The sequence below is a fragment of the Meleagris gallopavo genome, chromosome 2, assembly GCF_905368555.1.
Source record: "Meleagris gallopavo chromosome 2, MGAL_WU_HG_1.1, whole genome shotgun sequence".
Taxonomy (NCBI): Eukaryota; Metazoa; Chordata; class Aves; order Galliformes; family Phasianidae; genus Meleagris; species Meleagris gallopavo.
Window position 1 is genome coordinate 87654744 of NC_139405.1, and position 288358 is coordinate 87943101.

At 37.6% G+C, this 288358-nt stretch overlaps 3 protein-coding genes and 1 long non-coding RNA gene across 8 annotated transcripts; 1 reads left to right on the forward strand and 3 right to left on the reverse strand.

Moving 5' to 3' along the window:
* Positions 1–7337: 7337 nt before the first annotated feature.
* On the reverse strand, positions 7338–62929 carry AGPAT5 (1-acylglycerol-3-phosphate O-acyltransferase 5). Its single transcript, XM_085217914.1, has 8 exons — positions 62466–62929; positions 47613–47682; positions 47294–47409; positions 41939–42028; positions 33645–33735; positions 24582–24743; positions 11459–11582; positions 7338–9889 (listed from the first exon to the last, which is right to left on the reverse strand). Exons 1-8 carry the CDS (start codon positions 62682–62684, stop codon positions 9664–9666), a joined length of 1098 nt encoding a protein of 365 aa, XP_085074040.1. The 5' UTR covers positions 62685–62929; the 3' UTR covers positions 7338–9663.
* On the reverse strand, positions 26010–33638 carry LOC146545078 (uncharacterized). Its single transcript, XR_014881567.1, has 2 exons — positions 30997–33638; positions 26010–27231 (listed from the first exon to the last, which is right to left on the reverse strand). It is a non-coding gene; the product is annotated as an uncharacterized LOC146545078 (long non-coding RNA).
* A 29080-nt stretch (positions 62930–92009) lies between the features above and the next one.
* MCPH1 (microcephalin 1) lies at positions 92010–212090 on the reverse strand. 4 transcript variants are annotated; one of them, XM_085217915.1, is made up of 14 exons: positions 211962–212090; positions 209427–209518; positions 207559–207677; positions 204015–204090; positions 203355–203475; positions 202923–203063; positions 201259–201351; positions 198356–198559; positions 191521–191633; positions 181349–181386; positions 178143–178305; positions 171704–171781; positions 93388–93625; positions 92010–92261 (listed from the first exon to the last, which is right to left on the reverse strand). In XM_085217915.1, exons 1-14 carry the CDS (start codon positions 211978–211980, stop codon positions 92206–92208), a joined length of 1551 nt encoding a protein of 516 aa, XP_085074041.1. In that variant the 5' UTR covers positions 211981–212090; the 3' UTR covers positions 92010–92205. The 4 variants fall into 4 exon arrangements, with proteins under 4 accessions (XP_085074041.1, XP_085074044.1, XP_085074042.1 ...); XM_085217918.1 differs by lacking the exon at positions 211962–212090 and adding an exon at positions 211394–211468; XM_085217916.1 differs by lacking the exons at positions 92010–92261; positions 93388–93625 and adding an exon at positions 118295–118384.
* Positions 125604–168770, forward strand: ANGPT2 (angiopoietin 2). Of its 2 annotated transcripts, XM_085217919.1 has the most exons (9): positions 125604–126273; positions 148349–148504; positions 151430–151551; positions 153100–153332; positions 155320–155450; positions 161909–162010; positions 162471–162637; positions 166003–166133; positions 167509–168770. In XM_085217919.1, exons 1-9 carry the CDS (start codon positions 125995–125997, stop codon positions 167667–167669), a joined length of 1482 nt encoding a protein of 493 aa, XP_085074045.1. In that variant the 5' UTR covers positions 125604–125994; the 3' UTR covers positions 167670–168770. The 2 variants fall into 2 exon arrangements, with proteins under 2 accessions (XP_085074045.1, XP_085074046.1); XM_085217920.1 differs by lacking the exon at positions 148349–148504 and having other exon boundaries at positions 125620–126273.
* Positions 212091–288358: the final 76268 nt, after the last annotated feature.

Sequence of the window (288358 nt, forward strand, 5' to 3'; positions counted from 1 at the left end):
AGCTAAGGCTGACCTTTCATCGCAGGGAAAACCTGTGTGTGTTCATGTGCTTGGAACTGTGTGCATTCCCCACGCATACATGCAGATCCCATAAGAGGTGAGCACACTCAGTCCCCTGATGTGGGTTCCGCGGCCTCCTCACAGCCCTGCACCCGGCTGGTAAGTGGGAATGGTGCTGCCACTCCTTCTGCACAGCAGCTTTACCCATGGAAGAACTGCAGGGGTCAACTGGGCCCAAACCCTGAGGTTGGCTGGGCTGCTGCTGTTGCGAATGAACTCAGCCCCAAAAAACACCAGACAAATCACTCAGCCTGAACAAACTGCTCCTTTCTGACTGCAGGGAGCTGTTCCTTGGCTCCTCTCTGAACACAGGTGGTGCCAGAGACCCTCTGAGCCAGGGCAGAGGGACGTGAGACATGGTGGAGCACGGGGGCCTCGCAGCACTGCCTCTCATCACCAGCTTGCACAGCACACAGATGGAGACTCCAGCTGTGGCTGCCTGCCTGAGGAGCTGGGGAAGGTATGGAGACCCCCAAAAGAGCCCCATGAGCCTGGGGGTACCATTATGTGCCTGCTGCATAGCTGAGAATCTGCATGCTGCAGAGACAGCTGAATCATTTTAGTTAAAGGATGCATTCTTTCCCTCTTCATCATGCCTCATGTTTCTGAGGCATTTTATAACCAGACTATCACATTTTCCAGGCATACGTTAGTAATACCAGCCAACCAACCCAGTTCTAGCAGTGCTGACCTCACCTGGATGGCAGGAGGACATGACCATCACTTTAGAAACACACTGGTGCTTCTGGTGATGTAGGTGTGCTCTGGAAGAACTGCTAGAAATTAATGCCCAGTGGAGAAAATGCAGTATTTATTTTACACAAGGGAGAGAAACACACACTGAAGTGCTTTGTACATGGCTTAGCTGCTCTCTGCTTCAATCCTTTGGTCTACACAAACCTTTATAACCTGATTTAAGTAACTAGCATATGTTGGTGTTACCAGGTCTGTCTCCCATGACCAGCAACAAAAGGGACTCACTGAAGTGACCTGGCTAAAATCCAGCCTGGCCCTACCACAGCTGACTCCATGTCAGTCCTTCTGTCCAAATTATCCAGAAGCTCAAAGCTGAGGCAGGGAGCAATCCAGGTGACATTTGCAGCCTATGGTAAGTACAGCCCAGAAGTATGTAGGATGTAGAAGTGCCTTGCACATTCGTTTGCCCAATAGGAAAGTATTTATGCCAAAACTTTCCTTACCAGGTATATGTTTGCTGACTTTTCTTCAAAGCTCTCATCCAAACAAATTCAATGTGTCTGAGAGCATCCTTTTGCCTAATCATAGGCAGGTTTAACACAAAGGACAGCCCATGTCCCCCTCCCAGTATTCTGGCGACCCGCCCTGAAAAGCTGTAGTACTTTCTTGGAAGTCCTTCTGTTGGAAGGGGGACTTGGAATGGGACAGAGTAGCAACCTTACAGCTGGGATGGACTTTCTGCAGTTTCGGTGGAAAGTGTGTCCCACTTTGGCCAATTCTGTAAAGCTTTGGAAGAAAACCAAAGCAGCTGTCGCTCAGACGTGCTCAGCAGAGCCTGCAAGAGCTTGCTGAATTCATTCTCCGGTGAGATCCTTGCTGTGGGACACACTCCAGGATTGGGAGAAGGATAAGGGCTGCCCTTACAAAATCCCAACATTCGGAGTCGAAGGTGTGGGGACTTTTTTGTTTTATGACTTTTAACCTGCTTGTATCTGGGCTACGGGAAGACATCAGCTGAGCCGAACTTGGAGGAGTGGACAATGTGAGCCCTGGCAGAGTGTTGGGAAAGGCAGGAATGTGAGGAGGCTGGGGGAAATCAGAGTGAGAAGGGAAGGCGAAGGCTGCAAGGCGGCGTGAGACCACGTGCAGGGAAGGATGCAAGGGGACTCATTTCTTCCTCCCTGTTCTCACTCAGATGGCCTTCCCACACCTTACTGAATGTGCATTAAATATGCCTGGTTACAAAGGCAGAATTGTGATGCTATCACAGTGAATGTATTAAAAAGCTCCAAAACTTTGCAAAACAAAGCACAACAGAAGTGCTCACTGGACAACCATGAAATGCAATGAAGATACTTGATCCATGAAGTACATTTGCTCTACCAGAAGCCCTCTATCCAGGCTGTAGGTGTGCTGTACATGTTCCTATTGCCTTCTACAGCAGATGCTGCCAAGTGAGCGACAGCAGCCACTTGGAATCCCCAACATGGTGATGCAAAATGGGATATTTTTTAGATATTGCAACTCCTTGCATCAGTTGTTATCTTGTCACAGGACAGGAATACAACTGACAGTATCAGGATACATAGACACAGTCTCTTATTACTGTTTAAACACAGAGGACAATACCATATCCTGTACTGGCACTAGGACTATTTGCTATCCAAAATTATTTGTCAGGTCTTTGGAATATTTTCTGGTCATTTTTTTGGACAACAAAAGCGCCATTTCTTCAGCATTTTTTTTTACTTTTTTGTCTTTTTAAAAAGCAGCGGAGATCATGTTTTTCACCTGTATTTATTCCTCTGCTATTAGAAGAGCAGATGAGCCTAGGACTGCAACTTAGTCCTATGTACAATTGTGTGGTTTCAGGAGGAAGTAATTCTTCATTTTAATTTATCCTTCCTCCCTATTAACAAAGTGTTTTTTAAATATCTTTCCACCTTTTATCAGTACCTGACCATAACAACCAAACGCTTTGTGATCAAGAGGAATTTATTAAGGCACCCTGACGAAGAACCAACTTTTTATATTCTTCATGTGACAAGAAGTGAAGATTCTTTAGTCTATGGAAACAAAAAATGATTACAGATTATACAGACTAAAAGTACATTTTAATGCTCTTTTTATCAAATTGGACTTTGAAAGACAAGAGAGCAAACTAATATAAGGGCAATGCCAGTAATGTGTCTCCTAGAATATGGATGTCAATGCTTGTTAAAACGTAAGTGAAAAATCTTAACCAGGGAACATTATGCATACAGAATGAAAAGTAATTTAACTTAATACCTTAAGTTCAAGTTTCAGGAATGAGAACTCTGCATATTCTCTTATTTATGCCTAATGATGTTGAATAGCATTCGATACTTTCTGAGATCATTGAAGTGTTAACTCTCACATCTTGCCAAATGCAAATTAACTTTTCCCTCTCTATTTCCCCTGTGGTCCCAATTGGATGAAACAGCTGCACAGCTAAGCACGGCCAGAGGCTTGCTGCATCCAGAGGTGCAAAATCACTTTGGCAATTTCAACCTTCATGGAGGGTCTAACAAAGATGGGGGAAGGAGGATCTTGATGCAGCAACTCTAGGACCAAAACCGGTGTAGCAGTGACAAGGGTCACATCTGCTGGAGTCCTTGAGGTGCCAGGTTTGTTCCAAACAAACCCGCCCTAAAAATCACAGAAACAGAGAATCACTTGGGTTGGAAAAGATCTTCAAAACCTTCTGAGTCCTGTCACCAAGCCACATCCACACTTCCCTTAAATAGCTCCAGGGAGGGGGTCTCCACCACTGCCCTGCAGCCTGTTCCAAAGCTTGACCACTCTCTCCGTGAAGAAATTCTTCTCAATATCCTATTTGAACCTCCTCTAGAACAGCTTAAGGCCCTTCTCCAGGTCCTATCACTTGTCACTTGGGAAAAGAGATCAACATCCTCTCTGCTGCAAACTCCTTTCAGTAGCTGTAGAATATAATGTAGTCTCCCCTCAGGCTCCTCTCCTCCAGACTAAACAATCCCAGTTCCCCAGTCTCTCCTCATAACCCTTGTTTTCTAGTCCTTTCACCCGCTTCATTGCTCTTCTCTGCACATGCTTGAGCAACTCAATACCCTTCTTCCATTGGGGACCCAAAACTGAACACAATATTCGAGCTGCAGTCCCATCAGTACTGCATACAAGGGGACAATCCCTTCCCTGCTCGGGCTGGCTGCTTCTGATACAAACCAGGATGCCTTGGCCTTCCTGGCCACCTGAGTGCATTGCTGGCTCAAGTTCAGATATGAACACCACTTTGAAATATAATCCTTCCCCCTATTCCTCATTTTGTAACCACAGCCTCCAGGCTACAACAGCCAGCACGCACAGGGCAATCACTGGTTCTACTTTGTCCTTAGGCTCTTCATTTTCAGGTAAAGAAACACTCTAGAGCAGTGGCTGAGCAGAGGGCAGGGGATTTGGACATTCCTCTCTCCTCTACCCGGGGGCAGGAGTTAGGGATGGCACTGCAGAGCCAGACAGCAACTTCTGCCTCTGGACATCTGTCTCCTCTGTGTTATTTTTGGGCTAGTCTCCTAAGGAGGCAAACAGGTTAAAGCAATTCTGGTTTGAATTAGTCACGCAGAGAAGACAAACACGAGGCATCAAAATGCCATTCGAAAGCTGAGTTCCCACACAAGATAAAAGGGAAGCAGAATGGCTGTGAAACACAGTTTGTACAAGCGTAACTAACAAAGTTTTCATATTGCAAATATGTGCCAGGAACATCATTTTTAAGGGTAGCTTCTAGCCTGTGTATTTACTTACAGCTGTGCAAACTGCCTGTCAATGGAAGAGCACATTCCAATGGAAGTGAGGAGAAACCCATCCAACACATCCAGTACAGACCTACAAATAACCTCTCTAAACAGCAAAATCTGTGTCTCAGACACTAGCAACATGTCTCAGCCTCTTCACAAGGAACCAGAGCTTTCCTCACCCAGTACAGTCCTTAAGAAGAGAATGTAGCTTGAAGGAGGTAAGCAGTTTATCTAGCTGAATACAAGTATAAAAATACTTGGGGGTCAGAGAGGAGAATGGAGGAAACCTGAGATTCACAGCAGTGTCTGAAAAATCACACTCTGGTGATGAGGGACTCTTTGTGAGGAGAACACCAGACCAGTCAAGCAAGGGTGGAGGTACAGATCTAGGACTGAAAGAGGACTGGTAGGAGAAACATTCACCACGGTGACAAGGAAATTTGTCTCCACATGGAAAACACATCTTCCTTGGAATCAATCACACGTGATTTATGCCTGATTGGAGCTGATGTTTCTGATCTTTCTGCATTAGGTTACTGCTGCTTTTCCTTCATTGGATTATTATGTATTTTGTTTCAGTTGTATGACTTCTACCATTATACAAACTTGAAATAACTTTTTCTTTTTCTTTCTTTCTCTCTTTCTCTCTTTCTTTCTTTCTTTCTTTCTTTCTTTCTTTCTTTCTTTCTTTCTTTCTTTCTTTCTTTCTTTTCTTTCTTTCTTTCTTTCTTTCTTTTTCTTTCTTTCTTTCTTTCTTTTTCTTTCTTTCTTTCTTTCTTTCTTTCTTTCTTTCTTTCTTTCTTTTTCTTTCTTTCTTTCTTTCTTTTTCTTTCTTTTTTGCTGTTGTTGCATGCTTAGCAAATTCTGTAAATGCTAAGATCTCCTTTGCTGGAACCACAGAGCTCCAAGCTGATGAGACAGACAAGGATGTGAAAAGAATGAGGACAAGAGAAACCCCATCATGTTCCAAGTCTTGTCATCAGAGCCAAGCTGACCTACAGCTAACCACTGCTATCCATATTTACAATGGAAAAGCCTTTATAAAGGCTTTATAAAGAAGGTGACAAGATCTCAAACCCATGAGCTTTTTTTTCCATTGCCTTCTCAGGCATGGCTGACCTGAAATTTGTGCCATTAGAAGGGTTTTTTATTTGGAGGTCGGGGAGCGGAGAAGCCTTCATCATTTTTAGCAACGCTAATCCCCAAACCCCAAACCTCCTCCTGGCTCCTTCATTATCCACTCCTAAAATAGTTACCTTTCCATCCCTCAAGGTGATATATAGTCTATGCACTCCAAAATGCCAAAACAATCAGGTGCCAATTTTTAAGTACTAAAAATATGCTCCTGCCAACAGTTGTAATGGTATGCTGCAGGGGAAAGAGTGGTATACTGAAGAGAGAAAAATCAAAGAATAATGCTTTGGAGGAGACAGCAAAAGGCTGCAGTAGGTTGGAGCAGCCATAACGCCAGTCCAAGCACAGAGCTTTGGAGAAATGTCTGATTTGGACTCGTCTTTCTTTTGTCTCCCAATCCATCTTCCCCTGCTGTCCTGCTCAGTCATTTCTTTATCACAGCATCACTTACTGCTTTAGTTTTCTATCTTACTTCACTTTTTATGTTCTCCATTATTTCAGTAAATGTTTCCTTATTAGCCCATTTCCTTCCACAGAAGTAAGCACAAACATAAAATTCTGGAACTAACAGCTGCCGAGTGCTGCTGAATACAAAAGGTTTACCTACATTTGACACAGAAGAATATTTGTGTGGAGGGAAATCTCTTTTTATAGGGGCGCAGATACAACCGTAAAAATAAGAGGTGTTGTTGAGAATGCAGGTTGCTCCTCATATATAACACATCACTAAAACTTACATGAGATTTACTACTGATATAGGCTTCATGTGTTTGCAATACCTCTTCTCATCTCCTGCTTCTGCCCAGAGTTGGCTGTACAAGGCCCATTGCAGCAGAGCCCGCTTCTGGCTTGTTGTGGTTCTGCACCTGAATGAACATTATTAATAAGCAGCAACTGGTGCAGGTGAAAAAGCTATTACCGCCCAACTGGCTATGTGTTGGCTGAGTTCATAAGATCATAGAGTTGCCTGGGTTGAAAAGGACCACAATGATCATCGAGTTTCAACCCCTCTGCTATGTGCAGGGTCGCCAACCAGCAGACCAGGCTGCCCAGAGCCACGTCCAGTCTGGCCTTGAATGCCTCCAGGGATGGGGCATCCACATCCTCCTTGGACAACCTGTTCCAGTGCTTCACCACACTCTGTGTGAAAAACTTCCTCCTAATATCTACCCTAAATCTCCTCTATCTCAGTTTAAGACCATTCCCCCTTGTCCTATCACTATCCACCCTCATAAACAGCTGTTCACCCTCCTGTTTATACGCTCTCTTCAAGTACTGGAAGGCCACAATGAGGTCTCCCGAAGCCTTCTCTTCTCCAAGCTAAACAAGCCCAGTTCCTTCAACCTTTTCTCTTAGGAGAGGTGCTCCAGCCCTCTGGTCATCTTAGTGGCCCTCCTCTGGAACTGCTCCAAGAGTTCCATGTGCTTCTTGTACTGAGTTGGGACCAAAGCACAAAGTAGTTGTGACATATTTTAGCTGCAAAGAGAAGAAGAAAAGGACAAGGATGTTTTCTTTTCACTGACTCCTTCTTACACAAACGCTTCTACCAAGGACTCAAAACCACACACATGGCCTTATTCTGTGAACTATTCCTGTTAACCCAAATAGCAAACGTAAGAACATAGAAAAAATGGAACAAGCAGACAAGACAGAAAAGTTGAATGAGCATCAGCTCTTCTTATTTTAATGAAGAAATATTTCAAGTTAATATCAGTGCATATTTAGAAATAGCATGTGATACTCCCAGTGCCAAATACATCAGCAAATTACAGTTTCAAAACTTTATAAATTAATTGCAAGGAAAAAAAAAACAACTAAGAGTAACATAGAAAGTAACATTCAAAATAAACATCCTGCTTGTTGCACTGTGTCAATTATATTCCTGACAAGTAAACAGTAAGAGAAGTCCAGTATCTTGTGGTAATTAGGCTCTCCAGAACAGCATTTATTTTTCTACAAATGAGTTAAGCTGTCTGCGTATACTTCTGATGTGTAATTAAATGTTATTCTTAGCTGCTACAAAGAAATTTAATCATGACAAAGTAGAATTTCATTCCATGATTCAGAATCAAACTAACTCGATAACACTGCCTTCAGGTTACACTCACTGGCAATGGTCAGCAGAGCATAGGAAGAGCTACATGTGAGCACATTTGGCTGTTACATAAAATGGCTTTTTTTTTTCTTCTGGTTTCACAGCCTCATAACAATACTGTTTTTCAACGTTGTTCCCAGTCATTGTTTTTAACATGGTTCATCAACATATCCTGAATCAATCACTGATATAAATAACTCCAGTGACAAAATCCATTATGAGAGGACACAGAGCTGCAACCTGAAAGCTGTACCGAATGATTTTAAGGTGGAACTGTCATCATTCTATCAAACAAAAAAAAAGCCAACAAGAAACAAAATCCAGAGTAGAAGCAGTATCTCCAATTAACTGGCAACAGTGGAATCTGAAAAATGGAGTTATAATCTTAAGAGAGATATTTTAATTCACGGTGGGTTTTAATGCAATACAAATCATACCAAAGCGAAAAAGAGGTGCACATTTAAAGCTTGCAAGTGTGATACAAAAATATTCTCTAGTTCTTTCACCATTTTCACACAGGGAGTCTGATTCCTTAGTGGAAGAAGCTAAAATACATTCTCTTTCCTACCCCGTTGCTGTACATATGGACAATTCCCTTGATATCAGGAAATGGCATTTCCCCATCAAAAATCCCAGCCGTGGCAATCACAGGCTTTCTGGTAGTGAGCGTTTGGTGATTCTGCTTTTAGAAGTACATTTTCAGGCAGGTGAAAGGATGCACATTTCTTTCACTCCTAGTCTGCTATGCAAGTCATATTCATCAACCCCATAACTTCAGTCCCCCTGAAATCTGCATCGCCTGGGATGCCTTGGAAATCTAATGTGATACTACGACACTGAGATGGGTGCCAGCTTATGAGACATCAGGCTAAGTCAGACTAGCGGGAAAAGGCACGTGCTTCGTGTTTCACAGGGACACCTGAAGGTTGCTTGCTACCATAAGCCACGCTCCTGAAGCTGCCGTGGGTCTGCGTGTTACCCAGAGGGCACAGCTCACACCCGACGCCGGTGAGGTAACAGGGAGTTGTGAGCGCTCACTGCTGCTTATGGCACGTGGACATGGCGGTTCTGTGAGCCCAGCTGGAAGGCCCGGCGCGCTGTGGGCAACGCAGACACAAGGAAGGCTGCAGCCCGGCTAGGCCACAAAATAAAAACCCATGTCATTAAGCTGCACACATTCCTCTTATGCACAGATACAGGGTGCGCAAAGTAAGCTGTTTGCTCTGTAAGGTTTAATGTTTTGCATATGTAAAATAATCGGCTAATACTGCAATAGAATCAAAAATCATGCACTAGATAAACAGAGCTCCTTCCCCATGAACGTTTTATTCTGCTTTAGGGAGTGTCTCACGATTTGCCAGCTTTCCAGGCCCTTTCTGAGAACACAGTATTTAGATAAAACTGAAAAACAAAATTCCAGAGAAAAAAAGGTTTTGATTTTACTTGCGATGCAGCTGGGGCAGATGCAACTGAGCTGCTGCAATGCACCGAGGAGTAACAAAAATTCAACATGAATATCAGAAGAATAAATATATAACCTAAATTAATCTCTGTAAATACATTCACAGGTCCACTTAAGACACCCTTACGCATAACTCATACTTCATCTGCAGATAGAGATGGGTGTTAGTTCATGGGGAAAGCCATTTATCATACGACCCAGTTTATCTGCCGTTATTCCAGCAAAAATGAGTAGCAAATTTGAAAAACTACATTTATTTTCCCCAGACCAACCACACAGAGGCTTAGGTCACAAATTCTATTATTTCCAATGTTCAGTCGATAAGGCTTTATTTACACGTTTTTACTATAAATTTGGGAAAAAGTTTGGTGAAATGTGCAAGAAAAGACAGCACATCCCACTGACCGGAGACTAACATCTGCTTATGGTTTAATGCTAACCCACAGGCAGCCAATTAAAGTCCCATATATCCACGTTTTTACATAAAGTTTCCTTCCAGATTCTGTCAGAAGCATACTAGCAGTCAGGCCACCTAGAAACAGCAAAGATGGCAAAGTTTTCTTGAGGCTTAATTTGGAATGAACACTTTTTCCAGGGAACTTGTTTCTTCTTTTAGAATCCTTTGCATCATAAAACTCTATTAGCAACCTATAAACAGAGAAAAGCAGGTGGTCACATTTATGCTGATGACATGTCGCTAATCTAACAATTTAACAATAGGTAGCAGCTCATCTGCAGCGCGTTCAAACAATTGCTATGCTTAAGAATGCGATATAAAAGTAACATCAAGCATCAAGCACTCAATCTGAAGCCCTGTCATCAGTAAAAGCATATTTTCCTTAGGGAACAACTTCAATATTGGATATAAAGGTTGAAAAATAACCCTCTTCATTCAGGATTCAGCAAATAAGCCAAGAGTACTGGGCAATATCTTAAGATAAAATATCACACAGTTAGTCATTAGAAATTGAAGTGGGAGATAAAGTATCTTCATTGAAATAAACTAATAAATAACCAGTGCTCACAGGACAAAGTATTTTGGAAATCAAACGCACATGAATAAAAGGTGACACCAGTAGTAGTAGTAATTTTTTTCTCTATCTTTCATAAACATTAATGAACTGATTTGAAAATTCTAAGTTTTTGCAGCTCTAAATGTGCATGAGATTATTTTGGTACCAGGGAGGATTCCAGTCAGCAGGAGTCTGCAAATGAGATGAAGATGATCACTGCTTGATTTTGCTGGTCTTCACTAGAAGACTGCTTGTGGGACGCTGAACAGCCTTCTATGCTACATACCAGTTCCTTGGCTAGGAAATTAAATTACCTACAGATCCTCAACTTCTAAGTCACTTTAGTAACAGTGCCATGTTTACAGATAAGCATGTTAATTTTTCAAAAATCACTGGTCAAACTCATCCATTTGCTTACTCTCCCATGGAACGCCAGAATAATTTTAAAGCAAGCACACCTGAAGTACCTGGCAAATTTCTGACTCACATAACATATTCAGTGATTTAGAAGGTAAAAAGATTCAGCTCCCCTAGGATGCTTCAAACATGGCAAATCAACATCTGACAATACTTAAATCCCACATCTAGGCACATCTTTATTCTGGCACACAATGCTCATTAGTGATCTTATCTAGAGGTGCTGGAGAGATTCAGGCACTTGTGCTGTGATTCAAAGGTGGTTAGGACAGATAAAAAATTACCTAACTTCCCATGGTATGCAATGGGAATAGATGGTAAGTGTCTATGGATTACTTCTGTTCTTATCCAATCACTACCTGATGGAAAACTCATACACAATTTTGGCCAGAGATTGGACCAAGACCTACCAAGGTTAGGAAGGTCTAGCCATAATGCTAATTACTAAGCCAGAGCAAATCTCCTTTTTCTTTGCTTGTTTGCCTTGAGAATCTTGAACTGCTAGATGCACAGAACTCAGCCTCGAGAACATAAATTATATGTAACTCTGAGTATGAGTCTGGCCTAGAACATGCTTCTGAAGCTCTAAGAAAGGCCTAAGACCCATGGATTTCAGCTTTAATCGCAGAGGTATTACAAATAATATGCACAGGAGTATCAAACCACTTGTCCTCAGAGAGTCCTACAGCTTGCGCTGCTGATAACACAGAGATCACAGGCATATCTATAAATATCAAAGAAGAAAGCAAGCCTCTTGAAACAGAAAGTTCAGCTCAGTGCTACTCACTTATCCTTTATTTCAAAACGTTCATGAAGCCACCTTCTCATATACATCTGCTCTTCTGGAATGTCCTTCAGTTCAATTCGATCAATGAAAATATGAACTCTTGGGCATTCCTTGCAAAGAAACTCTAAAAGAGAACAAAATAACAGGACCGAGTTACAGAAACACTGTACAGCATTTATTCAATCTAAAATATGCTGAAAGGCTGACCTCACAGCTGTTAAAAGCCTCGAAAGGTTAACTTTGGTTTTCAAAAGCCTTCCCTGTTTATGTTTGAATTCTGAGTGCCTCACTGAACTTAGCAGCCGTCTGACCTACTGACGCTGTTATGAAGGGCTGGCTATCAGGTGTGGCACAGAAGAATGTTCTAAAAAGCACAGCAGGAAAACATCGCACTTCTACCTCAGCAGCAATCTGCTCACTCTGTATTGTTTGATGCCGTAACTTCTCTGCAAGAAAGTTATCCAGCCTGCAATTTGGATCAAAGTTAGCAATCCTCTTGTCTTCTCTTAGTAAAATCTAAGTCTTGCTTGCTCCTGGATGATGAAAAATAGCCCTACTGCAATTTCCCTTCCCCACTTTTTCAATTTTTCCCTGGAAAAATGTAGCAAGCAAGCATTAAGCCAGTTACTGATAAAACTCCATTATCCAAATGGCTTTGTGGAATATCTTACAAGTAATAAAAGGTTGAATACTGCATTTGGCATGAAAAATCCATCAGCGTTTGTCTATTAATATGCATATATCAGTAGCAACAGGGATTGCAGGAATGATAGCATCCCCATACAAAAAGATTAATGATGTGTGCATGGAAGTACTTGGAATTTTGGACAACTTTCATATTCTGCAAAGGGAGAAGTGCCTTTCTACTATAAAGATGGGCAACAAATCTAACACAGACTGGGTGGTCCCTTCAGGTTGTTGACATTTTTTTGGACAGTCATGTACACGTACAGAAGACTCTGACCCATAATTGTTGGGGGTATCTCAAAGAATGTCTGTGCAAAATAATTGTCACTGCATGTACATCTTTATTATTGTCTGTCAAAGCAGATATTCCCCACATTTGCTTTTCTTCTTGGCAAGATTATTCTGTTTTTAAGGACATTATAATCCTTATCATATACTAGAAATTGCCTTAAGGAATTTTAAAAGCCTTTTCATGCAAATACATTTGTGCTTTTGCAAAGGGGGATAGAAGAGATAAAGGGATCAGTAAAGTCTTATGGCACGTTGATGCAGACTGCGTCTAGTCCTCATGCAGAGAGACCTTCACTGTACAGACCTCAGCACACAGAGAGCGACACAGTCTACCATCAGCTCAAGGGTTCACCAAGGGCTCCAACCAGAAACAGACCCAGCTCCTAGCTATGGCAAACACAACCAACACTAAACGTAGCACTGCTCTTAAAGATTTAGCAAAGCCATCTTCTAGCTACAGCTATTAGATGGAAGGCAAGTGAAGGACTTGGAGGTCCAGAATGATGGAATGTAGACACAACTATCTTCAGGTTCATGCACAGTGTTTTTCCTAGCCGCAATGCAATCAAAGTTCATGCATCCGAGAAGAGGTTTTCCTATCTGCTTTTAATGGTCAGAAAGGATTTCCCAGATCTGATTCTATGGGGATATCATCCAAGACACCATATGAAGGTCATTCACTGTACAAGCACCTAGAAATATATTGTCAATATTTTAAAAGGATGGACATATTGTCTGTATCTTAACTGCTTATAATGTTCACTGATGTATAAATCCTCTTTTGGAGGGACATTATCTATTACATGGGACATTCTAAAAATACACAGATCTGCATTATAGAAAACAAGAGCCTAGAAGCCAAATGGTATGTTGTTTTTTGTACTACTATAAAAAGCATCTCTGTCATGCATATTGGGCCCTGGCAGAAGGTCTAGGTTTAAAATATATTTCAAATGTTCTACGTGTTGTATGGTGAACGTTTCTTTTTATTCATAGCACACAGGTTGTTCTGCATAGGAACTAATGGCTCCTTCCTGATGTTATTTATAATCTCAGTCATGAATGATTAAAGAAAATTACAAAAGTTTTCTAAGTTAGATGAGAGGATTGTTAATAGCCACGTGATAATTTTAAAACTAATGTTACACTTCATAAAAAAGACTGGTATTTGATTATTTAAAGACAGCAACAGAGTGCATTATCAAACTCAAGTTAACAAAAATGGAGTAAGATACTGATATTTTGAAAGGAATACTTTCCCCACTGAAGTCTGAAATGTAGCAACACCACTAATCTGCTTTGAAATAACCCCCCCTCCAAAAATACTTAAGCTTTGCTGCTATTTCTTCTACACTAAAGTTCCAGTGCAAGCTGCTTCTTTCTAATCCCTGTATTGTCTTCAGTCAGTCTACATTTTGTCCACAGATGTGAAGACCCTAAAACTTCCTCTTCCCACTATGTAAATCCCAATGTTCTTCTCCACAGCCTTGCAATTAAGTACAGCCTTGCTGAAGGCTGTGTGATCTGCATTTATAAGGGCTTCCCTAGAGAGGATCAATATTCCCACCCATTGACTCAAAGCCATTTTATCCAAAGCCTGGACATCCAGTACATCTGCAAATGACCTTGTAACACGTGCAATCAAGCTAGTCAGGGAACCTGATTAGTCTTTAACTATCCAATTCATTTAATGGTCTAATGCAACTAATGTTGGTTTTTTTTTTTTCTTTCTTTCTTTTTTTTTTTTTTTTTAAGGTGCATAATATCACTGCAGTCACTTAAGAACACCAATGGATAAAAACGGTTTACTGACAGGTTGTTTTTGAGAAGAAACAGCTGGATTTTATCAACACAGCCTCTAAAGGTTTGTGGTGGTCCCATGACCCTTAATTTCACATTTAGCTTAACTCCCCAAAGACTTATGTAATTAAGCTAAGAAACAAAATCTTATTGAAGCAATTTATTATGTGCAAATTACATCCAACTTCTGGGACATTAGCCCTTAAGGCCAACATCTGACAGACTTTTCAGATCCCTAAATTTGGCAGAATTCGTTGTAATTAACAGCAGGAACAGGCAAGCCTGAACTCTCCTTCAAAAGACAAAATATAAGTGCAAATCATGCATTATAATCAAGCATACCAGGGACAGCGTAGTCAATCAAGGATCAAGGATGATTTAGCTTAAATGGCCATCAACAACTTGTGTGGGGGCCAAGAGGACTGATCCTGATTTCTATCTGGTTAAATAATGAATACAAGTGCAGGATGTTTATAATGCCTTAAATGACCAATCATAGCAGAAAGAAAGAATTGAAAAGAATAAAGGGGACCTTACAGTTCTCTTCTTAAACTGTGAATTGCCAGCCCTTTCCCTGTGGGACAGAATACATGAATCCTTCATTCCTGGGTTAGCAGCACAGAATTAGAATTAATGAAAGGGATGCAATTACTTCCAGGATAGGGACCAGCTTCCCAGAGTTTTTAATTGCAACCAAAGATTTTGCACGCAGTGTTTTGCTTGCTGGGACTTCAGCAAAGTTCTGTCAGTTTTCAGTTCCTCACACTCAAAAGTCAATTAATTCTATTTAAGTTAGCAGCACTACCAGGGAAAGTGAGGGAAGGAGAGAAGCTCCAAAACTTACACATGCCTGATATTGAGTATGGATATATAAATGGTTTTAGAACGCTTTTCCCCTAATGATAGCATGGAAGTTTATCTCAGCTCTCCAAATTCTTTGTCTTGCCCCTTAAGGAAGTTGTGGCAGTGACATTGTACTTAAACAGATATTCCAGTCTTCAATTACTAATGAAGTCTGGTTTTATAATGCACTTGCAATATGACAGCAATAGGGTAGCTCAGATTCCAGCCTCTTACACTGGCTCTTTAAGTGCTTCATCATTACTACCAAAGTCCTTCACAATTAAGAAAGGGGAAGTGGAAGCCTGATATAGTCAAATCCATTTCAACAACCCCCAGTTATTTCCTATTTTAATGGATTTCAGTAATGTTTGCAATAGGGTGAGAGTGGTATCACAGGAAACTGAGATCTGAATAATGTATTTTTATTCAAAAGAACACATAACAATGCATCCCCTTCAGTAACAAAATACGTGTTGTCCTGTGTACAGTTTGACAGGTAATCTCATGACAGCAAATGTATATTCCTCTGTGAACTGCAGATGCTTTCTTTACTTCTTAAATTTCTATTAGCGTGGATTCAGCTATCAAAGCAGTTTAAAAATGATCTCCTCCTCAAAAGAATGAAATCCTATCTCTCTGCTTTCATTTATTTTTGTACACCAAATTAACCACCAATTGGCAAAATAAACACAGATTTAAGCAATGCATTGTTTCTCAGCTCTGTGCTTTCCATCACCTCAAGTTGAGCTGCCAGGAAACTATTTCATTGCTTGCTCTGAAAAATAAAGCCTTGCTGGAGTGGAACAGCACTGGAAGGGAAAGCAAAGGACAGAAAGAGATCTGTTTCTCCAGGTTAACCTATGAGGGACATAGTGCAGTAAGTGTGTCAGGAGCTGGAGGACCTTTAGATACAAGAAAAATGGGATTCCCCTGAATCCTAACTAAGCCAGGGTGCTGGCAGTGAAAAGGCCTTAGGGAGTACTTCAGCTAGCAGTTGGGAAAAGTAAAAGGTCAGGAAAAGCAATTCAGGTTGACCAAACTTAGGAGGTGAAAATGGCTACAATTTAATGTGAGGACAAAACTCAAAAGCCTTTACTTCAAATAGGAAACCTTAACACAAGGATAAGAGAACAAGAATTTGACTGAATGGGAAATACAGGTGAGAGCACAGCAGCATATGCGAAGGATTTTATACAGCACAGTAGCATAAAGATAGTACAAGGAGACAAAAGCAAAAAAAAAATTTCCTGGTGTATCCTCTAAAAAATACATCCTAGATAGATATATTAGATGGTGTCATGATTGCCTTATTAACAAGATTATAAGCTTGATGACAGTGGTGAGAGCGTTAAGCCAGAGCTGCAATTACAGGACTGGTAGCAGGAGCGTGAGATTCCAGCTATTCGTTTACTGAGCCACACCAGTGCTACATCAAGATGAGGTGCAGAGGAGGAAAGAGTAAATGGCTTCCTGGAACAAGTATTTGCAGAACCCACAAGGAAAGATACCATTCCTAATGGGGCCTAGTGTAGTGTACGGCATTAGTGAAAAGTGGTCTGTAATAACAGTAAAATAAATGTAGAATCATCATATGCAATTAAAGGAACTTTATAACTGAAGAGGGCATAAAGGAAGAGAAGATAAAGTGTCAAAATACTACAGAATCACAGAATCACCAAAGTTGGAAAAGACCTCATAGATCATCCAGTCCAATCATCCATCTATCACCAATATTTCCCATTAAACCATGTCCCTTAGTACAACATCTAAATGTTTCTTGAACACAAGAAGAAACAGCAGAAAAGAAGGCAGCCTACAGGCTGTTAAAAAAAACAAAATACCAAAACTTAGCAAAACTTGTATTAGAAACTCAAATAAAACGTTTGCAATACTAGAAAACTGAAAGTTTATGTGCAACCCATCTGTATGGCTTAATAGGAAAATCACGGATGCTACTACTATATCCCTTCTCTTTTAAAAATAGAAAGCTTGTCCAAAGAAGGAAAATTCACGGATCAGCTCATGCCAAAAGTAAACGTGAAATTAAGAGGATGGAAAAGGAACATAAAAATGCAAAGGATGCACTAATGATTAAACTGTTTGAATACATCAAAAGCAATAAACCAGCTAAAGAACTAGTGAGACTGCTGGATGACAAAGGTGTGAAGAGCGTGGTAAGACCATATAAAAGGGGCTCAAATAATTGCCTGCACCAGTCTTTCTGGCTGAAATTGTCTTACCCTACACCTATTGCGTTCTTTGTACTGCGTTGCTCAAAGGAACTCAATCGATAAGTAAACAGCCAGAAAGTATGAGACTAAATAAACATGCTAGATGCCAGGAAGTCAGCAAAACCAGACAGCATTCATTCCAAAGCTCTCAAAGGTGGAATTTGAAAACAAAAATGTGTAACTCATAATCACAAACAGCCACTGTGCCAGAAAAATGAGGAGTGTCCCTTCCTCAGATGAGGGCTTTAGAGATGATTCTGGGAAATACAAACCAAAGAGTCTTACGTCCCTGGGTAAGATAACAGAGACTATAGTAAGGTTGCTAAGCACAGAGATAATCACAGTCTGCTGGAAAAGAATTGGCACAGATTATATAAAGGGAAATCCTGTCTCACCAATTTGATGGCTTTCTACAGCAGTGTCAAGGAGCAGGCGGATGAAGGGGATTCGCTGGCCATGATATATTTCAATTTTCATAAAGCCTTTGACAGGGTTCTATTGGAGGCTATTAAAGAAACTAAGCTGCTACGGGATTAGAGGAAATGATGCTTTATAGACCAAAAGCTGCTTAAAGGAGAGGAAATAAATGGAGGGACTTAATGGTCACTTTTCAGGATGTCCTGAAAACCCAGCAGCTGGGATTCTCCAGAGACTGATGCTAAGATTGGTTTTATTCCTCATTGTGACCAATGAGCAGACAATGAAGTCTCCAGTTTTTCAGATCTTTTTCAGGAGATCGTAAGCTCTTCTAGGAAATCAAATATCAGATGGTGATGAGGAACATCTAAAGGACCTCCAAGTTGAGCACACAGAGAAAAATGTGGTAGCCAAGCTTCAGCCCAAATAAGTATGGGGAAAAAAAACCTGAAATATGATGCTTAGTTTGGAATTGGTGGCTACAGTTTGGGAGCTCAGTGAATTCTCTGAAACTATCCTCTCAATTAGATAGTAGCAGCCCCAAATCACCCCAGAATACTGGGCAGCATCAGCAAGGATATATTGAGAGCAGGACAAAAGGAGCCTCTTTGCAGCTATATAAAAAGATCGTGAGCCCACAGTTTAAAGAGTTTGCAATTCTGAACTCTGTATCTCAAGGAGAACGTGGAAGTAAAAAGTAATACAGTAGAAAGGAGCAACTAAAATATTTAAGGTGGAAAAGCACCAACAGTATAAACAAGGAAATACTTAAAAGGCTGAATTTTCAGTCTAGAGAAGGGAATCATAGAATTGCTAAGGTTGGAAAAGACCTTAAAGATCTAGTCCAACTGCAACCTAACCGTACTACCCTAACTCTATCAACCCTCTGCTAAATCATGTCCCTGAGCACCATAAAAGCCGAGGGAAAGATGTGAAAGCTTAACAAACACTAAATTTCCCGAAGGTGTCAAATTAGAACCGCATCTTAACAAATCCTGTGATTTCAAGTGTAGATAACGATACTTCCATACCTTTCTAAAGACATTCAGATGTAAAGGACTTTTTACAACTTATATTAGAAAATGGTGCATAGTTTTCTGCACTGGTATCAGCACCAAAGAGCTGCAGAGCATCACTGTAAGCTATGTTGCTGGAACAAGATGTTGTTTGATGAAGACCCACAGTCCTGGCACATCACTGTTCACTGAAGCAATCTTTGAATGGCTTTAATCTGTTTTTTTTTTTTTTTTCTGTTTTTTTTTTTTTTTTTTAAACAGATGCACTCTGGCCTTCGTGCTGCTCTATAACAATTTGTGAACACTATATGCTGGCCAAATTCTGTAGTTTCCTACAGAAATATAAAAGTTTTGATCAACAAGTTGCCAGCAACAGCCTGGATAGTGTTGAGTCTGTGGATTACACCTAAAGGGTCTCACAGATGGTGACTGGAAAAGATCAGATTTATGAGACTCCCCATACAGATATTTCAGTCTTTCCTGACAAATTTTTCAAGTTCCAGAAATGGAAAAAAAAAATTTAATACACATACACACAAAAAAAGAAGAAATGCAAGGATAGGAACAATTCAAAACAATAATCTCTCCAGGCAGTAAAACAGGATCTGTTAGGAACTATGCCAGTACTGTTAGTATTTCTGTTTTTCCCTTTTCTTCAGCCAGTTTGTTTTGATCACCAGAGAACAGTACCACAAACACTGCAGGGAAAAAAAAAAAAAAAGGGACTCTGATGTACAAAAAAACTCCCAAAAACTGACAACAAACATAGGCTCTCAGTGCAGCAATGTATTTCTGGCCAAACCTGATGGTGTGAAGAAGTTAAAGTTGTTATCTTCAGGGTTTAGATGCACTTCTGCATAAGGATCAGGAGTTCCTCAAGCTATTGCACATAAATGCTGCGTGGGCATTCCTTGCTCATACGCACAAGGAACATGGAGCAGAGTGATTTTATAAGCCTCCAGGGTAAATACTTTGAAAATCCGATTTGTTTAGCAAAGGTTTGCTGATGACTGTTCTGTCTTTTGATTATACATTCCCAAAGGGAAGCCACAGATGCCTACATTCAGTAGGAACTGCCTCAAGATAACAGAGATGCACAAGGCTCTTGTTTATGATCAGACAGGCACTTGTCAATACATCTAGGGCTCATGGGGAAATAGGAGGGGTTATTATCCCCACTGAGGGCACGTTTGTAACACACAGGAGCAGCATCCACAAGGGACTGTTGTTTGGGAAGAGGAAGTATCACTGATGCTTGCCTTATTCTTACTACCCTCAGGCATCTGAGTTTCCTTGTTGCAGGGAGCAGGAAACTGGGCTACAGGAACTCCAAATATCTTTCTGTTCTTACTTTGAGATAGGTAAAAAGTCAGATATCCTTACTCCTTCTGGCAACCATGCTCTGGCAGACTTGTTTTGTCTGGTTTTTGGAGTGCAATAAGGAACTACAGCAAAGCTTGTATACATTTCCATGAACTGATGCCACTGTTTGGTAAATGCTGTTATTTACAAACAGAAGCACAATGTGTAATTGTTACAGAACTAAAATACTTTCCATTTACCGAGACAGTGTTTATGTGCAGAATACTGACACACAAGTACAAATCTGTGCCTGAAGTGCCACTTGAAACAAGTCATCCAGAAATTAACAGACAGGCTTTTGTGCTCCTCGAACTACTTTTGTGCTCCTCGAACTACTTTTAATAGGAAATGCAGTAGTCCTAAAGTGACAAATCTAGTCCTACAGAGGACAAGCTAAAAGGCATTCCATTTAAAACTGAATGATTACTTATGCTGTGGTACCAGGTGAAATCACTGCATTTAAAAATGTCATATTTTAATAATTTACACTAAATAAAATCAGAGTTTTCCTTTCAAGCGTGCTTGTAAGATAGAATATCATTTGAACTTTGCTGCCAACCAGTGTTATTATCAAAACTGCTCCAAATATTTCAATAGAAAATTTACATCATGAAACATGAAAGTTAATTGCTTAAATTTTGTTTGAACAGATGCAGCACGACAAATTCATGACATTAGATTTACCATAAAAGTCAAAAAGCCATAAAAGCTATCCCACACTTGCTGCTCACTGAACCACAGAATTGTAGGGGTTGGAAGGGACCTCCAGAGATGTCACCAATGCTGATGTCCAGCCTCTCTTCTGACATCCTTTCTCTCTAAAGAAACTGCAATTTAATTTTCAATGTTTTTCACGCAAGGACAATTAGCAGAGATGTGAACAGCTTATTAGTCACCTCATCATTATAAATCCCATTTTTGAATGTTTTCTATATTTCATACTGTTTATCAGCTCATTATGGTGTGTTTTTTAATTATTTCAACACATCTATAACTACGTGCTTGCTATCATTCTTTGGATATTAAAAGACAGCAGATATGATCAAATTCAGGCTAAAGACCAGATGAAGACTGCTTTCCACTGCTCCAGTTTCTTTGCTATTGTACTGTACTTCACAGCCTAACTGGATCCTAGTAAAAGTACAGACATTTGGAAAAGTGTAATTTCCCCCAGGGAAGTTTGGCTAGTCTGACCTCCTCAAATTATACCGATCAAAGTGATGTACTGATTTTCAGAAATGTGCACACACACATGCTTTCAAAGTGTTTGTTCTGGAATTGATATAGAGCAGAGTCAATAATTCTCAGGAATTCCTCTGACTTCTTCAAGACAGAGTCTACATGTACTTTCTATTTTTGTTCAATGTTTACCATTGTCACATGCTGCTATTTCACACACTCTTTCATCTACAATGGCCAGATAAATACCATCTGGTTTTGGTAAAACCTCCAGGTTGTAGGCAAAATAATAAAGATGTAGATGTGTGCATAATACTCTTTCAGGTGCAAGAACGATGACAGTTCCCACGTCCCATGAGAGCTACTCCTTAACACCAGGCAACACAGGATAATGCAGGACGTGAACACTCAGCCCATTCACTTGGGAGAAGGAAAATTAAGTTCTTTTAAGAATGATAATATATGCTTTTGCTATAGTAAAACATTATCAACAAATCCAGCACAAGCATTTACCTCTTTTCTCTTCTGCTTCTAAGTTGCTTAAGAATTTAAACATGAATTGCATCTTAGCTGTGCTGAACTGCCCATGGGATTATTTGGATCTTAGAATTCTAACGATCACAAATAAATACAGTCTATCAGCATGGTTTTTCCTGCGAGGAATCATCACAGTCTGTCTTTAATGATCTGGACAAACCATCTTCAGTACTGGGAGAGGGAAGGGGTCTGTGAGAAACTGTTATTCTTTGGAGAGGTTGCCATGTGGGGAAAAATTCCACTGGAAACATAACAAGATCCAAACTTGTTGGAATGAAAAGGAATGAATAATGAATACACGGTAGAAAAAAGTACAAAATACAAATTACAACCACTAGCTACAACTGGATGTGAAGAACTAACAACAAGGAATGTCACTGCATACAACTACTAATTAAATCTGTCTCTGAAAACAGAGCTTCCGGCTGGAAAGTGCCAATAAAATATTTAAGTGCATAGACAGCCAAAAAAAATTCAACTCCTTTCAAAGGATATACTACAATAATTTGTCTGCTCTTAAAAGGCAGCATGTTATCAGACCTTCCTGGCATTTGTGGCTCTATTCTAAGCACGAATGCAGAAAGGATGGGGAAGGTCATTTTTCCCAAACGCTAGTATACTGTTCTTGGTTTTAATCCCAGTGAAGAAGTAAACACTATGATATTTCAGTTTTCTAAGGTGAAAAAAAAAAAAATATATATATTTTTTTTCCTAAGAAAGTCTTTTTAAACAAGAAAACTATAAAAATAACACAATTCAGATAATATACTAATTCAAATCTTTTTATTGTATTATATTACTGAACAGACCAGTTGTTGGATGTGAGATATCTTGACCTTCTACATCAGAAATTATTATTTTTTTTCTTCCATGTTACGTCTGGAGGGTCTAAAGGAATGTTCCCCTCTGTAATTTATAAAGCCTCCTTAATCTACATAATTTATATTATATGGAATATATGTGACTGCCACAATAACTTGGAATGTTCTGGATGAATATTTCCTTTATCTACTCTGTAATGGATAACAACTGGTTGGCTTCACTTCATTCTGTGTTACTCCCTTTATTGTTCCTGAGACAGTAATTATTCCAGCCTCACCAGTAATTCTGATACATCCCTGAGAAATGTGTATGTAGCCCTGCCATGAAGGCTGGGCTCCCTGCCCTGGAGTCCTGAGAAGGCTGGATGTGCAGTGGTCACCCCAAACCAATTACCACTTGACACCAGGCACAAGAAACGGCCGACAGGGAAATTCAGTTTGCCAGTTTTGTTCATGTAATTATATTTCATAGAAACTTGAAAGCTCAGTAGGTGAAGAGGGTTTGTAAGGAATTTGAACATTTGCCATTTTATCATTAGGTAATGATATTTTAATAGCTTAATTAACAATCAGGCAGTGAAAAGTCCAGTGTGAGAGTCTAATAATCCAGCCATGAAACAAGATATGCTACAGGGAAGGGGAAACAATTCCATTTGTTTTAAATGGAATCTTGAGTGACAGGGTAAGAGGGAGGCTGTCAATCTTCAAGGGGGTCTGTATTAAAATAAAAAAAAACACCACAAAACTCTAAGTAATAACAATCTCCAAAACTAAATTTAAAAAAAGATTATGTCCTAAGTAAAATACATTAAATCATATAAACCACTTTCAATATTTAACCACAAAACTATCCTAAGAACTTAAAGAGTTAATACGCAGCGTTAGTAGTTATGTTTCCTACCTATTCAGAAAAATTTTAAATTTAGTGAAAACTTAAGAACAGACAATTCCAGAACTTCTAAAAACCAGTATCTGGAAGGATGAACTTGACATCACCATCGAGAAATTGCACCCATTAACAAAGTGAGATGGAAATGGCTGTACTGGCAACTAAGTCCTAGCCCCACACTGACACTGGACCACCTGAGGAGTGCTAAGTTAGCTAAGAATTTACCTGCAAGCCCCTCAGAAAACTCAAGGCTGAACTAATGTGGCATATTTTGCCCTTAACCCAAATTGCAACAGACTGGAAAGTACTACTGTGAGCCAACTAACAACAGACATGCCCAGATACAGCTGAGAGACCTACCAACTGCAAATGGAATGAAAGATGCTGTTCAGCCCTCCAGCGATGGTATAGATAAAGGAATTTTTTAAGATAAGAAACAACTCACCACTCTCCAAATTTCAGAGCTTTCTGTCCAAGTTTTCCCTGGCAGATACCTTGGAACTTACTTTTTATTAACCAACAGATTGTATGACTAATTTACCCTAGTTTCTTAAGGTGCTAATGGAAGGCTAAAATGGTTAAAATACTACATGCAGTAAGTAAAGCCCACTTGTACCAAATGCTTGAAGGTTGCTGGGTATGTTTAGCAATCTGAAAAATTACAAATAAAATATATTACTACATATAAAAAAAAAGCAGGAAGAAAGATAATTTACAATCACATCAGATGCCAGTATTAGAAGAAACATGAAAGTGAAGGGCACCCATTGCTTTCAGCCTCAAGTTCATTTCAACTCCAAAGAGCACTGGTGGTGCACAGAATCTACCAAAGAAATATTCTGTGTGCAAGTCGTTAAGGGAAGGAGAGGACAGGAATGCTGTAGGTAAGCATTATTGAACCAAGTCACTAATCACTGATGCTCCATCAAGGAGTGGTAAGATGGCTGGAGCACTGTGGAGATTATCTCCAGAGCACTGAAAAGTACCAGAAGTTGTCTTCGCATGTTAACATACACGTGGCTGCAGCATGTCTAGAATACATCAACTCACCTGTCATAGATGGTGCTAGTTTTCTTTGTCCTTTGTGGTCCACAGTACCTTCGTATGCCACAGTCACATCATACACTGCATCCAGATAGTCTTTCATTGTGTCAATTGCTACATGAGTTGCCTTCACACGTGGTGTTAGCACATGCTTCAATACAGCAAGTCCTAGAGAGAAAAGAAAATTGAAGTGTTTGAAGGTAATCTGAGTGATACTTCCAAAATGAACACCATGCCAGCAAACTTCAGCACCCCCACTCAAAATCACAAAAGGATTATTTTTAATCTCATTTCTCAGCTGAGAGAGTGCACATGTACACATTGCATTTGCTCTACAGAACACATGTAGAAGATAGAACAGAATCATTACAGGATATTAATGACAAACAGGCTGCTCAACAATAGAGTCCTTGTTACAGCTGTTGCTCAAGAAGTAGAGATGGTTCTAAGGTGGTTCACAGATGATAAAGAAGCATTTCTCCTTACTGTTTATGTTTGTCCAATACAGGTTAAAAAATAATTAACTGAGAAATACAAGACACAGAGAATATCACCACCTGAGACCCTGCCTCAGAAACAGATTTAGTAGATGAGGCATACGCACAGATAAATTTAAGCATGTACAATGCTTATCCAGCATTTTACTTCCAATGGACAAACCAATTCCATCAATATACTGAATCCTAATACTATCCCACAGTAATTAAAGAGCAGTTGTTTTAGACTACACATGCTTAAACAATTTGAGATTTCTCTAAAGCTATAGTGCTAGCAAACGTATTTAAATATCTGATATTTTCTACTTTTGATTCTCTTTTTCTCTGTTTTTCATAGAATCATTAAGGTTGGAAAAGACCTCTAAGATCATATAATTCAACCATCAACCCATCATCACCATGCCCACACACTGGGATAATGGCTATGCTGACTGTCTTCATTTTGAGGAAGGATGACAGAAAGCAGTTAGACTCAAGACAGCTTTAGCGAATTGCAGTGATTTGCTGCTGAGAGAAATAGGCAATTCCACTTTATCCTTGCAGCCATGCCTCTACCACTCTTTTCTGCAGGCTTGCACCTGTTACTGACTGTATTGCTCTGGCACTTCCCTCCCACCAGCCAAATCAAGGCTCTGTCCCAGCAGAAACTAAGCAGTGGAGAGGGAAAACAGCACAGTCGACAGCACAGACTAATCTTCCCAGTATCCCTGCCAACAAGCTATTAGAATGGCTTAGCATTAACAAAACCATAGTCAAAGAAATCTGCAGCTACTTTTAACCGTCCAGGCTAAGATGTAGAGACTGGTACATCACGGACATAAGAAGGTCAAATTTAACAAGAGCCTGCAGGTCCTAATAACAGCATTTCATATCAGTGTTTGTTTCAGCTTACTACTTCCACCAAAAGCATACTGAAGAACACACAACCACGTTGGGCTTGAAAGTACAAACTTTATTCTATTTCCGAAGTTTTAATATACAATGAATTGCAGAATGAAAAATACAGCAAATCTTTTTGTGATCTGAACACAGCTCTTCTACACTCAATTGAAAATGCTTCTACAAACAGGCCTGAATTTTATGAAAAAAAAAAGTCACTGTTTTGCATGATGTGTATTTTTCTCAAACAAATATCAGAATATGATTGTGATTATTGCTTTCTAGCCTTATCACAAGTTTACTTTTCAATTTTTTTTTTTTTTTTTTTTTTTTTTTTTTTAAATTGCACCTCCCATCAGTGGTATTCACTCCTGACATTAGAAGAAGAGATTTTTTTCTAAGCCAAAATATTGTGGTAATGCTTTAGGTAGATTTCCACTTGGAAAAATCAACACAAAAGATAATGTAATCCTGATTTTGTACTGAACTTCTGTCCATCTTCTGTTGGGTAAAACATACTCTGATCTAAAATTATGCACATATCTACCAAACAGTATAGCATCTAAACTTCTCTAAGATTTACATATATTGAAAATTTCAGCATAAATCATTATCTTGATTTCTTAATGTTTGCTAAGAGCCTCTTTGATCAAACAAGGAGATAAAAGGTTATTTACTAGCACTCTTTCTGAAGTCATTGTTCTAAGCCTTACCGGCAGTAGCGATAACTGTCGATGCAAAACATTATACAGATTGGGTAAATATTTTGAAGGATAATATGGTGGCAATGTTTTTTTAGCTTGTGAACTGTTACATCAAACAGCTAATTATGTTATGTTTCTAAATGTTTACTCAGTAAATGAAGCACTGAATATTCTAGTGTTGCGACAGCAACGGTATTAGTGTGGACACTGCACTCAAAATAACTCTTGTTGATACAAATTCTCTAACACACTAATTTTGCCCTAAAAGCACTGTCATTCCTTCCCTTTCTATTTCATCTTCCCGTTACCCAAACTAGTACTGTAGGGAAGGAAAGGAGAAATCAGGCTTCAACAAGAACTCAATCCTCTAGACAAAATAATACACATACCTAAGACTAATCAGTTTTTTTCTTTTTTTTTTCTTAAGCTTTTTTTTTTTTTTAATTAGTTCACGCACATTTTTGGTGGTGAAGATGGTCAGTGACAATCTGAGAAGTCCAACTGTAGAACTGTAGACTCTTATGCCATGTGCTATCTGCAAGCTCTTGAAGGTTCAGATTCAAAATGAGTATTAATCTAAGAACAATAAAGGCCACAGTCTGTTATTCAATATAGCTCCAGTGCATGATAAACAAGCATCAGCAATAGGAGTTCAACACATCCTGTTAAAGAATCTTGCAATTACTTGATGATCTTAGCTAAAATCAACATAACAGAATTTAAACCCAAGTAGTTATAGTATAGTTACCTTGGCAAGTTGCCTTCATCCAATTCACAAAATACATTGTGCTTAAATTGTTTTTAATGTTGTGCAATACTAAGCTAGAACTCTCTGTCAAAGTATTCAAGGTCATGAGATTTCATTTTAAATGCCAAAGAAAACAAACTAGATGTCTAATAATGTAATACTCTACCTTAAAATGCTACAGCTTTGCTCTTTTATGTTAGCTGATATTTAAATGATTAACAAGCATAAAATACAAAAAAAAATGTAATGTCTTGATGCAGGCATACAAGAAAACCATATCAAGGGCTTCTGAAATCATTATAATTGTATGAAAATCTGAATAAATAGGTTGAGTAATGGTACCTCAACCAGCAACTGTTAACTAGATTATACAAGATGCAAAATTTTGTTGCAGACACTCTGAAAGAAACAAAAGTTTTAGTTAGGAAACACTTACCATCTCCAGAATTTATTTATTTATTTTCATGGAAACAGAAAAGAAACAGAGTGACAAAGAAACCCAAAGGCACTGTTTATCTAATTTCTCAGGATGAAGTTAGATATAAAAGTTGAGAATGGGAGAGACTTCATTGTGACCTTCCAGTGCTTGAAGGGAGCTTACAAGCAGGGGGGAGGACAGACATTTTTACACAGCCTGATAGTGACAGGACAAGGCGGAATTATTTTAAACTAAAGGAACGGGAAATTTAGGTCAGATGTTACTAAGAAATTCTTCACTCAGAGGGCGGTGAGGCACTCAAACATGCCGCCCCATCCCTGGAGGTGTTCAAGGCCAAGTTGGATGGGGCCCTGGACAGCCTGATCTGGTGGGTGGCAATCCTACACATGGCAGGGGATTGGAATTAGATGATCTCTGAGGTTACTTCCAATGATTTCTACAGAGAAGATCTCCCTTGCTTTTCCTTTAATCTGAGCCAAAAGCTCACAGAGCTTCCAGTGCAGGCAGGCCACCTACCAACCTTTTCATCCTGCATTAGTCATAATTTTACTTCAGACATGTGCACACACTTTATTCTGAAACAAAACCAATTAAAAAAAAAAAACAACAACCCTATTCTAAATGATGAAAACCTGTGTATTACATGAGCAGTAGCACATTTGATCAACAAAAGTTATACTCTCATTAAAGTGGATGTCAAATTAGTCTGACTAGTTTTTCCTTCTCCTATAAAACTATGTTAATTGATGCTAAAACAGAAATTGAAAATGAGGGAAATAAAACAATGAGTTAAGTTTAATACCAACTAGATCTTCCTTTCCTCTTTTTCCATGTGTGTGTGTACATGTTCCTGCAGCAGTAATATCTGATTAAATATGCAGCTCTTCAGTGTCCTATGAACACACCTAACACAATGTTCATCCCAGCCTACTAGAACACCCTCAGTAGTTGAAGGTTTGGTTCTGAAACCAATATCTAGAGAGACATACAAAATTACATATGGTGGGACTGCTCAACGTTCATGATGGAGCTTTCCTCTCCCAGCTTGCAAGTATCTCCGACTTCCTACACACTCTCTCATGTAACAGATTTTATGAAATTCTGCCAAGGAGTTGTAGAAGAAATGTGCTCATATAAAAAACAGTTATAATACACTGTATCTTCCCATCCCCACAGTGAAAAGTTAGGTGCACAGCAGCAAGTTTCAGCCATAATTCCAATATTCTCAGGCAGTTTGCTACCTAACCAGTAGACAGCACTGTAACTGGCCATAAGTCTCCATGGTCACTGAGAAGTGTGAAAGAGGCATCAAAAAAAACATCCTCATTGAAAATAAAAATATTTAAAAAAGAACAACAGGTAAGAGGAGTTTAAAAAAAAAAATGACATGTAAGATATAAAGTCATTTGCTTGTTCTTAAATAGTAAGATTCTTAAAAGCCATAGTTATAATTTTTCTATGCAAAGTCTGCCAAGTCATCTACTGCTTCACTACACTGCCTCAGTGAATTTAAGTGTACACTGAAAACACTGAGACAAAGGAGACTGTGGTAATTAAGAAACATCCATTTGGAACAACGATTTAGAATAACATTCAGTTATTGGTAATGGGAAGCGAAAAGCAATTCTTTCCCATCTCTTTGGAAAAAAAACCAAACCAATAGGTAATCTACGTAGGAATGGGGATCTTTGCCATTTTAAATTTAATTCAATAACTTTGTAAAACATTTTTCTTATCATTCTTGTCATTCCTTATATTTGGATAAAATTCATATTCTACTAAGCCTAAGAAATCTGGGGTTGTTCAGAACATTACAGAGGCCTAACTCATAGAAAATTATTAAAAATCCATAAACATATATTGTGGAAACATATAAATGAAACATATTTTATGCCAGAAGTTGGTACAAAACAAAAGAAGTCCAGTATTTAGTGGGTTCTACTGAAAGTCTGTTCTGTAATCCAGTATCATAATATGCTTTAAAAAATTCACAGTTCAAAACAAATACATACAATAAAAAATACCACTTCTAACATTACAAGATTTGAGTTACATCCCTATGAAAATAAGACTGTTATCTACACATTATAATTTCCTAGACTCAAAAACTCAAGCCAATTGACTAGCACGGGAGAACAAAAGCATTTTTAAGATGCCTAGAACAGTTGATCAGAGACTTTATATCAACAGAATGACCACACCAGATTTTGAAGATGGCAATCATTCCATCACAGTGGAAAAACTAAAGCAAATTTTAAGATTACTGACTATATACTATATAGTGGAAGTTGGAAGGCAAAAACCCCAGGAAAAGAGATAAATCTCGCCTTCAAATGCTTAGATCTTCAGTAAGTGCATATATTTCCTTAGGACTCTTAGAAGGTGTCCTACTGGAAACACATGAGTAACCATCCACGCTGAAATACAGGGGGGAAAAGAAAAAGAGCATCCTGATAGCAATTGCTGGAAGCATCTCACGTGATCACTCACTTCTCGTGATGATCCTTGCTATCCTCTCCTGATGTTCAAATCCACCTGCATGGATGGCATTGATGCTAATGGCTTGGAAGTGGGGGGCATCATTTATTTGACAGAAATGTGAAAACCTGACAGATGTTTTCACCTGAAATTCTGGCAACATTGCTTATGTTTTTCCTGACTGTGAAACTCCATCAATTGCTACAGTTCGGAAGCACAAAGTTAAATACTAGAACAATTTAAATTCTGTGGAGTTTTTTTCCCCAAATAGCTTCTACACCAATCCCAAACTACTTAGTTTTAAGAGGTAACTTTTGCTTTCAAAATTCAGTCAGCACATTTTTCCTTCCGCAGTATAATCAAATTAATATATTTTTAGTTTAAAATGCTGCCTGCATCACAATGAGTAAAAATCTGATTGGATTGGAATTGTCTGGCACTTGTAAAATGTGCAGAATAAATAATCTTCAGTTTTTGAGGGTAGCCACATTGCCCTTAGATGACAACATTCTCATTTCATCACCACACAACTAGGATCCCTGGAAGTAAGCAACTTTTTGCATCTCAATGAAAACAACTGCAGTGGAAAAAAAAAATTGGTATTTTGTACAGAATCCAAGTCTAATGACAGAATAAGGTGTAATATAGAGTACAGTCAGTATTTTTAAAAAGTTACCTTTCAAGGGGGGGCCTCAATCACCTTTAAATTCTTTTGCTGTTTGATATCCTTTCATCCTATTCCTAGACAGATAAGATTTATTTAAATATTCGTATCAATGATAAAGACATAATAGTTGCTGCCAGCAATCTGAAAAAAAGCTTTTGGGATGTGAACCTCTGCATTTGTTTCTGGGTTTGGGTTTTATGCATATTTTAACTGGTCTCTGGCCAACTATAAGAGACAGTGACTGTGTCCATTACTTATACTTTCTTTAGAAGAATATCAAGTTATGAGATGCAACTCAATAGGTCATATTAAGACCAGGTAATTAAGTTCAACCCAATAATTCTGCTTAATCCAATAAATCTTCTCTAGAAGAGAATCCAGCCCATGGAAAATAAAAATAAACACCAAGTCCACAAAATCTTTTCATACTTCCTCTCTGAAAAACTAATAAAACATATACACACAGTTATGTCAAAAACAGTATTTCAGACAGCATGATAATAAACATAAGTTATGTTTGTGCTCTAGGAATAGCTGTGTTATCTTTGGTACAATATCTCTGGTTCCATCTGTCAGAGAAAATAACACCAAGTCAAAGTTTAATTCTTGCAAATTAAACCACTTTTTCTATACTACACTTGCATTATTTCCTCAATACTCAAGCTGTGCAAAAGTGTAGGAAAAAATGTTAAAAAGCTTACTCACATTTCAAGACGTACTTTGCAAAACAACAAAAATTCCCCTGCATGTCAGTAAAACCAACACTGAAGCACCAAGCTCTGCATCAAAGACCAGGTAAAATCATCAGACATTTTATTTCTCCATGATGACTGAAGAACAAAATTTAAGTTAAAGTATGCCCTCATTCTCTGACTGGAATAGTTACTGGACACTGTGACTTTCTAAAAACCATAGCAAAATACATGACCGGGGAGGTGTTCAGCTGCAGCTCTTGTGCTGGAGTCCCTGCTTGCAGCCAGCAGCTAGGACCTTGGTGGCAATGGGGCTGCCAAGAAGAAGCTACAAGCCATGGCTGGCTCTACTTCATGGCAGGGCTCTGGGGAGTAGTTGTCATCTCCTGCTGGCAGTCACTCAGAGTTCCTTGTCCTTGGAGGTCCCCAACATACGTGGTCTGTGTCTTGTGGCTCCCAGCCATAAGGATATTTTGGTATGCGGCTTTTAGAGTCAGGCAGGCTGGCCATCCTGGCCAGGGATGCTCTACTTCAAGTGAGTATCAATCTTCCCATTGAATTGCAGGGACAGTTCCCACCCTCTCCGTATAAAAAAAATTGAGAAGAGTCTAAATTTTTGTGAACAATAACAACAAAAGAATTCAGCAACAGGGAAAAGTAGATCAAGAGGGTTCTATGCTAAACTAGAAGGTGCTTCCTGTTTAGTAAGTACACGTATTTAGTGTTTTTAAAAGGAGTAACCCTTACAAAATAAAAGCAGACCGAGCCTAGAGACAAGCACTAGAAGAAACAAACAGGTGTTCTGAAAGCACAAAACAGGTTACTATTATTATATTTACTGTTTTTCAAACTGTAGATATATAATTCAGAGGTTTATTAAATTAATGACAATGAGAGCCCTTTCTCTTCTCTGAAAAAGGAGAAGAGAGGAAAGAAACACCTCATATCCAACACCCCTTCTGAGCTCTCAAAGAACTGCCAACTAATTGAAACATTTGACTTTCATTTCCGACAGGAAGCTGAAGTGACGAATAAATATGTTATGACTTCAGCTCTCTTGCCCATACGCGCAAACAAATTCCATTCTTCCCAAGGATGAGAAGAAAAGCATATATCCTTTTGGACAAGAACTAACAATGCTTAATAGCTTGATGATATCAACAGGCTCATTCACAGACTTCTGAATTCATTTCAGCATGTCACAGAAATGAATTTACCAGACCTTAGTTTACCTTCAGAATGAATTATTTCACTTTTCGTCAACAGGAAAAAACAAAACCAGGAAACATGTTGATGGAACTGTTGGAGTTAAAAGTTTATGTGTATTGTGCATCTGCTGTGAGAAAAATAAAAAAGGCCTGGGAGCCTTTGCAAGACATTCCAAAGATGAAATAATTCTATTTGTGGTTATGGAGAAGATGCCAGTGCTCACTGAGGTAACTGCAGGATAAATTTCAACCAAGGAGGAGTAAGATCGGAAGGTGAAAGAGGAACAAACCCAAAAGAAATGGTAGTGTTAACAGTAATTCAAGAGAAAGAGATGGAAGACTTTAGGGTGCAACATTCCCTGTGCCAAATATTCTTTATGTCAATAACAACCGTAAATGGAATTATAACGTCAAGTTTGACAAATTGGTGACTTGGTCCAATGTAGCTTATTCCTATGTCCTTCAAGAGTAAGAAAAGGATTGTTCGTAAATACATATAAATAAAAGCTAGAGAGAACTTTCTTGCAAATGAATATTCCTTCATAATCTAAAATGCATGAAACGTCTGTACAGAAAGTATACTCGTGTTACTCTCATAAGAGAAACACTGGCTTTTTTTTTGAGTCTAACTCTTAAGTATCAAGCAAGCAGACTTAACAGTCCAGTTAAAGTGAGGTCATCTTCATTTTATGTAACGTTTTATATAATATATGTTAAGCCCATAATAAAAGAATGATATCAAGATCTTTCTGCTTACCTTCTTTTTCAGCAAATGATTGACTGTCTGCAATGACTTTCGGTATCTCTGGATTGTAACGAGTCCCCTCTGGAAAAATCACTAAATACATCTGTGGGATGAAAAAGCAAAGCAAAACAAAAAGTTCTTATAAAGAATTCAAGCTGATTCCTTTTATAGAAATTACCAGCACTTGACAAGTCCACACTGCATTTAGCTCACACCATCTATTACCCTAGGTATAGAAAGTAAAAATCAGAATATTTGAGCTAAAAATTTCTTAGCTCATTGTTTGGACTTCAAAATAATTTTCTTAGAATGTACACCACAGGTGTCCAGGTGATTTAGGAAGGAAGATAACATGCATTAACAAAAGCAAGGAAATCAGGAACAGCTGACATCAATAACAGTATTGTTTTTCTAAGCGGAGTAAGAAGAGATATTCAGAAGTACCAAAGTAATATTCAACTTGAAATATAACATCTGTCCTTTGGCACGTCACAATGGATCTAAATAAGAAGTGTTTTGCTTTAATAGAGATCTTGCATCTAACCCTTCTTTATACTATCTAAATTCATAATTAGGAATACTGTTAATTGAAATTATGATGGCTCTGATATGTGCCTTTATGGATCTCACTCATGTATGAGTTATCAAATATATTATGAACTTAAAGTGATAGCTTAGCATAATTTGATGAATTTTCAATTTGCTTTTGAAACACAACAGTGATTTTCTAACACACTCCCCTGCCCTGCTTCATCTCCTACATATAAAAGTAGAAGAAAACAACACTTAATTGCGAAAATTTCATATTCATCTACAGAAGAAAAGGCTACTGCCACCAACAGTAACTATGATGGAACTGAACATAAAATAACATACGCATAGCAAAATCATGCCTACTCTGCCTAGTCTATTTAGTTTCTTTGTTATTTTTGCAGAAATGAGTCTCAAGAAATGAGATAACGGATTTATAAAACAGTGCAAGAAAGATTACTAGAGTACATGAAGACCTTGACATGTGGGAGAATGCATCACAAAATGATGCACGGTAAAATAAAAGCTCAAAAGCGATAAGGACTATAATGTGCTTCTGGCCCACAAAATATCAGTGTGTTGGTATTTTGCACTTGGTGATGGCAGAACAGTAAAAGAAAAGAATGAATGCAGTAAGAAAGGACCTAGCAAGTGAACTCTCCAGAATTACTGCAGAGAGGAAGGTGGAAATGTACTAAAATGCAGAGAAGGAAAGAAATCTAGAAAATGAGCCAACTGGAGAGGCCAGTACAAGATCAAGAAAGAGGAAAATGTAGTATGTAACTATGAATCTAGCAGAGGAGAAAAAAATAAAAATAATTAAAATGGCAAAACCAGTGTCAGCAGAGCATGATAAAGAGATGAGCTGCAAGACTTTCTGAATGGAGTTGAATGGAGCTAGAGGAAGGGCTGTACTCACAACAGCATGTTTGCAGAGAAGTAGAACTGACAGACTGCAGAGACTGGTAAAGTCCAAGAATTTTCAAACATCAGTAGAAAGCCAGGATGTATACACATATTATGGGGGGAAAAAAAAAAAAAAACAAACACAAAAAGCAGCACCAACTAAATGAAAAATGGGTTTCAGAGGCACGGAGTGTACATTTTATCCTAACTTGACAGCAGCATAACCACAGAGATGAACACAGGAATTCTCAGATCAGTTAAAATTTGCACCTTCCTCAAGTGATGTATGCATGCATGTTGAAAATATTTAGCTGGCAAATGAGAACTTTCCAGAATTAGCTGGAAAGGGCATAATATTCAAGCTAAGATGCATTTCTCTTTTCATAAAGACACTTATATTCAAACCATGTAATTTGGATCCTTAAAATAGCATGTCAAGATGAAGATACTTCCTCCCTCATTACAGCTTGACTGCTCAGCTCCCAAGTGTAGTATAATGGTTATAATGTGGAAGTGAAGTGTGCAGGAGAGGAAAACCTTCTCTGGTATCGAGATCAGCACTTAAAAACACACAGCACCACTAACAGCCTTCAAAGCAGCAAATCTGATTACACAACAGAGCACAGAATCTACTTATCCCAGTGCTAGATGTGTAATACAAAGCAGGGGAGAAATTATATTTTAATTACTCTTCTAAGCCTTTAAAACACAAGCAGCTGAACAAGTGTCTGATCAGAATCTGAAACCTCTGAATTAAAAGCATACTAACAATACAAAGAAGTGATTTATGCTTGGAATTCAGCATATATAAACCTCACATGCAAGCCATTAGGACTGCTTTACCTGAGTAAAATTCAGGAATGCAAACAGATGCCCTATTATATTCACGGACAGTGTTGCTCGTGACACTCTGCTAGTGCACCCAGACTACCGAAGCTACTCACACCACTGGCTCTACTCTTCTCCCAACATGGACAGCAGAAGTTAAAACCTTAAGCACTATATCCAGAGATTATAAGAACTACAAATCTCTAAGATTTTAATAACTAAATAAGCTACCCTGAACTTGGATTAAGAACTGCTGAATTGTAGGAGCATTTTAATTGCCTAGAAACACTAGATGCAGCTAAGGCCTTTTTTTTTTTTTTTTTTGTTACAAGATGTTTCACTTAGAGCCATTAGCTACGTAAAAGCTACCTTCTTTAAAAGAGACAAAAAAAACCTTTGCATTACCACAGACCCCCGTTCTTTGACAAACTAATTTTAACATAAGCTAAATAGATCCCTCTGTTCTGAGGGAAGTCACACTCTTCATAACTCTTTCTGTATAACAGACAAATGTCAGGATGCTATCTCTGATCAATTCAAGTTTCGAAGAGTGGATTAGGATTCAGCTAGTAGAATTTTACTGACTTTGGTTCAAGTCAGGAAACCAGAAGAGGCATAGGTTACCTGAGGAGTTCCCAGTGTGAAGTCCATAAATTTGTCCCTTATTCTACAAATTAAAGGTATGGGTGATGACAACTGCTTTGATGTGCACAGCAACACTGTTAATATTCTCAGTGTTGTTAAAGATTGCTAGCAATGGCACAGAGGGGGGCACAGTAGTGCTTATAGACAGAAGGAAGCAGCTGAGGAAGTCCTCGAGACAGAACAGTGTCAGAAAAGGACTCAGTGTAGCTGGAGCAGGGGAAGGGGGCATGAAGCAAGACAAGTCCCCAGAACACTGAACAAAGGCAGCCCTGTAAGCGTACAGGGAGAGGAGGTGCTAAAGAGAAAACTTGTCCATACACAAGGATTTGAAGGGTGTCCCTACAGACAGCAGCTGCCACTCTGCAGAAGAACATATGGCAACAAGAAAGTGATACTACTGACTGAAGATATCCTGCATTTATGGTGTTGTTCCCAGGAGCATGACATGAGAAAACAATTCAATTTTACAAACTTCAAAATCATATTAAATCATGAACTTCCTTAATTTTATTATTTTCATTATTGCATCCTGGCAACTAGATGGATTCACATCTGAATCGATTTAGACTACAGCGTGAAAGATATGCTTCTGATGAACCAAATGAGAAACATTAACACCCAGATCAATAACTGAGAAAGATACGGTATGAGAAAGCATATCTGGCATAATTTGAACAAAATACAAAAATCAATATAAGGAAAGCAAGCAAAGACATCCAGGATTTGTAAAGAAATTGCCAAGGATTTACAAAATACAAAGTATATGACAAAATAATTAACATTAAGCCTTATAACAGCTGAATTAACGTATCTGTCCTCAGGCTCCTGCTGTTTGGTTGGCACTGGTTCAGATGATAAAGACTTATACTGCTGTCATATGAATGACAAAAACAAGACACAGTAACTAGCTAAATACTGGCTGTGTTGGCTAAATCACAGAATCATAGAATTGCTTGGGGTGGAAGGGACCTCAAGGATCATATGTTCCAACCCCTCCGCCACAGGAAGGGTTACCAGCCACTAGATCAAGTACTAGATCAGATTGCCCAGGGCCTCATCCAGACTGGACTTAAACACCTTCAGGGATGGGGTATCTACCTCCTCTGGGCAACCAGATGCAGCATCTCACAAGGCAGATTTCTTTCTCTCCAGGCATGACAGACAGAAACACAAGTCACACTTTCAAACTGAAATTTGCTGTTCAGTAGAGTCAACTCTTCTTTATACACAAGCAGACTGAGTATAGTACGTATACTATTACATATAGTATATAAAGTACTTGCTGGATAGATTATTGCACTGAGAAATGCTTTTATCTTGTTACTACTTATCTGAAAACAACATCAACACAAACGAGCTCTTCAAACCGTGCTATAGTCTCTCTCACAAGGTATTAATGCTGCCATTTGTTAGCAGTCAGCCAGATTTTATGTCCTGCAAACAAAGCCACAGTTTTGAGTGAGCTTTCCCAGTGAAAGGTCCAATAATGTGTATTGTTATATTAGTTACGTGATGAATTGAGATGTAAAATAGTTTCAAGGAAGAAATAAGAAAATTCAGCAGTTGAAGATCTCTACTATGAAAATAGAAGAGGAGCAGCGCTTTAGGCTACCATCAGAGCTTAGTGTACATCCAAGCTAAAGCTCCACTGCTTTTGGGAAGCAAGATGGAACACGGTGGAGCAACAGGACAGAAGGGGATGCTGAAGCCAGGTAGAGTCCTACACAAGGAAATAGTGCTATGCAGCCCCCTGCCTCAACATGAGATCAGCCACGCTGGATTGCTAGCCCAAGCCTACTTGAATGTGAGAGGCCAAGAGGCTGCCTTAATTTTCTGCTTGCTTTCTGCCTCTAATTTACTTTTCATTATGGAAAAATCTAGAAGAAACCAAGTGAAAGGAGGCAGTAAAATAACAGAAGAGTTTGCCACTCTAACTAGAGCAGGAGGCTGGGACCATATTCCTACACGTCTTAGGTTTCTTAATAGGAACAGAGATGTCTCCGGACAGACTGAACATTAATCATTTGGATTCTTTTGTTTAAACTTTATGTGGAGAGAAACTGTAAATAATCAAGTGACCCTTAACACGGATTCCCTTCCATCTCTCTCTATTGGCAATAATTCTTCCCTTAGTGGCTGAGAGGCAAGATTTTCTCCAGCGCTGCATTAAAGGAAAAAAACCCCACCACATCATGCCTACAACAACCAGGCAGTCACAGCGGCTCCACTAAGCAGAGCAAAAGCCTACCCTGAACTGCAGCATCCAGTGGATAAGTTTTAACAGAAATTTATAGTAGTACACTCATTATTTTCACATGAAGCCTGCAGCAATTTGTTCTTGTGCTGACGAGTTCAGGGCATACTTGTTTTACTGATTAAAATGTCTTCATTTTAAAAGCATTACAGTTGACGTGAATACCACACTAAGTCAGAGCCAAAAAGTTTCTTCATGAATAATGCACTAAGGACACAGGTTATCACGTCTTCTCTCAGTAGTAATTGCAGGTTAAAGAGCATTTACAGCATCTACATCTAAATTCTCAGATAAAGAGGATTATAGAAAGTTCAGTCTTCCCTCATATGACAGCTCAGTGGTCTGTTTTTACCCCAGCATATGCAATCATTTGTCTCAGTAAACAGGCTTTTGACAATGTCAGTTTTGTAAAATGTAAGAGTCCCTTTTTATATGGCTTGACTGAAAGTGATTTAAAACAGTACACATTTTTACAGTGGTTAAACATTATTCTCTACTGTACTGCTACCCTGCATGATAGGAGGACAATGGCAACAACTGCTTGGTAAGCACATCCAGTTTTTGTGCCTTATTTCCAACTCCAAGGAACTTCTAGAGAGCCAAATTTCACCAAAAATCAAACATACCAAGTGGTCCCAAATTTACTAAGCAGCAGCTGAGACAGGCTAGTTTTTCAGTCCAAACCACAATCAAAGAGTAGAAAGAAAGAAGATTCCAGGAAAAAAAGCCTTCTGGACTTACTTTATTTATTAAGCACATGTAAATATCACGCACCACAAAAAGCAGAACCCATAGTGGAAGCAGCTTTAAAGAGAAGCTTTATGCTTCAATCTCCCTTTACACTTCAACTAATGCATTACTCGGGACTCAATGTATAGCACTGGAGCATCACCGAATGCTACTTGTGGGTTTCCAAAAGACATGCAGAATTAGGTGAGTTTCTAGACATGCATTCCTAAGACTGCATTAAAAAATAAAAAATCCAAATACTTCTATAAAGCAGAGTGATTTAATGTAGAGTTCAAATCAAGGCTTATCACAACCAAACCGTTATTATTACAACAACCCCCTGTATTTTAGTGAATGCAGAGCAAAGCCAGAAAACCAGACTCAATTAGAAGCTGAGCAAGAAATCAGTGGGTCTTTGTGGGAAAACACCCTGCCAGGAGATTCCACCCAGACCAACGAAAGCAAAATGAGCCAGTGCTTTGCTTAGGGGGATGACTTCAAATACATTTCACAGATCTTTGTTTGTCTTTGTTTATCCAATTACGCTGCAAGTTTTACAGAAAGCGGAATCTTTGCCACTTACATACAGAAAATAACAATGTAATGCAATGTTTTCAACATCTCAGAACTCTCCTGGGCAATGCGAGCACAATTTACTGCTGTTGAATCCAGCCATCTTTTCTCTACAGACATTATTAGATAGACAGGTCTAAATATGCCTATGCTTCATACCAGTTAAACAACTGCCAATGAACTCCAGAACAGAAAATGCATTCTCAGGAAGAGATTCCTGAGCTAACATAGTCCCAGATGATACACTGAGGCATGCTAACAGGAAGAACAAACATACTAATCAAAGAAATCACACACTCTTAAAGAGTGTTTCATGAAGATGCAATGAATAGCAAGTACTACATTCACCTTTACAGTAATGCTAAAATATAGATATGTTTCAGCTACTTTCTATCCTAAATTTCTATTTTCCACTAGCAAAAACTTTTAAGACACTTACAAACACAAAGTATTTATTAACTAACAAAGGTATAATCTAATAAAGAAAGCATTTTGTGTACATGACTGAAACAAGAATTTGGACCTTATCAACACAAAATGCTCCAGTACAGAATTACAGCATCTTTACGGAAAGATCCTTAGAGAAAGACAAAAAGTTTATTTGTCTGCTTTACACTGTGCTACGAAAGATACACATTGTTTGCTGGTGTGCTGGAAAGAGTTGCTCCCCTTCAGAGGAGCATGTGGAACATGTGGAATTCTGCTGAAATGTCGTCTTTTCATGTCAGCCAAAAACTAAGCTGTGGTAATATATGTCTGACCACTGTAACTTATCTTCTCAAAATGGGAAATATATTTACTTAATTAAACAAGAAAAAAAACAACATTCATGCTAGGACAGCACTCAAACTATTTATCTTCAACAGGGATGCTTTACTCATTTAAAGCAGTCAGTAAGTGTAAAACAGTTTACTTTTTCAACACAGACACATCCACACACAAATACAGTATGTCCAGAAAAAAGGAGTATAAAGGTCACAACAATCAATATGTTCCTTTTACCCAAGCTTTAGCTTTAAGAGGTTTAGTATTTCGAGTGGAAAGTCCTAATCACATCATTTTATATAAAATGAAAGTGTAACTGTTCTATATCAAGACTGCCTGAGTTGGTTTTCATAAGTCTAGCCAAAAAGGCAAGAAACATTTTAATGCACAGCAAGTAATGGAAACGAAACACACTGATTCTAACCACCAAGCCACAAACCATAATGGGAGTCATGAGAAAAGTCACTTGGCACTAGCAATCATTCTTCAAATAGAAAATTATCACAAACTGTTTTTGTCAATTTTGATTGCTTTTTTTCTCCTGCAAGTGCAGCAGACAAAATTACTCAGTTCTAAGATGTCAAAGTCACCAACAGTGGATTGATCACGGGGATGACTAATTAAGATTTGGAAGAATACTTCTTGATACTTCTTGACTTTCAGAAGGATAAACAACTGGTAGTCTACAAAAATACCAATTTCTGACAAGGAACAATGCAGTAGTCAAAGTGCTACCTTTTGAAACATGGGGAACATTGGATATGGCTGCCAAAGAAGTTACATCAGCACTTAGTAAGTGTTCTAATACTCATCTAAATCCTCCCTGCCCTCTACAGACAGAATCCAAAAGTTCATATCATTCATAAAAGGACTAGTCTAATTTCCAGCAGTTTCACTAGGGAGCTGACTCTAATCAGAAAAAATAACTGTAGAAATTCAGAAAAAAAAAACAAATCCATGACTGTTCTCTTGTAGGTGGGGGATATGAAGCATGAGCTCATTTCTCCAGTGAGGCTTTGACACTAAAAAGGTCAATGAAATGATGAGAGGAGGGGAAAACAAGGTATAATCTTACCGGAGTCTCAGCTTTCATCTGGGCCCGCAACTTCCCTCTCATTTCTTTTTCATTGAATTTGGCACTTCTTTTTACATAGACTCCTCCATGCTAGCAGAGAAAGAAATGAAAAGGATTAAATATTTAAATAGCTTAATGTGAAATATTTGATAAAAGAGCAAAGAAGATGACAGTAACATTCACCCTTATGACTCATGCTGTAAATTGCCCACAAGACAACTTCTGCTAGGATGAAAGCACTTGCATGCAAATACAGTTTCAAGTAAGTTCACAGAATCTGTTTATATAAAGATCAGATCTACAAAGAATATTGTAAGATGCTTGAAGTGCCTTGTTTAGAGGTGCTAAATAATTGATTGGAAGACTGCAATGGAGTCGACCACAGACAAGCACCTTAACTTGTAGATCATGGAAAATCACACAACAGAATTCACTCACAAGTAGCTGTAAGCTAACTAATTCAATGTTATGTGCCTCCTCTTACTCAGTGACTAATACAAATATTGGAGTTACATGTATTATACTTATACATCCAAAAATTAGCACTCAAGTAACTACCATGGGTCATGAAAATGTCTTCATGTACTTTACTAAAGAACTGAACCTTTAATAAAGAAGTTAAATACCAAGATAAAAACAGAATAAGGGAAAAGATTCTATGAAAGTATTATAACTTACAACCACTACAAGAAGTTAGACCATTTCCTGGAAAAGATTCATTTTATAACTTGTTCCACACAGTTTATCACAAAAACTTCAGTAAAAGGATGATGACAAAAGCACACAAACACACACAACTTTTATAAAGAAATTAAATCTTTCTCATCATATCCCCCTCTTCCATAACTTTGCTTTACATACAGCCTAGCCACATCACACTGTAAACAAACATGCTTCAAAATTAACAACTGATGTAATTAATTAAAAAAAAAAAAAAATCAACAAAAAAAATCTTTCAAATAACAATTTCGTTTTTAAATGCTATCTTCTTAAGGGATTCTCTACCTCATTCCCTAACTCGGTCATCCCCTTCTCTGCCTGCCCTGACTGTTGGCACTAGGATTTGTCAGATATTTTCTGTTTATTTGTGATTTTATATACCACTAATTGAAAGGTGATAAAAGAGCTGAACCTCAATCAAATATTTCAGGAGAAGATACAGTATGTTGTAGAAACTACAGTGTTGTGGTGGGTGAAGGTGTCAGGGTGAGCTATCATCTAATTGGTGCAGAATAGGCAGGACTAAAGATGGAGGGTTAGGAGGAGATAGCCAGAAGAGAAAGCTATGTGAAGCTCTTTGCTCCTCATGGTGTGGAGAGATGGCTGTGCAACTGCTCAGCTGATGATATTTGATGAGACATATTGCCCTCCAAAAGCTGCAGTGAAAAGGAAAAAGTCAATGGTGCATTAACTCCAATATTAGATAGTCTGTATTAATGTCTGTGCCTCCCTCCATGGTGCAGCAGTCAGCTGCAATGCTTTATTGTGTGGCTCTGGTTGGCAGGGGCTCAAAACTACAGAGGGAACAGAATGCCCAGTCTGCCAAGCCTGGGCTTAAGCAGGATGGTGCACAACAGCAGCCCCAGCACATGAGCAATTTACCAGTATAGGACAGATTACAGGGGAACAGAAAAACCTTCCATCAGCTGTGCAGCAAACACAGCCATGTGCCATCTCCACACTTCACACGTAAGGCTGTTTTTGAATATCTGACACTAGTAAAGGGAAACAGAAGTCTTATTTTAGAAAGTGACAGCATGACAACTGCTCTGATGAAGGGCAAACTCAGTGTGGTATGAGAAATGAAGCATCTACTGTACAAGACTTCCATATAATCTGCAAGTCACCACTCTGAGTGAACTCAGCTCTCAGCTATCTCTAGCACTGACAACAGTCATCTCTCATTCATCAAAGTCTTCCCTTACTTAGCAAATCACTAACCAGCTGAACCCCCTTCTCCTTATTTTAAGATCGGTGAACATGCAGAAACCAAGTTACTGCTGCACAGTTTCTTAGGGACACCACAACGCCAATGACAAACCCAGTGTCCCCACCTCAGACTACTTTCCTTCTCAGAAATAGACTTGTACTTCCCATGTACATGCAAGTATACAGACACTGGACGTATGAACAGACAAATAACCCACTGTAAGGTCACTCCTCATTGCACATAACCCAACTAGAAAAGCGTCGCTTTCCCTACAGCGCAGAGATAAAAGCCAAAGAGGCAACATGTCACACTAGCTAAATAATTGGCTAAAATACAGAAACAACCAGAAGTGTACGTGAGCTGATGCTGAACAACAGAAAGAACCTACTTCCTCTGTCAGAGTCAAGCAAACTTTCAGAGATCAAAAATATTTATCAAAGTTATGTCCCAGCTTCACCAGGTGGCATAAGATGAATAGGAGCTAGCTGCGTTTTGGAGGAGAGATAGGGCAAAACAAATTTTACATCCATCCAAAAATAATAAAGTTAGTTTTATGAAATCTCACTACCTAATAAATCGAACTCGGAACATAACAGGTTAATTAAGTAGTTCCTTTCTTTTTGTTGCTATGAGATATCTGCCTTCAAAGAAGAATGTCAGTTATGCGACTGTATACAGCTCAAATTCCCCAATTTGTATTGCATTTCCTTTTCAGTAAGAGATCAAATATATGAATGCTTTTCAAAACATGTTTCTGGAAGTATTGTTTTTAAAGTTTTTAATTTTTTTCCGCTGTACTTTAAAAGCCCCTCTCTAGGTCAACAATGGATTATGTTTACAAATATACTTCCTTTGTGCCTGAATTTCGCTCTCCTGGACATCCAGACCACGTTTATTTCCAAACAGGATGTTTACCTGAGGCAGGGAATATGAATTCTGCGAGCATGTCGTAATTACACGGCTCTGGAAACTTTTAGTGGAGTGTAAGTGACATCACTGACAGAACATCAACAGGAAGGGCAGGAAGTGTTTTATGTTTTTGCACTGTTTGGTGTGATAAAAACAATAAAAATACCTATTAGCGTGTGCTGCAGTCCTGCTGCATCCCGTATCCGTAACCTAAACACATGCATCACCATTGTCAGTAAGCAGCCTTCCATTTATGTCAATGAATTACATTTATATATATTTTTAACTATCTATCTATATAGATAAAAATATATCCATCACTACATCTCATAGTAGTTGTATGTTTTGAGGAATAACATGTTGAACAGGTTTACTTATTTTTTAATTAAAGTGTAGCTCGCGTATGGATTAATTTCCACAGGAACCTTCTTTTAACAGTCAGTATAGCAGACAGGAAACTGAGCACCGGATATTCCACAAAGCAATAGTCATTTTCCAAAATTTTGGAAAAAAAAAAATTTGGACACCTAGTGAAAGCAGATGGAATAGATATCCTGTCTGTAATTTAATTAATCAGACTTAAATCATCACCAATATAATGACTATAGGCAAACAGAAACAGCACGTATCAGACTGGTCACCGTCTCTTTAGTGGAATCAAAATGCAGAGATCTGAAGTCTCGGTGGGGACAAGAACAAGGGCTACTCAGAAAGTAATGCCTTCTATCTCAATCTGTTGGCCCATGATGTCAGAGGCAGATGTTGGTGGCACAGCAGCAGAGGCTGAACCTTTCCACCAATACTCCATTACACTTTGTTTCCGAGTGACAGATGGCAGCAGAGGGGCAGTCTGACAAAATGGTGTCTGACATGGAAGTGCGTATGAAGCAAAGGTGTGTCACTGAGTTCCTCCATGTGGAAACAATGGCACCCACTGACATGCTCCGACACTTGCTGAGTGCTGATAGAGATCAAACAGTAGATGTGAATACAGTGAGGTGGTGGATGTGGCAACAGGGTGTGATGTTTTGTATTTATCTAGGGGACTGGGAGAGCAACCTTTGAAATAAATCACAAGTGGTTTTATTTTTTTCTGCAGCATATTTTTTCTAAACAGTACCATTTTGGAAGAAAGGGTAGCAAGCATGCATGCTTCAGCCTAGCTTTACAGCTCACACACTGCCTAGGGCACTCATCCAGAGAACAACAAAGACATTCAATTTTCAGGCTGAACACAACATTGATTGAACCTGATCTACAGATACCTTGGGGAACACTTGAACTTCTTACACACTGAACAGAAAGCAGGAACCTCAACAGTATCCGTGCTCTAAAATAAAAGTGAGATAGTTCGCTCCCTAGAGATGGGCATTTTTGGTGACACGATCCAAGACTATGAACCTCTGTAGGCACCTACACCAAATGAAAGCAACATCTGATTACTGGGAAAGGACACTGCTTAAGGCACTTCCTACTTCACAGCACACTGAATTAGGCAGTTCATGGATCTGAGCCTCCCCTCTCCAACAGCCTCTAAACCCAACCCAAATTGGAGGCAAAATATGAGTCAATCAATAACAGCTGTAATTGATGCCAGCAAAGGGCTGTTCCGTCTCCTTTCCTCTTCCCACCAGTGGCTGTATGCTCAACTTAAGGATGCAAGAGTGAGGGTGCTGAGACACAGACAGGAACACGCTGCCAAAATCAAAGAGAGCAAAGCTTCCAATTTGCACAGAAGCCTGCAACAAGATTGGCTCTGGTCAAGCATACAACACCAACGTTGGGCATTTCATATTTGATATACAGTTTACACGGGAAAATTGTTCTATTTTGAATTTAAACTAAAAATGTCAAACACTATCAACAATACATTCCTCAGTAACAGGGAGAGGTAAGTCGCCTATTCTTCACATTTTTCTTTACAAACTACTAAGTTGGTCACTCTGCAATTAAGGCCTTCTATTTATTTCCACGAAAACTGCAACAGATGTACAACAAGATTATTTGATACAGCAAATTCTCAGCTACAAAACAGTTTCTCAGTCACCAACATTAGCTATATTAAGATCTCCTTTTACATTGTGTTAAAACCAAACAGTTGAAAAACAAATAGCTCACTACAAATGTGAATTTACTCCCAGTTTGCAGCATAACAACAAAACAACCAACCAAAAAAAACACCCAAAAAAAGTCTGTTTTCACTTACTGCTAAGTAAACAACTGCATAGTTAAAAGAACAAAGTATTAGAATATTTTGAAACAGCTACTAACAGATTCTACAGCGATATCTGTAGCTACTAATGCTGCCCACAACAAGTATTTACTTATAAGTAAACTCATTCTTTAATAACTCTCTCAACTCAGATACGCATCTAATTACACAGAGTGAAACGAGCTATTTTCACATTCAAATAATGTTAGCTCAGCACTCCATCTTCCCAACAACACAAAATAAACAGAAGGGAAGTACACCACATATGACCTACACTGAGCAAGGAAAAAGTGAATGGGCTTACCTGTGAAAAATACCACCCGTACAATGGAAGCCACTTTAATCCATCTTTCAAAACATATCGGACATGCCCAAGTGCATTCTGCCTAATTGCCAACATGTCCGCAATAATCCAATCAACTGCAAAGACAAAAGCCAAAAATGTTTAGTTAAACTAGTTTACACCTGCCACTGATGAAAGAAAAAGCACATTTTGTACAAAGAAATATAATTACAGGCTTATGTGCCAGAAGTTCTGATGGAAAGCTATCAAAGCAAGGCTGGAAAGAGACACAGCAAACAGATGAGCAGATTTATAAAAACGTTATGGAAAAAATACAAACCTGTACACTGATGATTTGATAAATATATTATATTTTCTTTATTTTTTGGCAAATCCCCATAGATTATTACCTAAAAAATAAAAAATGAAGCATTACTTTATTGTTCATAGTCAGTGTATTAGTCAGTGATCAGAGGTAATTACCTATTTTCTAAGAAAACTGCCAGAGAGCTAGCATCATTAATCCCATTAATTTATCAGAATCCATCATGCATACAATCTATTTATCAACAAGGAAGTTAATACTAATTAATTAGGGCACAAAAAGTTTATTCTGTACTTATGATTCAGCCCCAGAATGGGAAACATGGAAGACAACTTACATTCACAAGATCCTTAATGCAATTAAAGGAAAAAGCAACCTTCAGACATGCATTAAAACATTAAGTTCATAAATCTAACATACAGCATATGTTTCATCCAGACACATGGTTATGAGTTCAGTTAAATTTAAATTTGTAAGTTTTCCTGAATTAGATAAATAAAAAAAAAATCTCAACCATTTGCCACAATTTTAACCATCAAGAGCAGGCAAAAAAACGAAACAAAACAAAACAAAAAAAAACAACCAAAAAACACAAGATGGGAGGGTGAAGGAGAATAGGAATATCTTTAAGTTGGGCTTCAGGTTTTATTATAATTTTACAATGTTTTTCTCCATTACTTTAAGATTCACTTTTTAACCTTGCAGTTTTTCTCCCAATTCCTTATTAGTGGGACAACCTCCTGAGTGTGATTAAAAGCAAGATGCAGAATTAGTGATCTAAACAGTTTTTAAAAAGGATAAACTCAGATTTATTTCACATATAAAATGAATGAAACTATTTCAACTCTCAAGTGAAGAATGTCTATAGCAGTGTATTACAGATACTTTCATTATCTAACTCAGCTGACTTTTCCAACCAGTACACTTCAGGTAGGCTTCCACGCTACTCTCCCAATACTAATAGGCTATATTCTTCGTTTCTAGAAATCAACTGTATAAAAACAAATTCTTCTTTGATGGCACAGCATTCACCAAAACAAAAGCACTACTTGGAAGCTTTACCCACATATCACCACCAGTTCCACAGTATGGACTGTCTGGATATTTTATCAAGAAGATGCATCTAATATTCAGAAATTGATCACAATCAGTTAGTGCACTAGATCTCATATTCATCCTTACAGCATGTCTATAAGCACCTCTGAAAAATCTGCCTGCATCTCAGCTAACCTGTTACACCAAACAGATAACTTTTTGTATTGTAACACTATACAAACATCCCACAAAAATCTGAGTTTACATTCACAGTGTTACTTATCTGCAAATACAACTGCACTGTTAACCAAATTTGTTTTCAAGACAAGAAACCGTATCTTAGCAAATTGAGACATTCACTAAATATGTGAACAAGAGATTGTCCAGCGTACAGTAAAGAGAACATGACTTATTTGAACTTGGAGGAAGGGAAAAGGTTTGATACAACGGATCACCACAATCGAAGGTCCTGAATGCTACTTGTGCTTAATAAAAGGTAAGAAAACATGAACAAGAGGAAAACAAGATCTGCCCTTGACGCTCTAAGAGCTATCCCACAGAAGAAAACAAAACAAAACAGGGTTTGAAATGCATAATTTATTACCTTAACTTCTAAAAGTTTCTACTTTTAGTGCACAAAGTCAAAATTCCACTGCAATCAGAACCACAATTCAAAGCACTCTCTTATGACTACTGCATAAGTAAAAAAGAAATATAATGGATTGCGTCTGCCAAATATAACAGTTAATCTGTATTACTTTTTATTTCAATAGGATTGGATGTAGTTCACTTTTTAATCCCAGAGGAACACCCTCTCATTGTTACTGTAAGTAGATTTCTGTGTACAACGTACAGCCTTACCGTAACGGTTAGCCAAAACATGTTTGTAAGTAATGAAGCAACATTTTGTAACTGTGATAAAACATACAGCCATATGACTGTATAGAACTGAAAAGCTCTATTTATAATTAGTTCTTATCAAAGACAAGAAAGGATATTTTACTTCAGAGTGAAGGAAGGAGTGAGAAAATCTGAAAAATCTATTTTGCCTGCTCAACTGGCTCAGATTAGGAGAATGCAAAAGCTTTAACCGCACCATCGCTCATTTCAGCAATCCCAAGAAAAGGTTTCTACAGTTCACTAAAAGCCAGCAAACAGCTATTCACAGATTTGATGTTCATGGTTAGGAAATGAGGGCTACCAACTACATGATATATGTTACAACCAGATAGGAGTGGCACCATCCAGCCTTATTGCCTCAAGGTTTCTTCAGCTCTCACAGGACACTCCTGCTCTGCAGGCAGCTGTGCAACATTCCTTCTAAGAAGCCGCTGTGTTTTTCAACATTTTCGTAATAAATCATGAACAGCCTAGCATCCTGCACAAAAATTGTCCTTTTCCCTCTGAGATGATGTCCAAAGAATTCGTCTGCCTGGGGATAAGCAGGGGAAAAGTCCCTTCTGAGCAAGCCTTCAATTTCTGTGAATCCAAAAATTTCAGATAAATTGGAGTACCTAGTAAAAATTATAGCTGAAGGATGCAACACAATATTCTTCTTCATGGTCTACAGAAAAAAAGCTGACTTTGTGCTACTCTTTGCAGCAATGTCTCCATAGAATTCCCTGCTGCCACAGACCGTGCAATAGTAATCAATTCCTTTTCAGACTGCTAGTGCAGAAGGTATCTGGGGAACACAGTGAAGGCAAACGTTTGAGGACTTTATCAAATGGAAAAACAAGTGTTCACGGTGCCAGGTTATGCACATGTCCTTTTTGAAGCAACTTCAGGAGTTCAGAATAGTGGTCTTCCAAGAAGTGCAGGAGGTGGGAACATTTGCAGACACTGGCTGACCAGCATCAGGCAGGAGGCACAGGACGTAGCTGGGAGGCAGCTTCCAGTTTCAGCAGCTAACACACTGCATTTCAGATATCTTATGCAAGCTCTCCAAATGCCAACAGCATAAATACATACACGTTCCACGTATGTATCTGTTTGAAAGACTGAGAAGGTGCTATCTGTCACAATGAAGCAAGTGAGGCATCCCATTCATTTGAATAGGTGCTTTCTTGTTTCATTAAAAAAAAAAAGCAGGAAAAAAAAAGCAGGAAAAAAAGCACAATGAAGTCCAGCAGAGAAAATAAGTTGAAAGGAAGAGCAACACAGCAAGCCAAATTGAACAGAGATCTGAGGGAAAATGCAGATATGTAGTCTATGATTACTGTTGGTATGGGTCTTTCTTATTCATTTATGTAGCAGTGCCATCAAACTCAATATTCAGACTGAGCTCAGACAAAGGCAAGTGGATGTTAATGGATTCCCTTCTGTAGAAGGCAGGACCCCACCGTCCACAAGCTCAGCAGGCACAAAGCATACCTTGGAGGTATCAAGGCAGAGGAAACCACAAGTTATCCCATAGAGAAAACTTACTAACTCAGTGATAGGCCAATCCAGGCATGCAAACAGGGGCTCCTGGGTGATCTGGTAATCCAGCTTCTGTATTCATAGAAGTCTCTGCTTCTTCCAGTGCAACTTATTCGGCCAAGGCTGTACAAGCGTGGTAGCTTGCAGAGCTATGCAAAGCAGCCCTGCATGGAAGCCACACTTAAACACACTGTAATTTGCAAAAGGCTTCACAACAGCAAGGCAGATACCTCTGAATAAGGTCTCTATTTCTTGCTTAGGAAGGCTGCACACATCAAAGAAAATTAAATAGATCATTTAATCACATCCTAGCTACACTGGCTCAGAACACTGGGCCATGGCAAACTAATTCAAGAGAGAAAAGTAATCATGCTATCAAAAGTCCTGCATGCAGGCCAACTGGTGACCACAAGAAACTCTTAGCAGAGAGATTACCTTAATATGATAACTGGATGAGGTCAGTCATGTGAGCAGTTCAGGAGCTGACTTACACACAGACCTGGCATCTCTGCTTCAGTGGCAGGAAGGCAACAAAGCAGGCTTTTGGTGGTAAAAACACGAGCCATCTCCTGTGATGTCCCACCACCTCCCGTCCACCCTCCCTTTCTCCCTGTTCACAGAAACCAGGAATGTGGTATTCAACTGTGGAATAATGCTCACTTCCTCACTATTTTTTCAGTAACAGAAGGGATGTGCACTGTAGCATGCGGCAGCAAAAAAAGGTGGAGTAATCAGAACAGGAGAAAAGTGCTTCAAGAGCAAAGGCAACAGTAACTGGAAAGATGAATAAAAGCAGAGATACAGTAACAGAAATTCTTTCCCTCTCCTGGAGGAAGACAAGAGAAACAGAAGACTGCAGAAATAAATCCAACACTTCATTTAAAACACTCATATAAACTTTACGCATTCAGCTTTGCTCTCCTTAAAACATGCAGTTCTCTCCACTTCCCCGTTTCTGCCAGACTACTTTTATAACTTGGACTGCAAGCTCTTCAGAACAAGAGCTTCTTTGTTAGCTGTGCACTGCTACAACTGGAGTGCTTATTAAAATAATTGGTATCCTAGGATGCATTTTGCATCTTTTTGGCAAAGAGACTGGAAATAATTTTGTGGTAAAAGGGAGGAGTTTGCATCAACAAATCTCCAAAGGAACTGCTAGATATGGCTCTGAAGTCAGTGCACAACCCTGGGCAAGCTGACTTCTGCAGCATTGCTGCTGTGATAAGAGAGCTACTGTAACAGTACTTGAATTCCAATACTACAGGTATCACCTGGGAAGTTGTTTAAATTCCCAATTCTCCTAAAATTCTGCCTGGTGACACAAGCAGTTGTTTTGAGCTTCTCAACAAAGTGTCTCAGAGCACAGAATCTATTTGTCCTGCCTGACAAGAAGCAGGCTCAAGGCAGGACACAACTGGGGGCCCCTGCTTGATGCCACAGATTTCACAGGTTTCCAGATGCTCTACTACAAGTATTTAAAAATGGTTATCTTTCTTCACAGGAGACAGGTAAACACTTTTATTCTCATTTAACAAATGCACATCTCACTGTTCTACACCAAAAAGATACAAAACTTCCCCCAAGTACCAAAGAGGATGGTTCCAGCATTTTACAGACTCATAATATTGCAAAATTACTTTTAAATAATATTTTTATTTAAAATCCTTTTAGATCACATACGGTTTTTCAGGAATTATCATATTATTGCTACACCTCATAAGCTCTTTAGTCAAAGAGACTACCTGCTTAACATAAAATTGCACAAGTCCGAGGTCCACTGCTCAGGCTCAGCACCAAACCAGAGGGGAAATATTGGTGGTAGGTGGACAGCTGGACTAGATGATCTCTTTTCCAATCTTGATGACTGTACGATTCAAACCATGAAAACATTAAATATTCTTAATAAATTAGTAATCAAGAAAAGTAAAACTTCATAATCATGTGCGTTCTACTACTTCTTCGTATTTGAACAGAAAAAATACTTTCAAATAATTAGGTTATAAGAAGTAAGTTCTCTAATTTTCTACTTAGTTATACAGTAAATTACTTTCACTACTTTCAGTCAGTAGTTTGTACTGTACCATTATAAATCATGCAATGGCAATAACTAACACACTCATTCCAACATAGAAAAAAAGCCCACTGTCTTGCAAGATGAAGGAGGCATTTATTATAGATGAGCACTATCATTCATTTAACTGGACTAGTTTTGTTAGTAATTCCTGCTTGCCTGGATCTTTTACAGATGCTACACAGAGGACCGAGACATTAAAGACCTCAAGAGAAGCATTACCTGCCAGTTTTTATAGCCCTTCTCAAAGCCTCCTACAGTGATTTAAAACAGAACATGACAATTTTATTCACAGATTTATTTCCAATCTGATCAAAAGATTAATTTCAGAGGGAACAAGTTGTCACAATACAAAATATGTCGGGGCAATTTCAGTTTGTATTTACTTAAACAACGATCCTCAACTACATAGATTCAGATATGGAACATAACCCAGAAGTGGGAGCTCTTGGCTCCAGGCGTAGCTCAGTGCTGCAGAATGGGATTCACAACACCGCACTACTGAGCCTGCCAGCTTTGAATTGTCAGGATATAGGCCACTGAAAACAGATGCAGATCTTAAATCCCATCCTGCCCTAACACGCTGTTCAGTGCTTTCAAAAGGTTCATCTGAGGACGGGGGATTCTCTTTTCTGAAAACACACTGCTAAATGTAGCTTTTCAAAGAAGTGTACGTAGAAAGAACTGAACTGCTACAGTGCATCGGTACAGCCTGTGCTCATTAACTCATTAAGCTGAGGAGAGTACCATCATTTCTTCCTTTTTGTTTTTTTAAATAGAAAAAAAGAGCTCAAACTGTTTTGGAGGTTCCCAGCCCTTCCAGCATACATTCAATACCATTTGAAAGTGCTCTTGTTTCTTTAAACAAGTACTGCACGTATTTCAGATACATATAACATATGCGATGTGAAAAGAGATTATTTATAAGCTGAGATTTTCACAGAAGGGTTTTTCTGAACATCTGGCACCTCAGTATGATGCAAAGCCTGCACATGCCTTCCAGCACAAGAGTGGAAGGAAGTTTCATGTGTTTCATTACAAGAGAATGACATTCCCATACACAATCCTTCAGCACCTCTGAAGAATTTTTCCTCAGATTTTTGTCATTTCCTTAAAAGAAAGGAAAAAATGACCCACGTGCAATGTAACTATTGTTCACTTTGCTACTCTTCTGTAGTGGAAAATACGTAATGTCTTCCCCCCCACAGTTAAAAAATTACAGTGCATATTCTGAAAACTTAATCCTTTGGCATCTCGCACCAGCAAGAAGCAAGAAACCTTGTGTTGTGATGTTATTCAGAGTGCTCCTCCAGCTAGAGCTCCTAATAATGGGCTCTCTGCTTTTAACCGTGAAGGACTCCAAGGAAGAGTTCATTAAATCCTTACCTGTAAGATTCATACAAGTGAGCAGCCAAGTACAGACTGAACTGGTACAACTTACCAGCGAGTCTGCACGCACGGGGAAGGGGAAGATGAAGAAATCTCCACTTTCACTGGAATAACACCTTCCGTACATTTTTTTCAGAACGTATTTAGAATGTAAGCACAATGGGCCTCTAGGAAGAGCCAAAGTCACCTTACAGAGCAGAAGACATCATACAGGAAGGCATCTGAGCTGGCTCTAATTTGGCTCCAGACCCAAGCATGGCAAACTTGAGCCAGCTTCAAGAAAAACTGAAGTTAACATCCCTGCCGTACCTCCCTGCACCAACACAGCACAGAAATGAGCTAGTTCACCTGCACCTTGCTTGACACCGTGCATCATATTTGCTTATGCAAGAGGAACATGCATGCCCTCCAGATTGTCAAGTAGCTTCAGAAAATGGGACCAAGTCTTCAAACTCAAGAGGAAAACAATACTCTAACTACCACAGTACAGTTGGAAGTCATACTGTTTTTCCTCACATTTAGGTACCTGCTTAAATGTTGTTGAACTGAATAGGAGTTCAACAAAATCATAGGTAGTTTCACAACTGAAGGAAAAGAAGAAAGACATCAAACTAGCGTGAAGCGTACAGTTTTCTAGTCTCACACTGAGGAGCTAACTGCAACAGGGCAGATGACAAGTAGCAAGTGACAGATATGAAATGAAGAAAAGAAGAAAATAATTTCCGTTTCTCATCCCAAATCTCTTCAGAGCATAAATTCAAACTGACAGAACAAAGATTAAAGAATACATTTCCCCGGAGTAGTTATGCTTCCTCGTAACTGTAACATCAAAATCTTTGACATCTGAGCCTACTTTATTTAATACAACCAAAACTGAGAAAAAGAGACGCTCTGTAAGCCTGAGGTAAATAGATTGCAATAACTGGAGTCACACATTTAACTAGGAATAGAATCTTCTCTTTGCAAGAGTCTGATGGTATAGCAGCAGGAGAAAAACTTCTCAGTTAACAATCACCTTTACGTAAAGTATCTGAGTCTGTTATGCAAGAAGAAGGAAAGAACATGGAACAACAACAAAAAAAAGTATATCAAGAACTTCATGAACCACCAAAACATCATTAACCACAAAAAGAGAAAAATGTGTAAGTTATGTGTGTAAGTTTAAAAATGCTTTTTCTTTTTTTTAATGTGATAAAGAACAATTGTACTTGCAGACGTAACAAATCAGGCAAGACTTGCACAACTTACATTAAGAACTGAATACACTATAAGGCTAAACACATTTTAATCTTAATATCTTAACATAGAAAATTTAGAAGTGAAACCATAAGCTTGTAAAAGTCACTAACTAAATACTTGGAATCTAAATTTTGTAAGTGCTTTTAACACCTATCCTTTGAATCCTTAGCTCTTCATACCTGACAAACACTGATTTTTTTTTTAATCTTTTTTTTTTTAGGATTTTCTGAAGTATACATTGCTGTTTTTAAAATGTAAATATACATGACAGAATGAGGGGAAGTGGCCTTAAACTGGAAGAGGATAGATTTAGACCAGATATCAGGAAGAAATTCTTTAGTGTGAGGGTAGTGAGACACTGGAGCAGGTTGCCCTGTGTCTAGGGAGGATGTGGATGCCCCCTCCCTAGAAGCATTCAAAGCCAGGCTGGATGAAGCTGTGAGCGACTTGGTCTATGGGAGGTGTCACTGCCTATAGCAGGGGGTTGGAACTAGATGGTCTTCAAGGTCCCTTCCAATCCAAACCGTTCTATGATTCTATGATATTAGTTTTAAGTCAAAGACAGTATTAGGTAAGGTTGACATAAAATTCAGGTTCAGTTGTGACTTGTCAGTTTGAAAATAAATGCCAGGCAAACCTCCACATCAAACTTCTGAATTACAAACCCAGACAGCAGTAGTTTTGGTGCAGGTAGCTGATAACTTGTTTCTAAAGCAGCTAACGAAATGAGTAAACAAAAACTGTTTTTCAAATATCAGAAGGTGGGATGGAGAGCAGAACCTGCAATGACCATGCAATATTCCCACACTACATTCTCTCCAGATTGTCCCGGTGCCAGAAACTGCAGCATATGACAATCCCAGCTGATGTCCAAAAGAACCGGCGTCACGATGGATTTTCACCTTCACAGCAGTAACCAAAGGCAGTCAGAACAAAAAATAAGATATATGCAAATATATCTTCATCAAAATCTAAAAAAGAACGATCACAAAGCTTACCTACCTCATGTATCTATTTTTGTTGCCTCACACCACAGCTGAATGTAAGAGTCTAAAATTAGATATCCATTTCAGTGTGAAGGCAGAATCCCTTAGGCTTAGCAGGTATCATTTAATTTCTTTTACTACAGCACACAGGACTTTGTTGTAATACTATAAAAGACACACACACCTGGTGAGAGCTGCTGTCTGAAATCTCTAATGAGATGAGCCAGAGCAAGCTGCCTTCACAGAGCCAGCACCACAGCAAGAAAATTTCATTGCAAAGGGCAGGGCTTCTTTCAGAAGTTTACCACACAAAAATGATTGATAACATTCTCAGTTTCTCTCTTAGCACAGCACCAATCCCCAAATGTTCATCACATTCCCTAGATTTATTTCATTACTTCTACCTTTAGACAAACAATAGCTTATAATTACCCTTACCCCTCAACACGCCTCCCAAGAGCTATCAGCTTCACATCATGCCTGCATCACCTACAAGAGCTGCTGTTGCCCATTCATACTACTTTCAAAGCGTGCCATAAGCCAAGCACAGTGTAGGACTAACAGAAAAGATGCAAGGCCCCCCACGCTGCTCCTCCTGCCCTTGGGGCTTGCCTTACCTGCAGCACTGTGCCTCTCAGCTCCAGCACCTCTCACTACTCACTCCCCCATCCTCCAAGCTGCCAGGCCAGCTCCAGGGGAGAGAGCTCAGACCTCACACACACATCTACAGAATAAGACTAAAAAAAATGATGGAGCGCAGCTACAGGCACCTTCTTTGCAAACACATCCAGGGGAAGATGAGAAGCAGCATTTCCTTCTAACTTTCTGGATGAAGCATTTGCCCAGGTGCTCATCCTGAGGGCACTCAGCCCCTGTCACATCTCTGGACAGAAAGCAATTAGAAAAGGAACTTTTTCCCTCCTCAACAAAGCTGTCTCACCAGCAAAGATGCTGCCCTGGGAATAAAGACAAACACAGCCCTCCTAACTCTCACTTGTAAGCAGAAGGCTGTAACAGTGAGCATCTCTATCCTCACCTTTTGCACTGAACTCTCCTCATAGATCTCTTAGGAAGCCAAGCACAGAACCCAGGCTCTACTTTGCAGGATAGCACAGTCAATAGTTCAGTAGCACAGTGCCTTTGCGAAGTTTTAATATGGCTCAAATCTTAAGCAGTTTCCAATTTTGTAGAAACATGGCAGTACAATCTTCAATATGAACCTACGAAGGGTGTTTCATTGCTTAGCTGGGATCCCACATGTTTTTTTAAAATCATTATCAGAAACACCGCAGCTCTGCAAAACAACATTGAGGTTGCATTTGACTCCAACAGCCCTTCCAGAATCCTGTGATGACAAGGAAAAACAGAATTTCATAATGCCTTTAACGAAAGCACCACTTCCAAAGATTCCTGTTCAGAAGGAAGTGGGGGTAGGGCAAGAGAGCTGACACAAGCACTGAACAAAATCCACGCACGTTAATTCAGTCATGGATTTTGTTCAATTGTCAAATCTTTCAGATGGAAAATGATCCTTCAGGAAGCAGGACAAGTGATGATTTCTTTATTATTTCTTCACCATCGCTCCATACAAAATATCAAACACAATTACAACAAAAAAAAGCTGAAGAACATTTAGTCCTCAGCTGACCTGAAACATGCGCACAAACACAACAGACATTAATTTCATCACCCTGACAGCAACCGGGATAAGATGCTAAGAGTCATAGAGAGATGACACCATTCATCATGCTGAATTACTCGTCCTTTCAGCCCTTCAAACATCCTAACCAAGGGCATATTCTCAGTTATTTCAGTTTTCAGATTCCATGCTAAGATGCGATTGTTTATTGTCTGTGCTGTCTGAATGTAGGAATCTGAACTCCCGTAAAGCAGTGAAGACAAAAGCAGTCAATCACACTATTCACACGCTACGGGATGACTTGGAAACTTGGGGACAAACCTACAGCTAGCACAAGCAAATTCAAGTTCTCCAAGCACAGGAACTGCACCTGTTTGCACCAATGACTGCTTTGCCACATCGCTGATCAAATCAACACTCTTCACTCTAAGACTTTCTACTCACTTCACACTGAGTTCAAGCAATTCATATATATTCTTCCTAGAAAAGTGTATAGTAGCACCTTCTGCAGCTTCCAGCAGGACAGGTGAGATTCAACATAACTGCTCCCTGCTCCACTTTTCAATAGATCATCTTCACAGTTTTGCTTTGCTATGACTTTATAATCCTGGAGACTGTTTGAAGAGTACTGTCACAATGCCACGCACAGATGAATTTTATATATATATAGCTCCTTAATAAAATTCATGGATATTTGCCAAGCTGCAATTGCACCAACAAATCTACAGAACAGAGTAGGATTTCTCATTTTACAGTCATAACTTTTTTTGTCGAGTTTATCTAATTTATAGGACTGGCATGTCCTGGCTTGGTTTTTTTTTTTTTTTTTTTGTACTCTAACTACTGGTTCTTCAACTCTCTAAAGCCAAATCTTGCATGATGTCCTTGCAATATGACATTTTCATTAATGCACTTACAGAATTCTAATATTACTGGAAAACCTATACCAACCCCCTCTTAGCTCAAGTTCTACCTAGGTTTTGCAGAACAAACCCTTTTGGTGGAAAAAAATTAGCAGAGCTGACTAAAAATTTAAGACAGGAAAGTATTATACTATAAGAAAATTTTAAAAATACAAACAAAAACACAGACCTCACAACTTTTACTTATTTCGTGTGCCATTCTTTACAATGTAAATACTGAGTACTAGTCCACAGTTATAGCTCTGTATTTATCTTAGATCTCAGGTCAAATACTTAAGAGAAAGGGAAATTGTTACTCTTTCAAGGCTTCCTGTCCTGCAGCTCAGAGCATCACCCTATCTAGCTGCATTTCACAACTGAAGTGTTTGCTATGAAGATAAGAAGTCTTCCTAACACCAACTGGAATTTCTGGTTTAATAAACGTAGCTAAAAACACCCAAGTCAAGGAGAGCAAAAGAAGAACAAAGTCCTCACGCATATGGCTGTGAGGGAAAGACTTTATGGGCTAAAAGCTGTTGGTGCACAGAAACTTTGTTTCCTAATAAATAAGATTAAAAAAAAAAATAAATCAAGATATGCAGCTATTTCATTTAGTATAAAAGTAATCCATGTTCAAGATTCAAACCAACTTTTAGCTGATTAGCACTTATTTGCACTAATTTGCAATTATCTGAAGACAAAACATCTCAAATATTCATAACAGCCTTGGAGTGCTACAGTACTGAAAAATTACAAATGCTCTAAACATAAGAAGTCAAAGAATGCTAAGCAGAACACAATATTAAAAGACTTTTTTTTGTTTGTTTTGAGTAAGACTGTGAAAGTGCTAAGAAAATGTCACTTCAGGTACCTGTGTAATTTTATTGTGTAGTCTCACTGTAGTCATTATTTTACAATACTCTCATGGGTGAAGTTCTTGGCTTCCCACTGACCTAGTCATAAAAATTATCCCAATAAATTTCAATTGATTGAAAAAAATTAACACACCTCAAAAACAATGCTGAATTCTTCCTTCCAGAGACTATGATGTCTTAATCCTGGTAAAACATTACAGCTGTTTTTATGAAGGTACATAAGCTAATATTCTTATGTTTTGAAGGGGAGATTGCATTTAACAATTCTACGCTTTTGCATCCAATTAAATGCCTTAAAGCAACTCTTGGGTTACTATCCCAACCTCAAATACTCAGGCACACACTTACCTTTCCACTGTGAGTTTCAACTTAAACAAATTCAGCTTTTGCATGAGCAAGTCTGGAAGGACACCCTCTTTCTCTTCCTTAAGCAAATGGACGATACTCCCAATTAAACGAAACAACTCTTAAGGATTCTCCCTCTTACCTCTCCATAAACACATTGTGCTTTTCATGTTTTTATTTAGCTCTGAGTCTCAGTTACTATCTTAACTGATGACATATGCCAAGCTGGTTTTGTGGGCCCTGCTCTGTTTTCAGCACTGCCTGTACCATTTTATGTCCCCCGAGATCATCTGCCATTCACTGACAAAGCACCTCTATTTTCACACTGCTCTAACTGATCACCTGTACCAGACCCTCCTTTCTTTTTGCATGAACCAAGTTTTATCCACGTAACCAAAGAAAACAAAGATGGACAGATAACGGAGGCCTTTTTGTCTATTTTGGTTATCACTGTCCTTTCTGTACTTTAACATGACAGGCATCTTTTATCAGAAGTTCTAAGTAGCTGCTACTGTGTGCACATTCTTTGTAAAAAAGCCTGAATAATTTTCCTGTTACAGATTATATCTTGATTTTCTGCTCCCTCATCTTTCAAGAGGTTGAATTAGACTACTGTACTGCTACTTTCAGCAGCTAATTACTGACGTACATTACTATATATCAAAATGCCTGCAATAAAGATAAAAAATAAGGGAGATAAAACACCAAGTACTTTACCTGTGAATTACTGTTTTTTTGTTTTTTTTTTTAAATCACAAGTTAACTAATTTGGACAAGATGAAAGGGTGAGGTGTCATGAGCTACAAGCTGAGTCAATCAATAACTAATGAAGGCTAAGAGAAGACTTCAGTTTCCTTTTGCACTCTTTCCATTCAACCTGATGTTAAAGTGTGCCATTTTGCTTTCTCTCTCTCTCTCTCTCCAGCTGGCTTTGTGGGTTTCCATGAGAGCTGTTATTAAGTGAGGCCTACAGCTGCAGCTCAAGAGCAGAAATCAGCAGAGGCCTAGCCTAATTTTGAAATAAACATATAATAAAACAGGAGATGAATAATTAAGCTGCAAATATCAGGGACCTATTTACACCAGCTCTGTAACTTGCCAATCAACATGGAAGTGCTTGTTATTCTTTACTTCCAAGAAGCTGGCACTAATATAGATTTCAATATACTCAGCCAGACTGAGGCTCAGGAAACACCCATCATTTGCTTAACTGTTCTTTCAATACTGAATTAGAAGTCTTCTTATTTGCTTTACAAATTTTAAACAAATATATAGTTCTCACAACCATTTAACACGTGATGAGAAAATGGTGAAGCGCAGCATTATTACTTGCACCCAAACTCTCTGGTTAGGCAGGACAGACTGCCAGCTCTGCCTTCTTAACCTGAACCTTCTTGCTCCACTTTCTGAGGTACCGAATAACCACAGCCCCTGGCTGATCCAAAACCAAAGACCCAAACCCGACAGCAGGTAAACTGTGACAGAAGTGGGAAGGTGTAATAATGTAATGTAGATGGACGAAGTGCAATTGTAGTCAGCTACATTTTTATCCACTACGGACGTAGCACCGTGGATGCGCAAAGCAGGCCGCATGGTTCAAGCGTGCAAGTAGGCTGCCAGCCGAGCACTGACAGCGCATGACTGGTGTCACGTTCCTTCAGCTTTCAACCTGCAAAACGAACACATCACCGAGACTCGGCGAAAAGCATCGCTCGGGGAGAGACGGGACACGGGCACGACTCTTCTTGGCGCACCCAGAGCCTCTGCCCTCCGAGCGTTAACGTGGGCAGGGAAGGGCCGAAGCCCCCACCTGCACACAGCAGCAGCCCGCTTCCTCCTCACGCCGGGTGCAGCTCCGGGGGCGGGGGCAGCCCGGGCGCCCGGGGAACGGGGCGGGCTTAGCGCTGCCTCCCGCCGCTCCCCACCGGCCGCCGTGGGGAAGCCCCGCGCCGCGCCACCGGCTCACCTGCACGCCCGCGTAGTTCTCGAAGAAGAAGAGCACCATGCTCTGGTAGATGGTGTACAGGCGGTCGTCCACCTCGCGGTAGAAGCGGGCGGGGAGGACGGCGGAGAGCAGGCGCCAGGCGCCCCAGGCCAGCACGTAGGTGGGCGCCGTGCCCATCATGACGGCGGCGGGCAGGAAGTAACGCATGGAGTATGTGTGCAGCACCAACGACAGCAGCATCTTCCCGCTCGCTCCCGGCCTCACCGGGACACCCACATGGGCAGCGCGCTCAGAGACGGCCCGCTGGCCCCATCGCCAACGCGCTGGGCAGGGCAGAGCAGAGCCGCCGGGCGGGGTGGGGGAGGGGGGGGGAAGCAGCAGTAGCGGCCGCCCCCAGCAGGGAGGCGCGGAGCGGGCACCGGCTCACAGCTCCCCGAACGCCGCCTCCGCCACCATATTGCCCGGCCGGGGGAGGAGCCGCACCGGCAGGAAGGCGGCCCCTCGTCGCCTGCGGGGAACTTCCGGGCCGGGCGGGTGCTGAGCGTGTCTCGCAGTCCCGGCCGCTGATCTCTGAGGTGGTTGCGGCAGCCCCGGGCCGCGGGAGTCTGGAGGGTGCTGAAGGCGTGTCCGGTAGTTCAGCGAGGCGCTCCGTCATCTGCAAGGAGCGTACATTTAAACGCGGCATGGTGTAATTGAAGCCAACTTGGTTTTTTCACCCTCTCGGTTTCTGCTGGTGCAGCGCTAAGAACAGGAGATGTGTCGCTTCCACCAGCTCCGAGCACACTGACAGCCCTTGTGCATCTCCTCTGCCCTCACGTTGCACTTGGGCCCCACAGTAGCCTTATAGCAGCAGCCCTGAAAATGCAAAAATGCAATAGGTCCTGTAGAAAGCCACTGTGTCTTCTCCGAGAGGAAGTTTAGTATGAAACCTGAGTACATAGAGAAGTACTTATTCCTTGTTTTGTACAAAAGCCCTACCCTGAAGCTTGCAAAGATAACTGTTTTTTAAAAAAGTGTATGCTCGGTGCTTTGTGTAAAGATTCTGTTCCCTTTGCCAGATTGTAACTGGGGTGGGCTGCTGTTGTCCTTAGCTGCTGTTTACCTTGTGATGTTTTTTACTGAAAGTTCTCTGCAGTGAGATCTCTCATCTTCCATGCTCCATAGTTTTTGTATTTCTAACAAAGTACTTTTTTCCCTGCTCCAAAAGGAGGTGACGACAGACTTTCTGCCAGTCCCCATCAGTGTTTACATTTCTGTCCCTACTGAGTGAGTGAACACACCACCCTGGCTCAGGACTACCAGGAGAGGCACTTTCCCCATCGTGGCCTCTTTTGGCAGGCACTTATCAGCTATAGTCAGGCAATTCTAGACTGGCTAGATGGAAAATTGAGGAAGGAGCTCCTGTTTTGTGCTGCCTACAGCATGGCCACATGGAAGAGAAAGCAATTCACCACAGTGTAGGATGGAGAAAGTTGTCCAAGTCAGTATGAGCAGGTAAAGCTAAGGTCAGGAAGATGCAATGACGTATACATGAAGAAGCACTCTTGTGCAAGTGGAGTGGTGGGATAGGCGTGGGAGGATCCAGACATGCTGATTCACAAAGGAGACTGCAGAGAGGCTAGGTTTCAGGGCAGCTAGGTGTGCTTGGCTAATTACACTGCAGATAAAAGTAGAAAATGTAGATCAGCAGTCTGTTAAATAGAATGTGAGCTGGAATTGGGAAATGGCAGAGGATTGGGAAAATATGGGGAAATTCAGCTGGCTGAACTTAAAGGCAGAGTGTGAGCTTGTAAGATGGGATTGAAATCTCAAGTGAACTGACTGAAAATCTGTTATAGTGAAGAGAATGTGAAAGCAATAAAAGCATTTGTATGAAGGAATGAACTTGTGACATCTGATTCTGTATATGTACAATCATTTATTTCCTTAGAGGACTACTGTGGAGATAAGTTCACTCATACTTCTGAAAAACTTGGATATTATTAAAAAAATCTGCAGAAATGAACAATTCTGTCACTGAGGGATGATTTGACTATCATGTAAGATAAAATAAGAACTGAAGGCACGCATTGATCAAAATGGAAGATAAAATACGAAGCTCATCAAGCAGTAATGCACATTCTGTGCACTGAATGCATTAGAAGTCTAGTGGGAACGTGGTACCAGATTCCATAGAATTCAACAAGCAGTTTTAATCTGTCATTTGCTGATATAGTTAAGTACATGAGTTTGCAACCTTAATAATATTCTTTCAGTTTAGGATTTTAGAGGCCCCTTGTATGTGTGTTTATATACATGGCTATTCTGTATTCTTATCTTGAGTCTGCCTTAGGCCAGTGATAAAATTGAGCATCAATATCTACTGAATTCATTATATATTAAAAGACACATTCTTTACCAGGTTTAGAGTGGTTGCCCCTTGGTTCCTTGGAATGTTGTTTCTTCTGTATTACCAGTGAGCAAATAAGACTGCCTGATTTTTCTTTGCTGCATTTTACATTCTGCATGTTTATAACATGCCCCCTTTCTTTTTTTTCTTTTCTTTTTTTTTTTTGATTTATTTTTTCATGTGACACTTCTTCGTTTTCTTAATCTGCCATCATCCCACACCAAGCAGACATGCACAAGCACAAGCACAATTCATTTCTGCTTTTGGTCATTTGTTATTTTTAAGAGGTTATTTTAACACAGTTTCCTTTTTAAGTCTATATTATCAAATGTGTAGGTACAGGGCACTGTTTTAACTTTTTAGTCACATGGAAGGCATAGAGTCCCTTGCACTAAGGCTTAGCACTTCTTTTTATTTCCTAGTGTAGTTATATCAATATGATACCATAATATGGTGTTGAAATGTCTATAACTGAATGAAACCCTAACTTTTCAATTCAAGAAACTGATATGCCACAATAATTAGATGTGAGATGCTGCCTTCTTCCGTGCTTCTCTTAATTCATAGGCACTTTTTATCCTAGATCATTTTGAATTGAACCACGGGAATTTGAATATTGGTCTATTGAACATTCTAGACTATGGGAACAAAATCTGAAAAATGCTCTGACCCTCTCTACAGTTTTCAATTTTTACTCCTCTGAAAGCATAGGCCCTAATTACACCTTCCTTAACTGTAATGACAGTCTACCAAGTGACTTAATTCCTAGGCATTTTGCTTTCAGCATAATAGGGCTCCTTTTCTGATAAGGTATTTCATTTTCTTCTCTACTACAATATTGATACATGAATAAACAAGACTGTAATTTTGGTAGCAGGTATGCATCTGCCATACCCAAGGATCTGAATCTGTTCGCTGTGAATTTAATTTTGCGTGAACCTAACAATAGGTTCTTCTGTCAGTGGTTGCTACCTCTGAGCTGTCCAAAATCACAAAACTCTGGAAAAATATCAGAATTTCATTTTATAGTAAAAAATGCCTGAAACTGTGCCTTGAGAAGGAGCCATAAACTGTGCCTCTAAGTACTGACTCAGAATGCTAAGGGATTTTCTCATGCTGCTAGTCCCATGATGGTGTTTCACAATTCTGTCACCCACTCATTCTAATTATCAATTAGACTGAGCAAAGCCAGATAGCATTAGATACACATCAAACCGCCTCAAGGTTTATAATTTATCCTTTGTAGATGGTATTATCTTCAACAATATCCTGTGAGACGATCTGTTGGTTTTACTTCCCTTTATATTGAGAAATGAGACAGATATTAAGGCCAAAGGAGGCCTGTGATCAAAATAAAGTTTTAAGCATCTTAATTCAATTCCTGGAATCCAAGACATACTTAGGTTTTCTATGAAGTGCATGTCATGCAGGGAACTAAGTAGAAATTAAAAATAAAATCCACAGCAATCAACAGTCTGAGCAGGAAGTTGATTAAAATTAGTGGGCTCAATGTGTATTTGTATAAAGTCAGATAAAAATAAAGAAAAGGCTGAGAACAGCATTGTGTCTGAACAACTGCCTCTCAGGATCTCATTCTGAATTTCAGAAATGTGTCTGTCAGCTTGAGCTCCACAACCCAAAGATGTCTCTCTTGTTAATACTCTTGCTTTTCTAAGTGTGGCCAAGAAAGAAGCCAGTATCACCTGTTTTATCAACCTGCATGGATATACAACTAGTTTAGACATGGATTCAGTTTGTTGAGGCTATCAAACCTGTAGCTCCCATCACCGAGGAGGGTAATAGTAATGCAGGGTAATAGTAATGAACATCTTTCATTACTATTCTAACATTACCTTGCAGGTCTCCTGCGCCATGTGACTCCTTGGAACACAAGGAGGCTGTACTACAGAAACTCATCTACATGCCTGTGTTCTGTTTGTTCCATTCCTCACTCCCATGAGCTGCCCAGAGACTATGTCCCTTACCACCAGAAAATTACAAGGAGCCCAAGAGAGCAAACTTATGTCTTGTGCTAACTGTATGTCCTACAGCAAGATTTGCTGTCTTATGCCCCTGGATGGCAGTGGGTATGGCTGCATTCACAGTGTGATTTACACATTCTTCTGCATCGTGCCTTTACTATTGAAAGGGAAACTTGGGTTGAGACATACATTAATTGAGGCAGGTTTCAGTCCTTCTTTGCCTCCTGTAAAACCTCTTCTTGCCTGGCTATACTTTTCCCACCTACAATTGAATAAGAACTGCATATACATGCGGATGGTATAAGGAAAGGGTAAACCTCTCCCACTCTCTTCCAGTCTTCTCGATGTCCATCCCATTTGTATTTCAGTGCCTAACGCCAGGTTTGACTTCTACATACACATCACTAATCAACAGCAGATTTATCTTACCTGTCCATTCTTCTCTTTGTTCATACAGTCTTTTAGCCTGCACAATATCCTGTAGCAAGCAGTAAAATCACCTTTTGTTTTTAAATTTGTTCATTGTAGTTACATTTTATTTACCTTACAGCCTTGTATTGAAAAAGATGGAAAATCCCTTTCCACTCTCTTATCTGTGCCACTCATGATTTTTTGTTGTTTCTATAATATTCCGTCTAGACTATTTTCCATACTTAATTTCACTGAGCTTTGTTCCATATATACTATATTCTCTATCATGAAAAAATAGCCAGCTTTAGTCAAGGCATTTGCTTACTTCTAAGGTTTCACTTTTTGCAAGTTGTTCTTTTGCAAAAAATATATACTGAAAATTCATGTGAGATATTTTGTTCGCTATCGTAGGATTTATCCAGAATTAAACCAAACTAGTAAAAGAGCAGAAACACACTTTGTCAATGATTCTAAAACATACTTGATGACTCTGAGAAACTGTGATTCTCCAGATTCTTAAGAGAGATTGCAAAGGAATGTTTTATGAACACAACCTTTTCCACATCGTTTGGATCCATAGCACCTTTCATCAGCCTCCAAATTTTCTCCTTTCATAGAGAAGGAATCCTTACCACGTTTCCAGTCTTCGCCCGTCAGACTCTCAGTCTCACTTACAAACTGCATCCTTTGTTCTCAGTGCTGCTCTGTTTCTACATGCTGCTTTCCAATCTCCTTCCCAGGCAAACCTAGCTACTTCTACTCCCATGACTCTTGTGCATCCCAGTCACATTTCTTACACAATGTCAGTCTCTTTTTTTCCTAGTGAATTGTAGTTAGGTCTTAATTTCCCTTGAGAGCCTAATCCTGTTATCCCCTCCTCTCTATGCCAAAGTCTTGTTGCTCAAGCATTTCTAATTTTTACTTCCTGCCTTCTTGGTCACAGACCAGCCCTTCTCTAACAATTCTCAATACAGTTTCATCCTCAACCAACAGATCTGGTTATGTCTTTTCCTATTCCTTTGGTCAATCTTCCACTCTTTGAACCTAACTTGAGTGGCCTCTTTCTCTAGGCACTCAGGTGGGCTTGGAGAACACTGGGAGAACAGCAGAAATTAAGTACCATGGCTCAGCCTGTTTGCCTGTCTCCAGTTTAGCCAAATTTGAGCAGATTTTCACAATAGTAGCAGAAGTTGCATCTACTGCACAAATGCTTCCTGCTACATTGTCACTTTTCAAATTCCTGTTTAAAGAACAGAAGTGGTAGAAAAGAAAAAAGCTACCAGGATTCTAATACCAGCAGAATAACATATTTTTGCTAACTGCATTCCCTAGAACTCACTTCAGGAAACTTCAACCCCAAATTTTAGATAAGCAAAGATAAAAGAGAAAAGAAAGGGCCAAATGTTTGAAATCAAAGAACATTAGTAAAACATGTACTGACTACAACATCAGGTGATGTTACAGGGTTGGCTGCAGATAGGCTTGTGCTTGTGCTCAGAGTGGAAACCCAGCTGAAGGAAAAAGTTAATCTTTGCTTACAAGTGTCTAAAAGACTTGGGATAATAAACAATTTGGGAATAGAGCTTATGTACTGTACCTGGTGCTTAGCAGGGCCAGAAAAGCCAGGTGAATTGTATGTATGAGATTTTAGGGAAGCATTGGTTACCTCCTTCTAGTTGAAGTTTTAGTTCTATACTATCTACAGTAGCTAGTATGTAGATACAAGGGCTTTTTTTTCATAACAAAACAGCTTTTTTTTTGTAGACAATATAGTTTTACTATAATCACAGTGCAGAATAGTTTTGTCATAGGAATATACACCACTGGTACAGTTAGCATGATTATGTAAGTAAGGTCATCCACCAGGACTGACCATATCTTGTCTGCGTATGTTGTCCATGGAACAGAGGTAGGCTTGCTACTAAAGCTTAGCAGCTCTAGAAACGTGGTCCTGGCTCAGATACAGGCTTCCCATTTGCTGTTGTACAAGTTATTTTGGTTTCCATTTGTAACATGAAAGTAATACTTATATCACATGGTCACTGTAATGGCAAATTAATTAAGTTTAGGAAGGATACCCTTGCAGTTAAGGGACTATAAGGGAATATAAGTTTGCTTCCCAAGTGTGGACTTTCTATAGCACCTGGCATATCTTTGTGCCTCAGTCCCTCTGCTGTAAAGTAAGGACATTATTTCCTCTCCATACCCTTTATTTGTTTAGATTACAAGTATAGCTGGTTGGAAAATTTCTGACATGTTTTTAATTAAGCATTTGCTCAATTGAGTCATCAAAACTTAGTGTTTTAATGAGAATCTATCCAGCTTCCGGATAGTTTTCTGACCTGGTTCCTTGGCAGACATCTGGGAAGTGCTGCAAGCCGTGGCTCTCAGGGTGTCGAAACACATTCTTACCTTGATGGCTGGGGATTTGTGTCCTCTTCTATGGGACAGCCTGCAGGGTGGGGAGTCTCGTGGCTCATAATTCTAGGGCAGTCCACCTCATGCAGATCTTAGGAGCTGCAGAGTCATGCTCTTTTTCTAAAGAGAGGTTTGTTCCAGACAGAAAGAAACCACATTCTGAAATATCACAGTCCTCTACAGAACAAAGCTGCTCTTCTCTATTCAGCTTTTTAGAGCAGGACTGTCTTTTGCTTTAATGATGGCGCGCTGCAGAAGACAAGAGGTATAACGATCTGCTTAGGAAGCAATAAACCATGTAGAAAGAAGACAGACACAGCAGTTAGTCTTCTTGCTGCCTCACACAATGCTTTCATCACAGTTTCCAGTTCCAGAACATTTGATGCATTTCTCAAACAATTTGCCTAATGATGGGACCTTAGTACAAGAACAGACATGGAAGCAGTTGGCTGAACTTCACTCTGTCTTCTCTCTTTCCCAGTAGAGGGAAGGTGATGTCCTTGTCTGACACTGTAAGGCTGAAGAAAAAAGATAATATATGTAATATTTTAATAATACACCTAACATCAGCAAACGTAATCTCCGTTCATCTTCATTCTTTGGAGACCTACAACTAAAGATCCAGGGAAGATACACTCAGGCAAAGTCATAATTCTGTGTATGCTCGTGTATAATTTGTGACTGAATAGATATAACAGAGAGGAGAGTTGGCCCTGGTTTTGCTATAGACCACCTTCAGCTCCATATCCTTCAGAGAAGTACTCAAGAAAAGAAAAATAAAATTATTCAGATACATACATGAAAATAACCATTTCAGTGCTCAAAGACTCTAATAGTGAAATCTCCAGGCCCAAAATGTCTGTCAGATGGCAATGGTAATGACTTTCTGTCTTCAGACTAAAGCATAGAAGTGCAAAACTGACAGATCTATTTTAGACACGGTGCATTAAGAAAATCTCAAACATACCCAGTTAGTCTTCTGCATCTTTTATGAAGACTGTTACCAGACATCTGCCATGAACTCTCTTCAGTCTTCCTTATTGTGGAGCAAACAAATATAATTTCTTCAATATTCTATTTATAGACCACATTTTCTAAATCCTTCACATGTTAATTGCTTTTTTCTTGACTATCCCCATTTTGTCAACATATTCTGAAAGTCCAGGCTTGAAATCTTCCCCTGTCCAGAGCAGAACAATTAATAAGGCAGCCAGAAAGGGAGAATCAAAGTGATGAATCATGTGTGAACACCCCTGGACCAATGGCATAATGTCTGAGAAGACATTCTGAAAGAAACAGTATGTAAGAAGAGAGAAGAAAATATAAAGCAGTGTTGTTCTCTCAAGGATGGCTGCAGTATAACAGGGAAGGATAATCTTCAACATATACCGTGGTCTGTAAAAGTGAGGACATGATATGCCACAGCTCTACACTTTTTGACATCTGCCTAACTCCTCTTCTGAGACACAATCATTTGAATTATCTGTTGGAAAAGAGAATTCAGAAACTTAGCTGGGAATCAATGCTGCAAACTGCAGAAATTATGGCCTTGCTCCCCAGAGGCCTTCAGGGAACTGAGCATTGGTACAGCAGCGATTGGAAATATATTCCAGAGTAAACGCAACTAAGTGAAGTCATTCAATTCTACTTTGAGTAATATAGAATTTATTCACTTCTTATTAATCTATTTGAAATGCCTGACAGAGGAATTTATTGACTTTTTAATTACTGCTTTTCTATCAAGAGTGCTTTCACAGTCTGCTGAGGATAGGCAGAATGTGCTGCGTGCATGAAGAAAACAGATAACATTGAATCTACAGCTTGCAAGGTCTCAATTATATCAATACATGGTACTATATTTAGGAAAAGAATTTTGGATAGTCTGTCAGTCTGACTTCACAGAGCTTTAAGATCTATTTTTGGTGGAAAAAAGGATTAAAGAGGCTAAATGGGCAATTAGTTGCTAAAGCTGAAGGGCGGTTGGAGCAGAAAGCCTCCAGAGGTCCCTTCCCCCCTCAGCCGTTCTGTGATTCTGGAAAGTTTGTAAAAGAGGTTAAAATTCAAAATGCATTTGGTGACAGTAGTTCATGCCAGACAAATGTGGTGTCTTTCTTTTGTAAGGTCACTGATAAAATGCAGTAGAGCCATCAGATTATTCTATAAAGGATCCAATGCAGTGCCAGATGGAAAATTATTAAATGTGGTGAACCTGAAAATTAGTGTTAGAGCTTCAGGCAAGATGAGAAACTGTCTAAAGAGAAAAGAGAACCAGTGTGAAAGCAGAGTTCCTCAAAGATTTGTCTTGAGGTTGATGCTGTTAAAAGCTTTCTGTAATGACATTGCCACAAAAGTAGGTTATTTCCTAGTGGTGCAAAGCTGAGCAGCTGGATGAGGGCAGAGGAAGCTGTAATAGCATGGCCCTTCACTGTGGTCTATCACTGTACTGGTTCCCTTTGGTTCACCTGCGGGCACAATGAAATTATTATGAAAACTACAGACCTACTTAAAGAGAAATTAAAATATCGTTTCTTTTTTACTAAATTTTTTGTCTTGTTTATTTTGATATAACTAACAGTTAAACCAGAAACAGAGTTTCTTGAAGCATGGCTGAGGAAAAGCTTCAGAAAATCAGCCTTACTTATGTTTTTGTCTATTTTTCCGAATATCTCTAACCATTGAGGTTCTTGAGTTGATATATTAGGTTATAACTATGTTGGCTAGCATAGCAGAATTTTTCTTGGCTGCACAATTACATTTGTGAAAATTATCTCAATGCTTCTTTTCATAACCATGTGGTAATGCGTTATTGCATTTGTACTTTGCTCTTCCCTTCTAGCAGAAGACTTGGGCGCACTAATTTAGCAGAAATAGCAGGCATAGTTTCCTGCCTGAAGTAACAGGAAAGGTCACTATAACTTTCCTAGGGTAGAAGAGTAGTTTATTAACAGAATTGTAATGCAGTTCTTGTGTAGCAGATCAGCTTATTAAACTGTACCCTTCCTGATACAGTTCTGTAAAGGCAAAATGCCTACAGTTAACTGGATAAATGAGGAAGTGGCAGTGGAATTAAATGTAATCATGCAAAATTCAAGTCTATACACTGACGGATTAATACTAGGTATTCCTATTAGACAATGGAAGCTTGTCTCTGGGTAATAAGAGCTTTCTAGTGGGTGTGGAAAAACAACAATTCCTAGTAGTTTTAAGATGGATGTCGATACATTTATAAATGGATTATGTGACATGTGTCCTGAGATAGACAGCAGACAACTGGGATTTGATGATGGGGATGGTCCTTTCCTTGTCTGTGTTCTTTTCACAGCAATGCTGCTGTTGGGGCAAGTGCCAGTTTTCTCTGGCAGGAAGGAGAAGAGCGTATGAGAAACTGTGAATTGCGTTAGCGAATGCAAGTTTCACATCTTTTCCACATCTTTTTTCTGTTCAAAACCCTAAAGAAACAAATGCCTGGGAGGTGTGTGAAAGAAAGATTTGTGGTCACAGAAGCTAAGTTAGTGCTAAGTTAGACCCATGTTTCGGTGTGGATCTTGATCCATAGGCCAAACCATCTGGGAAAGCAAATTAGATGTCACTGGTGATGTGCACCTGAAGGTGGCTGGTGTGGTGCTGGCTATAGAAAAGCTCAGTAAGCTGTGGGAGAAAGGTACTCTACATCTCCATGTGTTTGTTTGTTTCTTTGTTTGTTTTTCTCTTTTCATGCACTTTAAAAAAAGAGTTTTTCTACATCAAGTTTTTGAAAAATCAAGCTCTCCTTAGGTACAAAGGATAGCCAAGGAAAAGAATTTATTTCCAGAGATTCACAGATCATTGACAAATATCTGGCTGATAAGCAAGGGATCAAAATGGCTGAGTCGCAGGGATGAGTTTTGTATGTGGTGAATATAGGCAATGTTAAATAAATCAGAAAGATATTCTCCTGGTTACCTGGGGGCAAAAACAGAAAAAAAAGAAGTCAATAATCATTTTCAGAACTAGGAAATCTTTAGATTATGCAGACGGAGCAGCAGAATTAAGATTTGCTTTATATATTATAAATACCAGTTATCCAAATTTAACAAAGGGCATGTGCTTGTGGGCTAAAGTAGCCTATTAAATATCAACAAAAATATCCACATGAGAGTTCCTGTTTTATAATTTTTTGTTGTTACTGCAAAAAAATAAGGGATGGTATTAAAATCAGTAGATATTTGAAGCCATGTCATTTATTTCCATATAAATCTACATTATTTTAATCAAGCAATCTTTTAAACAATGTGTACATACTTTTTAAAGTAAGAATCCAAATATTCTGCCCCAAAAGTGAGGAACACCATTATTGTCATCAATCTTCATTTTGAAAGTGAATAATATTATACATCCATTTTAGAGACAGACCTTTTATAAGAATATATTGTCTATCATTCATAAATGTAAAACATTTAAACGAAGAAAAGAATGAATGGAATTCCTTTCACACAATTATAGCACCATAATTAAAGACAGAATATATATTAATCATTTCCTTTAAAACCAAAAAGGAACTTTGAAATCCCACAGGTCATTAAGTTGGCAACTCATTAAAAACAAGACATTTCCCATGCAGCAGCGCAAGTGTACTCCTTAGTTACACAGAACCCAGTCCTGTAAAACTAAAGTTAGATTCATAAGAAAAACTTGCTATAAAAGTGCTGAACAGACTTAAACTTCCATCCTTCCACTACAAGAGAAATAAGCACATATGTATAAAAGCTGATAATTTCCAAATTGTTTCCTCCATCACTATCAGAGCAGCAGATAGGAATCACTCATCCACTTTTCTTTGAAAATAGAAAGACAGAAAGAAATATCAGCAGGTCATGTAATATCACATTACCAATTGGAGGAATCAATTTCCAGTATTATCTGGTGATTTCTTTCTTCCTGCCACTGCAAAGAATAATGGCATTAAATTCCTGCCTGAGCAATTTGCCAGAGTTCTGAAAACTTAACTACAAACTCTTCTCTCATGGGAACACGTTTAGGGAATCTCCAATGTCCTAGTTATTTCAATGTAGAGCTCTGTGGTTACAGTACGAAAAAGAAAATTACGAAGGCTATTAATGTATCATTGGCCAAAGACCAGGCCAGGAAGACATTTCTCCTTGTTCATACGATTGCAGGAATTTATGCAAGTAATGGCCTTTTCTCGGATGTGTTTGGCATTGGTCACAAACAACAATGATGAATTGAACTGGATGTTCACTGGGTTATTTTGGGGTCTTTCCTTACAGGCAGTTCAACAGAGACAATCATTTTAAATGGAGTTTCCTTAGAAGTACCATGACACGTTTTTATTGTATTCACAGTGGGGGAGGAATGTCCCTTTTCTCCCAGCTGGGATGAAGCTTTAATTTTCTTCTCAGAGAGAAGAGAGCTACAGGAAGTGATTAGTTTTGCAGTAGCTCAATTATTATTGAGCTTGAGCAGATGTTGGACCCATGACGTCCAAAGATACTTCTGTCTTTTTCATTCTGCAATTCTGTGCCAGCCATGCTGTGAACTGGGTGGCAAGGCCATGTAAGGCAAAGTGAAATCACTGAAAAGCCATTCCACAGGGTCTGTGGAGTGGAATGGATTGTTCTGTCAGCCACCATGCTGACTGACAGGGCTCTCCATCCAGCCTACTCAGTCTAGTGGCTTTAGAGGACTTTGTAGCTCCAGGGTAGCACACATCCTCCTCCACAGTCTTCAGCTGAGACTTTCTCACTGTAAGACAAGGTGGGAGGAAGAATGCATTCTGAAGCAATACAGGCCTCCAAGAAACTGAATTAATTTTCCCCACTTGATTTTCAAAGGCAGGCTTGCGGTTTAAGAAAAGAGGTGCTCAACAATCTAATTAATTGCATCCCATAAAAACTCAGTGGAGTCCTTCAAGGACTAGTGTTGAAGCATCTGATCATATTTTTCTCATAAGGTGTTTTCACTTTATATCTCATTTGATGTAGCTGGATAGAATGAGTACATCACTCAGCCGTGTGTTCACGCACTGCTTCCTGATGGAGGATTCAGATGTTGTGTGACCAAAGCTGAACCTAGTTCCACAGAAAACTAACCTATCAAAAAGATAAAAAGGGTAATCATGCCATACGGTATTATGTTTGTTGTGAGAAGGAAGTGGGACCAGTCCTCCTACCACGGTATTCCCACCACATACCATGGCACTCATACCACCTCAATGTATTCTCACTCCTCTGGCTAATCATATAATCATAGGATGACTTGGATTGGAAAACATCTTAAAAGTCCTCTCATTCCAACCCACTGTAATGGGCAGAGTTGCCACCCACTAGATCAGGCTGCTCAGGGCCCAGCTAAACGGCCTTGAATGCCTCCGTGAATAGTGTATACACAACTTGTCTGGGCAACCTGTGCCTCATTTTCTTCAAATTATCTTCTAATATCTAATCTAAATCTCCCCTTTTCGTTAAGGTCATCTCCCTTTATCCTATCACTATAAGACTGTGTAAAAAGGCAGACTTCCTCCTGTTTATGATCTCCCCTTGAGTTCTGGGAGGCTGCAATGAGGTCTCCCCAGAGTCTTCTCTCCTTCAGACAGAACAAGCCCAGCTCCCTCGTCCTGTCTTTGTAGGAGAGGTGCGCCAGCACTCTGATAATCTTTGTGGACCTCTACTGGAACTGCTCCAACAGCTCTGCAACCCCCATTGTGCTGGGGGCCCCAGGCTTGAACACAGTACTCCAGATGGGGCCTCAACTAGGGCAGAATAGAGCCGGCCACCCTTATTTTCGTGCAGCCCAGATACAGTTATCCTCTGGATTGTGAGAACACACTGTTGGGTTGCATCAACCTTGTTGTCCACCAGAACCCTCTAATTGTTGTCCACAGGGCTTCTCTCAACGAGTTCTTCTCCTAGCCTGTACACATATGTGGGATTGCTCCAGCCCATTTGCTCCAGCCAAAACCTTGCATTTGACACCACTGAAACTCTTTAGGTTCCCATGGGCTCACTTTCACGCTTGTCCAGGTCCCTTTGGATGGTATCCCTTCCTTCTATTGTATCAATTGTGCCACTGAGCTTAGTGTTACCAGCAGACCTTTTGAGGGTGCATTCAATCCCACTGTCCAGGTCATTGATGAAAATGTTGAAGAGCACTGGACCCATGATGGACCAGCTTCCATCTGGATGTAGAGACATTATACGTTCCTTTGAAGAGGAAAGAGACAAAGGTTCCTTTCCACTTCCTGCAGATTTTCCAGGAAGGCTGGTGACCATGTCCCTGTTTTACTGAAATAATCAGCAAAAGCCCCATTGGCACCCTTGGAAATGTATTTAAGTTGTAAGGCAGCATTTCTTATAGCACAGAGAAATGAGGAAGAAGTGAATGACCTTTCTCCTTCAGACTGCAAAACAGGAGAGTGAGACGTGACAGAAAGAATTAAAAATTAAATGATGGTTTAAAAATAGGCTATGAGATTTCTGGGGTTTCACCTTGACTATACTATGAGAGCTTTGACAACGGCCATACTAAAATGTTTGTGGAGATTCTTCTAGTGTTGAGGGAAATTTGTATTCTCTCAGCTTGCTGTCATCCAGATACATTTTCCTTGCTCCATTTTGCCAATTTGAGTTTCCTTTTTTGCATTCAGACAAAGATTTCCTTCTCTCTGAACACTGCTTTTACTGCCTTAGGAACATTGCCAAGCTTGTGCCCTTTTTTTATTCTTTGCAGCTAGGCTGGAGCTTTTAATTCATTATATTTAAATAACATTTCAGCTTGATCATTTAACTCCTTCCTAGCTCAGCTTATTTCCACATTCAGCTGCAGATTAGAGGTTACCTAAAATAGTGCTAAGTGTTCTCCTTGAAGCAACCCCTCCCAGAATATTAATTTGGCTTGTAAATGACAGGCTTGGCTTTGGGGTTCTGTAAGACCTTGCTCCATACCAAATAGGAGCAGCTTTTTGGGTTGAATACATTAGAGTGAATTGCATTATACTCCACAGAGATAGGGACAGGCAAAGGTAAAACCCTGCATGAAAAGAAGATGAATGAAATAGCTGCTTCAGGGACCAGGCTCCTCATATTATGGCTCTTAAAATGAATACTTACTAACAAAGGAGTCCCAGTTGAAAACCAAGACTGTAAGGAAAAATATAGGCTGAGGAACATAATTTTTTTTTTTTTTTGAGTTCACACAAATATCTGGGATTATCCCAAGTAATTGTAATCCTTGTTGCATTCTCAATGCTGTTTCCAAGGAGGGAGGAATGCTGCATTCCGAAAATAGTGGTTAATGTTCCTGTTATCAAAATAGCAGAATTGTTTCAGTGGTCTCACAGGCATCTCAATTCTGAAACAGAATACTGTGAATGAGAGTAGGAGCTGGCCACTGTCTATTCTCCCTGACCAAGAGATCAGGCTCACATTGTATTGTTAGCTATGGAGCCATTGCTTGTTTTTCTCTCACAGTTAAGCTTAATATAGAGATAATCTGTGATGAATAGAGTGTTGTAAGAGGACCACGGTGCACACACTGATCTAATTTGGCTTTTTGGTGGATCAACTGTGATAAAAAGGTTTGTTAGTATTTCCACATTCTGGCTGCGAAGGGTTCAAGAAAAAAATGCAGTCACCTCTATAACAGGGAACTTCCACAGCCTTCAACAGTGTTCTAAAGGGTAGCTGTGCCGAGACCTCTCTAAATCCATGAGCAGTCAGATCCTCTCTGTTACGAGGAATTTTCCATTATTTCAACAGCTTTTTGTCTGGACCAACTAAAATTGAGTCAATGAAAAAAAGAGACATTTTTGAAGTGAGCCTTCACTGTTGCCACAACACAGACACACATATAAAACTAAAGCATCAAAAGAAAACAAGTTAAACAAGTTCAGATGCCTGGAGGCATCTCAGCTTGACCTTATCTATTCTGCAAACCATTTCATTGTGCACTCAGTCTTTGTCATCACACACTTACACCTTACACTGTGGAGGTTCTCTGAGCTGCCGGAGTCCTATGGGGTTAGGACTTTCTCTTCTCATGCTCTTTGTTTACAAAAGTCATTGCCATCTAATATTAGGAACTCAGCATCCCTGCCAGTTCCTAGGCTCAATTTAAAAATGTTTGTTTTGAATCTCATCTTTCATTACTGCTCATCTAGATTTGTACATATATAAGTCAGGCATAAAATGCTCTCATGAAGGCACTCTGTGTTTTGGAAAGATACAAAATCGGGCTGAAAGAGCTGGGGTCGTTCAGGCCTTTCAGTATCTAAAGGGAGGCTATAAAAAAGAAGGGGACAGACATTTTAGCAGTCTGTTGAGACAGCACAAGGGAAAATGGCTTTCATCTAAAAGAGGGAAGATTTGGACTGGATATAAGGCAGAAGAATTTTACAATAAGGGTGGTGAGGCACTAGAACAGGTTGCCCAGAGAGATAGTGGAAGTCCCATCCTTGGAGATTCTGAAGGTTAGGCTGGACAGGGCTGTGAGCAACCTAAAAGAGCTGTAGGTGTCCCTGTTCATCGCAAGAGAGTAGGACTAGGTGACCTTTAAGGGTCCTTTCCAACTCAAATGATTGATTCTATGATTCAAGTATTTTTTTCTGGGCCACGCAAAGGAAATGGTCCATGTCTCTGGGGTGAGCTGTTCCACCAGACTGAACTTCCTGAACTCTTTGTATGGAAGCTATTCCCTGTGGTTGCATCTTGCAGATATTGGTCCATCATGTGATCTGCGGTCCCTGAGCAAATGATTTCTTATCATCCTTTGTAGCACTAACTTCAAATCTCTTCACATCAAGAGCGCGATACATTTTGGAAATTTTAGAGATTTTTAAGAAAAGACTTTAGAGAGGAAAAAAAAAAAAGGCAACAGGCAGTAAATGAAGGGCGATTATTTAAATGAAGACCTCAGCCGTGAGGTCAAACTTCTTTTTCCGCCTCCCCAGAGGCGCTCGCTCCGGGAGGCGAGGACCCGTCAGCAGGGGGCGCCGCAGTGCAGTGCAGGCGGCGCGGGAGGAGCGCGGAGGCGCCGTGCGGTGCAGCCCTCAGGGAGCGGCCCGCGGAGCCGGGTCTCACCGCGGCGTTCCCGCCTCGCCTCCTGAGGGCTTCCAGTCAGAGCGGCGTCTCCGTGAGGCTGCCGAAGTCGTGCGTAAAAATAAGCCGAAGGGATGTGTTCTGCCTCAGTGTTTAAAATACCAAGCGCTGAACACACACGTACTTCAAGTAAATACAAATAAATCTTGCCATCGTTCGTGAGGCTGGAGAACAACGGATTCCTTCAGAAACAAACAGCCCCCAGTGCCCTCACAGGCTCTGCGGACTGAGATGCACCACAGATGGCCTCCTTGAGCATCCTGGGGCGCAACGAGAACACGAAGAGACTCTTGACCCTTTCCTTGTGCAAAATTAATTGGAGAGCTGTTAGCAGCAGCTTCATTAGCTCTGTTTTGCTCAGCTCTCCTCATATACATTATTTTCTGAGCTGCGATCTAGCGCTACTCCCAGGGGCCCTCCAAGAAAGGAAGTGGAGAATGTTCTTTTCAAAAGCATGAAGTGGGAAAATGTTTAGAACTATTTATAGCCGCACTTAGGCTGTGGAAATCCCAGACATTTACAGACTATTTATAGCTATTCTTGGGTTTAAAGGGTGAAGCCAGAAATCTGATTGAAAAAGTTGCATATGCTTTTTACCCACCGGTTGTACTAAATGGTGGTTTGGACACTGGGTCAGGGCTAGGCGAGGCTTATGGAAACCAAGAGCAATTGAAGTTGAGATATATGATCATAGAATCACTGAATGGCTTGGGTTGGAGAAGACCTTAAAGCCCACCCAATCCCCTGCCTTGGACAGGGCTGCCACTCATTAGGTCAGGCTGCTCAGGGCCCCTGCCAACCTGGCCTTGAATACCTCCAAGATAGGATGCTCACAGTGTCCTGCACTGTCCCCAAATCTTGCCAAAGGGGTTTATAGCTGTGAATTAATTCAGTGCCACACACCCTTAGCAGGAGACAGTTACACTTGGTAGTGTTTGCTGTGAAGTTTTCTCTTTCAGGGAGTTGTATTCTAAATGGTTTTACTAAACATTTCAACAACTATAGTGAAAAAATTGCCCTGCGGCATTGTTATTGCTACTTTACAAACTGGATCACTATTTTTCCTCTAAGCCAAAATGTCCTGCAGTGAAAGCTTAACGCTGAGATCTGTGCATGTGTCTTTAACCTTATAGTGTTTGCAATTTGCTACGTTTTTAGGATCAGCAAATTGCTGCTGCATTAGTGGCATGACCATTCTGCTAATCAAGTAGGTGATAAACTCTTAATTTTTATTTTTATTTTTTCCCCCTTGCTAGTGCTGTCTTTGATCCTTCCAGCCCCTGGGACAAGCATATTTGCTTTGGGTGTCTATATTGCCTTAGTCTGTGCCTGCAGTATCTGTAAATAAAAACATGTGTGGATACATGCAGGTACAAACTGCCTGCATGTTATTCTTTTATCTTACCCTCATTATCCTAATGTGGCTGTATTTTTGTAAGGACCCACAGTGGGATGGGCAAAGAGGTTTCCTGGGGAAAAAAATGCCTTTTGAAGGAAGGCATCCTTTTTTTATCTACCCCTCCTTCAGAGATAACAGGCTTCACAACTATGTTGTAATTACATGCAGAATAACCTCCCCAGGTCAGAACTTGGCTTTCACTGTTGAAAGAAGAAAACTATAATGCCTTGATTGGGTGTACCATGCTGTTACTGCACGTCACAGTTTGGCCAAAGTTGGTTTGGCACAGTTAAAGCCCAAACTGAGCATGATTCAAGTTTAGGATCTAACGTATCACTACTGGCATTTTGATAACTTCATAAATCATCTTATTAACACTGCCATCATTATCTTAGTGATTAAGCAACCTCCTGCAGCAAGAAAACACAGAACTAAAAGGCTGTAGACAATCTATGATTTAATGGGCGGACCTACCAGATGGTTTCTTTTATTGGCAGTAATGCAGCCATTTACAGCCTTATTAGCAGCCATATGCATATTTCTTAAGCATTACCTAAGACAGTGCTGGGTGTTCTTAAAGGGATTTTTCAAATTTATTTCTCCTGTTGCAATGTTCTCCTTTTTTCCAATCCTCAAATTCATCAGGAATTGAGCTGATTTCTTTTCTCAATAAAATAGAAAAAAATTTATGGCAGTGTAGTTAAAAGCAGTAGGGAAAATAGGTTAAAGTCCAGACCACCAGGCTGTTTTTCAGGATCAGCGGACTGGCAGAGCCTGTGCTGAGCCAGCTCAGATGTTGGCCTGAACTTTTATTAAAAGGACCATAGGCAACGGCCAAAGAGGAAGCACTCTGAGCCTCTCTGGTGCAGCAGAAATTAAATGTGAAGAGAGGAAAATCACTTCACTTGTTTCTTTTGGAAGCTGACAATAATAATGGGATGGAGTACATTACTAAAGAGGCAGATATCAGAACTTGCTTCAAGTTAAAAGAGGACTTCTAATGTGGGTATTACTTGGTGCCCATATCGATATTCTGCAGAGTTTATTAAGTCTGTAAATAAAGCTGTACTCAGTACCTCATTGTAGAAATTATCTCAGCATCAAAACCACAGCAAAGCAGTGTTTTACGTCACTGACTACCAGTAATAGCAATGCAGAAGCAGAGGTGTTGAGTTTAAATGTCAGCCATGACCTGAAGCTCTTAGCATTTTCCCACACTCCATTTGTACCATCCAGTTTTCCTGGGAGACCCCTGTGCTTGAGACTACATTCACACACCATTTTTTCTCTGTGCTAGAAGTTTGAAGTCTGCATTTAGATGGTGGCTTAGGAATGCTTATGCTTTTTTTACTACAAAGTAAAGTGGTGATCATCTTTGTGAATCACTGGTTTTACAGAATCCACCAGCTAAGATAACAGTTGGGGAAAAGATAAGGCGACTGCTGTGAACAAATTACATTTACTATGACGGCGCAGAGCACTGACCTGCAAAAGGCAGAGATTTCTTACCTTGATAAGTGAAGCTAATTCTGCCAAGATGTTATCAAACTGAAATCAAGTGTGGCTTCACTTGTTTCCCAAAGACGTTTGAAACACTGTTTTTGATTAATTGCCTAGAATTCTAGTATTATTTCAGTTATAAGGGGTAGCATCAATCAGTAGGTATCATTAGCTACTAAGATAATGGCTCCAGGAAAGAACAACAAAGTACAACTACTTCAAGTACTGAATGATTCCTAGCCATTACTGGAAAGGTTCATGTATAAGTAACTAAGAAACAGTGTGGATGGAAATACTATTCTTTCCAGTGCTGGTTCATTCAGTCTGATTTCTTGATTTTGAGCACTGAATCAATGAGTGTGTAGCACTAGAAACTCAGCTGTAAGGAACACATTTCCAGTGAACAACAGCAAAATGAAGAAGCCCCCTGTAGTGATTTCACAGCCAGATGCTTGTTAGCTGTACTGCAGGGCTGCACTATACCAGCCCACTGCTGCTCTGCAGCTGGCAGCTCTGTGCAGTGAGAGCAACGTGCTGTGTTCAGCTCTCCCTAGGACAGCTGTAGCTGCAGCAGCAGTGTGGACTGTTTCCGACTACAGATGGTTCGCAACTGTTCTGAAAATCCTCATTAAGAAAGCTTTGCTAGGCACTGTATGCCACAAAGAATGGCTGATAGCATCTATGCAAAGAGGGAGTAGGAAGAGCTGACTGCTTTCTGGAGGTTATATACACATTTCATAGTCTCTGGTCCATGAAGAGCTCTGCCCTTATGGGAAGACATGGTTTCTCAACAGTGTAGGAGGAGTTCCAGAAAAGAGAAGGCACCTCTTATTTGACGCAGAAATGATGGAACTACAAATGTAATATTGCCAAGAGAGTTTGGATGCTGACTTCCACCTCCAGAATTAGTGAGATGATGGTTAGGCAATGCGCTGTTTGTAAGATTCAGCCTACTCTACCTCAGGGTGACAGTTACAGAGGAAGCCACCACAGACAGCTGCCATAGGATTTCTGTGCTATAGCATACATCTTGTCTGCTGACCTGACTAGATGTGGTGGTTCATCGTCAGGAAGGATGTTGTATTTCTGCAGTATTGCAGACCGTTGTAGGTCATCAAACTCATTACTTCCAACTAGTTTGCAAGGTGTGTGATATCTCATATAACTGCTACCTGGCTCATCTTATACAAAAAGACCACCATGCACCTGGAATCAGTCCCATCAAATCTGAGATATCCACCGTGCCGTTCAGCAGAGTTGTTCAGCCTCCAACAATTCTTACCTCAAGAACTTCCTGAGACAGGTTGTTTCAATTTGTACGTGTCCTGCTCCTTTTAAATCCATGCAGAGTTTTAGCATTCAGTAAGTTCCATAGACCACTATATGCTGAGTGAAGAACATCTTCCTCTCAGCATTCTCTTTTCCAGTTAAGAGAATCTCTATCTATGTAATCATTTCTCATACAGAGATCACTTTGTAGGTTGAACTTTGCTGCCCCTTTCAAAGACTTTTGAAAACATACTGCGTCCTTTTTGATAGAGATAAAACTACATGCATGCATGCTTGGAAACGCAAAGGAAGATGCTACTATTCTAGCAGACACCTTTTGGATTACTTGTACTTTAAATATCTAACTTAAGCATTAGAGAAAGCTTTCAGAGAAACATATCACTCTTCATTAATAATGTAATTTCCTGAAAAACTTCAAGATAATCTCTTAGAGAAGTCTCTTTGGATATTCAGACAACCTTTATGAGGAATATTCCAGCTTCTGCTGACTTCATGCTCATCTAGGCTTTTATCTTAGATTCTCTCAGTTGCATGTCAGGTATGTGTAACGTTCATAAAGAACTGGAGACATGGGCCCAAAGCCCTTGTTAACCTGGGCAGATTCAAGCTCATATCTCTCATCAGATTTTTCTGTCTTCCAAGTTTGTCTGTGGCTCATCACTGCTGTTGTAGATATACAAAAGTTTTATGGGGCAACAAAAGAGGAAATCTGATTCTATAGCTCAGTGGCTCTGATATTATTTAGGGGAGCACTGTTTAGAGACTGTGGGTTTCAGTCTCTCCTATGATGTTTTTTTCTTATATATAGGAGACAAAATGCCACTACTTGTATCAAAATATTAAAAAAACAACTCACAAACATAGGAGAGGGAAAGGAGGAAGAGAAGGTGTTGAAGGAGAAAAGATCAAATAATGTAGGGGAAAAGTGAATCCAAATTTGGATCATTCTGTAACTCCAGATTCTTTTACTTGTATCTTCATGCCCTCTAATAGCTTTTATTTAGGTCATCCAAATGTTCAACATCCCTGCTGTTATAAAGGACATTCTTCTCTTCGTCAAGTAGGATACTGAATGTAGCTGGGAATAAAATAACAGAGTTGATTCCCAGACTAGAGAACTCTGCTTTTAGTGTCAATTTTTGATTCAAGCCTGTGTTGCCTGGGCAATGTCAGGGAAAATATAAATTCTCTTCTGTAGGAGGAAATGCTCTGCTTTCAAACTTCTAAAACGCTTATCTTTGTGTACGGGCTGAAATACGATGAAGTATGCATCCAAAAAAGTGTATTCCCAAGTCAGCATTTCAAGTGGGTGTGAATTTCAAGTTATTCAGAAATATTCAGTCATTAGTGGGGGGAGGAGGAGCACCAGATTTCTTTAAGTGCATCTTATTAGTGGCAGAATGGTCAGTCAGGCTCTTCACAGAGGTCAAGTATCTGCAAGCTTTTAACACAGTTTCCAAGTGTCTTGATTTTCACTTGAATTGGCCTGTTTGGCTATAATCAGAGTAGGTCCATATTTATACATTTCTTAAACTGAAACCTTTACCTTTCAAAAACCCTGAGTTCCCTCAACATTTAAACAGGACAGTGTAGAATTCTGGATGTTGTTTTGGTTAGCCATATTGTGGAAGAGTTACACCTACTGCACAGAACATTTAAAGTCATGCCATCTTCCATACTGCATAGATAGAGTTCACCTCGACCTTTGGCTCCTCTCTGAATCCCAAGGACTACTGAACTTCTCCCTTACTGAGTTCTGGTTCTGGAGTGGGTGAGCTGGCATGCTTCTTTCCTTTACCTCTCCCCACACCTGTAACCAAGTCAACAACTAAAAATTATTGAGGGGAAAAAACAGCCTTACTTAAGACTAAAAAAGCCTGAAAATTAATCTAAGATTTAAGCATATTATATGTTGCACATGCTCAATGTCTACACAGCCTTTCTGAAATAATGTTTCAGTATTTGCTCTTTGTTGAAAGTAGGCAAAGGGTTTTGCAAACTACATATCCTGTGTCTTACCTCGAGACAATAGGAATCTCTTCTAACATGGAGAGGATGAAGGACTGCAGAATGTATTTCTACAGTAACAAATAAAAGGAAAGCCTGAAAACAGAAGTATGAAAATTGTTATAAATACACAGAAGATTCAGTGCTCAAGAATGGTAAATTTTAGTGAAACAAAAATGGGAATCAAAAAATAGATGTCAGAGCTGGGAGGAAGTATGGGATTAATGTGGTGGAACTTGGAAAAGACAGCAAGGTTTTTTTGATGAACTGGAAGAATGAAACAAGCAGAGACTAAAATAGGGAAGATAGCACAGAACAGAGAAAAGTACAAGTTATATCTGGAACAGGAGTTTGGTAGCTGAAAGTTGATACTGCAGGTGTTGTTTGAGGGAAAGATAACAGCAGTTAAGATGAAAACTGTAATTCTGAGCCTGGCCAGCAGTTCTGATAGAGAAGAAAGGATAAAACCTTGTTTCCATTAAAATGCAGGAGCCTGGCTGAGGAAAACTTCTATGCTTTGGATAAGAGCATCAAGTCAAACAGACTCTACTTTATGAACTTGATTGACACAACGCTATGGAATCTGCAGGCACTATATATGAAATAGTTCTTTTGGAACAACACGGAAGTAGAAAAGATGAAGTCCAGTCACTCTATAATGCAAAAGCTCTGCCTAGAGGTGAGGTCTGTTTTTCCATTTTGATAAGCCTATTTCTTCTTCATTCACACTGTGCTCTATTCTGCATTATTTTGATTTTTGTGTTTAAATATCCTGCATTGTAATGCAAGGTCATCTTTGTAACAACTCTCAGTGAAAAGCTATCTCCTGCAACTTTGAAAGCATATATCTTTAATTATCCAAGGTTTTGAGAAAGCACAGTCATAAAAGACAGCCATGTATGGCAGAAAGTATCTCCTTACTGATGAGTTTCCAAGTTTCAGCTCCAGTTGCTGGGGCTGATATTAAAAGATCATGTCACACTGACTATATTTTGAAACCAGCTTCCTCTATACACTCCTCCCCAAAGACCTAGGTTTTTTTCTCTCTTATAAGCCGTAGCTGTGTAATTCCATTAAATCTGCCATGAAAAAGAAAGAAACAAACTCCAAACCTGTCTGGACCAGCAGTACCAACACCTGCACCAACACCTGTAACTGCAGAATTTCTATAGATTGGAAAACAACATGGAAAGCCCTCTGCTCATTGATAAATCTCCTTGGGAAATTACCTCCGAGGGGCAGCTTTGTCTCTGGTGGTAGATTAGGTGCTTTAGGAACAGAAGCTACAAGGCAAACAAAATGAGCTGGGTTGGAAGAAGTCACGTGAAGGTTCAGGTCTCGTAAGCTAGGAGGGCTCCATCCCCAGCAGTGGGCCCCAGCCCCCAAGGGCTCCTCTGAGGGATGTTGATTTGTTCAGCTCAAAGAAACCTGCAGCCCTACCTTACCTTACATCTGGCAGCTGCCCATCAATAACTCAGCTCTGCACAGGAGCCTGAGCTGCTCTTGTTCCACACCTGTGTCAGCAGAAGAGAAATATTGCTTTGCCAGCTCAGAGCAAAAGCAGGCACCTGTGCTGAGAAGCCCAGCAGCAGCTGTTATCTATTACCACTGGCAGTTTGAAACCATCGTGCCCTGAGCTGCTGCTCCATGCTGCAGTGAGGGCAATGCTCTTCCAGAGTCCTCCGTTTGGTCGTGTCATGCAAAGAGCTGATTCTGAAAAACTGCAATAAAAGGAGATCAGGAATAAAAATCTGCTTAATGCAATAGAACTGCAGTCATTTGGCTTTCTGTTATTAGATCTGTCATTAAAGAAGTCAGACCGCTGGCACAGACACAGTTTTCATACTTTCCAGTTTCCAATCAGAGTGAATATTCTTCTTTTATTTTGTTCCTTGGGGCTATGAGTTGCTCTTGAGTAAAAAAATGGTTTAATCAGTTTTCTAGATATTGTTCCTCGGATACATTTATCTTATGCTCTACAAATGACAGAAATACAGTTTCAGGAACTCTACAGTTCCTAAGTTGATTAGACGCTACCCCAATAATAATAGTAATAGTAATAACAATAAATAATTAAAAATCAGTTAAAAAAAAGTGAAAAAAAAGAGCAATATGTATGCTAGCACTAAGTGTACTGTTAACATTTTCCTACATAATGCATTTGTGCCTAACCTATCTTCTATACAGATCAATTAATAGAACAGAAGTTTCTTATAGTGGAACTGCAAACTGAAATTCAAGTGATGCAATAATTTTTGCTAGCTATTATTACTGAAAAAGTAACAACCCTAAAAAAGTTGCCCATGGATGAATCAGGAAATCTTCCAGAAGCATAAAAGTAGCTCAACAGTGTGTATTTTAATGACCAACACCAGATGGTTCATACGCTAGGATCGTGGTGAATGTATAGTTTTTACTCACTCAATGTATGCATCCTAAATGCAGTTGCAATCTAAAACTGATTATAAAAACAGAGAAAGGAGAAAAAGAGATGTATATTCTACCCATCTTTAAAGCTTCCAGCAGTTTGGCTTTCAGGTGTATCCTCTGCCAATTTTACATTTTCAGTCACTGTAACAATGCAGAAAATATTTTGTATCCTGGTTTGTTTTAATGATATACCATTGGAACAAGACGGCAGTTTTGCTACCATCACTGTGCTGACACAACTTACACAACACGCTCTCCAACGTCATGCCAGTGTTTTGCCTCAGTATTGTTGTACTTGCCAGTTTGAGTCCCCAGTAAGCTCGGTAAAGTGTGGTAAAGCATCCCTCTGTCTGTGGAAAAGGAAGGAGGGAAGAGATAGTGGTGGTTTGTGCATCCGGATGGTATCACCTCTTCCACCAGTGCAAGTGGAATGCGTTCAAATAGGATCTATGCTGACAGTTTAACTGCTATTAGAAATTAACTCAGCCAACGTAAATCTCAGGAAGAGACTTATTTTGGCTTTTCTATTTATTTTCGGTTTGAACAGATTCCTTGTCAAAATAAGCAAACTAAGATGATTCTTTAATCGTGGCAATGTGATTTGATTGGAGACATTGCATAGGCAGGGTGTGGGAGCCCTGAGAAGCACAGATAGCAGCTAAGCCATTTTCACAAATGAATGGCAAAGACAATCATGCAGGGTAAAAAAAAGCCGAGGTTGAGAAAACCTTTCCCCCACAGAAAAGCCTGACTGAAAACAAAAAAGAAAATTAAAAAATCAAAAAGCAGCTTGCTTCTAAGGCAAGCCTGATAGCATTCAGTGCTGCAGTGTGCAGCAGTGCTGAGCTTTGGCAGAATGTCAGCAAAGTACAGCACTTTGGGAAGATCTTAAAACCAATCAGCTGAGAACTACCAGTGAATCCATTCCATGCTGATGGGTTTTGTGCCTTCTTTTTTTTTTTTTTTTCCTTTTTTTTTTTTTCCTGGCTAATTGTTGTACTTAGGACCTTGGTATCAAGTGCAAGTTTATTTTGGTTGGCTGATTTCTTCTGGCAAATGAAACATTGGGCAAGTTTTCATCATTCTCCTTCTGGAGTTTGCTGACGTAAGGAACAGTCAACATTGGCCTCTTCTCCTGTTCTCCTGCTGAGGTCTGGAATAGAAGTGTGTCTCCCTTTCAGAGCTGAGGTGTTCAAGAATCCACATTCAAGTAAATAGATCAGAAGCTGCTTGTGTGAAAGGCTCTGGGCTATAAAAAATGAACGTTTAAGCTGAGACAGGGGAGGTTTAGGTTAGATTATAGGAGGAAGTTTTTCACACAAGGGTGGTGAAGCACTGGAACAGGTTGCCCAAGGAGGCTGTGGATGCCCCATCCCTGGAGGCATTGAACGTCAGGCTGGATGTGGCTCTGGGCAGCCTGGTCTGCTGGTTGGCGACCCTGCGCATAGCAGGGAGGTTGAATCTAGATGATCATTGTGGTCCTTTTCAACCCAGGCCACTCTATGATTCTATGATTCATTTTGCTGCCTGTACAACACGTTTGTCTTTGGAATTCTAATCACTCCTATATTTGCTATGTCCTATTACCAAACAACAGACAATATGGCTGTACAGCTCTTCTCTCACCAACCACATGAGACCAAAATTAGGCATTTACTTTCCTGCTGGCTACATTTTCCTAAACAGACCTTGCAAGAGCAGTCAACAGACACAGGGATATCTAGCAAATCATGTAATGTAAGTGGAAATTATCTCAATTGATAGATTGAAACATTTTAGTTACAAAAGTATATTAGACTTTTTACAGTCAAGTCTGTTACACGTGTGACTAATAAAGATCACCATGTTGATCCAAGAATTTACAATTTAAATAGTTGGGATTCATCTTAAGAAGATTTATGAGAAAACCAATTTGGAATGTTACATTGTATAAATTAATAGTGACAGATTTCTATGTGTAGTACACTTAGAAAATGACTGCAAAATAAACTAGGAGGTCGCAATACTCAAAGTTAAGCAATATAATTCAAACAAATGGTTCTGTTACTTACTGGGAACCGTATGTTCACATGTCACAACTTATTTAAGTATTTCTATTTTGGTCTATAGGCCTTGGCAACTGGTTTCTTAATAAAGGGGCTCATAAGGTCAAGGGTGAAGAGTGACACCGTGTTGCCAGTGCTCTGCAGTCATTAGGTAAATAGTTTTAATTTTAAGCAGTCAGATTTGCAAAGGGACCTGATTATTAATTCTTGTATCAAACATTTTTTCTGAGGTAAGACACTGTTAAGAATGTGCGTGTCAAAAAACCAAGCAAGTAAAAGACCCAAATTAATTATATTTCCTAGTTTGTATCTAAAACAAAGCTCTGCATTACTTGGATATTGAAAACAAGATCTCATCTTTTTGAATTGCAGCTGCTCGGTATTTCTGAAAATAAAGTCAGTTTAATTCTCCCTAATATAATTTTAACTTGGAGTTTTCCCATTATTATGGGAAACTTTTGTTTTACGTTTATGATGTTACCCATTTTACAGAGCAACTATGCTAATTTGGGACTGAACAGCCTGCCACCCAGACACTGCTGAACCTCTGAAGAAAAAACACTGGATAGCCCTCAAGTTTAAAGAAAAGCTGCATTCCAATTCCATTCCAGGTCCAAGAAGCTGTAGCTATGTAATAGAACGGCAATATTTATAAATCATCGTACTTTGGTGGTTCCATAATATTCATTTGAAATCATTATCTTCAGTACACGTTTTCCATTGTTGGACAGTACTCTGGGGAGCATGGAGTTTGGAAGGTATGAGTTATGAGCTGCCATTAAGTTACCGGGTAACGCGTTATTCTCTGCAATGATGACATATTATTGTGATGGATCAGGTAAATATTTAAAGAAAGTTGTGCCTTTATAGCTAAACATGCATCACAACATAATTTATATCCAGATCTTTACACCTATAGAAAACAAATATACAGATTGAAGAGAATTTTAACTGTTAGGACACTTGTATACATTTTTCAAACGTACCCAAAGTATTTAGTGATAAGTCTGATTTTCAACAGCATATGCATGATGTGCTGCCTTAATTCGTTTGACTCAGGATCAGTAGCTGTTCACAGTTTCGGTCTAGATGTGAAGCATTTAAAGGTGCTCCACCTCAGCATATTTACTGAGTTTCAATTATTTTTTGAAAATATAATTTAGAACTTTACAATGGGAGGTGTGAGTTTGCCCAAGGAGGTTGTGGATGCCCCATCCCTGGGGGCATTCAAGGCCAGGCTGGATGTGGCTCTGGACAGCCTCGTCTGGCAGTTGGTGACCCTGCACACAGCAGGGGGGTTGAAACTAGATGATCATTCTGGTCCTTTTCAACACAAGCCATTCTATGATTCATAAAAACACAGCAGCATGGGACTCCAGCTGTCCAAGTGGGACCCTATGGAATCCATTCCCTGGCAGCACAGCTCCTGCTGACTACACCAAAGCTAGCTCCAACACACACTCAGTGCACATATAGCAGTTACCTGCACCTTAACAGGATTAAATCCACTTAGAGATTGGGAAGCACCTTTCCATTTCCAGTGAGTAATGACTCAATCAACTTTTAGTTCCAAAGGTTCTTCAACAAATAAATGGAAGCACGATGACTTTTATCAAAGAACTTTATTAAAAGGAAACAAAAATCATCATTTTCACAAGTAATAAAAATATAAAAGCATTTAACTATATTTATAAATATGTAATTAGCATTCTCTTAGAAATTTTATTCACAGCTTAGTTAGTTGTTGAGGCCAAAGTGGGCTTGTTTCCTTACAGCCATATGGAAGCTCTTGAGTTAGCTCACAGCTGAAAAATGTAGTTTTCCATAGGACATACTGTATGCTGAGTGATTGAATCTAGAAGAAATAAAAAGGCAGGATTGTTTGAGATCAAGTGCACAAGAAACAGATTATAAAGCAGTAATGCATTTCAGAGCAATTCCTGATCTAAAACAGACAGAGAAAGACGCTAAAAATAAATGCAGTCGGATGATAATACTGCAAACACAGTTTGCTTAAGCTTAACAAAGGTGCAGCATTATTTACCTATAGGCTTTTTGTTGTGAATTTATTGGCAGTTGGTGCTCGCAGCAGATAACCACAAACATACTGGATTGTAACACCGACGTGTCAAAGATAAGACAAAACATCAGATTTGGTTTGATTTATTTGATTAAGATGACAATTTGTAGGGACAGGCCGTCACTGCTTTTATTATTCTATGATTATGTTACTGAGAAAGGGGCTAAGTTTCAAAGACCTGTACCTGGTAAGGTATTATATAGAAACACTTATGTTTTACAAGTTCTACAGATTCATCGTGTCAAATCCATCTGTGAGAGCAGAATATAGCAATTATACAAAGCACTATCAGAATGCAAAAGAAATGTGAGAAATCTGTAAAAGGCACAAAGAATTCAGTCCTTTATCTAATATGTGAGACTATCTGCAGTTGGATACACAATTTTTCCAGCTCCACTGATGGGCTCAGCTTGGCCCATCCAGCTCCACGCAGCTCACTGGCATATGTGCCTTTTAAAGTAATTCTCCCATGGAGTTTTCCCATTTCTAGTTTGTCCAAATGAAGCAGTCACATACAAGATAAATTTGAAAATCTTTGGATTAAATTGTTTCTTGGTAAAATTACAATGGTGAGTAGCAGGACCATCATAAAGTAGTGTTAGTTTTAACAGAAAGTCCTCACAAGGGAGACAGTCTTCTTGGGAACCTCCTGGTAACACTCCTTTCACTTCCTTCTCTCTAAAACCCCAGTTTAGTAAACTCTTTACAATCAATATTTGAATACATATTCCTGAATGTTTTATATGTGTTGAAGTATAGTATATATGAAGTATGGTGCAGCCTGGTCTAGTATTACATGGGGAGGTTGATAGCCCTGCCTGTGGCAGCAGGGTTGGAGATCCATGATCCTTGAGGTCCCTTCCAACCTGGGCCATTCTGCGATTCTGTGATTCCATCTTACCTAAAATCCATTTTTCTGATAAACATTTTATTTCCTGGTACTTCTTTCCTGGGTATTTTCCTATGCAGATTTTTGCCTGACGTAGGGCTTTACATATTTTTCCTCCTGACAGCTCTATAAGCTCCATCAGCTTTTTGCAGGGTGGCTGGCTGGTGGGAGATACAAACATCACAGGCTGATTTGAAAACAGATTCAGCTGGTAGTTTCCTGCTGATAGGTGACGCTGCAGCCTGCAGATCTGAGGAAACAAAGAAATCAATAAAAACTGTGTTACTCAGAATAAAAAGAATCCTTGTCTTAAATTCAAGAAATAAGAATTATGGTATACGAATATGAACTTTTCTGCCGTATCAGAAACTTTTGCATAAACTATGCAATGAATTTGTCACGTTTTATTATTTAAATTGTTTTAATACAAGAGCTAAAATGACCGTATATGGTACACTTGGTTGATATAATTCCAAAACCAGAGCTGAGACTCCTTAGTTACAGCTCAGATGATTACCTGTAAGAGTTCTTATAGGACTTGGCAAAATTATCTTTCACCAGAATCTTACATTCTTACATTTATGGGCACCACACGCACATATTAAAGGATATTCTAAATTGCTTCCACCACACATACAAACCATGGAAGCCTTACTAACACTATGCTGCTTTACTAACTTACACAATTCAGAGATAAAGCTACTCTATGATCTCTTTTGCCTTACTCACCATCCAATGAAAACCTCTATCTATTTGGAGTGAATTTTTTTACTTTTATCTATCAGATAGAACACTGGCTCAGCAGTTAAACGATTTCCTTTAGCGACATTGTGCATAAAAGAAAAGCAGTGCACAGAACGAGTGTACAACCCATGGTAATCAATACAAAATGTTCATACTAAAATAAATGAAAAATCAAGCTTGAAATACTGAAAGTGAGATTGCCATTGAGCTGCCAAATTAACGTATCTAACATTTATGAGTGTGCATCTCGTGTCAGTATTCTGAAAATTTACAATGATCCAGAAGTAAGATGAGAACAAAAGTAAAAGTTTCAGATCATGTGATGCTCGGAATTTTTTCATACAGATGATCAGTGTGAGCACCTTACATAGCAATAAGGACACTGTGTGTGTTTCTGGCTTACATAAGATGGCTGAATATGAAACTGTAGTCAGTGAAGAGGTGTAACTGGTAGCTGAAAGAATTACTTGTTCAGAGGATTCCTTTCTCCAGCCCTAGCACGAATGTGCTGTGAAACCACAGGCACTTGAGATTTTAATGCAACAGTACATGTGCTTCACGGATGTGCAGCCAAATAAAGCAAAGGCTTTAAAGCTGAGTAGTTCCACGGAGTCTTCACTGAGCCTTAGAACAAGGTCAAATGCATTGCTTTAGCACTTACGACCAACTATGCAGGTGAAGCAGTAGGGAAGCATGAAGCCCATGCCAGCATATGACTTTACAGCTCACATTTCCATGCCACTGTTCTCTGTGCTGTTCTTGGACAGGTCAGTCCAAGTCTTAATTCTGAGCTCTCCTCCATCAGTACAGAATTCAGATTTCTGTTATTGTTAATTCCTTGGCTGTTCTCTTCAGAATAAAACTAAGCTGATTCTTTGTTTTCTGAATTCAGCGAGTTATAAAGACAGCAACTGCTATTGACAAACCAGGCCAAAAAAGCCCAACCCTTGAGAACAATAAAAAAAATAGCCTTTCTTTTCTTCTCTTTTGTGAACTTAGATTTACGAGTGACATGGCACATAATCTTGTCTCATGGAAGTCAGAACAGCCTCTAAATAACTTTATTGAGCTCAGCATCAAAGCCGAGTTACATTGTTTGGAAGACCCAAGCTCAGTTCAGAGCGTTAACTCTTGGCCAGATAAATGATACATGGGGCAGAGAGCTCTTCATCACTCGGGTAGTGAGCAGGTCTGATTGCAATTCCTGTACATACGTTGGCATGTAATACTTCACATATGTGCAGAAGATCTGATTTTGAACTCTGCATGTACCACTTACCTCCATCTGAGCAGAAAACATCTACCTGCTGGGCATCTTGAAGTCATGAAATACAGAAAGCTAAGCACTATACACTTGTAGCATATGCTATCAGGCTTGCGGTTTGTCTGGTGCCACAATAAGTGTCTTGAAATGAGACTTTTCAGAGATGTAAAACACTTTGCAATCTCTGAGCAGTGCCTACAGGGCAGTGTGTCATGACATTGATATTACTGGGACTGCAATTATTCAATTTTGTCAATAAAGAAAAACCCATCCAATCCTGAAATTAGCAAACTGCTTGTGGTAAGCATGGTCGTAGAATTAAAGAATGAACTATCATCTAGTGAAAAATAGCAGCCCCTACACATCAATCTCAGAAGAGCCTCATGATAGATACAATGCCGTCTTAGCTGGTAAGACACACAGAAAATCTCTGAAGTTGTTTATTTGGACAAATCAGCAGCAAGGGATAGAAGAAAGACAACTGCCAAGAGTCTTTTATGTTTGTTTACCTAACGCAAATCAGATTTAATTCATGGAGACAGATGTTGCACTATTTTTGTCAATCTGGATTTTAAAGATGAAAATGGTTAGTTATGATAAGCTGTTATCTTGAAAATGCAACAGGTCTTGTTTTAGACAGAAGTCAAAATGTAACTCTTGCAGTCCTGCTATTTCACATACTTAATGGAGTATGATTTAAAAGGGCTAACCGTACCCCCGCTTCCATAAACATTTTCCCTGAAAGCATTTATTTGCTGCTACCACAGTGAAAACTAACATGTATGGTAGGTCTTCATGCAGGGAGAACTTCTGGATTGAATTAATAATAAAAGTAAATACTTACACAACAAATCATCAAATCAGGAAATCCAAATTTTGCACACCCAGTAACACTTGTCTCACCACATGCTCACAATGCACAGCTTTTATTCTCTGTGGTTACTGTACGCTAAAGGAACACCGGACAGTGAGATGCTGACCTGATATAAAGATGATTTTCTTGAACTTCCATTTACAGTTCCAGCTGTGTGTGTTACCAATCCATTTTGTAAGAGGATGAGCTAGGAATATGTACAACTCTGAAATAGCTAAAGAAAGCTTTGGCATAGAACTTGACATTTATTTTTCCTTTGTCTGAATCCCCACTTTGGATTTGCCCAAGCATGCGGGGTCCTCACGCGCATTTTCCGTCGAGGGAAACGCAGCAGCATTCATGTTCAGTGCTTTTGGGCTATATTGAAAGTTTTGCTTTGCATTCTGCTCCACGAACCTGAAAGAAACACGGCAGAGGCAGAGCTGGCCATACTAGGCTAGGCTGTGGGGTTAAATGGCCCAAGCGTGCCCTCTGCACTGAATTGACTCAGCTGCCTCTGCAACATCAAAGGGTTCACAGCACTCCAGGAGCGCTCCCTGTTCTTTGAAACCATACAGATTCTGGGTAAGTTGTGGGGAAAAAAAAAAATAATTCTTCAGCTGAAACCAAGTCTGGGAAAACTTCAGGCCCTGCAAAGTGATTATTTCCATAAATTGTGGGTGTATTGGTTGGTAGTTATAGTTGTGTCAGTCAGGGAGCTCCACTGCCTGCTATATCCGACAGTGACATCAATTTCCCTTTCCAATTAGACTTATTAGCAGAGGGTTAAAAAAAATAATAATAATCTCTTGAAAGCATCTATTTACTCTTTTTGCAATGATCCCAAGTGTTAGCTTCATTCTGTCACACGGCACGATGATGCCTGTTACATTGTATACACTTCTCAAAAATGTACCATTAATGCATGCTTGTTGAACTTACATTTTGAAAGGAAAAATCAATCCTGATAGAAATAAAATTTATGGAGAAAATATGATAAATAAATAGAACTCCTTGTTCTAAAAAAGAAATACATTTCATCAGCTATCCTCCTCGTGGTTGGTTTTCAATCCCCACAAACTAAAAGAGCACACATCACCTTTGTGACGTTGCCTAGAATTTGCTACATGGGATGCAGAAACACCAACCCCCATAAAAGTCGAAGGATGTGATCTTTGGGTGAGGCTCAGGCAATGGCCGTCACAGCCACGCAGGCATTACCTGTTTGTTAAATGAGGACCTGAATCACAGCAGCAAGAGGAGAAGAGCAGAGGAGAGCAAGATGGGGGAAATATCTGATTGCATGCTTGCTTTCACTGTGCGAAATGCTGAAACAAATGGAGTGATATCTGATTTGTAATTTTGCAAGACAACAATCTGTTTCTCATCCATCCACTCTCTTATTTTTCTTTGAATTTTACGTGAAAAATTTCAGCCTAAGAACAAGAATGGATGGCACACAGTTCATCATCAAGTGAATCATGTCATAATTTCAGGGTTTTAGGAAAATATTCAATTGGATGAAAGTTAAAAGAAAAACCAAATCGACATGTTCACGTGTTGATTTAGGATACATATAAGAGAGCTAAAAATAATAATTGATTTTCAGCAATTATTTTTACTTCATGAGCCATGTATGTCATTCTCCTAAGCTACATCTCTGAATGGATACCTGAATTAATGCAATAGAAAATGCAAGGAAATGAATTCTCCTGGATGTACGTGGACATTTTTCAGCAATTAAACTGCTAATGTCCTATGAACAGCACACAATTTTTGGTGTACTTTCACAACATATGGATAAATTTCCAGTCTAAAATGCCATTAGAATAATAATACTTCACAAAAGCTAAATGGAGTATATCCTTCTGAATTATTGCAATTAGTAGAAATTGTATCTGTAGGTTAGAATCCAAAATGTGAAGTTCCGGCTTCAAAAATATATAGAATTATACTTGTGCATGCATTACACAATAAACGTAAGTATTGTGGTAAATCCTTATTCTTAATTTCTGATATTCAGTAGAGATGAATAAATCTACAATAAATAAATAAATATGTACTGGCTAATGTTACTTGCAAAAATAATAAATAGGTTTTATCAAATGCAAGCAGCAAAGGACAAAGTTGCGGACATGAAGACTGTAGATTTTATAACTTATAGCCAAGGAGCAAGTATTATCTCATTTGAAGCTGATAAATGGCACACTCCCACAAATGAAATGATCTGACCACTGGATTAATGCACCACTCCAAAACTACTAAATACCATAAAAACATCAAACCGATAAAACCCCCAGCCTTTACAGCTTGATAATCTACAGATTTAGTAAAAGAGGCACAGAAATTAGCATGCCTGCTTAGTACAGTTGGTAGATATTGCTAGGGAAATCTTGAGCTCAAATATCTTAATATTCATATTATTTCGCTACAGAGAAATATGCTGGTTGAGCAACATTCATAACTCCAGTTACTGTCATTCTGTACAAAGCTCTCGGGAAGGACACACTCGCAGCTACTAGTCTGCTAGGAAAATTTACTCTTGCATGGTTACGTGCATTTTCAGACAGTCTGTCATTTTGTAAAAATTTAAAAGAAAAACATATGTGGAACCCCCATGTACATGTAAAGATCAAGGGCTCACACACATCCACCGCAGTGAAGCACCAGCCTGCTTCTGATAAAGGGGAGCGCATCGCAGTGCGCAGATTTCTGAAAGTCTGCTTATCCTGCAGGGAGGAATGTGCAGAATCTGCAGGACCTCACCAGGATCAAGGAAGTTTGTGTTAACAGTGCATGAGTTCTCCTGCAGGATGAAGAAGAAATGCTCTGTTTCATCTTTCTAAATATCAGGATTGGAAGAATAGAAGTGATATCCAAACAGCAACTGTGTTTTTCTGGGAAGAACGGGTGGCATACAGTTTCTTCTTCAGAGCCGAGCATTTTAGTTTGATTTCTTTGTGGTTTAATTTAGCAGTCCGCTGCTTTTCTTTTTTCCCCAACACACTGACAGATTTAAAATTAAAATAATATTCATTACAATCTCTAATTTAAATGTACATTGAAATGCTCTATGAGATAAATAAGCTCTCCAGTATAAAAGCGTGTTCAGAGCTGGAAACAATTCAGCAAGCTGCTTCACACAGAAATAGCCCTTTGGCTCTGAAGAATTGTAGATTTTATATCTATATAAATATATATATATATATATATATATCTATATCTTTTATATCTATCTATGGAACACTGCATGGATACCAGATCCTGGCTGGACCAAGCCACACCATCAACCCACTGCCTCAACAGCCCAATAATCTCATTCCACAAATGGGCACAAAACGCATTTATTGTTGATAGAGATGCTTTTCAAGCTCAACTTGCAACATTCACGCAAATCATTTACAAACACTGCGTGCATATTTTTCAACCTTTATTGAAATAACTCACTGGATATCGGTATCTTTTGGCTACAACAGAAGATCTCTTTCTGACAAATAAGAGAAGCACAGTCCTTCAGACAGACAGCAGCACCCCGGCACACACACGCAGCCTGACAGCGGTGCACAGCAAGCTGTTGGTGCATTCTTGTTCAGTAGAGACCCGTGCACTGTGCCCGGAGCCAGAAACAGAGGGAGAAAGTTTTAAAAGATAGGGTGGAAAAATTGCTCCAGAAAAAAAAACCGAAACTTTCTATGTCAGCTCTTGAAAAATAAAAAGGAAAGTAAAAGAAAGATAAATGACATACTGTAAAGACCCACATTGTCTGGAAACTTCTTCAAAATACAGTTTCTTCCCCTCCTCTGCACAGTCCTTCGCCTAAGTGTTTCCTGGCCAAGATGAGGGTGGAGGGAAGAAAGCTCGAAACCAGACAATTTAGCTAATCGTGTTTCTTTCCACTATGTGTTGGCAGACAACCTTGCTTCTCTCGAATCCCATAGACTGATAAGAAAAGTTAATTTCACCAATTTGTTTTCTGAGAGACAGAGTCTCAGCGGGAATACTGCATAAAAACGTTTGGCAAATAACTCTACTGTTTGGCGGACATTCAAAATTATACTGGAAGATGTTTTGAACCATTTTTTCCGGCAGAGAAAATTTTTGCAGGAAAAAAGATAACAAATTCACTTATTTTTAGTTTAATTTCCTTGTTTTCCAAAGCTAGGACTATTTTTAAATACCAGGTAATATCAACACTATCAGCTATAGATTAGTAAAAACAAATTAGGTTGAAACAATAAGTCTTTCCCCTTCTGAGGATGACTTCAAATGAAGGAACTGTATTTCCAATACAAATCACTTAAAAACAGCCTTGTATGATTGCAATATGTGCCCATTTTGCTGCGTCTGCAACTATGAATATTTTCTGAATTAAATACATTTGCACTCGGTTTCAACACAAAGAAACTGCGAAATTTAAGAATACTTTCATTACCAATTAGCTTGAGAAAGTGGGATTTTTCTGGATCACAAAACATTCACAGCTTATTTCAAAATTCTGCAAATAATTGCCAATTATAATTGGGTTCTTTTTTTCCTCACTCAAATACTGTGCCAGTTGTCCCTCAGAAAAGGACTTTGCCAGCGATGACTGCATGCCATGCACCACTGGCATACCACTAAGTGACATGTACTACAGTGACAAGCCCCCAGGAATCACATTAAAATTAAAGACAGAAATTCTCAGCCTCCATGCACAATACAGTCCAATGCTTATCTTCTCTTACAGGCAGAAAAGTTTTCCTAACAATACAACCTAAATTGCCTTTGCTGCATTTTGAGCCCGTTACTTCTTGTCCTAGTGCCAGCGGACACGGAGAACAATTTATTCTCTTCCTATTTGCAACAACCTTTTAAATATTTGAAGACTGCTATCATGTCTCCCTTCAGTCTTCTCTTCCCTAGACTAAACAAACACAATTCTTTCAGCCTTTGCTCACAGGTCATATTTTCTAGACCTTTGATCACTTTGTTATGCTCCCCTGGATGCTCTCCACACCCTTCTTGAAGTGCTGTGCCCAAAGTTGGACCCCAGGCTCCAGCCCAGGCTCCACCACTGCTGAGTGCAGTGCAGGCCATACGTGTGCTTTGCATAGGGCATCCGTGCTAACACATCCTAGTAAGCCTGCTCCTTTGATTGGGCTATGACATAGGTGACATCTGTTTCAGATCCTCTCACTTACTTGCTCATTTGGCAGCAATATTGCATTTTCAATCTCATTCTGTTTTTCCTCCTGCTTTCCACATGTCCTTGCTGAACTCCATCATGCCTATTTCTGATCATTTCTTATATCTCTTTAGGATATTTTAATTCCAATCTTATCCTTATGCACATGATTAATGCCCATGACCTCGATGATACTATTTGCCTGTGCGGAATTAGGAATCAGGAGAAGTCTGTGCATGCCTGGGAACTTCAATTGCTGTTTATGAGGGTGGGTAGTGATAGGACAAGGGGGAATGGTCTTAAACTGAGACAGGGGAGGTTTTGGTTAGGTATTAGGAGGAATTTTTTCACACAGAGGGTGGTGAAGCACTGGAACAAGTTGCCCAAGGAGTTTGTGGATGCCCCATCCCTGGAGGCATTCAAGGCCAGGCTGGATGTGGCTCTGGGCAGCCTGGTCTGGTGGTTGGCGACCCTGCGCATAGCAGGGGGGTTGAAACTCGATGATCATTATGGTCCTTTTCAACCCAGGCCATTCTATGATTCTATGATTCAATATGCAAACAATATAACAAAAAGGGTTTTTCTGCACTACTTGCTTGCTCTGGAAAAGCAACATGAATGACTAACTGAAGAACACCTTAACATTCAAAGTGGCAAGTGGGAAGCACTAAAAGTTCTACTAGACTGAAATTGGAATTGTAGCGTAAACAGCAACAATTTTATAGCAACTTGAGATTTTTCCCTCAAATACGTATTTTAATTTGCAATGCTGACGTGAACAAATCTCTCTCTAACAAATTGGGGATCAGCTGCCACTTACAGAATCTAAGTTTTACTACTCTAGGTCATCATTAATCAGATTTTCCTGCCTGGTAACTTAGAAAAATCCTAGATAACAAATGAAGGATATGGATAGGACAGCAGTTAATTTAATACCATAACTGACAAGTGCGCTGGTGTGGTGGCCTCATTTTTTGTATGACAAAGACCTAACAGGAGCATAAACATCACCTGTGTGGAGATCTGCAGTGAGTCATATTGAATCTACCATTTTTCATCTGGCACAATTGGTATGACTCCATCTAACTCACTCTGCAAATTCATACATCTCAAAATGGAAAAGAAGTAAATTAAAAACTTTTCTTAACTCAGACAGCTGTCAAGTGAACAAATGCAGTTGAGCCAATAAACAAACTGAGAAGATCTCAGCCTCTAAATAGTTTGTTTTAGACAAGTATTGGCAACTTTAAAAAGCAGGCAATACCTGGATGGGCCTGTTTTTCCTCACAACTGACAAAGATCTATTTTTACTGGATTTACTCTCACAAGATCTTCATCAGGAAAGATACCAACATTCCTCATGGTTCAACTCAAGCTGAAAGAGCACTTTTGAAACAAAGCCCTTGGTCATTCCTATTGACTCTACCTCTGGTTCCTGTTGGGGACCAGCTATTGCCCAGATTGAATTCCTTTGTATTGAAACAGAATGAGAACGTGTGCTTGGTTCAGGGGTCCAGACTGGACCTTGTCCAGACCCTTGAGCCAAGTATGGTGTGCAGGGTGCTCTCAGCACTAACTCTGCACATCCGCTCTGCAGAACCATGCAATATCTATCCCATATATATATTATATGTATTTCTATATATTAGCACCTATTGCATGAGACCAATACTTATCCTATTAATATACCATTAATTTCAGTGAAGAAACTTAAGGAATTCAGTATTAATGAAATAAACAGCATGTTTAATCACATGGGAGAAAAAAAAATCTGCATTTACACAGGTTGAAATAATGCATTTGAAGCTAAGTGTATTTCGATGTTCAGAACAGTTGTACCGAAACAGAAATTCCATAAGACAACGTGTTTTCACTGAAATCAACTTGTTACTCCTTGTAGTCGAATGCTACGTATAATTAAAATATTAGTCGTGGAAGACTACTATTCGCATAAAATACACGAAAAATGATAACCTCACTTTAACTACCTTAGACTTTTCAGATATTGAAACATTTTAGACAATCTAACTTTCTTTTTGATCAACACAGGATACTGCGCAGCATCGACTCCAAAGATTACATTTGTTTTGCTGATTTAGGGATGTGGGGAATCCTCCCTTTCGCCTTCAACAGTAAATGATACATCCAGTCCTGTCAACAGATTTGCTATACCTAGCAAAGTTCAGATGAATAATGCTATGATAAATAAAAGGATTTATATTCCAATAATAACACAATCAGTGATCTTGCTGAAAGGAAAAGCCTGGCAAATGTAAAGGGTTATGCAGATGCTCCCAAAAGGCTCTTTCCCCAAACAGTTGTTTAAACCCACAATAAAATTACTCTTAACTTAAAACACAAAACAACAACAAAAACCCCTCTTGTATTATCTTTCAAGTATGAATATGTGAGTCCTTTTGCTCTCCTCAGCAGACAACGATTGAAGCAGAGGCAGAGCATGTTCTCCTCTCTACTCCTCAGTTTTAGCTGAATGCCACTGCAATGCTCAGCAGTAACTCAGTGTGAGCCAAACATGAATATTTGTAAGCGTCATTTGAGTTTTAAAGGCTACAGTAAGTGATGGGAACACAATCGTCTTGGGAATCTACAAATAACTTTAAAAAAGCTCATAAATCTGGCTTTCATGGTTTGCTTTTCAACAGCTTTATGAAATATCTCAAAGCTTGAACACAGTCAGTTCATCTTTGTTCAAATTTCTTAGGACTGACTTTTCTCGATCTTTTTCTTCATATGGTTCAGTGAGACAAATAATACAGACCTGGCTTTAAAAAGACAGGCATCAGCAAATTACATATTAAAATTTTTTCTTGCTTTTTACTTATTTTTTTCTTAAAATTTTTAATGTCAACAGAGAAAAACAGTACCATCTAAGTAGGGGAGCCTGAAGTATTCTCTCATTAACAAAAATATAAAATGGTTGTGTTCAGCACTCAATCTATAACAATAATAATAATCCATTACGTAGCAGACATAATGAAAAAGCTATATTTTTTTTCTTAAATTGTTTGACAAAGATGCTTGCTAATGAGCATAGCATTAACATTTAAACGTGTTTAATTCTCTGTACATAGAGTGAAACACGTGTATTACAACAATTAGTAGTAGGGAATGGTTGGTTTTTAAAATACACACTAAAAGCTTAATTGAAATTACATCCATATTCAACAGAGAAAAACCCTTAAAATTGTCTGAGAACTACTGAAATAAACCCAAAGTAATGTCAAAGACATTAGTTGGCATCACACAAATGGATGCAACTGCTATGGAATTCTGGCAGTTACGAAAAATATTTGGGCAACTCTCAGAAGCTCCTGAGAACCACAGTCAGCTCCACTATTGGGCTACAGTTTCCCTGATGAGTAGCAGTAATTGCTCCTCCATGGCAGCAATAATTGCTTGTGTGTAATACAGATTCTTCTTCACCTAATTAAATCACAAGTTGGAAGATCCCATAGGAAGTGTGGAAAGCAGACAATTTACCCTCCAGCACTGAGTAAAAATGGAGCTACCAGCACACACAACCGATTTAAAAGTGCTTAAATATTTATCTAGGTGCATTTCAGATGGCAATTACTCAAGAAAAGAACTTCTTTGTACCAATTTCTTCATAGTTACTGAAGAGAGGACACTCTTAACATGCTCTGTTTGAAGATTCTTTTCATGAACACTTGTTACATTTTAGCATGGCAATAAACATATGATTAACAAAGAAAGGACTTGTAAATATATTTTGGCAGCAAGCTGTGATGGTCTTTTCTGCAGCTGAGGGATAATGACCTGTGCTGTGAACACAGAGTAATTTTTATGCTATGGAAGTTACTAGGGTATAGGCACACTACCTGACACTAAGATTATTTTCTTTGTACAGAGAGATCTGTTTACTGCATGTAATTATTAACTCTTTTAGAAATGTTTTTATAACTTCCTTACTGAATTTCTTGTTGTTTTATATTTGAGATTGCCAGCAATGACATGGTTAAAAACAGAGAATGAGCCAGACTTATTATAGTCTTGGACTTACAGTGACTTTTAAAGTAGCTGGGCAAAGTATCTAAGGTCAGACTGCTGACCCTGTTCTTCTTTCTGAGTTCCTTTCCTATATTCTTACTGTTCTTTGTCTAAGAACAAGGCAGGACAGAGACAATTACTTTTTAGCTTATCTAGATTTTATCTGAGGTGTTAAAGGCAAAAAGCCTTTTCAAGAGGTTTTCATTGCACAACCAAGCAGTTGTAATTCAAAGACAAAACAATACCAAGCAAGTACTGTATATAAACTGAGCAACTGCATCCCAGTCCAGAACTCCCAGTGAGAACAGTTAGAATAAGGTGGGCATAACTCATATGCAGCTTTAGTCCTAAAACAAACTATTATGATGGTAGAAGGTTTATAAACACCCTGTAAACTCACTGAATCATGTGTCTACTTTTATTCTAAAATTGTATTTTAGGAGTTGACGTGATTGTTTTAATGCTACCCATGGATTTTTTCATGAAAACAATATTATTGATGAAAGCACTAATGTACTCATCCTAATCTTTTGGACCAGTAGAGAGGGATCTACAAAGACATCACTGCTCAAGTCACTGATAGAGGAAAGAAAAATTCACACTGGAGTATTCTTGGGGTTTAGAAATAATTCAATAAAATCTTTCTCATTCAAAGAAGACCAGACTTCTGAAGGAGGGAGAAAGACACTTTTTCTACACAAAACATACACAAATTCCTAAGCACCTTTTAAAGATTTTGCAGCTAAACAAAACTACATGGTATCAACATGATCTTATTTAATGGAGGAGAAGGTTTACCAATGAGAAATCATACTTGACCAACCTGGCAACCTTCTATGGTGTCATGACTGGCTGGGTAGGTGAGGGGAAAGCAGCAGAGCAGAAGCTGCTGATTTTGGCACTGTCACTGGCACTTTGGCACTTTGACACTGTCTCCCATAACAACCTCGTAGTTAAGCTTAGGAAGTGTGAGATAGATGAGTGGACAACGAGGTTGACTGAGAACTGTCTGACTGGCAAAACTCAGAGGACTGTGATCAGCTGCACAGAGTCTGGTTAAAGGCCTGTAACTAGTGGTGTTCCCCAGCAGTCAGTACTGAGTCTGTTCTTTTTAACATCTTCAGTCTGATCTGGATGAATGGATAGAGTGCACTTTCTGCAATTTTGCTGATGATACAAAGCTGGGAGCAGTGTCTGACACAACAGAAAGCTGTGTTGCCATTCAGTGAGACCTAGACAGCCTGGAGAGTTTGGTGGAGAGGAACCTTATGAAGTTTCATAGAGTCCTAAATCTGGGGAGGAGTAACTCCATGCATTAGTACAGGTTAGGGGCTACCTGCTGGAGAGGAGCCATGCAGAGAAGAATCTGAGTGTTCTGGTGGACAACAGGTTGGCCATGAGCCAGCAGTGTGCTCTTGTGGCCAAGAAGGCCAATTATATCCTGGGGTGCATTAAAAAGAACGGGAGAACATGGACAGAAGGTCGAAGGAGGTTATCATCCCTCCTCCTCCCCCCGCCCCCCCCCTTCCCCTTTCTCTGCCCTGGTGAGGCCACATCTGGAGTACTGTGTCCAGTTCTGGGATCCTCAGTTCAAGAAAAAAAAAGATCTCCTAGGAAGAGCCCAGCAGAGAGCTACAAAGATGACTAGGGGCCTGGAACATCTCCATTATGATGAAAATCTGAGGGATCTGGGACTCTTCAACCTGTAGAAGAGAAGACTGAGGGAAGATCTTATAAATGCTTCTAAATATCTAAGGGGTGAGTGTCAAGCGGATGGGGCCAGGTTCTTTTTAGTGGTGCCCAGTAACAGGACAAGGGGAAATGGGCACAAACTGGAAGTTCCATAAAAACAAGGGGAAAAACTTCTTTACTTTGAGGGTTACAGAGCACTGGAGAATTCTGCCCAGGGGGGTTGTGGAAACTCCTTCTCTGAAGATACTCAAAATCTACCTGGACACTTTCCTGTGCAACCTACTGTAAGGGGTTGGACTAAATGGTCTCCAGAGGTCCCTTCCAAGCCCTATGAGTCTGTGATACTAGACTTATTATTATAAACAAACATGGCAATTAAAATTAAAAATCCCATACTAAATTTCAAACAGCAATTTTATCAATTATTATCTTATCACTAATGATTACTTCCACAACTTGCTGTAAAGCTGAAATCATGTACGAGATGACAAGGAGAAAAATCTGAGTATTCTGATTTTACATCTTTTTCATTTTCATTTACATTTTACATTTCTACATTTTTTCATAAATGAAATACATCAGGTTTCTTATGCACATTAAAAGCTGAATATATTCATTCAGACACTCTATTTGTGTCAGTGTTATGCTCACAAAGCGTGCACATCAGAGTGACAGCTAAAAAGTCACAGACCTTTGCACATAATCTAAAACTAAATCTGTATGTAATTTCCTTCCTTTTGTTAATTGAAGATTAAAACTAAATCAAGGGGAAGCCTTCTATGAGACTACTTCCAACAACAGATGACTCAACTAGCACCTGAGAATTTGTTGTACTTGTATGTACTGAGGTTTTGAACTTCCTGTTTCAATAAAATACCAAACAAGTTGTGTTTCCTTTACAAATAAGCTATTACATCAAGCCCTGTTCCTATAATTTCAGTTTTTGTCTGCATTCCAACATTTTCTTTGGCAAATGTAGAAACATTCTAATTAAAGAGAAGAGAAAAACAAGCAACATTCATCATGGTAAGAATGAATGTTCAAGAGAACATCCTTACTGGTTACTTCTTTCATTCAATTTAATTTGGCTTCTGAAATACACTTAATTATGGCATGCAGTTGTCAGAGATGAAACCCAGTTAACAGGTTTTTCACTAATAGTGTGTTATCAAAGCTATTAAAGGTAATAGTCAATTCCCCTAGTGCCATACAAACGTAACACCATCTTTGTGAAGTGACTGAAAAACATTTTTAGAACACTAGAAAAAACTTGAAATATGCCTTTCTGTATGGCCAATCTCACCTATTTTCACAGCCTGATAGATCATTTAGCACATACTTTGAAATTTTTTTTTCCAAAGAGAAAAAATCCTGCGTTTACCTCAGCATGATCTGTAAGATCAGATCTATAAAAATCCTTTACAATGCTCTCTTTCCTCAATTACCAGTTTTTGCTAATGTTTAGATTACAGATCAAAGGTCTCTTTCTTGATTTGCAATTGCCACGAGAAAGACAGCTTCCACAGGAAAAGTTAAAGAGCATACCTGCAAACACAACGAATTGTCTGGCTAAGTACAATATAGCCTACATAATGCAACATACGTGTTTTCTATTCTAAATTTATTTAACCTTGGAACTGGAAGTGCTGACTCAACAAAACAGGAGTTCAAATTTTAAAAATGACACTATACCAGGAGATATATAATTAGACTCATTCCATTTTGGACAAATAAATTAACTATTCCTAAAATGTGTTCATGTGCGCTCTATATCTTCATGAAGAGCACTGCCTCTTTTAGTAATAAATCAGATACATCGCCAGGCAGATGCAGCAGGAGCAGCAATCACCCTGTAGAGTTGTGTGACAGACAAATCTGGAATGCTGTAGGAAGAGCATGTAAATGGTTGAACCCATTTAGTAGTAGTAGGTGATAAAGACTTCTGATAAGAGAATTAGCCCACACTACATCTCAAATATCTTCAAAGACAGCACGGAGCTAGAAATAGTCCAGTTAATCTTGAAAAAAAATCCTAAATTTGACAAATGATTTCATCAACCTCCAGAAAAGACAGAATGCTCCTCCTGCTTTGTCTGAATACAAGCCAATTAATCTCTTCCAGGTTTCTCCTACATGAGTAAGCAGCAACTGGTCCAATCCACATAACAAAGAGAATACAGCAGAACTACACTGATTTAAGAAAGCACATATTTTGTTTTATAAGCTTATGCTGAGTCACACTGAAAACTCAGTGGAATGGGACAAACAGCACTTTAGTTTATGCTGTTCTTTTATTTTTTCTTCTAAACCACAACTGACCCAACCATATAATTTCAAATTACAAAGTTTAGCACAAAACTTTTTTTAATCAACATACGGATGGTTGTTTACCTCCTTCATGTTGGACTAAGCCCAAAATTCAAGACTAGCCCTCAATAAAACATAAAGTGCTTGACCCTGCTTTGTGTTGAAACTGCAGCTCTTTCGGGCACTTGAAAATGATCTCCCATCACATAGGAATGTCTGAGGTCAGGCAAAAGTATTTGGAAGACATCTAAAGATTTTCAGTTTTAACATGCTTGCAAGGTACCTCTTAAATTGACTTTTAAATGTTTATTTCCTTTGACTACAGGAAGCTGGTATTAACTAAAATTTTTACACGTTTCCCCTGGATTCTCCAAAATATATTACTTTAAAAGGTACTAATTAACAGATACTTTTAAAACAGCCAACAAAATTCAGCCTCTTTCAGACTATCCATAAAAATCCTTTGCCTCAGGCAGGCATACTCCCCTTAAATGTCTCTTTACGGTAGCTTTAAAAATAGTCATGCCATGTAGCAACGCCTGGAATAAGGTCAGCCTGGAATCAGTTCCACAGGTAGAAGTCCCTCTTGTCAACTATTGCCAGTCTTCCACTCAAAATGAAGTTAATAATGCTTCAGAGCCACAAATAAATTTGGTAGAACGGAACATGGAAAAAGTGTGACCTTCCAGACAGGTCAGAAAAAAAAAGATGGAAATATTCTTCCTTAGATCAAAAGGTTCTTGGGTCAGATGCTATCTTTTGTTTTGGATTTGTACAATGCATTGGGATGCAGAGTCCTGTTTTATGTCCAGTAAAAAACAATGAAGAATTTCTACCTTTCTAATTGTGAGGTGCTTTTTTTTTTTTTATTACAGCCTCTGGGAACTTCTTCAGGCAATTATTTAATAATAGTATTTGAAAAAATGGATTTAGATGATCTTTTAAATAGTTCTGATAAATAGGAAATAACTTCAATATACAAGACATAAATCATTATAAGAAAAACACAACAGCAGAACCTCTGGTCTTTGGAAAAGCCTCCAAGGCCTATAACAGAATTTCATCAACATGTAATAAATCACTAAACAGTAAGAACAGAAGAAGTATGTCTATATATACATACATATACACATAATCCTAGTAAATCAAAAATAATGCAAAATAAATCTGAGGATAGAATTTATTTTTGCGACTACCTTATGATCAAATTTTATTGCAGATATAATTTTTTTTCACATGGTTGAAGCAAAGGTACGAAAGTTAGGAATCAAAAGAATCTATTATAACTTTTATATCTTTGAAACTGAGACTAACAGGACTCATATATTGGCATTCATATATATTGGATTCATATAGTATTTTCTTCACATTACCTGGGAATTATTTTAACGTCAGTTTTTGGAGGATATAACACAGCATTTAAGATCACACCTTAGATATGTTTATAAGAGTCTGAAAAGACAAGCAGTATCAGCTAATTTTTCTACTGTTCTCTGAGGGGATGAAGAAGACTTTCTTTGTCATGTTATTGATGAATTTCTTTCAGAAAAAAATACCCTTTCAGGTCTGTAGGCCATGGTCCTACACTGTAGAGAATATCATGTGCTTCATTATCATAGACTTTTGAACATGAGTGGAGTTGTAATACATTTTTTTACTTAGGACTAAATGAAGAAATGGAGCAAGGAGTTTGTTAAAAATAAGTGAACTTTAACTAAACTACTAGGATTCATTTTTGCTGGAACCACTGCATGACATGGTGCTTTAAGTGAGTCAGATTTATAACTAATTTTACTGCCTGGATATAGTGTACTACCATCATGATAAACAAAAACCACCAAGAGCATCTCAGCAGCTGTCTCCACTAAAACTGCTAGATGAGAGATTTTCCTTTTCAAACACAAAGACAGCTATAAATAGTCCCCACAAAGTTCCACCATACTGTGGCTTCTTCAGCACTTCCACTTAGAACTATGATTAAATATATTAGTCAGTGTTACAAGAATGATTAAATGTATCTGTGTCAGATTTTAGTGATAAGAGCACACAATTCAACACATTCTTCCTCTTATAAAACAACATTACTTGCTATACACATTTAACTGCTCTATGTAGAAGTAGTGCTTTGTAATTCCACCATTTAAGTAAATGGAAAGTATTTTGGACTGATCATTTTGATCATTACAGATAAACACTGCATATAAGCCTGATTTGTTGTTATGCAATAAAACATACATAAACAATTTCCTTCTACCATAACAAGTGTGGGGATCAAGTGAGACAAAGCAGGATTTCTGCAGCTTTATCTCTATAGCCCCTGTGGGGCTCCAATGGTTTAAACAACAGAAGATTATTCATATGAAAGAGCCAAGAAGTTTTCTAGCATACACTTTCCTTGGAAGATTACTCTTTCGCCTTGTTCTTATGAGAAAGATGGAACACTACTTCTTCTGTCACTGTCATCCATACATGTAATATAGCTTCTATTCATGAAATGTTGAGCATAAATAAATACACTCTTCACTGAAGGATAATATATTTAGACAGCAGTGATTGAAAACAACCATATCCTAGGCATTAGGATAATATGCATTACTGTCAGTTTACCATAGAAAAAACATAAAAGCTAAAAGCTGATTATTATTAGCATCAAGCATTATTGCAAAGTGTACGTGACCATCCGCCAGCAAGCCTATAATGAATCATGCAGGCAAACACAATCACAATGTAACATCACCAGAAGAGAACAAACAGACAAAGGCACATAACCTTAACCAAGCTTTTGCTATCATGGAAAAAAGACCAAAATAAAACTTCTGTTTTTAAGCAATAACACTACTTCTCCAATCTCGATTTTCTAGAGGCGCAAGGTCATTGATCAGAAAATAACATAGAAGTAGAATATGATCAATTACAGCACAGCAGAAGTCTATTCAAACTGTATCAATAGAGCAAGATAAACCTCAATTTCTTTCTAGCAGGGAACATTGGCTATAGAGAACATTGGGTTGAATTTTCCTTTTTCTAATACATCAATTCCAGCTTCCAGTTTCCAGCTCAGATTTTGCTCACTTTTCTGATGCACTGCTATCACACGTATTTCTCAAACAAGTTTGTGGAAACACATCCTTGTGTTTCTTCTCCTTTAACGATCACGTCGTCTCACTTAGAACAAGCAAGCAAAGAAAACCTGCAGTTTTCATTTATGAAATGTATACCATGTTTATATGCAGAGAAAATCTGCTTTGGAATCAGCCATCCTGTCAACACTTAGGGCCTTTGTTTAGCAAAACTTTCACATTAATCATTTTTCATTTCCACATTAGCTCAAATCAGTCAAACACAGAGAGGAAACCGGTGGCATGTACTAACACTACAAGTAAAATAACCAGTGAAGAGTTTCTGTGACTGAAGTGCAGCAAGACATCAGGATTCTATTACTGAGATCTGCAAGTTCATGGTGCCATAAGCAAAGACTGGAATATGGCCAAAAGAAATTACAGGCACTGATTTTTATCACAGAAGTTAGGTATGTAGCCAAAACAGAGCTAGCTCTTTGTAGCACCTAGCTGGTGTGTCACAAGCAAGCTGCCGCAGGACAAGATCATGTGCTCACATACAGGTACGGCAGCCAGGAAAGCCACACTGGCAGGTGGGCAGCATTCCCAAAGTGGGTCCCTGAGCAATCATCATAACAGCATAACAGGTTTCTGAACCTGCTTTATCCAAGCTGTTTTTTATGAATAGGCTACTATGTCTTAAAAAACATTGCTTGGATAAAATTGGCCTTTTGACTCAGCATGCCTTTGTAAACTAACATTTAAAGAACACGGTCCACAAAAAACTGATATGTCTTCCTTCTTCCAGTTCGAGCCAACTTCCCTAGTATGGAAGCAGGATGTACTTCAAGTTCTCATGTCTTCATTGGTAATAAAGGATAAAATTAGTGCCAGGCTCAACAATCTGTCTTTATTAAATAAAAATAGTAATTTGCATTCTCATCCTGAATATATGAAAGTTCTTTTCTTTCTTGTCTATAGCAGTGAAACAAATGTATGTAGGGATTATTCTGAGTTATTCTGGATACAGTGCAAGCAGAAAAATGGTAACACGTTATTAGGCAGAGAAGCAGCATATGACTTGCAGAAAGCAGTGGCCTGATAAAATGCTCCTTGAATTAGTATTTAAAGTGAGACCGTGGCAGATGTAGTAACTCACTTCTTAATGAAAATATGATAAACAAAGGAAATGGTTTTCAAGATTCCTGCTGATTGTGAATTGAACTGCTTGGAAAAAACTGCCTGTGCACCAGCTTACACATTATAAAATTTCTACTGGCAGCCACTACAGTGAGTTTGACCAAGTGTTATTCACCTAAGCTTTCTTGTTAAACCAGTAACTACAATGAATGTAAGTGCAGTTCATGTTGTGCTCACGTAGGCAGGGCAACCAATTTTGGTTTAATCTGAGGTTTCAGAGATACTCAATCATGTTTGGAGTTAGCTGACTGAGAGAACTTACTTCTCACTAGGTACAATAAATGCCAGTAAAGAGGGGCTGAATATGCATGATACGTATGAATAGATACAAAGAAAAACACTCAGAGCTAGATATATAAAATATTGTTGGCTTTTCCATCATCAATTTTAAATTTACATCTCTTTCAGTGAGAATTTCAGTGGAATTTACATTTCACGTATTGCTCTGGTTCTGCTCTCTGGCCTGGCTCTCTGTTACACAATAAAGCCTGGAGTACTGAGCCCACATGTGGAGCCCTCAGTACAAGAGAGACATGGACCTTGTAAACTCATCCAGACGAGGGCCACAGAAATGATCCAAGGAATGAAACACCTCTCCTATGAGGGCAGGCTGAGAGAGCTGGGGCTGTTCAGCCTGGAGAAGTCTGGAGTTTGGGGAGAGAAATATCTGAGACTGGGTCCAGGGAGACCTGATAGCAGCCTCTCAATATCTGAGGGAGGGCTATAAGAAAGAAGAGGACAGACTCTTTAACAGGGTCTGTTGTGATAGGACAAGGGAAAATGGTTTCAAACTAAAAGAGGGAAGATTTAGACTGGATATAATAACAGCTTTTTGCAATAAGGGTGGTGAGGCACCGGAACAGGTTGCCCAGAGAGCTGGTGGAAGCCCCATCCCTGGAGACAATCTAGGTCAGGTTGGACAGGCTCTGAGCAACCTCATCTAACTGTGGTGTCCCTGTTCATTACAGGGGGGTTGGACTACATGGCCTTTAATGGTCCCTTCCAACTCAAACAATTCTATAATTCTAAGATAAGAAAGCATTCTTCCTTTATTTCTGATCCTGAATATCTTCATTTCTGCTTGCCTTCCATTCATTTCAGTAGTTTCAATCCTCCACCTGTAATATGGCTCAATATTTACTATACCATCTACTATCTAATTTCCTGGAAACAGATGTCTCATTGTGACATGGAAAATCCAGCAAAGATATGGGATTTATTGAATGAACTATTAATGAATTCATTAATATTGAGAAATTGATGAGTGAATCAAGTGCCATTTACTATAAAGTCTGGTTCTCATTTGGACCAGCCATGAAAGCCAATATCTCAGCTAGTGGTAGAGGTGACACTCCCTGGAAATAATGACTGTTGTTTAACTAGTCCAGTGAACGTATGGTGAGAAATCTGTGTCTTTAAAAAAAAAATTTCACACAAATGGCTGAGGATTCACACATTCTGGCTTACTTCTAAAATACAATTCTGTTTCAAATAAACATAGTTCCTGGCCACAGTTCATGTCATTAACACCTTTGAAAGCCTTGGGCCATCCTCTGTCTGCAGACACAGGGTATCTGCAAATTACAGTAATGGAGACCAGACCCACATTCTGCCTACTTCAGCAGCTCCTGACCACAGTGCACACTACACACCTCAGGAAAAGCTTCTGACTGATACTAGAAAAGCCTTCTAAATTGGAGGCCCACAATTTGCCCTTGAAGCATTATCGTTTTCGCAGTCCTGAGGCTCTCTGTTTATTGAAACCTCTGTCTCACAAGTATGTGCTATTTCTGTTTATTGGATGTACAACAAACTAAAATTGTGCATCAGCAAGCTCAGGTAAGATGTGGGTGAGTGCAGTTTTTCTCCATTGTACTGCAGGACTGATGAGGTAAATATCTGAATACGAGGGAGCCTGCTTCAAACAGAATAAAATAGAGGTTTTAAAAGCCAGAAAAGAATCTGTTTCAAATTAGTTAAAAGCTATCAGCAGTCTGATCCTAACTTTATAGATTGTTATGTTGATAAGCTCTTTGGAGTACATTTTTTACATCATTTACTGTAAGCATTTAAAAAGGCACTTTTTGTAAAACGAGAAAACAAAAGTAGCAATAAAGAAATACATATCTGAGAATAATTTGGTTGTAAATTTCTATTAGCCAAGCAGCTTCTGTTGTGGGCAAAAACAATCTTTGGAACAGTCTCACTCTCATGATTTTGGTAATAGGATTAACTATATTCTTTTAAATTTCAACACTACACTTAATAATGCAAAATGCAATTGCTCCACTATTGTAATGAAATTTAAAACTATTGTGATTTCCAGTATTAAACCCACTGCTGGCAAAAGTGCAGTAACTGTGCTTATCAGTTTGCAGGCATTAATATTAACTTGTGGCTGATGGTTTTAATTTCACAACTTTGAGAAAATGCAAGAATTATTTCAAATATATTAATTACACTTTCGTCATCTGGAGAGGGATTTTTTTTTCTATAAGCACTTTTCACATAGAGGTCCAACATAAATATTTTTCTTTCTTTCAGGCAAGTGATGGGGTGTAGTGAGAAAAATTAGAGATGAAAAAGCTTATTAGGTCACCTAATTCTTACTGCTGCCAGCACAGGATTTTCCTTTACATATTTCGATGTTTTGCCCATCTATATTAAATTACTCACACAATGGGGATTCCACTGCTTCTCACGAGAGGCTTTTCTGCAGACTAATAGATCTTTGCCTCTGAAAATATTTATTTGTACTCGGTATGAAATTAAAACAAAGCACAAGCCATAACTCCTAAATTCTTCCCTGCCTACTGTAGTCCTGCCTGGAATAATGCACAGCTGGCTGAAAACTCTGTCCTTTGCTAGCCACCCTTCATCCTTGCAAGGGGGTTCCAGAACAGGCACTGTTTAAACATTGCAGCTGACATTTATCAAAGATATGATGCTCTTAACCTTGAAAAATGTGAAGGAATGATCTCTTCAGGGTGAACAATGTAGTTAGAATCATAGAATCACAGAAAAATTAAGGTTGGACAGATCACTAAGATTATCTATTTCAACTGTCAACCCATCACCACCACGACCACTAGCCATGTCCCTCAGTGCCATATTCCCTGAACCTCTCCAGGGATGGTGACTGCTCCACCTTCCTGGGCAGCCTGTTCCAATTCAGATTGAATTTCTTGTTGGTCTGGTTTGTAATCAATTCATAGTCTAAGGGAATCCACTGTGAGAGAAATGAGAATCAACAGAAAAAAGTTGGGATATAATAGTCTGAAAATTGTAAGAAAATGTTGAAACAATGGGGACACATCTCAAAACTGAAGCAACCATCACTTCTTCAATAAGTGAAAGTGGAAATTTTAGCAAAATAAAAGAAATCGTGATGTAAAACTCATTTCTCATCATTGTTTGTAGAAAAATGTTTTGCAAAAGCCTCTTCTTCCCCACACAGTCTGCAGCAATGAGGTTTCTATAATGAGCACGAGGCCAGCTCTTATAATGTCTGGTGAAGTGCATGTCATTAATTTCAACTAACCTCAGGTGCTTCCATCTGAGCTTGTTATTCAAGAGTTCCCTTCAGAAGAGAGAAATTCCTTTGTCTGCAAGGAAGCTTTGGGTGATCTGATGTTTATATTTAATCAAGAATCACACCTTGACATCTTCCTCAAGAACATAATCTTCACTGATAGAAAAAGAAAATGTCCTAAGGTGACTGATAAAAGAGATATTCTAATTGTCAAGCCATCATCTAGTAATTATTTTATATGTAATTTAAACACTTCTATTCTTAGAAATGAAAATTGAGTAGGAAACAGGCAAAGGAATGCAGAAATTAATAGAACAACATCAGCTGATTATTAATCTGATGAATCAGATTTAAAGTTATTTATATTTAAGAAAAATGCTATTCACTGGCTCTTGCTATTGATAACATCCCCCACACTACAGCTGAAGTAGTAAAAACCACTAATGTTACCCTAAAGATGAAGGCATGCTGGTTATTTAAAGTAGAATTTGATCACGGATATGACTGAAGACATTGACTTAAGAATCAAGTGAGAAATTAAAGCTACAAGCAAAACTTTCCATATTCATGTTTTACCTGAGGTTAGAAAGTGAATGTTGAATGAATTGACAGTATTTGCAAATATATGTTGGAGTTTGGCTGTAGTTAGCCTGAGTGGGGACTCACATTCAGACAGTACAGACATCACTAGTGACTGCCACTGGATTTCATTTACATGTATCTCTAGTAGGACAAAATAAAGATTTCTCAGAGTTCTGAATTTTCTCTGTGTAGTGAAACTACTCATTAATAATTTGGATTTAGATAAAGTGAAGTAAAAGCACTTCCTAATTAGTTTATATTGCGATAAAATAGAATACTCAAAAGAGATTTGATCTTCTGTACACATTCCACTGGAGATGGAGGATTATCTTTCCAGCACATGATTTATTTGCAGAGATAAAGTGCAGACTGTTACCCAGCCAGTGAGGTACGTCTGTTAATACCAGCAGGAGGAGTTTCACTAGGTGGCCATAAGGAGGAAGCTGCCTAATCTCAAAGGGGAGACTTACTCTTGGTATCAGTGTGCAGTAGTTCTTCCTCTGTCCCATCAAAAGTTCTGGTGCCTCAGTAACCAGGGCAAAAGTAAAAAATAAATCAGCATGCTCTGAGTTCCTTCCTCTCCCTGTACAACAGAGAGATGGATGATACAAAGAACTCCCAGTTTGTGCTGTAGAATCAGCAAGAGGCTTATGAGAACTATTACTGGACTACATTTATTAGCATTGAAAAGAAAGACTTATCTTTATGGAGTGCAAAAACAGTTCTCAGTTCCTCTATCCTCTTCACGTTACATATCCACAATACAGTTCAGCAAATATGAATATATGAAAATATGCTGCAAATATTTTTCTTGCACTCTCCATAAAAAGGTTAGCATATGTACTGTATTTTTTTCTTGAGGGAAACAGATGTCAGGAACTAGGTACCTTACTGTTGCCATAAATGTCCTCTCTGTCTGTGAAAACTTTGTTTATTCCTCTTATACGGTTTCTCACTTCCTTTTCATTCCCTCTTTGACATCAGTTTATCTTTGAATTCAGAATCTGAACTTGGACGTGCTCTCTGGAAGCATGACATGCTGTTATTATCAATGCAGTGTGCTGCTAGCAGAGGTGAGCACCTTCTGCTAACCTGAAGGATTCTTTACAGGGGAAAAGTTTAAATCACAAGGACTGGGGGTATTTGGAAGGCCAGATTACCGTCAGCTGCATGGACACTTTTAGAGTGCATTTCTTTAAACAAACTGCATATACATTTTTCTTTGAGACGTCGGTGAGGCAGATTTCTCATTTTCCAAAAGCCTTCTGGATTCTTTCAGAGCCTTTTCACATCAGCATTATCCAGCACTCGCATAGCACAACAGAAGTGAAAGCCTTGCATAAGGATTCTAGCTTTAAATGGTCCAAATAGGAAAAAACTGTAAGTCTGTCTTCAAAGCAGCATGTAGACAACATCAGAGCAAAGAGGGTGAGAACATCTCCGTTCATCTTTTTCAGGTTCATAATGCAGAGCAAATACACGTGGTGCTGCAGAAGCGGTTACTGATTTTAAAGGGCTCACTAGAAGCACTTTCTACACATTGGCATGCAAGTTGTTCCATTCGGTTTCAAACGGATGGCAACCTGTTTAAACAAGTGCTGTATTACACTTCCCCCAGCATGGGGGAGAGACGAGGTGCAGCACTTACAGCTGTCAGAGATATTCAGCAGCCCAACTGTGAGATCCTTAACACTAGCGGTAATTCCACGTTCATTTTCTACTCGTGCTATTCGACTTCAAGATGTAATTACACTTGTTACCAGCTACAATTTGCTGTCATCACGTAACTCTGAAGAGAACGAACAAAGCCTTTAGGGCACTCTAGCCAAACAATATAAAAATGTTAAGGAGGAAGGACGTATAGCAACTATTTGTCATAATCATGGGACTCACTTCCTACTCCTCTATGCGGGTGATTCATCTTTTAAAGATTAAAATAACAGTCATTATTAAAAAATGCTCACAGTATGAAAAACTACCATCTGTGCTATGAATAGGAACTTCTGTAGCACTGTGAAAATCTTCTTTGATATCTGCACAGACTGTTTGTGCACAGATTACAGTTGAGCAGGTATCTGCATGTTCTACAGCAGATGTTTCTTGAAATTTTGGATTTGGATTGATTAAGAAAATCAGGATGAAACTAATTAAAAAGTAAAAATTAAGAAGTATTTTGCAGCTTTGTAACGTGGTTGCAATAAGGACAGGAATTAAAAAAAAACATAAAACATACTTCCATGTTATTGTTGTTGCTCAAGAGGTGATATCACGAAGTTCCAATCTAACACCAAACATATTATAGGTATGATGGCATCTGCAGCGTCCCAAGCACAGACGTACACACAGGTCTAAATTTAAGGATACAATTTCCTTCAATATTAATGTGATCTTAGTCAAAAAGTCCTGAGCAGATGTTACTTAACAAAAGCATACTATCAAAATAAAGATTCAGGTGGAAAATATGGTCGCATTAAATGTCAGATTATCTGAGAAAAGACATTGCAGGTGTAACCAAGGCAGCCCAAGGAAGTTGCTCGAGTGCCTGCAAAGTAAGCAATGAAGCTGATCTGTTGTGCCAAAGAGATGTTGCATTTAGAGATTCCAAAAATGAAAACAAATTTGAGGCAAGTAAAGAAGTCCACTTGTGTGAAGCTCTGACAGTTGTCTAATAACTATTATGAAAATAATATTTAGTGTAATTTACTAAAAGAAGCAGAACTAATATAATAAGCTTCCTAAGCAGCTGCATTTCAAATGTTGTTGAGGAGCCAGACAGAATATGTTATAAAATTCAATGCATTGATGACGAAGGTCAGAATAAGAATTTCAGAGACACTACTGAAAGCATAGCATCAAAAAATGGAGAGAATAAAATACCAAGTAAGAAAGGGATATCAAGATAACTTGCAGATTGTAGATTTAAAGAAAGGATGTTGGCAGCAGCGGCTGCAAAAGAGACCATGTGGCTTGCAAACAAGCATTTCCAAGGGAAAAACCAAAGCCTACTTTTGGCCACTTTATGCTTCAACTAGTGATGTGACATCTAGGAAAAATATTGTGTACTGAAATGATGGATTGGATGTTACAAGGCAAGATGGGAACAAGGAGACTGAGTCACTGAGATAGGGTGACAACTGAACTTTTCAGTGGCAAGACTATTGACCTTCTATCCCTTCAGTAAAAGTACAGTGTGAGAATTAGTGCATAAATGACCTCCCTTCAAAAGGACAGGCACTCAGAGGAGATGTGAAGAAACACTGGAGACAGAACATAGAGATGACTATGAGTTCACAAGATGTTACAAGGGATGTTGGGTATGAATAGAAATAAGCAGCAGCTGCTGAAGTGAGTGGAATCCTGAGAGTTTGCTAAAGATGTAATGAGAGGGAAGTGCAGAAGTTCTGATGGAATAGAAAGGAAAATAGGGGAGTGGAGGAAAGATTGGTAAGATATGGCCATTAATTTTAGAAGCATTAAAGAACTGAATTATGGGTCTTGATGAAAGCAATTTGTTTTGGCTTCATGGAAAACATAATAATCTGGCACTTCTCTCTTTCAAAGAGTTTGAGATCTCAAAACAGATAAGATTTTTAGCAGACTAAAATTCTACTAGGGTTCAAGATCCTGTTCCCTGTTTTTTAAGTTACGAGTTCAAAAGTCTTATCCTTGTTGACATTTGTTCCTGAGAAATATGTTAAAATACTCCCAGCGAAAGAAAATATTTTGAAGCCAGCAAATGGAACTACCATAAACTAACATGAAAGTACCAGGAACCAAAGGTGAGGATTTGATATTAAGTGTCAAAATGTGAGGAATGTAAAAAACAGGAATATATAAAATACTTTATTGATTTATTCCAAGCTGCAGAAAATATTTCACCTCAGACCTGATTTTGCAGGTCCACTTTCACACACTATAGCTTTTGGCTTCACATGTAGATAAAGCATCCCTGTATGTGACACCAAAAACTACTTGTTCTCGTTGCTGTGCCTTTATTTTGTCTTTATTTTGTTACTATTTTTCCCTTGTTAAAACATGAAAATTGCTGAAATGAGAACTTGCTTATCTACTAAATCAACACTTGTGGTGTTTTAGGTGGCAAAGTCCACAGATATAGACTAAAGTAAACATTTTCTTATATTTCCTCAGAAAAATCTAATACTTCCTTTGCTATTGGAGGTCTCACAAGATCTCTGCATTTGCCTGTCAAACAGAAGCTGAGCAGCTGTAAGTAAATGATAATTGGAAAGATAATGTTAGTGGTATCCAGGCATCTCTCTCCAAGCAGCTTAGTCGTGCGCTGCATGGAATAAAACCAGGATTGGCTGAGTAAGGGAATTTGCTGTTTCCCAGGAAAGGAAATTGCCTAAAGCACATCTGGCGAAACGTTCTACATGTTTAGTTTTGACAAAATATACATTTCAGCTCTTCTTATAAGGTGAGTTCTGTAGAGCGAGTATCATCTTTCTAAAAAGGGAAAGCTCTAATTTGTACTTTAAATATACTGAGCACTTATTTGCTATTTTATGTCAAATATTATATACACTCAGCTATAACACAAGCAGGAAATCCCAGACTAAGCATCAGTATTTCATTTTGTAGGATGAATGTATGATGAATGCAACCCTCAGTACAGATAAAGATGAGAACAATGAACACAGAAATATTGAGAAGCAGCAACTGGCCCAAATTATAAGTTATTACTGAATCTCATACTGGCATATATAAGATTCCATGCCAAATAATCTATGTTCCTTCCTACTTCAGTTTGGCTAAGAATGAACTGCGACACCTCGTAACTGGAAGGAGTCAGATCTCTGTCCTTCAGCTTTTCTGGAACAAACCCTGCCCTGCAGAATGCTTGTTATGCCTCTGAGGCTCAGTAGAAAGGCTGCATTCAGGCATCTTCCTTCCTCCTCTCCAGTTTTCAAGGACAAAAATGTATTTAACTGGCCTTACTTTTCACACCAGATTTCCAAATTTAGCTGTCACTACTTTCTTTCCCCCTGAACTCTGCCTGGCTTCCATTCCCCTGAGAGACAGAGAAGACCACTTCCTCCTCCACAGCTGGGAAAGCTGCTCCCGAGGGGATGGAAAGGGTGAAGGATCACAAACAAATGCTCCAAAAGATGCCCCAAATGCAGCACTCTCCCGTAGTGATGGGTTAAAGGGATGTATATTTATCCCGTTGGCAAGGTGAATGCTCACTAACGTTCCTGGGTGGTGGGAAAGAATTCTTCATTAGAGTAATATGAGTCCATCAGACCCAGATGGGGAAATAGCAAAACTCTCTCTCTCCCTTCAGTTACTGCCACCGTAGCCAGGAATTACCAAGGAAAGGTCAGGAAAACGTGAGCAGGGTGACCCCCAGGGTGCTACTCAAGATGTGGGTGAGAAGCACAGAGAACTGGTGGTTCCTGCTCTGCTGGTACGGGTCTTGTACCCGGCATTTGTTGTCTCCTGCACAAGGATAACTGCACTTTCTGTACCTTTTCCCTGAGCTGCAGACGGCTGCCAAGCAGTTGGCCACCCATTCATTCATCCAAAACAACAACAGCAACAAAAAACAACTGTAAAAGGTGAACTGATTCCTCCTCCCAGTATTCATACAACCACAGTTCTCCCTAGTGGAGGTCTGAGATACAGCAGCGTGGCCAGACAGCCTCCAAGCTCTGCTTTGTCCCCACTGTGGTGCTGGGCAGGGGACTCCCAGAGTCATGTATTGGTTTTCCTGAAGGAAAGTAGGCCTTACATCAAACCTTCAAGTCTCTCCAGTCTCTCCTCAAAAATCTAGCAAACCTGAGCTGCAGGATCAGGCTGGCAATGTGACCTGGCAGTGTGACATATGGGTGATATTGAGATCCCAGAACTGCTGGTGTAATCAAGCCTCTCTTACAATTTCTCAATATCCCTTCAATCTCATCTTTTATATGTGTACAGTCTCTTGAGTAGAAGCATAATAATTAAAAAGAAATAATCTAACAGACTATTCTGGTCAGCCTCATCTTTTCCTTTTCTATTCTCATGAAGGGACTAAAGAACCCATAAAAATATAAGCAGAACAATTAGGACCATCTTCCAGTTCTCCTCATCAAGAAGATGCTTTCAGGGCTGCAGCATGCTGATTTTCAGCACTGCTGTTGTGGGAGTCCCATATTCCTTAGGCTAGCTTTGAGAAGAACAGAAGGAGGAGCAGACAATTTAAGGACAGTTATATACAAGCCAACAGGAAACTCTCTTTTTAACTTCAGAAAGAAAAGCATTCAAATCAAACAATGAATTTGAATGCCTGGTTAGATATCCAGAAATCCTACACAGAATCTAGTGTATAAATCTAATCCACGTGGCATAATAGTAGGTTTCTCAATTACATTGCAATAAACTGCTATGCACACGACATTAAACATTCTTCCAAAACTTTCAATTACTGCAAAGAAAACAAAATATGTCTGCATTGTGCAGAAAGGTACCAAAACTTCTGTAGCAATGCAGGTAGCTGTCGCATTAATATACTTTGCTATCACCACAGAAACTTGAACGGATGGGAAATAGATCATTTTTACGCCAAACTCTACAAATGTGTATATTTTGTATAAAATATTCTTGACTGTATCTCAAACTCTGAACATCTTCCTCCATGTCCTCTGCCTGGAAGAATGAAGGTTGGCAGATGAACATTGCACAGGTCACAGTCCTACCAGAACTGCAACCTTCCTGGGGGTCTCCAGAATGGAATTCCAGAGACTGCCCTTTTCAGAAGTACCAAAGCATTATGTAAAGAAATCCCAACCGCTTTCGATAAGGTAAGCAAATGCAGTTAGCTGTTACAACTGTTTCCGTCAACCCCTGAACACAGTTCTCATGATACGAAGAGTAAAACTACATTAATGTGCTATGTTAGACACAGCAAGCTGTGTAAGATGGTCTGTCCCAAGAGATGGTGGTGAGGCACACTGGGATCTTCTGTCTACCACTGAAACTTTGGCATCTGATCCATGCTGGTTGGACAAGCATGGCATTCCCCTTATTTTAACTGTGAGAAACCTACAGCTCATGGTCCCCAGCCAAGCAGAGCAGCGGGGCGGTTTCTCTCCAGGAATAAGTGCTCTGTAGTGCTGGTTTCTAGAAGCCAACAAGAGGGAAAGGAAACTCCTCCGACATTTCAGTGCACGCAGCTCTTTCCCAGGGGCTGGTGAGGTAGTGTGCTGATTTTGTGGGGTCATTTCTCATTGCAGAGATCATGGGAGTGCGGAGGAGGGCAAAGCTTCTTTTTACAACCCTTCTGTACAGCCAAGCTTCCATCTCCTCTCTGAGATGTCCCCTCACCTTTTCCAGGTGTTTCCCACTTGGGAGGGCAGGAACCGCCCCTCACTGCAGGCAGTGCCTTGGTGCTGGAGGCTGTGCGAGGCTGGATTTGCAGCTCACATTGATGTTATCGCTATGAGACACAGCCAATTCATATCGATAAAAACCAATTAAAAAGAAGGATGAGCTTAAAAACATTCAGCTCCTGAAAGCCACGCACATAAATGACTACTCGGGTCAGAGATCCTCTGACATACAGAGTCTGTGTTGGGCCGAAAACTTTTAATTCATCCCCTCTTGTTTCCTGTGCAAGGACACGCTCCCGCTTGCCGCCGGACGCTCCGGACAGTGCCGAGTTACACCATGCCTTAAGCACAAACTAAATCACACCTTCGCTCGGCGAGTTAATAAAAACAACCCCTCAAGTTCCTTCCAGAAGCACAAACGGGCGCGCGAACCGTTTCCCATCACCGCGACCGCAGCGGGGAGCGCCGCCCGCTCGGAGCAGCGCCCGGTGAGCGGCAGCGGGGCAGCCCGTGCCCAGGAAGCTCCTCAGATCCGCCGGGGTCCCGCTCCCCCCGGGGCTCTCCCCGCCGTCCCGCGTCCGCGCGTCCTCCCGGAGGCGAGGGACCCCCCCGCGGAGGGAGGGAGGGAGGGGCGGCCCCTCCGCATGTCTGCCTTCCCCTACCAACTTATCATATAAGGAACGGGGGGAGCCGAGCACCGGCGGCAGCTCGGGACGCGGCGGAGCGGGAGGAGGCGTTCAGGGGGTGGGAAGGCGGCGGAGCTCGGGCCGGCTCTCCGTGGGCACCGGGCGGGCCGCCCGCAGCGCATGGCCGCGGGGCGCTGAGCTCCGAGCTCCGGACCGGGACCTCCGCGGGCAGGAAGATGCGGCTGAGCGTCTACTTCACGTGGGGCTGCAGCATCGTCCTCGCCGCGGGATACAACGCCTTCGGGAAGGGCGCGGAGCCGGCGGGCAAGAAGCAGTACCGGGTCCAGCACGGGCCGTGCAGCTACACCTTCCTGCTGCCCGAGGCCGACAGCTGCCGGCCGCCCTACGTGCCCAACGCCGTGCAGCGCGACGCGCCGCTTGACTACGACGACTCCGTGCAGAGGCTGCAGCTGCTGGAGAACATCATGGAGAACAACACCCAGTGGCTCCTGAAGGTGGGATAACGTTTCTGTCCTACGAATCGGGCTCGCGGTATCTTCCTAGCTATGTCGCGATGGGCTTCTTCCCTTCTAACATCCCTAATTTCACACAGCATGTGCTCTATGCTAGGTTTCTGACCTGCTTTTCTATCCACGAGTTGTCTCAAGTCTGAGAAGCTAACTTTCCAGCTCAGCAAGGAACAGATCACTGCAGAGTCTGTCATTATGCTGGAGTTCTGCAGGGTTTGCTGTTACATTCGTGCCTTTTGGACAAGCAGTCATGGCACGGGTGGGCAGCGAGCACGTCTGAAGGCTCTGACACGAGAGCAGCAGCTCAGAGTGTATAATTAACCAGCACGGGCTGTTCTAGCTCTGTTTAAACAATATAGAATGTGCTGTTATCTGAGGCATGATAAAAAAAAATGAACTGAAACGTGATCTCAGAATTTGTAGGCAGAAAAGAGAGTAGGTAAAGCCACAGGGATAAGTGGAGCTCCACGTGAGGAATGCCAGCCTGGCTTGCCTTGAGGTTAGCCTGCTGAAGTGATGGGATTGCAAGAAAGTTCACTGGCGGATATCCTTCACATCCTGTAACATTTCCACTCTAGACATACAAATATTCAAGGAAAAACACAGTTGGCCCAAGGTGTTTCAGATGCCACATAGCTTCCTTTAGTGCCACTCCATTGGAACTAAAGGATTTATTGCCCAAATAGAAACATTTGTCAAATTATACCTGAAACAACTGGAAAACATTATACTGCATCCATTCTTAATGTGACTGGAGAATAAACTGACCACTGTGCCACATTTTTACAGGAACTTGATTCTAGATGTGACAGCTCAGTGTATCTCACTGCCACCTGGAAGAGAGTGACAGTACAGTTTAATTGCATCATAAATGTGCAATTCTATGCTTATGCCCATCTGCCAACCAGTAAACATGCCGAGGACTTAACTGAGAATTTGACTCAGTGATTGCAGAACGATGCCCTACGGGTTTGTTTATTAAAGAAATGTTGCAAATGGAGAGAATTCAGAATTCTCTGTAGTAAGCAGTCCCTTTTTCATTCTAAAGTCACATCATTAAAACATAATTTTGCATTGGGGTTGCCTAAACTCATTAGTTACAGCATTACAGAACTAGCGTGACAGAATCAAAGAAACCTGCTAGTGAGTGTGTTTCAGAAGCAGAAGCCTTTTCAAAGCAAAAAGTGCATTGTGTTCATCTACCTGAAAATGAGCACAAAAACTTAAATCCAAAACGCACACACACTCATAGTGTGCATCTAAGTCTGTCTTCATGGGCTCAGGATGCGTAAGTCCATAAATTGGGGAAAGCTAGCAATGTCAGTAGCCTTATTTTTCTTTTAATGTCACAGGCAAACTTACTTCCCTCCACATATGGACTTATTTTTCTACTTATTAATTTACAACACTCGCTATTGTAATGTTAGACCGACATTACCAGATGTGCAGTGCAGGATGAAAACCACACAAAGTAACACAGCCTCATCTACCCAGCTGGTAAGCGGCTTCCCAGCATAAACAGCAAAATCACACACGGTGCTCCTCTGCTAAATGCCACTTAAGTAGGAAAACAGTATCATAAGTGACATCAGGTAAACAGAAAGCAGCCAGCAAATTCCGGCATCCTTATTTAGTAAAAACTGTGCTTTTCCTGTCACCCTCTGGGAAGTCAGCTACAAGAGGAATAGGATAAGTGCCTCCAACCAATTCTTTAGGGGATCAAAAGACAGATTCTGTTTTACAAGGCAGAGAAGCATTTCTTTTAGTTGAGCACAGATTTACAAGTAAGATGCTGTACAACAGACTGATTTTTTTTTTTCTAGCTGTTCCACAGCTAAACATCCTGTAAAATCAGCACTGTTTGCCTTTTTCACTATTTTAACACCTGCTCTCTATGTCATCTGTTTTGTTCACAAAGAGACTCCAACAAAAGTTGCCTTTCCTCAGATTTGCTTTGCTGGTGACACCTGGTCTGCCAAGTGAGGATGAAAAGCAAACAATAACCTTTAAAGTTGCTTACTGGGTTCGCTTGATGTCTTAGTTTGCTTTTATTTTTTAAGATCACCAGTACGCATTCCTAGGTTCATATTTCAAGTTACCAAAACGTAACACCAGATTTTTCAAGGCTTGTAAAAATATATATATGTTCACATAGCTTTTTTTTTGTGTTAAAAGTGTAATATAAGATTAATTTTAAAATAACCTGATATTAATGCCTTAGCAATTGCACGAAAGCTGCTCTAGGTTTTGCTTTAAAAAAAAAAAAGTTAGTATTGCTCACCAAAGAGGCAGCACACCTGTTTTCTTTTGAAGTTAAGAAAAATACATGTCACACTTTTAGTGCGGATCAACTTTTCAAAGCTGTTCCTGAAGTCCTGCACATCCCAAAACATTTTTACACTCCTCCCTCCCCCGTCCTGCCTTTAATCCATCAACTAAAGGAAACATTATGTTTCTGAATGAACAGTAGGCTGTATGAATGGAACAGCATGGGAAGTGTGCGCTTTATCTGGTTAATGGACAAACACAATGGGAAGAAAATTTGTTATGTAGGGCCAGGTTCTTTCCTGCTCTAGTCCTGCATACAGAGCAGAAGACTTTGTTCTGCTATTGCTACCACTTAAATTGGCTGCTGCTTCATGAGAACCCTTCTTTTTTTTCTGTCTATACTGCTTTAATGCCTTATGCCACCACTGTACATACCATACATATACGTGGAATGTCTTTTCAAAAGTAGATTATGCTTAAGGGTTCAGATGACATACCAGGACAAACCACTATTCCCTCTAATCCAGTGTTTAGCAGTAATCCAGTAAGCGATGCTGTAGAGCAGAGGGCAAAACCCTAGATCAACTGTGCAATAACATACCTGACATGAACTTTCTTCTATGACCTTTCCTACTTGGGGATCAATTTATGTACTACAACTGTAAGATTTTCAATTGGAGGGGGTAGGAGTTTGAGATACAGATATAGATGAGATACAAGACTGAAAGTTTTAAGTGTAGTCACGTACACTGAGCATCATCCTTGAGAACTTCTTTATATATAACATTGGATTTTCAAATATTCCCAGAAGACGGGCGATTCCCATAAGGTCCACAATTAAACAAATCTCTACCCAAAATAATGGCAGTTTAATCATGTGGAACATACAGTTCTACTGAAGGGCCTGTGTTTTTTCAGGTATTAGGGCACTGAAGTAACCTAATGCTTACTCAAATTTACTTCTCAGTACATAAACTAGATCAGGAGGATGTTGGACTCTGTCCAAAGCAATAGCATAAAAAAGTGGGTCATATCTTTTCTTTCCTTTTAGAAACAGTTGAAAACAATTTATGATGAAACTGATAATAGCACATGGGATGTAGGCAATTTATTTTTTAGTATATCAGCAAGACAAAAGACTAGAAAACTAAAATCTGTGCCAGGAGTCAACATTAAACATAAAACACAAATTTTACCGTGAACCATCCTAGAAGGGGAATACTTTGCTGACAGATATTCAGTATCTTTGGGTACTCTGAACTTATCGTTGCTTTTTCTTACCCTGGAAGCTAGAAACTCTTTGTCATTTTGAAACATGTTTCTTCTCTAGGGAAAACATATTCTGACATTTTAAGATGTATGGGAGTAGATATGTATAATATTTTATGAATAAGTACCAATGAATGGTTATAATTATTGCAATACTTGTACAGAAGTGCATATCTCAAATATAAAAAAGATATTCTGACATGCATCATCCAAAAACATTTGCATGCAGTAGATAAGGACAAATATATGTAAAGCACTGGATTTTGAAATACGCAAGAGATGTTTCTGACTCTGAATCAAGGGCTGCATTCCTTTCTTAAGTGATGCATCTGTTTTCACTTACATGTGAAAAGTGCTTGTTTCTGTATATCAACTATGTATTTGCTAAGCAAAGGAATACTGGCATGACCGAAAAAGAAAATAGTTTGAGAATAGTACAAGTTATCAGATAAAGCTATCAGAATCAGATTCTGAGCTACTTTAGATGATCTGACTCTGCAGTCTACTGTTACATCTCCTGTAGGTAAATTCCTGTGAAAAGATTTGAAATTATTGTTGTGTGTGTTTAAAAACTGATGTAAAGACTCTTTCTGTGTCATTCCACAAGTACCAACTTGATGAAACAGGTATGAAACTGTACAAAACCAATGAAGAGGAGCAGAGATTTTCTTGTGTAGGTCTACAAGAAAAAATGGAACTTGAGAGCTCATCATGTTCAAGATGTGATTAGAAAAAAATATGGTAGACAGATGCTTGTTTTACTGAACCAATCTCTTATTAGCATTCAAAGTAGATTTTCAAGTGCTCTGTTATCAACATGATCACAAAGTAATCACCTTTGGCTGGTCCAAATAGCAAATTGGAAGACTTCATCAGTTATTGACAATAAGTGTGGTTTTGTTTTCTGCTCCTTCAAGTGCACATACAGGAAATAAGCCTGGAGATGCCTGAGTTGACAGGCTTAACCAATAAATACACTGCAAAACTCAAAAGCATTATCTCTAGAATGTTTTAGAACCTCCTGCTGAGAGTCTGAATTCCACAGTGGTATTTATTTTACAGTTAAAGTATTAGTGCTCCTTCTTTGTTGTTCATCATGAATTAATTCAGTAATATGCACCCCCTCTAAGTCTACCGAGAGAAACAACTGATAACTTTTTTTTGATTTCTTCCTGACTAGAAGAAGCAAACTGTGACAAAGGGATTGCCTAGAACTGAATTTTGCCTAAAAGACACAGATGACCATTTCCATTTCTAACTTTCAAAACAGGAGGAATAGCAGTACCTCCTGGGACTGTATTTTATTGTCATTTTCACACTACAGCATTTGTGTTTTTGAAAATATACCACATTATACATTATTCAATTCACAAAACTTTTGACAGTAAACCAAGGTAACTCAGTAAATCACTAATTATTTCGTATCTTTATATATAATTTAATGTAAGAAACTCCTGTTGCACCTATTGTTAATGGGATTTTGCTTTGGCTGAAAGCAGGAGCAGGACAGAGTAAGTCTGTCTTTCTGCACCAATATGTCCATTATAGAGACAGACATGCAAAACACTGCCAGCTGATTTAGAAGATATGCTCTCCGAGCTTAGATCAGGGTTTACGGCAGAGAGGTGCCACTCTCTGATCCTTCTCTGGATTTTAGCAAACCCAGAATTTTGTCAGATGACTCAGACTATCTTAATTAGCTCCCTAGAGTAAGTTCAGTCTGTCCTCTGAGCCTGGAAGAAAAGGAAGAGGAATGGAAAAGCGGAAAGAAATTCCCCTTAAAGAGGCAGATTTATCAGTACTGTGAAGAAGCTGCAAAAGCTAGCGTGCTGCACAGTTCTTATCCTGGCATGCAGCTTTGGAATAAATTTTATAAACCTCAGAATCTAGAGACTTAAGTGGATAGCAGAAGCATAGGACATGCTACAGAGATGATACAAAATATACCAATAAACATGACACGTCCCATTTGTTAAAACAGTTCAGGAGCGATAATTGAATCAGGACTGATGGCCTTTCCTTCAAGTTTGGTGTTCCCATTTCCACATCCTGACAGAGTGGAACAAAAGATGCAAGTTGCGCTTCAGAGAAAAAGGATTCTGGCAGCCAGTTAGTAGTAAGAGGCTTACGGATGGGAGTCTTACAGATACCAGGACAAACTGCAGATTTTCTTAAGCACTCAGGGAAGATGGGAGAAAAACTGCTCTTGAATGAAAAAAATACATTGTGCGTGTACTAGTATATGAAACAAGGATATTACACTGAGAAAATATGTTGGAAGTCGAAACGCACCCAAGTAAATCTCTCACTGGTAATAACAGCTAAACCACTGAGAAAACAATTTGTCAGTGCACTATAAATACCAGTGTAACTTTCAGGAAAAAGGGAATTTCTGTCGGACCGAGCAAGAAGCTTTAGGATAAGCACACACATTTTTACCTGCCATTTTAGTATTTGAATTTCTCAAAGTAACAAAACATAAATTACAGGTGAAAAAATAATAGGAGGATCAGATAATTTTGCAGGGTTAAGTATCTGGAAAAAAACAGAGGTATGGCACTGTAATTTAATACTCAGAAATGCCTTAGAGATATGGCACATTCCACAGCGGAACAAATTATACCAAATAACCTCACACATACCAAAAATGTGAAAGAGCACTTTACTACTGGAAATTCTGTGATCATTTCATTTCCTTTAGCAGATATATCTCTAGGAAATGGGGCAGAGGAAAGACTCGTGTTTTTTTCTCTACAATTCAACTGCTGTTTGGTGAATCTAAAGTCTATTCGAAACTTAGGGGAAATGTTAAAGAATTCTTCAAGTTACAAAATCCAGATCCATACTTTGTGGGAAAAAAAAAATCCCACACCTAAATAGTCCTGCAAACACTCAGTGTGTTGGTTTTCAAGCTGCCTAGAAAAATACAGTTCTATCCTTAAGTACCTTTTTTAAAAAAAATGCTGTTTTCCAGGCCAAATAATTACTGAAAACCATGTTAGTTTTCATCTGTCAGTGCAACAGGTTAACCCTAAAGTCAAGATGCTGGTTACAAGCTCAGGAAATGCATCCTGCTATTTGCGTGATGAAGAGGCTGGCTGTCCTCATTTCAACTTCCAGCACGTTATGGCTTAGCCTGGAAAGAGAGAAGGGAGCTACAGGAACTTTCATATTGTTTGTATACTGCCCATACCAACCTTAATTACTTTATCTAATAATTTTCCAAAGGCCTATTGAGGTCATAAGAAGGTCTTGCTGCTAAAAAATGAGAAACTGACAGAATACACAACCTTCTCTCCATTAACTTCTGTTAGTAAAAACATGGAAATCTAGCATCCTTCACAGAATAACATTATTCACAGAAGCAGTAAGGAGAGAACCATTTCCATCTCTTGATGAGTGAATACTCCACAGTTCTTGGGTGCCATCAACTTTCTCTACAGTTCAGCTGTCTCCAGAGATTCCTGTTAACCCCACTCATCTACTATTTTAACTTCACACAAAAACCGTAATATTTTCAGTTTTGTATTTGTATTCAGGACTTGAGCAAAAACACCTATATAGGGTACCATCTGGGGAATAACATATCAACTTTCTGTCATCAATTCTGGTCAGATTAAAATCAGCTTTTTGTGGTAATGTGGCTGAGAGCTTAACAGAGTGTTCTGTTGAACAGCTTGCTGCATGATCTAAGTATTACAGGAGGAAATTAAAAAGCTTTCCTGGATACATCACAACTACCTCAATGTTAGCAAGTTAAATTCTTGAGAAGGCATTCTATTTTACACTTTGTAGTGCTTTTTATTAATGTAACTATTGAGATACTGGAACACTTCTCCTACCAGGACTGGCTGAGAGAGCTGGGGCTGTTCAGCCTGGAGAAGGCTACAAGGTGACCTGATAGCGGCCTTTCAGTATCTACAGGGGAGCTACAAGAAAGACAGGGACAGACTCTTTAGCAGGTTCTGTGGCAAGAGAACAAGGGGAAATGGTTTCAAGCACAGAGAGGGCAGATTTAGGTAGGACATAAGGAAAAAGTCTTTTACAGCAAGAGTGGTGAGGCACTGGAACAGGTTGCCCAGAGATGTGGTTGATGCCCCATCCCTGGGGACTTTCAAGGAAAGGCTGGATCAGGCCCTGGATAACCTAATCTAGCTGTGGTGGTGTCCCTGCTCACTGCAGGGGACAACATGACCTTTAAAGGTCCCTTCCAACTCCAAGGATTCTGTGATTCTACAGTTCTATTGCTAGCATTTCAAAAGCGTCCCGAAAGCATATGTGATGACTGGAATAATTTAGTATAGTTAAAACTAGTGTGTTAGAGAATGCTTTTGTGGGACAGCATAATCAATTATACAATTGGTGCCATTCGAGCTACTTCATACAAATATTTTTTTTATGCTTTTTGAATAAATTGTCAAAGCCACATGATACACATCTAGGCAAATATTTGATCTTTAATTATCACTCCACCTAATAGGATTTTTTGATAGAGAGAAAAACTGAAGTTCTCATCTTTGGATACATTAAAACTGTACCTGCTTAAAAATAGTAGGAAATTCTTTAAATCTCTAGTGAAAAAATAACAGCCTGACTGAACAGTTTAATAAGCTTAGTCCAAACAACAGTGTAAAGACCTGTTCATTTTCACAATGCAAGAATTAAGGGGTTGGTCATTCATCTCATGGATCAGCTTCATTGCTGTGCTTTCAGGCCTGCACCTGCCATGTGTGGTCCTGGAAAGAAAAAATCTCCCTTGTTCCATTCTGTCAGGGTGTTGGAATGAGGAGACACCCAGCTGAGAGGAAAGGGTGTTTCCTGGGCAGTAACCACAGCCCTTACCCCCAGCAGCTCCCCACCCCAACAGGTGCTGCCTGACGTCAGTGTACCAGATGGAAGCCTTTCATCCCATGACCTGATGTGTAGTCTTGTCCTGACACATTTGAATGAGCTGAGAGGTTCAGTTTTGTTAGCTGTTACCTAAAAAACATCTTTTTTTTGTCTTCCTCTGAAAAACTTGTGTGGATCATACTGAGATACTTCATGTACTTCCCTCAGGTCCTTCGAATTACAACAGTGTTGTGTTGTGTACGATTGCTTTTCTTTGAAACAATTTTTCTTCCCATTTCCCATTCAAAAGATGCAAACACTTGCACAATCATAGTTCAAATCAACAGTTTCAATGTGAAATACAGGGCAGCTCTTTTAAGAGGACGTGCCACTCATTCATGAGCAGTAGCATACTTCTACACTTCACCAGCCACCAACTGACCATCTACCTCAGTTGTGCAAAAGTCAATATTGCAATGTCACAAACACTCCAGATCACATGTGAAATACATGTAACAATGGTAGAGGTGCTTACCATACCTTCCTGTTGCATTAACAGAGAGTCTATCCATTTCAAACAATTAATATTCAATAAAATTCCCTGGTGAAGACTTATGGAAAAAAATTCCATAGTTTCGCTTTTTTTTTTCAGAAAAAAAACTGGTTATAAACAGGGTAATGCAGTTATTCAAAACCTACATTTTTTAAAATACAACTTTAAATAAATTGATCCAGGAGGAAAAAGACAGCTTAAGTGAGTGAGTTAAAACAAACACGATCTTAGATTTTTTTTATGGTTTTAAGGAAATGAATTTTTTTTTTATTTAAAAAAAGTCTAAGTCTCCTTAGAGGAGGTTCAAATTTTGACCTCATATTAACTATTCCTGTGTTTTTCACTTATGTCAAACTTCCATCCTGATGCCACATTTTCTGTCTCATATAATGATTACCTGTAAAGTGACAGTAATAAAAACAACAACAGCAATGCAACACAAAATGAACAAACAAGAAAATCAGCCAACTTAATGTGACTGTTACTGGAGCCTTAATGGGAATGTTTTGTGAAAAGTACCCTGATGTGATGAAATGGAGTCCAAGTAATGAGAGGGTAAACCTCAACACTAATAACCTAACCCTTAGGAGAGCTATAAACTGAAACAAGTATAAACAGTCTGACCCCTGCTGAAGACTTACCAAATACAAACAAGGACTCTGACAGCAGAGAATAGGATGAACAGTTAAACTACAGTTTACCAGCAACAGGAGAATGTTTAGATATAGTTTAGTAATATCCTTATATTTTTTTCCTGACACTTTCATGTTTATTTGATTTACTTGCAGAGGAAAATTATCTGTGTCTTGACATCTTCTTTGTTAGAGTAAACTTGATTATTTTAAGAAGGCTGTGATGACAGTGTACAAAATCCCAGGCATGTAGAAAAGTTCCCACTGATTTATTAGTGAAACTGAGATTTCATCTTATGTATCTAGAAATTTGTTTGTCTTAAAAGGCAAAATGTTCTTATTTTTTAAACAATTTGAAGTTGCTAATGGAATAAAACAGCAAATCAAACACAGGCTCTAAGGCTTTCTTTCACGTAGACTAACTAATAGGGATACCAACAGGAATGCAACAGTGATGATTTTAATCACAAGGAAATGCACAATCCCATTTTCTTGGCCCTCTGAAATCACTGTGGGAGTAATGCTTCCCAAAAGGCTAATCTAGTCAAGTTCTTCATTTTCCCCAGTGGGTTTCCCTCCAAGTTCACCATGTTGTTTGGAGTCAATTAGACAATTCCCTTTCCAGCTCTCTTTTTTAACTCATTGTCTTTATGAATTCCCAGTTGCCTTTCACAAATCCCTGACACAAAAAATTTTGCCCTTATGCAGATCTGAATCCTTTTTTTTTTTTCTTTCATTTTGTTTCTTTAAAGCCATTCATCTTCCTGACTGTCCAGTCTGAATTCCCTTTTCACTATACCTCTTGTGATCGAGGATTTTAAAATCTGGATTGTTCTGTCCTAACTGTTAAATTTATTTTCAACTCCCACCTACACGTGTACTCCTCTGGTTAAGAGGCTGCATGTAGCATCAATGGTCTTGTACTTTTTCCATTGTTATATCTGGTTAGTCATCTTCAGAGCAGTCTCGATCCAAAAAATCTCCTGAAAGTACCATTAAAAGTCTCTCTCTTCAGTGGGCTATTGCAGACAGAGAGCTTCCTCTCATGTAATACCCATCCATCCTAAAGTGCATACTTTGGTTCTCAGCCATTTTTGGTGAGAGTTGCTCCTTGCTCCCCTTCTGTTACAATCAACGGCAGTAGAGCTGTTTGTTTAGCTAGGACCTGGCTCCTGTTTCTGGTCTTCATTGAAAGGCTCCAAGAGGTGCTGTCTGGCTCTAGGCTTTCAGGAGCACTGACTGGAACTCAGCTGAAGAGGTGACTTTCCATCACTAATTGAGCACTCTGCAGGGCACCAAGGACAAAGAGGAAGTTTTCTTCTTGGTTCTGTTCCAATAAATGAAACTGCTTACTTTCCAATAGATAAACCCAGCTATTGAGGCAAAAAGAAATATATATTTTTTAATTGGGATTACATCATTTAAAGTATTTTTTTCTCAAGCATGTTTGTCACACGCTACATTTTGCTTCTGCAATATACTGCCTATAAGCGCTGATCTTTTTTCCAAATATTTGTGTTTGACCACTCTTAACACAGTAGCTTCCTGTTTTATCTTTCAAGCATGGAATTCCTCAGAAGCTTTTGCTTTCAAGACTCTTAACTGTGCTAACAGAACAACAATGGCAAATAAATAAGTACCATTTGAGCAGAATATACACCAGGATGTTCAGTTTTTGAACTAAGCAGAGGTGAGCACATGAGCTTCCCTTCAGGCAGAACTCTGTGCTACTATAGTCAGTAAAGTCCATTTTGGTTCTGGAGTCCTGCTTTCCTGACCCAGTAACTCAGCAACGTCAGGGAAGTTCTCTGACAGCTCTGGTCTGGCAAACAAGGAATTTACTGGCTTGGGATGAAATTTTAGTAACTTTTCAGATACAGCACCATTCCCTGATCATGTAGCGTATTAGCAATGGAAGCAATGGAAAGGGAGACTTTCTTTCTTTGTCCTGTCTCAGGGATGTATAATGGCTTACAAAAGGAACCATGTGAGATAAAGGTTTTCTCTTTTTGGAAACGTACAGGAAAATCAGTCTGTGAATTCTTTGTAGGGAAATTCAGTTCTTCAAAACTGAAATCAGCAGCTGATCTTAAAGTCTGGAACATTCAAAAACTGGCGTGTCTTCAGCTCAAATGAATGATTCTCTCTTACTGGCATTATCAAAGCTTCTTCAGAAAACCTTCAAAAACCCTTAAATTTCATTTGGCATTCAATACACCACAAAGTCTAAAAAGTGCTTTCAGTTTCTTCTATCTGTGAAATTAAAAAAAAAAATCTAATGATTTTTCATGCTGAAAGGTGTTCTGTTTGGAAAAGGAGACACCCAGTTTTATAGCTTACAAAAGGGACTAATTGTATTACATAGCTTCCTAACTAGTTTGATCCTTGAACTCCGAATCATTCTTCCTCTTGGTTGGAAGTGGAATGCAAGATGACTGCTTCCCTAGAAAGCAACGCTGAGAATGAGCTGTGAATGCCTAGCTCTCTTTCACTTCCCCAGTAGCATAGTTTGAAGAAGAGGAATTTGTTTCATGTTTCCTCAGAAAACTGCTGTATCACACCATGAGCTCTTCTGTAAAATAAGCTGTTTTGTTGAAAGAGGAATCTTAACAAGCTTCACTTGATATTGAAAAGTGAGAGAAAAAGTAGTTTCTTATTAAGGAAACTCTGTACCAGATACAAAATGGCTAAAAAATTCTAAAGCACTCAAAGCTACGTAGCTGTTGCCTTTCATAAAAAAAATATATATCCTAAGTACTCTCTTCAGCATACCTTACAGATAGTTAATTTTCTGCTGCCTGTGGCTTGATGGAATGGAAAAAAATACAAAAATGAGAAAGCATTACTTTAGGTCTGGGATAGCACCTGTGTTTACCCAAATCTGTATTTTCTAGGCTAGAATCTCATCTTTACACCAGTCTGGAAAAGTCTTATTTCACTGAGAGTACCATGCAAGTACAACATACAGCTGAAAACTTGCAGGGTTTTCTCTCAGAAGTTTGAATATTCAATTTGTGAAATTATAGTTCAGTGCTATAACTCAGTATTTAAAAATTTAGTATGGGTTGGCAGTATTTCTTAAGTGGTTAGTAAATAAGGAATCTTGTTCCTGAATTGTTGTGGCTTGTTACACATAATAAGGAATATTTATATTCATTTCAGTGAATGGCAGAAGCATCACTGGCTTCATGCCTTCCTGGCTTCAGTGCTACTGAACTTCGGCAAAATGCCATTCATGACTCAGACTATTTATTTATTTCTTCTTTATTTTTAGACTAATGGGAACTTTATGAATTCCTTTCCTGATTTCTAAAAGAAATATCATTTAGCTGTGATCTTGAAAAACAGTGATTCAGAATCTTAGATTACTGCCTTAATCTGTAACTCTTAATGAGAGTGGTTAATCATCAAGTAGTTGAGGTTAGGTCTGAAGACACTGTTGTTAAATTCTACTTCAAAATTATTTCTTTATCTGTACAGAAACTCAGACTATTAAAAGATTTGTCAAGATGAATACATATTAGCAACATTTTTTGAATTCTCAGTGTTTGAGATTTTATTTACGTCTCGTATAAAATGCTTGTCTATGTGCCATAAAACATATATGCTTCAGTGGTAGTACAAAGCACGTAATGTCATCCTCCAAGTGACAAACCACCTGAAAGCAAGTGTAGTTAGGAGAGCAGTAGTGAGAAATCACTTGTGCAAAGCAAGGTCAGAGTGTAGAGTCCTGGGAGCTCAACTTCAAAAAAAGTTGGACTTGATGATCCTTATGCATCCCTTTCAACTTGGGATATTCTATGATTCTAAGTTTACAGTTAGGATAGTTTCAGATCTCAATGCCTATTTCCTTTCCCTTGGTACTATTTTTCTTTTGCCAGGTCATGATTTTAATTGTAATTCTTGTAGTTAGTTCAAAATATGTAGTAGACAGTATGATGATGCTGTAATACCCTTCACTGTTAGGTACAAAATACTTTCAGTCAAGAATACATAATGAAAGTAATTCTTTATTGATATTTATGCAGACAATAGAGGCACTTCATGCATTTAGTTTCATGCTATATTAACGTAATATTTATTTTTTATTCAAGTAATTATTCCCAATGGAAGTTGGAATTTTTTTCCTTTGATAGAAAATATAAACACTTACTAAACATCTTACCCTATATAAGATATACACTTGCATCTGATTAAGTTAATAAACTTAGTCCACAAATGACATTAACAGAATTATCTCTGCATAAAATGTACTTTCTATTCTAAGAGTTAGCATTTAAGTCTTTTGTATTTTATTTACACAGTTTTTTTGAATTTTTTTTCCTAATAAATCACAGCTCACTTTCAGCTAGTATTCATTTATGATGTTACTTTCACCTTCTGTCTGCTGACAGGAAGATGAGATAAGAGAAAAATCTTAGCTGGAGGTCTGGAGAGGCTGACATGCTCAATGGAGCATGTAAAAAGCTAATACCAAAGAGACATCTCAAGCATTCCCATATACATTCCCAAAAGATTTTTGTTTTTCCTCCCCTGAGAAACAGCAAATAGTCCATAGGGACTTCCTGCACTAGGGAAGGAAAAGAAATATCCATTTTCCAGACATGGTCACTTTTTTCTTCTGCAGTGTACCATTTTTCCCAAAAGTCAGAGGCTACTGAGATTGATAACTGACTTAGAAAACTTAGAAAAATGTGTCATTTTAATAAAAGCTAATTTAAAATAGCTGAAGGTCTGATTGATGTGAATTGATGCAATGCCTTTTAAAATATTTTTTCTTAAGTCTATCAAAATGACTCTTGGAAGGCATAGTGGTTCCTCTTATTTTTTTTTTCCCCTCTTCCTAACTTTAAGCAGTAGCAACACTGATAGACGTTGAAAACAAGTATGAAAGTTTAAAGAGATTAAAACTGTCTCCAAAATTGGAATTTTTATAATACATTGCAGTCATGTGCAGAGATAAATGTAAGCATAGATGAAGAACCTGGCAATATTGTGCTGCAGTAATTATATATATGCACATTAAGCAGAATGTGTGGCTTCATATTGCCTCTATGAGCTGCTATGATGAAACTGCTGTGTTTGCATAATAAATGATACTACTTTATTTTTAGAAAAGTACCTTACATTTTACCGTTACCCATGTTCAATACAATCCAGAATGTCTTTCCCCAAAAAACCTTTCCAAATGCAGACTTCAACTATACTACAGATAAACAATTTATATACTTGATATTTTAATTGAAAGCAAAGTCTGTTAAAACATCTTCAGGAAAATTGCATTTTATGTCTTTATATATGTAAATATGTGTACGTGAATCAGAAATTTAAGGGTACATGGATGAGCTTCTACAAAACGTCAGTTGTATATTTACAAAGTTAGAAAAAAAAGGTTTCAAATTATGGGCTAGATTCTGTTTCAGATCCCTCATGAAGAAGTCAGACACGACCAGAATCCAAAGAACATTGCTACTCTGAAACAAGGACAGGCAGCCAAGACCAAGCATGGCAAGGTTATGGATACTCATGGCATTTGGAGTATGAGAAGTAGGAAAGTCTCGTCCATATTTTGAAAAAGTATTCAAAAAAGAATTGATGAGATTTATCAATGTTTTCCTTATTTTGCCTTGGCATTAGAACTGAGCAAAACTTATGGTTGCTTTAAGTTTATTTTCCATCTTGTTCAGTTTTGTATATTAATGCAATATCATAGATACAAAATCTCCACATGATGTCTACAGATAGTCAAAGGGCTAATTAAATTAAGATTTAAGTTGATCTAAATTCAAGTTAGATTCTAAATAAGTTGTGAAAGAACGGGACGTTTTTAGTAGGGATGTAAGACATATAACAAAAGCTTCTGACATCTGAATATATGTCAAACATTGTAGCCTCAATGCAAACTTAAAAAATGATCATCTTAAAAAATTGCTCATTGTTCCCTTATCCTCCCATTTTTTCCTTAGGTTAGTTCATGCAGGCTTAGTCAAATAGTCCAGTGACGTAAATGAGAGCCACTTCAAGGAAAAGCAAGGAACACGTGTTTGGAGCATGGACGCATTTACCAGCAATCACCTCTTAGACAGAATGAACTCCATGAAATGCAGCTGAGCTTCATACATCACACATAGCAGTTACTGGGTTTATGTGGCTAAAGATATTTTTCATGTAAGATTTTGCTGATTTAAGTACAGGGCTATTGAGGTATGACTTCAGATAAATTTTGACCTCTTTGAGGTCAAAATTTCTAATAGCAGGTATGGTGTTAGAAAGAATACATTACAAAAAAATAAAGATGATCTTTAAATTTCAGTAGACAGGTTGTGAGAATACCTAAAAACATACGCTTTTGAAACTTTCTCAAGTCTACAGATGATGTCTCTAGAAGTAGTAAATTACTTGATTTAGTAACCCGCATTTGATACAAGGAAAAAAGATCTTGATAGATTCTAATGAAGATTATGCAAATGATCGTGCTACTCCAGCCATCTACCTACTTCTACCAGTGGACACAGCACTGGGTAGAAAAGTCATGATTAATACTATCAGTCTTTCTGAAAATAAACTTTACAGTTGACAGAATTGGATTATAAACATTAAAAAGAAATCACCAAACTTTATATGGAAAGACCATTTTTGCCAGTAACAAATTCCATAACGTGAAGCAAGCAGCCAGTACTATTTCTTCCATAAATACGGAGTAACATTTAGAAAAGAAGGAATATATATTAATATAGCTGTAATTTCTGCCAAGAACATAAGAATTTCATTTGTATAGACTAATCATTTGGCAGCAAAGAGCAAAATCAAGACCTCATTTATAACTTTAAATGAAAAAAAGATTAAGTGTCTACAAAATGTACAAATAATTTACTGATTCTTTGGAAAATCATTCTGTAATGTAGACACAAACTACATAATAACAATCAGGAAGGCTCTTAATTTAAATAAAAACTGGCAAACTCACCTCCTTCACAAACAAATATTATCTCTCCTAACAGTTCAGAAACAATTTTTTGCTAACACATACTCCACTTGTTGTCTTTTCTTTCCTGACAATTTAAAGCTTATAAAAAAAATAAGACAGACAATCTTGGCTATTAAAATAATATTTTGGAATGTGCTCCAGTACATCTTTTGGCAGGTTAGCTGAAGTATTTTAAACAAATTTTAAGATTTCGTATGATCTGAAGTCCTGAAGGATGACAACTCCAAACTGATATCCTTGGAGAATTTTGTCTCTTTAAAAATATGTAGCCATAACTATATTTCAAACCTTAAATACATCTTTTTTATTTCCCAGCTGCTTTTCCACTTTAAGCATATTTTTAAAGACATACTTTTTCTCCCTCTGTGCTTTCATTTTTTATATTTACTTTTTTCAAGAATACGTGCCAAAGTCTTAACAAAGCATTTAAAATGTTTCATTAAACAAAATCCACTGAAGAACCACTGAAAAGCTAAGAATTGTCACTGAAATATATATTTGTAACATAATTTTCACAAGTTTCACTTGCATGAACAAAAAGAATTCCCCACACCAAATTAACAAGTGTCACCACACCACCAACAAATATGGACGATTTACATGGGCTCCATCCCTTGGTCACTTCACCACATTCTGGTAACAATACCACATTCTCTGCAATCACTACACTCTGAATCTCAACAAGCAGTTCTTTCTTTCAGATTAGGTACTGAAGTATTAATATTCCTTTCCCTCTCTCCTACTTTTTTTTTTTTTTTTGGGGCAGTATTTACTGATTTTCTGAAGAAAGATACATCAGTAAGAGTGAGCTATTAGGTTTTGACATTTACTACAAAGTAACTATCATGCAGTGAAGGTTAACATATTTTAACTCTAAAGCCTTATACTTCACTGAATTAAGAAGAGATTAACGATTATCTTTTCATAAAGAGTCACGCAGCAAAGGAGGACTCTGGCAAATAATTCCTGGTGCACTTTCCAATTTGAAGGAAAATACTGTAGAAGACAGACATGTGGTGTGAACCAAACTGCCACGCTCCTGAACTGTTGGATAGGTGCTGGAACATTTCATTCTTGTCCCCTTCCTTCTTGTCAATGACCCAAGCCATTCTCCCTCATTCAGGAATTCTGACCATGCCACTGCTCATAAAGGAAGCAGACTCCTTGGCAGGAGCTGATAAAGAGCACTCTACAAAGACGTGTGTCACAAAGAACTGCTGTCTTTCAAAATATCTGCAATTCCTCAGTGTTAGTGGTGAAATTCAGCCACAGTTGCCTTAACAAAAGCATAGATTGCAATATTCTTCCACTCACTTTCAAGAAGACACAACGGCCTCCCATTCTGAGAGTATGCAACAGGAATATATACTGCTCTTGCTAAGATCAATGGGAGAGGATCCCACTAGTAATTATTGCATTCGTATTAGAAGATGAAAGTAAGCACCTGCCACTAAAACAAATAAATAAAAACAGCCCCTAACAAAACCAAAAAGAAGTGTAGGTGTAAACATTTTCTATTTCTGCACTTCAATATTGTATGAAGAAGAGGGAATGGATTATAAATCAATAGAGATGGGTGCATACACCCATTCAGGGTCAAGAAAAGAGATTTTCATGGTATGTATATTCAGAGAATGCACAAAATTAGGAAGAGAGGGAATACAAAGGAAAGAACAGAAGGGGTTTATGAATTTATGCCTTGGAGGACTTTTAGGGGAAAAAAAACCACTTAATTGATCCATGTAAATTCGATGCTTCATGTTGCTTTAAATTAGAATAAATGAGACAGATAATGAACCTGGCGACCAATTTTAAAATAAATCTATTTTGATGTTCATATTTCATACTTTCAAGTAAGCACTAATACCATATTCCCTACGTTGTCTATTTAATATTTTTCAGTTTGAAAACAGATTTGAGGACAAACTGTTAAGCTTTAGCCAAGAGAATAATACTTCAATGGTTTAGAATGCATCACATTAAAGATATATTATTTGGAAAAAGCAGATGACAGTGTTTAGACATGTGGCAATAGACTTAAGGATATTCAAATAAGATAAAATACAAAGATGCAGATCTGTGTACCTAAACAAGACTGCTTTGTAAAGTTGCAAGCACAGTGACAAAGGGTTTAAAATCTTGCAACCAGAACTGCCAGATGCCTTAAACTGTAATCACAGGTTTTGTGTACTGTAATCAGAGCAACCTTACAGCTAAGAGCTTTAGCTAGGGAATTGCCTAAGCCTACCTTAGCTTGTTTACCTTACCTTTAAGCCCAGAATTAACTCATTTTCTAGTAGTAGGTTTTGGAATAACTCAGTGATAACATTTTCAAAGAAGTCTTGCAATTCTGTAACCCTATTTGAATATATGACCTTGCTCAGATTCTCATTTTGACCTCTGCCTGTAGTGAACAGGAAACCAACCTTCAAGAACAAGGTTTAATATTCACAATTACCTACTGAAATAATGTATTCATTTTACTGAAGTGGAAAAGAATCAAAGCTCTTGATAACTCTGTTGAACTATTTATTGCTTCCTTTATTTCTATTATGGTGTTTTTTTCCTAAATGAAAAACTATATTTTCAATACTTTTTCATATTGGAAACGTATGTTGTATTGAGGCAAATCAAATGCATTCTGATTTTGGAGATTTCCCTTCATTTTCTTTTAACAGAAGTGCATTTAGAGTAAAAGTCTTTTCCAAGATGCCCATAATGACGTCCAACTTTTCAGTTTCAGTTTCTAAAGTTAATCATGACTCAGATTGTTTAATCCCCATGTCTGCAGCCCCTTCAGGGAAGACACATTAATTGTTCTCAGTCTTTATGAAGCACCATCTAACTTTGGTGAAGAATTATATATTTTTATCTAAAAGCCTTCATACTCTTGCACATCTCCTTGGACTACGTTGCACTAAATATTGTTTCGCTTTATTATTAAAATTATCACTATAATCCAATGTAGTAAAGTTTAAAATTCTACCATGTTTGATCAAACTAGATGCATCCTTGGCAGGGAGGCTTTCGAAAATGAGGAATATCTAGGAGCAACAGGAGAATAGGGAAGAACTTGAATCGCCATAGTATGATGAAAACTGAAGATCCCTTCATCAAATTATCATGCTCCAAACCAACTGATTTTACGCTGACTTCTAGCCTTCAAAAATCTTGTCATAAAAAGAACACCTAGTGTTTCCTAAAGGCTATTTTTAAAATGCTAGCTACTTAATTCTTGAGGTATAGCTGGGTGGTAAATACAGCAGCATTTTAACAGATATGGGTCAAAGCTTGTGCCAAGTCAGAGATTTCTGTTGTGTGTTCCAGTTCACCAGAGTTCAAAGAATGGAGCGAACAAACAGTGTTTTGAAGTCTGGTCACATTGGACAGAAACAAAATAATGTTGATTTTAAGTAAAGCATACATGCTGGCTATTTATTATTTACTAGCATCTTCTTTGTAGTTCAGCACATTCTCTTGTTCAAACAATGTTGGAGTGATCTCACTTATGTGTCTTCCCTGAGGAGCAAAAGCTGCAAACTCTGTCTTTAGGTACTTATTTTTGTCAGTACAACAGCATCCAAAGTCAAATTTTTAGTTGTATTAAAATGCAAAGGAAAGAACTCAGTATTCAATAACTATACTATGAAAAGGTTTGCTTAAAGATCTAGTATTTGTATAGCTCCAAGAGATGATCAACAAGAGCAGTATTTGTTTCATAAATAATGGATACAGGTAAGCTATCAAGCTGACTCATTTTAAAGAGAACACAGAGAAAGCAGTTCAAAATGGAGTCCATTTCTCTAAGTTCCCCCAAACTCAAATCAATCTTCCCTATCACCTTCCCTCCTCAAGGAACTCTTGCAACGTATCGCACAGACAACAAAATCCATACCAGGACACTAGAAAGCCAAATTCATTATTCAGTCTTGTATTAAGCAATTATGGTTAACAGCAGTGCATACAAGGATTACTTTGCAACTTTTCTACTAGTTGTATTATATTGACTTTCTCCCAGAAGCTCTAAAGAATAGGCAAAAAAAAAAAAAAAAAAAAAAAAAAAAAGACCCTTCAGCAAACAGGATTTTAAAAATTACTGTTTTGAAATACTTCTGGCTTGCTTAAACTCCAGTAACTTGGAACTTTAACTTCAGCTATTTTTTAAAACTTTTCTACATGTCCAATATCTTGTCAGAATTTTTATTTTTTTTTTAAATTTCTGTTACACAGATATACAATTCCCAGATTTTGAAAGGATATTTTGTGCTTTCTACAGTAGCCATAGTCCATTTTTGGTGGATTTGTCTGTAAAAAATTACTCATTTTTACCAGTAAGGTTTCGTTTCTTTTGGTTTTTCTGTTTTTTTTGGAAGAAAGATTTGACTTCGAGTATAGGCATACGTATGTAGATTCAGATTTTCCAATACTTTAAAAAAAAACAAACAACATTCACTAGATATTGAAAAAAAATCTTTGAAGCACTAGAAATGAAGCAGTTTTAACCTATAATTTGGAAAAGCTAACTAGAAAGACAGTGAAAAAGAATCTATTTCTTAATGCTGTAACCTAACTCCTTACAAAGAGAAGTAAGTTAGGCTCATAACTCTGAACATGGTAGCACTAGAAATATGGCATCACTGATATTTCAGATAGAAGCTTAATTCTAGAAATTTCCTGTCAACAGTAATGATTTTTAACAGAGTTTAAAGATAGGCAACTGACTCATGAATGTATTATGAAATACTTGCAGAATTGTCAAGAACATGATTCTAAAGAAGCATGGAGAAAAATCATGCTGCTTTGGATAATCCAGGACATATAGGAAGAAAGATTTCATGAAATGCTAACTGAATTTTCTCTTTGCTTTCTTTGAAAGCAGCATATTCCTCTATAAAGTGACTACCATTAGTTTAGTCATTGAAATAACTTTGGAATCAAGTATTTTAAACAGTTTTTGCATTCCGAAATAATAAGTATTTAAAGTATTTATGGGTTTTCCTACTGTTTCATGTCTTTATTTGAAAGTTTCTCTGATAAAAATACGCACATCAGTGTTAAATGACATTCGACCCCTTCTCTGACATCAAGTTGTGTGATGAAAAATGCTCTTGAAAATATTTGAGTCTGGGTACAGGAAGATGACTAAACTGCTAAGCTTTTGTCTTCTAAAAAATTCCCATCGCTGCCAAAACTGGTGAAGCCACTCTGGTGGTTACAATGGTGGGAGCACTACCATAGAAGAAGTTCCCAGTGTCTGCAAGCATTCTCACCGCTAAGTTCTATCTACCTCCAGCAAATCTGTGTTCCTGCCTTTAGAAAATAGATGGCCACACATTCCTTGTCATCTTTGCCCTTCCTCTGACAGAGCTTAATGTTGGGAAGCTTTGCAGAAGTGGAAAACAGACAAGGACAAAAAAACAAATTTGTTTAGCAAGGCAGACAGCAGGCTTACTGTACTACCCACCCCCCTTCCAACATTTAAAGAATGCAACTATCTTCTTTTTTTCCTTTCCCATGTAGCTTGAGAATTACATCCAAGACAGTATGAAGAAAGAAATGGTAGAGATCCAGCAAACTGCAGTGCAGAACCAGACTGCAGTAATGATTGAAATAGGCACAAACTTACTAAATCAAACAGCTGAGCAGACCCGCAAATTAACAGATGTTGAAGCACAAGTAAGTAAAGAATTTCAACCTAAAAATGCTTCTGCTTCCCAAACGCCTGTAACCACATTTAACGCAGTTTAGTGTTACATTATGCAGTTCATCAATTAAAAGTCAATCATTATGTAAAAATGAAAGTATCCTGTATGGATACGTTTGTCTGAACATGTGGAAATGCTGCTTTGTGTTTGAGCATCACCACTGCGGTTAAATTGTCTGGATTAACACATAATTGTTACTGGGTATTTTTGGTTATTGCCAAACTCTGGGCTTGCAACTGTGCCTAAGGAGTCTTAGCACCATTCTAACATTCTTTTCTGATCCTCTGAAAATCACAATCACTCTCCAATAAAAGGTCCTTGTTTTCCCAGTGCAAGCCCCTGTACATCTGCTACTTCTTTTCCTGTGTCGTAACAGCAATTACGAAGAATATACTCATCTCTGAGAGAGATACATGTGGAGTTGGTGAAGCTGTTGTCCAGGTAGCTGGGAAAAGCCCACAGCTCAGGAATCACAGAATCATAGACAGGGCTGGCTTGAAAAGGACCACAATGATCATCTAGTTTCAACCCCCCTGCTACGTGCAGGGTCACCAACCACCAGACCAGGTTGCCCAGAGCCACATCCAGCCTGGCCTTGGATGCCTCCAGGGGCAGGGCATCCACAACCTCCTTGGGCAACCTGTTCCAGGAAACTTTTGCGCAGTTGCAGAGTCAGCACTGACATGAGCAGAGAGCTGGAGGGAAATCTGTAAGAAATGCGTCTTCCTTAAATTTGCTGGTGATAAAAGTGATTTATTGTTTGTTTGTGCCATAACAGCAACCCATTCTTTTTTTCTTTTTTCCAAAAATGCTCTAACCTTAAACCTCTTGGCATCTCTTTTCATTACACTTTGAAAATATTTCATCTGCTCATTCGCATGCCAGGAGTTGGACACACAGTCCTTGTGGGTCCCGTTCAATATGGGATTTTCTATGATTATCATCAACAGCTCTACCCATCTTAAGAAAACATAAATATTTGGTAACATGAAAGACTTCTATTATGGAAGGATTTGAAGATTGTCTAGGAAGACAATTGTGTACATCCATCTTCAAAGCAAATGTTCTTTAAACTACCACTGTAGGTTCAAGCATACACTTTGGTAACAGTATGCTTTTATACAACTCTTGTATAGCTCTTCAGTTTTCACCTCTCCCCACCAGATCTTAGCAAGCAGGTTTCCTTCCCACTCTGCCTTCGTTCTACTTATTAAACTGTTTTGTTTGAATTTTCTTTTGTGTTTAAAAAAAATTCTTATCAATGAAAATGGGTTTTTTTAAAGAGTGTTTTCACAGATGCTATGAGTGAAAGAACAGATCATTTCCAGATCATTCCCAACACAATGCACTATACTGCTCTTGTTCAATGGAGTGATACACCAACCAACCAACAAGAGATGAATTAAGGAAAAAAAAAATAATTAGGTGGCAGCTACTGGAAAACTATATTCAAGTAAACTTGCCTACAGTATGTTAATCTCTAAACAATTTCAAACAACAAAAAAATTGAAAGATTTATCTTTAACTGAGAAGTATTAACTACAATAAGACACTGTGTGAAATAGAATGCAAGTTTTTAATATGGTCTACTTTTTAAAATAAGGACAAATCTAATCAGTGTAGGATGGTATGTATTTGTAATTTTTGCTAACATGGTAGGAAAATTAAATGTGTGTAATCCCTTGGACAAGTGACTATAATGTGTGCACATCCTATATTACATTACTAATGCATAAAACCTAAAATACTTGCTAGGCATTTTACTATCTGTAGAGTTCATCCTGTGAATACAAATATACTTTTAAACCTAACATGAGCCTTTGTGAATTCTTTAATAAACGGACAGTTTATAGTTCACAGATGTGGATTCAACTTTCTAACTGTATTAGGCAGCCCAGTATTTTGCACACATTGAGAGAATGTATTTATTCACCGTAATGACTTGATGGAAATTATTCAGCTATTTTCTGCTTAGAGGAAGAAAATCATCACTGACTTTCCTTCTCTGCTTGGAATTACTGGTGGCTGGGTGAAGGTCTTAATTAACAACATAAGGAAATTAACCGAACAATTGCACTCTCAAGGACACTTTTTTGGCAATAACTTTCAGTTACAGTTAATTGTGAACTCATGTCCTGAATGACACTTTAACATGAAGGACATGACTAATCAATTCTTCCTGCCAATGAAAGCCAAATTCTACTAAATTAAAAAAGCTGTTCTAAAACAATGAGAAAGTACTTCTAGAAAACATGCCTCAAAGTAATGCAGTCCAGTACAAAACAGAAGCACTTTCCATGTTTCCTAATTTCTTCATTTCGAGACAAATAAATGTAGACAGTAAATAATCCATATACAAAAGATGATATTAAAATGCAAGGAATTAGTTGACAAATGTGGCCACATGCTAAACATTTTAAAATATAATTTGGGATTAAGGAAAATAGCTAAGAGTGATCTAATGGTTTTAGAGAACTGGGCCAAGATTTCCACTAGTGAGAGAGACGCAAAGTGCTTTCTTTCTACAATAGGTGGAGAAAACAAATCTTATTATTTTTTGATTAACAACCATAATATTTCCAGTAATGAAATAAGAGCATTATAACAGAAGGAAAGGTACAACAGTAAAACTAATGTAAACAGTAACTCTCAATCATTGGTCAGAAATGCAGCATATTACTGAAACATTACTGATAAATGGTAGTGGAACAGCAAAATTAGTGGAAACTTGTGTATTCTTCTTCATTCTAATTCTGAGAGCATTTGTATCTAAATCTAATTTTCAGAAAATGACTTTTGCTGTATAAGTTTACACATGACTTTACAATATCAAGAAATTACAATCGGTTTAAAAGATGTATCTTGATTTTCAAATACTTTTATGTATTTTATTTAGGTACTAAACCAGACAACCAGACTTGAACTTCAGCTTTTGGAACATTCCCTTTCAACAAATAAATTAGAAAGACAGATTTCTGTTCAGACCAGCGAGATAACTAAATTACAAGAAAAAAACAGGTAAGCAGCCGATCAATTTGATAAAATGCTATTCCATTATGTACCCTTTTTAGAAGTGCTCATGTGCTTTTACTGGTTTTAGAACTATATTTATTATGTTGTTTTTTTTTTTTAACTTCAATGTAGAAATTTTAATTTTTTACTGAAATTGTGACATTTTTCAAATTTTGTTTTTAGAAATTGCAAAACGCTGATTAAATTTGTCAGTTCTCATCTCTCAGTTAAATACTTATTTTTATACCACTCTTCTATGCAAACACATCATCTTTCTGTTATGGGAGGAACATTAACTTTAGTGAATTTACTTGTTTCAGTTACAATTCTACTTTCATGCAAAGTACTTGAAGAGAAAATTTGTGGTTATGTTCCATAGAGGGGAAAAAAAATGCATGTTTCATTAAATCACAATTCAAGAATCGTCCTTAGAATTGAAGGCCTAATTTTGTGACAACTGAAGCTGATCTAACAATCAGAAATGCTTGTGCTAAGACAAGAGTACTGGTGGTTATCCTCACCTAGACAAGCAGATGAATTTTCAGTCATTTTAACTCCCTGAGTCAGTTTACTTCCTGGCCTCAAACACCTCTGCTGCGCAAAGAGGAATGAAGAGAAAAACAGATTGTAGAAGTCCTAATATTTCATTAGTTTATTACCAGAGTAATACTTTTTAAAGGTTTGCCCCATGATACATGTTTTCCATGTTGTCCCGAGTGTCCATTAGACAACCTAATTAGACACTATATTGTCCATTAGGCAAACTTCACCCCGCTGGTTATGCGTCTTTTAATGTTAGCTCTGTCTGCACCAGAACCAATGCAATAACTTTCTACCTAATCACCCATTCAGGCCAGCTCCCACGCTGGAGATGAATAAGGAATATTTGCATTCTTCCAGGTCTTAACACTATAATATATATTATATATATTGCATATTATAAAGAACATATATTTTCAAACAAACAGATTAAATGTATTTTTATAATTACATATTTTAATGTATTTTTATAAAAATATAACAATTACTGTAATACATGATATTTGAAAAGTTTAAAGGCTTATCTGTAACTTATTTTTGACTTTTAATAAGATAAAAACATGCAGTCCTTCACTATTATGAATACCATTCTCTCAGAGATTAGGCAAGACACTTCATAGTCACAAGCAACAGTTACTTTGGATCTACAATCATCTTATACTGATCCTTCATGTACTACTACAACTACTATCCATTTTTCATGACTAAACGATATCTTTCATTTCCTAATGTTGAATTAAGACCAAACTGATGCACTTCAAAAACTTATGATACAACTGTACTAGATAATATTGTTTATTTATGAACTAACCACGGGTTAGTTTGTGGTAGCAATGGTAATGAGAAGATGGTTGGACTAGATGATCTTACAAGTTGTTTCCAACCTTGTGATTCTACGATTTTATGATTCTAATTAGTTCTAAAATAAATTAAACCATACCTACAACAGGCTTAATGCTCTTCACATCAGTTCAGAATTGTTTCCTGAGGTCCTAATTGTAATCTTTTATTTAGCTTTCTAGAAAAAAGAGTTCTTGAGATGGAAGACAAGCACACTCTTCAGCTGAAGTCAATAAAAGACGAAAAAGATCAGCTTCAAGTCCTAGTAGCCAGACAGAATTCCATTATAGAAGAACTAGAAAAGCAGTTAGTTACAGCTACGGTAAACAACTCTGTTCTGCAAAAACAGCAACATGATTTGATGGAGACTGTTCATAACTTACTCACTATGATATCTACACCAAACTGTAAGTGAAAGCACACATATCATTTGAGTGACCTTCCCTAGCTTGTGTAAAATACAAACTCAGCTTAATTACCAGTTTTTCATACTTCTGTTTCCCAAAAACTGTATTTTTTCTGCCTTAAATTCTGCATCTGAGTTAACTGACTTGTTTTTCTGGGAAAAAAAAATGAACAACAAAAAACATTTACAGGGTTTGTTTTCATTATCTTGCTCATCTTCTGTGATTTATATCCCTATGCCTACTCAGCTCTCCAGTAGTTCAGCAAACTACAAAAACGCCAAATATCTCACCTAGCATTCATTCATCTGGCAGTGCACTTTCTCTTGACCACATATCTAAGTTAGAACATATGATACAGGCTTGAAAGCCTTTATTCCTGGCTCACGAATACTGGTTTTGCCACCTCTCAATGTTCAGTGTACATAGAATTGATCAAAGAAAGGACAATTTATAATGGCTATTAAATGCAAAATAATTGGCACTGGTGGCAGTTACTAGCACCTATGTACGCCCCAGACTACAGAAAGAACCAGCCCTGAGTAGTAAACCTCCAAGCTTAAAGCAAATCTTCCCTACTTATCTAAAAATCACTCAGCGTAACAAATTTTATAGGCAATAATCTCATTCCTTATATGCTTGGCAGTCCTGAAGGAAAGCATAGATTCCACATTTATGCAGGATCACATCCTCCATTAAAAGCCACAAAAAATATGGTTTGTGAAAGTTATGCATAAAAGTTAAACATATGAACAAATTTCTTATCTTGAATTTCATGCCCGATACGGAACTCTGACAAATTTAGAAGTTAGAGATGTGCTATATAAAAGAGTAATGAATCTATCATGCTTGCCTTTAAAGCTATCTGAGCCAGAAATCCATAAGCCACCTCTAAAAAAAAGGAATTTAAATACCAGGACATTTCTTAAATAGTTATTATAACTTAAAAAACAGTATTAATGGACTATATTGTATTACTCTAGTTGAATCAGAAAAGGAAAAGGATGTTTGAAAGTACTCATTTTAAAAAATAAATTCCTTTAAGTCCTCACTTTAAAAAGTCCTTAGTAATACGATGTTGTAGTAGGTTTTCCTAAACGAAGTGAAATCCCAAGTTTTTTTTTTTTTTCCCTTCTGTATGTGTGTGTTAATAACTGGCACAATTCCCCTTAAATACCATTAGCAAAGCTGTACATGTTATCTGCTGATGTTATCTGCTGTGCTAGTGCACAAATAAGTAAACAAGTCAAAGTCATGTTGGCTAGGCCACCATTAAAGCCAGAGTGGAAAAAATAATGAATGTTTGCCAAAAAGACAAAATTAGCAGGGAAAGCTTCTAAGACAGTTTACAAACAATGGAGTGTGGAAAAGCAATTAAAACACTGAATGTGTTATTTTTGTATTTAAGGCAAAACATGAAAACAGGTAAATAATGAATAAGTGAGCCAAAGAGAACAGAATATTAAGAAACTATAATACATTCACATACTTATATAGCAACTAGAGCTTTGTACTAACTGGCTGTGTTTGTTAGATTAAAATGGAAAATACACAAAACCAACCTCCAAAGGGTCAAATATGAAATATCAGTCAGCAGGCTAAATGTCAGGAAATTCCAACCTTCATAGTTATTAAAGAACTGAACAAAAAGACATTCTGTAAAACAAGAAGGCTTAGAGATATTAAAATGTATCTTTTACACAAATGAATTCCAGAAGGGATGTTTCAGGAGTCGGTTGGCCTGAAGTGCCAAGCTTTAGTTTGGTACATACAAAGTTGTTTCTGCGTAGCATCAACACTTTTCAACCTGCCAAGCAATCATGCTTGTTTTGGAATAAAATCTCTTAGTACTATAATGTAAAGCATAATTAGTAACTTAACCTGTCATTTCTTTCAGAACCAGGCATATGTTTGGAACTGCAAAGCTATAAACTGACTACATAACTGACTGTTAGTAAATTTTAACTCACTCTCTTTATTGCATTTTTAGCAGCTAAGAATAACTTCATAGCTAAAGAGGAGCAAATCAGCTTCAAAGACTGTGCTGAAGCTTTCAAATCTGGACTCACAACAAGTGGAATCTACACCTTAACATTTCCTAACACTGCACAGGAAAAGAAGGTAGGATGCCTATAAATACACAGTATGTGTTGAAAAGTTATTTGATCTAGTAAACATGCTGGTTTAAAAGTTAGTTGATAGCTACTTTAGCATTTTTTCATGTAGGCAGTCATTGATGTGGATGCGAGTATCTGAAAGGAAGATGAAAGCACTTAAGGTTATCAAATCTCCAACTCCAATACAATTGCTCTACACGCTGAATGGCACAGACAACAATGACAGCCTAAAATGCATGAAAACCTTCAAATAAAATAGTCCTTTTCTTAGAATATATTCCTGTCCCATGATCAGGACAAACCAATGCATATCATCTATTAGTATTTTACAGACATGACGACCACTGACTATACTTTAACAGCTAGTTTATTATTGGATGTTAGAAGAATGCAGCATTCCATGAGATATCACACTGAACTAGAACTTTCTCTGCAGCTTCTCAAGCTGAAGATCACAACACCCTCAAAAAAGGAAAGTCAAAGTTAGTATTTAAGGCAGCCAGGTGGGCCAACGTTTTCCTGTTTCCTCTAAGTTCTTCACATGTTCAGTGCCCTTCAAGTAGTAAAAGGAGTTAAAATCAGACTTCAGAAAAATGGACACGGAAGGGTTCTCAAGGATGTGTAGTCATGTAAGCCATCTATTAGTACTGAACCCATGTCTGAGATTCAGTTTAGATCAGCACAAATAACAAAAGGTGATAAAGAAATTTCCTTGAAACTACTGCCTTAAATAGCTTAAATAAAAGGTAAGATAAGTGGTTTTGCTGTAGTTCAATATCTTTTAAAGCCTAGAAAGAGGAAAAAAAAACAAAGTGTAAAAAAGTGAAGGAACATTTGGAAATGCAAATAGTAAAACTGTAGTAGTAAATAATTGGTTAAAAAGATTTCATCTAGCCCAAGCCAGACGTTGTGATCTTTACCCTTAAAAGTTCTCAACTAAAGGAAATAAGCCATTTGTTTTGGTAAGATCCACAAAATACAAAACACGAAAACTACAATTTCTGCAGATAACATCTAGTGAAATAATGGTATCTGCAAATTTGTGTCTCCAGAAAATAGACTACTTTTCCTTTGGAATAACCTCATCTATATTTGACACATTTGCTTCACAGGAAAATTAGTTACATAAGATGAAATAAAATGTAGTATTATGCATGAAGCAAAAGGATATTTAAATAACATAGATGTCTACAATCACAACTCTAAGTGCAAGTTACTGCATCTCTATAAGAAAAGATTGCAGTGGTCTTTCCTAGACATCTCAGAACAAGATACATTCTTTGAATCTCCTAATACAACTTGCCTCAAGAGTTTACCTTTGGTTCTAATTTTATTCTCAAGTATAAAGAGCATCAGTATTTTCTAAAAGCGGACACAAGTGCATGCCATATTACAGAGTGGTAATTTCTGAGTGTCAGAAACACTGTGTTTGCAAAGTCAAACTTTTAGTCAGTTTATATGATCTGAGAACTTAAAGCAACTCAGATTTCTACCAAACTGAAACCCAAAATACTGTATTCCTGAAACAGTTTCCTAGACTGTAAAGCATTGAATGCTTTCCCTTTGAACATAAAGGCCTAAAACACTTAGCCAAAAAAAAACCCACAAAAAAAAACCTGCAACATTTTGACAGCAGTGATTCACTACGCTAAAAAAACAGGTTCAACACAGTAATTTAATTCAATTTAATTAAATGTTAAAAGAATTTTAATCTTATTCTGCCTACTTCCAATAAAATAAAAATGACAAAAAAGCTTGACTTTTTTGAAGAAAAAAAAAAACCCTAAAAAGTTCTAATCTGATCCAGGCTTTTTGTTTGTTTGTTTGTTTTACTATAAATAGAAATGCATAAAAGGAGTTGTCAAAGGGAAGAGAAGGTTTAGGGATAATCAACATGTTATACCATTTTCAACTGTTTATAGCCACTCTAACCAGGAAACAAAATGACCTTTTTCATTTGCCAAAAGTGCTGCACTGCTGTTTATGTTTTCATCTTTTCCTCTTGTAACACCTTCTGACCTCTCAACAAGCTTATAAACAACTTCTGTGTAATCTGTGTAACTGATCCCACTCTACTAATTTGTCTCCCATCATAATATAAAACTAAAGTATTGCATGTGAGCTGAGAGGAAGACAATTATTTCATTCCATTAATATTTTCAAACTTTCCTGTTCTGCATCAGGACAAAAGCTAAGTCCTTTTAAAAACACAGAGGAAAAACAACAAGAGACTGCTGACATAAGGAAAAACGGCAGAAGCAAACCCATGAAAAGTCAATAGCTTCATGTTTACAGCAGTAACTTGAAGCACTTAACCTCCTGATTATAGTTAGAACAGTTGAGCCTGGATGACTCCCTTATGTCAGGCTTAACCACTACCACAACCATTACCAACACAGTGTCCCAAATCTTTAAAACAGTGTCAGAGCTGTTCTCCATTCCCACCACCACTGAGCAGGGCTTTCATTGGAGAACTCATACATTTCAAATAAGCCATTTTCTTTAAACAAAACTTCATTGCAGAAAGTGATATAGGCAAGCCTGAATTTATCAGCAAAAATATTTTTGCATAATTTTTCTAATAAGTGATCACATAGATCACTAGATTAGGTATCTCCAGAAGGAGCCCATTCCATGGAAGAACTAAAACACACATACGTCATGAGCACTAAAAAGGGTGTATGTGCAGCTTCTTTAATACGACAGTGGGTGGTGGTTTGATAAGGGTTTTTTTTCTGAGTTTTGGAAGTCTGGTCACCTCACTTTTCAGCTGCTAACTTGTATTAGGATAAATTACACAATAAACCAGACATGCAGCTATTTTTTTCCACAACAATGAAAATAAGGCTGCAATTCTTATCTAGTCATATCTCTAGGAAATAAAGCAGAATACAAAATCATTGAGCATCATGACTAAAAAGCAATTTATGAGCATCACAACTCCAAAACATTCTGAAAACAGCCAGAAGTGATGCAGAGTGATGCAAAGTGAAACATCCACAGCTGCTGTGGTATGACAACTGTAGTAGATATTCATCCTGATATTCCAGCTGGTCTCAGCATTCAGAGACTGGATCTGAAAACACTTATATCTTTGGAGTAAGGACTACTTTTGGTTATATGCACCTTATAGCATTTAAAAAAAATATAGCACTGGTCCTCAGCTGAAGGTGAAAAACAGTTGTCTTTAGCTCTCACAGAATCATAGACTGGCTGGGGTCAAGAGGGACCTTAAAGATCCTCTAGTTACAACCTGTGTGTTGCAGGTAGGGTTGCCAACCACTAAATCAGGCACTAGATCAGGTTATACAGGGCTGCATCCAATCTGGCTTGAATACCTCCAGGGATGGGGCAACCATAATCTCTCAGGGCAGCCTATTCCAGCACCTCACCGCTCTCTCAGTGAAAAAGTTTCCCAACATCTAGTTTAAATCACATCTCTTTTATTCAAAACTGTTCCCCCTTGTCCTACCACTGTCTACCTGTGTAGAAATTTGATTTATCTCCTGCTTACAAGCTCTCTTTAAGTACTGGAAGGCTGACATCAGGTCTCCTGTGAGCCTTGTCTAGGCTGAACAAGCCTAGCTCCCCCAGCTTCTCTTCATAGGAAGGGTACTCCAGTCCTCTGATTATTTCTGCGATCTGCTTTTGGACTCATTCCAAAAGCTCCAATCTTTCTTGAGTTGGGGGCCCCCTCCCTTCATGCAGTACTCCAGACGGGGCCTCACAACGGCAGAGCAGAGGGACAATCATCTCTCTCGTCCTGCTGACCACCTCTCTTTTGATGCAGCCCAGTATGCAGTTCACCTTCTGGGCTTCAAGCCCACACTCCTGATTCATGTTAAGTTTTTCATCTCCCACACTCCTAAGACCTTCTGGCAGGGCTGCTCTAAAATAGTTTTTCCCCTAGTCTGTATACATATCCAGGAGTGCCCCAACTCAAGTGCAAGACCTTGTACTTGGTCTTGTTAAATCTCATTAGATTATCGTGTGCCCAATTTTCAGTGTGTCCAGGTCCTTCTGGATGACATCCCTCCCTTCTGTTGTGCCAACCGTACCACTCAGCTTGCTGAGGGTACTCTCAATCCCACTTTCTGTGGAACTGATAACGCTGTGGAAGAACACTGGTCCCAAGATGGACACCTGGGGGAATACCACCCATCACTGGCCTTCACCTGGACACAGAACCATTAACAACAACTTTCTGGCTGTGACCATTCAACCAATTTTGTATTCACCTTAAAATCCATCTTTCTCCAATTTAGTGATAAGAATGTGGTGTGGGCTCATGTCAAAGAGTTGCAGAATCCAGATAGGTTACATCAGTTGCCCTTTTTTCTACTGATGCAGTCAATTCATTACAGAAGGCCAACTTTCACAGTGCTTCAACTGCTAGAACTGCAAGTACTGAAGCAGTACACAAGATAAATCATATATGTCCCCTGCCAGTTTGTTGTAATTTGAGATGCTAATCTCTTTATTCATTTTGGCAACTGTTTGAAGACTCCTGCTGCCTGTCTAATCTTGGTATCTATTTTTACTAGTTCTATGAAATGTTACATTTCTTCCTTTAGAATATAAAACCTAGGCTAGAAGGAAAGGTCAGAAGAGTAGTATTTTAGAAATGACAGTTAGAGAAAGCCTCCAATGTGTATCATTTTACTGAAAAATGATTTTTTTTTTTAGTACAAATAAATACTCCCTCTCCCTAGATCTCTCACACAGAGAGATCATTAAGAATCTATTCCATCTACTGGCTAAAACAGCATTTTATTGTTTTTATTTTAAACTAAGCAAATCTTTTCCTTAATCTTTATTGTACCAAATAGGCTATCTCCATCCTTAAAAATACTTATGAATATATAAAATTATAGAATACCAGTCAAGCCTGTAAGCAAAATGTTTCATATTATACTTACAGATGGTAAAAATAATATCAACTTTTTAACTATTACAAGTGGGCAAGTGTACAACTATAAAGTACAACAGGAGGAAACCATACACTGAAGTTTCAAACAACTATAATTATCTTTCACCAACTCACCTTTCACAACAGCTATTATGACTCTAAACAGCATCAATGTAAACCGTTAAATTCCCTTTTCCTATGCCATATTTTCCACCCAATAAAGAAAAGAATTTCCATTTTGAACATCTAACTGACATCTTTTGGAAGCACTTACTGATGAATTTTTTTTGTGTGTGTGGAAGAAATATACGATAATGTTTATACAATTTATGCCATCATTGTTGATAAGAAAAGACTACTCTTCTCAAATTTTCTATATTGTTTTGCAGTTCCTACTAAAATTGTTTTTCACTTTTAGTAAAGAATTTGCACTACCACCGCTACCACAGTATTTATCCCAAACAGTACATAGTGCCTATAGAAGTCAACCATCTTGCCATCCACATACAAAATATTCCTTTTAGAGCCAGTACCCGTTTTAAGACATCCAGTTTGAGAATATTGCAATCTTTTTAGAACTAAAATATTTTGCTATTTTAAGGCATTATATCTTTAAAGTAATAATTGCAGATGAACTGAAATTTAGATAATATGCTCAAAGAAATTTTTCAAAGGCAATTTTTATTTTTACTAAGTTCAATTTCTATGCTATTACCAAACCATTACCAGTCATTAAATATAGATATTAGTAAAAAAAGTTCATATATAAGAAATTACATGCAGCAGAACAAATTAAATTCACTGCTTCCAGTCAAATTTAATTCACATGACATACTTTAACTGCTAATTCTTGATCCAGCTCACTTTCTTCCCTTTTTTATCTTCATGAGAATTGGTACAATTCTCTGATGTTGAGGAGAGGCTAGATATAACCTTAAAAAACAGTACCTGCTTTGGATTTCCTATATATTACAACTTGATGAAACACTAATATGCTTAATATTAGTAGCTCTGAGGGCTTACTTTCCCTTCAAAAACATTTCTGGCACATCTATCGGTTCAAAGAACTAAAATCATAGAATGGTTTGAGTTGGAAAGGACCTTTAAGATCATCTAGTTCCAACCCCCTGCTATAGGCAGGGACACCTCCCACTAAACCAGGTTGCTCAGAGCCCCATCCAGCCTGCCCTTGAACGCTTACAGAGAGGGGGTATGCACAATCTGTTCCAGAGTCTCACTGCTAGCGCTAATAAGAACACCTCTAGTGGAAGAGGATGAGAAAGACATATAGCTTCAGTGCAACTCAATCATGATTTAAGGGCATGTGTAGGTACACTGTGACAATGATTTTGATAAGAAGGAATACCACCAAAAGGTTATTTTGGATATCACAAATGATTTGTATGAAAATTATGAAAACCAACACTTTTAGGTTAATACACATTACACACTTTAAAACTTGCCAGGATGGAGAACTGCATAAAGCATATACCCTCTGTTTTCATTTTCACTTGAGTGCAGGAACTTACACTGTTACATAATTACTTTGGTAGGCCTACTGTGACATGGAAAGCAATGGAGGAGGGTGGACAGTTCTTCAGAGACGTGAAGATGGCAGTGTGGATTTTCACCGGACGTGGAAAGAGTACAAGATAGTAAGCAATGTTTTTGGAGGCATTAATATTGGATATTATAATCTGAAATTTACTGATAAAGTAATACAAATAGCATCCTTAGAACATAGGCAAGTTTTGAAAGATGTCTTTATCCTTAGATGTTCATTTTTAAAGTGTCAGAGTAGTAAGTCTCTTTGACAAACAATTTATACAAGTGTAATGTTTGTTTTTAAAGAGAAACTTCATTTTCCTTTCATCAACTCTTCTCTGATAAGTCTATATTTTTAAGTTACTTATATTTGTGTTTCCTCTGGCAACTTGCCCCAAGTCTATTAAGTAATACTGATACATTATTTCAGATAAAGATCTTTAACCTTGACAGATCCAGAAAAATTATGAGTTAGCCAACTGAAGTTAAAAACTGATCAAGGGATCTCTTCAAACTCAAAGGAAAAAAGTTGTATATTTAAGTAACTGTGTTTCATGCGTTGAATTACAGGGATTTGGTGATCCTGCTGGGGAGTACTGGCTAGGAAATGAGTTTGTTTCTCAATTGACTAATCAGAAGCGCTATGTTCTTAAAATAATCCTGAAAGACTGGGAAGGAAATGAAGCGTATACTTTGTATGACCAATTCTATCTAGCAAGTGAAGAACAAAAATACAGGTAAGCAGAAAAATTTTAACTGAATTTAAAAAAATGACCTGATGATTATTTTAACTGTGTACATGTGTTACATGCTTGTTCTACTTTAATCTGTTCCCTACAACATTAAAAAGAATATTTTATTTCAAGGGAAACAATGTATGTTTACTAGCACACACTGGGTGAATGTAAAAAAGATTCATGAAGATGAAGAGATGGTATAGTATAATATCAGATAAATATACCAATACAGCAGATGGTAGTGCACAATTTTCAAGAAGTTAGAACACATCTGCAGTTGCAGAGAAAAGAGGGGCATAAAAAAGAGATCCTGTGTCCATCTTCTGCTCTGGGCATGAAGATCCATCCAAGTATATTCTTAACAGAGAATAATAACAGCTATTTACAGTGATTAATGCATTTACGCATGCACATGATAACACTTAAAGTTCAGCAGTAGATAGGGTGAGGGGGATGGGCTGGTTTTCCCTGATAGGTTTTTTCTTTTTTTAAAACACACCATAGGCTAGTTTTTCAAAGAGAACTTTTAGATAAATTTAACTTCTAGATTTGCTTTTCCTCTCGTCTGAACATAATTTTGCTTCATGTAGCTAGGTAACTCCTATTCACATATTAAAGAAATGTATCCTAAATTCTATTTATGAATTACATTGTCTTTAAATAGTATGCCTTAGACTTAGATATCTCTTTAACAGAATAAAATTAAACAATTCCTGAGTTTTTAAAGAAAATTTGAAGCCAGCTCTACTCTGTAGAACTAATGTCTATCATTGTTATTTACATAAAAAATAAAAAGGGAAACAATTTGTGGATTAATGTTGCAGATGGTTTTAGGAATGCAAGAGAATATAAAGTCATGATTCCAAGGAATAAATATTTTTCTGGAAGGTGGTTGAGTAAAACAAACTTGAAGGAGATTTTCTACTTCAGTCATTTGATAGTAGGAGCTTTCTGAGCACAGTAATGTTATCTTATTGTTCCACAATCCACTGTCCTGATTCTCTAAAAATAATGTTCCTGCATATGAAAATAAAGTTAATACTGAATGTCCAGTCTCGTTCCCTATAAAACTGTCATTTTAAAAAGCAATTTTTATTGCACATTTTATTTATGTTCCCATTTCACTTCAAAATGTAAAGCTTCACATTTTTTCATACCTGTTTGGTTAAAAATGAAACATTAAAGAATTATACATTTTAAAACAGTATCAGTCACAACTGAAATATATGGGCAGTTCATATTTCATTCTGAAGGCTCTCTGTCAAAGCAGTGCATACGGTATGATTAGACGCAGGAGAACTAGAGTGTACAGAATAACTGATAATTTCCTACTGCATGGTCCAGGAAATGTTCTTCATAAGAATCTTGCAGATTCACAAAGCTGGATAGAGAAAAATAGCTATGTTTAGCTACATTCCTCCAAGATCTCTTAACATCTAGTTGATGTAAATGAAGTCAATCTGACATCCAAAAGAACTGAAGCTGTTACTTCAGTCAAGTCTCAAGTCTTTTCTGCAAAGCAACTCAAGTCTTCTATGCAAAGCATCTAAAACTAATGGAATTTCCATTGCTCTGAATGTAAGGTCTTAATGCCTTAGCAGTACACAGCTGTCTCATCTCCAAAGCAAATGTTTTTTTCATCTGGGAACAGTTAGAATCAACAGATTCAATAGCAGAGCCTTTTTTTTTTTTTTAAAGTAATGCATTAAAATACTTACAAAGACAACTTTTGTGAAATAGGTCATTGCCCTTGTCCAGTTACATTACTAAAAAACAATCACTGAAAACTAAGATGATTGTCAGTAAATAGATCCTTTATTTTAAAATGCAGCCAAACATGGAATGCATCATCTAAAGAACAGATTAACATGAATTAAAAAAAAGGAAGAAAGTGTTCAAAGGCAACTTTCATTACATTAAAAACATTAAAACATCTGAATGCTGGAAGATCATGAGTTGGCTTGTAAAATTAAAATTTCAGAGAACCATAGAAGAATTGAATTCAGAACAAACTTGTTTTGAGGCCAACTACTTCATATCAGATTAGGTTGCTCAAGGCTTTACTGACATGGGCCTTCATAACCTCCAAAAAATGGAGGCTGCATAGCCTGTTCCATTGCTCACCTGTCCTCAGGGTGAAAACATCTAGTCAGAATCCCTCATTTCAATTTACATCAATTGACTATAATCTCCTGTTTTTCTAAGCCATATTTTTAAAAACCACTGAGATGAATAAATCTTTGCCTGCATTAGGCTTCAAATGATATTTGCAATTCAGGCCTAGGTTCATGCTTTCTGCTCAGAACATTTAGCAATGTTTTTGAAACTGGCTTACAGGGATCAGTGTTTGAATATAAAGCTTTAAACTTGCCTTTAGGAAAAACAGGATATTTAACTTTGACATTTTAGAGAAAAATTGTAATGAGCTTATCTTTGGAAATTCATTTGTTCCTAATATTTTCGCAAAAAGAATATAAAATGGGTTAAAACAGTCTGTTAAACTACCAAAAACAATATCTATCATAAGCAGAGAATGACGTGCAAAATCAAGATCTATCTGGGGAGAAGCTGGTTCTCATACATATATTACAATAACTTTGAGAAGGGTAAGCTATTTGATGCAGAAATGCAATCAGCAAAGAATTAATATGAGGGCAGAGGGTTCAAGTCCGTTCAGTTCAACAGACCCACAATTTCATAACATGGTCAGAGTCGTGTAACTGCCTCCCATGTTCAGCACCCCGACCTCTCTACCCCTGTGAGAGATCGGGGCGCATAAGCAGATACAAGTAGTAGATACAAGCAGATACAGACAAGATACAATTAGATATAAGCAGATACAAGCTTAACTTGCCAGGTAAGTGAAACAAACTGTTAAATACTTGTGAAGATCCAACCTAGTGAAACCTATGGAAGTTGTGAAAATAAAGAATAATTTGGAAAGTGGAAAATGAAACATTTAGAAGATCCTGAAGCATCAGTTACTAGTTGGTATTTGAAAGTCAAGATGTTCCTATCTCTCGTAGCTGCAAAGCTGTAATGCTAGATTGCCATATTGTGTTAAAAGCAAAATAGAAACATAAAAAGTTTTTGTTAAGCTTTCAAACTTAATTAAAAAATGCACACAATGCACTTAAAATATTACGAAACATTAAGAAGTAATATACAAAACAATTTATAATCTATCTGCTCTTGTTTTCTTGTAATATGACATGAACAAAATGTTCATTTCTACAAATGGAGGCTGTTCATTAAGTTATTATGATGACCATTTACATTCATGAAAAAAATGCTGTGATAGCATTCACAACAGTGAATGCTCAACTTCAATGTAATATTTGTCTGTCTGTTCCTCACTTCTACAGGATCCACCTTAAAGGACTTACTGGGACAGCAGGCAAAATAAGTAGTATAAGCCAACCAGGAAATGATTTTAGCACAAAGGATGCAGACAATGACAAATGTATTTGCAAATGTTCACAAATGCTAACAGGAGGTAGGAATGTTTTTTTCGTTTCTCAGTCTTCCTATTTTTATTGGCACTGGAATTGTCTATGAGATAAATAGTGATAATTTCAACTTAGTAAATTCTGATTATTGAAGAAGTCCAGAACTGATAGAAACAGTAGCGTGGTAACTCCAAATGAAATATTCTGACAAATATTATTTGACCGAGGTTAAAGTAAAATGAAAAGTTAAAATCTGGGGGGAAAAAAGTAAGCAGCCTCACAAGCTAGGGTACAGGAAAGACTGAGATTGTGAAACTAAGAAGACGAGCAGCAGAATCTTCTTCCAGTGAATGATAACAGAGTCCTAAACATCAAAACACCTAAAGCACTATGGCTCTTGATTGTCTAGGCACAAGTCTGACTATTCTCTAACTATTAAAAGGAGAAGAAAATTCCCAGACTTGATGAATACACAGTACATGCTGCAGAAGGGTGCAAGTATTTAATTATGTATTTCAATACAGTTATGAAATGTCAATATATGCATTTAAGGTAAACCACGTGAGAGGCTTCTACACTTTTGTAGTGATTGTTCATAAGCTACTGGAGTTTTCAATGAAGTTTTACCTTTAGCTACACAAGTCACTCTATAATTTGTCAATCTAACCTTCCACATTCTATAATGCAAACAACTGCTTTTGTTAAATTTGACTTCTCTTCCTGTTGTCTCTTAAGAAATGCTTTGTTTCCCTATAGCACTAAAGACTTTCAGTTGATCCACAAAGATAATTGGACTGTTGCCCTGTAAAACAGAACACGCACATTATCGCCTACATAACAGAAGTATAAAAATATTATCTTATTAATAAAAATAAATTTTCCCTATGACCAACTAACAGGTCAGGACCACAAGGATGCAAAATAAGTTTGGGCTGCTTTTTCCTCCTTACCAAGTTTCAATGCGGTTGTTGATCTGCACACAGAACTAAAACAAATAACTGAATTAATCCTCTAAAAACAATTAAGAAAGGAATTAACATCTGTGAAGGACAGGAATTTACAAAAGGGCAGATGAAAAGCAAAGAAAGCTCAATATCATTACAGTTTGAGTAAAGTTCTGCCCTTGGATTGTCAACAATAGTTGACATCAGTAAGGTAGATTGAATACTTTCCCTTTTCAACTTTAAACTCCTAGGAATTACATTAAGCTTTAAGAATATGTAATTAATACCTTTCCTTACTGGGCTGGGGGTAAATCTTTTATATTAACACTTCAAAATCATGAGAACGAAATACCGAGTTTGGATTTGTTTCTCATGGTGGGACAATGAAGTGTTAAAATCTTCATGTATGCTATTTTCAAAACTATCTGTGCTGACATTTTCATTTGCTGGTATTTATCTTTGTGTTCTGGTCTTGCAGGGTGGTGGTTTGATGCATGTGGTCCTTCTAACCTCAATGGAATGTATTATCCATTACGACAGAACAACAACAAGTTCAATGGTATTAAGTGGTACTACTGGAAAGGCTCAGGATACTCTCTCAAAGCCACGACTATGATGATTCGACCAGCAGATTTCTAAATGCTTTTGCATTCTTATGTGAATTTTGTATTGTATAGTCTTCAAAGACTTTACTTTCCAAGCATATAAACACGTCTGCAACTCTCATTTTCAAGCCCAGAAAACGTGCACTAGCATTCTGAAGAGATCGGCTCGTTCCAATCTTGAATTGCAATAGTCTTGATCAGTTAAAGCTCATATTATTCAACTAGTCACAAAACCTAAGGCATCAACCAATATAGCAGTGATTTGGCCAAATGACTGAATAAAAAGAATATCCAAGAAACTGTCAGACAACCGAAGGACTGTGTTTTACTGATCATTTATATTATGTATGTGTTAGTAAATAACTGGAACTGTGAAAAATATCTAAAATAGTTTTAGAAATATGCATTTTGCCTCGTCACTGAACTTCAAACATTACTCTAGTATAAAACTTACCTAGATCTAGAACTATTTATCTTTCTGAGTATGTTTGCTGTTTATGTACATAAAAATATATCATCCTGTAATTAGCTTAATATAGTACTTAATACATTCTCTCCCCCATAGCTCTTAACTTCTTACACTTGTTCAGGGATTTTTTCCAATAGTTTGTATTACTTTATTTAACAGAGGACTTTGCATTTATTATTGGAAAATGCCATGTACAAAATCACTATTTTTTTCCAGTTAATGTTTATTGATCACTACCTTTAATTTACAAAAATCCCTGCAAGTGATAATATAGTATGAGTTTCCTTACATTGTTCTGATGATTGCACTTTTTTATTTCCTTGTCAACTATCCATAAAATAACCGACCAGTATTTTATAAAGGGAGACAATAACATTAACACCAGATGCCTGATTGCTTATCACAATCAGTTATCAAGTGGTACCATGGTCCATCCAAACATTTTGTAAAAACAATCTAAAAACTATGTGGATGTTCTTTGATGCAATTCAGTTTAAGCTTGTGTCTTAAGAAACAAATTACTACATTTGAAAAATCAGGAAAAAAGTATGAAGGTTACCTAAGAACATACTTTTGGTTTGTTTTTTTTCCCCTCCTCAAAATTCTCCATGAAGAAGTAGGCCCTCCGTGTATGACACAATGTGAATAAATTCATCTACTGGGTAACATTTGCTTTTTTTTTTTTTTTTATTATATTTCATACTGGAAGTCATTAAAAGAGTCAGAGTACTCTACCACCTGCAACACCGCCTTTCTTCTTCACTAAAAATGTATATCTGCACTACTAAGGAGTATCAGAGATAAAAATACTCCCAATATTACCTCATGAACAGATTTTAAATAAATTTAATAAATGTAAATTAACAATCATCATCTGAAAAGTTTTGCACAATAATCTCAATGTATCTAAGGTTACTGTTTAAGTAATTTATTATTTCTCCTGGAAACTTTTAAGGATATACAAGTGTCAGTCTAAAAAACACTTCACAAAATTAATTTCTTAGAAATTCATGAAAGGAAAGACCAATCTAGTAGGGGAACTACAGCATATGACATACAAAAAAGAGACGGCATTTTTCCACCTGGACCAGAGAAGGGGAAGGGGAGACCTTACTGCTGTCTACAGTTACCTGACACAGAGAAGACAGAGCCAGATCCCTTCTTGGAATTGTATTGTAGTGGAACAATGAATATAAATTGAAATTTGGGAAATTCTACTTAGCAGGACTTCTTTTTATTTGTTTAATACCATGAGGGTGGACCAGAAAAGTCCTTGAGTATCTTCCTCTAATTAGATCTGCTAATTGAACTAAAACATTGAAATAAACTTCGTGTTACTTCCTAATTTAGGATATTTTATGATTCCATAAAATTGGATAGAAAGAACATGCTTCCTCCCTCACTGCATTTCATCAGACGACTAAAGAAAATACTGCCAATATTTGTGACAGTAAACATACATACTCAGCCCAATAATCTAAAAAAATCTTCTAACAAAATGTAATGGAATCTGGCACAGTATGCATGCTTAACCTGGCCAAGAAAAAATATGCCAACTTCTGATTATTAAACGTCATCGTTTTAGCAAGAAAACAAAGGTACAAATCGATACACTGCATGGTTAGTTTCAATTTGCTGGGGAAAAACATGAAGCAAAAGGTTCTGATGACTATTCTGTGAAGATCATCAAAGATGCTGAGATAGATCTTTAGCAGATAAATTGTTTAACAAGACTTTTAATTAATTAATTTTAAAAATATAAATATGTGGAATGGCCTGAATTGAAAAGAATTTCAAAGATCATCTAGTTTCAACCCAGCTGCCATGGGCAGAGTTGCCAACCATTAGACCAGAATAGTTATTCATTAACATGAGTGTAAAATTTTAGAGTAAATAAGTTTTACAGTGATATCACATTATCTAAATGAGATTACATTGCTTAGAAATATCAAAGTGAAGATAGAAGAGGGTATTTTAGAAAGAATACTATAGGAAGATGACTGCAACAACTTCCTTGGACTCGGTACAAACAATTAGAGTACAACAGTAATATAACACATTCTTTAATTCCTGCTTGTAGTCAAATAAAAAGTATATAAACGTAGAATGCCCTTTAATTTTCCATATTGCTTCTTAAGAAGAAACAATAAGAAAGGACATGTAAACTCCACTCAAGCTCAAATGATAATCTTATCATTAAACATAAGGTATCTATTACAGCTGGACTCCAAAATGATTCAAGAAAGGAATGATTGGAAAGGTGGTGGAATTATGACTTTCAACACCAACTTTGTTCCTCAACAGAAGCACACTGCAAACAAGCAGTGCATACCTCCTTCAATTTTATCTCCTCACCATCTCTCCACCCTTCTGAGATTCTGCATTGGGAATAAAAACTGTAAACAGAATCTAGAAACTGACACCAGTTGGAATCACTTCCAAAGAATGCCATGCAAGTTGTTACTGATAACGTACTTAGGAGACAAGGTGGTCTGAGAAGAAACAGAAAACTCAAAGCAGCTTGGCCTGAAATAGTGTTGGGTTTTTTTTTTTTTTTGTACAAATGCAGAAAAAAGGAAAAGAAAAGAACATGCTAATATTCTTCACATTAAACACTGCCATTCATGCATTTGCTATATAAAAACTGAATTCTTCAGAAAAATTGTAATTGATGATTAATTTCTTTGGGCTTATTTCAGGAAAACTATTACAGATTCCCTACACTTTGAGAACTTAGAGCTTAAAATCATGAAATAAAGACTTCATCTTGAACACATAAATTTACAAAAATATATAGATTTAGAAAGAACATTTAAAATAACTCCTCAGCAGTTAATACAACCATGGTAGTAATAAAATTCAACCTCAATTAAATGTTCTTTCTTCAAAGCCTGTTAGAAACTTTGAGAAACAAGTAGCAGATAAGAAAGTATTTATCTAGCTGCAACAGTGTAATAGAAAACGTGAAAATTTTTTGACAAAATTAGAGCAATCAACTACTAACCTGCTAGAATATTTTATATTCAAAATTAAATTACTCTTTAATCCATTGCAACATGTGCAGATACACTTAGATCTGCACAGATACACCACACTTCAACAAAAACACTTTTGCATTAGTTTGTAACATAATATTGTGAGAATTAAAGACAGGAAAAAGAATAGTTTTAGAAGCCTACAGTAATTTTACATCTCCAAAGTCTGGACTGAAAACATTGGCACCATGACCTGAAACACCTCATAAGGCAATAACGTGTCTCTCCAGTATACATTCAAGTGAGGATAGTAATCAAATAAGCCACAAATTAAAGTGCATTTGTACTTAAGAAAGAAGCAACTTGATTCAATTTTTAATTGGTGAGTCAATCTTTTGTATTTTCTATGCATACCAAAGGTTTTGTAGAATTCTCCAGAAGTTAGTAGTTGTACACACTTCAAAAAGTACAAGATGATGTAGAAAATAACTCCTTATGGCATTTTCTTTAACAGTTTGTTTTTTTTCTATATGCCATTCTCGCTCACAAAACCTATGTACAGGGCAAATCATTTCTCAGAGAAACAAAAGAATGTTAGCAAGCTTAAAGGGCAATTAAACTTACAGGAGCAGCTGGGAAGTTGGAAGAAAGTTCATATGGTTCCTCCGAGATCCAGTGCCCAAATTCCAAAGAACACAGAACCTAAAATAAATCAAATAATAAGTAGAACATCTATAATTTCTAAAAAAGCAAACCGTTTGAATTAATTAAAGAAATTAAAACTAACAGTGCAGTTACAATAGATAGCTTGATTTTTTTATCCAAATAAAATGATTCTCTGTAAAATCAAGCAATCTCAAAGTATAAATAAATCAAATGATGAAAATACCAGTCATATTTCTACCTATAGCCACATTACACTTCAAAACCTTGCAAGGATATTTATTAGAATATTAGAAGAATTTTTGCATTATCATATTAGAATAAAGGTTTGAAACAGGAAGTCAAAAGGGAAGAATGTCAACAATTCCCATATGATATCAGTTATGTTCTCTTGATTCAGTTGATTACTGAACATCATGGGGCCTCCTTGTTGGTCCATTTCTCCAGCCTGTTATGGTTGTTCTGAATGAGCCCACTCTTAGAGTATATCAAACACTCTTTCTTGCTTTGTATTATCTGCAAGTTTGCTGAGGCTTCCCTCCATCCATCATCTAGATCATAACTGAAGATGTCCAATATCAACTCCTACAACTGACTGGGATTATGCAACATTCTTTTCAGCCTGAAAAGAAGAAAAGCTCTGACTTTCTCTTTGCTAACTTTCTTTGCCAGCTGTACATTATAGACCACAAATAAAAAGGTTCCTACCATTGCAAAGTACTGACTGTCTGGCAAATACACATTTGCGTTTGATTGAGCTCTGAAACACTGGGTGAATGTGACCCTTAAAGACTTGTGATCCTAACTCTTTGGACAAGTTTCAGACTTCTGTTCTTAATCAGGTCCACCACAAGATGGATAACATGAAAAATACTTAATGAATACTTAATCTATGCAGTGACATTTTTTTACCTACCTTGGGACTCCTCAGCTTGTGTACTAAAAACTAAAACTACATTAAAATATTTCCTCTACCTGTCACAGAAATGTTTCTCTACTGATATGATGAGCAAGTGAATACAATAGTTGAACTGTGATCTCATTCTAAGTATCTTTTACCAGCTACTTAAAATGGTTGTTTTCAATCACTGAAATAAGCTTTTTTTTTTTTTTTTTTTTTTTGGTAAAAGCTTTTTTGTAGGTTGATTTTTTTCAATGATTTTTTTAAAAATATATTATTTTGGGTTGCAGATTATAATTTCAAAAATCTTGCTAGGAGTGTTCAGTGACTACCCTTCCATTGATAAGAAGATTATCCCTACAGTAAAAGGCAGAGGTTCCTGCCATGGGTTTGCCTTGATGTCATATAAATGGTGTTTTCCTACTGATTTCTGGATAACCTAAATTCTAGAGAGCACGCTGATGGAAAAGAAGTTTATTTTCCTCAGTGGCTTCTTCAGAGCAAACTGATGCCACAAAGCTTCCCATATGTGTAAAAGACCAGTAAATTCTTTGCAAACTTGTTCCCTATCACACGATTCAACAACCTTACCCTTTTACAGATACTTGAATTTCCCAGTACCTTTCCTGTAGTTACCATTTGGCAAGAGTTAATTACCAGTCAAAAAACATTACAATCCACCAGTGACAATCTATACATTCAACTTTAAAAATATAAGTACCTAATACCTACTGCTCCTACAGCAACAAGTAGTGTTATGTTAACAAGAAGTATATAAATACCAAAAAAATAGAGTACATAGATTTTCATGAGAAAGTAAATCCATGTGCTTGGGATCATTTCCCACTTGCATAATAATTCTCCAGCCATTTCAAACAGATTAAGTCTATTTCTTTCTGTTACAGCCAAGCATCATCAAATTGTTGCCATTATTCATCTTAGAACAAATTGAATTTCATCAGTAGGTGGAATTTCTCCCATGCTTGATTCACAAATAAATGTAACTCCCCCTCCCAACTTTTTTTTGTAATTAATTCTTTTGGAATAAAATGTCATGCAAATCCATATATTATTCATTTTCAATGAAAATATAACATCTTATTTCAAAAAAAATATGTGCTATGAGATGTTCCACTTGGACAAAAGTTGGCATGATACATGTTATACTTTACAGTGTTTACAGTATTACAGCTCACAAAATGAGACTTTAAGCTAAACAGACTGATTGTTAGGTAGTAATGTAAATTTTATTTCCTAACATATAATTAGGCTTGTGACTTTCTTGTAAAGAGCAATTTTGCACAAATTGTGGTACTACTAGAGGCAAGTTGCTTAATGCTTTCAGAAACAAATTGTGTAGCCTGCAGTCTGAAGTAGTTTATGCTTGACAACTCTGAGAACATCTCATTATGGAAAAGCAGCAATGACAGAAGAACAGCAAGGTCTTACACTGCAGCACGTGAGGACTTGCTCAAATGCAACAGCTGTAGGAACACAGGAAAGAACAAAGGAAAGAAACTGCTTACTTTCAGAAAGCCTCAAGTGTGTAAGGATCCCCAGCAAGATACCTATGCCTCCAAGGCCAACTCTAAAATGAGATCTGGGAAGGCATGGATCCTAGTTCTACCCCTTCCGGTCACACAGGTGCAATGCATGCACCTGAGCTCCCCTGGGTTGGCCCTGCCTTCCCACCAGGTGGAAATCAACACTGGTTCAGGCCATGACTTAGCATTTCCACTACACAGAGGAATCCGCAACCTCTTATAAAAACTGCTACAAAAGCTGGTCTTTGTGTGACACGGAAAATAGTGTTTTACTTGTGTGGGGAGTACAGGTGTTAATTTTGCAGACAACTGTGGAATAAAGAAAAGTGTGCATCTTCATTTATTCTCACTGTTAAACTTCACTATTACAAAAATCAAAATATTATGTTTACTTTTAGAAAACTCACAACCAAATGTCTGAAAATGCAACAGTTGCAAAAGGTGAAAATAATTTCTATAGCCATTATAGCATCCCAAACCTAAAAATGAGTTGAGTAGATCAGCAAGTCAAAGATTTTTAAAGTAATTCGAAATATAATAATGCATTATTCTATTTAGCCAAGAAAAGTACACTTATTTAAAAACATTCAGTTAAGACCATAACATTATAAGATAAAAATTTTAAGTTGCACTTACGTATACTTTTTCACAATACTCATAATTTACAATGAGAATATTGAAATCTGTTAGCTTTATACTTAGAGCTGTATATACTTATTGCAAATAGACTGGTTAATCTAAGCCATTTCATTTGATGATCAACTTGAACCAAACCAAGAAAACTGGAAATTTTAACACAATTCTTTGAGACGTGCTGCATGAAAACAATTTCTTCATAAATAATCTCAAGTAGCAACAGATGTACCACGCTCTATAATGTGTACATCATGTCTGTATAGTACTAAAATGATGTTTATACTATGAGTAACTGGCAAAAAACAAAAATAGAGTAAACAAACCCTAAAGATTAATTATGATTAAGTAATCCCATTTTCTTTTCCAGGCCAATTTTGCAGTAATAACCTCTATCAATCCTTGTAGTATTTACAGAATTTTGTTTAGAGATCAATTTTGTTTATCTCAACAGAAGAGGGATTAATGCTCATCTGTCGTGGTTCTGGAATTGAGTACAAAGGCATCATATCTACTTTCCTAGATAAAAAGTAAATCAGATACAGAGTTCATGAACAGATTCTGCAGTAAATAATTAGGTCAGCACTAACAATAACATTCAGTTTTCAGAAACACAAAGACAATAATTCTCATTTTAAGTCACTGAAAGTTTGCTTCTGACTTAGAATTATAGAATCATAGATTCCTTAGGGTTGGAAGGGACCTCTGAGGGCCTACTCCCCTGCAATGGACAGGGACACCACAGCTAGATCAGGCTGCACAGGGCGTTATCCAGCCTTTCCTTGAATGTCTCTAGGGATGGAGCATCAACCACAGCTCTAGGCAACCTGCTCCAGTGCCTCAGCACCCTCATTGTAAAAGATTTTTTCATTATATGCAACCTGAATCTACCCTCCCTTACCTTGAAGCCGTTTCCCCTTGTTCTGTCACCACAGGCCCTGCTAAAGAGTCTGTCCCCTTCTTTCCTGTAGCTCCCCTTTAGATATTGAAAGGCTGCCAGCAGGATCCATCCAACCTGGCTTGGAATACCTCCAGAGATGGGGCAGCTACAACCCTTCTGGGCAACTTGTGAGTAAAAACATTCCTCCTAACATCTAACTATATCTACTCCCTTCTAGTTTAAAGCAATTAAGCTAGTCTCCCTTGTCCTATAAATATCAAACCATGTAAAAAGTCAGTCCTCCTTCTGCTTGTAAACTCCCTTCAAGTAGTAAGCTCCCTGGAAGGCAACATAATTAGAAATAAAAATGCTCATATGTCATATGACATTTATTTAACCAGATTGTCTAACTGAACCCCTTTGCACAGATACGATGAAGCAGACAAAGATGCTATTGGTCTTTTTCAGCCACAAAGGCACATTACCAGTTAACTGGAGTGATCAAACATGCAATATCCTTTATTCTAAGGGAAGTTAATCACCAAGAACTTCTGAAAACCACAAAGGATATCACAAAAGCTTCTTTAAATAACTACATACATATTATGATTTTAAAGTATTGAAAAAAAGGAACAAAGAATTAAATTAGTTATTCTACAATCCCTAACTGTAGATGAATATCTATTTCCAACAGTTATATTTCGAAGCTCTGAAAATATGAGGAAAAGTGAAAGTCTGTCATCTGTGATGTCAAATTAATTATCTTGCAGTTGATCTCTGAGGTGGTTTGATCCTGACTATCAGGATCAAAGCTGCCATCTTGATGCTGTTTAACTCTCTCCAACCCAAAAGCAGGATGGGGGAGAGAGTTAGAAGGGCAAAAGCAAGAAAAAGGAAAGGAAAGGAAAGGAAAGGAAAGGAAAGGAAAGGAAAGGAAAGGAAAGGAAAGGAAAGGAAAGGAAAGGAAAGGAAAGGAAAGGAAAGGAAAGGAAAGGAAAGGAAAGGAAAGGAAAGGAAAGGAAAGGAAAGGAAAGGAAAGGAAAGGAAAGGAAAGGAAAGGAAAGGAAAGGAAAGAGGAAAGAGAAGGAAAGAGAGGAAAAGGAAAAGGAAGGGAAGGGAAGGGAAGGGAAGGGAAGGGAAGGGAAGGGAAGGGAAGGGAAGGGAAGGGAAGGGAAGGGAAGGGAAGGGAAGGGAAGGGAAGGGAAGGGAAGGGAAGGGAAGGAAGGGAAGAGGAGAGAAGAGGAGAGAAGAGGAGAGAAGAGGAGAGAAGAGAGAGAAGAGAAGAGAAGAGAAGAGAAGAGAAGAGAAGAGAAGAGAAGAGAAGAGAAGAGAAGAGAAGAGAAGAGAAGAGAAGAGAAGAGAAGAGAAGAGAAGAGAAGAGAAGAGAAGAGAAGAGAAGGAAAAAAAAGGAAAGAAAAGAAAAGAAAATCCCAAGTACAACCCCCATATGCAAATATGCAAATGATGTAATCATTCCCACCCGATGATTGATACCCAGTCAGTCTTCAAGCAATGGATGCTTTGGGAAAGCTTCCTCTTTTTTTCATAGCTGAGTATGACATTATATATCATGGACTATCCCTTTGGTCAGGTTGGATCAGCTGTCCTGGCTGCATCCTCCCCCAGTCTACTTGTTGGTGGGAATGACAAAAAAAGAGGTCTTGATGCTGTGCAAGTATCGTCAAGGAACAGCTAAAACAGTGATGTGTTATCAACATTATTTTGATCACCATCCTAAAACATGGCAACATATGGGCTGCTATGAAAAAAATGTATGTGACTGTATCTCAGCCGAAGCAGCACAGCAATTCACAGTTATCTTCTATTTACAGAAACAGTTACCAGTAACATGTAAAGATATGGCAGCCCAGAAAAAAAATTGAGGTTATGCGGTGATTCTTTGATCTGGATATCTGGAAATCATTTTTGTAAACTACATAGCCTCCAAATTACTCATCTACAAGCTTTCCCTATTATTAAATGGTTTTCATCATGCAGGAAAATACCTAAAAATTCCTCTTCATGTTTACCAATGTTGAACACAATACACATTTAAGAATAAAACAGAAACATATTAAATCAGCATATAAAAAGTTCCAACTGAATAATGTGACTTGGCTAACACTGAGTCAAAATGCTTTGTTTAGCCTTTAATCTGTCCAAAAATAATGCATGTGCCATTGGATGGAGAGATTTCATGCATTTCTAAAATAAACATTGAGGTACAATACAGGAATACTTCGGTCAGATTAACTACTGAAAGACAACATTCATAGTAACACAGAGCTTTAAAAAAAAACAAATTTTCCCAAATTCAGCTAACTCCAAGCCTGAGCATCTGAACATTGCAACATTGTGCATAGCATGGACAAAAATATGGTTGACATTCCAGCTAAAATAAGCATAATTTATTTTGAAGTAAAATTCAAATGTATTTCTTACCCATTCATAAGAAACAATCCAACACCCACGAGCAATTCCCAGCATAACATTCAAGGTACGACGAGGACTCCCTGTAACTACATGACTCGTTGTTTCACATACATCGTCTGAGAACAAGAAGTCTCCGAGTTTATTCACCACCTGAATTACTGTACTTTGTTTCCTAAAAAGAGCAAAAAGAAAAAAAGATACAGTGTTGAGTGGATAGGTAGGATTGTGGAAGCAAGCATTCATACACACATTACCTCAAATTCTCTTACATTTGTACCTTGTCTTTTCTCACTAATCCTTTCTTATCCTTCCCTCACTCAGACTTGACCCATTTGCTAGACAAAAATTTGTTAGCCTTTCCACAGAGTTCAAACAGACCCTTTTCTGTCAGCACACAATCATATCTACTTGCATATCAAAGCTCTTTTATACCCCGTATCTATCTTGCTTGTTTAAATAGAAGCCTTTTTGAGTCAGGAATTATTTAACATACTGTTTGTGTACAAGCCTAGTACAACAGAGACTCATTCTTGGTTGTTTCTGTTGTACTTTAAAAAAAAAAAAAAGAAGTATTCCTAAGAAATGTAAACAGTTGGATCCTCTTCAAAAGATGTCATTTGGAAGTACCAGATTTTCATTATTCAAATAAAATTGTATGTTAACATTAGAGAGAAGTCTTAAAGTTCTGGCTTAATATCTTTATGTCTGAGTCAGTGTTTCAATTAAAAAAAATCACTTATCTTTAAATAAATTTACCTCCACATGGACTGCCATATAAAATAGAGAATGGCCACCTATAATTGGAATGCTAAGTTGAGTTCTCTAACATGTAGGTTACACTGAGGCACGTAATACCTCATCATGAAAACAATGAGCTCTTGGTATCCCTAGAAAAAAGCTGTTGCATAGGAACAATTTAATCAGAACAATTTAACTAAAGATTATTGTTATAAATAATACAAGAAATTGTCTATAACTTGCTACATATAATAAAGCAATTTAGCTCAAACTTGAACAAAGTCACAGGTAAAACACTGAGGTTAAAAACAGATATAATGAGAACAGTCAGAACATCTTCTGAAGCCTCTGGGGTTACTTCATTCTCACTACATTTTGCTCCATCAAAAGTAGCTCAGTTATAGATCCCCAAATATCCTAGCTACTTAGAGGAACTCTAATAAAACCTCTTCAGTGGTTTTATTCTTCTAATAAAACATCTTCAGTATAGCAATCTTTTAGAAATAAATAAATAAATAAATAATTTAAGCAAGTAAAGGAATAGTAAAAACAGAGAGTGTCAAAAATTAACTTCACAGAAGTCAAATGGTGATAGCATATGCGGACACAGTTAAAAACTGAACCACTGACTTAACTGCCTAACTTCTGCCACTGATAAGTGTGAATTTTGGTCTTGACTATACGTTTAATATTCACCATTACAAGAGTTTTAACTTGACAGTACCTACAAGTGAAGTTTTTGCAACACTGCTACTCACAGAAGCTAACTGCCTAAGCTATATGCTCAGCACAGGCAACTCCATATACTACCTGAAGCTATAGATCTTTCTTGTCCACATGAAATTTCTTAGGTGAGAGGAGAGAGTCTTCTACGTTATTCAAATCTAAGGTATCTTATCAATTGCACTGAAAACTCAGCAGTTTGTACTTCAGTCAGCTGAAAAAAATCTACCAGATAAAAATTACAGCAAAATTTCACTAAATTTGTGACTCAGAAAAATAGGTAGCTACTGGCTGCGTATCAATGAGCAGCACTGAAAATATTCTCAAAACTTGATGCCATGAAACCACTGAATTCACGCATCTTAAAATTTCTAATGAACTATTTCTGTAATTGTAGCTACTGGATAGTAGAACTGGATTTGAGCCAGTTCAAGTCCTATTGAGGACAATTTTCTGCTTTTTAGTTCTTTCAGAAGCAGTTCCTTTACCTTCACCCTCACTATATCATGATTAATCCCTTTAACTGCAGACAGTCAGAAGCAAAATATTGATGAAAAAGTTCTGAAGAAAAGCAAATTTTTAATCAACAGACATTTTTATTTTATGAAATAGTAAATTGTTTCTAGGAAAAGTCAGCATATATCAACATAAAAGAAGTAACTTATTAATGACCTCTTTCAACAGAAGAACATTTTTTCCCTAGCTGTCAAGATCTGCTGTCTCCTTTAAGGCACATCACAGCCTGTTTTCCACTATCCTTATCAGGGCTATAGCTATTATCTTTCCCTCCCTCACAATGGTCCTCTATGACATGATTAGCAAAGTGTACTTTTAGTCTTGGCATTAATAGAAACAACTCATATTAAATAAAGAAAAATACTATTACTGTTTTACATTTCTGACCTTTATAGTAGTATTCTGGTTAATTGCTACCATTTACAAAGTATTTCTAAGAGGACAGCCACTAAGTACTGTTTCAGACTGTGTAACTGTCATGACTTAATTACTTCAGCGCTGAAAGAGATTTGTGGGTAGTAGAAATAAGACCTCAAGTTTTGAAAAATAATTCAAAAAAACTGTAGGAAAACAGTAGAAAATACATAATTTTGTTTTTCTTGGAAGTCTTTATAATGTAAAAATTTTAAGAGAATGATCAGAGCCTGCCAGAAAAATATTAACTCTTCCACAAACACACAGCTGTAGTTGCTTCTAATGTTTTAATGTTTCTAATGTAAAGTGGCTGAAAAGCCTAGAAGTGGTATTTCTTCAGCAACAAAATAGAAGATATGAATGAAAATATTTTAAACTGGTGTTTCAGATCATTAAGACTTCTTGTTTTTTTTTTTTGTTTTTTAATAGAAACAGTTATAACATATGGGGAAAAAGCTAAGTTCAGAACTCCATCCCTAGACTATTTACTACAAAAAACTCTAATTCTTACAGTTCCTTGAGAAAAAATCAAAATTTGATTGTGTTTGATTTTATTGCTCTGAAGCCCTGCTGAGTTCACCTACGTGCCAATGGAACCATTATTCCAGTCTGCACATAACAGCACAGATATGCACACGTTCATACAAAGTTGGGTTAGTAATGATATACACTGGTACTTCTAGCCAGCATGATAGAATGAAACGAAGTATTTCAACATATGGCCCAAAGACAAATTCCATTTTTATATGGAGATGAATAGATTACAAAAATTTAAGTTAAACTTAATGAAAAAGTAAAAATACTTAATAGTTTTTAATACTTACTCAGAAGACATACTTGTCATAACTAGTGTCCTTGTTGGCTAAAAAAATGAAGCAAACAAGAAAACATCAAAACCCTGAAAACATTTCTTCTTTGAAAAAACTTAATTGATTAACTATACTATTAAAAGGATTGAACTACTTGATAATTACAGTATCATTCTGGGAAGAGGCAGTACTAACTGACATATACATTAGAAATATTAAACATTAAGGATGTGGAAGCAAAGAAACCCCTTCATTATATCTGGTATCACAGCATCCAGTAGGAGAAAGCAGAAATGGAGTTTTTCATCAGTTAAGACAAAGTGACAGATTTCAAGATTAGCACAGCACAAACAAAAAAAACAAAACAAAAACCAAATCAAAACAAAATTAGTATTTTTTGTCTTCTGCTTTTTTCTTTTCTTGATCAGAGTGAGATGAAAAGGCAGCTTAACTACAACAAAAAAACCCTGTAATTTAAAAAAATGATTTCCATTTCTTACAAAAGAAATACAAAATCTGTCTGAGATACTAAGGAAAGAAGAGTTTGTTTATTTTAAAGAATATAAATTATTTCAGTCTTAAATCATGCCTAATGAATAAAAGTCAACTGAGTAATAATTAACAAGGTACACACAAAGATTACAGAAATGCATACAACTGCAAAATTGAGACACCTTAGAAAGCATTGTCCCAGCAAAATCCTCTAGCTTATGTGCAGAGTGTCTCACACAGATTTTAAATTATTGTTTCATGAGTTAGTACAATAGAAACCAGAAGAAGAGGTATCCTTCCATCATCAGTAATAAACATAAGGCTTCCACCATGCACAAAAGTAGGACAGAATATTAAGTTACCAATATCTATATTGGTACCTTATGAGCACAATTATTATACCAATATGAGCACAACAATCAGACAAACATAAAATGATCAACATGACATAATCTTGTAAGAAAAGCCTAAGAATTACCAGTAACTACATAAATATGTACAAGAATGTATATGTTAGCATTTTAGTTTTGTAGAAAAAGTAGATCAATTGACTTTTACAAAAAGAACTCTTCCTAATCTTAAAAATCAAGACATGAATTTCAAGTCTCTTGTCTAGGTATGTACCACTCCATCACAAATATTCATTTCCATTTCTAATCTCACTGCAGTATACTAAAATCTGGCTTCCTGTAATGTATTGAGATTACATTTGATAGCACAGTTCAAAAATGACTTGAAAAAAATACAGTAATGAATCATAGAACAGAAGGAGGAAGACATTATGATGCAACACCATCCACCCTCTCTTATCAGTACAGAACTGTTGTCCACTTAAGTGTTCAAGCAATTTGTCTTATTTACAAATGGAGTCTTTGGAATTACATTTGAAGACTAATATCATAGAATCATAGAATCAAAGAATGGAATGGGTTGAAAAGGACCATAAAGATCATCTAGTTTCAACCCCCCCTGCTATGTGCAGGGTCGCCAATCACCAGACGAGGCTGCCCAGAGCCACATCCAGCCTGGCCTTGAACGCCTCCAGGGATGGGGCATCCACAACCTCCTTGGGCAACCTGTTCCAGTGCATCACCATCCTCTGGGTGAAAAACTTCCTGCTATTTTTCTACTTCTACACTATTGCTTTGTTCCAAAGAACATTATTTAGAAACATTACATGGTCAAAATGCGTTAAAAAGATGACAAATTCAATGTATAGATGCTAATGTCATTCTGTGGGTGAAGTGGATCAATAACAAATCCCATAAACTATCTAAGAAGAAAAATTATGCAGCATATTCAATATTTTTCAAACTCATGATAAAAAAACTGCTCAGACAGCATTATGTAAATGTGAAGAAATAAGTGTAAGCACAGGCAGGGCCACCAACCTCCCAATTTAATACTAGACCAGGCTGCCCAGGACTCCATCCAGTCTGGCCTTGAACACCACCAGGGATGAAGCATCACAAGTGGAGCTATGCTATACAATAGTGAGGATGTACCTCATAGTGTCCAAACATTTTGTTAGATCTACATAACTTCAAGGGATCCTGGAATCAATTTCTAAGGGATCCTGGAAAGGCACAGAACATGGCTTTGAAGCAATGTATTCTCTGTCCACTCTTTGTGGGTTGAAACCCAATCTATACTGCATATGTATGCTTCAGCATGACCATAATGTTCTCCTTTGACTTGATGTCTGGAATTAAATCCACACAAAATAATTGCACTAGTTTCTTGGGGTCCTTGTGTAGTATTAGCTCTAAAGTGAAATCCTGATGTGTCTGTTCAGAACGTGCAGAAAAATTTCTCATTATGTTTAATAAATAAACACAATGAAAACATTACTAATCAGACTACTGATTTTGCCAAAGCTGTGTTAAAAGACTTATTACATAAAGCAAGGCCAGAGCAATTTGAGATCCTACAGCTGTTTCTTCAGCATCAGAGAACAAATGTTCATTGCAAGTTCCTTAGTACCTATCTTCAGGGAAGTGAAAATACTATACCCACACAGCTCGGGAAACCTGCAGCCTGTCCTGACGTGACCCTGAAAACTCTGCTTTTTGACTGCAGCCTTTATGCTACAACACACAACAAACAAGATGGTATATTGAATGTTCTGGGTGATGTTTTGTCAGTGTCATTAGCGCCATTCAAAGACTCAAGGATGCAGAAACATGCATACAGGAGGTAGAAATTGGAATAAGCTTAATTTCTTCCAAACTACTTTTTCATCTTCATTCAAAACTGCATATTTTTTGCAAGTAAGGGGGGTCATTTTCTACATTTTGTTTTATTGCTTCAATTAGACAAGCAGTTCTCTTTAATACACTTGCACACAGATACCAAACAGAAAACTTAGCAAAATTGTTTTAATTCTCAGTAGTACATTTTTCAAGTTAATTGCTTTCTTCCCTCTCTTGCCATGCAATTTTTTTTTCAATGCTATTTGTGCCTGTTTTTATTTTACATTTTTCTTTTATTGCAAAATATGTTTTGAGTTAGCATTTTCTTTTCTGATTAGCAAAAAGACATCTGGTGAGCATCACTATGTATTCTAATGCACATTTGAAGTAGGATTATTATTATTAAAGAACTCTGAAAAAATGGTATTAAATGAATAAGACCTTTTAAAATTTATCATTTTTTTTCTCTGAATCAAGAGGAGTTGCACATCTGTTTTCTAAATGATAGCACATTTATTTCTGGATCGTGTTTTAGATCTGTAATGAAGGCTGTATTAGACTCCTATAGAACATTTACATGCCTCAGCTTTCCTTTGTATGTTTCTTAAGACTACAGTTGCATTAAATATTTCTTTTTAGAATCTGTCAAGATTTCTCCCCATCCTATGAAATACATAACATGCATTTCAATACCTCAAAGAAAGCAGTATTTGTTATTTTATTCAATTCTTGAAACACAGTGTTATACAGCCTGTATGTGAACTGCCCCACATCACAAAAGAGGCATCCAACCTCAAAATGTATTTCTTTCTTTTTCTAACTTTAAGCAGGTGTTTCTTGGAGCTGAAGGAAAATAAGAGAAAAGCCCTGTTTTGTACAATTTGCTTTTCAAAAAGTGTCATGAGTTGTTTAGGTCAAGAACATAGACCTCTGGTTTCTTCCAAGGATGGACATCAAGCAATAAATATAACTTCTGAATTGTGTATTCCTTAGACTGAATGCTCTCTTATGCCTTTAACTTGACAAGTTCTGAAAGAAATGGGCTTTGAAATAATCTTAAGATCAAAGGTATACTGTGATGGGTGAAAGACAATGACTTTGAACTTCAGAACTCGACAAGATGTGTAGTTTGGCCAGTATGCTGGGGACAAAGGACTTTTTTTTGAATGTGAGAGAAAGGGAAGAAGTGTATTCATATGCAAATATAATGCAAGGGAGAGTACAAGAGCATTATGACAACCATTTTGTAGTCTTCCAAGCCTTTTACTCTTTGGCTATTGTAGCTTCATCAGATGGTTCTGAAATAGATTCAGAACTCCTATGAATTCTGTTGATCTTAACAGCTGTATTCTAGGAGTCACATTCTTCACTCTGACTAGTACAGGAGCCAAAAAAGAGCCAGATGCAGCATGTGAATTATCAAGAATTAGGTTAATTTCACTTACTCTTTTTTTTGTTTTACTAGGAAAGTTTGAAGGAGAGGATAGAAAACTTTAGAGCTGTTTTTAGAAACAATCTATAAATTATGTTAATTTATTCTATTCATATAATTGTGGCTCACAGCTGAGAATAATTGGTAATTATAGTGAATTATTTCTATTCAGCAGTTTTAAACATTGAATATTCAAAACTATAATTTACTTTCTGGTTGGCCTTACTCCACTTATCAGTTCTTGATAACATTTTTCCAGTTTTCTCTGTCTGCAAATTGAGTTACAGTTGTAATTTCCTGACTAAAAACAAGACCTCTGCTTTGGTACTAATGAGATGTAAAAAATGTACCAGCATTAACCAAATCAGAACTACCATGAGGAAGGTTAAAAAAAAAACAAAAAACAACAACACACAAAAAACAACACATATAATGTAAGTTATAACAAGAAAAAATTAAAATGAAATTACATATCTGAGAATTTCCCTCAATGCCAAAGAACCCTAGAACTTCTATTGGCAAGATTAAGGATGATCAACAGCTTCAGACTGATTTCACCCTAATGCTGACACACTTTACAACTAAGTGATATTTTCTGTTTTCTACATGCATCTATAATAGCTAACATATTTTAAACAAAACAAAACAAAACAAAATCCACGTAGTATTCATTTCTTCAACAAAGGATAAATATCACAGCATTTTGCAGTTTCATAGGGTTATATGGCAAAGCCAGGGATTTAGTCTTTCCAGTAGGACAGACAAAGAGTAAGGGGAAGGCAGAGTAACAGATTCCCCTTCCCACACCTTTGTCTGCAACCAGAAATTTCAAAGTCAATTAGCACGAACCCTTCATGCAGCTCCTCGCCCTTAAATTTAATAAAAATAATTTGTGCCCCTGTCTGAAGAATTTCAACAAAAATTTAAGTACAGTATAGGAATAAATCTGTTTTATCTGTTCAGACATTAAAGCTGTTTAAGCTTTCATTACCAAATCTGATGAAGTGAATCATTTCTTCAGATACCTGAATATGTCAGACTAAAAGAACTACAAAAAGCTTGAGCTGGAATACTTCGGGCCCTCACCATGAGATTAAAAACCAAGTTACAAAGACAATCTGCAACAATAGGGTAGCCTCAGAGAAAATAATGGCCTGATTTTAATCCCTCATCATTCATCCATTCCATTTTGGTCAATGGACACACATCATGAAAGGATCAGAAGAAGAGGTATCTGCACAGGCTACTTCATTGAAAACACCAGTGGTTTGATGTATGATTTACAACATGCACACACTGGACAGAAGTAACCTAGGCACAAAGAGAGACAGTTCCATTGTAGTGACTCTAGAGATGGAAATATTTTAAGAATTAAACAATCATCTTGCTTAATCCAACTGTTAGATAATGAATTTGCACAGTCATTGACATGGTGAGGTTGATTTATATTCTGGAGATTGCCAATTGTACAGCGAGGAGACTGGGATTTTTAGTGAATATGTTCCTGAACAGCAGTCTGAAGTCCCCAAAAAATCAAGGCTGGATTAATTTTAGCTTTGTGTTGTGATCTAGGAATGCAAAATTCAGTAAATACTCAGCTGACAAGACTATAACCCACTTGTTTCAGATAGTCAGTGATCTGACTTAAATCCTTGCTGTCCTCTAGACGACATACTAAGCAACTTAGCTGAGCCATACTTACTGAAGACCTTGAGCTACAACATCAATATTAAGTAGGAAAGAACAAAAAAGTCCAACTTCTGTATTTTTAGGATCCTGAAGGATTACGGATTAGGCATACTTGTATGCAATTCTGTTAAAAAAGACTTTCTGTAGTACACACTTAAAATGAACAGTCACTGATTTCAGTATTTCTTATTTCTTACAGTAGTACAAAAACGTATATCTATTAAGGAGTTATGAGGTGCAAGATTTTTTTTCTATTTAAATGATCTTGTATTATTATTACAGTTCTATGCAAAATTCTTTGCAAGCTCCTTCAATTTTACAAATATCACACCTGGTGAAAGGATTTAATCAGTTCTGATGCAAAGAAGGAAACAGGTTGTGCTGAATCTTTACCAAACCAGCTCCAGTCCAATGGATTTCTTGGTTTTCTCGCATGACCTCAGTGTTAAATGTAACAGTATACCCCAAAAACAGAACTGTGATTTACAGTTAATTAGTTAAGCCACACTGTGCATACGTCTTTGGTAATGAAGTATGCACGTCTCAAGCACTCAAAGAATATATGTGCTCATTTCTTATGCAGTGTTTATGCACTGGTTCCCTCATGTTCAGAGCCAGAAAAAGTTGAATTTGTTTCTTGCACCTAAGCCATCCATCTTCCATCCATCTTCCACTATCAGATTCAAGAATGCCATAGACTTCTAAGGAAAAGTATGGAGATGGCATAGATGTACATCACAGAAATTGGGATTCTAGGATTTTCTTCTCAAAAGGAAGAAAATCTTACCCATATCCACTTTTTTTTGTATGGAAGACTCTGGAACAATTTCCCGGTTGCCAAATTGCAAAGTTAACAATGACCTATATCACTGTCTTGGAACATTTCCAGTTTTCTAAACAGCAAACCTATAAGTGTGAACGAACAGTAGCTGTAAGTGTACCTGTGGAAGCACGAAACACTCTAAACTTAAGTTGAGAGGAAGTTGTATCTCTTGAATCTTATCAAATGAGATCTGCAAATTCCATTTGTATGAAACAGTAATAACACTTCTCATTTATATTCTGCTCTTCAATGTCAATATTACTATAAATTCAGAATGTTTGAAACAAACTAATGAACACAGATACATTTTGGTTATAGCAACATCATAAGATGTGTCTCATCAGTAAAAAATAAACTTTCCTGTTGGATTTCAATGTTCCATTCAGTGGCCTATTTCAGGCTCTCTAATAAAGATAATGTGACTTATAAGATTAAATCCTGTTATTTTTACAGTTGTCTCACAATGCTGATTGCTCAAAATCTTATTTCCTATTTTCAATATTATGCTGCACCAAGCAGACAACTAGATTTAAACAGTAATCAACTATTCAGTTATCATCAGCTAGAGCTAGTCAGGCACTTTCAGAATTACTTCATATATGACATATATAGCAGTTCGTGAACATGAAACATTCTGGGATCAAAACAGTTACACCTAAAATTACAGCAACAGATATTTGGTCCATACCATAAAATTTTCCTGACAATCATGGAAGAACTCTTAATTTTTTGCAGATAGATTCTATGAAATCTGTACTGCCTTCTCTGACAAAATGCAATTTTAATTATCCATCAAGGTTATGCATTTCATTTCATGAAAACTTTGAAAATTGTACCACAGTATGTAAATGTTTGATTCTACCCCCACAACCCAGTATCATAAACTGACATTTCTGGATCAGGGAAGCCACCTGCTGACATTCATAGGCATTAAATCAGAGTATATATCTTGATCCACTGAGCGTGAGAAGAATTTGGAACTGTGCTCAATGACTGATCTAAAAACTAGGAAGTTTTAGAGGAACTACACACAGACCATTTTTAAAATGTGTTTTTGAATCCACATTTAGAGACTTCAATGTTAACAACACACAGAAACTCTTGTTACTGATTATCTTTTTTTTTTTTTTCTTTTTAAACAAAACACTTGTTCCATTAAAGATTCCTAAGAGTATTTATTATCTTCCCCTGGACAACATGTCTGGGGTTGTCATTAAAACTGCTTTGTCTTCAGAGCTTTTCTTAGTTTCCAATTTACATAATTTCAGTAGCTATGATTAGAAGTCTTCCATGTTAAAGAGCAAAATAAGCAAGTCTATATTAATAGTATAGATAGAAAAGGAAATATGAATGCAATCTAACATTGTGACAAAGCAGCTAAACAAAGATATTCTTGATTTTTACTTCTGTCAAAAGACAAAACAGAAGAATTTCATAATTTTTGCTTCAGGTAAAGGAAATATTTTCTAATATAACTTCACTGTCACTTCATCAAACACCAGGCAAAGTATTAAAATGTTTAAGCTGCAGCCATTGCAAAAATGTGTTTATATTTACTAAAAATTCACATCATGTTTGGTTTGTTTTTAGGAAGCTTCCTGAAAGAAGTTTGACTGGTACCAGAAAAGCTTTGCAATTTAGTTATTTATAAAACTGTAGATACCTAGCATAGTTCAGGCCTGTTAAAATTTCTTCAATAAAAATTTCCTAGGGATCTCCTATAACAGCTTTACAAATTGTGCACGTATGTACACATATAAATTATGAGTAAGAGATCTTAAACATTAATAACTGTTTAATACAGATTAACAGACAATTGCTGAAAGGAGAGAAAATAGCAAGTGCTTCTTTTCAGTGCCGTCAAGTGGTGGTAAATGTAACACACTTTGTAAAGTTCTTTTCATGTTTCAACCAGGAAAAAAAGAATACTGTCTCAATACTAATTTGCACAAACTGCAAGTGGAAACCTTTAAAATTACAATAGCACGCTTATAAAAAGAAATAAAGCATATGCTACTGTGTCACAGACATTCAAATCAAATCACCCGAGTGAAATGGATGGATATGAAAGAAGCTGTCTGAAAACACTGAATACGAATTTTCTTCAGTTACTGCTTAGTGTTTGTTACTAGTAAACAGCTCACAAAGCAGGCTTTGCAACAAGCAAAGCAAGGAGAAACATTAAAACACCCCACTTTCTGTAAAGCCAAGGTTTTAATTCTTCTTTGAAAAAGGGTAACAATTAAAAATTAACTTTTTATTGCCTCTTCTTCTTTTCTATTGTGTGATAGTTATGTTGGGATCTTTCATTAAGAAAACCAAATCAAAACTAGCACTATGATACGATGTGATGCTCTCGTAGTGTAAATACTCAGAAGAGGGAATGAGTGCCAATAAATGTGACAAATCTCCAAGCATCATTCCCACAGACAGCCTTATGGCCATTGACTGTTTATGGATACTTATTTAGCAGCTTTCGTAAGATTTCTGTTACAGGAAATGAAACTTTGCTTCCTCATTAAGCTGAAACACCTGTCCAGAATTCTTAAATTTGTTTATTGTAGGACACAGATCTAGAGTGAAGTTAATTGATTTATATGTTCTACATAATTCTTATTAGTTTTACAATAAGTTGATGTGACTGATGTGACTGTATGTATTTAGAAGAAGGCGAGCACTTTCACAGAATCATAGAATCAATTGTTTGAGTTGGAAGGGACCACTAAAGGCCATCCAGTTGAACTTCCCTGCAATGAACAGGGGCATATCCACAGCTCAATTTAAAAAGTAACAAGCAATAAGTCACAGGCAGGAAGTCAAATTGTAATTTTGAACAAGAGCAGATGACTGAGCCATGAAAAATAATATTCTATCTTCAAGATGCTTAAAAGGCTGAAGAGCCTGGTAACGTATCTGCTCACAACTTCAGAGTACGAGGATTAAAAAAAAATTGATCAAACTCTTCAAAACTCCACCTACAGAAAACAATGAAACATCTATCTAATTTGTTTCATGTCGTTATATACTTCAGTGCCTTAGGACTTCCCATTTTTTAAACAATTCAGCACGCTACTATAGCACTGATGAAAAAAGCTACTATCTATTTTCCTGCTTATCAGTTTTACATTTAATTGTAACAAAACTTGCAGAAGACAAAGCGACCTTAAGATCCAGTGCTGACCCAGTCATCTCACTTCATTTGCTCCTATCCAGACTGAGCTCAAATCATAAATTTAGCTACATTTATGATTAAATAAAAGAATATAAGGAGAAATACGGAATATTTATTCTTCAGAGACAGCCATGGTGAATGATCTACTATACATATATGAGAAAAAAAAATGCAGTGACACAACTGCCACCACACGTTTTCAGAAAGCTGAGGTCAGTGGCTATATGCATTGTTTTTGAGCACCTTTCACATAATATTCCAAAGAAAGTAAGGTTTAGAAATATTTTTTTTTAAGACATGCATAAAGCATGCATATTCTGTTTGTAGGTATAAAGGTACTCAGTGATTCTTCAAAAAAAGCTTAACAATACGTCCAGTTAAACTGACCTTTTGGAGTCTTCTGGTTTTTCTTACCCTCCCACTGTGCTTATTTTTTTGCTCATTAAAAACTTTGCAAGAACCATAAGTAACATCATACTCAGACACGCGATTTTCATCACCTAGAAACCAAACATAATACAAATTTAGAAACTTGAAATGAAACTGCCACACTTTATAGAGCTCAGTACAATTTAAAAAAATCTAACTTCAAAATTTGCATCAGTTATTTTTCCATTGCTTCAGTTACGAAAAGAAAAATGATACACAAGAACCTGACTTTATCCTTCAGTTTCTCATCTCCTAAATAAACTAATTATAAAACTAATTGTAATTTCTAATATTTTGAGTACTGCATATTAATCACAAATAGAGAATGAGCAACACAGCTTTTTGTTTCAAATTTGCAATTTCTATGGATACACAAAGAAATATTTCAGAAGCACTGGTGCTATACTTTTATATTTCTTATTGAAACTTGAGTGCTTTCAGAACATACTGTTTTTATCCAAAATATCCTGAGGGTCCAAAACGTGTTTTCAAACAACAGTTTGTAAACAAATCAAACAAGCTGTTAGTAGGCAAAGATTGACAGCACGTGTAATGCAAGTGTATAGATCCCGTTATTTAGAAAAAGGGACCATCCATGAGAAGGTACTCTAATATATGACAAAAAGCAGTATTTCTCATCACTTATTTTTTAAATTAACATATATTTAATGTCAACTTTGTTGCTAAATGATAAAATTCTGGATTCATTTGAGAAATTAACTTGCTTGCAAAAGACGAAAAAGCTTTGATCTATCTTTTGATGAAGTTTTAATTTTTGAAAATTGAGGTAGGTTGTTCTTCCTAAATTTGATACAACTGAATCCATGTTAGGACATTCATTAATTTTTCATTTAAAAGAAACACATGACATCATTTAAAGAAAGTTTAATAAATAGTGATTGAAGTGTCCTAAATTCAACTCCTCGCAAATAATTCTGTCATTACTTCAATATTACCCATATTTAAAAGTCTAGCTGCTTATTCTATTCAATGGAAATAAATAGAGGTGTTACTTTTGAAGTGACCTAGGTATTTGTTATTGCATTAAGGCCCAACATCTTCAATCATACAGCAAGACTGATGGCAAGAGGACAAAAGATCTTGCCACGCAATAAAAAGAAGGTAAGAAAAATAAATGTCACCGTTTGGGAAACGTGAGTTTAGAAAGCTACTACTAAACATTTATTTCCAATCTTAAATAAAAGTTATTGGGCCACAAAATGTGTCAGGAGACTATTGACTCCATTTCTTCACCACAAGCAGGAGGACTGCATAGTTAAAACTGGTTAAAAACAAGGTATCAGTCTGTTAAATTCCAGTAGACTTCCCAGTCATTTAATTCACTGTAAAATGACAATATGTCAGCATCTTGTTTGCTTTCTTTTTTTTTTTTTTTTCTGAGAGGGAGGCAGGATAGCGAGAAGTGCTCAAATATTCCTTTTGACTCTCCTGACCTGAACGTCCAAGAACCTTAAATCTTGTCCCACTTAGATTTAAATCCAAAGACTTGAATTAAAGTTCCAGTGATGGTTGGACCTCTTTCCAGTTTGGCTTCATTCTCATTTGTTCTCTGCATTTACAAGACAGCAGAAAAAGTCTATCACTTTTTTAATTATCAACTCAAGGACCCTGCATATTACATAAATAAGCGTTATTTGTTGCAATCCAGTTCCTACTTCCCCTGCCTATGTTTCTGCTCACTATTACTTTTTTTTTTTTTTTTTTTTAAATAAAACAGTTGCTCAGTCAAAAGTAAGGTTGTCACCTTCAGTAGCTTTTCCTAGGGCATTTCTGATAAGGTTGAGAGAATAGTTTGAAGCAATTATACTCACTATTATCCTCAAATTTAATCAGCAAACTCATGGCACTATGTGATTAGGTCTTCTAAATCCTAAAACATTGCTCATCAGCTGGTATCAAATAATCTGAGAGGTCTCTCGATTATTACAACAAATTACAACAACAGAGTGGCTTTAATTTACAATTTAAGTTTCTCATCATTCACGATCATTTATCACCAGTGAGAAGTTTTGAATCAGAATATTATCTTCAAAAATCCATTTGATATTTTGAGTTAAAAAGCAAATAATGTCAGATACTATGGGCTAGTTTTTGTTCAGTCAAATCATAAACATTTATTATAAGCTTTATCTGTAGTGTTCTCCTTTATGAATATCTTAAAGTGTCACTGCAATTAAGTTACTCACATCTACTATTCTATACTTTTATGGCAAGTGTCATCAGACTTTATAAATTCAACATCAAAATAATCCTTAACTCATCCTTCTATTTTGAAATAGTTGTCCTTCTTGTTTTAATACATTGCAATTAAGTTTTTGTGAAGATAAAAACAAGGAATCAAGCATAACTTTTCATCATCCCTCACTGTTTTTAAAGTAAAATAATATTAATTAATTAAATTTAATTTTGAAGATATATACAGTATTTTAGAAGCATTAAGCACCTATCTCAATATTCTAGACCTAGAACCTCAGGTAAAATACACCTATCTAAATCAAACTTGATCATTTTGTAAAGAATGATATTTCAATTCCTTAGCTCAGTCTTGAACAACACCTACTAAACGATAATTGATGTTACTTCATGTCCTTTGGCCAACTAAGATAATCTTGCTTTCCATATTCACTATAAATATCAAAATTCACTCAGTTAAGCCTTAAATATACTGACAAGACCAGAAATAATGCTAAATCCAGTTCAACTTTAAGTGATTTTAGTATGATTAAAAAAAATAATAATCTTGTACTCTTCACCTAATATTATTTATTCTTACAGCTTTGACATTAAGTCATAGGAATCCATTAAATTTAAGTATTAGCATTCTAACAGAGTAGTTCATGTGCCAACTTATCTTACCATCAGTCCTACTCAAAGATCTGTAAGCAGATGGAACTGATTTCAAGGTAAATTGATGTATAACATGGGTGTCCAACTTCATGGCCTGCCTGGGCCACATTTAAAAAAAAATATTTCTTATTAAAGCATAAGAAAAGGCAACAAAAACATAAAACTAGTGGGATACTTGACCTTGTTTTAGTGAAACTAATAAACATGTTAACTTACTAACTTATGAAATTATTATATACAATAAGACAAGCTCAAGCTTACTAACTAGATAAAAAAACTTATATGTCTGCTTAATGACAAAAATTGGTGTCTTCACAGGCACACACACAGGCAGTTGAAATATCATCTGCAATCATGGTGTTTTACCTGCCAAGTGGCATGCGTGTAATATGTAAGGCATGCTGGTTTCAACTCAGTTGAGTGCAGTGGTGAGAGTGACAGGCAGAGTTAGCAGTGCCTTGTGCCCTCCCCTCACAGCATTCTGTTGCTGCCTATGCAGTCTGTACTCAAGCTATTCACAGTGTATTCATGAAAAATATTGCTAAAATCACACAATAATGGTAACAGTTTACAGTCTTGTGGGGCCGCATTTCTAGTTGTCATGTGACCTGCGGGCTGGGCGTGATTTAAAACACGAATGACAAGGAAATTCTAAGACTCTGTTAATGACACAGATTGTCAACCTTCACAACAGCAATACTGTATACCCATAAGCTTAAACTCAAAGCCACCATTTTGCTAATCCTGCAACTGCTAGAAATCTAGGCACTGACATGAAAAACCCAGTAGTTAAATTTCTACTTCAAAATCAAAGAGCAAAAGTAGTCAGTAAAGAGAATGCTTAATAAATGTTACATCTTGTCATTAAAGACAACATGTAGGAATGCCACTAACTTAAAAACTGGGCAAGTAAAATGCTTGATATTTAAACATATGCAGACATTGAGTCAATCTTACAACGAGCATTTTATTACTCCTAACCATACATATGTAAGGAGTAAGTAATAATATACTATTTACCAGTTTTCAAACCATGTAAAACGTATATACAACAAAGCAATCTACTATTTATTTACTAATTAACATAGACATGAAATAAGGAAAATAAATATTAGAAAATAAACGTCAGAACGTATTAAAACTATATTTAATAAATATTCATGATTGCATTTTACAGTGTCACAGTTAGGAGTTTAAAAAGTTGAAAACACAATTTTAATTTTCTTCCACAAAACTTCCATTAACAGTGAAAATACCACTCAGTTTTTATTACTGATCTCTTCCATTTTCAGATGGGCTTGTAACCAGAAAGGATTGAAAGGAAAAATGTCTGGTAACTTTTGTTTGCTGACTACCCTTCTTTAATCCTCTCCTCCAAAATTTGTGAGCTTAAACAAGTTTTGTCCAATAAAAGTGTAACAGGCTAGAACACTGATCTCAATTTCATCACTAGAATTCATGATTTAGAATTAACTCTAAAATTAACAGGCATAGCTAAATTTTAAAGTAACATGCATTTTCTCCTTCCTTATTTTTAAATTGCTTAATAAGAAAACACTATTCTTTGACATTATGAAATGCAGCAATTAAGGATCATCTTTCAGTACACTGTCACAAAACATAAAACACATTCAGTGGGTTCATACATTTGTGAGTGTACACTTATATAATGTAAACCTGCATCTATTTTATTGTTTGTGCATCTATTTTATTGTTTGTTTGTTAAATATCATATAGCAATGTACACAGATGTAAAGAACCCAAAAGAGCAGATCAGCTCAATTCCCACTGATATATACATAGTTACCCTGTAACATTTCAAGTGAATGATCTCATAAGCATGAAACCCAAATTATTCTGTCCTTTAAATAATAAATTTTATATAGTGTATTGATGCTTTGTGAAAGATTTTTGTTTCTGCAGTAGATACATCCAACAGCAAAGTTTAGGCCCTTACTGAATTTATAACATTCTTACAAAATGGCTGTGTAGGTTATAATGGATGCACAGGTTGTTTTTCACAAGAAAGATGCTGAGCAGTGGAATAGAGCAGAGACTAGGACATCCTGGCCAGGGTCAAAAATACATCCAGAAGGCTTTAGCAATACCCAGTATGATCAAACATGAATAATGCTGGGCTTTTGCAAAGGAATACACAAGGGGAAGACTGCTAAATAAATGTAAAATTAAACATATAATTAAATTTATGCTTGCTAGCACAGCATAATAGATATCATAAATGAAGAATGGGGGCTTCGTAGCCTTAAAATATTTTCTGATATGGGTTTTTTCTTAAACATGGCTTTTATAAGTAGGAGAGCAGGGTAAGGAAGTCTGGCACAGAACAAAACAGGTATAACAGCTTCAAGGAATATTGCCCTCCTGTATTCATAGAAATGCACAGAATGATCCTAAAAACAATAGATTGGTGATAGACTTCATATGGAAAAGTGGATGTGTTGTTTAGACTGTAACCCTGCAGTACCTAGCCAACAGGGCAACATGAGAGTAACTACCTGTGATGGGAAGAAAAAACAAAAAAGTATATAATGAGAAGTGTGTCACTGATCAAGCGCATGTTTTCTCCTTTGCCACGAGGGCGTACATGCCCACTATTGCAGTAATGAATAAAAACTTTGCTGCTTCGCTGAGATCTTTGCTTGATGGAAAATTATTGGAACTGAGCATTTTCACAGTATCATTCTAGAATTTTCGTGAGTTGCAAAGACTTAATATTCTAGTATATATTTGCATTGAAAGAACTTATGCTAAACTAAATTAAGAATGTTCAAGTATAAATAATATTCTTAAAATTGTTATTAAAAGCAAAGATCAGCTCCATATATACAAAGCCATAACTGAAAGAGATGCTTACTTCACACATCGTTCAGCTGCCCCAAGGGAGAATAGTCTTCAAGGGACCATTTCAACTCAAAATATTATATGATTTTGTGTGCCTTCTGGCTCCTACACGCTCATTTAAATAAAAGTCTGGACTGCAGCATATTTTTCTTTCTGTGTAATTCTCAAGCATTTTTCCATTGAGAATGACATTTTGCATTTAGTTGTACAAGTATTTCTAATGCAGAATGGTATTCTTTTGTTTTCTGTCTCTATGTATAGACTTACCAGGAGTGTGAGTACAGCAGTTCATGCTGATTCTGTAGGATGGACATAGGCATACTGAGGCAGATCGTTCTCAAAATTTAATCTAGACCTGCAATTTCAGCTTTTTCACCATCAGACGTACAATTTAATGGCACACTTTCTGTATGTCCAGCTAGTTTAAACTTCTTCTTTATTAAAGCATAATTTGCTGTAAAAGACTTTTTTCTGCCTCTTTCATAAATAGTATGTAGCTTTCAGAAACACCTATCAGTTGAGCCCATGTCTCTAAAAGATTCTTTGCAAGAAACTTCAGGAGGATTCTGGGACTATTTTAGACGTTGTGGCTGGACTTTGTTCAAATCAGGTGAGAAAAAGAAGTCCTCATAAGAAGCCTCGACAGTACACAGATCCTTGCTATCTGTAGTAACCCAGTGCAAGAACTCCTTTTCAGACCCTGATGCATTCAGTTTAAAGCTAGACAGTGTTTGTAGTTGATTTCTTTTTCTGTGTTCTGTAAGACTATCACTTCCGCCGAAAGGGAACCTTCTATCAAATGAATGTGTATTTAATTCTTCTCTGCTCACAAGTGAATTAGAGAGACTGTCATTCAAAGCACTGTTAACAGTAATTAACTCAGCAGTTTTTGGGGAAGAAGTAATATGAACCAAGTCCTTGACTTGTAGAAGATAAGTTTTGTTTGCAACTGAAGTAGTCATTGTACTTTCATCCTTATGGTTTTGCTCTGAAAACTTTTCTAGATCTTTTATTTCTAAAAACAAATTATCATGCAAAGTATTCTGCAAAATCCGTTTTTTACCTAAGCTTCTTCTGCTAGATTGCTTCTGGATTAAGCTCTTCTGGTCACAACTACATGAGGGAGAATTCCCTGAAGCATTCATAGAAACGTGAGTACGAGTCTGAGTATCGCAGATGTTTTCTACCTCTTTTTTCTGTCTCTTTGATGTAATAGTTCCAAAAAAGTCATCACAACTTGAGTTTAAGCAGTCTTTCTTTTTTTCTCCTGTAAAACATGAAAAGTAGCAAAAGTAGCAAAATAAACAGTTAAGAAAACAGGAACAGAACAAAATTTCTAAGCGAAACACATATGAAATTATTGAAAAGAAAAAGCAAGGATGTAGCCACTTACCTGAATGTTCAGTGGCCAAGTTATTAAACAGAAACAAAGTATATTGACAAGAAGCTGCAATAGATTTTACTATCATGTATTCCTATGTGTTAAGTATTTACACACCCTATCTTAAAACAAAACAGAGAAAATCTCTAACGTGTGAGAAAAGCAGCATGATTTTATATTGATAGAGTTAGCTGGAATCTATATAATCATTTTTGCTACCACAGAATTACTCATCTTCTTGTAGTTTTCCCAGAGTTAGGAAGAAATTAAACACACAGTAGTAATCATAATCTACGTACCGACATACTGTAATAAAACCAAACAGAATGTGGAAAAAGATTACATACATTTTAGTTATTCTAAGAAATTATTTTTGGAGATGATAAAAAGAAACCATTCATAGCCCTTCACAGTAAATTCCTTTGAAATAGGCTTGCATCTTTGATTATTCAAAATACAATTTTAAGAATCCAGTTGTTCCATACAATTTTCTAGACCTTTTTTTTTTTTTTTTTTTTTTTTTTTTTTTTTTACAACAAATGTATGCTGAGTGCAAAGTTTCAGCAATACTTCTTTTGTTAGTGCTGCTGTAGGTTTTGGGGAAACAGCAATCTTATTTCCTCACTAAATATAAATAACGATTTAAACATATGGTATGGTTTGGTACATTCTGAATTAAGCTGCAATTGAAATGTCAACCAACGCACTCTCATAAGCCTTACAAACAAACAAAAGGGTCACCATGACTGAATATCAGAGATGGAAACTGCACTGACTATCATCAGGGACATAGAGGACCACTCCAAAAGTAAAGGCTCCTATTTATTTCCATGGAAACTACAACAGATACAAAGAGCATAAGGACACTATTTGATAGAACGAATTCTTAGCTACGAAACACTACTTTTCAGCATAGTCACCACCATTAGCTGTGCATTATTGCCAGCGACAAACAAGAGTCTGCATACTGCACTCATAGTAATCTGCACTAGCAGGGGTGACCCAGTATTTCACAGCTGATATAACAGCATCATTAATGAAACACACCACCTTGCTGTGCTCACGTCCACTGTTTGGTCACCATAACCGTTCAGGAAGCGTTGATGAATGTCAGTAGGTGCCACTTATTCTGCTTGGGAGAATTCAGTGACACACATTTGCTGCATACACACTTCCATGTCAGACATCATGTCAGACTGCCCCTCTGCTGCCATCTGTCACATGGCAACAAAATGTAATGGAGTATCGGTGAGAAGGTTCAACCTCTCACATCGTGGCCCAACATAATAAAATAGAGTGCATTACTTTCAAAGCAACCCTTGTAATACAAAAATCTATAGTGCAGCTGTAATGCTGGAGGGGCATATTCAAGGTAAAGTGCTCAAATTGATGTTTAACCTTATCAGCACACAACCAATTTAGTGAGATAAAAGAGTTTGGTGGTATAGTTATGCTACTTCCAGTATCAAGCTACTACTACGTTCTGAAATTACATGAAGGCATATCTAGCTGTGTCAGGATGCCACTGTGTATAATTTTGCCTCTGTTCTCATGTAAGCCAGCAGGACAGATTTTCTGTATGATGTCAGTACAACACTTAAAAAAAATAAAAAAAAAAGATATACACTGTAGTGTTGGAGGAGAATGGAGAAGGCAGTCCAATCAAGTGGTCTTCATTATGAATTCCAAAAGCTGACACCTTACTTTTCTACTAAAATCCAACTTACCTTTTTGTTCTGACTGAGAGAAAACATGCAGTATGAAGTATATTATTCATTGTGGACATTATTTCTTAATGCTGTTAAGAAACCCACAGATGTAGCTTAACAACTTTCACAATCACTCTCTGCCTCATGTCCTGCTACTACCTCAAAACACAGGCACTAAAATCCAAAGCACTGAGTACAAGAAACTTAACATGTCGCTTTCTGAATACTTAAACTGGAGAGTGCATTAGTTTTTCAGATTTTTCATTTGAAAATTTGGAAGACAGTCCAGTTTTGTGAGTTTTAATTTTTACCCAGTTCACTTTGTTTCCACATCACATCACTAAGCCCTTTGTTCCATACATAGAATCATAGAATTGCTCAGGTTGGAAAAGACCTTACAGATCATCAAGACCTAAGCATACTACCCTAACTCTAACAACCCTCTGCTAAATCATGTCCCTGAGCACCACATCCAAACGGTTTTTAAACACATCCAAGGATGGTGACTCAACCACCTCCCTGGGGAGCCTATTCCAGTGCCATGAAATTCTTATATCAGTAAACTGATAGAATGCCAGAACAAGAAGCCATTAGCAAGGAATAGAATTACTTGTCACACAAGAAAGTGACACAGGCAATGTGGCAGTAAGGCACAACATTCACACAGCGTGACTTCTCTTGCTCCAGTTCCTTGAATTCTTACTCCTGCACACTCTGCCGATTATCAGAAAGCTAAAATAATTCAACTTTAAATATAAATAACAAACATATTAAGTCCTATTTTGAATGGTGATAGATTTGCATAGTAAAATAAGATATACAGATCATGTATTATGTTTCAATTCTCTAACATGTAAGTAAGGTTGAGATAGTTACCTTGCAATAATGTGTCTTCTGAATTAGTCACAGAAGTAGACAATGGGCAATCTCCTTGTGAGCAACATAGAGGCGCTTGAAACTTTTGGGAAGCTAGGAATTTGCAAATGATAAATTAGTCAGCTCTATGTGCAGACATACAAGTTTCTACAGCATCTATTCATATCTCAAAAACAGTTCAATTTTAAGAGATATGTGGTTGCTTTGACAACTAATTATAGACTGCTTAACAGTATCTCAAACTTATTTACTCAGAAACAATTTATTAGGTTTTTCAAATGAATCAAATTTCTTCTAGAAAATTCAGTACCATATTTTTTCTGAAATGAAAGAACGAAAGAAAACTAATGATGAAATGTGCTTCTAAAAGCCAGTTGAGATCTTTTAACCAAAGAATCTGGTAACTTCTGCAGCTAGTAGAGATGCCTCCATAGAGCAGAAATGCTTTTCAAAATCCTTGGAAGCATTACCTTAAAACTGCAAGAGAAAACAAATATAAACCATGCTAAAACAAATAAGATTTAATTTTTCATCAATATATAACTGTTTCTATAATTTCCTTTCACAATTTTATTTGGAGACATAAAGTGACAGTTCATTTGACAGATTTCTTGAAACTTCAAATGCTACAGATTTTTCCCTACCGTGAGACAACACAAGCACTAATAAATCATTTGAAAACTCGAGTCTAGATTAAATCACCAAGATCTGCATTTTCAAGGCAACTGGTTTTATTCACTTAGGTCTTTTTTTGTTACTTAAATCCCATTCTTCAGTACGTGAACAGGTGCCTTAGCATTTTGGAACTCCTTTTTAAACTGTTGGCATGGAAGTAATAACATTACAATCTTTGTCAACTATGGGATTGACATTAGAATTTAGTAGGAAATAAGATTTAGAATCTTGCTATAAAGTTCAACCAAGTTATAACAGCAAATTACAAACTTAAAAGTCTATTTTAGTCATTATTATTCCCAAACTGTATTATGATTAAGAAATTCCATTTTGTTAAAATTGTCTCCCTTGTCATCTTATGTCACCTTCAATACAGAAATGCAAAACTTGGGAAGAAGGGAGTACTGTGCAGTGATCCTTCAGCTATGTGGTCAGAGGCACAGAATACACACAAGAGATGAGTGTTAAGAACTTACAGATTCTAGGATCAGCTCAAATCCAAATGACTTAGAAGGAAAAAATATACTTAAGATTTAGGTTCAATCATCATATTTAAGAGGCATTCAGGTCAAATCATAAAAGAAAGCATCAGGTACAAAATAGGCATAATGACAGCTCCAATTCCAGGCTGTAAAAGAAACAAGCACCACCCTTTCTGCATGCATCATTTAGAACAGTATCTCTTTGCATTTCAGTGGGATTCAAAGCTCTAAACAGTCAGCGTTCATTTCAAATGAGTTATGGGCTAATGAGCTGATGTCTTGCAAAATGCTACCGACATTATGATTAATACTAACTGATTTCAGTGGCTCTATCTTGCTCAATTCTATTCAGATATTTCCATTTTGAGTCTAGGTAAGTAAATATTTCAAGAAAAGTACAGTAAGAGTAATTCTGAGAGACAGCAGGAAAAGTGTGGCAAAAAATGCAGCAATAAAAATGGTGGCCATTTGTGTATGCTCATGAATAAATTAAGTTTAACTTCTTACCTGTAGGAGAAAGATTTTCTCTTTTCTCCTTCATCTCATTTATTCTTCTTTCCATTTCATTGCACTGATTTCTTATTTTAGAAACAGGGCTATACACAAGTGAACCATCATCTTCAAACAGTAAAACCGGTATATCACTTTCTATGCAAAAAAAAAAAAATTGTACATTATTAATTATTTATAATAATTTCTAATAACAATTTGTACTACAACAGCTTCAGATTGAGTACTGCTTTGTTTAAAAAAAACAAACCTCCAACAAAACACAAATTTGCAAACAGCTCTGTAAAATGTAAATCAACTTTATCCGTTGTAGTGATGTGCACAAAAGCATAAAAAGAAAGAAACAAACAAATCCTCAAAAATTCATTCACTTTAAGGGCTTTCAAGAAATAACTAAGATATTTGAATATAATCCAAAGAAATTCTTACCTGCATTAATTCCTATCCTTTGTTGAGCTAATTCCTTAGCCATCTGGTCCAGTCTTCTCTGAAGCTTTCTATCATTTTCTGGAGTTTTCTCAACAAAGTCCTTTGGCTGCATACATTTGTGCTAAAAAACATGTAAAACTATCAAGTATATGGTTAAAACCTGCCCTAACTAGACTTCCTTTCTGCCTACCATTTTAACACAGTATCTATTATCAGTGTTTAACACTGGTTTATGATCACTTCTTTAATAGTTCTACATAATTGCAAAGTTAACATTTTCCAAAACTAATTGTAATATGAATCTACGAAGGATTAATAGATATTTTTAATCAGATTTTAGTAAAAGGGAGATGAAGATACGAACTTTTTTTTTTTCTTTTTTTCTTGTTTGTTTGTAGCAACGTTACTGCTCAAAAGTTGTGCCTTTTTCCACTCAAAATGAGGATTTTAGTACTTGTCACAATTCAGTGAAACACAAGGTACACTGAGGTTAGTTGATCTGGATTAGCAGATCATTTTGTTATCATTTAAATCTTCACTTCTTTATATATCAATATAAACACTCAACTATTATCTTTAAAAATCTACTCAGAGTTTACAGGAAGCTCTGAAAATCAACTCTTCAAATGCTTGAGGTCAGGCTATTAGAATTTTACTCACTTTTAGTGGTAACCCTTCATTATTGTATACTGCAGGAAATAAAGATTCATCAACCCGTACTCCAGTTTCTCGACATCTGTGTAATAAAATAGAGCTGTCATATTTAGTTTTTAAGAATAAGAACTTTTGCTGGAAAAAAGAAAAATTTCTTGAGTTCTGCATTCATTAAACCCTTTCCAAGTACGCATTCTTAGCACAGCTACTGCAATGCTAAAAACCCAAACCCCAACAACTTTACATATCAAATAAAGGACATGACAATTTTTTGTCCTTACAATGTTCTCTAAATTGCTGCATCAGTGCCCTAAAACTTAAAGATAATACACTTATACTATTCCCTCACACATTCAAAAATCACTGAATGAAATCAACCTGGACCAAGTCACGTGATTGTAAGATTCAGCCTTTTTTTTTTTATTTTCTGGGGATTCTAGGTTTTCATTCTTCATGAGCTAATGAGATACTGAATCGTTATTTGTCATTCTGATGACAGTAAAGACTCACCTACAATCTACAGTACGTCAGGAAAAGTAAGAAAAGAAAGGATAATGCTCCTATTCTGATAAATGAAAATGTGGGTTTCATCTGATCCTGGCTCTTAATTCTTACCAATTAGTTGCATTTTCTGCCTTCTCTTCATATATACAACATTAAGATCAGCCAAAACCATTGCAGACTACTAGAATTCCTCTAGAAGACTATGATTCTAGTGACACCTAGTGTCAAATTGCTTTAATGATCACATTTGTAAAAGCTAACACAAAGTTTAGAGTTTTCTGGAGTACCAATTAAAAATGATAATCAACCTGCTAAATTTCTGTGGCTATTATTAAAATCTAGATTAGGATTTTAAACCAGTTTGTTTTTATTTTTTAAATAAATGTATTCTGGATTTATGAATTTTTTGAAATTTCAAGTGCCATCCTATATTCAAGTTTTCTTCTGGATAACATTACTTCCTTTTAAACAATGAAACCACATTTATTCCATTTATGCTCAAGTACACTCATGAAGAAGCAGCTTTATCTCAGGCAGATCATTGGCAAGAGCACTCTTAAGTAAGAGGAAACATTCACACAGGCCCTGACATTAATAACTTGTGCTGGTTTTTAAAAGAAAAGCAAATATTACAGTTTTTCAAGTCAAAGGGCATGTTCCTATGAAAAGTTTATGTACTACTCAGGGGAACATAACAGTGGAATCCATGCAGAGCGGTTCATAAGTAGTGGTTCAACAGCTGTTAAGTGGGAGAATACTTGGCATAAAGTAGAATAATCAGGAAATGCTGGAGTAATTGTGGATGAGTTGCTTCCTTGTTTGGTGTTTTTAGAGCTCAAATATCAGAGAGTAGAGCCTGGATTAAATACCGCATAGTATCAATATCACAATATCCAAGAGCATATAAGAAAACAGTCGAACTTTCCCATTTTGCTTTGCTACATATTCATAGAATAAGGATGGTCTGAGGCAATATTATATTTGTTTGTTTGTTTTTTAATAAACTGCTTAATTGCTTCAGGATTTTTTAAAATCCACATAAGCCTTTGCAGTCTATCTTGATTCTGCAAGGAGTTACAGCCTAACTACATCTTGCTAAAAACCACCTACTATTTTTTCAGTCAAATTCTCCAGTCAAATTCATGTGAATTCTCCAATTCTTCTACTAGGGAAGGAATAATGTACATTCATTCCCTATTCAGCATCTTTATATTAACCTTTGTTTCATATGAAAGAGGGATCTCTGACTCGCCATTCTCGCCTCTTTTCCAGGATGAATAATTCTTGTTTCTTCAAATCACATGTTGTGAGAAAATAATCTTACACTTTCAGTTATTCTCAATGTCATTGTCTGCCATCATTCTGAACATATCCCTGGCCTTCTCACTTCAGCTACCAGAAGCATCACAGTCGCCAGCTCTTTTTCTCACTGAAGTTTTCAACCACCTTGATGTCTACTGGGAAGGCAACACGGTGGGCTGCAAGCAATCCAGGAGACTTCTGCAGTGCACTGAAGATAACTTGCTGGACCAGGTATAAGACAAACTGACCAGAGGGGAAGCATTACTGGAAACGGTGCTCACCAGTGCAAAGGACATAATTAAAGGGTTAAGACCATAGGCATTCTGAGCTGTAGTGACATGTCCTGGTTGAGTCTGTGATCTTGAAAGTTACAGGCCTGGCAAAGAGCAGAGTCAGAACCCTGAACCTCAGAAAAGTGAATTTCCAGCTGTATAAAGAATTACTGGATGGAATCCCCTGGAAAGCTGACTTTATGGACAAAAGAGTGAAACAGAGCTGTCAGCTCTTTAAGGACATCCTTCTGAGATCAAACGAGCTCTCCATTTCAGAAACCAGTCAAAGGAAGCAGGAAACCAGCATGGCTGAGCAAGGGCTTGCTGATCAAACTGAGGGATAAGAAGGAGATGCACAGGCAGCAAAAGCAGCGATGTATGGCAGAGGAGAAAGATTACAGAGAAGTTTATTCACCCATCATTATCATCATTGCCCCTATCTCAATAAAGCACATCTCTGTATCTTCTAAATCAGATGATTTCTCCAGTTGCAAGAAGACATATACCAAAATGTTGCCCTGATGCTAGGAATACTTGTAAGAATGTCAGGAAGATACTAGCTTTTTGTTTCCTATTGAACAGCTTACATTTTCCTTCTAGATACTGTCACAACTTTTCATTTGATGTTGGCGTCTTGACAGAGTTAGTTTCTTGACACTTAAAAGCTTGATCTCAAAGCTGCAGAGCATTGTGTTGTTTTATCTTATTCAGACTGCTATTTCTCTAAGCACATGATACTTAATTGATAAGGACCTTTTACTTCACTTATATTCTAATTTCCATCATCACAGCAATTTAAGAATTGGAGTGTTTGAATATAACATTTGTGTATTCTTAAAAACCAGTAGTATGTTTTTACACTTTATCAGAAATCTAAGTTAAGCTTCAACCACTTCTTAAACACAGAGGAGATGCCACAGACTACAAACAAAATGGCAGTGATGCTCAAATTTTTGGTTGTTGTTTTGTTTTTTTAATATAACTTTTTCCTTATGGTAGTCAAGAATCTTCAAGCAGTGCCATGCTAAACCTGACAAATGTCTTAAGAGACAGACTACATACGAATCTTTTTCTTTCTTGCTATGAAATATTCTGCCTATAGAGACTAAGTACAGAAACAGTACAAATACTTCCTTCATTTTTGTCCCTGATCAAATGTACTTTTTCATATGGAAATGGAATAATTCAATTCAGCATAAATATCCAGTCTTCGCTGTCTATGCATGCCACCTGAGAGCAAAGGAGTGAAACACTAAACAAATACACCATGCAGCTAATTCAACACACTCATTTTCAGTAGATAACACACCATCTTTCTGTGGAAGTAACATTTTATAATAGAAAAAAAAAGTCATAAGAAAGTTATCATTTACTCATAGACTTAACAGTGTTTCAGGTACATAGGAAAAAACAGGTCGTTTTTGTGGAATTTTATGGAATAGGTCACATTCATTATACTCAGTAGTACTCACTTCTCCACCCAGAGAACAGAAACAATCTTTACACCAGCATTCTGTGCTTTTCTCCATGTAGTTGAATGTCCATCTTTGAAGACTACATGGGTCACACGCTTGTTGAAAGTTTTTGAAACCTGCAGAAGTAAACAGAGAGCTCATCTTTGAGTCTGAAAATCAGAAAATATTAATGAAACTAGATGGAGTGGTCTGCTTCTCTTGCATGAAACACTAGCATAAGAACTTATTCTAAACAGTATGTCAAGGATTGCTTTGATCTTTTCTGTATTTGCAAAAAGCCCGAAGCAATCAAAGCCCAAGTCTGATTGTCAATGCAAAACAAGCTGGAGGGCTACAGTAGCCTTTTATTTTCATTTCTTTTCTCTGTGCTACCATTTCCATTTCCCCACTCTTTTTGTATCACTAATCTTACAGCATTATTGTTTAAGTAGCCAGAAATTGTTATGAAACCATCAGTACAGAAGTTAGTTGCCACTATCCAAAGACTCCCAGATACAAACGTATTGTCATTTCTAGTTACCAGGCTCATGCTTTAGCCCACATGCTAAGGAGACTTGATGCTTGTCAAGGCTTTGCCACCAAATTATGGAGCATCACTACCTTAGGCCTCCCTCTCACAATGAAGCCATCAGTCAGGGTACAGTCACACGCAGTAGTCCTCTCTTTCATCTCTGAGCCTGGAGGTCATGCATTGATCAGTTGGCCTCAATTTGGTACATCTGAACCAACCATCAGTGGAAAACACACAAAAATTCACAATTTTCTTTCCTGACAGAATAAGCCAAGCCAGTACAGTACCATATGCTCAGCCCAACAAAAGGTAAGGTAGTGTTCAGCCAGGAGTTAAATAATGAAGGGACAGGATCACCCCTTTTTGGTCCTGGTGAATAATCTCAATAGTCTCACCTAGCTCCATGGTCTCATATATACCTTTCATCTTATCAAGCTACTTTCAGATCAACAAAATACAATTGTGAAGCCATTTTTCATGAGTAAAACGTAATGCCACCAGAACAGAATTTAATAGACTTCACAGCACAGCCAAAAAAAACAAAAAAAAACCCACCAAAAGAATTTATTAGTGAAATTATTTATTGTGAGTTGTATTTCCTTTTACAATAAAAAGAGTTCTTCTGTTCTGTCATGCTACCTCAGCTAAATTCATACAAAAAGTGAGGCTTTGGGGACATCAGCAAAACTTCCTAAATTACAGTGAGATACATCTACATGTGCCCACTTACAAAGCACTGGGAGTTCACGTAAGTGTTATTTAGAGCATAGTGCGGGCTTTAAAAAATCTCCACTAAACAGTAATAGTGTGGAGGAAGGCAAGATGCCTGTTTGGCTGGTTTTTAGTTTAAAGTTTGCATCTACAACCCAAATATATTTTACGTGGAAAAATCACCAAGACATATGCAAAGACTTTTAGATGTATTTTTACATGCACTTTCTACAAATGAACCACATTTGTTGGAGACTCAAAAGAAGAATGTCACAGTATATAGGCTAGAAAACACTGTAGTAACAATGGACCAGCAGCCTACAAGTTATAGAAAACAAAGCAACATGTAAATGACTTAGGTTTTCAACCTTCAGATTTGGTTTGTCCCCAGTATGGAGCAAGACCAATACTTCATAGCCTATTAACAGGCACAGAAGTTTATGTATACCTAAGAAGGCTTTATATGTATTTTTTATCTGCTACTAACAAGACTTTTAAAGCATAATCATATATTCTCAAATTTATGATTATTTTCCTTCCTGCCCTTTAAAAACTCCTACTACAAAGAAATACACAAGCAGAACAAGCTAAGTTTGGAATTAAGATTTTTCCTATTCTATTAATTTCAAAATAGTTTTCTTACTTTTGCTCCCATATCAAGAAGTTGCTGCTCAAAGGCTTTCGAGTAATTTTCTGTTCTGCTAGATGACCAAACTTCTACGAATGCATATATACCTGGAATCAGAAGAGGGAAAACAATAGATATTTAAGTGCACTGTGGTAAAACTAATTAAATTGTCCCTCAGAAAATAATTTGCTTTAGTACTCCCTTCATACAGACTCAGTAGTAAGAAAAGCTTTAAACAATATCTCAGATGTTAGCAAAAGAATTTCTTTTTTTTTTTTTGAGTATTTCTGCCCATTAAATTACTTGCAATGAACTAACAAGATTGGCACTCATTAAACAATTTCTCACTTTTTAGAACACATTACAAACTCAGTAGGCAAAACAGTATCTTTCCATAGCTAGTTTTAATCACTGCTAATCTTCAAGTAAATAAAAAAATGTTAAGATAAGTTGTCAAAACACAAGCTACAGAAGGTATTGAAATAAATATGGAATTACCTTTTCAGCAAATCTCAGTAAAAATATGTAGAAATAACCATTCCCAACTGACTTAAAATTCCACCTTATCTACATCAAATCACCTTGAAATTAAGTATCTATCACAAAGGCTAACGAGTTTTCACGTCAGCTGCTTTACAGAAGTTTACATATATTGCACTTAAGCAGCTTACTTCATCAATCAGAGTAAGAAACTCTTTAAGGACTAAAATAGCCTTGGCTCAGTAAGTCTTAAAAAAATAAAAAAAACACAAACCAACAACAACAACAAAAAACTCCACAATCTCAGATGTATTGACAAAGAAGGATAAACAAATGAAACTTTTAATAATTCCTTTGTTAGTTTGGCTTAGGATAACCTATAACTGCATTGGACATACCAATTTCCCCTTTTGAATAGTAGATCAGGAAAATTCCAGAAAACTGGAGGAATGCCAGCTCACCAAAACCAACTTTAAGCAAACTGCAGTCCAGGCAACACTCAGAGCTCAGAAATAAGATTGAAAGCTTTGATTTAAATTTAAAAGGTTCATCCTCAGCAAAAACTGTTTAACTATCTCTTCTGATGGGGAAGTGTGTATGAAGCAAAGATTTAAATTCCTCCATGCCAAAAAAAAAAAAAAAAAAAAAAAAAAAAAAGCACCCATTAGCATTCATTGATGCTTGCTGAACATTTATGGAGACCGAACAGTGGATGTGGGCACTATGAGGGGTGCGTTTCATAGTGGTAACAGTGGGTAACCTCCAATGTGTGGCATGCAGATTCTTGTTCATCACTGACAAAATGCACAGCTAATGGTGGTAACTATGTTGCAGTACAATATTTTGTACTTGAATTTGCTCTCTTGAATAGTGTTATTGTATCTGTTGTAGCTGTAGGCAGCATTTCTTTAGGAGTTACATACATTATGCAATGAATTGAAAGTTCATACATATCATCCATGTTCTTAAACGTAAAACAAAATTACATTCTAACTGCAGTACTTTCATAAAGATGTTTTTTTAATTGCTACAAATTAGAATCATAGAATCGCTCAGGTTGGAAAAGACCTTAAAGATCATCGAGTCCAACCACAATCTAACCATACTACCCTAACTGACTACTCTCTGCTAAACCCTGACCACCACATCCAAATGGTTTTTAAACACATCCAGGGATGGTGATTCAACCACCTACCTTCGGAGCCTATTCCAGTGCTTAAGTTTTTAATCTATAAAAGAAATAAGAAACCTTGAATACCTCCTTAGCCAGATCAGATGGAAATAAATGACTATCAGTGCTCTAATTTCAGATGCTGATGGGACCGGAAGCCTACACCAATTTCCTCATTTCACCCACGTTCATTTTAGCACTGGACCAGGACAGCTTTTTGCTGGGCTGTTCTTTTGTGAAAAATATTGTGCCCACGTTCAAAACAACCAAGGTTTTCTTCTCCTTCTTCATCAAATGCTTTAAAACCTTCACAGCTGCAGTGCAGACCTACCAGCGAATGTCACACGCTGGGAACTCAGAGAGTTCTCTTCAAAGCAGCACGAACTTGCCGTAGGACCAAAGGGATGCTTTACAGTAATTGCCCCACTTAGGAAACAACGGAGAAAACGCTTTGTAGCTTTTGTATTGAAAGAGAAAGCCAGAAAGCCCAGAGCTTTTTTGAGCTAGAAGAGCTTAGAAAGAGCAAGATTAACAGGCCTGAAAGGTGGTCGACAACCAAGAGGGTGACCCAATGAGGGAGAAATTTCGCAAGACGCAAGGCTCGCCGAGCCGAGGCCCAAGGCTCACGAGGACGGCGGCAGCAGGGCAGGCAGAGACGGCCGCCCTGCCGAGGCACACGGACTCCGGAGCGGCCGTGAGGCAGCACGGCACTGCCCGCCCCGTCCCTTTCCTTCCTGCGGCTGCAGGGCGAGCCACACCAGAGAAGGCCGCGCAGGAACGAGAAGAGCGCCGCCAGCCGAACCCTCACCGCAGCCCCAGGGCCGGCGGCCCCAAAGGGAAGGCCGCGTGGAGGCGCCCGCTGCAGCCCAGCGGCTGCCCCCGCAGAGCCCGGCCGCTACCTTTCAGCACGGACTCCATCAGCGGCTCCGGTACCCGCCACCGTTCAAACTTCCTCCGCGCGGCTCCGCGGCGCCTGCGCGGTGCTGCCGGACTCTGCCGCGCCTGCGCGGTACTGCCGGGTCACCGCCTACGGCTGGAGTGGGAGTTGTGGCGGGAGGGGTGATGATAAGGCGGCTGCGGGCGGAAGCGTGAGGAGAAGTGTTACAAACGGAGGGTGGTGGCGCGCTGGAACAAGTTGCCCAAGGAGGTTGTGGATGCCCCATTCCAGGAGGCATTCGAGGCTAGACTGGATGTGCTCTGTGGCAATAAAGATGCAAAATAAAGGTGCTACATTAGTACTTCCTTCAGAACCATTCCTAAATTAGAGGTTATGAGTAGAATAAGGAAACATCTGTGAGCTTTTAATGGACTTTGAAAGTATGTAATGAAGCTGGGATGTTAGGAAATTAGCGAGCAGAGAAAATTCTGTCTCTAAATAGATTTTGGAGGATAATATGCTGAAATGTACATTTAGAGTGGTATGCTCTTGTTCCCTAGTCGGTGAAGATAGTGAAGGTTAGTGACTATGGGAATCTGGTACAGCTCATTAACAGAACAGACACCAAAGAAGACTGCTTTTGGGTTACTCACCTTTTTGTGATGGAGACAAATACCAAAAGTATCCAATGAATTTAGGGTCTTTTGTCTTAAATGGTTGAAATTTTGACCTCACAGTTGCTTCAGGCATTATGAGAGCTTCATTATCTGGTAATGGCAAAAATTCACATTTTCATGAATAGTTGGTAGTTCTTGTGCAAATATTATCCTTCAGTTCTTCCTTAGCATTCATTGTCCCATAGTACTTACAGAAAGAAATACATTTTTGTGGTTACTATGTTACCAATTTGAATACATGAGGATGTTTTAGCTCTTGTGAGGCAATGAACTCCTGCAAATGGCAATGGATGGCAGAGAAATAAACTTACTTAATGTAAGTGCCCACTTAACAAACTTGCTGGACTTGCTGATACACAATTTCATGGTGTACATAAACTGGGGATGTAGCATAAGGTGGAGTGATTTCTGTACAGCCAGTACAACGTAAAAATTACAGAATGCTGCAAAGTGTAGAAAGGGTTTTACAGGTTCTTTTACCTCTGAAAAGGGAGGACAAGTGAAAGCAGCATTTCACTTGACTTCCTAAATGAAGGAGTAGATCACGTTCCTAAGAGGTTATAGTCCTATGAAATTCTAAATATTTCCTAAACATCCAAATAATCTTGAAAAAATAATTGGAAAAACAAAGCAACAATGGAGTGGTTATACTAAATTTAATGAAGAGGAGCAGTATTCTCAAGTACTTATTTGATAATTCTGAATATTCCCTCTCCTTGTTTGATTTAAATTGGAAGGGATCTTTGAGGTGAGGTACTGTAAGGCACTGTAACAAAACATGAGACAAGGCTCATGCCTCTGAAACATGGCTCATATGGTGGGCTATGAGTCACTTCTTAAGACTCACATTGAATCATATGAAAAATATCTAGAACAATTAAGACAGTTTGTACGTATTAAGTATACTCTTGATTTATTTATTATCAGGAGGTGTACTTTGGTTGACTGGTTTGTTTTGTGGGCTGATTTTCAAGTAGGACAAACAACTTTTTGATCCCTTTTTATTTTTGTCCATTCCTAAGTTTCCAAGTGTAAACCATGAATCTCAGATAAACTGAAAATGCTGGGTGTGTTACCTCACCCAGAATAGCAAATCTTGGTGAGACAATCTACGTATACAGCACCTGGGTGTTTTTAAACCAGAATATATTGGAAGAGGTCTTCGCTACAATGCTTCTTCGCTATTATAGGTGCAGAGATAGGAATAATTGGCTAGAGGAGCTGCAAAATGTGCACCTTGCCTTCATGGACAAAGTTCTAGAAAGTAGTTATGATTGTCCATTTAAACCATTATAATCTCTTCTGTCAAGGTGGGCTTCTCAGTTTATCAGTAAAGCTAACTGTTCTTGTGAGTTCTTTTTGCTCTTTGAATGTGGCTTTCTTAAATAGCATACAAAACTGTAGTGTTTCAGTTGCCATGTACTATAATATTAATACTGAACTTTTAGAACTTTACATAATCTATACTAGAATCTTATGTACGTTGTCTCATGGCCACTTAATTATACTCTGATAGACTAATATTTCCAGCTAATGAGCTCTGTCATTGCAGCTGCTTGTTTATTACTTTCTAATTTCATTGCATTCCAATATGTGAGCTCATCCAATTGTTTCTATATTCCAGACTGCGTCTCTTTTAATAAAGCCTCTGTTTAAACCATCTGCAAATTTCATTAACACACACTTTAGTTCCAAGCTCATAATGAAAGTAACAATGTTAGTAGACTGGATCATAGCTGGATCTAAAACTTTAATGGAATTAAAACTGGATCATTCAGGATCTCCTTTAGAATATTGTCTTTAGCTCTCCCTCTGCTATGAACTATTTTACCTCACATACTTTTCCAGCTTAACATCTTGAACAACTGCATTTCTTTTTCATGTGAGGTAACAATGTACCACATATCAAACTCTATATAATACTACATATTATAGCAGTGCAGATTCAATCTCTTTTACCTTTGTCCAGAAAAAAAATTCCTTAGCAAAACTAGATATCATGATTGTGTGATCACAGGAATCCTAATTTATGTCACTGATATTTTTTGTTCCTTTCTTCCATTGGGGGGCATTTATTGCCACCAAATACTTTTTCCTTTCTCTTGCCTTAGTTGAGATAAACGTTTGGAAAATCATTCTTGACAAGTTTGCAGCAGAAAGATATCTTTGGGCACAGGAGTAGCCACCTCTGACTGGTTAGAACTGAATTTTGATGACGCACAGTGGAATTACAGGCCAGGAAACTAACCCGGAATGGTGCTAATATAGCTCAAAATTGGGGCTATACAGGCGAAAGGATACTCTGACATTTTTCATACTGAACTGTTATCTGACACTCATGCTGGCTATAGTTTGTGCAGAACTGTTGCAGATAAGATAGAGGAGTCATGCCTCAATAGTCTCAGAGGAATTCTAGTCTCATTACTTCTCCACAAGCAGAGTGCCTCCTGAGATTGCCAACATTGGCTTTATGCTTCTATTCCACAGGATAATGAGAGCTTTTCTGTTTTGTGTAGTAGTTCAGTCGAAACAGAAGGGGAACTTCTTGTCTCATATTTTCTCTGTTTATTTTAGTATATGTTTTGTAGAGTGCTAGTATGTAGCGGTAAAGCATTCAAACAAACAAACAAACAAAAATTTTAATAGCCAAAGTAACTTTGTGAACAATATTAGAAAAAGAATCTTGCATGAGCTTATCAGATAGATGTGCATTTATCATTGGCAAAAACCTTTACTGGTAGTTCTTATTTGTCTTTGACAGTATGTGGACAAAATTATGAGGGACATTTATTTCTTGTCATAAAGGAAGGGTAATCTTATGGATCACGGAGTCTGGCAAAATTGTTAAATTTTTTCATCATTGAGATGGCTGTCCATTTTCTAATGCTGATGTTCATGATCAGGAAAATGACATGTTTAGTGTGAGAACTTTTTCAAGGAAGGAAAAAACAGTTATTATTTTTTCTTTCAGCTGAGGCAGAGGCACTAATTTTATTTTCTCTTTCTATCCTGTAATTTAAGAAATCGCCCCTTTTAGATCCACAACAAACCTGCTGACACAGCACTAGCTTTAGTTTGAGTCTGCAAAATGCTGATAATAGGATAGAGACATACCCTTGTAAATTTTAACTCACCCAGTGAGACAGTGTCTTTGACATACTGTGATCCTAAAGGCCTATCACAGAAGAAAAACACAGCACCATGCTGAAAAATAACAGTCCATCATATAACTGAGAGCATTACTTGACAACATGCTAATAAGCAGATGTCTCTGTTGTTCATGCTGTTGTGGAAAGCTTATGTATCTGCCCTCCAGACAGCTTTTACTGCCTGTGGTTCAGGCTATGATAGCAGCTGTAAAGGGGTGGAAAAGCTAGTTTATCTGACCTCAGTATAAAATTCTCTGTTGAAGGTTTGTGATATTCTCAAACAATGAATGCTCTCAAGCAAACTGACCGAAGACTGCCTGCTTTTCATCCAGTTTTTTGTGGAGATGCAGATGTAGACTATGGAAGATAGCATTAAGGAAGTGTATCCAAAATATTTAACGATCCTATTCTTACTTGGTAAATCAATATCAAAGATACTATTTAAAAGTAGTGTCCTTTTGGATATGTTCAGCCTCATCTTGGTGATACATGTGAGAGCAATTAAAAAAATTTCCACCTCCTGCTGTGAGCTCCACAGTTTATGAGTCTCAGGAAAAGTGATGGCAGGGTAAGGTTGGAGTTCAGACTGTGAATTGAGGCAGGAAAGAAGCTGACTCAGCTCCTGAAGAAGTACATAAAGAGTACAGTAGGAGGTGTAAATTTCTTATATCTTCCTGACATGAATGATTGAAGCTCATTTGAAGGCATCTAAAGTACTTTACTTCTGGAGTGTAGAGCTTCAAGCATGTCTTGTGGATGAAGTAGACACAGAAAGACATCAACAGTTACTGTTTCTTCAAAAACAGACAAGGAACGCTATTATTTGTGTAACTATAGTTTGCCCACATCCTGTCAGCAGATCTTGTTTCCCAAGTTAAATAAGGTTTAAGTTCAGGTTCAGAAGAGTGTGACTGGCATACTTAAAAGTATGGAATAGATTCCATACAATTAAATGGACCTGGAAAACAGCCAAGCGAGAGAAGATACAATTTGTGCCTACAGAATGATGAGTTGCCTGGAGAGTACAACTGAAAAGGGCGGCTCTCTCTTCCCAATAAAGAAGCAGTGGCATCAAAGGAAAGTAGTGGAAGGCTGATGCAGAACAAACAACAGTAAGTGCTTTTTTTTTTTTTTTTTTTTTTTCCTGTGAAAGAGGAACTTAAAATGAAGATCTTGCAGACAGATGTTTTGAGTTCCAAAAGTGGACACAGAATTCAAATGGAAGCTGGAAGGAAAGCATACGGGGCCTACTAAATATATCATACCTAGGGTTAGTTTAGAAAATCCTGAAGCCATAGATAGGTTGAGAGTCTACCTGAGAAAGGACATTGAGTGGGTAAACTCTGACCCAGAATGCATGCTCCTATGTTTCTTAAGTTCAAATCTGTGAGAGTCTTAATGTTGTAGGAAAGGAATCCATTAAATCTTAGAATGACCCCAACTGGGAAGGGTAAGAATGTCATTAGAGGGACCTGAATGGGCCAGTGGGAACCTCGTTAAATTCAACAGGAATATATCCAAAGTTCTAAACCTGGGCGGGAACAATCTCTGGCAATAATGCAATCTGGTTTGGGGTCTCACTGGACAAGAAAAACATGGGTAAACTGAAGCAGGTTCAGTGAAAAGCCATGACATCTTTCACCTTATGCTATAGGTCAGGATGATGTTCTAAAGATGGAACAAAAACTATTTTCTGCCCTTCACTCCTAACAATCTGGTCTTTCAGAGAAGAACTGATCAATACTGAGAATGCTGTTTTCCAGAACATTATGAAGCACTTAGTTTTTAGTGTAGTGTTTATGAACAGTATAAATAGAGTCAACTAGGTAACTCCATTACCTAGTACCTTTTTGTACATTTAATAAAATGGTTAGTCTGGAAACATTATTTTTTTTTCTTCTTTTTCGTTCTGCTTGTTCATTTCACCTTCCTATTCAAATACATCTGAACAGTTTTTGGAATAAGAGCTGCAAAATGTTTTTGCACGCCTCTAGCTATGTTTAGTTATTTTTATTTGTTATCAAAGTAAGTAAATAGAAGAAGCACAACAGACCTAAGTGTAACTCACAGTACTGTTACATATGCAAGCAGATTGTAGGCTAGCAGCTACTGTTCCAGAACATATGACAAATATTAGACAAACTACCATTTACCGTTTTGATTGTTTCCATTGCTCATCATATATCTTTAGTCATCAAAGGTCAAACTAATCCTTATGTAATTCTGGTGCAGCCAGAAATGAATATAACCCATCTAATATTAAGTGAAAGAAATTCAGGAATGGATTATAAGGAAGAAGGAAATGGTAGATGGGAGACTTGGGAGTGATAAAGATTAACCTATTTGCTTTTCAGCTTTTTGAAGTTGGATTCAAATTCCTCAGTAAGGCACAGAGAGAATATATTTAGATCATCATAATACAACAAAACCTATCACAAAAGTAAGCAAATTTGTCAGTCTATTCAGAACATATGAAGCAAGATAGAAGAGTGCTCACCCATTAAGAGTAATCAGATGCAATGCTTGCAGAATACTTATATGAATTTATTTATTATGACAGTGTTTTTACTCTGTTGAGCTGTAGGTACGTACGTAATTTCTTAGGGATTTGCAATATGAACAGTATTATTTATACAGTAATCCATGGATGTGAAAATTTAAAAGGACATATATATCCACTGGAAAACTTTAGAAATCCATGGATTGGAAAGTATTGAAAGCCATCGATAGCCAGACTGTTGTTTGGCTTTTATAAGGTAACCTAAGGGTTTACAGCAATGGTTATTTTGGATGAAGTCCAAGACTGACATTATTTTGACTATCTAGCAACTCCATTTCCTGTATTCTTTTACATAATGTGGTTCTGATATATTGTATAACACAAAGCTAAACACTGAAAAGATTGTTTTGTTCTTGCTCTATCATGTTAATTCATATATGTTACATTACCATATGTAAAGAAATGTCAGTTGGAATAGTTAGTTTTTCTTTCATGCAGTCCAGCAGAGCAAAATAACATTTCTGAAACTGTTTTTTTGTTTTGTTTTGTTTTGTTTTGTTTTGTTTTGTTTTGTTTTCATCCAGATAAAGTTTTCACCTCGGTTTTGGTAAGTTAAAAATTGAGGCCTGAGACACAGATGTTGAAGACATCTTGTCTCACAGTAAAAGCAGTTTAGGCATGAAGAGCAGATTCCAGACTTGTGATTGAACTTTTAAAAATAATTTTGGGCACCTATGTTTTGGTGTGGTTATTGTATAGAACATTTTGCAGTTAAGATACAGGCCTTTAGAGAAGACAGTATGGAAGTATAGTGTTCATTTACAGCACAACAGCTTGTCTAGTGATTGCCAAAAAGTAAATACTCTTACCTAGAAGAAAATGGATGATTGATTATCCTTTCTCACTGACTAGAGAGATAAAGTTGTTTACAAGAGGCAAAGTATGTACAAATGATGTTGCCATGGAATGACAAATTCATTGTTTGTTCATGCTCTTTGTTAACTTCTTTTATCTTTCTAAGTTGCAGATGGTGTTAGAAAACATTGTCCATCTACTTCTGAAACAAGATATTTTGAGACATTGGGATTGAGCAACTAAAGCTGTTAATTGGTTTGGAAAAATCAGTGCTAAACATGACATTTTCAAGAAAGGCAGAAAGTTGGAGCAGATAAATACTTTATTCTCATTCTCATCTAGGACCTGCAGACAGCAGAAAAATTGTATGAGACAAAAAGCAAGTGCATACGTTGCTATACTTACTATACTTGCATAAAAAGTAGTATATAAAGCCTCAAATGGGGTTGTAAAAGGATTCATGCTCTAGAGACATACTCAGAGATGTAGAATTCATCTTCTTTGCCTTCCTGCTGGAACAAAAAGTTCTTATTGACAGTATATTGGGTTATATAAAGGATTTGAATGTCTCTTGAGGCTGAGGAAAGGATAAAGTGTTTTTACAGAGAGGAATTCTAGAAGGAGCAAAGCTCAGAAGAAACAATAGGATGAGTGAGGTCTATGGTGAAGGTAACAATAAGGAAAGGGAAGGACTTTAGATCCAATATGTCGTATTAGAAGCACAGAGAAAATAATACTAGGATGATGTATTCTTTCCAGAAGTTCAAAAACTCTACTATTCATTGTAGTTCTAAGTATGTAAATATCAGGAGCATTTCTGAACTTCACAACAACAGCAAGGATTGCGTTCGATTCCTCTTGTTTCAAATGCAAAGACCTGAAATATTTGGGTGTACAATTTTGAGGAAGTACACCCATGGTAAAAAAATCTTTGAAGGTGAAAAAGGTTTAAGAAATTACATCTTCCATTCACCCATGTGAATTCCACTGTTGATTGGAGCCATTGCTTACTGGCAGTAAGTTGTTAGACGTTAATGATACACTGTTGTCTGTATTCAGGTTAAAAGTACTGTCTTCTCCAAGACTCATTTCTGAGAGTGTTATCTTAATGATCTGATCTAGAGCAAGGTGGAAGGGTCGGAAGGAGATCTTGCAAATGAGAAGATTATTAACTGGGCTTCACTGACAAAAACAGCATATTATCATCTACAGTCTCATTTTTTTTTTGATAGCAGTATTAAACAAGGCCTCTGGTCTTTGCATTATTTATTGATGATCAATGTTTTTCCAGATTGTGCCTCTGTGTCGTGTGAGAAAAAAAAAGTAAAAAAATCAGGGCTTTATTGGAATCTGGCCTCAGAGAGAAAAAGAAAAATCATGTCCTTAAACCATACCTGTCTGTGATCATTACATCAGAATCATTTCATCCGTAGTATGAAGTCAGAGTATGACATATATTAAAGTGAAAGTTGTGCTTGATTGTTGAAGACAAGAAACATACATAATCTGGAAGGAAAAAAGAAGCAATAATCAAGAAAAAAAAAAAATTGGTACTAAAACAAGCATATTGAGTTTTAGAAAATTAAGTTATATCCACCACATCACAAGGAAGAGGCACACCAGAAGATGGTCTTTACATGAATCAAAGTTGAACAGTGCTTCTGGTTACAGAGAGAAAAACAGAAGAATCATCAATCTGAAATGCTTCAGGGAAAGCAGTTTCTTCATTTTTAAAAACTATTCTTATATAACTTTGCAGTCTCAGCTGAGTTTCAGAAGTCTCCTAGAAACTAAGAAGGAAACACAGCTAGCAATTTTTGCAATAGTTTAGGAGCATTGCTGTTCCACTCTGAAAGTAGGCTATCTGACCAACAGAGATAAAAACCTTATTTGCTAAATTCAGGGGTAACCAAAGTGATTCATAGATAATGACCGAAGATTTCACGGCTGAATGTGAACAGGTACCAGCAAGGTGGTGCTGGGGGGAGTTAATGTAAACTCTTCTTTTTAATGTGAGAAGCATGTAATAATGTATTTTCAATATGTTACGAGATACATCTACTTTATCAGTCTGATTTAATCATTCCCACTTCCATAGGAATGTTACAAGAATTAATTAGCTAATGTTCGTTCATTACATTTTCTCTGGGAGCCCTTATGTCCTGTTATGCTTAGCAGGAATATTTCATATCAAGTTTCATTGTTTCAAGAGGCTGTAATTTACTGTGATAAAATGGTGCAGCTCTTCTGTTTTGACCAGGAGGTCAGTCTGAATGTGAAGTAAACAGGATGGAGTAGTACATATTCTTTAAGGAGAGAGAGCTTTCCTCTCCCATGAACAGTTTTCACAATACAGAAAGAGGAAGCAGAGAGAGCAAGAGGGGTTCACAAAAATGGGAGAGTAGCAGAGAAGGAATGTGGCTGAGGTCCAGGTAAGACTGTTAGTAAGGGACAAGACTTTGGCAGTGACTGTTCTCTGCCATGTTTGTTCAGAAACATTAGAAAAAAGTCTTCACGGGGAAAAAAACAATCTCACAATTATAGAGGGAATAATCAGCTGTGTAATATACTTACTAAATGGGCCAACTGCACTTACAAAGCAAAAGCACTGCTTAGTGAATCTGTGACTTCTTTTTTAAGTACACAAAGGAAGGAAGAAAGCCCTTTCCTCAGTAGCAGAAATGCAAAGTGTAAAATTTCATGTGTTGCCATTGCATGGCACCATCCATAATGTCCTTGCTGCTTTCTGCCTGTCAGCACCTTCACTTCTGTCCATCACCTGAGAGATGTGGTTCTGCTCACTGTAGTGGTTATGTAGTGTCTAAACCAAATCTTTATTTAAACAAATACTGTAGCAGTAAGCTGAGCTAACTAAGAATTTTGCATACCACTGAAAAAATAATTGAAAATTAGTGTTACTTCCAAATAGGTTAGATCTGTCTGTCCTCCTTTGGCATAATGCTGAATGCACTTTCCTTATACACACTGTCATAACACCTCCCTTATCACTCTTTGACCTTGCTGTTGTCCTGCCACTTCCTTCTTGAAAGCAAACAAAAAAGCCCAGGAACTTCTTTTTGGACAAGGAACAGGAGCTGCAGCAACTTCAGTTCCTTTGCAGATTCCTGTCCCTTGGTCCTCAGCCAGCAGCTCACTGAAGCTCTGGAAGGTGTGGGAAAGTTGTCAGCTCTACAACGTTCCTTCTCCAGGCTCAAGAATTAACGACAGCTTGCAGCAGTCCATGTCATCTGAACAGAAAGTGAGGCACTTGTGGTATGTTTACCCATAGCTCAGGTAAAAAATTGCAGTTCTATACACAGATTAACAGTAGGCTTTTACATTCCCTGATGGTTCTTCTGGACTGACAGCTCTCCTTCCCCAAAATAAATAAAATCCAGCTGCCACAGTGTAAACTTGCTGCCCCTAGTGGACTAATTTTTATTTTTTTTCATGTATCTGTGGTGTTTCTGAATTCTTGAGACATCTACACTGTATTCTTCTCTTGCCTCTTCAGTACACAGTAGATGTGGAATTACTGCTCCATTGGAGATGTGTGTGATAATTCATACATTTCATTGTGGATAAAGGCTGGGGAAGAGATTAAGCAGGGATATTTCCATGCTGGATTTCTCTTCTCTGCAGCTAGACCGCTGGCAGGGCTCATACTCCTTGGCTTTCCCCAGTCTCATACATGACCTTTTTTTTAGCTTTATAATACAATGTGGTCAGAGTGGATGGAAAAAGCAGCAAGATCAGTGACAGTGAAGTTGAACAACTAATTTGTGTAGTACAGACAAATGGATTGACAAAGCAATAGGAAAGCCTTACTGCATCTTGCTAAGATCTGTGGAAGAGTTAGCTTGCACAAGAGTATCCCGTTGCTTGGGATTTAAGAAAGATGCTTGAAGGAATTATGTGGATGCAGAAAGCACATAGAGATCTCGGACACCGTAGCTGGGCTGAAAAGCAACCCAGTGAAGTGTTGGCTGACTGCATAGATTTTCCCAAGAAGCAAAGAATCAGGAACATTTGGGGTTTTATTTAGATAGTCTGTGTTCCTACAGAGACTGTTTGTTGTGATGTATGACTTTGCTACGTGTGGTACAGCTGTTGTCCTGGAGACTTGCCAGTGACTTTGTTTTGATATTCTGACACACTGTTCTACTTCCAGTGGGGTTGCTGATTGATGTCCATATGGAATTATTTCCTCTGTTCATTTTTCTCCTCTTTTTAACTAATTCAGCCTTACCAGGCTTTGATTTAAGAAGTATGGTGAATGTCGGCACAGTGGTCTTAATAAAGTTTTATAAAATGTATTGAGTATATTTACTAAAGATGGAATTACCTGGTCTTTCGTATTTTTGTTTATTATTATTGAGTTTGTTTATATGTATTTGTATTTGCCTGGCTGGTCAGTATAATTTCCAGGATGCAGATTATGAAAGTTCAGCAGAATTCTAGGTTCCTGATAGAAAATAAGATGGCATCCACTGTTTTAAAGGCAATCTCTCTAATTTAGTGGTTCCTAGAGAAACAAACCTGAAGAACATTCCTACTGATAGCACTGGTTCATGAAAATACATTTTTTTGATTTTAACTTCAAGTGTTCTTTTCCACTGCTAGAAAGCTTCAGCTCAATTTATATTAAACCATGACCTCATTAGGAGTCATGAAAATCTGCTCCTAGCAAGTCTTTGAAAGAATTGAATTTGTAGCATCTGTCTGTTTCCCGGGGTACCAACTTTCATGAAGTGAGATATATAACTGGTTAAGGCAAGCTTCTGACTTGAATGGCTGGGAGCATTGTGTCTCGAGCTTAATTCAACCAATAATACTTACAGGCTCTACTGTAATAAGAAAACATACAGTGATGGGCTTTGTGCTTTTCCTTGTTGTCCCATTGCAACTCCATCATTAAGTCCATAGGTTTATGAATATTTCTCCTCATTTGGTTTACTTGCATTCTGTTGTCTCTGAGAAAAAGTCAATATATAGCTGATTTTATTCATTACAGTCCAATGATTGAACCTGTTTATTTTGAAACTTGGATTTATTTTATTTTATTTTATTTTATTTTATTTTATTTTATTTTAGCAGCAAAGGACAAAGAAATATGCCTGCATTGAGATAGTTTTTATTCTGTGTATTACAGCCTTTCTGAATTTCTTAAATTAATGTCCAGAATATAATGTAGGTCTCCAGGTGCCTTCTGATATGCAGCCTTAGGAAGTTTTTCAAAATGAAGATAATTTTCACTTGGGAAACTGTAAAAATGATACAATGACCTTCTTTGTTCTCCTGCCAGATTCTTTTATAGGCAGAACTATATAGTTCTGTCTTAGTTTCAGCTGGGATGGAATTGTTTTCTTCAGAGTGTATGGAATGATGCTATGCTTTGGTTCTAGGAAGAAAAAACAATGTTGATTACACACCAGTGTTTCCAGTTGCTGCTAAGCAGCGCTGTACAGAGCCAGAGCCATTCTCAGTGAAAGACCAGGAAACTGGGAGGGACGGAATTAGGACAGCTAACTTAAACTGCCCAAAGGGATATTCCATACGATATGGAATACCATTATGCAGAGGAGTTTTGAAGGGGGCAGGAGTTCATTACTCTCTCTTCTGATGCTCAGGAGGCTAGCTAGGCATCAGTAAGGGGATGGTGAGCAATTGCATGTGCATCACTTGTTATATACATTTAAATGTATAAATTTGTCATAATTATTATTTTTTTCCTTTTCTTTATCTTAGTAAATAGTTTTATCTCAACCCATGAGCTCTACTTTGTTGTTTCTTGTTTTTTTTTTTTTTTTTCAATTCTCTCCTTCACCCCACTTGGCAGTTGAGGAATGAGTGAACGACTGTGTGGTGCTAAGCCATCTGTTGGGTTAAACTACAACAGTAATTTTGGTGCCCAGTGTGGGGCTTGTCACAGGGATTGGAGTGACCACAGGACTTGTTATGAGGATCATGGCACCTGCAGGGCCCATCAGAAGGGCTAGAGTAATTGCAGGGTCTGTCAAAAAGGTCAGAGCAACTTCAGGACTCACCATAGGAGTTGGAGCAGCTGCAGGGTATGCTGTGAGGGTTGGAGCAGCTGCAGGGCTTGTTCATTGCAGGACTTGGAGTAACCACAGGGCTTGTCACAGAAGATGAAGCAAACTCTAGAATTCAGAGGTAAAATTATTATTTTTAATTTTGTGTGGATAATCTGCAGTATTAGTTTGCAGTTGAGCTGATTACAATGAAGATCCTGACTCTTTTCTCTGCAGTCTGCATAAAATACCTATGCGGCATTCAATAAAGAGAATGCTGCTAACATCAGGTTTAAAAATCCTGATTGTGTTGACCCACAACAAGAAAAATCTTCACAAGTCATAATGGAGATTAATTCCACATTAGCAATCTGTATCTTACTTCTCTGCTACTTTCCTCTTTTCTGAGGAATCTCACAGAGGCAGAATGTGCCAGCAGCTTTCACTCACATCAGAAAGAACAGAAAAAGGAATTCCTGAGGTCATACCCACAGGTTCATGAGGCTCTGACTAGCCATCAAATCCTGCCTGCCACACAAGCAATAGAACCAAGTAAATTCTGATAGACTGAGTTCTTCCTTGCTTGAATATCTTCTTGTATTCATATAGAAAGAGATATTAATACAAAGCGGGTTCATGCCTTAAAATATACAAATATACGGTCTTTAACATCTTCTTGTTACTTATAATTCCCAATATTGTCAAAATCAGTAGATCCAGTTAAATAAAAGGGCAGCAGCTTTGGTGTAGAAACAACTAGATGGTGCTCATCTGCTTTGAAATTTGTAAGAGCTGCAAGACAGGTAAACTACGTAAGGAAGATGTACTCTTTGGAAAAAAATGTGCATATTCTGAACCATCCTGTTCATAATGTTTGCTACAGATGTCTGGAAACATTTGTGAGTTACAATTAAGGTTATAATTTAGCAAAGATAGTACAATTCCTTTGCAAAACTTTATAGCCATCTCATATTGTAAATTGGATGCTTACCATGGTAATTATCCCCACATATATGTATCGTAACTTAAGTAGCATGCCTTTTAAAAATTCATTGAAGACATTTCTTAAGAATTTACTCTAAGAGGTTTTAGAAAATTAACCAATGTGGCTTTTTAAAAATGCAGTGCCAGATACAAACTGGGGAAAAAAAACATGCAACAGGAACTACATCTGAACGGAGCCCAAAGCTTAAAAAGTCTTTAAGAATAACAGAGAATTCAGTACTACACCATTAGCTTTACAATCACAATTGCAATGTAAAATTCTGTAAGTACAAGTAACTCCTAAAATGCTAGACTGCTTTAAGATGAGTTAATAGATTTTTCTCTTTTCTGATCATTTACTATGTGCTCAAGATTGTATGTTATATGAAACATGATTATATGTTGTCATCTCTTGCAGTGCTTGGGGTTGGGCTCACTTTCTCAGATTTTGCTAGGTGTGATATTGCGCAACAACATTAACAGGCATGCTGAGCCTAAGCAGTTGTATTTAAACACACTGATGCAATGGAGTAGACAATACCAGTGTTTCATGATACTGGTGATGTATTGGTGATGCTCAGAAAACCTTTTATTACTTAGAAAATGATTAAGTCTTTTGGAAGTTTAGAAAGGAAATCTTAAAGAGGAATTCAGACTTTGTTTCTCAACTGTTCTGTCAGAAAGCTGAAACATTTTGAACAAATGTATAAAAGTTACTGTGTTTGTATGGGTACTTCATGGCAATGTGTTTGACCTGTGAGATATATTGCCTTTTCTTCCTGTCACTCACATGTCTGTGAAAATGTTGTCTTTAACCCAGCAGGTAGCTAAGCACCTTCTCAGAGGAATGGGGAAAAGAATCAGAACAAATATATAAATAGAACTCATGGGTTGAGATAATACTGAGATAAAGAAAAGGAAAAAGATAATAATTATGACAAATATATACGTATGTATAAATGTATATAACAAGTGATGCACATGCAATTGCTCAGCAACCCCTAAATGATGCCAAGCTAGCCTCTTGAGCAGCAGAAGAGAGAGTAATGAACTCCTACCCCCTTCAAAACTCCTCTGCCTAATCATATAGTATGGAATATCCCTTTGACCAGTTCCATCTTTGCAGGATACAGCAGGGCATTATCCAACAGTTCCCCTCATTCCAGATATTGGCTATAATCTCTACCCATCTCTTCTTGTCCAGTCATTCCCTATCTTTTCTCCTGTTTCTTTGCCTTACAGCAGCTCCCTCCAGCACACTAGCTCATCCTGGCATATGTCCCATTGCTTTGCACATGTCCTTTCCATTTCCATACCCAATCGCAGCCCCAAACCTTTGCCAGCTAGTTTTGCTCTCATCCCCTCTCATCCTTTCTTTGTACTTGCTTGCGTCCCCTGGCTCTTTCTCTCTCTGTCTTGCCATGTCTTTGCCAACCCAATTAGGCTCAGCTTCTTTCCTGTTTTGAATGTCTGCAGTTTTTCAGCGCACACAGAGGACAACACTCTCACACTATGTACAGAGGATTTTGCTGTTGAATTACTTGCAGTCCACTGACATCCAAACTAGTAGCTGCATAGGAAGCATTACTCTGCACCATCTGAAGCAGGCTCACCAAACAACAAGCATCTACTCTAGGCCAAAGCTTTTGAGTTCAGAAGTTTCTACAGAGCATGTGTAAAATGGCAACACTGAGTTTTTCAGCCTGGGTAAAGTTAGGTATAGATGCATGAAGTTAGATAAGGCATGTGTTGGAAGCCTTAAGTGAAAGCATTTGAGTACTAAATTTTTACAGGAAAAATAGCCCTCATCGTACCTTTCATTTGAGTTATAATACACCCCCCCAAGTTATCCTCATGGGGGGTGTAATCAGCCTGACAAAGGTGTTCCTGAAGTTTAGCCATGGAATGAAAAAGAATTTCAATTGAAACTAATGCTTTTTTTTTTCTTTTTTCTTTTTTCAAGATTCTACGCAGCTAAATGCAACACACTGTAATGGGAGATGTTCAGCTACCTAAATAACAAGTTGTCACACCAGTCTTATTTATAAAAATGCCAGAAATTGTCAGATACAAGTAATTGTCAGATACAAGCATACATGTATATATGTAAGTAATACATGTATATATGTAAGCAAGTAATATGGCATATGTGTATATGATCTTAAGCTTCTATCTTCTCTGATGTTACTTGTCCAAGACTTTAAACTGGAGAAGATGTATGAACAGTATCTGTTGAAAAGTCTGACATCAGCCTCGGGGATCAGCGATAATATTAATATTGGAGAAGAATGATGAAACTGTAAATCACTTTGGACATCCAGTGAAATGCATTCCTGAGTCATTATTTTGAAGTTTAGGATTAGAAGTTGTGAGTAACTATTTACTGTGTACTTTAATCCATTTCGTTTTCCTTTTTCTCTCTATTTAATACCAAATGGTAATTGATTTAAGATTTTGCACCTTAAGCTTTAATAACTATTCCAGCAGCCAGGCTTCCAATTTTATACTGACAGAGGAGATTGTCCGTAAAACGTATCTTTCCCTAGGCTTTCTTTACAGCTAATTGAACGGCTCCTGCAAAGGCTGTTTCAGAGCTGGACCCTAATTAAATTGCTCATTTTTTTTTACTTGAAGAACTTTCTTCTCTCTGTTGATTTTTGAAAGAATCCACGGAGACTTTTCTCACAAAGCTTTAAAACTCATCTACTATATAAGTCACTCTTCCCTTATTTGCTGTTGATTGAATTCTGTGCAATGTTATAGTGATTGTCTTGAGTATATCAGAGATTATTTAAAATAGAAAGTTAAAACTGGACAATGAGTTTGTCACCTCAAGTTGATTGACTTAATTATTGATCTACTCCAGTGATGAGTTTACTGAATGTTTATAGCATTGTTATTCCCTTAGAGCATGCATAATGAGCAAAATAAGCCTTTTATCCTGATAATTCCATGGTAATCAGTACTATTAGTCACTAAGCAAAGTATCCCTAAATCTTTGCAGGCTTGATGTCCTAATATGACTGTGCTATCACACTTTCTAAGGACAAAGGCACAGCCTTTGAAACATTCAATATTGAATCAATTGCTGAACTTAAATACTTATCAATATTTTTATTTCTGTGTTTTCACATAGGTCATTCTGAAAGTAATGCCTGCTATTTATTTCTATGGAAACTATAACAGATACAAAGAGCACAGGAGCACTATTTGATAGAGCAAGTTAGCAGATACTAAACACTATTTTTCAAGACATTCACCCCCATTAGCTGTGCATTTTTGTGAGTGACGAACAAGAGCCTGCATGCTGTACTTCTAAATATCTACACCAGTGGAGGTGACTGTCACTGTCACTACTGCTAGAATGCACCACCTATTGCCTCACTGTGCTCACATCCAGTGTTTGGTCTCCAAAAATGTTCAGTAAATGTTGACGAATGTCAGTGGAGGAATTCAATTCCACCCCTTTTCAGACACCAGCTTGTCAGAGTGCCCTTCTGCTACCATTTGTCACATAGCAACAAAATTTAACATAACGTTGGTGGGAAGGTTCAACCTCTACTATCATACCACCAACATCTGCCTCTGATGTCAAAGACTAACATAATAAAATAGGAGACATTATTTTTGGAGCATCACTCATATGTAAAATGTTGCACTAGGGAATCTGGCATCTCAGCATCTCTTCTTTTCCTTTTTATTTTTGAATCCAAGGACATTCCTATCCTATTCCTAAATAGCATATTTAGCTATAAGTTCAAGAAATAACATATCTTTACTAAAGAACTGTTCAGTCATAAGCAGAAAGCTTTATTTTACATAAAAAAGAGTAGAAGCAATATTTACAGCTGATTTTTCTCTGTAGGTTCTTTGTACTATGTGAAACACAGTCAGAAATTTGTTGTTATTTATTTATGACTTTATTTGCTGTCTGTGTGTTCAGTCTTATTTGACTTCCTCATATATTTGTTTTTGCTAAAATGAATTATTATGGGATTATTTTTAAATTTCTTTTGATCCTGGCTTGCCAAGGTCTTTTCTCTTTTGATCATGAAGAAAAGTATGAGACAATTTATTTGCGAAATCCTTTTAAATAAAGATAAATCAGATACATATCCAAAATACTTTTCCCAATATGGAAAGCACAGAGGGAGTGCATCACCTCTTTCAAAGTTAACCTTGTACATATTCAAGGCACATAAATAGGAAAAAAATATCCCTAGTAAGCAAAAAATTATCTTTGAACTCTTGTCTAAAGGACCTTCAGAGTGATATCAAATGTTTTAGAGTAGTAATGTGATGTGGTTAGGTTGCACGTGTAGTGTTGTGTAAACAAGTTTAATTAAACTTTTGACTTATTTGCACTACCATCTAGCAGAAAATTATTTTTTCTGCTTTCAGTTCTGATTTACAAAAGATCTGATTTTGTACTTGTACCCAAGCAAATTTAAAATATGTATTATTTGCCTTAAGTATGTTAGAAAAGGGCCTAAATGTTTCCTAGAAAAATTGAATGATTAATCAGTAAATAAAAGTAAGGAAAAGGACTACTTTTGTAAAGTCAGTGTTAGCATTTAAATACATAAAGTTAATGTTTTTTTACTCACTGTGATTTTACTCATTGGGATTCCAACTGATGGTGAAAGAGAGAGAAATAAAGATAGAAAAAGTCTCTGATTTTGTGATCTCCTGAAGTTCAAAATGAAGAGTTAAGAAAACCCTTCCTTCTGTGTTCAATACCTTTGCCATATTTTTTTGACAGTCCAATTATTTGGTCTACTTTTATATAAAGACATACTATAAGGCAGGATATCAGCGAGTATTTAGAAAGACTAACTTGAGGTGCAGAAGGCTAATTTCCATAGGCTTCCTCAGTATGTAGTAAAGATTATATATTAAATATTTCAAAGTAGAAGCCTTGGATGTCAGGGGGATATTCTTTACAGAGAGAGTGGTGAGGTGCTGGAACAGACTGCCCTGAGAGGCTGTGGATGCCCCATCCCTGGAGGTGTTCAAGGCCAGATTGGATGAGGCCCTGGGCAGCCTGATCTAGTATTAAATGGGAGGTTGGTGGCCCTGCATGTGGCAGAGGGGTTGGAGATTCGTGATCCTTGAGGTCCCTTCCAACCCTGGCCATTCTGTGATTCTGTGATAGTGGCTGCCTTCTGGATAAAATGTTCTTCCCTCTTCTGGGGCCTAACTGTGGCACAAAGATTTTTTTTTAGATTGTCATATATATTAGATATGCACTGTAGTAAGTATATGCATTATATAATCCACCTTGTCTATATGGTCTACGTTACACGTGTTATGCAAATGTTAACCATCACTTAGCCTTCATGTTTAAACTTTAGCACAGACTACTACCTTCTGACTTCAACTCTCATTTTCGAAAAGCTGAATGTCTGGTGACTAATGACTCTATTCCTACTTTTTTATATTATCGTTGTGGAAAGAGTATGAGCATTGCACTAGTAGAAGCTGGATAAATACATAAGTATTTTGATAGGTATATAGCTGCTTCCCAAGTTTTCAATTTTTGTTTGAAACTGTCCCTGTGCCAAGCAGATTCCTGACCAAGCTGAAGTTTGATCTTCTCAGACCTAGGGTTTTCTGTTTGTTGTGCTCATTTTTCTCAGGAATTTCAGTGCTATGATATCCAGTTCACTGCAGCCAAGGCTGTCCTTGATCTTCATACCAGTTCCTACTTCAGTGACAGTAAAAGGCCCATTAGAGCATTTACCTAGTCAGTTTGTTGATCCCCTGTATCAGAAAATTGCCAACAGTCTGGATTGCTTTCACTCAGATGTATTGAAGTGATTCAAAACCCCTCAAGTACCAGGTGGTTTCATCCTGACATGCAGCTGGAATCCACCACACTATTTGCTCACTCCCTCTCAAAAGAAAAGAAAATATAACATGAAAAAGGGCTCAAGGGATGATGTAAGCATGCGGAGATCACTCACCAATTAACTGCCATGAGTGAAAAAGACTCTGGATAGGGATATTAATATAATTTATTGTTTATTACTAACAGACCAGAACAGAGAGAACCAAAAGCAAACTAAAGCCACCTTCTGCCCACCCACCTCTTCTACCTCATTCCCTGAGGCTGTATAGGAGAATGGGGGGCTGCAGTCAGTCCATAATGATTCATCTCTGATGCTCCTGCATGGTCACTCTTTGCACCTGCTCCATGCGGGGCCCTTCCCATGGGATGCCGTCCTTCTCCAGCTGACTTGTTAATGATTCTTTTCAGGGCACAGCTCTGTGTATTTGAACCACTCTTTTACAAGGAACTTAACTGTTCCTCTTTGCTTTTTCAGTCAGACTTTCCTGAAAAGTGTGGGTGAATGTAAAAAATCTAGGCGGAAAGCCATCATAATGCTTGAGTCACATGAGCCAGCCCACCACATTTCTGTATCCCAGTGAGATCACTTCTCTGAAGATATACAAGAACTTCTAATTCTGCTTGATCACGTCCTGCACTGCATCCATCTGTGCACAGGCACTTGATACAAGCCATCACTCACTCTGCATTTAGTGGTGAAGTGCAAGCACCTCTGCCACTGTATTTTCTTGTGGATACATCCTCACTTTCCCCCAGCCTTCATATTCCCTTCAGGTTACGTTACCCCAGTTATGTATATAGCCATGGACCAGAAGGGGAAAATGTTTTTTAGGTGAAAGCAATAAGGAGAAAATTAAAATAGCACATTCATGCTCCCATGCAGTAAAGCAAGCATATGGGCCTTGATGTAGCGACACTTACATAAGCAGACATATGCCTGCAAAGAGATTAATTCTATGGTACAGAATATTTAAAGATGCTTAAAACATTGGAAATCCATAGTAGGAAGTAGAATTTCTGTTTTAGAGATGAAATTGTAAACTGTGCTATCACTGTTCTTGTTGCCACACACGAAGTTGCATTTATCCTTGGAAAATTCCAAAGTTGTGAATGAGATGATCGATGATGAGGAATTTATCCCTTTCAAAGCACTAAATTCTGAAAACATACAGTTCAGGACTGAATTCCTAGATTGTGAAAAGTACTTGGAACAACTCTTGTTTTTGTCAAGGCACTACAAATGCTATTTCAATTCCGTTTGTAACTTATCTTCTGGCACGTTATTATTGTCTGGCAGACTTTGAAAGCTATTATTGCATTTGTATTTGCCCAGGAGAACTAGAGTTACTTTACTCTTAGAGTAGAATCCAGGAAAGGCATATAGTTTAAGCACCCAAGCACTCAAATCACAAGTCGTATATCAAAGCAGACTCCAAATGATCAGGCAGGTTTTTTGTTTGATTGTTTTTTTGCTTCTGAAAATATGGTTTGTTTTCATTCTGTTAACACTTGTAGGTACCCTGTTGAGTCGTCTGTGTATTTGGTGTGCCTCCATGTAACCTTCTTTCTTATTTACATCAATAGAAAAAAGGCTTCTTTGTTTGACAGAAGCCTTAGTTTAAAATGCTAGACCAGTTCTCACTTATCTTGCTCCATCCAGATCAACGAGTCAGACAAAGGACTCATCCATCATAATTCTGAAGCCAGATTCCTGTTTGGTATGAAACCATTAAGCTGCAGAAAAAAACATGACCTAAGGACCTCAACTTTCCCTTCCATAAAGTCAGAAAACCCTTCTCCAAGCACCTGTCCCAGTTGCTCTCATAGGAATAGCAGAGCATGGAAAAGATAGGCTCTGACAGATTTTTGGCTGCCATGATATTTGGCAGAAGCTAGAATGAATCACTCAATCTCTGATCAAGAGAAAATTAGGTTAGTTTAGGAGAAAGAGAGCAGAAAACAGAAAAGCATGTCTATCTTCCACTGAACAAAGTACAAATTCAGATTATCCTTCCCCTTTTTTTCTCAGCACTGGAAAAAAGTTATTTTTTAAAAAAATTAATTTCTAAATTTTTCCAGTATAAAGAGGAATTTCTTCCACAAACTTTTTTGCACACGGCTGTGAACACCATGGGAGAAAAAGCATTGTGAACAGGGATAAGTGCTCTAATGAATCTCCGTTTTCAGTTTCATCTCTTCAAGTATATTTTCTTTGCTTCCAGAGGCATGTGTTTTTTCTCTGTTTATGTACAGTGACGTCATCTATTTGCTTGCATAACAACTTTCCCTCTCATGTTTTGTGCTTAGACCTCTCAGTGCTTTCACCTCCTCAGCCAGATACTTTGTTTCTGCATGAAGAGAGAGAAGCACAACCACCGTGGGGGGAAAACAGCAGTTAAGGCTCTTCAATGAACGAGACTGCAGGCTTAGTCCCAAATGCGGGTAAGTATTTCTGGGTATGAAAGAAAAGCAGATGAAAGGCTATTGAGGTTTTTCTGGCTGTTGTATTGTTAAAGCAGAAATCTGAAAGGAAAAAAGAGAGGAACTACCAAAGAACTACCATAACTAAAGGATTTTGTATTTTCTTAAAGTTGATGTAAATAAACAGGACTGCATCAAAGAAACTCCTTACTTCCTTATCAGCAGCTCTTTGAACAACAACTTGCCAGCCCCAAAGTTTGGCAAACTTTGGGTAGGTAAAAACAGAGGTAACAGTATATATTTATATGAAGTGAATAATAAATGAATCCCTTGCTCTCTTGTGCTCTTTCGAATGTCATTCATTAGTGCATATGGCACAAACAGTGGGAGTAGGTCAATACAGTTAAAGATAATTAAGAATTGATCAGCATCTGAGAAGCCAAATGAAAAGACACATTTTCCCCCAGTGTCTGGTATTGTTGAATTAATTGATAAAACCAAGAACTGTTGCTCAAATCCACATTCTGTTGGTCCTCGCAATTATTTTTTCCCTGTAATTTATTCTTGACAAGTATCTGTGATATCACATAACCCCTTATTTCCCTTAGTCTTCATGACTAAATGATTTCACTAGGAAGAGTTCTCATTTTATCCATAGTGGAAGTATTATCAGAGCTCTCTCAGAAAGGGGTGGGAGCCTTGTTTCCTATTCTTTCACTGAAAAAAGAAGAAAAAAAAAGAGATTGAAAAGGGAGGGTGGGGTGGGATATTTGAATTTCTGGACATTATCTCTGCAGCAGTAGCCCCATCTTCATCCTTGTTTCTCATACAAGCCTATGTGCCTGAATGCTGGTTGTTTGTATAGTCCTTAGGAAGTAACTGCATTTAGGTTCCTTAGTGAGATACTGGGATTCCTCTACACTGCTCTGATTCAATATGATGTGGCTGGACAGAGGATAAGAATGAAAATATTAATATTTCTTTTATTCTCATTTGAAGGACACAATTGCAAATTTACGTTTACAATGGAATATAGTTTAGCCATTTTTAGTCCTTGAAAAAAACAACAACCCTGAACTATTTCTTAATACCACCAATGTTTCCACTGTTTTGTTTTAGCACTATTTAAATAAGTACTTTAATAAACTTATGGTGTCTTTCTAAAAGAATCTACTTCCTTCTCAATTAAACATTGTCTTTGTCTTGAGAAACAGTCATTGTTTGCAGTCTTATGTTTAAATTCATGTAATTTTTTGTTCTCAAACTAGAACTGTCACAATTTGTTGCATTTTTTCTGAATAAATTATATGAATATCTGCCCACATCAGGCATAAATCACGTAAGCTATGTCATTTTTTATACTATATAATAAATATTGCTACAGTTAGTAGTTCTATACTTGCAACTTGCAGTTTTTTACACTGACTTTCTTTTAAGGTCTACTTTCTTGAGTCTGGCATATTGCAGAGACGATGATGTGATTGGAAGACTGAATTCCATATGATACATGTTCCTGCTACTCCATTTTGCCTATACATTTTTTGGTGGGATTTCTTTTAACATTCTAATCTATGATTAGTTTCAAAATGCCCTTTCTTGAAAAACAGGGAAAGAACATCTTCCTAAAGAAATGTTTCTTTCTTTCTGCTTCTACCAGAAATGCTAACTTCTGTCAATATGGCCTGAAGACTAGGACAGGCAATATTCTGTAATGTACCAGTGACAGGATGAAGATCCAATATTCTATGATCCATCAGTGTTGAAATGGGAGCTGTATACCATTGGTAGGGCATATTATTGGAAAGGAAATAGCATGTGTAAAGTCCTTGCTATCAATCACAGCATTTCTGAAATATCAGACCTTGCACTTGTATAATGTGTGAAAAAGCAATTTATATTTAATTATTACATTTCAAAAATGTGTTAGTGATCATTTCACTCTTCTTTAGATGTCTGCACAGTTATACTGCTGATATTAGAGGCTTTATTTTACTGCTGGAGAAAGATTAAAGTGACACTAACAGTATTTTTAAATAGAAAAAATATTTATATCAACTCTTTTGGTAAAGTCTGAGAAATAGTGAGAATGTCTGATGGTTAATAGAGTGATTATATTGTAGCTTGTGTACAATGCATAAATTTAAGGTCAAGATTGCTAGATTTGCTTAGTTGTTCAAAACAGATCATTGCATTTCAAACTGGATTTCTAAAGCAAATCTTTAACAAATAGATCCAATCATTAACTGAAGATTTTTGGCAGTAATAGGAAAATTCAATGTTTACACACTCTCATCACTGAAATTTTGTGTCACAACTTTCTCGTTAATTTGTGTGGATTCAACTTCAAGACACTGGTTCCTGCTTTGCTTTCCTGTGAGATGAAATAGCCTATAGCACCTGGTGTTTTCTCCCTGCAAATGCACTTATGTTCTGTAATCATATCATAGTTTCATTTTTTTTTTATAAAACCAAATAAACATATTTTGTCTCTCACTGAAAGGCTTTCAACCCTCAAATTATCCTGTGCTATTTTCTATACTGCTGAATTTTCACCTTTCTCTAGACATAACTCCCAGACCTCGATGCAGTCTCCTTGGATTACTCTCAACAATACTGCATATGGCACTGTGATAGCAATGTAACAGAGTTTATCTTTAGTTGCTAATCTACTAGGATTCTTGTATGCTTTTTAGTCATTGCTTTCCAGGATATAGACAGCCATGTTTGTAGGCTTTACCTGTGTTCTTGGTTTAACTGTATTTCACTGAATCACAGAGTCCTTGGGGTTGGAAGTGAGCTCTGGAGATCATCTAGCCCATACCTGGAGCTGAAGCAGGTTCCCTACAGCAGGTCACACAGGAAAGCTTCTAGATGTGTTTTGAGTATCTCCAGAGGAGACTCCATAACCTCCCTGGGCAGCTCATCCCAAGAGGAGAGAGGGGTGTGGGGTGAGCAAATGACTCTGTGGTCTTAGTTGCCTGCCAAATTAAACCACAACACTGTATATAGATATGTATATAGAAATAATGAGACCTGCTGATGATAAAATTTGGGAAGTATTATCAATGCAAAGAAAAACTTGGATGATCTGAAGGACTCAGGGCTCAGAATTGGATTATATTTAGTAATGAAAAGTGCTAAATCTTTTATTTAGTAACTAATAACAGTAATTTTTTTCCAAAAGTTGGGGCTTCCTCATCAGTTGGAAATCACAAGAAAGGAGAATGATCTGAATCAGCCAGGATGTTACAATAGGACAAATCTGTGAAAGGGACAGGTAATGCAAGAATGTATCTCGTAAACTGTTTACAGTAGAGAAGGGTAAATATTTGTACCATCGTGCAGTGCATTGGTGAGGCCATCATCTGGAATTCTTTTAAACATCTCTATCCATGTTCAAGTTTTTCTGAGCTTTGTAAAATTAGCCTTTAGTTTATCTTGTGTTTGCCTATGGCTAAGAAACCTGTTTGTACCTGTTGTCAGGTGGTACCTCACTAAATGATAGGTATTACTCTCCAAGGCTCATGCATGCTTTTATATGCAGTTGTGCTGCGTGATATCCAGCACATTATTTGTATTTATATACAATCTTGCTCAATTATGACTAGTAGTCACTAACCACGTATATATATGTATATAGATAAAACGGTGTAATAAAAGATACTTGTCAGTTGCTTGACTTTTGTCTCTAGTGTCACATTGGCTTAAGTGAGAATAGAATGAGGATAAAATCTAGTGCTCTTAAAAATCCAGATGGCTTTCACGCAAAGTCCACTTTATATATTATAAGTAACAGTTTTTCTGGAGCTTATCAACATCTAAAATCTTCTCAAACTGATCAAGTAATTCTAGACAAGACAAGGCAGGAAGAGTCTGAGAAGAATAATGGCTTGACATATGACCTGTTGGCTGTGTGAAACTTGTCATTACCTTGAGAAAGCACATTGTCTATAGTCTGAGCCTAGGTTCTAACAGTGCAACAAAATGACTCAATACAAGTTCTAGCACTGTGAGTAATTTTTTTTTCCACTGATTTTTGGAAAGGGCAGCAGCTTGGGAAGCCCCTCTCAATCTACAAACTTCTGCTGTAGCTATTGGAAATCAAAAAACACTGACAAGTTTGGCTTAGACATTGCTCAGAGCTTCCCTGTGAGGACAAATTCACACCAGTAAGTGCTGATATGATGAATCCCTGCTTAATCTGCATCTTCCAGGTTTCTGAGCTGCATGCTGTCAAGTTACACTTGTGGGCTTCATAAGTCCAGTGGCTATAGATATACATTGTCACAACCTCTGTGACAATTTCTTCAGACCCAAGCCTGTAAACATCAGTATCTCAACTTATCACAAACACATCACTATTCTCTTAAAATCTTGTAATTTTTAATCCAACACCCAAATTGCCTCCCAGATTATCTAGGAAGAGATATTAAATATCAGGTATGAGAATCAAATTTTTTTTTCAAATTAAAACCCGCCTATGTTTGTGCTATACGTTGCTGAAACGATGATGCTTATACAAAACAAAGCAAAAAACAAAGCAAACAGTTAATCAGTATTTTTTTTTTTGACAAAAACTTTCTTTGGGTTAGCAGTCTTTTGCCTGAAACTTTTGCAGGACTAGGCTTTCTGTTTAAAAGGGGGGAGACTACTACCACAGAGTCAGACTTCCTAATTTCATTGAATTTCAAGGGAAGGTCACCATGCAAATTTGAAGTGTCATTAGATACCAATAAAGACTGATAAGAAGCTGATGAAATGTTGCAATACAGCATGACTTTATGGGATAAAATTCCACATGAAGTAATCACAACCCTATTCACATTTTTTCAGAGGGAGGAAGAAAACCCTCCTGACGTACCTTTACAACTGAGTTGGCAGGTAGTTTTTTCCCATGCTCACAGCCATATATTTTTGCTTTTTTTTAGGCACGAGATTTACTCCATCATCAGACTAGAATAAGTTTTTAGTGCAGCTGAGCATGGGAGAATAGATTGAGAAGCATACGTACAGAAAAAGCAAAATAAAGCTCTAGTGAGAACTGTGTGGTCGCATTTCTCACACCTATGCAAAAGCTTCATATCTCCAGCTGAAATTTTTAATTTTATGCTTTCAAAAATAATGTTCCAGGTTCAGTACTTCTAATATTTTTCACTGAGTTCCTGGCTCTCCACTCCTAACATGAGTCAAAGAGAAACAGATATGCTATATATGTGCTCTTCTCTGCTGCCTGACACATCTTTCCTTGTAAATCCAGGAAGTACGAGGAAATGAAAGCAATAGTTAATGCAGTTTTTGTGTAAATGGTCACAACAGAGATTTTATACATGACAGTGTCAGTGCCTTTTGGGAAAAGGTGGAAAAGGTGAGACTGGACCAGAATCTCAGTGCATCCTAGGTATATGCAGTTTTGTCCAGTCACATACAAGAAGGGAACTTAACAACTGTGTATGGTTTACCATGCTGAGTGAGAATAAACACAGATTTTGTGTGGAAATGCATCTCTATATTGAGATTATTCTGATTCGGATAGTTTCAGTGTTTTGTTCTATAAAATTCCTGAAACCCGCTATTTCATTGGTTGTAAGTCTCCCTTTGTGGCTAGACTGAAAATAGTATGTATGCAGACAAAGAAAAGAAAACCTTTGGTACATAAGGTAGAACAGTAGTTGCCACAAGAGTATTGTGAGAATGAAGAAAAACTCAACAAAATTGAATATTAATTTTTATTGAGTGGTAACTAAAATAACTTTTTCTTCTTCCATGCTTTCTGTTTTTTGAGAATTTTGTTTTCATGGAGTTATTCAGGCACAGAGTAAGCAAAGATCCACGGAGATGAAAACACTCATTTTGGCAGATGTTTTAGCAAACAGTATTCCTGTTGAAACTTCTAAAGGACTTTTTCAGACTAACAGAATGATTATCTTACCTCATGGATCTATATTTTTATTTTCTTAAATATTTATGCTGTCATACAAACCACAGGTATAATTGCATTTAACAAGTTCATCTGCAGGCAGTCATATATTAAGTTGGTGCTCTATCGTTACTTTTAAAGTGGTTTTTTTTTTTTCTGTCATCGCATTAAAGGTCCATCAGAGCTAAAATTTCTTGAATATATTGTTGATGTACCTTGATATGTTGAACATATTAGAGTTTTTCAGGATTTTCAAGACTTAATGTTGAAAAATTGCTCAGATTGCATATAGAAACAAATATGCAAGCTTTCTGGATACCATTTTCTGGGGCAATCCCAATCGCAAGTATATGCTGGGCAGAGAATGGACTGAGTGCAGCCATGAGCAAAAGAATTGGGGATGTTGGTTGATGAAAACCTCAAAGTGAACTGACAAGGCTTGTTTTCAGCCCAGAAACCCAACTGTATCCTGGGCTACATCAAAAGAAATGTCGCCAGGAGGATGTGGAAGGAGTTTCCCCCCTGTATTCTCTTGTGAGACTCCACCTGCAGTACTGCATTCAGCTCTGAGGCTTCCAGCATAAGAAGGATGTAAACTTATTTGTGCAGGTCCAGAGAAGGGCCACGAAGATGATGAGAGGGCTGGAGCACCTCTTCTATGAAGTAAGGTTGAGAGAGCTGCGCTTATTCAGCCCGGAGAAGAGAAGGCTCCTAGGAGACTACAAAGTGCATCTGTATTTTGCATTCTGAGCTGAGTGAAAAAGCACAATATATCTATGCGTTATGAAATCAAAATCAAGTCTCAAAGTTCAGGTTATGAGATCAAAAATTCAGTAATGTTTTCTTCTCTTTCTCTCTCTTCTTTTAATTCTTGTGCAATTCTAAGCACAGTGTTTGTCTGGTCCATGTTTAGAGTCTCCTAATGCTACCAAAATAAATAAAAGAGAACAACTGTAATTTTTGATCTCTTCTCTTTTGTTCTGCCTTCAAATATAGAAAGAATGTCTGATATTTAGAGTACTTCATCTAGAAAGATAACCAAAATAGTAAATCTATTTTGTTACTTCTGTAGAACAATAATGTGCAAAATAGGAGTCATGGTAAGCACGGTGCACATCCTGCTCCTGTTATGTACCACTGTCTTGTATGCATTAATGTTATATAATAAATTACCTTGAAAATCTCCATAATTATTTAGCTATAGTATTTTCTTCGATGCAAATTTAAACCAGTAGTTATTCTACTGTAACAGTTCTGTACTTCATCCTTTGCACTTTATTTTTTCCAATTTCTACCCAATTTTCTTTTATGGAGGTGTGGCATAGATTTTTGAAAGGAAGAAAATTTAGCATGCATTTCAATATGGGGGCTTATGCAGAGAGTTCATGAATTTTTAAACTCTATGAACAGTGAGCGTATTAAATGAGCTCTTTATGTCCCAAATCATTCTACATGAACATGGAATAATCGTTATAGAAAATCTCAAATGCTTGTGGAGTAGCTCTATGATAAGCAAAAGTTGTTTTATTTTTTTAAACACTTTTCATCACTTTATTTCTTCTGCTTTGCTATATTTACCTCTTTTATTTTTCTCATTATGTAGTTTTGCCTGACTTGAAATCCCTTAAAAAGACCTTAAAAAGATCCCTGGATGCTTTTGGTGATTCATCCCTAGTACCAGTTTAGTGGAAGGCATGCTTCCTAATGAAAAGCCTCAGTGGGACATTATAAAGTACTCCTCCTAAGAATGCCTTTCTTGATATTCCTGGAAAAAATATTAATATTATATGTTAGCTTCCTCTGTGCACATCAGTCATTATCTGTTTCAAGCAGCGTACAGACCAGAAAAAGAAAGTCTCTAAGCAGTTTAGAATCTATGCAGGGAATTGGAGAATGGCTGTTTGAAATGGGTAAGCATACAATGAGTGATTTGAAGAGGAAGAACTGAAGTCTTTGCAGATACTCAGCAAAAAATCTTCACAAATTTGGCATAAGACAAGGAGAAAATTTTCTTAGGCAGTGGAATCTGCTTTCATTTTGAAACTGAACGAAAGCTGTGAAATCAGGAATGGACTGGAGCTTGAAAGGGGAACATGACCTGTACTTGAGGTGTTACAAAAATATAAGAATGAAGAAGGGTAGTTAGTTATCAGTATGACAGTGGTAGGCTTCAAGCCATAATCAAACTAGCTGTTACTTTTTATGCATGGCACTGCTCTGGTGTACTCTCAGTTGTATTCTCAAAGCCCATTTGTCTGAAGTGTTTGCAAATACTACAGAAACCACTTGAAGCAAAGATGTTGCTTTTAGAGAGAGATTGCAGGTAATATTTCTGGGAGAAAAATAAAACAACAAATCTATTCAGTGAGAACGTGGTTTAAATACATTTATATTTATTTGAAATAATTTCTCTGGGACTGGCAGTTTAGCCAACCGGAGAATGACATAGGAAATCTTGGATCAGTCTATGCTAACTTTTTGATGTAACTGCCATTATGGTAGGCATAAAAGGGGATATAAAACACGTATTTAATTTTCTGCAAATGGATCTGAAAAAAACCCACAGTGCCAGTTACTGTCACAGAAGATCTGTGGCTCGCTACTGGAAAATATTTTAAAGCAGAAAAATGTCATTTTAGTTTACTGTATAACTTTGATATTACAAATGGAAATAACATGGAACATATTCTGGATTTAGTATTATGAGACATTTTAACCATGGAAGTTTGAGGAGGCCATATCAGGAGATGTGTCCCTGAATAGGTTCAAAAACTGTCACCAGTTTCTGCACTGACATAATGCAAGGCCATGGATCTCTTCAAGTCTCATCTGGAGGTGTATGTCAAGTTCATTAGATGTCTTTTGGAGTGCTCAAGGGTGTGCTAAAGAGTGGTCTGTTACTTGTGCATGCTTTCTTTATTTTCACATATTTCCTCCACAATCACTTTTGACAAGTCAGGGCTTTGTCTTATGTTTAGAATTGTTAACAGTTATTCAATAAATGCTGCTACTTCAGCCAGTGAGACAAAGCACCATAATTTCTGGACATCAGCTCAACACTGTTATGTCAATAGATGCTTTCTTTTTCTCAGCATCAAATATTTCTTTGAGCTTCACAGATTATGAGGCAAATGTGCATGATGTATATGTACATGTATATGTATTTTGAACAATAGTCAATGAGGGATGTTCTCTGAAAACAAAACAATTTTTATTTCTGATAATTTGTGTACTCATAAAATAGACTCCTGATTATCCTTGATCCTTTGCTGTTCACCTAATATATTATCTTCTTTTTCATGAACTTCGTAGGCTTTCCATGTTTTTGATTTATTTCCTGCTGCTCATCTCCGTTTCCAACATTTGCAAATCCCCTGCTCCATAGTCCCTGGGGAGGAAGGAATCGTAGTTGTATTTATTTATGAAAGATCAGAGACAGGCATGAGGAAGATCAGAGACAGAGACTGGCTTCTATGAAAGTGTGGATGGAAGAGGTGGAGTACATGGGATAAGTGGAGACAGATGTAGCAAGAATACATACATAATATATATATGCCAGTTTAGCATCACAGAATCCTAGAATATCCTGATTTGGAAGGGACCCACAAGGATCACTGAGTCCACCTCCTGGCTCCATGCAGGATATCCCTCCTTTGGATGCTCTCTAATAGTTTTATGTCTTGTAGTGTGATGCTCAAAACTGCTACAGTCCTTGAGGTGAGGCTACACCAGTGCAGAACAGAGTGGAAGGGAAAATAGAAAGATTTTGTGTATTGGAACTGAGTGTTGATGAAAGAGTTACACTGAATGAATGTACAGAATGAATGCAAACAAGATAAACAAGGATTTTTTTTATATTATTAATATGATATGCAAATTCATGTAAGTATCCACACATAAGAGTATACTGAGGTTAATCTCTGTACTGTAGGTACACAATAAACAAATGCTACAGTGTTTTCCCCAAACTGTACACTGCTATACTCTGATGGTGTCTGAAGTGACTAATTCATGTTTATGAAGCTCTTTTGGATAGGAAGAGCTGTGTGATACAACTGTGATACTGGCCATCAGACGTCTCTGCTCATAATTTCATGGGGATTCAGGAAGTCAGGTATGGGAGAAAAGTATCCTGTCATCCTTAAATAAATCCATCCATCTAAAAATAATTCTCCTTTACCTGGTAGTAACATAGGCAAAGTGAATTACTGAGTTATATATTGCTATGAGTATTGAGATGGCAAAACAAAGCACAGGTGGTGTATTCGTGACTTATCCATTGTACATGCCAATGGTTGTTAACATAATTCTTCACATTACACAGTGGTCATAGAGCACATGATTGGATTCCAGTTTGTGTAGAACTGGAATGTTTTCTTCCTTAAGAAATTTATAAATTTCTTACAGTTGAGATTACAGTCTCTTAAGGAGGCTACAGTCAGTCAGCCAAAACCAGTCCAGCATTTTCCTATTAACTCTTGGATAACCCATCTCCACTTCTAATCAAGACAATTCATATTTTAGCACTGAAAAATACATGGATTTTATTGACTCAGAGATGGCTTTCTCTGGACATTTGTATAGGTGAGGCTATACTAGCCCAAATGTTCAGAAAAGGCAATAGTAAAAGCAATGTGAACTTACCCGAACCAGAATTTTGTTTCTAAGTAACACAATTTTTCTATATTTTGAGCCAGCACTGTGGTTCTACATTTCTAAAAGGCATGCCAGGCAGAGTACTCAGTCTTCCCCTGGGAAGCAAGAACTCCAAATTGTCAGTACAGCACTGGAATGAGCTTCCTGTTACCTGGTGCAGTAGGATAATTTTATAACAAAATGAGCTACTTCTGATAAACTGAAAAATGACAAAACAATATCAGCAGCATAAAATTCATAATGTTAATTAATTACCAAAGATAGTTGTTACTGATAAGACTTTGTGACATATCTAGGATTTCAAAACTATGTACTAAAATGGTAGCTTATAGTTACACTTTCTTGAGGTTAGCAGCTTTTCATATGTATGTATTATATGATTGAAAATGTACTCAATAGAAATAACGTTATTTTCTTTTTCAGTATGGGTAAATGAACTTTCTGTGCCTTCTCTTGCATGTAGTAAAGAGTATCAAAGGTCTGGATGAAAACTGAGCACAGATAGTTCTGGTTAGAGTGGTGGGAATACATACGGTGAAAAAAGAGTTTCAGTCCATGCTCCAGCCCATTTTTGGAACTAGAAATTTCTGTGACATAAATCACCTAGCCACTAGAGAGCAGGTCTTGTGTGGCCCACCTAACTGTTTTCTGTTTTCAGCATCTTAGTTTTGAGGGCAGATGGCATACATTCCACCTCACAATAATATTAAGCCAGATGGTTAATCCCACATCTTTTGGGATGAGCTCAGGCTGCTCAATTTCCTAACTATTTATTAGGTGAGTTCTCTAACAGCTTGTCATTACAGAAATGGTACAAAACCTACCAGCATAGCGAGTGAAATCAGTCGTGTTGCTGATTACAACTGGTTCTTAAGTCTTCCCATGAGATGGGTAGGAGTTGGGTTTGTGCATGTTAAACTTGTTTAGAAATAGCATGTTAAGAAGAGAAGGAGGTGCTTATCTTTCTGGAGCAGGCAATCTGCATGCATTTTACTGACTCAGAAGGAATATCTAGGAAATCAGGCAGGGATAGACAGGCACCCAGTGAAGAAAGACTGATGTGATTTTTAGGACTTAGAGTAGTAAGCATTTATCTTTCAGCTTAAAACTCTCTTGTGTGCAAATCTGAAAGTGAGTTGAGTAATTTGAGTATTTTTAAAAGGTGACAGGAAATAAGAACAATTTAAGGGTAACTTTTGCTGTTACTGAAGTACAGGAGTACAAATCCTTTTAAGCCATTCTACTGAGTAATTTTATTGAATATAGACATGTCACTGCTATTTCTTCTTACTGAAAATCTAGTAAGTTTTTTTGCAAGCAACTAAGAATCATGATAGCTGAAATGATAACATGCATTCCTTCTAGGGATGTGACAGAATTTGAAAAACAGGCTGGTGGTACAACCATCTTAAATACCATAACAAAGCCTTGAGCCTCCACTCTTTTAGATTCTATGATTCTATGATTCTAGATTCTTATTAAGGAAGTGAGTGCTCCAGTGCACTGGTCTCCAAATCAGGGTATGCTCACACCTCAGGGGATTTGCAAGACAATACCTGGGGTGCAGGAAGAAAATATTTTTGTACTGTTAAGAAATGAAATACAGTACAATTTAAAATAGTGATTACCTTTATCTCCTCCTTTTTAGTTTGTTTTATTTTTATATGTGTTTTATGCATATTAGTACGTATGTAAATAGCTTTTAATAAACATACAGATATTGGCATGCATGCTCAAAATTCTTTTCTGGATAGAGGTGCATAATCAAAAAAATTTGGAGACCACTGCTTTCATGCTTTTTTGTGTGTAATAGTCTTTCTTTCTCCCTGGACTAATAAATAATAAATTACAGAAATAAGAAAAGCATCACCCATAGGAAAAAACATTCTGAGAAAGATGGGCTCTTAAGGCATTGATACATAGAAAGACAGCAGTAGCTAAGAGAATAAACTGCAGTTTCAAGTGCTTTTGTTGCCTGCATTTCCTTCTGTATTTCTACCATGTCCATATTAGACATCAAAAACCTTTCCCAGTAAGTGTCATTCATGCTGTTCCCACAAAAGACTTTGATAAATGGGTTCTCCCTAACAGTAAGAGTTTCACCAAAAATTTTCCCCAAGCTCTTGTCTGAAATTGTCTGATTATTTTATTTTTTAAGTATTTATTTACTTAGAAGTCATTACAATGCATTGACTTATGTAAAAATGATGGGAACTGTACTAGTGAATATAAATAATACCTGTGAGGCAGAGGAATACACTTATCTTTCCCATATACATGTGAGCTTACTCTTACAGTCTTGAAGCTTTGTGGAAGAATACAATTGGATGATTTCTAAAATTAATGACAATCCTGTGCAAACCATAGCTTAAAGGCTTATGTACATGCAGATACATATGGAGGCTTTGTGTTATCTATTCATTTTTTAAACCAAACATCCAACAAATAAAATTTTTCTGCATTGGGTGGCTGATTCTGCATCTTATATAATGCTAATAAATTCAGAAAATACAGAAATGGCACTAAATGTCAGCAACTCTGCTTGTCTATGGCAGGATGAATAAATCTATCATTTTTACAAGAACAGTGTGCAAGCAAAGATCTTTGCCCCTTTTTATAAATAATATTTATTTATTTACTATTGATGTTACTTGTATACCAGATTTATGACACACTCTTGCTAGTATGAGCTAGTCAGCTTTGTATGAGCTCTTGTATGAGCAGGAAAGGATGTAATGGATTGTACGTCACTTAGAAGGGAAGCAAATTTACACGAGCAGAACTACTGCTTTTACATTCTGAGCATACAGAAAATAGTGTCCTAGTTCAGATCAGGAGTTGAACTTCTGAAGTGAAACTTCTGACCTTTCCCAAGTACTTTCTCTAGTTCACATTGTGAATTCAGTACAGACAAACTGGATTTTGGATGAAATAAAAACCGCAAGAGAAAGTCTAGGCATAAATGGGCACTGGGGCAACGAGACCAGAGTAAGACGAGTCCAATATAAAAAGAGCCATGGATATCCAGTCCCTAGCACTAACTTTGGACTCTACAGATCTGTTTTTTTCAAGACTTAGTATATCTGGACATAAGTTTTCTGTCTACTTTGGAAAGGGGCTGGTTTCCAACACTGTTGTGGCAATAAAGCTATAGTGCACAGAGATCATAAAGGAGATCAGCTTTCAACAAGAAAAGTCTATCCTGAAACATCTGGAGGTATGTCTGTAATATATACTGTACATAACAGGTCAAACAGCAAGTCATGTAGCAGATCCTTCTGAGCTATTACCAGCCTTCTGAGAACTCATCTTCTGTTCACTCTTTTCTTAGTGAAACAATGGTTGAAGCCCTCTTAGAAAGTTCAGGTCATATTTATAGTAAATACAGAAGAGCTGATGATCATTCCATGCTTAAAATAACAGTCTGTATCTCACTGCTTGGTGGTCAAGCAATGGCAATTCCAGCCAATTCTGAAAGCAGTCAGATTTCTGATAAGATTAATCTAGCTGAGGTAGTCTAATAAAGAGATATTGAGATCTTTAGCAAAATGCTTTGTAGAGTTCAAATTCATTATATTTTCTCTGCTTTGTACTGTCGGGCACATTAGCTTTCTAAATTGGTTATTTTAGGAGTGCCCTCTGTGATAGAACTAGGACAATATAAATTGTCTTCAGTGAATTCAGTTGCTTTATGTGCCCAATTTAGAAAAAAAGCCCATTAGAAAAAAACCCTCATATTTGACTGCTAGAATCACAGACAGAGACAGGAGCTGTGCATAGTACATACCACTACATGCTAGGAGCAGTTCCTTTAAACATACTGTTTTTGGAGTTGATTATAGATGGAGCAGTTACATATGATTTCATGTTGCTATAAGACAATAGCAAGCCTTTTCTCTTGCTGTCATTTTTACCGTTGGAAAAAGAAATCACTATTCATTTTACTATATAAAGTGTATGAGTTACACTGGAGGAGACAAAAGTTATGAGAGTTTTGAGGACCAACATGGATTTTGTCTTTTAGTTTTTTCTGTGCACCAGTATTTCATGGGATGTTAAACTTTGTATGCTTCCAGAGTTTGAAGAAAACTAACAGAGCCTATAAACGTAGGCTTTGCATTATTGGAAACAATTTTGTTTTTTTGTTTCAAAAAGGTTTATTTAATTATTTGAAAACAGGCCATAGATAATTTTCCCATTTCTTATCATTAACTTTTATTGCTAGTAAGCTAAAGTGATTTTTTGCTAGTGAGTAATGGCTGTCATTTCCAGGAAAAACACAGTCTCTGGTTTAGGTCACTGTTTTTCCCTTGGTTAAACATCACACACCCCAGAGATGCTGTCTGTTCTGTCATCTCCTCTCTCACTGCTTCAGAAAAGAGTCAGGAGCACAAGTGTTTCGATTGATAATTTTTAAAATTATTTTTAGCAACAACAAAAATTCTTTAAAAAGAAAATGTCCCCCAGCCAAACACAGTGGTGGATGGAAATAATTTCTGGACTTCTCTGAATATTTTATATAGCAATCTGACTTTTCTATAAGGAAATATAAAAAATCAGAAAATAAAGTTGCATTGCTTTCAGTGACATTTTGTAAAAATACCCATGTCAAACTATTAGACTTACATGAATGGTCATCAGCTTTGTGTTGATATCATAAGCACAGTGGTAGGGACAGGAGCTCTGTCTCACGTAATCATGGGCTTATTTCTGCCTGCAGATCCCTACCTGAAATGACTGAGCATGTACATCAAGGGCTAATAGTCTACTAGTGGAAGTCGTCCAGACTAGATCTATTTTTCTTTTTCCCATGAACTAGAAGAGAAGAAAAGAGAAGAACCTGAGGCATAGTTCTTGTGCTCCTCTGTATGCTCAGTTGAGGGCTTAAATTTTCAGCAGTGCCTCATTCTGCATCTGAATGATTATTAATAGTGAAAATGGTAAGCTCAAGAAAAAATGGAATATTTATTTTACTTTAGACCTTTTCTATTAGCCTCTCATATATGAAAATAGTGCCTATTTTAGCAGCCACTTTTAACTACAACTTCTAAACTTTTGGAGTGAAATTTCTCAGAGAGCTCTCTTAGGCTCTCTTAGTTCTCATATTAGCTTTAATTTTAAACTTCCTGCACCTTTCATTTTCCATCTATTTTTTCCCCTAGTAAAAATAGAGCTGTTAATAATGCTTCACACCACTGTCACTTACTGAAGACAGGTAGTAGCTTTTCATTATAAGCCATCCTCCATGTCTTATCCTAATAAATCCTTAGAATTTGTTCTTTCTGCTTCAAAATTTGCATGTAAGGTCTGTGCCCAGAGGTTATTTTTTGTCTGAATTTGATAACATTTAAGTCGGTCTTCTAATTTAGTTTTTAATAAAAGGTGAAAGGAAAAGGTGACATAATGATGGATGCCTGTACTACAGCGTGTCAGAGCTATTCAGTTGCCTGTCTTTCTGCCAGCAATTGGACATGCTGTGATCCTAAGTGCCAAGGATTTAAAGCAAAATGACATTTCTATTTCCTACTGCTGGCAAAACTGAAGTTTGGATGCTCAGAAAACAGTGATGACCACTGGATCCTTTAACACCTCACTTATGCTGGTAACTTATTTCTGTTAAAATTTAAGAGGTTTGAAAAATGAAGTGAACTGAAACCCCATAAACATAGAAAAATAAATAAAAAAAAAAACACAATCAAGCCCTAGAAAGAAGATACAGTATTTTTTTTGTACCAGGAGTTGCTGATGTATTATGGTCCAGGAAAGAAAGGCATTCAGAGTTTTTACAGTATCCCTTAAATGCCATTTGTTGGAGCTCACACTGTAAAGAGAAAGGGTAATATACAAGATCTGCTCTTAAAGTAATGCCTCCTATTTTGTTATGTTGGCCCACAGCATCAAAGGTGGATGTTGGTAGCATAGTATTTTGTTGCCATGTGACAAATGGCAGCAGAGGGACAGCCTGACAAAAAGGAGTCTGACACGGACATGCATATGAAAAAAAGGTGTGCATGGAATTCCTCCATGTGGAAAAAATGTCATCCACTGACATTCACTGACACTTGCTAAATGTTTATGGTGAGCAAGCAGTGGATGTGAGCACAGTAGGTGGTAGGTGATGCCTTTCAGAAGTGGCGGCAGTGACAGTGGATCACCTCCGCAGGTGCAGATCTTTATGAGTGCAGCATGCAGTAACGTGTTTATCGCTGACCAAAATGCATAGCTAATGGTGTGACTATGTTGTTTTGTAGCTGAGAATTTGCTCTATCAAGCAGTGTTACTGTGCTCCTTGTATCCATAGTAGTTTTCATGGAAAAAATACACTCTGAAACACACTTTCAGAGTGACCTACATAGATAATCTAATCATAGAATCATAGAGTGGTTTGGGTTGGAAGGGGATCATCTAGTTCCAACCTCCCTGCTATAGGAAGGAACACCTCCCTCTAGTCCTGGTTGCTCCATCCAACCTGGCCTTGAGTACGTCCAGGGAGGGGGCATCCACCACATTTCTGGGCAACCTGTTCCAATGCTTCACAACCCTTATTATAAAAAATTTTGTTCTTATATTCAACCTAAATGTCCCCTTGTTTTCAACTTTTGAGCTTTTATAGGGTTTTCTTAAAAGGCAACTATTCTATTCATGATTTCTACAGTCAGACCAAAATGCTGTTTATATGAGAATTTATTGCTGCAATTTTAGGTAAGAGCAAGGTCAAGCAGGTGGTGTAATAGCTGGTACTGAGGGGGTGCTGCCAGCAGGCTCCTCTGGTACCACAAGCTACTGAGTTTATGGCTGGTGGAGATGTGCAGCATGATAGCAGCACATAGCATGGGTCTACACCACTCAGGTTAACTCCTACTTGGAACACTAATAGTGATCGATGTACTGTGATCTTTTGGACAAGATTAATACTGAAGTACAGTTGTAACTTCAGGCACTGAGAATCCCAGAAGTCAGTCAGTAAGAGGATGTGCTGTATTTTGCAACTAAAATTATGAATAAGCATGATTAAAACAAAACAAAACAAAAACTTAAAATTACCTCCATTGCTGTCTTGTGGTTAGGTTTTTTTTTTCATGTTAACATGAAAGCTTCCAGGATTCAGACTGTCAAAAGATTTTATACATACATAGGAAAATTTTTCCTTATGGTTCTATTATATTTATATAGGTTTCTGGCCAAAATTAATTTGTCTCTTCTATGATATAACTTCTGGTTTGAGTGAGTGATTTGAATGAATAGGATTAATCTTTTCAGAAGTCAGTGAACTGCAGTGATTTATGGACTATTTTTTGTATATTTTTCTGCTTTATATTCACTTAGAGCATGATTTCAGTCTTCTACAGATGTCTCTGTGATGGCAAAATCTGAGCCATACCAAAATGAAATGAGAAATGAACTAAATTGAAAAAGGAGTCAGAATTAGAAGAGGTTACCCAACACCTATCTAGAGTTGAACTTAACACCTCAGGGCATGTTTTCCTAGCACAATGAGACAGTTCTCATCTGGAAGTGGACTGTCCTCAGTGTTTCAGCTACTCCAGATCACTCCTCAGGTACGGTATAGTTTTTTCCTGTTGAGCTACTTCTTTTTATAGCATTTGGCAAAGCCAAGTCAATTGCAACTCTGCCTAGATAAATAAAATGAAAATTATGAGTATCTCCAGCAGATTGGAGTCATCTGTGCTGTCATAGAGTGAGAATTATACTGGAGCTATTGTTAATTATGGATGTCTTCCAAACTCCCAGAAAAAGCAGCAGTGATTTAAAAAAGCAATGATAATTTTGCCACTTTTTATGTGATGTTCACAAGTGAAAGATATCCTTGTGTTATGACTCAGAGAAAAGTCCCCAATGACCCTGCACTTTCTTGCCTTTCACATGTCTCCTTCTGATGACACCTACACTTGCTCTGGAATTTATGTCTAGAATTTCTGCAAGTGAATCACAGTATCAGATGTAATTGAAAGATTTTAGTATTTGTCCATAATGCACTGCTGGAGAACTGGCTTTCCTTTAATGGCTCCATTAAAAAAGTGAATTAACTGCATTTTTGCTCTAGGAGTTCCTCAAAGAGTTTGTGATAGATGGCAGAACAAAGAACTCATTAAATGATCTAGTTAGTAGATTTCTGAATGTCTAGTAAAGAGAATGCCCCAGGATGGCATTAAAATTATGCATCAAACTTGTGGTTCTTGGGCTATTCCTTTCCAAGTACATGCTTTGTCTGAGAGTGCTGGTTTTAAAAGCTGTATTTAGGGCCACATCCTCAGCTGGTAAGAGTTGGCTTTAACTAGTGGATAACGACATCTGGAGCAAGGAAGAAAACCTGAACTGAAAAGGAGCGTATTGTTTGGACGCAAAGGTAGTTTTACAAAAATATTACCGATGTTCAGTCCTCTATGAACCCCTCTAAAACAGGCTTTCGACATGCATAGGTGAAATGCACGTCTTGCTAATTGAAGTAGTGACGACAATTAGTTCACAAAATACATATACAACATATATTCAGAGATAGTTATACTTGCATCTATTTTTAAAATCAGATTTAAATTATGATATTCATTACAGATAACAATTAAGAATTCAATCTGTGCTTAATATCAAAAACTGTTATGGATCTTATGCTTACAAAGATAGTTGCGCTGTATTGCTGTCTGTGTAAATCTTCATGTGATAGAAATAATTTCATTTGAAAAATCTCATTGAGCTTTTGTGGATAAAATCATATACATTAGCTTTTCATTGTTATTACTGAAATTGTTTATAGCCTTTAAATTTATTTAAATAAGATTGTTGAGGACAAGTATTAGTATTAATTATATTCCACTGAAGGAACAATAGATCTGGCTCTCATGTTGTGGCATGGGTTGGTGACTGAAGCGCAGCTATGCACAAAAGTGAACCCTAGCTGACTCTTCTTCAGGACTGTAATCTCTTATCTTTTCCTCTATATATGCTTCAAAATCTATTTTACATTTTTATGATGGGTTTAAATGGCAAGACTTTGGTAGCAGTTGTATTACAGGGTTGGTCTCTGTGAGCAAAGCTCAACAGCTGCCCCATGTCGATCAAAGCTGGCTCCCAGAAGGACCCACTGCTGCCAGAACTGTTCCATGAGCGATGCTGAGCGTGCTCTGTGGGAGCAGATTTGAGGAAGGGTGAAAACTACTGTGCAACACCATCTGGGAGAGAGGAGTAAGAAATGGGAGAGAAATTTCCTATGGACAATCAAGACCTTTCTCATGTTTCTCTAAACTTAGAAATTGTCTTTATTGCTTGAGTTACCTTGGGGCATCTAAGAGTGAGACAACTCCTCTGTGTTTGTTATTCTCCAGCAAAATGGTATTTAATCAATTTGCAGCCCTCTACTCTGACTTCAGCTGAGTCCCAATCCCATCGTGGTAGTTCTGAGATTTTTAGCACAAGGGTGATGGAAATGTGCATTTAGACTCGAAAATGCAACTGTCTCATCTGGAAATTTATTGAGAGAAAAGCACACACTGTGTCTATATCATTCCTCAAGCTGACAAATGAGTCCAGAAAATTATTTTGGTATCAAAATCTTGCTGGATATTTAACACTTTTCCACAATTACAATTTATTTATCAGTTTATGGCATTAATGTAGCTCTCATTCTACTCTCAGAACTTTCAGGGCCTAGGATGTCCAGGATGATACATATTTTCATACTATTTGATCAGTTCCTTTCAATCATGCTGACCAAAAAATCCCACATTAAGACAAGGTGATAGCCTATAAGTACTTACAGGAAGAAGCATACATAGATATATCATATTTTAGGTGTATTTATTGCTGCATAGAAAGAGTGAAGTGCATGCTCCCTTTATATCTCAGCTAAGCTCTCAAAATAGCAGCTATGTTGACTTATGTAATACATAAATCTTCTACTGGGCAGGTGGTTTTGCTAAATGTAATCCAGAAATGAAACACAGAAATGGTGCAAATGCAACTCAAACAAATTTCTTTTAAAATTTGAGTAAATAGTCATAGAATTTGTTCAAAATATTTACCTGGTTCTTGCCATTATTTCTTCCATTGAATTCTACAAATATTTAAAGGCAATAAATAGTAAGAAAATGCTGTTCCTAGTATAGCAAAATTTTTTTTGTACATTAACCTGGAAGGGATTTCCTTTTCTTTCTTTTTCCTTTGATACACCTACAACACTGAATTAAATTTCAATTGTACTTAAGCAGAAAATCTGTAGCTTTTTTGTAATCTCCCATTTGTACCTATTATTAGGTAAACATCTGTCCAGAAAGATGCTGTTTTTGAGACAATAATTGCATATTTAATTGATATCCTTGTATTGAATTTCAATGTGACTGAACTAATGACATTAACATGTGGAAAGTGTGGCCAAAATGTGACCATATACTGCTTCAGTATGAAATCAATAGTGTTTCTTAACATTTGTTTGAGGCCTGAGTGATCAAGATCAAGACACAGCCAGGAACTGCAGTGGAGCATCCTGTCAGTACAAATGTGCAAAGTTCATCCCAAAGAAGACTATATTCAGATGAGGAACTCCCATTTGACTGAAATTCTCTGTATTATAGTGTACATAGTACAAAACACCAAGCATTGGTAGAGTAAAATATCAGGATAACTGGGAAGCACCTTGTTTTTCTGTCAATGGAGCATAATTTTGTACAACCCCTTGTCTACAGGCTTTTTGGGCTAAAGCAGCATTCTGCCTTCCCCTGAGAAACCATGCAGTGACACATCATCCACTGCCTCACCGCTGGAGCTGATACATGGTGAAGAACATAGGTATGATTTGCAAGCACAAAGTCCTCTTGAGTCCTAATCCTGAAAAGGTCATCTTGTCCTTAATACCTTCTTTCAAGACTCCTTGTCTCGGCTGCCACCAGAATGATTGTATGGTCTCTCTTGGGCAAGCCATGTTAAACCAGCTGGAAGCTTACAGTAATAATACATTCATCAAGATCGGAGACTATATTTCTCCAGTTGAACGTCAGTGAAATTCTTCCAATTTATCACTTCAAAAGAGATGCACTGATGCTGATACTCTAAGATTTAATTTCTTACTGGTGCATAATTTAAACAGTACTTCTGCCTCAGGTCCAGAGCCAAGGTTAATTTGTGTTTGTAAATCTTAATGTTAGAAACGAAGTGTGTCTGTCCATCTGTGAAATGTCCGTGATGTCTTTTTTTCTACTCAAGTCTAGCAGTAGAAATGTTAGGTCTCTGGATAGTGACTTATTCCAAATGAAACAAAATATCTTTGTGATAATACTGAACATCACAGCTGTAGGTTACCTAAATAGGCATTATATCCATTACTGTTCGGATACATTGTCCAATACAGCTATTATGTTCCTTCAGAAATGTGAAAACACGTATATTATGAGTAGCAAGAAAACCAGCAGGTTGATAATTGCTCTATGCTCACTAATGTGAATTACTAGCTGCCTCATCTATAATTGTAATTAACACCTCCTGCCTCAGCTACGCAATTAGCTGATGTTGCTACAAATTTTTGCTGTATATTTAATCTTTATCTCGTTCCTCTGGCCCACTCTTGTATTAAATTTATAAGTAAATCCATAAAATATACATGGAGCTGCCTTGGCAGTTACTCATTAGTCATAGGAGTTCTAACGAGAGGCGTATGTGCTTAGGCTGGCTGAATCTCCAGGGAGTTCACAGTAGTCACACTCCATTCTGGTTTAGTAAATGTGCCTGCTGTGTATCCTTTCACATTTGCTGTATCTGTTCTTGCTTAATTTGAATGCATGTGGTGAGCTTTCTGTGCCTACTATCACTTTATGAACTTCCCTTCTAGATACTGTATTTTGGAAAGCCCCAGATGGAGCTGGTAAGAAATTCTGGGGCAAATCCTTTTTCTGCAAGAAAGGATTTGTGGGGGCATGTCCAAAAAGGGCATGCCATGCTTAAATTGGATTAAGTGCCTCCTGGCACCTTGCCCACCTGCCTGACTCCAGGGTGCCAGACTCAGGAGCTGCACGACCAGCACAGGGGCCAGCAAGTCATGCTCCTCCTGCCCCAGGGATATGAGGCTGTTGCTTAACAACCTAGGCAAGAACATGGGTGCTTGGTCTACTGGGCTGCCCATCTCTTCTGCCCATCTCACTCAGGCTTCCTGGGCAGATGGGTAGGCAGGTGGCAGGCTCTTTGCATGGCCACTTCCCTCAGCAGACTGGGAGAATATTTTGGAAAAAAAAATAATTACCGTGTATCTGGGCTAATTAACACATGGGGAGCAGGAATGTGGATTTTCAGCATGCTGCTGACTCTGTTCTGTTCTTCACAAGGACTGTCTTAGTGTAAAAAAACAGAGCATGTCTTCTTTGCAGGTTATGGAGTCCCATTTTGGGGGTTGCCCACAAATGCAGCCTTGCTCACTGTGCAGTAATTTCTTGATGTGAAGAAGCCCGACAACATTTCTGCTGCTTTATGGGATGGTACTTACAGTTATGCATAATACTGGAGGGACTTCTGTCAGATGTGCCAGAACTGCAAAGTCCTTTCAGACCCCAAATTCTGTTTCTGTTAAGTAAACAGAAGTGCGAAAGGCACACTGCCTTAGGCTGCCATCACAAAAGGCCTTCCTGGCACCCTTCCTGCATATTTCGGTGTTGTTTTAGACGAAGGAGATGAAAGAAAATGGATGGAGTTTAAACCAGTTCTTTTCAGCTCAGAGATAAGAGTTTTTAACACTAGGTGGTACTGTAGACAAAGACCAATATTTGCAAACTTTGACAGTTAAAGATCAGCAGCTGTAACCCTAGCATCTAATTCTGTGGCGTGATTATCAGCTTCCACAGCTTATATAATGCCTGAGATGAATAACTTCTATTAGATCAGTTGCTTGAATGCAGAGCTATGTGACATCTAGCTCCCTGCAAAAGCTGGCTTTGTTATCCATTTGGATTTTGTCAGGTAATCCTTCAAAAATCTGTGAAACTATATTATGTAGTTTAGAGGTAAATCTAATTGCAGATACCACTTGCTAATACGAAAAGTCATATAACATTTTGAACTTCTGTGTTTGATTCTGAAAATATATTTTTCGTGAGCAAGACTGGGAATGTTTTGCAGCTTCAGCCGCCCCCTCAACACTTTTCATTGCAGAATATACTTTACGGCTTTAGATAAAACATGGGGATCCATTTATCAAGGGCATTTCTGAAGATATTCTCCTTTTTTTCAACACAAACTCCACCCTCTGATAGATGCAGACATTACTTCCTTGAGATTTCACTGCCGTTCGCCAGCTTCTGCTTTTTTTCTTTTGTTTCTCTTCACCTACCTCTTCCTCATTCGCTGCTTGATTGAGGTTCTCTACTTCCTCTTGCAGTGTGCACTGCTTGTTTAGGAATGCAGTCTTACATTTGTCATCTGAGTCTATAGAAGCCATTAGACATGATTTTTGTGAACAGGTAAAGTAGAAGCAAAACTTCTTTGGATGGTGAGATGTGTTTAATGCCAGAAGCAAGGAAAAAAAATCTATAACTTGTTTTTACAATTCATTTCCTTTCTTTCTTCGTCTGTCTTTCTTTTTCTTTCCTCCTTTCTTTCTTTCTTCCTTTTTATTTCTTTTTTCCTATTTTTCTTCTTTCTCTTTCAGTACCTTAGCTTTTAACAATCAAGAATTTTTACTGCTGTTATTACTGCAGAAGATAAAATCAATGTGTACTATTTACATCTTCACGGGCATAACAATGAACTGCCTGCTGATCCCTTGTGATTCAAACCACGTATAAAATATGTTTTATTAAAAATACTTTACATTTATATAGAAGAAGACAGTCAAGTGGTTACAGCAGTACAAGATGGCTGCTTTGTTTTTCTTCTGAAAAATATACAAGCAACAGTAAAACTAAACCCTTTAATATATAAAATCTATCATCAAAAGTGGGTTTAATGGTGAAAAGATTCATTTTTTAACAGATAAACATATTGACAAGTAGCTGAAAAGCAGATAATACACTTTGGGCACAGTATAAATAAATACTGACAAGAGAACTGCTTCATTCAAATTCAGTTCAAATAATAAGGCACAAATAGAAATTGTTATTCTGTGTTTTTCTCTAACCAGTAAGCTTTTCAAATTAACTTTTTTCTGTTATACATTCACAAGCATGTGTACTTATTTAAAGACTATCTTGTTCTAAGGAAAATTGGAAATATATGCAGTTAGATTGTTTTTAAATTGTCTTTCTATTCCTCAAATATTTTCTACTGTATATATATATATGTATGTATTAATCCTATATATATATAGGATTAATGGAACTGGACCCATTAAAAATACTACTTCAGTACGCAACTATGTGAGAAATACTCAATGGGATTTCTATTTCACTTAGAAATAATTTGTTCCTGTTTATTTATAAAAGGTGAAAGAAAAGTGGAGCAATAATGCAAAAGCACCAGCACTTCTGCATGAGGACTACACAGTCCAAAGGAACTACACAGAGTCAAGTTAACATTCATCAGTTTAATAGAGAGGTACTCAGGTTAATGGGAGCAGCTAGCTGGTCAGTCTCTGCCAAGTTCTTGGTACCAGTGGCAGCTGACAGATATAATGTCTGCCCTGGGATTGCCCCCGGCAGATCTTGGTGGCGGCTGTATTGTGGTCGTATATATAACAGAGGGAGAAAATAATGTACCACTTATCAGAATAAGCAGTGTCAAGGGGAAATGGCTTTAAACCGGTATAGGGCAGATTTAGAGAAGATATTAGGAAGAAATCTTTTGCTGTGAGCGTGGTGAGACACTGGAAAGGATGTGGATGCTCTCTCTTTAAAAACATTCAAGGCCAGGCTGGATATGGCTTTGAGCAACCTGGTCTAGTAGGAGGTGCTCCTGCCTATGCCAGGGGGCTGGAACTATATGGTCTAAAGATCCCTCCCAACCTAAAACATTCTATGATTCACAGAAAGCAAGGAGACTGGTTTACACATACAGAGCAGTTTCTCTCAAGCACATTTCTTCTAGCTACATACAGAAAGCTAGAGGCAGTTTAGTTGTGTTCCCAAAATATCATGAGCCCTTTCTCACAGGCTAGTCACCTGTTTGGGCCATGATAAGTATTTTTCCACATGGGAGCTTGCTGAAGTCAGTTTTCAGACAATTCAACTGAAGTTTTGAGTTCTCTCCTGTCATAGTTTCTGACCAGACAAGACTGCAAGGTGTGTGGTGAATCCCAAACATATGTAGCAGGCCCAGCCATCAGCAGTATTAGGCATGATTTACTGTGATGAGATTCACCCATTAGGGTTCATCTGACTTACTGTTCTCAGTTGAGACCTAAGCTCACAAACACTTAGTGCTAAACTGTGACTTTACAACTTTGCTGGGTTGCTATGCATGTGTGAAGAGAAACTCTACTGGCAGCTGATGGGAGCATTATCTGAAATCAAATGCAATGTCCCTGAAGGAAAGAAAAGAGCAGTGACAGCTGCCACAACCCCTCACAGCGAGCACCACGCTCTGCAGGCTGATGAGGTAGAGCAGGTAGAACCAGAGCTAGGCTCGATGTGTCCCAGCACTGCTGCTGCTTTTGTGTGCTCGTTTCTATTTGCTGAGAGCAACAGCTCTGCTCATTTTTGTCCAGGTGCTGAAACTTGGGGGACAAAACTAAGCCACATGTAACCATGTAGGATCTTGTTAGCAAAACTTGCTATGATCCTAACATAGTTATTGAGATAATCCTAATTGTACCTTGATTCATTTTATTGCATAAATGAGTAATGTCTGCTTTTGTATGTTTACATGTATTTCATTTACTTTTTCTTTTCCTTTTAAAGTCAGATTAAAAGTCTCCTAAAATATATTTTGCAATAAAAAGTGGTATTTAGGGTCAAGAAAGATCACATTAAAACCATTTGACTTAAGCAGCAGGTTTTAAATAAAAATGAGGAAGGTGGTCTAATTTGAATTTGGATTATATGAGAAAACACCTCCCCCAAATTAATCCAGCTGTAGCGTTAAGATGCTCCTTTGTAAAAAGGAAAAAACACTGTGAACTCCTAACTGTGAATGGACTTTGTGGACTTCCTGAGCATGTTCTCAGCCAGGACTCAGGAGAGGAGGGCAGCCCTGACTCTAGCAAGACCTGGCTGTGCTACTGGTGTGCCTTAGTGCCGAGCACTTCTGTTAGTCAGAGACAAGCAATCAAATGCCCGAAGTATTTCTCTAAGACCTAGCACATGCACAACATAGATTACTGAGCAATCACCTTGAAGGTCAATATCTTTTGAGTTACCAGTCATAGAACACTGTTTTCAGCCAAAACAGTATTACTAGCATGCTGATGTTTTGGTGATTGCTCTGTCATGGAAGCACACCTGGGGAAAAGAACTAAGCCAAATGACTTAGGTGGAAGAGTCATTGCCCTTACAGTGCAGCAGCACAGAGTGGGGTGGAATCAGGATGAGTGACCTGAATTAGGCCAAGGGTTATTCCTTACCATTTGACATCATGTGGAAGACTAGAAATCTGTGGGGGAGTTGGTGCTGGTTACTGATTGAGGGGGTTGGCTGAGCATTGTTTGTCAGATTGTGAGTATTTGTATTGTATGAATATAGTTATCAGATTTTTGTTTGTTTGTTTGTTTGCACTTTCATTTTCTCTGTTATTAAATAGTTTTTATCTTTACTCACAAATTCTATTTTGTTCCTAGTGCTCTGCTTCATCCCACTTGGGTGAACTTAACAAACAACTGTGGTGCTTTGTTGCCTGCTAGATTAATCACAGAATCACAGAATGGCTTGTGTAGAAAGGGGCCTTACAGGTAATCTAGTTCCAGCTCCGCTGTTAACCTGGTCTTGAACACCAAGGCATCTATACCTTCTCTTGGTTTGTTGCCTCACAACCCTCTTTGTGAAGAATTTCCTTTTCACATCTTTTAGTTTAATAATATTCCCCCTTGTCCTATCAATATCAGACTGTGTAAAAAGTCAGTCTCACTTCTGTTATAAACTCTCTTAAAATACTGAAAAGCAGCAGCGAGGTCTCTCCAGAGCCTTCTCTTCTCCACGTTGAACAAGCCCAGCTCCCCCAGCCCTTCTGTGTAGGAGAGTGTTGCAGCTTTCTAATTATCAGCCTTTAGATTGTGATATTTCCTTTTCTTCTGTCCAAGAAACATGAGGCAGAGCCTGTGCTACCAGGAGTAGAAGTGGAGGAGACAGTTCCTGAGGGATATTCTGGCGAAAGCTTTAGTCCATCCGCCAGTCAGACTTTTAGAGGCAGAATCACTTCTAATTTCTCCATGTGTTGGTTATGAATGACTCCTTCTCACCTCTGACTTCCTTTAGAAAGGACTCAAGGTGGAAGTCATGGAGGGTGAGGGACTTAGCTGGGGCCATTAGTGAATGTCTTATCAGGCTCTTCTGATATGGCGCTGGTATGGTTTCTTTTAATTGTCTTCTGCCAGATGGTACACAAATTTCACAGAAGCAGAGAGTTGTATGGGTTGGAAGGGACCTCTGACTATAGTCTAGTCCTGATGCTAAAGCAGGTTCTAAAGTGTAGTTTACACAGGAAAGTATCCAGGAAGGTTTTGAATATCTCCAAAGAAGGAAATTCCACAGCCTCTCTGGGCAGCCTTTTTCAGTGCTCTGTCACCCTTACAGATAAAATGTTCTTCCTCCTGTTCATATGGAACTTTCTGTGTTCCAGTTTGTGCCTTTTGCCCCTTGTTTTGTTACACTGTGCACCATAAAAAAGAGCTTGGCCTTACCCTTTTGACTTCTGCACATTAGATATTTACAGGCATTGATAAGATTGCCTCTCTTCTCTAAGGTGAACAGTTTCAGGTCTCAGTCTTCCCTCATAAGGAAGATGCTCTAGGTACTTAATCATTTTTTTTGACCACCACTGAACTGGACACAGTACTCCAGATGTGGCCTCACCAGGGCAGAGAAGGAGGGATGATTTCCCTTGACCTGATGGGCATGCTCTATACGGGAAGGATGTGGAGCACTTGGAATGGGTCTAGAGGAGGGCCACTAAGATGGTTCGAGGGGTGAAGCCTCTCCTATGAAGGAAGGTTGAGGGAACCAGGCTTGTTTAGCTCGGAAAAGAGAAGACTCCAGGGAGACCTCATTGTGGCCTTCCAATACTTGAAGGGAGTGTATAAGCAGGAGGGGGAACGGCTGTTTATGAGGGTGGATAGTGATAGGACAAGGGGGAATGGGTTTAAACTGAGACAGGGGATGTTTAGGTTGGTGAATGTTAGGGTGGTGTTGGGATATTAGGGTTCCCCAAGGAGGTTGTGGATGCCCCATCCCTGGATGTTGGGGAATGGCTGCGAGAGCAGGGCGGACATGAAGCTGTGTACAAGCATAACTAGTGCGGCAGTACAGGGTGCATTCTCACGAGAAAGCATTAGAAGTTAAGATAGGAGGCACAACATCCTTGGGCAGCCTGTAAACAGCAGGCCATAAACAGCAGGCCTACATCCGCAGCTATGCTCTGTGGATATGTGGGGGGCCGATAAGCGGATGAGCTCAGTGGCAGGAGTGAATGCTGACTGAGCATTGGTTGAAGCTAGGCAGCCCACCTTGACGCCCACCTTGTGCTCCAATAGTAAGTGAACACATGTGTATTAGAATCATATATAAACTCTGTGTGTGCAACAATAAAGTGAAGCTTGATCACTCATATTGGGGAACTGTTGTGCTTCCCCGCTTGAGAACAATCTGATTAGGACACTATCCGCGGCACCTGGAGGCATTCAAGGCCAGGCTGGATGTGGCTCTGGACAGCCTGGTCTGGAGGTTGGTGACCCTGCACATAGCAGGGGGGTTGAAACTAGATGAATATTGTGGTCCTTTTCAACCTAGGCCATTCTATGAGTCTAAGATTCTTGGCCTTAAGGGCCCACCACTGGCTCGTGACCAGCCTGTTATCTACCAGGATGCCCAGGTCCTTCTCTGCATAGATTCTTTCCAGCAGGTCAGTCTCTAACTTGTACTGATGCATAAAGTTATTCCTCCCCACATGTAGAACTCTGTACTTGCCATGCCCTCGTTAAAGAGCATTACATTCCTCTCCACCCAAATCCAGGTGAGCCTGTCCAGGTCTTGGTGAATGGCAACACAGACTTCTGGTGTCAACCACTCTTCCCAGCTTCATATCATTAGTGAACTTGCTGAGGGTGCAATCTGTCTATTCATTCAGGTCATTGATGAAGATGCTGAACAAGACTGGACCAAGTACAGACCCCTGGGGAACACTGCTAGCTACAGGCCTCAGACTAAACTCTGTGCTGCTAATCACAACCTTCTGAGCTTTGCTAGTCAGACAGTTCTCAGTCCATTTCACTGTCTGCTCATCAATCTCATGCTTCCTACGCTTACCTATGAGGATGTTATGGGAGGCTGTGTTAAAAGCTTTGCTAAAATCAAAGTAGAAACATCCACTACTCTCCCATTCTCCCCTCATCTACCCTGCCATTTATGACATCATAGAAGGCTATCCTGTTGGTCAAGCATGATTTTCCCTCGGTGAATCCATGTTGATGACTCCTGACAACCACCTTCTTTTCCACTTGCTTAGAGATGACATCCAGAATAAGCTGCTCCATCACCTTCCCAAGGACAAAGGTGAGGCTGATTGGCCTGTAGTTTTCCAGCTCCTCTTCTTTGCTCTTTACTGAAGACTGGAGTGACACTGGCTTTCCTCCAGTCCTCAGGCACCTCTCAAAGATGATGAGAGCAGTTTGGCAATCACTTCTGCCAGCTTCGTCAGCACTTGTGGATGCATCCCATTGAGGCTTGTGGATCTGTGTGCATCAAGTTTGTGTAGATGATCTTCCTTGACCAAAGGGAGGTCTTTCTTTCCTCAGACACTCTTGCCTTCAGGGTCTGGGATTTCCGAGGGACAGTCTTAGCAGTAAAAACTGAAACAAAGAAGGCGTTTAGTAACTTTCATATACTGACTGCTCTTGGGAAAGTGAGTTACATCTGCTGTTCTGTTAAGGTCTATGAAAAATACTGTAGTGATGCATTTGTTATCAAAGTGAAACCAAAGATTTTAGTAATAGCATACTGTTTCCAGATGAAATAGCCAAAAAGCATCTGTATTACTTTTCAAACACACTTGGATGGCTAAACCACATTTCTTTTGTCATTTTTGAATATCAACTTTATACTATTCTCTCCAATCTAGTTTTTCTTTAACAATGAAAAATTGTGATACTTGTTCTACAGATGACACACATGAATGATGCTCTTATTTCTAAGAACCTTCCACCCTCCCCCCACAATCATTGTTTCTTTGACAGTTACAAATATATAGCAGAAGTTGGCAGGCATGTAAATACATCAGTATATCCTACCATTTTTATGGATATTTGTGTAGGAGGCATTGTGGCACTGAACTCCGCAAAGTGAAAACTCTGAGCTTCAAAGACACTTAGAGAGCTGACTCCATTGATTTCCAGCCCTGAAATATCTCAGAGACGCTGAATTTTAGAAACTAACTCACATTGACTTTCAATTAGGATGTTTGGAGTTAAATCTTGCAAAATGCTGAGTATTCCTAAAATCCAGTGAGTAGCCACATTCTCCCTGAAAACAATTGGTTTGAGTCTGTGCAACACCTTAGGAAAACCGCTCAGCACTTTTCTGAGTCAAGCTTTTCAAAATATTTCTGTCAGGTTGCTATAATCAGTTTGAAAATTCATGGCCACTTTTGCAAATGCCTGCAGATGATGAGTGTGCTGCTTCAGTACTGGATATTCAAAGTCATTCAGTACCAGGAACATTTTTTAATAGACAACCAGACATAATCACTTTATTATGAGGCTCTCTTAAGAGCTCAGGAAAAGCTTTGTTTTTCTCAAAACATTTATTCACATTTAAAAAGTGATTGTTCTGTCTCTCTTAAAGAACCACTGTAGAAATAGTGCTTTGAGCATTACAAACGATTGACTCTATGTACCATAATACAGCATTATGTCAATCCAGCCAACAACAGCAGATTTTTCCCACAGTTCTCATGTGATCATGATCTTTATTAAACATTTTCTATCTGGATGCAAGAAAGCTGTGATTGAAATGTCAAAGTTATTTAATTTTGAAATGAACATTTTCTCTTCTGTCAGGCAAAAGATCTCTCTTAAAAATAAAAAAGAAAGGAGTCACGGAGTTTTGAAGGGCCTTACTGAAGGGGACCCCAGAACTGGGCTTTGATTTTGGAGGTTGGTGACCCTGTCTGTGGCAGAGGAGCTGGAACTTGATGATCCTTGGGGTCCCTTCCAATCCAAACCATTCTATGATTCAATGAGAGCTGTGTGTCAGACAGGAAGGCTCCCTGGGCTGAATGGAGCAGGAGTTGGTCATTGCAGGATGGGACTCTTGGAAATGGTGTGCCTGTGCGATAATGCTTCCAGACAGTCAGAGGAAACATAATAAATATGAGAAACAAAAAAGTTTTTATTGTCTGAATTCCATCCCTTCCTGGGATCCGTGCTTTTCTCCCAAGGTTTTTTCTGGATTTTTAGGAAAAAATCCCAACAACACACCTATGCTACATAGAGGCACACACTCTATTCCTGAATGATGTTTAAGTTCACACTGAGAACAAAGGACACAAATACCTCATTGTCAGGCATAACCTTCATAGCAGCCTGCTATGTAAGATTGTCAGATTGAACAAAAGATCGTGCCCAGAAAAATAATTTGGGAAATTTCAAAAAGTCACTAACTGTTTCATTAGGATTTTACAATTTCAATATTGTGCATCATCTGCACAGTTTTCAAGACAGCAACTTCCAGCTCACTCTATTTTAGATGATTTGACACTACGCTGGATTAAATAATCATTAAATAATCAAGGGAATGTTTAAACTAAAGGTATAAAGTTTGTTAAAGCAATGACTAATTCAGGACACGTTGGATGAGAAGCCTGATCAAGAGATATCCCGTCCATGGAAGGGAGGTTGGACTGGACAATCCTTAAAGTAAAATTAATCTCTTTATTATTAGATATGTAAGATAGATTTTAAATTAAATATATATATTTGCAAATTTAAACGCTTACATTTCCAATAAATTAAAAATATTTTTTGTTACAGACTTCCAAGTTGCCATATCGTCCCTGCTGATTTACTTTTATTAATTAAAAAAATACATTTAAAGATGCTTTTATCCCAAAATAATGCCTGCACAGATGAAAAAGGCACAATTAAGATGGAAGCTGTTATTTAAATGCAAATATAGAAATAAACCTAACCTTGTAGCATTCTGCTGGATTTTCAAACTTCTTGAAGGAATACAGAGCATATTTCCAGCTTTTGTTTCCAATTCCAGCCTAAAGCTCTTGTTTACTCTTGTTTTTTTTAACCCAGAAAGTCTTTAATATTAATACAATTAATGCCAGTTCTGCTTTCTGGTTTCCTCTGATAGCGATTTTTAAATTACTAGTGATAGTAATTTTTTTAAAGTATTTCATGAATTTCTTTGCAAGTGTTCTTTAACTCCTTATGAATTAATTCATGACAGATTTTTATATGGTAATCAGTTCGAATATCTAAAATAAATATTAAAGAAATCCTAACCAGCAGTCTTAGCTTTTGGCCATGAATAGCTGGTATAAGTTCAGATAAGTTTTGGTTCTCTAAAGGTTATTCTAAATGTCATAGTAAAAGAAAGTTTGATTTGGCAATGAATAGTAATTGCATAGTAATACAGTAGTAATATTTCTAGAGGAGTCAAGGATATTTCAAATAATCTTACTAATATCACTTTAAAATTGCATTACTTTGAGAGGCTTGGCCTTAATATTAGGTGCATTTTAATAACAGTCTAATTTAGCTTCTCCATCACTGCTGGGAATAAAACAAGCCTCTTTCTTCTGAATTAGCGTTAATAAGTCTTCAATAGATTCAGCTGTGGGATAATTAATAACTCACTTGTTCTTGCCAGAGCAGTTCAAGTGGGCTTCGTACAGCATGCTGAGCTATTATCCTCTGCTGGGGTCATGCATCATGTCAACCATTTAACAGCAGTGGCCACACAACAAATTTGGAAATGATAGAATAGCCTAAATTTTTAGACCCTGCTTGTGGATGTTTCAGCCCTCTGCAGAGTATCACTGTACAATGTACTTGGCTCTTAATTTATCTTAGTTCATCTTCCTTTTTTTTTCCTCCCCAAACTACAGTAATAATGTGCATTATATATTCTTGCTGTTTGCTTCCTTGTATTTATAACCATCTTAGGAACATTTAGCATATCTCTGTGCCTAGTTCCTTCCCATCAGATGAAGTGGGTAGACACAAAGCCACAGCTGAACAACCAATAGTGAAATAGTGGAGTAGTTAAGTTTTTACATTCAATTGCTGGCAGTATTTGATGCTGCTGGTTATCACTGGTATGTCACCTCTGAGATTGTCTAGTTAAGGAATGAAGCCCCTGTTGTGTATATACAAAACAAAAACATGGCCTCTACTCAGATAAACACGTAGGCTGTGTAAATAAATACATTAAGGGAGTTCTTTGTAAGGCTGTTAATGTTATGCCCAGTAGGTTCACTTAGAAACACCTATAATTGTCTCCATCAGTGGGATATTTCTTTATCTTTTCAAGTCTTCCTGTAAGAAACTCACGGATGCATGAAGTATGTTCTCATTGGAGTGTTTATATAAGTGCTATTCTTGCTTTTGGCAGGCCTCCCATTCCCTTTTATGAGGTCTACTTTTGTCTTCTGGGCTTTTCCTTCTCAGAGGCTTCTCCTAACTTCTATGTTTCTTCTGACCCTCTTGTTTTCTGACCCTCAATGTTTCCCTTTGAATCCCTGTATAGTTCTTATACCTCTCTTCTTTCAGGTTTCTCTCACATTTTGCCTGTTTGTGATCCCACTCTTCATACCACTATCTAAGAATTCTTTCATGATGGGATAATTTCAAACAAGCCCAATTTCTTTCTGCATGTATTAAAGGTGTATGCAGCATGAGTGGTTTTATAAGGAGTGGATACATATGGATGAAATATTGTCAAATTCTAGATCTCCCTCTTTCGTAATATTTCACTGGCAATATTTTACTTTTCTACATTTTTAAGAAGAGATTTCTTGTCTGTCTTCTTCCCTTTCTTCTACTTAATTTATTTGAAAGACAGTGAACAGAAAGGAATGAGATTGTAAGACCAATTGAAATTTGTTTGTGAACCACCTGGACCAGCGTATTGCACAGTCTCAATATACTATTCCCAAAGAATTTTTCCCCAAACAATGTAGGTCCATACCTATGATGGACCTTGCTGATCTTTCTCTACCATGTGCAGTTGGACACATCCTGCTGGGGAGAACAGCAGGCCACACTCAGCATGGTGCATTCTTCCTCACCAGCTGTTTCCAAACACAGCCTCCATTTACACATATTTAAGGCAGTGACTAATAGTATTTAAATAGTTGTTCAGATTACTCACTGTCTTAACTATGGTTAGAAGTACAAAAAAGAAAGCATGCATTTACTGATGTTGTTTGTAACAAAGCTCATAGAACAGTTTGCCAGCTGAAAAGCAATTTAACTGGAAGGCTGCTGTCAGCTGCATCAAATACACACTCTTGTTTTAGATTGCTGAGATCAATAATGTACATCTGATAGGAGAATGAAATTAGTGTCCTCAGCTGAGCCTGCACTGCTCACTTTATTTCACCAAACTTCACCCCTGACTCATCAGCAGAACTTGACTTCCCTGGCTGGATTGCCAGTGGTGGCAATTGTCTGGGATATGTGATGTAGTCAGTATCTGTGGGGGGTTAGGCTGACACACTACATTTATTTAAACAAACATTTGAACGAAAGACTTTGATGGAAAGAGAGCCTTATATTAAAATACTTATCTAAAATCTTTCAAATCCTCATTTACAAATAAGCATGTGATCACAAATGGCACATTTAAGAGCAGAATATCCTTGTAACCACTTCTGAGAGGTACATTCAAGACTGACACTTGTCTCACGTATCACTCATACATTTACTCTACACCTGGAGATACTGCACATTTGTTGACGTATTTTATTTTTGTAGTATCATTGCAATTATGTTCTTGTGTAATACATGGTGAAGCAGAATAAGTAACATCCTTCATCCTCGTTATGAGTCTTTACTGTTTCTTCAAATGTGTTATCAGTGGAAAGCAAACCTCCCTTAACTGCCCCTCTACTCTTTTCCTCCAAAAAAGTTCCGCATGCAGTGCTGTGTTGACAAAACATTTAGAATAGACAGATTGAAGCAAGTTACTTGAATTGTATGATAACATAATGTTCTAAGTCATTATATGTTCAGTAGTTGAAAGCACAGGGTGCAGGTGGTTACTAGGGTTTCCTCTATAGCCAGTGCAAAGAAATGATTGATTCTAATGTGTCATTTGAACTAGGTGTAGATATGAAAGATAATACATAAGAATTATATCCCAAAGAGTTTACTATTCTCTATTGACTAGAAATGACCCTAATAAAACTAGTTCAGACATAAATACTACTACTGTTCATATTAATACTAATAAATATTTTTTCCCAAGTGGAATTATGTTGTCTAAACCTAGCTGTTTGGACTGGTTTTGGCTGAGATGATTTTCTTCATAGTATTTCAAAGGCCGCTATGTTTTGGATTTGTGACCAAAATGATGTTGCTAACACACTTACCTTATAGCTATTGTTGAGCAATGCTTACACAGAATCAATCTCTCCTCTTTCTGGTGTTACTGCACCAGTGACGCTGGTGCAGAACAGGCTGGGTGGCCAGGACTGCTGACCCAAACAGTCCAAAAGAATATACCCATACCATGCAATGTCATGCTCAGCAATAAAAGCTAGGGGAAAGAAAGAGGACAGAGGATGTGTTTGTAGTGATAGCATTTGTCTTCCCATGTAACTGTCCTGTGTGCTAAGCCCTGCTTTCCTAATAATGGCTGAACATCTTGCCTGCCAATGGGAAGTAGTAAGTCAATTCCCCATTTTGCTTTGCTTGCATGCTCAGCTTTTTCTTTACCTATTAAATTGTTTTAACACATGGGTTTTCTCATTTTTACCTTTCCAATTATTTTCCTCCATCCTACCAAGAGGAAGGGAGTGAGTGAGCATCTCTGTGGGCTGATCTGCCTCCTGGGGTTAACCCACCATGATATTCAAAGTCAGCTCCAGGCTCCCAGATATCTCCTTATCCAGTAAAGAAGGATATAGGTCTTCAATAGGTTAGATGCTGTTCCTGCTAACTCCATGTAGGGGGCTTAGATATCCTAGTGTATGAATCCTTTGCTTTCTGACTCAAAGCTTGCCTTCTGAGGTATTTCTTGTGATAAGACTCTAGGAGATGAGAGATGAAGATCTTCTACCTAGAAGATCTAAAATGGATATAGACACCCTTGTTTAGATACTTAGAGTACTTCTGACATCTAAAATGAAGTGGATGCTCTTCCGAGCTGGAGGACATTTTATATCAGGTTCCTCATGAAGATTCCTTTGGACTTCTGTGTTTGAAATAAGTTACCAGTAGAATCTAGCTCCCAGATTTATCTGATGAACGACAACTAAATAATGATTTTGGTCACACACTGAAAAATACTAAGTGCAATACCACTGAAATCAGTTTAGCTATGGTGGTAGAAGCTGCTATTAAGTCAGAAACAGGTCCCACAGAAAATACTCCTAATTCTCATGATAAGTGCAAATTTGTTTCTATTGTTTAACAGGAGTTTATGAATTCCTATTTGTTAGTACAGAGCAATGGTCCATGAAATTATATTAAGTAAAAAACCTCCACAACAATAGTGTTATTACTGTTCTCATAAAAAATTAATTGATCAAGAATGTTTAAAAATGTACTTTTATTTCACTGCTGTCATTCTATATTGTTATTTACACTATAATACCAAGTTTTGAAATTGAGAAAAGTATTACATGTTTAATTACTCCTATATTTCCAAATTAAATACACAAAAGCGTGTTAGAGATTTTCTATGTATTATCTTTAAACTTTATGAAACAAAATATTGCTCTCCCAGCATAAAGTTACTAGCATATTTTTCAGTGCATTTAGATGACCTGGGTTTTACACTTTTTTAAATCTTGAGATGTCTAATTAGCCTGAGCTCAAGATTCTGCCTTTTCAGTAAGTATCATTTGCATAAAGGAATTCTGATATAAGATGAATACAAATTTTTCTTTTCATTTTTTTTATCTGTCCCTTTGGAAGTGATGGCAAGAAGGATTGCCTAAATGAAGTATGTAGAGAAAAAGAGAAATAAGTATAATCAAGTCAATTCTTTAAAATTCTGGTAGTTCTGATAGAAGTATCTAGACATGAAATGCTGACTTGAGAACTATCTCTTTGTATGAAGAATAGAAATGGAGATAGCTCAGTGTTTATAAGCAGTTGAATTACTTCCTATATCTGACTTTGTATGTGGAGATACGTCAGAAACAAAGTGGTATGATTTATTTTATTATCTTCTTGTAATACCACTTTTGTTGTTAGACAACAGGAAAGTTGCAGAGTCAAAGATACTTTTTACATTCATTTAACCATAGCTGTTTGCATTTTGTTCCTAGTTCATTTAGGACATTTTTATTATGCGTTGTTCCTTGAAAATCAGAAATTAACTTTGGCATAATTTGTAAATCAGAATAGTTTTGTATGTATGCATACATGCACATAAAAATCATTTAATCATATATTTGAGAAGTGACATGGAAGTTAATTTAGTCTAGTGTGGCTTTGAAGCCTCCAAAATCAGAGAGCACAATTCACAGAATCACAGAATGACAGGGGTTGGAAGGGATTTCAAGAGAGTGTCAAGTCCAACTCCCCTGCTAGAACAGGTACCCTACGGCCGGTCACACAGGTGGGCGTCCAGATGGGTCTTGAGTATCTCCATAGAAGGAGGCTCTACAACCTCTCTAGGCATCCCTCTGAGCAACTTCCTCCACTGCTTGTTGATCTCATGTTTACTCCATACTAGGTAAGTGGATGTCCCCTGCAGCAGATGAATAGGCCGTAACTAGTAGGAACTCATACACTGCCACTCTTATACTAAGTATATGCATACCATTGGATTTTAGAAAGAGTTTTTGCATATTTGCAAGTCCAGTCATTTGTATTTTCCTGAAGGATTTCTCTGAATTTACATTTACATTCTGGAAAGATTCAGGATTTGTTTATGATGGCCTAACAGCTCCAGGGGAAATCAAAGGAATGCATTATATTCAGTGGTATAAAAGCCTTTCTTCTCTACGTGGTCTTCAAATACTGACCAAGAAGCAAGTGTCACTGGATGTTTTTAATTTCTCGTAGCTGTATGTACAATGATTACTCCAAGTGCTCTTTATGGATTCTATCTTACCAATCCAGGTTGTCTTCATACATTTTACAAGCTGATGGCTGCCATTCTATGTTAATAAGCTCATTTTAAAAATTAATTTTATGATATAATGAGACATATTTCAGAACTTAGGGGGATTTGACTATGGTAATTTCTTATCAGCTGATCCTGGAAATTTAAATTCTTCTTCTAAACTACTTCTTCAGTATGTTCTTATAAGTTTCCTAGCATTAAGCTAGATCACATCCCTCTTCAAGAACACATGAAGACAGGGTGGGATTCATCTGAACAAATGTATATAATTATAGTAGTTCCTGAATTAGTCACTTGAAACTCTCTTTATGGTCATTGTAGAGAAATAGATCTCCCCAGGGTGTGATGTGTGTTATCCTACAGTACACATCAGAAATAGATCAGATGAATGATTCCCTGAATATATCAGTTGCTCAGTATCAAGTACTAGGGAATGGCAAGTTGAGAAGCTCATATGTAAATGTGGATATTTAAAATTATGAAAAATAAATTCCATTCTAAAAATCAGCTACCTAGTTTCTTTTAGTCTGTTTTCACAAAAGACATTTTAATCCAATTCATCTTGTTTTGTGCCCATGAGTGCAATAAGACAATATTTTCATCATGAGATAATTCCTTCCCTAATTCTAAATTATCATTTTTTTAGGATTATTGCTTTAGTCAGATTGAACCCTCTACCTATAGAATTTGCATTGCTCATGTTTTGTATGATATCAACGTACAAGTATGTTAGTCCTTATACTTGAAGTGATAATTTAGGGCAGATGAGTTTAAAAACAAAACCAAGAACAATAATAATGAGAATACTGCTAATGATAACAAACTGAAAATAGTCATATAAAATAAAGATTGGTGCTGTAAAATATTGACTAGGCTAATACTTAAAAAAATTATTTTATTCTATGTCTAAAGACGTAAGTCTGAAACCTGTTCTCAATTACGTGTGCTGACAAGCACAAAATAAAGTTTGGCTAGGTCACCTTCAAGATCTTTTGTGTATACATATATTTGACAGCTCATGAGATCCTAAACTTTCTTCTGTTAATAGTAATCATACATGCAGGAACATGCAAGTAATTTATTTCAAGAGCAAACTGATTGCATTTGAGTTCTGATACTTGTTGCTGTGGATGCTGAAGTGCAGACATTATTTGACAAAGGTAAAATAGCTTTCACTATGTTTCTCAAACTGAATTGGGGAACATACTCCTTTTGAATCCCGTCTTGGTTAGTGTGCATTACAATTTATTACTTATAAAAGCAGGTGTCACTCTTTGGTATTAGCTTTGTTTTATCTATATTTCTATTTTTTTTAATTTTTTTTTTTAGTTCCTATTAAAGAAGACACAATTTTCCTTGATGATTTACCTTTAATGCACATTCAAAATTTGCCTTATGTTGTTTTTTTTTTTTTAAATGGGGATGCTAAAGGTTTATAGGCAATTAATAATAACAACAACAAAATACAATGAGAGAGAAAGAAAGAGAAGGAGAAAAGAAAAATTACCTGAAGACTTCTTTAGTTCTGCAGTAATCCAGGCTATACTAATATGCTTTTGCAGTATGTTCACACAGTAAGATTTAGTCCTCGTTGAGTTTTATACGCACCATGCATTCTGTCCTGCTTTGTTAGCTCCTTGAACCTGTAGCTCTTTAGACAGTTCATCTGACAGTTCATCTTCTGAGCATGTGTAGAACTACACTGTGCTACGCGTTTACCTTTGAGCTGGCTGAACAGATTGCAAAGTCCTCAAAGGACCTGGTTTGCTAGGCATCTGTAAAACCTCTATACCATGTACTATCAGCATATGGGTAGCAGTGCCTGCTTCATGTGGTAGCTTCACAATTGGAAAACTTTTCCATTAACCTGATTCTAAGTTGTTTTTTGCTTTGGAGAGAATACCAGCTCTACATCATCTATCCTGGGTGTATAAAATGTTATTGGAAAAAGCATACACTCCTCCTCAAAACAACAACAGCAAAAAAAAACAACAACAACCAAACAGCAACAATAACTAACGAACAACTCTAAGAACTATCTAAAAATCAAAAGCATAAATCCTTCCAAGCGAAAAGAGCGAGCCCACATTTCCTATCTCATATCCTAAATTATAGTCTCTTTCCCTCTTCCCATTCCCTGCTGAACAGTGCTTTCCTCCCTTTCTCATTCTTTTGGGTGTGGCTGTACCCACAGGCAGTAAAAGCACGTATGCAAATACCATTGATAAGACACTGGGACAGCCAGATGAGGACGACATTGAATCCAGGGTGTAGTTGAGCACCTCAGGCTCTGGATGGTTATCTGACATGAAATGTAGACCCATCAACTGATACAAATGAACTGGACTTTCTTTACGTAGCTTGATGGATTCAAATAAAATATCCTCGAAGGACCTCACACCTCTCTACCTTCTTGAGAGAATCTTAATTCAGCAAGAATGATACTTACCCTCCAGTTGCCTACTGATGAGATTATTTTGTTGTTGTTGCTGTTTTTTGTTAATCTTGTAACAAGTCCTTTATAATCAAGTAATTTACATCTCTTCAGAAATGAATTTGTAAAACAGAATAAAAATGCATATCTGCGGAATGTTTGCCCAACAAACATTCTTCATTTTGCACAAGTGAGAGTCTTGTAGTCAACAAGAGTACAAGATTCCTCTTACTGCTTTTGTCCATTTGTTATATCCTGTGTTCGGATATGACAGCTGCAAGAGTGAAAGGGCAACTCAATTTTCAATTTCTATTTAGTCTTTTTTTTTTTTTTTTTTTTTTTAATCCTAACTGCAGGGATAAAGAACAAGTTGTAAAAATTCCTGCTTTCAATCTAGGTTGTTTTCTCATGATTGTTAGGAAGTTGTTTGCGTCAACATATCAATTTATATCTGATATATCATTGTGTACTGAGCAGGAAGAACCTTTACTTAGTGCCAACTTTGGCCAACATTTTTGTTGTTACATGCTGTCTGTCTTTTCTGATATGTTTCTTTTTTGGTTCTGTATATCTAAATGGAATAGATTACTTCAATGACATTAAGGAAATAGGACACCACAATTTGTATCACTTTCAGATAATTTCTGAGATATGATTTATAGTCAGCTGGAAGTCCTACTTCTTATTGCATTTACTTATTTCATATGACATACTCATATTTACCTTATACCAGATCTTCATATCAAAACTATAATTAATACTCTGTGCTATTAAACCATATTTTGCTGCCTTTTTTGCAATGGTTTACAGAAAGAAGAAGAAAATCTATGTTAAAATATTCATGACTAAATTGTCTCCATTTCCCAAAACTGTTGAGAAAATTCTTCCTTTCTCTATTTCCATTTTCTTCTACTTGATGTAGAATGGCACCATCACAAGGCTCTGCATAACAACCATTATAGTTGATTCTTTTAATATTTTGCCTTCTACTTCAATTTTTCACCATTACAATTTTGCTTTGTTAATGGCTCCCAGTCCTCTCTTTTTCTTTCCTGATGCTTCAGCTGCAGCCTATGCTTTGTCACAGTGTTTGGCATAAATTCAAAACCAAACACCTTAATTTTAAAGTGAATTTGAACAAGATGAAAGCAAAACTAATCATCTCATGGCACAAGCTTTCAATGATACCTTCTCCAAACCAGTAATTTGATAGTGCTATGTTCTTTGTGCACTTAAAGATCTCAGTATTATTTTTGGATCAATGTCTTTATTTAAAGAATAAATAATATATATAGGCAGATGAAAGATAGGTTTATCATGAAGAGTCCTACTGGAAAAAAACTATCTATATTCTATTGCCAAGGTGGTGATATTTTAGTCAGTGACAATGTTAATCTCAGACTAAATGAAGAATGTGCTTATGGTGATGTTAGGAGTGTACTTAGTCCAAGTGCTTCTTCACTTCAATTCATTAATTACCAAGCAACAGTACTGCTTTTATCTAGGTCCTTCTGAGTTTTCATTCCTAATTTAATATTAAATTTAAAAGTTGTTGAAAACTTAAACTAGAGACAGTTTTATTGGCCTTGACATTTCAGTTATTATTATCTTCAGAATAGGATATAACATTTTTTCCTCATGGATTTTGTCAGCTTCTAATGTTTGTCATAACGATTTTTGTTGTAAGTTCATTAATTTTTTATGAACTATTCTTTCACCTCTGTTTTCCACTTATGACAGAGTCGATGACATTAACATTAGATTTGAAATTATGCACTATTGTGCTAAAATGTGATATTGGTGATATAACATTTATGCAAAATTGCAAAAGACTCAGTGAGGAAAATATTGATTCCCCACTAGTTACCACACTACAAATTTTACTTAAAAACAAGCAAACAAGCAAACAAAAATCTAACAGTTGCTGAAGATGTATTGTACTTGATCCTGGCTAGTACTTTCCATCATCTTGTTTTTTATAAAGAAGCTCTCATGCTGCAGAATTTCTGTGTGCATCTGCCTAAATTCTTGTGAGTAATCATGTTGATCACCGTAGTATTATTCAAGCTGATGGAGCCAAAATGCATGCGGTGCTTTACACTGTGTTTGCCTTGGAAAAAGCCCAGAATATTTACGAAGTTTATATTTCTCTCACCTTTCTCTTCTTGTCTTCCATCTTTTCTCTTCCCTTCACGTACTTTAGATTCTTAACACTTTCATCTATTCCCTATTGGTCAAACAAACTTTGTGCTTGATAGGTGAGTTTTTTATTAGTCAGATTTTGAAAATCAGCTAGTAACTGCTTTTTGTTATGATAGATCAAGCAGTTTCTGTTGTTTAAAAAAGAACCCTGTATTTAAATTATTAGTCCTTGAACATTCAGTAAGTGAAAAACGATATTATTTTGCTGAAGAGAGTCCTGGGAATCTAAGCAAGGTTGTTGAAGCTATGATGGAAACTATCTAGTTAATAAGTCGGTAGTCCTTGAAGAAAGTTAAGCGTGGAAAGTGATAGAAAGCAGCCTGGCAGCTCCCCCTGAACAGAGTTTGCTGTTTGCTTGCCAGTTGTTGTAATTGCTCCCATTTCATTCATTTCCTGCTTTTATTGTCAAAGCTTAAATGATTTCAAATTTTGAAGAGTATTGTGATTGTATTGACATTATTTTTTATTAGCTTGGAAGACATTTTAAAATGTTGTGTCCAGTATACAGGACACATAAAGCGCCTGCTTAAAGCTACAATTTCAGGTTCAAATTTATTAAGATACAATTAGGTAAGATAAAAATGGTATTTTTCAGTATACAGATTAAGGACTTGATCAAGTAAAGGATCAAAGTACATCAGAGATCTGATGACTGTGACTTCCTGAAGGGAATCTGCATCCTTGAACTTAAGCATCTGTGTCCAATTAATTGTACAAGGAATGTTATGCAATTTTTGGCCTTCCTCTGGACCTTGTAAGACCTCGCATCTGGATTTGTTGAAACTCACAATGTTCACCTGGGCCCACTGCACAAGTCTGCCTAGATCCCTGTGGATGATATCCATTACTCTGGTGTGTCAACCACACCCCACAGCTTGGTGTCATCAGCAAACTTGCTGAGGGTGCACTTGACCCCACTGTCAGTGTCATTGATGAAGATGTTAAAGAGTACTGGTCAAGCACTAACCCCCTTGGACTACCAGTTATCAGTGATCTCCATCCAGACATTGAGCCATTTCATCATCCCTCTCTGGATTGATCCTGCAGTCAGTTCTTCATCCATTGAACAGTCCACCCATCTAATTCATATCTTTCCAATCTGAAATTAGGTTAGACACGAGGAAAAACTTTTTCTCTCAGAGAGCAGTCAGGCACTGGAATGGCCTGCCCTGAGAGGTCCAGTCGGTGGAGTCACCGTCCCTGGAAGTGTTCAAGAGGTGTCTGGACAAGGAGCTGCGAGATATGCGTTAGTAGCTTGTGATAGCAGTGGTAGTGAGAAGACGATTGGACTAGATGATCTTATAGATCTTTTCCAACCTTGTGATTCTATGAAGACAAGGATGTTGTGGGGTACCATGTCAAAAGCCTTTCTGAAGTCCAGATAGATGACATTAGTGGCTCTTCCCTTGTCCATTGATGCAGTGACACCATAATAAATGGCCACTAAGTTGGTCAAGGAGGATTTGCCATTAGTGAAGCCATGCTGGTTCTACATCACCGTCATGCATCCTGTGAGTCTTAGCGTAGCTTACAGGAGGACCTCCTCCATGATCTTTACCAGGACAGAGGTGAGACTGACAGGTTGTTAGTTCATAGGATAATCCTTTTTACCTTTCTTAAAAATGGATGTGATGTTGTCTTTTTTCAAGTCACAGGGGACTTCACCTGGTTGGCATGACTTTTCAAATATTGTTGAGAGTGGCTTGGCAACTACATCAGCTAATTACCTCAGGACTCTAGGATGCATCACATTGGGACTCATAGACTTGTGGATGTTCAGGTTCCTCAGGTGGTCATGAACCCAATTTTTGCTTGCAGTGAGAGGAATTTTGCTTCTCTAATCCCCTCTTACCAAACAAAACATTGGTTGGCTGTGTGATGAGCAGTTATCAGAGAGAAGACCAAGGCAAAAAAAGTTTCAGTCTTTACCTTGTCAATTCTTACCAGCTTGCCTGTGTCACCCTCTAGGAGGGGTGCACCCTCCTGGACTTTCCTTTGCTGATTGAGGTACCTGTAGAAGCCTTTCTTGTTCTTCTTGGTGTCCCTTGCCAGGCTTAGTTCAAGCTGGGCCTTAGCTTACCAAATTCTATCCCTACACAGCCTAGCAGCTTCCTTATACTCTTCCCATGGTACCTGTCCCTGTTTCCAGCGCCTGTGCATTTTCTTCTTGCTCTGCAGTTTAACCAGTATGTCCTGGTTCAGACATGTCAGTCTCTTGCCTTCCTTTCCAGACTTGCTACACCTGGAGATGGAGAGCTCTTGCTTCTTGAGAAAAGCTTCCTTAAAAATCTGCCAAATCTGTTCTGCAGCTTGCTCAAGAAGATATCTGTCCATCCACATTTCCAATCATTCAGCAGCTGACATAGGGCTCTGGGTAGAGAATATTGAATATCATGCAGAGAGCATGGAAACACAAACAAACTCCTAGGAGTGGTAAAAGGGGAAAGAGGAAGTCAGAGAGGCAGAAACTATTGCAGAGCAGATTCTCACTGAGAGCAGCTATTACATAAGTATGATACAGAGTTGAAGCAAAGAGCTCATCTCCTTCAGTAGTGCTCACTCAAAAGCTAGCTGTAACTGTGTGGGGCTATGCAAGAGAAACAAGGTGTCCTGAGGCTTCCTTGTCGGAACCTAACAAAAACCAACAGGATTCTTCTGAACATTTATAGAAAAGGAGAATATGACATGAAGAAGTTTAATGGTACAACACTTCTCAGGCTTGCTAATGAAATCTGTAACATGAGTGATATACACAAGAGGTAGACTAATGCAAAATGTTAAACGAGTCCTCTGGCAGAACTCTGCACATTTCTAAATGTATTGCATGTAACCCACTGAAAATAGCAGGAGAGTGCCCACTACTGGGGAAAAAAAAGGATTTCTCTGTGTCTGGTATGGTAAAGTGTTTAGGTTCATGGATAATTCCATTAGTTTCAACAATACTAATATCATACATGAAAGCAATACAGTGCATACTTAAGTGTGCTACATCTGCATACATGGCCAGTCCAGGATCAAATACTCGATATACACTGACCACATCCTGTTTGGGTCCTATGCACTACTACTAAAAAGTGACATTTCTGGAATAAGTTCCTGTGTCCTACAGACAATGTTTTCATGCTAGCTCCCATTGTGTGCTTGCATCCAAGAGCCCAAAAGTAATTCAGAATATAAAAGATGCGATTAAAGTATAACCTGAAAGTCAACAGAAGCATCACATCAGGCTGACCTAATGGAAATAATTTTCCTTTGTGATCAAGTTTCAGAAAATGCATTTTCTATGTATATTTGACTGCAGGCAACTTGAGTTTAAGAAGCACCTTCCATGTACTTTGTCAGCTGTTGCTTAGTTAGAATGTGATATATGTTTTTCTATTTTATACTTCAGTCTTTTGAAAAGAAAATTAAGCAAGCTGTGCTTATCTGGCTGTTATGGTTTCAGGCTACCTTTTGCAAGTTACCATTTACCAAAGCATACCTCAAGGTACCTTTAAAAACAGTACTAAAATTTTGCTTGGAGTTTTGTACGTTGCATATTGATTAATTTTGCTGTGGAGTGTGACTGCTTGGTACTTTACTGTGATGACATACATAATCAGGGCTCTTATTAGAAGCCCTGATATACCGAGATGCCATTAATGCTTCTCTCAACACAGAATGAGGTGACCTTACTCATTTTTTTTCCCACATATGAGGGCTGCTCTGAAACAAATGCCTCCTATTTTATTATGTTGGTGTCACATTAAAGGGTAATATTTTGAGTGATGCCCACAGTATGGCACTATAAGTCTGGTCATGTTCAACATATGAATTTATCATAGTTATGGATTTACAAATAACACCCTGCTCAATTTGTCTAGTGCTGTTTCATGAGCTTATCTGTTGTAGCTTCCATGGAAATAAACAGGAAGTATTACTTGGGAGTGACCTGTGTAGAAAGAGCTGCATATTTTCTGTATCGTAACCTCTCCGGAGAAGTGTATAGGACAAAATAAAAACCAAAGCTAATGCAGGTCAGCATGATATATAGTATAGAGAGCAGCTAAAATAATGACTGATGATCTCAGCTTAACTTTTTAAGTACATTTTTCTCAGTCAGGTATCTCCTTTTAAATTTACCTTATTGTACTCAGATAATTCTGAGTTGTAACTTTTTAATTGTAATTTTAAGTTTTTACCATCAAAGTCCCTTTCATTCTGGGTGCTATGAGGCCCTACACTAATTCTGACAGAGAACAAAATAATGCAGTCTCTTACAAAATCCTAAAGGTCATTGAGTCATACCTTTTCTGTACCCACATATCTCCAGTTTACAAAGTAACGAATGTACACATTTTGATACCTTATGCCCTATCTACTATCTCCTTGTTGGTTGCCTTCATGGAGCTTTAATTTCTGCTATCCTTATTGAGTAATGCTGTGGAATTTGGGACTTTTTGCATTCTTTTGTTCAGGGTTGTGTCTACCTCCTGAGACAATGCCTCACAGCACTTTGAAATGTTACTGTAGAATATTAAATTTTCTAATTTCCTTTGTTTTGACTGAGCTGCATACTGAACCTGGTTTTCAACGCCTATGCTCTTAAGGCCTCCTGATTGTAAGTGTTTCCATGTTAACTGTGTCAAACCTTTTTCTTAGGCTTTTCATGCTAGTTTGATCTTGTTACCACTGGAAAATCATTGCAAGTTTGCAAGTTTCTTTAACTTTCTGCACTTGTTCATCCAACTTGCTACTACTTGCATATGTGAATTCAAGCACATTCAGAAGTGTGTGGACTGTTTTGTTGGTCTGAAGGGCAAAAATTCAAAATTAATTCTGTTTGTCTCCTGAATATTCCTTATTGTCATACTGATTATTTATCACTGAAGTCCACTGCTTTTACTATTTCATGCTTGCTTGCCTCTTATTATTTTGACATTGCCTGTTTACAAAGGTGCTTTGGTTGCTAATTACTGGGTTTTAAGTGCCTCTTATCTCTATATTTTAACTGTGGTCCAGGCATTTATTAGAATTTATGTATGTTAAGAGAATGAAAGACAACAATAACATACAAACATGCAGCTCTGGTAATCTGTATCAAAAAGGGGAAACACTGAGCACAGAAGGATATTAAATTCATGATTAAAGTTCTCCCTTTCTCCCTTTTTTTTTCTTTTTCTTTTTCTTTTTCTTTTTTTTTTTTTTAAGCTTTGGAGTGGGTACTACAAACAGCAAACAGCAGGGAGGAAAATGGTAACAATTGAAACCCAGGAATACTGAGTTGCTGTTATATGGCAGGGCAATACGGTTAATGGTCATCAGCCTTAGTGATCACTTCAGTTAGAGTGAACAAAATGCTTTCCAAAACCATAATCTGCATGTTCAGCGCTTGACCTTCCATTAAAAACAGCTTTTACTTGTAGAGGGGAGTTTGGAAATGATACAATGTTTTTCTTCATTGTCTGTACCAAATAAGGTCAAGATTCAGCACCTTTCACAATGTTATTTTAACAATGAAAAAGCTAATTATGGTCATTTACATCCTCTCTGGAGCTAAAATGCTTAGCAGAAAATTTCTGTCTTTTTGCCATGTTCAAAAGTTCGAAGTTTAGTCTTGTGTTATAAAGCTTCCACCCTCCTCCAAGAGCAATTATTTTACTATGTTACTGCTCTTCTAATCTCAACGCTTTTGGTCTTGGCAAAATAAATGATCTGGCTGGTCCTTGAAATACCTTAATAATTCATGTATTGTTTCCCAGTGCCTTTGAAATCTTTACTAGCCAGGTTGCTTGTTGAGAATCTTCATTTTGCATTCTTGACGTTTTTTAACTGCCCTCATAAAATTAAACCACCATAAGCATATAGTAAACATTCTAGCAAGCTGAAACAAACATACCATCCTACAAACAGGCAATATAGGGTGTTAATAAATCACAACAAATCAGCCACATATCCTTCACACTAGATTTTGGATGTTTTTGGTATCTGATACACAACACACCCTCCCCTTCCTTCCAGCAACTGCTTATGTACAGCATATTACTAATTTGCACTTCAATATTTTTTAAGTATGTGTCTCCATTAAGAGGTATATTACACTGACAGACATGGTATATTGAGAGTAATGAAATCATTTATATGAAAGAGGAATCAATTGTAACCTTAAATCGAATCCAAACAAAATATTTTGTGTAGTCAAGAAGTCCAATGGCATCTTGGCTTGTATAAGAAATAGTGCTACCAGCATGAGCAGGTAGGTGACCTCTGTAATCAGCACTGGTGAGGCCACATCTCAAGTGTTGTGTTCAGTTCTGGGCCCCTCATTACAATCAGGACATGGAGGCCCTCTTAGTCTACAATGGTGTTAATTTTGCTTGAGAGGGGAGTATGTTCAATTTTCTGTTATTTGACATTGCTAAGCAAAAATGTCTTTCGGTTGAATTAGAATGTTAAATGACAGTACTTTTCCTATGATAAGCCATGGTGATAGATATAAGACAGAAGTGTATATTCTATAGTTCTTCTATTGACTTGCAGGGCATCAAGAATGAATCCTTGAAATTTGGACTTTATTTTGTACGATACTTTAAAATCTCTAAGCTTATGGGCCTCAACTACTTGCTGCTGAGGCGGAACGGAACACTAAGCAGTAGTAACATTGGAAATACCATGGATAGATGTTACCACTTACAAGATCTTTGATCTTTTCTTTTTCTTCACACAGGCATAAAATTATCTCAGTTTGAGTAACCGGTTATAATAATTGTCCGGCAATATAAAAAACAAAACAAAAAACAAACAAACAAAAAAAACCACAAAAAAACTTAACTAAAAGCCAGCATTTTTTAATTAGAATCTGTGAACATTTTCACATTTTCCTATATTAACCAGGTGATGAGATCTCTTTCCTTTGCATAGAGTCAGATATTATGTTAAAGTTGCCATGTTTTCATTATTTATGAAAATTATGGTTTTGTAGCTACTGATCTATGATCAGACTCTATACTGATGTGAAGAACCACTGAAAGCTGAATGTAGGATAACTTATGAGCAGAGAGAAACTGGATGTCAGAGGAGTATATGTGATAAAGAATCATAATGATGGAAGTGAAAGAAAAGATGAGCAAGCATGCTTAGAAGTGTCAAAATTCTGTAATGACAAAGTTTTTCCTCTGTGGTCGTAGAATAGGAAGGTTTTGGCCAAACACTGTTGACAAGGACTTCTCCTGAGGATGATCAAAATGTCTGAAACTTCATATTTCTCCTTTATGCTAATATTTGTTATCTGTGGCAGAGAGCAGAAAAGCCCCAGAAGATGTAGAAAAATACAAATCTGAACTGCTGACTCTCTGCAGCTGCTTGGGGCTGACATTTGGTTAATAAAAGCTGTCTAGGTCGAGGGAAACACAAAACATAAATAGCATGAGAGTCAGAAGAAAATAATAATTGTAAAATCAGTCTATTTTTACTAAACCATCTGCAAGTTGTTCTTCTTAAGGGGATTATTGCACTTTTAACTTGGAAATAAGTATACTAATTCACAGCATCATTACAAGATATTTACAGACAGGATGCAGTTTCATGTTTACAACAAGTTACATACTTATGAATTTTAATTCTGTGCTGGTTATCATTCATTCTTTTGTTATCCAGCTGTGAGATCAGCACATAACATATAGGGTAGCTGAAGCGCTTTTACAGTGTAACTTAGACAAGATGAAAAATTTGTGGTAAATAAGAAATTAGTGACATTCTGAAGACTTGAAGAAGAGACAAAATGATCAATTTCTTCATACAACTGAAGAGCATCTGTGGAGTGAGGCGGGAGGGAAGTGTAAGTGTACCACTTAAAATAGCAGCTGGTTTCACATCACTAACTGGCAAATCTGAAATTGTGATTCACTGGCTAGAAAACTTTGGCATTCTAAACCTGCTATTAACCTTCTGTGGGGGGCAATTGAGAAAAAAAATGCAGGCAGAAACAATTCAAGCGCTAGCAGCACCACCATCTTCAGAAGAAATCAAAAAGCCATATATCAGCTCAAGTCACTGCTCACCAGACCATAAAGGCATTCCTTATTGCTCCTTCTAATTATTGTGCTGCAGCATTTATTCACGGGCATAAACTGTGATTTTATCCATTTGGGAATATGAGACTGCACCAGTTGATTATAGTGGTACAATTACTATTCTCCTATACAAGAGTGACATGTCAGACCAAAAATTGTCAACGCTGTCTTTTATCTATTTCTAATAAAATGCTAGCAAAACCCCTGTCATTCAGATTGTAGAATATATGTTAGGTCTATTTCTGCCTGGGAGTCAATGTATTTATCTGGGGTATCCAGATATAATCTTATTTTATAAAACAATGTCATGCAAAGGAACACAAACAATATCAACTGAAATAAAGGGGCTCTTGTAGTCTTGAAGGAAGAATATTGCAGTAGATAGTCAGAAAACAGGAGTGATCATGCAAGAGTCATATTATCCATTTATTACCACAGCAATATCTCTGAGACATCTGCTCCAGTATTCCGGTTACTTCAGAACACCAAGGCCTTTGTTGAAACTGAAGAGCAACTGTTGCTTTTCATAAGTTTAATAAAATTTTATGGCTTTTTAAAGATACCAAGCTGACTGACAGGATTGTGTTACTCATTTTGCTGAATGATTCCTTTTTGTCTAGAAAATCTCATACAAAATGTTTTCTTGGAATAACTTTTAGGTTATTTAGAAGATGTGGACTGAGACCATATGTCTATGTTTAGGTGTCTACTAACATGCAAGGAAATGGTTTATGTTGTTTTGAGGGGCAATGGAGACCTCATGAGTACAGACAGGGCCTGGCACTGAGGCCCATCCCACCACCCCACCAGAATCTGCTGGGGCAGCCCCAGGCTTTGGTAGCCTCCCTAGGGACAGGGCCAAGGCTGGGCCAGAACAGTAAGTAGGACCAGCGAGGCAGGGCTCATGTCTGGGCAGGACAGGGCTATGGGGAGTGGGAGACCAGCTCTGCTGTGGCTCTGGGGCTGATGTGGAGCTGAAATGGAGAGGAGTGAGACCTTTCTTTTTACTAACAGTTCTCCAAAATCCCAGTAACCCTGAAGTGAAAAGATTTCATACTATTAGAATTTTTGACACTATGATGGCAATCACCAACTTGATAAATATGTATGATTAATCGCATTTCTTGTTTTCCTTCCATTTACTTTGCTGTTTTCTCCATTAAATGAACAAGAATAATGCATTATTCTGCTTCCATCTAAGCAAAGCATTAGAAGAAACATAATTATTGATCCAGTCCTAGCAGCTGACAACAAAACAATTGTTGTAGAGTTGTCAACAGTAGCTCAGAAAGCTTTGAACAAACTTCTGTGATTGAGTCCAAATTGTATATTTGGCATCATTGAAGTTACTTTTCCTGTACTTTGAAGTTAAAATTACAGAAATGGGAATTGGAAGCTGAGTCCTTGAAATGTACTCATCACTGCAATTTGTAGTAAAGTGTGAAATGTGATTCATTATTTTTCTATCTCTTTTCCTTAGAGAAGCTCATAGGCTTTTCTCCTTTTCTTTTTCCTCTTCCTTTTCTTCCTTTTCCTTTTTACCGTACTCTGTACTCATGGAACTCATTCCATTCTCTGTCTAGCAGTAGATTAAAACAGTACAAAATTTTAAATTGTGTGCATTTAAATTTAGATCATATCCCATAACCAACAAGTACTCTATCTGTAGAAAAAATCTTATCAAGTCTTAGATGAGGTAGATCTGGCTGACAGTGTTAAGGTAAGGATGAAGATGCTTCTTTCATTCAGCTCTGTCTAAATATAACAGATTGAAATATCGGTTTCTAGGGACATGGAAAAAATAATTTTGATTTTGCTTAAGATCTCATACCTGTTACATTTCAGTGAACATGTAGTTTTCGAACTAATGGAGAAGCCTTCAGAGATGTGTCCAAGAAATGAATAAATGTTTCCTTTGACTATAATTCTATATGAGAATAATCACAGAAAATAGGTACTTGAGAAAACCATTTGCCCTATCCACTTCGCTCAAGCTTCAGGGTGATAGGTGTTTGCCTATGAGAAATATTTAGGAATGAACTAGTGATCAATGTTATGAGAGATATCTAACACAGTAACAGTACAGAAAGTCCAACTTCATTATGTTTTTACAGAATCACAGGGGTTAGAAGAGACATCTGGTGATCATCAGATTTCCTAAGTAGGTTACACAGGGAAGCATCCAGGCAAACTTTGAATGTCTCCAGAGAAAGTGACTGCACATCAATCTGGGCAGCCTATTCCAGTGCTCTGTCACCCTCAATGTAAATAAGTTTTTTCTCATGTTCATATAGGAACTGAGTTC

Coding starts and splice junctions, on each gene's coding strand:
- AGPAT5 (XM_085217914.1), bottom strand. CDS start 62,684: ATGCTGCTGTCGTTGGTGCTGCACACATACTCCATGCGTTACTTCCTG. Junction 11,583..24,581: donor ACTAGCACCATCTATGACAG/GTGAGTTGATGT, acceptor GTTCTCTTTTAG/AGTTTCTTTGCAAGGAATGC. Junction 9,890..11,458: donor CGTTTTGAAATAAAGGATAA/GTGAGTAGCACT, acceptor CTCTGTTTATAG/GTTGCTAATAGAGTTTTATG.
- ANGPT2 (XM_085217919.1), top strand. CDS start 125,995: ATGCGGCTGAGCGTCTACTTCACGTGGGGCTGCAGCATCGTCCTCGCC. Junction 155,451..161,908: donor ACACTGCACAGGAAAAGAAG/GTAGGATGCCTA, acceptor TTACTTTGGTAG/GCCTACTGTGACATGGAAAG. Junction 162,011..162,470: donor CGTGGAAAGAGTACAAGATA/GTAAGCAATGTT, acceptor GTTGAATTACAG/GGATTTGGTGATCCTGCTGG.
- MCPH1 (XM_085217915.1), bottom strand. Junction 201,352..202,922: donor AGAAAATCTTTCTCCTACAG/GTAAGAAGTTAA, acceptor GCAAATTCCTAG/CTTCCCAAAAGTTTCAAGCG. Junction 92,262..93,387: donor ATCAGAAAAATGGATTTTAG/GTAAGATGGAAT, acceptor TATTTCTTCTAG/ATTCAATCACTCAGCATACA.